The sequence below is a fragment of the Sinohyriopsis cumingii genome, chromosome 6 (genome assembly GCF_028554795.1).
Source record: "Sinohyriopsis cumingii isolate HCF-2022 chromosome 6, ASM2855479v2, whole genome shotgun sequence".
Taxonomy (NCBI): domain Eukaryota; kingdom Metazoa; phylum Mollusca; class Bivalvia; order Unionida; family Unionidae; genus Sinohyriopsis; species Sinohyriopsis cumingii.
In genome coordinates, this window is record NC_142966.1 from 107,763,219 (window position 1) to 108,027,956 (window position 264,738).

A 264,738-nucleotide genomic window follows, 5' to 3' on the forward strand; every position below is an offset into this window, starting at 1 on the left:
GTAATCCTTCCCTATCCGTAGGCCATTTCTGAAACGTGTCCAATCGACGGGCACAATCACAATAGTCAGGTAAGAAGACTGGAAAATGGTATGGTTTGAACTTGGAGTTCTCATCGGGTTTCTCACTCGATTCTTGCTGTGGCGAAGTCATCTTTCTGGTAGGGTAACTATCCTCTTACAACCAATGTTTTATACCAACATGTCCATACGGTAAGGTGAAATGATTGGGAAGTCTCACTCGCTTCTGGTACACGATTTGATAGACTTTTTCAAGGGGCCGACTGACGATGTGGTGAGTGGTTAAACGTACAATCTTGTTCGGTTGATAGGTGGTCACTTTAAAGTTTCCATCCTCTCCCGATTGCAAGGCTTCTTTCAATACCCCAAAGTTGACCACTCGACTGGTACGATGATTCAGAGTCAGTCCTTTCACTTTGCACTCCGTGTGCACTTCTCCTTGTTTGTCACGGTATTCGTAGCCGTAATTTTTGGGACCACCACTGACGAAACTTAGAATCTTGTCGTCGGGATGCTCGTCTGTCCAGGCTCCTAAACGGTCTCCTTCGATGTCAGGGTGATGTTGAATCGGGTGATGGATGTAAATGCAACTGTCCGTGTCAAAGTACATGACGCGTTCCCCTAACAGTTCTAAAGCTTCGTACAATTTTAAGCGAGCATGGGCTGTCACGTAAGCCGCAATGATGACATTTCCAAAAGGGTCGTCTGGTACAAAGTCCAGATCTTCTTCGTAATTGACCAAGATCAAATTCTCTCGAACGACGTCCACGTGTTTCAGGTATTTGGTTTTGTCGTGAATCATCTGGAAGTAGCGGGAAGGTTCTGTCAAATATTCCGTCTTGGGTAAACACGGTCGTTGTGCCATTTTACCCCACAAGCAATTTAACATCACTTTGGCAAACGATCGCCTGCCTTCGTTTTTTTCGATGTGGTCTAAAGAGATGCCTTCTTGTGCATAGTATTTCTCTTTGAATTGTATTTGGTCTTCGGGAGTGTGACACCAGGAAGGATAGCCGCTGGCTTCTTGTTTCAGTTTCAAAAAGGCATCCACGTAGTCGGCGAAAATGCCTTTCTGAGTAGGGTCACCCTTGTGGTACTGTTGTGTCTTGGGAAAGTGGCAAATTTCGTACACTTCTAACAGTTGGTATCCCATGTCCATAGCTTTGAACAATTCTACACTGACCCAGGTTCCCGTCAAGGCACGTTCTTCCTGGCTGTGCTGACAAGGTTGGTCTTGGTTGCACGTTTCGGCACAAGTACGACACAAGTGAAACATCAGTTTGCCTTGACAATGGTGAGGTAAGACGGGATGGTATAGGTTCGTGGGAGGCAAAACTTTACACTTGATCAAGCCTTCGTATTGTCGAATGTTTTTCAGGTCGATGTGTTCCGTCAGCAATTGCGGGTGCCCTACAGGAAAGCGACAATATTTTCACACGTAGGGATACAGCGAACACACGTCCAAGTATTTGATTTCTTCTCCTTTCTCTTCGTCGGCTTGGTACAGCAAACAGGTGGCATTGGTTCTTCCTCCGTACAAACTATCCCTCGGGTTCAGGGGGTCCATGAACTGGTAACTTTCCACGAGGCGTTTAAACTCGGGATCGGTTTTCATACGGTGATCGTACTCGTGTTCCCACATTTCCACCACTTGGTATCCTTCCTGTTCCAACTTTAGGCGGCACTGACACGTGTCCTGGTACAAGTCTTCCATGGTTCGTTGCAAAAACTGATTTTTAGTGCCACGGTCAGGGTAACAGACGGGACATCCGTGAAATAAGCAACCGTTAAACTCGTACACGATCTTGGGGTTTTCTAAGTCCCAGCCATCGACCGAATACGTTCCAATGGTCTTTTCGCCTCCTCCGTTGCGGGCATGCTGAATCCATTTATCTTCCTTGTCGCACAAGTAATGTAACCAACGTAGGGCTTTGACCGAGTATTGACGCTTGACATAGTTGGTCGTTTGAGGACTGATGACAGCCACGGTGTTTTCAGGCATAAATCGTTGGCGGTACACTAAGGAACACGCTTTGGCAATGGTGCAAGCTTCTTTCAAAGGATCGACCCCTCCGTGTTCCATGAACAGTTCTCGAAATTTTCCACAGCAACGTCGTAAAATGTCCACGTCGGAACGACAATACTTTAACATTTCTTCCTGAAAGTCGAAAGGGTCAGAGGCATGAGCCTGGTACCAAGCGTAGAAACCTTCTCGTTGTTCGGTACGCATGTTGTCGGGGTCGTAATAGTGAGCCTCAGGCAAATGGGGTAGAACGGCGTGTTGATTGGCTTCCGTATTGAAAAAGTGAGGAAAGTACCCTTTAGCCATTTCTGTCATTCCAAACGTTTTAGGCATTCGACTCAAAGGCATGGCCAAATAGCTCATCGAATCTTTAAACTGTACTTGTCCCACTTGCATGAAAATGATTTTGGCTCCGTTCAAAGTCACTTTAGGACGTTCGGTGCCTTGTTCCGTACAGTATCTCAAAAGAAACTGTCCATCGTATCCGGAGAAATTGTGAGCCATCACCGTGGCATGACGATGACAATCTCCGTAACGTTCGATGTCCTCTTGGCTCCACGTCTTGTCGATGGGATCTAAGACCCATTGGGCAAAATCGGCTAACGTGTTCTGTCCTCGAAAGATTTTTTCACGCCCTCCGGGAATTTTGCTGTAGTGAGGGCAATGACTGAAGATAGGTTCTTGAATGCACTTCTCGCACGCTCGATGAGCCACGCAGAAATTAGGAATGTGAATGCCGGTCTCTTGCATGCATTCGAAATCGAAAAAGATGAAATTGCCTTTCTTCTTGTGACCGTCCTCTTTCTCTGGTGGCGGTTGGTATTTTTGCACGTAGCATTGGTGATCCAAGTTCACGATGTGGTGACAAATGTGACATTTTTTCTTTCATCGACATACGTGTGCCTTGGCAGTATTGGTACATAGGCCTTGTCCACAGGTAGGGCACAATCTCAGGAGTTGACAAGCACATTTCTTCTGTGAACCTTGCGTCTTCAAATGTTGTTGGTAACAAGTAGGGCTGACAAACGTGCGCAAACAAGTTGAACAAGGCACTGGTTCTTCGCTCAGACAGGGTGGAGAGGCCAAACATCCTGGGCATTTCAATCCACAAGACTTGTGTTGCTCTCGATTGTTATAACCATAATCACATTTCTCACAATAATAACCGTATCCCAGGAATGCAGTGATACTGGTAATGGTATCGAAATGGTCATCGTGATGATAAAGGTGAATGTATTTTCCGTCCTTAAAATCTTGGCCTCGAAACAACAGAGACCCACGCATTTCTTGAGGGTGCACTTTCAAGGTGTAGCGTGGAGCTAGGGCATCTTGCAATTTCTGCATCTCAGGAATGCCACAGGGTGTGTCTTTGAACAGACCAGCTTGTTGCAACAGGAGTTCTGCTTCGTTTCGTTGTTTGGCTCGGTCCGATTGTCGAATAGTTTTCCAGGCTCTTTTTCATTCTGTCGTGTCGTTCTTGTTGGCATAGGTTCGTCCCACCACGATGGCTCGAGCTAAACACATCTGGTCTTGAGGGTTGTTAATTCGGACGAGCCTTGTTTTGGTGTTGCGAAGGTCGTCCACCAATAACATCTTTTTGCGTCCAGTCCCTTGAGTAGGAGAGACGTGGGCCATTTTCAGTGTGGCTTTACCATCGGTGATGTCAAACTGGTCATTAGATTGTTGTACGTGTTGAATCTTGTCCATGACTTTGGAAGGGGTTAGTTCTGCGGGTCTGCTAAACTCGATCCAAACAGGGGATTTCAAACCGTCGTGATCTATGGATAGTGTCAAGCGATCGTCTTCTTTGGGTTGACATTGTCGCTTGAGTGCGGTGAGCAAAGAATCCCACATCTCGGTGATAAACCCTTCTGCTTTCTCCAATGGTACGTCGGCCTTGAAATCTTTAAACTTCACCGTGTAGGTGTAAGCCGTGGTTCTAAATTTTCTAGAGGAGCGCTTTTCCGTCTCTCGAATGGAATAGTACTTTTCAGGGTTGACTAAGGGTGGTGAACTTGGTTTAGAGGTTTCAAATTCTGGTTCACTCATGTCCTCTTCAAAATCACTGGCATGAATTTGTGCCAAGATTTCAGCCCTGGTTCGAGGCGATAGATCACGTTTCTGCCTCTTACTTTCTTCTTCTTCTTTCTTCTCGAATGAATAGGATCGTTTCATCTTGAGTGAAAACGTCAAATGACTCAAGTTTAAACACCATAGACTAATTTATAGTCATGGCAAGCCAGCGTATATAAAAAGGGTGCGTGTCTTGTCCTTTCACTATTCATTTCACTCTCAAGCAGAGCACAACGATGGAAGAGACTAACCAAATCGAACGTTTCGTCAGAGCTTTGCGAGGGGTCATTAGAAAATTCTCTTCAGACCAGCCGACGGACTACTCTCCTTCCTTTCGAGATAAAAGTCAAGATACTTGCTATATCTGTCAGAAGAAAGGGCATTGGTCTTCAGAGTGTCCAGACCGTCAAAAAAGAAGACAAACAGGGGCTAAAAAAGACAAAAGTCAAGATACCTGTTATTATTGTAAAGAAAAAGGACATTGGTCTCCAGATTGCCCAAAAAAGAAACAAGAGGAGTCAGAAGAAAAGAAGGATTCTTCAGAAGAAGAGAGGGATTCTTCAGACGAAGAAGAGGAAGAAAGAAGACAATTCTATTTACAAGAGGCAAAGAAACAGGAGAAGAAAAGAAGAAGGGAAGAAAATGAGGAAAAGACGGTGAAGAAATTTAAAAAACAGAGAGACTAAACAAGGAGAAAGAAGAAGTCAATGAACTTTTTATTAAAGTGTTCTGTTGTAAATTGTGAATTGGATTGTAAAAAATGGAGAAAAGAATAAATTAATGATATAAGGTAAGTGTCTTTGAGTTTTGATTTTAAAATAAGAACGTACACTCACGCATTCATACAAAAAGACACGTACTATAAGGGTAAAATGGGTGGGTTATGTTTATTTGAGTTATTGGCAAAATTGAAGGGCTATCTCTTTTCGAGAAATGTGGGTGGCCCTGAAAAGGGCCTTTTTATTTCGGTGTAGGGGTGAGTTTAAGCAATCAACTTTAACTGCCTTAAGCCTTTGCCACGGCCAAGGCCTACTTCTGGACTGCGTAATGTTGATGATGATTGGGTTGAAATCACTAAGGGTGGTACGGTAGGCTTAGTCACAGGGTTGACGTGTTTAGCTCGGGAAGGTCGTATTCTCTTCGGTCGTAATAAAGAAGTCTGATACATTTGTTTCAGATTTCTTAACTCCGCTAAAATGTCCAACAGTACCGTGACCGTTTGATTTTCACCCTCTTGTTTCTTTGCTGCTACTTCTTCTTGCTGTTGTTTTTTTCTTACCTGTTCTTCTTGCTGCTGTTGCTGTAGGAGAAAAGCTTGTTCCGCTTCCTTTTGTCGTTGTATAAATTTCTCCAATTCTTCTTTCTGTCTCTGTCTAAAATTCTCCACTTGCGGTAATGAAGAAGGTAACGAAGGTTCCGGAACAAATTCTTGCGAGGAGAGAAAATCCACAAAATCCCAATTCACCTCTTCTGAAAGTAAGTCCGGGTTCCCTTGGGCAGTCTCCCCTGTTGGTGCACCCCAATGGATCGTTTTCTGAGTTTCCGTCATGTTGAATCACTGTCGCATAGATTGACTGCACACAAGCGCTAGCGAATCTATATAGACTACGTGACGTCACAGACTGCTCTCTTCGAATTGGATGCGGGCTGACTGAATTTTGTAACGCGTGTTCGGATTGGTGAATGAACTCAATCCGTTTCAATCCTACCTCTACCTATAAATAAACGCAGTTCACTGCATTGATTCACCTGTTCTCGTCGCTTCAAGATGTGGACCGATGTGCAGTCTTCTACGCTTGTGTCTTCCATGATGTTCAGGACGGACATGCTCATGTATGTCCGATCCAAGTGGACCGTTTTCCACAGGACAAACACCAGTCTGTGGATACGTAGGATCTACGTCGAAAGACAAGGATGCCTCAAAAGAGTGCTGATTTACGGGCCAACAGTGAGACGCAGCCTAAGGACAAGAAGAAGACCAATGCGGTGCCCTTTATGTTAATGGATACATTAACATAAACCCAAAGGCCCTTTTCAGGGCCAGCCATATTTCTCGAAAAGAGAATGACTTTTCAATTGCCTACCCCTTTTTTAAATTTAAATTTAAATTTAAATTTAAAAAAATTAAAAAAAAAAAAATCCCATGTTCAATTCCCCTTGAGGCTAGAGTGACCAAAGACTTTTTCCCATGTTAAATTCCCCTTGAGGCTAGATTGTCCCACGATTTTTCTCCATGTTAAATTTCCATTGAGGCTAGATTGTCCCAGGGGGTCCTGTAATGATAATTCCCATTGAGGCTAGGGTATCCCTATTTACTACTAATAATTACAGTCTTTGATATATTAAAATGCCAAGAAGATTTAATTTCTGCAATCTTTATCCTTGTTATCTCCATGCTTTGAAATAGATTATATCGCAATACAGAATGTTTGCATAAGCAAGTGTACACAACTGTATCTACCCCAAAACCATTGACTGAACATTATTAAAATATACTTGAATTGGACGGACCCATGGGCAAATACATTTAAATTATAATGGAATATTTTCTTCAGAGAAGAGACTAGAAGAACATAAGCCTTTTGAATGCGTAATACTGTCACACCAGTTTTACGTGGAGTCAAACAGGTTACATGTTTTTTGAAAAATCCTTCAGATGAAGCGATTTTATCAATTTTGTTAGTATCGTATTGGAACTGCTTATCACAGGTTGAAACAAGAATTAGAAAGCAATAACAATACTGTTATGGTCAAGATATTACTACATTGTAATAGATGTAAACTGATATAAGAAAGCAGGAGATTTTCGAAAACAGATGATAAATAATTTCATAAACTAGTAAATGAACAAACAGTGAAAGGTAATTGTAATTCATTGTTGGCGAAACTTCATTCTCCATTAACGCAAGCAAATTACTAGTAAATGTTTGATCAGTTAAATAAAAATTTAGAAAGGACGTGAAACGTGGTTTTCTGATACCAATATGGATGTCTCGCTAATAAGAAAAATTTTACACCATGCATGCGGATGGAGGAATGTAAGCGCTGTCATTAACTAAGTTGCATGATTTGTTTAGTCATGACGATGAAGCCACAAAAAGAAAGAACAGTGTCTGCGAATATTTTACATTTAAATATTTGTAATACAGACAATACTACTACTACTACTAATAATAATAATCCATGAAGCTGCAATAATGTAATGGATTAAACATAAATTCAAGACATTCTTGAAGAAAACTACTAAAAAGATTATATTAGAACGGCAGTAAAATGTCGTTGTAACGTTGAAGAAATTAATGTGGTGTGGACTTCAGTGCAAGTTATAGCCGTTTTAAGCAACAATTTAGAAAAATATCGATACTCCATAGACAATTGCACAATACGAAATTTCCTTAAAATCAGGCCTTATTGCACGGAATTGACTCAATAATACAGTCGTTTATAATCAGAAAAGCAGAACTAAGTTCGATCAACCTAAAAACATTATCCATCCATTCCATACCAAATGGAAAAGATGATGCAATGCGCATTCATTCACAATTTCAATCTAAATTTCAATTTTAAGTAGAACAAAACGACAATTCCTTTCTAAGCTATTGAGCGCGTGACGATTTTCAAAGGTCACTGGCCGGTTTTATGTGCGCATTAACATTGATATTGTGACTGAAGAATCTACGTCGTGTATTTATTTTTAAATACATCATAAACTGAATTACTTTGTTTCCTGTAGTGTATTTTTTATAATTAAAACTTAGGTAGAATAAGACAATGAGTATATAAAAAAGTTACTGCATTTGTATAGGAAACATGAACTCATGTACTCGGATGAATTCTTCATTCCCAAATGTAGTGCAGTAATAAGGAGAAAAATAATGGTTCATTTTTTCCCATACAAATTCAGTGATATATATATATATATATATATATATATATATATATATATATATATATATATATATATATATATATATATATATATATGCATATATGCTTAAATTATCACATTAAGGTAAAAAAAAAATATCTATAAAAAGAATTTGAATGTGTTGTAAATTTTTAGCTTTCTGCTTGAAATTGATCTTATGCCATTACTATTAGCCTGTGTAATTTGCTCTGAGATTTTCTTGTAGGTAGACTGTCTCTTCAGTAAGTAGAATGTAAGAATAAGTGCAAATTACTGGTCCAAAGTCCGTGTTCTGTTTTAAAAGTAAGGAAAAAATTCCCTTTGCCAGTGAATGAGGATTAAATCCATTTATATGTCCCACACAATATTTTTTAAAATTAAAAAAAAATAGGATTAAATCCATATCTGCAATGCAGATATACCGATGACGCGACTGCTCAGTATAAATCGAGGCCTAGCCCTGGTTAGGTTTACGAGTGTTGTACAATATCGTTCACAAATGCCAAATGCCTAACTGATTTTTTAAAAGTATACTTTAAAATATTTACAAGAATGTGTGAATAAAAAGGTGAATATGTATTTTAAAAAATACAAAACCAAGTAAGTATTTGATTTCGAGTCGGGGGAAATAACTCGTTTGATACGGCGTCGGAACCTTTGTCTCGGCCTGACAGTGTTGACATTGCTACGCCGTAACTATCTCGTTCTTTTTGCCTAGTTTTGTTTATATACTGCACACCATAGATAATGAAACATTGCTGTAGACTGTACTATCCACCATTCAGTTCAACTAATTAAACAAATTGATTCACACAGTCTATTTGGGCTATTGGGATGAAAAAGGATTCTCATCTGAAAAGTATACCCCATTTCAACCGGTGCTTTAGCTGCACGTATATGTAGGGTATTTTCACAATGCACTGCACCGTAATTACGAGTCTGATTAAAATCTATATAGACTCAAAAGCACATTTCACATGGACCTGTAACGGTATTAGGTTTACTAATCTTTGAAGTCCTGATCAACCTATATTTAGTAACATAACATTTTTCGTTTTGGGAGAGTCATCGTTGCGTTTCGAATGACGTTTCTAGCTTTCGTTATTGCGAAAGCTGTACTTTGACTGCTGGAACTAAAGGTCAACTGAACATGACCCTTCTATATATATATATATATATATATATATATATAGAGAGAGAGAGAGAGAGAGAGAGAGAGAGAAATGGACATACAGACAGAGACACAAAGAGAGAGAGAGAGAGAGAGAGAGAGAGAGAGACCTTCATGTTATCCCAGTATTCGATGCTGCACACCAGCTGGATAGTCCTTTGTCCCTAAAATGGAAATAAAACATCTTTTATACATGGTATTTCCGTATTGGTGTGACACTTATTTTTCTCGGTATATTTGGCAGAACGGCGGGCAATGAAGCTATCGTAGACTTTTTATCTGGATTGATGGTACTTAGAATTGCGGGAAAACCTGTTAGATGCAATACATGCAGGTACTTTATCAAATAAAGGAGATGTACCTTATGATTAAAAAAATCTATGCATATATGTCTCACCTCCTTTAACGCTATAGAATTTATCACAAGGTATATTTTTGTATTATTTTGTTTGCGTAATAAAGTCTCAAACAATGTTGTGCTCCAATCAATAATATTTTGGTTCAGTAACACCATGGTATTTTGGTTTTTAAAAATATAAGTGGTTCAGAGTAATTACCTTTTAGAGAAACATTTGCGTGGCTCTGTAATGTTCTTTTATCACTAAACGCGGTCATAAAATCAAAATCTAAAACTTTAAATGGTCCAATGCAGTCAGTCTTCATATCAAAGTGTAAGTAGCATTAATATATAATATTTCCATAGACTCGACGGACTCCAAAAGAATATACGAGTTGTTCTGAACAATTTTCGCTCATAAATACTTAATTATATATATATATATATATATATATATATATATATATATATATATATATATATATATACATACATACATACATATATATATATATATATATATATATATATATATATATATATATATATATATATATATATATATATATATATATATATATATATATATATATATATATATTACTTATACAGGTACGACGATGTGGTCACACCTAATTTTAAACACTGCGCAGTTATAAGAAAATATGTTAAGAATGCATTCGTTTGCTAGAAGAACATTTTTAATTTTGATTCATTTCTTACTTACCTTGAAGTACAAGGGGCTATTAAAATTTTGTTGAACTCCTTCATTATCATCGATATAATTGCTGTACGTTTCTTGTTTGTTGCAATCGCATGACCATGCATGCATTCCAAAGAACTCTGAAGACTCTGTTAAGTTTGTGAAATCAGCTGATTAACCTGGCTTTACGATACGATCTCCATGTTGAAGTGGAAACGTAAATATTCATAAATACAATTAATTGGGTTTCATTAGTGTTATGTATATTTGACTTAATTTATATTTGATTTAATTTAATTGTTTGTGAGTTTTAAAATCTTTTTATTTTAATTACATGTCAAAGTAATGTAATTTTGTTTACTAAAAAAATAATTCTTTTTCCTGGAAATATTTGAGTGCTCATACAAAATTCTTGGGCAAAGACATTTATTTAATTTGTATTTGGAATTCAAACACCGGAATATTATTGACTGTGGAATAACAAAGAACTGTAGACGATACAACACCATACTGAATACAGTATACGTCATCGCCTTCTATTTTGGATTTTTCGTCGGGACTCGAACTTGAATTCATTAGAATAATTCATTATTAGGACTTCTAAAATTTAATTCGTGGATTGTTCTTGAATTATTTCTGGATTTGATTCTTAAAACCGTAAGTTCTTATTTTTCATTTTTATAGTGTTTTTCCATGGAAATAAATTATTTGTTAAAGTTTTCCAAGCTTGTTGTTTTCACTCCTTCTTTTGTTACTGTTTATTAGAACCAAACAAGTAACATAAGATCAGTCGTGTGGAATGGCTTTGTGGAATGTTTCAGACTTTGTAGTGTAAGGGACAATAATGCGTGAAAATCTGCAGAGTGTGGGAAAAAGAAGAATTTGAGGCTCTTGAAAACCCTGAAGCCCATTTTACATTATAATTGTATGTATACACATTCAAAGGGACTTTTCTTACAGTGTATAATACAAAAGTGCAACAACCGATGGAGACGAGTAGTTCGAAATGTAAATTCTTTGGCATACTATAATCCATTTGAAGCTTTTCTCAGATTATTTTTTAATTTAACAATTTCTGAATCTCTCTCTCTCTCTCTCTCTCTCTCTCTCTCTCTCGTGATGCAATTGTGAATACCGGTGCGAAAGGACTGTAACTGGCTTTATCTGGTCAGTGACAATGGTATAAAGCATACTAATGACTAATATTGTAATGTATATTGAATTTTTCATTTTTTTAGTTTGTTCTTTTTTTACAAAAAAAAATTATTTATCTCATCACATACTATTGTAATGTAATATTGTATATTGGACCTGACCTTATCCAAGATAGAGTACACTTATCCTTGACCGGAATTTACCGTTTTCTGTAAACAACTAATACATAGCTGAATTATTCTCTCTGTGTGTGGGTTTAAAAAACAAAATTATTATTGATAAAAGTAAACACGTTTATTTAGGTCTAGGACTAGGTTTTGGAATTTCATATAATATGTCTCATAGTTCAGGTTCTCGTTTCTAATAATAACTAAAATAGTTATTTTGTAAACATCAGGATCATTTAAGAAGGCTGTTTTCCTTTAGGTAATACTTATTTTTTATTTATAGAAAATGCTAATTGTCACCTGAGGTCAAGTAGAGAATCATATAAACTTGTAATTGAAAGGACTTTTCAGTCGTGCTTTCAGATCTAGCACTTTCAAGTTGTATTATATGTTGTGTCAAGTTGGGTTGAAATTAGCTTCTTCAAATTATTGCATTCAAGTGATTATTTTCTCTGGAAATACAAAAGTGCTCTGATAAAAATTCTTCGACAGAGACTGTAATTGATAGTGAATTCAAACATGGAATTATAATAATGTTATTCAACAAAAGCTGTTGACATATCAACACTCTACAAGCTATCACCGACACATCATCGCTATCAGTTTTGGACTTCTTAGGAAAACCCAATCGGCAGATACCTAAGGCTCACCTGCAACCTATTCCTGCATTTGACGTACCATAAATCAGAATAGTGGTAGATTGTGTCGGTCCCTTACCTAAGACCAAGTCAGGTAACCAATACTTGATGACCATAATGTCTGAGTCTGCAAGATTTCCAGAAGCAATTCGCTTGAGAAACATTACAACTAAAACAAAAGTAAAATCTTTGATAAAGGTTTTTACTTAGTTTGGCCTTCCCAGATCTGTCCAGCCTGATAAGGGGTTAATTTGTTTTGATGCGGGGAAACAATTTGGATGAAGGCATTCATTTACTATTGTTTGCTGTTAGGGAATCAGTTCAAGAATCTTTAGGATTCAGTCCCTGTGAACTACATTGTGGATATACTGCGAGTGGACCATTCAAGTTGTTAAAGAGAAGCTACTTTCTAATGAAGATACAGAAATTAATCTTGTCGTTTATGTTTCCAGTTATAAGTATAATATGTGTAAGGCTTATTAGGTTGTAAGAACTAGTATGTACTCTACTCACTCAATGATGAAATAAATGTATGATAAATATGCAAAGGAAACGAGCTTTCAGCATAGTGATAGATTTCTTGCTTTCTTGCCCTTAACACAAAATCCTCTTCAGACTAAATATGATCGTCCTTACCAATGTGAAAAGGACATAACTGATTCAAATTTGATCATCAATACTCCTGGAGACAAAAGCAAAATCAACTTTGCTATATAAATATTAAAGGAGTATGTCGGTAAAGATATCCAGGTTAATCATGCAGTCAATTTATCTGTACCTGTCCCACACAGTGAGGATTTAAGAGATGAAGTACAGAAGGGATATATAGACTTTGTAGTAACAAATGTTTGAAATTCAGAAATTATGAATAATATGGACCATAAACTTCCACATTTACTGCAACAAGAAAAAACTGAACTAAAACAGTTACTATTTCACTATGAACATTTATTTGGATCAAGTCAGGTTTTGGTTGTATTAGTGAATCGTGTAGAATTCTTTACCATTAAATTAACTAATTTAAAGAAGTAGAATGTACAAGTAAATATGTGTTATAGTCCCCAATAATAACAATACGTTTATACGTGTCACTAACAATATCAATTGAAGTTTTAAAACGTACCAGAAACAGGTTGGAGTGTAGTTTGATATAAGTAAGCATGAAATGAAATTGCTTCCCCTAGTAATAGAATATCGATACAAATTACACTTCTTACTTGCTTTGTCGTGCTTCATTAACTGAACAGTAATCAGCAAAGGTTTGTTCAGAATGAGCTTATACGCGTCAGTTCGTTAAAAATGTCGCCACAAGTTTGTTTTGCTGGTAGGATGCATATGGTCCCTTGTTGCAGTCCACCAGATATTTTACTTGCATTTATACATGATTTCATTTCATCTGGATTGCAATCATAAATATACTCGTATGCTAAAATCAGTTGCTATAAGTTATATATGATGGTAGCATATATATCTCACATCTTTCTCTACGCGTATTGGGATCGTGATTCCATTTTCGAAGTTTGTTTATTATTATTGGCAAACCAACATTTGTTTTTACTGCAGCATGTATGAAGGAGCCAAACTGATTTTCGGGGCATTATTTGTTTGATTGGCTTCCATTCTCGTCATAGAAAATCTGTCTATACATCATCTGATGATAATTCCAAAATATTTCAAAATTATCACACGAGTCTATATGTCAGACTAAATTTCTTTGACTAATTCATTCGAGTCAAGGATTTGTATTAACATCTTAAGTTGTCTTCTTCATACATTTCGTCCAGCTTGAGGACTAGTAATATGCATTCATTTATGTGTATGTTGTGCATCAAAAGTATTTCCTTGTTTATGATATAAACATCTCGACATCAACTTTAGACAAAAGGTCCTGACATGGAAACAGTTGTACATGTATGGTGAATAGATAAGAAATAAAGTTTTCACTATTATTCAACCGTATTCCGAAGTGCAGATGCATTAATTTTGTCCTTTACTTTTATATAGGTGTTTGATGTGCACGGTTACGCTATTTTATGAACATGACTAGGAAAATTGTTTGCAAACTTTATTAAATAGAGCGGACTGTACATCATTATTCGCAGGTCATAACATTTGTGTTTATTATTTTGTGTGCATAATATATTAACTGGTTTATGCTAAATGATTTGTGGACAATATTATATTTATTGCACACGGTTTACTATTTTGAACGTGCTATATATTATTTTCTGCGCACAATGTAGTTTTTCTTTTCTTTTCATGTTCCTAAAGTATTTCAGTAGGAAATAATACAAGATGAAGTGAATATTTAATTTAGTATATAATTAATTATACTTTCTTCGCGTCTTTAATTGCAAAGTATACCATATATTACTGATTGATGATATTAACATGCAATGTCTAACAGCTGTTGCTGATTAATGAAATATGCATGTAATATACAACATCTATTATTCGTTTCCACATAGCTATATATAGCGTGAACTTCCTCCAAGACTAATACAGCATGATCCATCTACCTAGGACAGTGCATGAAAGGGTTCGCTTCAACAATATTATACATGGAGTACCGGTACCTGTGTTTGTTTCTAGTTGTTGGACTCGTATATGTACAATCGTTCACTGCTGATTTTGTGGAATATAAGCACTCGTTGCTAAGAAATCGTCTGCAGGAGGAAGAGAGACAGTTTGCCGGCTGGAATACGCACCTTAGTGAGGTCATAATAATTTGTTTGTCTTTGTGTATGTTATTTCTCTCTGACTGCCTTTCTTATTGGTGAGTTATTATACTTTTATATCACTCTGAATTACAGTTGATGGGTGGAGGATCAATTGTCGTAGATTACATGAGTACTGCAACCATTTATTTCAAGAATCGAAGAAAGATGCACATGTTTACGAGTTAGTTGTTAAATGTTAAATGTTTGCAACCACTTTAGTTAAAATTGAGAATGTCACAATTATTATTTAAACATTTGTTTAATGCTGGTAAGACTGGTGATGGGTGGCAAGATTTATCCAATAGGTAATATTGGTTGTAACGGAGAAGAACTATCCATTTTTGAATTGACAAGATAACCCTAGAAAGTGTAATATAAAATGCATTAAAATGCAAATACAAAACTTCTTTTATAATAAAGAAACGTATTCGTAGCTAAATTTTAAAATTTATCTTTTACTAAATTAATATAATAAAATCCGCATTTCATAATTGTATATGCATAAGATAGGAATATTTGCGATCATTTCTCTGTTACACAAGAATGTTCTGATTTCTAGACACATTTTCATCTTAAATGTCAATGTAATCGATATCACTTTTGTTATTCATGGAATAATCTGCTGAGATGGAAGAACGAAACTAAACCCACCCCCATATAAAATAAATTAATTTAAAAAAATGATCTCACCCAACCAGATGAAAGTCAAATAGCATACACCGAGGCTTTAGACTACGGATTGAAGACTTTATGTTACAAAAAGACTTAGAGTAGACAATTTCGTTGGAAATGTTAGACATTGTCATTTTAGGATGAAGAAATAGTGAACAATTACATGACATACCTGAAGTGGCAGGAGTTCCAGAGAACAAGGGAAGCTTTCATCCCGTCAAGACCAATCCAGGATTACTTGACTGAAATCCAAAGTTCTAAGGTGTATGAGGTGCTGAAGAAATTCCCCAAGGGGGGGAGCCTTCATCTTCATCACAGTAAGTAGCTTACATAATAATAACTAGTTTGTTCGATATCCAGTGTTAGATTTTTGTACGAATGATCTAACGTCGATGTTTTATTAAAGGTAGAATATGTACTACACTCAAGATTTGCTAACAGAACTTTGCAAAGATGCTGAGCACTTGTAAGCATTCCACAATAAAATTTTACAATACAATATGAATAAACTATGAGAATGAATAAATGGGTATGGGAGACAATTCACATCTCGAAATAGTCATTTAAAACTACCTCTCCGAAAAAAATAGAACAAAATGTCACGATGTATTTCTTTCATGTCAACTTTATGGAAGAAATGGAATTATGTACTGAATGCCACTATGATTTTCGTATTGTTTCCATATGCTGCTAAACACATCTTTACCTGTGTTTTGTAAACGAATATCAAGCTATTAATTAGATAACATAATAGGTGAAAAAAGTTTAGTTCAATGGTCAGTAAAACTGGGAAATATTTATATATGAATTTGATAGCCCTAGTTAAATCATTCTATTATCGGCATTTTTGTATATATCATGATACTGAATGTAAAAATATGAATTATATACAAACACGTACAAGACTGTACTTTAATCTATGCAACATATATGTGTTTAATTTATTTTGTATCAATAATTTACGAAACCCGTAAATGATTTGTGACTATAGCCACCAGCAATAATTATTTGTCATGTTTCTGTGGAAGATAAACAATAGGAACTTGAGCACTTGAAATCTGAGCTGCTAGGTTCATTCTTCATCTCGGAGGATTATTCTATGTAGCTTCATCTTTCAAACTGAATAGTTATGAATAAATATTGACGAAACTAATTTATATTCTTAAAACGATAGCCATTTTTGACATGCGTTTTTGCTGGAAACGACTAGAACTAAATAGAAAATTCAATCCATTGTACTGAAAATGACCATTCAGTTACGTGGTTTATGGCGATTTGAAAATTGGTAGAATATCGCTTTGCAAATGATTTAACACGATTAGATATGCGAAGAAAATATTTATTATACCTAAAATTCCATACAGGAAATACCAAAAATGGCTAATAGAATTAGTAGTTTGTTTCAGTTCTTGTCATTTACGAGGGGGTAGAAATACCATTGAAGTTAGATGTAAGTGTTGCATGGAAATACCTCAATATTTATAGGTTTTTATTTGGTACATATGGTCTATAATATGAAAACCTACATGTTATTTTCTTGCTAAACGTGTAGCTTCAAACTGTCCGTGCGTGCGGAACATAATATTCTGTAAATTATTATCTAAACAAAACATTTGGATTAGAAACTGATTGAAAACTACGACAAATAAAAACACCTTCTTGAAGATATAGGCGTTTATATACAACTTACTTGCTTACTTCAGATCATGTGGTCAAAAAGAGCGATCTACTGGATATTATCCTTAACTCCAGCCTTTCCGACAATTTGTATTATAATCCTAACAACTGGATACTGGACATATTCCTCAACCCACCTGAAGGATGGTTAAAGCTCAGGGATATTTCGTATGTTTACGGACCAAAAAAATTCATCTTGCCAAAGTTAATATTTGCGCAGGAGATGAATTATCAAGCAAGAAACAATCCAACAGATAGTGCAATTCGTTGGAGTCAGCTGGAACCCTTGTTTGAACGGACAGGATCAAGCTTAGTTAATCATGCTAACATCAGCACAAAACACATGGAAGCTATGCTAACAGCCGCACTTGATGAAAATGTTCAATACTTGGAAACCAAGTCTTCAGCAGGAAGAAAACTGTATGTTCTAGACCCAAGTCAAACCGAAACACACGGAAAACGTTTTATTGACACTGACAGCGGCGAAATTGAACTGCAAGCGGTTGACTCAGTTGTACAGAATTTCATAAAGAAACATCCAGAATTCATTGGGTATAAAAGAGTGATCAATAGTTTCCGTAGGTCTAGCAAGGAGAAAATTAAGAACGACTTACGCAACGCTGTAGATCTTTACCAGAAGTATCCACATCTCATTGCTGGCTATGATTTGGTTGCTGAGGAAGATCTCGGATACTCTCTCATGTTCTATCAGGAGCATTTTAACGCTCTATTAGCTGCACATGACAAGTTACAGTATTTCTTTCACGCCGGGGAGACCAATTGGCCAGATGACCTTTTGACCTCCATGAACTCTGAAGACCCGGTCAGCACAGCAGCGAACCTGTATGACGCCATCATTTTAGGAGCAAAACGAATCGGTCATGGTATAGCTCTTGCTAATCATCCATATTTGATGGAAGTCCTAAAGAGTAAAAAGATCGCCATTGAAGCCAATCCTGTCAGTAATATGATGTTGGGATATGTACCAGATCAGCGTCATCATCCTGCAATCATATATTTCCGTTATGGAGTCCCGGTCGTCATATCCGCCGATGACCCCGCTACGTTTGGATATGATTATTTTACGACAGACTGGTACGAGGCTTTCATGGGTTGGGGTCTCGATCTAGCAGACTTGAGACAGCTGGCAAACAATTCTCTTCAGTATAGTGCTATGTCTTCAGACCAGAAAATGAATGCTTTTGGAAAATGGACCAGAGCGTGGAATGCGTTCATAAAGAAGATGAAGAAGGAAGCATGTGGTTTAGATTTCCGTAGCACACAACCATTCATCAGCAGTATTTTTCCCAAAGAAGGGTACGCTTATGGCGGTACAAAAGTTCAGGTGTTTGGACGAAATTTCGAAAGCTCCATATGCCAGACAGTTTTATGTAAGTTCGGTGACGATACCAGCAAAGCTCTTTACGTGAATAACAATCTGATAACTTGCAACTCTCCCATCAAGACTCCTTATGGGGCATCGAGAAAGACGCCTTTTAGCCTTTCCTTTGACAGCGGAAAAACTTTTTATTCTACCAATCTAACATTCAGCTTTATGCATTATTCTTAAAGAATCAGACCAGTTCATTACTATACAATTATGGGATGAAATTATGCTAAACACAAAAGACTTCAATTTCTACATAGGATATTTAGAATTTGTCGGTTGCATTCGCCTTTCATAGAATATATGTTACATATGTGTGATCGAACAAGAAGTAAAAAAAAAATATCAGTTCTCAATCAATTCACAATTTCGTGGATTCTTTTTGTTGTATGACTTCTATGAAAATAAACCATTATAAGGATCTACTATTCCACAAGAAATATTTGAATGTTGGCATAAACAAATATTTATATTAATCTATTTTAAATTGTGGCACATTGTTGAAATCTTGACAATTGTTTCACAATAATTAAGAGACAAAATAAAAAGACGCATTCGCAAGATCATCCGAATCTCTGACAGTTGAATCTAGAATTATTTTTGTTGCTAGATTTGTTTCACTTACGGTACGCCATTACAAGAAATTTCAGTCAACAAAATATGAAATCGATACCTGACAGGCTCATCAAATAAATCCCATGTTGCTATAGGGCAGAAACAATGTAAGCTTGTCTTTCAAGGTCAAATAAATCGTTGCAAATAAAAGAAGTTCCATAAACTTGCACCATGTACTTTCAAACAAATCGTGGCCTTGAGTGTTAAAGGTTGAGTGTACTGATGAATCCGATTAAACCATTATCTACCACACAAAAGAAGATTCATGATAATAATGATGTGAACGAAGACGTCTTTGATGCCAAATTTAGTGACAATTAACGTGCAAGACATGCAGTGACAGGTTACTGCTTAAGTAGGGGAAACAAAAAGTCTTTAAATATATGTATTAGTTCAGTCGTGCTGCTTCATCTATAAAATGAATTATAAATCATTCGTACTGCAGTCTCGTGCTGAAAATCTATCTTCAGTAATCTTTCAAGAAGAGTGTTAAAAGTGGACTATACAGATTAGTCCGAATAAAACAATCCCTACTGGACATGCATGCCAGTAGGTTCAAACCCGGTGCTACACGTGAGTGAGTAAAGAGGCTGATAATGGATTATGATTGGACTTTCCAGGGCCTGATTCATTTTGTCACTAGCTATATCTAAGTAATTTAGAGCTATGTCTGTAAATAAACAATGATGATGACTGACGCTAATTATATCGAGGAGGACGACAGTGATGATGATTTTATGACGTTTAAAGAGAAAGACAGAGAAAGACCATGGCTTACACAAGGGACACAAAAAGTATATAACGCACTGAAATTGCACTTTCTTCTCACAAAGACAGTTAAACAATATTTCAGTTGCATTCATAAAAGACCATACATATTATTACGTATGTTTGAAAACAATTCTTGCCAAAACAAAACCAATAAGCATCTAAAGGAAAATTACAGATTATAGAAATTCTATATTCAAGCGACTTAGCCCTAAAATATTGGATGCAATACAATTTCACAATTGATATGTAATTATACCATCTCTGCAATAGGCATAAACCAAATCTGAATGTACGTTTTACATATTGCAGTTTTATATATTAAATATTGTATCGTATTATTTACCCTTTAAAGAAAACAAAAGTAACCGGAATAGGGCAGACGAAGGTACAAAAAGTTAAATTTTATGTAACAAAATAACAGTTCTAGTTAAAACAACAGAGTCTTCATTGTCTGGTATGGGTCTAAAAATGTAAAAGATAACACAGGTGATGAAGGGGCAGGAGTTCACGAATTTGTTTTAGTCAGGCCCAAGGACTGTAGAAACTTCTCACGCTCTAAATTAGACTAAACTCAGAGTTCTGACGTCTGATTGGTCAGGGCTTTGACAGTAGCTAATAAGATGCAAGCATAGTTTGCTGTGTCGGAGTTAGATTGTGAGAGTTATTGCAAATCTATTTTTGTTGCTTCGTTTAAACTGATGTATATTGTTTGCCATCTAGCAGCTTCGATATTTAATTGCGCAAAATTTAAAATATTTCGAGTGATTCGTGCTAAAGAGTTAGGTCTGATTATTCTGAGAATGAAGTAAAAGCTTAATAATGACCAATTTTCCAGAAAAGGTCAATAACGAAAAACAAAGGTTTCGTTGTGAGCTATATCTCGAATGTAAACCACTTTTTGGTTTATAATCCTCTTTTAAGCTTCTCACCAAATGTCACACAAGCTTGTCACATAAACATGTAAAGTGAACAAAGATACAGAACTGAAATTTAAGCCAACTTGGCACATAATTTAGGAAAAACCGACTGATCACTACAATCAGTCTTGTTGTTATTGTTGTTGTTGTTGTTGTTGTTCTGGGTTTAATGCCATTTTTCAGCACATGATAGTCTATACATCGCGGCATGTTTATCTGGGATGTAAGAACCTCTTAAGAAACACCGACCCACGGGAAGCTACACACAAGCTTTATTACATGCCCACAATGGCCGAGCCCGAGGAAATACTTATACACCGGTATTGTTGATCGTTAAGTCGGGTGTAGTAAGAGTTTGTGCAGTTTAAATATATACGTGATGTCGACTGTCAGCGCTGACACTAATTTGGATGACATTTCCGAAGCAGAATATTACAAAAGCATCAATCCTTATATGTATGAATCGGAGACTGATTCGTGCGACAAAGACGAACTAGTTAGATTCTAATAAAGATGATGACAATGAGTATCGTTGGTCCGGGGTAGAATAAAAGTAACAGTTGTTCAAAAATGCAAGTGAGCAAGTAATCAACGGCTGAAGAAACTGGTAAATAATATTATTATGATGTATGCTTTTATCTTTAAATACAAACTGAACGGCTGTGCACCATCTAGTTGAAGAACGGGAATAGTTGTTGGATATTTTTTTCAGACCGGTCAATATAGTTATCTCTTTCCACATTAAATTACAAATCAGAGAAAGACTTTTTATTTCCAACTATTTAAGGTTTTCATTCTCTTTTAAAAAAAAAAAAAACTACCCAGCCTCCCACCCTTCCCGAGATTGTGAAATGATCTGTCACTTAGTGTATTCAGCTCCCAATACGTCCGTTCTTCATGTAATTCAAACTGAATATTTATACACTGATGGTATGCATACTTTGGAAAACCTTAAATGTATAAATAATCTCAAGTGGGTAATGATTGAATATTCAATTTATGAAGCGATTTGAATAATGCGAGCAAAAGCTGGACATTATTGATCGAGTGTAATAAATTTAATATTAAATCATTAACCATTTAAGATGATTTTCATCACATAGATTTAATTTAGTGGAAATTCTTTAGATAGAAAGAAGAACGAATAATTTCGTTCATTTTGACAGATCTTGCATCTTTCATTTCTTGTGCATAAAAAATAGCCCCAAACTAAGTTGAACTAGTATTGACGTTTAAAAAAAAACTACACTTTTCTTACAAATTGTAAGTCAAAGAACAAGCGTCCTTCGCAATAAAAAGAACATTTTACACAGACAAAATCATTTTTCAACTCCGAATGTCCAATGCGAGTGATGTCGCAATGTTTGATGCAGTACCTGTTAGAACGTAGTAAAAAATCCATGTTTACATAACCTGTCACTTTCACAACCCAACATTACATTGTTGCAATATTCTTGCGAAAGACGGTTTACTGGATGCAGAAATTTCCATATTTGCTGTAATATATTTGTGACCGGATATTTACAGCACTTCAATTGGAACAACAGACTACAGAATATGTAAACAAATTTCATTTTAAGTCGGAATTGCATCACATATTTACCGCGTAAATGTGCTGTGGTTAGATAAACTTCTATCAGTTTGGAGACCTGTTTATGTCGACATTCTTCTGTGAACAGAGGTGAATTTATTTACTTCTTTAAGCTAACATTTAAAACACCCTTGTATATAGGGTGAACTCCATGCAACAGGCTTATCGCCCCCCCCCCCCCACCAATTTCACCGCACACACACACTATGGACTGAGCAATACCCTAAGTTTTACTTCTTTGTGATCTTGTTTTTCTCTTTGGGTATTAGCCATTTTGCATGCTATGATATGTTATACGTGTCATAACAAGTCCCCGTGGTGGTAAATTGGCCATATTCAGCCAAAATGTTCATTGAAAACAAAACATTCCAGAAGGCTTGGGTTCAAAAGTTTTTCCTTCGATCGCAGCCAATCAGTAAAGAGAATACTGCACAATAATTTCATGGGCTTATTTAGACCAATCAGAAATCATATGAAGTGATATGTTGTAAGTTAAAATGTGAAACTGCACATACTAAAGAAAAACTTGCGAGATCCCTGTTAATGTTAGAGGATTGGACTTCCGGTCAAATATATTCCTGACATGATTTAACTTTAAAATTGATCTTTTAAGTCTTTACTACTGTGCAAATCAATGGCCAATGATATTTAATTATCAAACCCTGGCCAAGGTTTTTTCACTAAAAGCCACGAGCGCCTCTTCAATCTGTGACCTTCAAAGTTACAATATGAGAAATACACAGTTTTTTGAAACAACATGATATTTAGATTTGAAACAGTTAACTGTTCTTATGAGCAACCTCTCTGAAAGTTTAAAGAATTTTCCAACTCTATACCAGTTCAAAATAATTTGCGTTTATGAATAGGAAATTATGCATGTTATACTTAAAAATTAAGTTTACCCTGTTGTTGTTTTTTAGTGCCATTTTTATATATTACATCGGAGAATTTCAATTTATGTTTTCTATAACTTATAGCTTTCTTTGTCGGGTTCTTCGTGTTATTATATGGCACAAACTGTGAGTTCTTCGTTTTGTACAATGTATTTTTTATCAAACATGGAGAGATTAACTTTCTTTTTAATTTCACAACATAAATGATATATGCTTCCCGTAGTATCTATCTCCTTCTCCCTCCATATCTGTCTCTCTCATACGTATTCATGTACTTGAAATATTTCATGAGTTGGAAGAACGGGGATGGGGGATATTACCAAGGTTAGAGACTTTCGTGTCGGACCCAGTGCTGTTTTGTTCAAGGCAAAAGGTATGTTTGAGCTAATAACTTGCTATAAGTCGTCTTAGCAACCATGAATACCGAACCTTTACAAAATTTTAAATGATAATAAGCGCACGGGACATTCAAATACAATTAAAGAATCAATATATCCAGAACGTAAAATATTATTGATGCCTGAGTAACAAATTGTTTTGACACAGCGTTACACTACTCTTATTATTTTGTACCTATAATACATTTTGACATTCTTGTATTCATTACAATTTCTTAGGGGAGAGAAGACGAATACTGCATATCTTTATATTTGTGGCTAAAGCTTTGCCATATTGAACTCTCTGAATAATCAGTTGTATTCAGTGTCACATAACTTAAGTCTTGCCATTCGGAAACAATGTCATATTTATTAATATAAAATCTCTAAATTAGACAATTGAAGAAATTATAAAATCTAACAAACTACTGGAACATTGTGACGATAGGTAAACTGTATGAGATCATGGGCTGTGATGCCTACAAGCGAACTTAATCGAGTAACAAGTATATCATTTACGTATTTTAGATGTACTAATCCAACTAAAATAAATACACAAAACGAGTGCGAGCGTCGTGCAGACGACAAAAGTAGCATTATTTATTAACCAGGCAAAAGCATACGTTTGCAAAGAAATATATAAATTGCCAATTAGACATTCTCAGGTGATACGATAAGTTGTAGGATTTGCCATTTATAGTTTATAAGAACATCTGGAAATACAATTAGCCATGATGCTATTTATTGAGTATCTTCGTTAATTTGCTTCAAACTAAAAATATATAGTATCAGACCGCAATATGCAATAGTAATTTTGTTTTATCTGTTCCGATTTTTCGTTTTCATTGAGCTTGCCACAACTAAATCCTATTTGGTAATGGGATGAGAAGATCAGACAATACATCTACGTAAATAAGAGTATATACTTTCTGATAGCTACACAACAATGAGCGCCGATCGATACGCTGTAAACTTGAGACGAAAGTCTTTGTAAATATCCTTCTTATTTTAGTTTCTGATCCCACTCCATTACACAAATCAAACTCTCATAGATTCATTTAGGTTTTAAAACTTTCATTGTCAACTACTTGTCCTCTTGATGCATCCTATTAAATATGTGTATCGCTTCCAATTGATGCAAAACATATTCAGGTTTCAAGGAAAGGCCTATATTGTCCATGATATGTAGCCATTAAACCGATCAATTAAGCTGATTTAGGATCCGATAACTACATGGCATATACTTATCTTACATACAACATGATACACAATATAAGCATTATAGAAATGTAGTTCAGATTAACACTTGATTAAAATACTTCATGTGAAACGAATTAGATACTGTTAGCTACATTTAATTATGCTGACCTGAACATATTCTGAGCTGCATATCGGAGGCTGTGTGGAAACTATAACAGAAAACACTGTTCCAGGCACAGAGACTAAACATCACAGACTACAAAAAATGAAAAATACAGATTCTCTCAAGAGCTGCCGCAAGGAACGCAGGAACAAGAAATGTTTGATATAAGACCTGCCTTCTTCAAACATTGTCAAACACTCCCAAACTGCATCAGTTGAATAACAAATTGTAAGCAAATACAAATTCCTGCATTTACCAATCAGAGTGGTTCATTCATCATTCCACACGCTATTCCACAAGAAGTTTACCATGTAGACTATCATTGATTGCACTATTATTAACAATACTTGCCATATTCGCACTAACGAAAGAATTAATTTCCAAGCATATCATGAATTAGAAATCCGATCGATCACTACACAGTTAGAAGTGTGTGGTAGTCTGTACACAGTATTGTAATGTATCGTACCGTTGGCTACCAAATAACTTTTTCCAACTCTTTTTTATTGTTTTCCCTTTACTAAGAACGGCTAATATACTTAGATTCTACTTAGATACTAAGATTTTCATAAAATATACAAGATCTGATGACCTTTATATAGGGCATGATGCAATAATAATACCTAATCAATAATACTGTGATTTGAATATGTTAATTACATTGCAAAAGTACATGGTTACCTTAATTTAATTGGAAACCATTCTCTGAAGAAAATAATCTATGTCGGTGTTTGTAACAAGACAAGGAAATCCCAGTAGGAGGGTTACATTTTATGTCTCCCCGTTTGGCAGAGCCTCGTGGGGAGACCCATAATGTAACCCTTTGACTGGGATTTTCTTGTCTCGGTGCAACCCCAATATAGATTCTCTTAATGACGTCAGAACTAAGGTTACTACCTTTCATGCATTAATCCACAAATAGATCACAGATGCTACATGAGAAAGCAATACAAATTAATGTTGATCCACTTCAGATATAAAAAAAAATTTGTTTTCGATGTAAGAAGGGAACTAAATAAAACAAGGAAAGAAAACTCCCCAGGATGTAAAGAAACGTGTTTGTCTCTAAGTGGTGCAAACTTAGCCCCACCCCATGTAGGGAGGGCAGACCTCCTGGCAGTTATATCATCGATAAGAGTAACTTTGGCCTCTTATGACAAGACTGTAAACAATTTACAATTTACAAGGATGACTTCCCAATATGGGAGAAAATCAAAAGCCCAAACTGCACAAACGTAAAGCTCAACAAAGTAGTACTCAGCCTTCGATAAGTTTTTTGAAAGTAAATGGCTAAACTACTTGTAAATTAAATAGATTCCACTCTAGAAATATATTATTAACTGAGATCTGCTTTGGAATCTTTATTTGTTTCTAATGAAATTATACTTGTATAGTCACGTGGTACAGTCATTTTTTAGACTGATTATTAAAATTCATGAGTATAGTTCGGACCACCTCATCTATTTCTGCGCGACGAAAGAATTCCTCGAATATATGTCAACGCAGTAATTAACATTTCGATAGCTTGACCCAAACATGAAAACGCAAGTTATTCGGACTACGTTGGCTGTTGTTAGTTACTGTAGGATTGACCTAAACGCTTCGAATGAAAAAACAATAGTTCAATTCATTCTCAACTTCTGGGTCTCCCTGTTTAGTAAAAGAACCTCAAGGTGGTAGCGAGGCAGCTACTAGCAAAATTTGTTTAAGTCTTTTGTATGACTCGGCCAGGGTTCGAACCCGCGACCTCCCGCATCCGAAACGCTCTAACTTCTTAGGCCGCCGGAGCGGTCCAATGCACGTTGAATCAAACTTGCATTAAGACATTTTTCGAAACAGAGAAGGGATTAAATGTGTGAAATTTTCCTGCATACAATTTTTCTACATACCTTATAATGAGCAAAATAAACAGTATTCATCATAAATTTGGAAATAAAGTAGAAAATACCACATATTAATTGTCCTGCTTTCTAATCATTTCCTTTATTAGTCTAATTTTAAACAGGGAAACATTTCTCCAAACTTATCTGACCTGCATGTGTCCTGTTTAATTGAGGCTAAATTTAGTATAGGTTTTATACATATACAAAAATGTTAAAATATGGTTATCTAATCAAAAATGATGCAAAATACATATTGATATCTTTAAAAGATAATAAATTTTAAATAAGTAAATTCAACATTATTCATAATACATTTAACAAATAAACTGAACTGATGCATGCCACAGAAATCATTCTGCTTTCTAGATACTTTATATTTATTGTCCAAGCTCCAAACATAACACTTCTTTGAAAATGTTTTGGACTGTCAATGAATGGTGGCCGATTGGAAGAAGAAATTTAAAATAAATTGAATTTTTTTTTTAAATTCCACTTCCTATCAAAATTGAAATAAATAAATATGTGGTTATTTAAAATTACATTAAGTACTTTATTGATTTTGATAAAATTGAAACAAATAAAATAAACAATGTTCATCAACAGTCTAAATAGCAAACGCCACATTTATATCAGTCTGCATTAGAAATAGTATTTTTAAAACTTGTTCAAACGTTAAACATCTCACTGCTTTTTCACAGTTCTCATGCTTGACTAATTTCGGCTTGAAAAGGTTTTAAAATGATTAAAGAATTCAAAGTGTAACTATTGGCGACAAAGAAGAAGGAAGTAAATATCTGACAACTCCCATATCTTTTAAAGTCTTCTTTTTTGTTGAAATATTTTGATAAATTTCAAAAAATTAAAATAAAACCTTCTTTATCAAAACTTTGCCACCAAACTCATTTAATTTCATTAAAATTTTTAAAATTTACATACCACAATATTTGCGATGTGTGCTTTGATTTTTAACGTAGCTTTAAAACATTTTCAATCATATCGCTACGATGTATGCAGTGTGACAGTTTATATTGATGTCTAGCACTGGAGAATCATGCCTCAGACATGTAGCATGATGTCCCACCCAGTCACATTATCCTGACAGCAGGCCAACCAATCATAACACTAACCTCTTAATGCTGAGCAAACTTAGCATTTATTGCGATTGTATGAAAAATCAGTTATTTGTCCTTTCTAACAAGTTCTGCAGGGAATTTTGAATAGCGTTATAGCCACTCATGAACAGACGCATTAGTTAGTCTTTCTCATTGGAGGAATTCAACCAATACTCTATTCCACCTATATAATCTCCATGATTTTTGCTGTCGTTTCCCGGTGGAATTTTTAGTTCAAGGTCAAACCTGGTTAGCGCCAATCACAAATAAGTCTGCATCTTTTACCTACTTATTAGTATCTCGTAATTACGACTTAGTATATTCTAATTATGACTTAATATCTCGTAAATATGAGATAATATCTAATTGTTACTACATAATATCTATTAATTGTATATTATTCATATCCTAACTACAACTTAGTATCCTGTAATTACAACTTAGTATCCCTTAATTACGTAAAAATATCTCCAGTTATTACCAGTTTGTTTTTCGTAATTACGAATTTATATCTCGGAATTTAGAACTACTTATTAGGTATCTCGTAATTACTTATGAACTCTCTTATAATTGCGACTTCCTATTTCATAATTGCTATAGAGGTTTCTCGTAATTATCGTAATTATGGATAGGAACTCGTAATTTAGAGTTTGGTTATCTAAGGATCACGCGCTAGTATAAAATAGTTACGAGCAGCTCTCGCATATTTTCCAGTTTGTATCTCAATTAATTCAGTCTTCGTGACGAGTTTGTATCTTTAAATGAAAATCTAAGAGTTCCAATTACAAGAAAGCCGGAAAGACAACAACATACGTCCTTTAAAGTCATTCTATACTGCCGTAGTGAAATTCATTTATTCCCAGTCTAAGTGGTATTATTATTATTATTATTCTGATTTGTGTCATTCTTTCCTCACGAGGCAGGGTTGTGTGTTGGTTAGAGTTGGGGTGGAAAGGGGATGCTGCCATTTGTTAATGGGTTGTATGCGGACATCCAGCTTTTATTTTTTACTAGGACTGAGCTACCGAAAACGTATTTGTTTTCCTGCCCAAATATATGGAATAGACATCATGATGATGACACTAAAAAGAATGATGTGCTCTTTATAGGAGAAGGTGTATTGGCTGTAACCTATGTTATCGGAGAATAAATTAACAATATTGGAGAGCAATAAGGCTATCGTTGAATGAGTTTGACCTAATTGTCAAAAAGGAATAATAGTATCAAGAGCCAGAGTCAGACATTGATTCAATTACACTTTTCATTTACAACTTTGGCTATGAAGGAACCTTGGGAGACCAAGGTACTCCTTGACCGGATTACATCAGGCAGGTCGATTTTAATACTAAACTTAAACACTTTGGATTCTGTATTCATGGCTGCATTGGTGCTTTGTATTTAAAATCAGCATAAGATGACTATGAAAAAATATTGGATTGCTAGAGTTAAATTTTAATGAGTAAAATATACTTTCATGAAATGTTTATCGTATACTTGGGAAAGTGAGCTTTTTAGGCTCATCATAAAAGTACAGGCTTTTAAAAGTAAACATTCAATTCTTCTTAGGAATCAGAGAAGAAGCAAAATTCGTGTTAAAGGTTTTCTCACCCATTTATTCCTCAGCCCCAGTAATAGCCTGTCTCGAAATTGTGTCTGAATCGTAGATGTCCTAGTTCAAGTTCGGCTAGCGCATTATTGACCTATTCAACAAGTGAAAATGCATTCGCATGATCGATCTCGATTCAATTCAGTCGATAATTTCTATTTTTCATTCAGAAGAAGGGATGGTTGAGTGGAAGAAACATGTACTCAACACATAACTCTACCTTAAAATAACTTTGCAACAACTGTGTACATAGAAGATTCTCAATGACGCATTACATTAGAATAATAACTAGGAACTGTTTCAGAAAAGAATTCGCATATTGGGATTATTTTTTTACAACTGCTTATCCGAATTAGACACGATAAAGCTTCTTTGGCTCTTCTTTATTATCGAAATTACTGAATAAATTGGATAACGTTCATACGATGTTTACAACTGTAAATTACGCATTTTTTCAGTTGTCAACAATAAACCCCATTACCATGCGTATTCAACTGACCCTTTTTCCAATTATGTCAATATAATCCATAGTTTTGTGTGTGAATTTGCTTGTCCCAACAGATTCTAAAGCGACAGGTACATTTTATCTTTCCCTTTAAAATTTCAATCTTGAGTCCTTAGTAAATCAAGACATCGAAGTACTAATTTGTAGTAAGGTCAACATAATCTTTAGCGTCAAGGACAATCTGGAACTTAAAATACCATCTATATGACTGCATATCTGTCACTTGAACTGACACAAGCATTCAGGGTACCTACCTGAATGAAAGACTTACTTGATAGTTTGGTCCATTGGAACGCTGCTAAAGGTCATTTACCTGAACGAATGAAATACTTCGCAGTGTTGTCCATTGTAACTCTTCCACATGTCACCTACCTGATTGAATGACGTACTTCACAGTATATTCAAATGGTTCGTTGCTACAGCTTTGCCAACGTTTGCGATTTCTGAACTGAAAAATGTTTTACTGCTGGGACGTACCGCGAAAGAAATGCATACTGAATACAATGTTCAGCAAATGACCAAACAGTCGTTTGATCTACACTACCTTGGAAATAGGTGGATATGTAGATTCGTACACAAAAAGCAAGCTCAGAAATGATTACAACGTATTCAGCATAATTAACTCCACATAGAAATACCCTCAGATGCGAACATAAATTGTAATTTTATTTCAATCCATGGACTATTTAGCGATTTCAGACTGAAAATACAGTCTCATATAAGTGATTCAGTCAAATACTTAAATGATTACACATTCTTCTTGGGTACACAAGGTCTGTAATGTCTTTGATATATATCTTACTTCCTTGCTAAAATAAGTAACTTCAAAACATCATATCTACTATTTTGAAATGCATGATTCAAGCACGACTTGGGATACCGAAATACAACTGGATCAATAATTATTTCTTGCACTTCCTTACTTATTTAAAATCATGTACTGAGCAAGAGTATTCTACTAGATATTATCTTTAACTTAAGCCTTTTTATTTTTAGACAAGTGATCCCAATAGATGGAAACTGGACTTTGTTGACCCACCTATCGGATGGTCAAACGTTAAGGACAATTCGACATTGTATTCACCCAAAATCCTTCTGCAGCCGCATTTGCTAATTTCAAGATATCTTGATTATCAAGCAATAAACAATGGAACAGATATAGTGATTCGTTGTAAAGAGACATATCCTTCATTTGGCCAGGCGGGATCAATTATTGATGATCATAGAGATTCGTTGTAACGAGATATATCCTTCATTTGGCCAGGCGGGAAAAATTATTGATAATCATAGAGATTCGTTGTAAAATGATATATCCTTCATTTGGCCAGACGGGATCAATTCTTGATGATCATGCTAACACCACGACAAAAAAGAAAATATGGAAGCATTGATAACATTTGCACATGGCGAAAATATTAATTACCTAGAAACTATGTCATCAACATACAAAACCCTGTATGTTCCTGACCCATGTCGAACCGAAAGGCACGGAAAACGTTTCATTGACAATGACGTAGGTAAGATACGTACATAATTTGATAACTTGAAATTCTCCAGTCAAAACTTCCATGAGGGATGAAGTCAAGCACGTTCGGTTGCTTTTAGCATTTCCTTAACAACGGAAATACGTTTTATTACACTAACCTAGCATTCAGTTTTATTGATCCGCCTATTAATGTAGTAATTATCGGACGAACTTATACTAATCAAAATGGAAATCTTTAAACAGAAATTTTTTAATCTTTCCATTATGGTATAATCTTGGATATCCGTAAAATATGTCTTGAACATCCTTTAAATATTTATATTCAAATCAGGAGGAAATAAATGCCACTCTTCAAGCAATACAAAATGTGTTGGATTTACTGGTTTGTCTTATGGGAATGAATACATTAAAAAAAACTAGTACCAATAAAACCATATGAAATTTTCTACTGCTTAATCAAGGTGTGGAAAATAAGATTGCAGTACAATAATGTGCTACTATTACCTATTTTCTCAAGATGTCTTGAAATGTTAACATGTACAAATGTGTAAATTGTGAAACATATTAAAATCTTTACAACTGTTTCGTGATGTTTCATGAACAAAACTAAATTTGAGAAGAAAAAAGAATTAACATCGAGAAGCGTGTATTAACCTCTGCACGTGGTTGTTTTTGCAATAAAACCACAAAACTGCATAAGTTTAAATAAAGCGGATTACCATTGGCTATCGAGGACCTTATACAAGCGGTTTATTTATAAACAAGCGAAAAGTTTTATTTATCTTAAGCGTATAATCTAATTTTTTTGGACTAGCTATATAAAAGTTGCGAATCAGTGTAGTAGTATAGTGGGATACCATATGGTCTACGGAAATCCCAGTCAAAAAGGTCGTGGGGACGTTTAGGGTCTATGGGAATTTAACATGGGTGGGATACTCTAGGGTCAATGGGAATGTAACATAGGGAATGTAAAGTGACAATGGATTGGGACTGTCTAGGGTCAATAGGAATTGGAGAGGGGTGACACTCTAGCGAGAGATAAAGTAGAGATATAGACATCGACATATATAACTGATGCAACATACATACATAGATTCATGAACATCAAACACATATATGGCAAAGAAAATAAATATCTTTTCGAGGCATATGAGTGGCCCTGAAAAGGGCCTTTGGTTTTTTGTTAACATCATTCCGTTAACACAGAGGGCATCATATAGGTCTTCTTCTCTTCCTCAAACTTCTGACTTTTGGAACGTAGATGAGGACTCTCGTCAGACAACCTTGTCTCTCCACATATATTCTTCTTTTCCAAACGCTCGTATCGGTGATTCGGATGATTGTCCATGATGATTTGACATGGGTAAGTCCGAACGGAACAGCATCGATGATACGAGGGTAGATGGTTCAACATTAGTCCACGTCTTGTGGAAGAGCGGATCAAAACGGATTGTTTTTTCACCAATCACAATACGCGTTACAAAATTCAGTCACAGCATGGAGTCTCTTCTAATCCGAAGAGAGTTAACTGTGACGTCACATTCCCTACATCGATGCGCTAGCATCTGTGCGCAGTTAATCAATGCAACAAAATTTTCAAACATGACGGAAACTAAGAAAACGATGAATTTCGGTGCACCGGCTGTGAACACGAGAAGCAGTGGCATAGCAGCGGCTACCAAAGTCAACACAGTCCTACTTCCAGAAGAGACCGTTTTTAATTGGAATTTAGTGGATTTTCTCTCTTCTTCGCAAGAATTTCTTCCGGTACAAACATCTTCGCTGCCTTCTCATTCCTTACCATACGTCGAGGATTTTGAACAGAGACAGAAAGGAGAATTGGAGAAATCTTTACAGCAGCAGAAAGAAGCAGAACAAGCTTTTCTCCTTCAACAGCAACAACGAGAAGAGGAAGAGGCAAAAAGGAAACGACAGGAAGTAGAAGCAGCAGAGAAGAAACAAGGTCTAAGAGAGAAGGAAGACAGTGAAAGGCAAACGGTAACGGCACTCGTAGATTTTATAACAGTTAAGGAGTCTGAAACAAATGTGTCAGACATATTAAATATGACCCAAGACAAAAAGACCTTCCCGAGCCAAACAGCCCAACCCTGTTACTTCGCCTGAGACACCCGCCCTAGTGATTTCTACCAAGTCATCGACAGGAACAAGTCCAGAAGTAGGCCTTGGCCGTGGCAAAAGCTTAAGGCAGTTAAAGCTGATTACTTCCGGTTCCTGATTTGTTTATATAAAACAACAAACATCCAACGGTCCTTTTCATGTTCACCCACTTCTCTCGAAAAGAGATAGCATTAATTTTGCCAAAATCAATTAAAACTCAAAATCCCTATTTTGCCCATGATGTACGTCTGTGAATGCGTGAGTGTAGAGCCTTATTCTAAAAAATCAAAATCAAGAGGCACTTACATTTTCCGTCTGATGTATTCTGTTACAAATTTTAGAATTCAATTCACCACACAACACTTTAAAAGGTTCATAGACTTCTTCCGTGTCTTGTCTTCTTTTCTTCTCTTTTTTCTCTTTCTGGACGTGACTGGGTTCTTCCCTTTGGGTGCTACCACTTCTTCCTGTTCTGATCCCCTATCATCCTCTTGCTCCTGTTGTCTTTAAGAGCATTCTAAAGACCAATGCCATTTCTCTTGACAATGATAACAGGTATCTTGACATTTGTCCCTTCTGACACCTGTTTCGCTTGTATGACGGTCAGGACACTCTGTAGCCCAATGTCCTTTCTTCTTACAGATCTAGCAAGTATCTTGAATTTTATCTCGAAAGGAGGCAGAGTAGTCCGTCAGCATGTCTGAAGAAAACTTTCGTTTGACACATCACAAAGCTCTGATCAGAAGTTCGATCTGTGTGGGAACTTTAATCATTCTGGTCGTGTTGAGAGTGAAATGAAGATTGGAAAGGAACACCATGACCCTTTATATAGGGAAGACACTGGTCTGACATGGATATAGAGGACCATGGCGTTTAAAATGTAGACATTTGACGTTTTGTAATCAATATGAAACGATCGCATCATTACTTTTAGAAAGGAGACGAAAATAAGAGACAGCAACGTGATTTATCGCCTCGCACAGTAGCTGAAGTCTTGACTCAAATTCATGCCAGTGGTTTTGAAGATGACATGAGTGAGCCAGAATTAAAACCTAGAGAGCCTACACCCAACCAAAGTCCACCATTAACTCCTCAAAAATAATACCACATTCGAGAGACGGAAAAGCGTTCCTCTAGAAAGTATGGAACAAGAGCTTACAAGTACACGTTGAAGTTTAAAGATTTCAAGTCCAACGTACTTTTGGAGAAAGCAGAGGGGTTCATCATCGAGGTGTGGGATTTTTTGTTAACCACTCTGAAACGGCAATGTGAAGCCAAATAAGACGATCACTTGAGACTTTCTATGCATCTCGACAGTCTGAAGTTCCCAGTTAGGATCGAGGTTAGCAACCCGGCAGACTAAAATTAGGACACAAATAAGATCAGATGTCTTTGACACGTTATAGAGACCCGAATACTCGGCCAAAATATCTGTCTTAATAAAATATATTTAGCCGGTAATTAAAATAACACCACATAAATATCTTCAACCATACGCTAGGAAATAAACAAAAGAAAAATATTGACTAGCAATTATTAGGAACAGCTTTCGATTTCACTTGAGCTTTTCCATTTAATCAAATCAGGCCTCTGCTGTGGGCTAAAATCTCATAACCCAAAGTAGCAAAGGCACATACTGAGAATCTTTGACCAGTATCTGGCCTATAACTATTCAATAGCTTTAATGTATGTTGGAGGAGCTAGGCAGGTTTTAAATAAGCCAGAATTTGGCTAAGGATTCCTGTTGCCATACTCAGTGAGGCTGGTAGAAACCAAATTGTGGATAAATGTACTCTTAGCCAAAATCTGGCTAGTGTCTGCAATGCCTCTTAGTATAACTCACATGTGTGGCTGTACAAAACTAAAATCTAGGTAACTATGATTAGCCCAAATTTGGCTATCTGCAACATTGTCCCTTTCCATAATGTACATCCAAATCATGGATAAATCTATGCTTGGCCAAACTTCGGCTAGTGTCAGCAACAGCTGTTAGTAAAAGTTGCATGTGTGGCTGTTAGAATTGAAAAGTTTGAAAGCTGTATAATTCGCCAAATGTAGCTATCCACTTGGGTGTCTCGTACCATAATGTAAATGTATGACCTTTTAAGGTAGAAACCAATTTTTCGAGAAATACATGTTTAGCAAATATTTGTTTAATAACCGCAAAAACTATTGTTATAAACTGAAGGTGTGGATCAAAGAAATAAAATACATTTTTTAATAAGTGGATGATTAGCCATTGTTTGGAAGGATTGAAATAAAAAAGCTTGGAATGATAAATAAAAAAATGTTACTGTATTCCTTAATAAGTATTCATACAGTAGACTCGTGCTGTAGGGCACCCTTTTAATTGCAAGTCGAGTTTGGTAATAAGTAGTCAAAATCTGGTTTAGTGGCTTATAAAAAAAAGTCATCCTTTCCCCTTTCAATTTTCTATCAAGTTTGCCTGCAGGTGTTTTTGCTTCCATGGATCCTTGTGTACTGTGACCATGATTCTTTTCCCATCCCTAAACTCTTCAACCACACTTAATAAGACTTGCTTGTAATCTCAACTGCCTGACTGATTTTAACAACTGCCTTTAATTACATTTATGGCATATGCAGTTAAATTTATTGTAATCTTGCAATGTGCTATGTCTTACTAATCTTTTATCTATCCATCTACCTATCCATCTACTTATATGTACTTGGCCAACTATTTTTTTTCTTTGTCTCTATCTGCTGCCTTCATCTCTCATTTACTTTCTCTCTCTCTCATTCTGTTGTATCATGTCTTTCTCTTAAATCCTTGCACATTACACTCATTTGTATATAAGGCCACCTATAAAGAACACATGTGATCCTTATGTTAGACTACTCATTGTTGCATGCCATTTTAAAATGTATATAATAGATTACAGAACTGAAGTGTAACATTAAAATTTAATGAATGACAAAATACCAAACCATCCCAGTGATTTATATAAGATATTTTTTATGCATAAATTCATGAGGTAAATTATTTATTTTACCTCCACCCACCACCATCCCATTCTAATGTGTGCCAACCCTACCATTCATAAATGTGTAATCAGAATACTGTCTAGTGAATACACATTTTCTGAGCTGTAATCCATAGGAAATGAGTAGATTCAAAAAAATAATACCACATTGCTATTAAATAACCACAATACTAACAATACTAACATATGGCCTTTAAATATCCTTATTTTAACAGTAAATTTAGAACTTTCTGAAATTGTTTTATTTCAGGAATGCTTTTGTAAGTTTTGCTATAAAATGATGTGATGACTTAACCTGTGCACATTTAAAATTCAGTACACTTGACCAGTATGTTCCTGTATATAAATCTTTGTAAGGAATGACTTAATTGGCTTTAACCTTCAGTAAGCCATAAACCTTTGCAGCACAGAAATAAAGTACAGTACAGCTAATATGTATAATCTATTCAACCAACAAGTTGTCTATGCAATAAGAATGTAAATGAATGAAGGAAAAAACGTTCAACTGATATTATGTCTTTATTTTAATATTTCATAAAAAGGGATAGGAGACACATATTGGATGATAGTATATACCGGTAGGTCAGAGAGAGTAATAACAAGGAAGCATATTATCAAGTATGTAATCCATTTTATTTTTAAACCTGACATCACATAAGAAATGTGACTCCAGCTTTAAATATAACAGGAAATACAAACAATGATATTTTTGTTTCAAGTTCAAATGTACATGTTCATAATTATGTAAAAACTTTGCTTCTAAATTGTTATATTTTGTAACATACTTAAATCTTAACACAGTTTTATCAGGATATTTTCCATATATTATCAGCATAAAAAATTCCATTTCAAAGATTGCCTGAGGTTCAACTTTTGTGATTTAAAGTCAAGTGGTTAAATATTGAAATTTTTACACACTCTAAAGACATGTCTTCTATTATAATTGAAAAATAATTGATATGACCTAGTGACTATACAGTGATGCTGTTTTACCCATTAATAACGATTCAGTTCTTCGATGATAAACACCCAATCATAATACTTAGGAGAACTATTACTATCAGTCAAATCCAGTGCTCCCAAATTAAAACTCTTTAGCTAAAAGGAGAGAGGATGCAGTTAGGAGGCAGGTCTTACCTAAGATATCAACCAATGAAGCTCTTGAGAGTGGTTCAATAATTCATACCTGTGTTTAACTTTTAATGTACATTGCAACTACTTCCTTTATTTGTTCATGATCCTTTTCCATAACACATGTTTGTTTGTTCGCTACCTCTAGTTCAAACTTGTTCATTAAATAAATTTTGTTGATTTTCTGGATATCTTTCATATTTAATGTTGCTTCTAAACCATCAGCAAATTGAAATTAAAAATTTCCATTCTCAAGTTTCTCAAATGGCTTTTTGCAGTATGTCCTTTCCTTACCCTCCAGTAGTCCCATGTAGATTGCACCAGCATTGTACTCCACCAGCCCAATAGCATTTGGAGAGGTTACCTACAAAGAAAATCATAATTGACAAATCATTTTCTACTTTATTGTTGGGACTCGAAAATAAATTATTTACTAACAAATTAACCTTCTGTACATTATGCCTTGTGGATTAATGTTACTTTAAAGATACAACTGTTTTCATAAAAGAAAGTCTATTGACTTTTATGTCCAAATTTCTTAAATATGATGTTGGTACCTGAAATGAATTGTATTGTGCTGATGACAGTGAAGGAATCAATATAGAGTATAGGATCACATCACACCATCAGTATTATTCAAGTTTTGTCATACCCTTAGCACTAAACGTTTATTACTGGTATTGGGTATTGATAAACTGTATTCGATAAACAACTAGTGGTAGAAGAAAAACTGTCTTATTTTCATTTGCAATTACAGAATGATAAGAAAGCACATAAATCACAATTAATAACCATACAAGCTTATGAAAACAATTGTGTTGCCAAACAACACTGCTTTTTTTAGATGAAGTCAGTCACTTCTAAATCATACTGGTAGCTCCACCAGAAAACCCAAGGCAACCAATGTGACGTGTTAAGGCTGCACATACAATATGAATATATTTTGACATCTTTGCAGTAAAACTCTGGACCCATAAAACATGCCTAACAATTATAAGCATGTGAAAATATCATGACAAAGTTTTAGCTTGAACGACACATGCTCTGTTTTGTTTGCTAACAATTTCAAATATTAGAGGAATAAAAATTTCTTTTGAGAAATATTATATATAACTATTTCTTCTCATCACAATATTTACTCAGTTTTATGCCATAGACTATAACAAACTACAACACAAAAGCATGGTGAATGAGAAATGAAAGACAACATACCATGCCAAAACTGAGCCAAACTTACATGGCCAATTTGACACTTGTGGCAATTGGTGACAAGGTTGCCCACCCTGGGTCTAAGTTGGTGTGACCGTTGTCATTACCAGCCTGAAACCCAATTTAATACCATTTATATAAATTCATTTCAAATAAATATTATGATATAGTTGAAGTGTAAAGTCAAGCAAGTGTTCCCTTTGCAGATTTTACATTTTTGATATTACAGTCAAGTCATATTTTCTCTTCTGTAGTAAACTTTATTGCAACTGATTCCAAAATATTAAATCTTATTCAATTCTCATTCACCAAAAGAGGTATTAATAATTAATACAATCATGAATTAACTGTATGGTACTAAAATATACCATGATCTTGTGTGAGATTGTAATAAACAGAACTGTACCACAAGACAACAATAATATACTGACTTTGTATTATATCAAGACTGTCATGGTTATGAACTCCAACTTTATTCAGGTTTTTTCATAATAAATGATCATCTTGTGTTATGGTTGAAAAGAAATCAAAGTTCAATTTAACTCCATTCTCTCCACATTAGTCAGTTGTTAAGGGCATACTCATCCTCAGTGTTATAGTCCAATGTAATCTTATTTGGATCAATCTTGGTGGTGTAATATATGAATGGAGAAAGAATATTATCATCCAGATTAAAATATTTTTTATTCAGACTCTACTGAAAATCTTAACTGGATGTGCGTTATGGAGTCTGATGTGTGCGAACAAAGCAATGTGTATCATGACCTTTTTATTTAATTTTTTAAACTCCTGCAGAAAAAAGAAATTTTTAGATCTATTAAACTGTATTAACAAAAATATTTTCTGCAGCATAGATTTTCCTTTACTTAGTAGTGACAAAGCTCACATATTAAAGTGAATGGTTATTTCCTTTTATGGTAAAGCAACACAAGTAAGTTATTTAGTGCCAAGTATTTAGTGCCAAGGCACTTGAAGTATAGCTTTTGATTTTTGTGGTTCTGGAAGTTGCAGTATTTGTTGTTGTTGTATTATTAACCATTTCAGTAATTTAATGAATGCAGAGTATACTGCTCTATAAATGAAATTTAAGGGAAGATAATGTAAAAGTATGTTTCACTGCAAATATAAATTGTTTAAAAATAATAATAGATCATTTATCATATGACTATTCAGTTGTGGTAACTAGTATTCCATCCAATATCTATATATTAAAATATGTCTTTTCATACAGCTGGTGATCATTAAGATACAAGTCCAACTGAACATAATCAAATTATCAATGCAGGTGTTTTTATTAGTAGTAGCATTGCCAGTATAAGTGTTAGTATTAAGATTTCATATACAGGCACAAGTATATCTTAATGTTTAAATGATGCTCCTTGTTACTACATAAAATATGTTCAGTGAAACAAATGGTTCACTGGTAAATTGGCAGTAAAGGTCTTCACTGAATGATGTTGCACAAACTATTTTACAATAAAACATATATGATGCATCTCAATAATGATGATGATGTGGAGGAGGAGGATTAATACTAATGCAGTTGAAGTTATCTTCATCACTTAAGTTCTAACAGATGTGTAATTGTTATGTGGCTCATTATTAATTTAAAACTGGTCTATGATTCCTGGATCTAGACATATCTGGTCCCCTGCTGTTGTGCTGCTATGGTCTTTACAGTTCATTAGGATATCAGTTACACTTGGTTTACATTTAGAACCCCATGGGATGGAATGCCCAGTTTGAAACTGAGAGAAAGGTTGAGTATCCATAATATAACTCCTGCAGTTATTATTAGGTTTGATGTCAACGTTTTCATTAAAAGCTTTTCAACTCAGGTTCTATTCTACCATACACATAAATAAAGTCAAATGCAAGGCTCTCAGAATTGTCCAGTTTGTTTTATATGTTTTCATTTTGATGGGCAGGTCAACTGTGCAGCAGACAGACTGTATATTGCCACTGTACCATATAAATATCAGTGCTTAGTCTGCTCTCAGTGGCTGTGGTTTGATTAGTTACAAGTGTCATCGCATGTGACTGATTATTGACCAATGTAAAGAAACTCCCAATTATGTTTGTGATGAGCTAAAGCAGCTGCACAAATTTGAGCTTTAGTTTGGTTCTGGTATGGTCAAAACATGCAGGTACATTTTGATCTTTAGAAATTCCCATGTAATACTTTCCAAATCTAAGTATGCAATTGATTTGATAAAAGTTTGGAGATCATTGTTTAGGTTCTGTTCTTACAATACTAGATATACCTGACTACTCCATAGTGAAATGGCCAACTGTTATGTTATGTAAGCCATATGAGTAATTTTAGCCATTTGTTTAAGTGTTTTCTCATTAATTTCATTTGTGTCACAGAGTTGCATGCAAAAATTCTTTCTAGAATAAATTTCTTTTTATTTTTATTGTATTTTATGATGTTAATTTTAATCCCTGAAGGATTTTTTATATATAAAAAGATCAAATGCTTTATGTATTATAAGGTAATTAATGGGGGCAGGATCTGCAGTGAATCAATGGTTAGTGTGCTAGACTCCTGATAAAAATGTTTGTGTTCAAATCCTGTTATCAATCAGCCTGGGTGGCCTACTGCAGTGTACCCTTGCCTTACTCCAATTCCCTTAGTACTCAGTAAACAACTAGTGTTGCTGTACCATAAATAATCTTTTTGTTAGAAATAGAGCCCTTATAGTTTTTGCAAGGTCAGTCAATCAGACGCAAAATTTGAGATTAATATACATGAATATATTTCACAAAATTGTTCTTTTGCTATATCTTGATGAGATAAACCTATTTACCAAGTCTGATAAAATTAATGAAAAATAGTTTTAAGAGCAGTTAAAGCAAGCATGGCAAGTGAGATGTAGGACCATTACATTATATGCATAAATTTTGCTTACAGCCTCAGACATACAAGCAAATAATTAAACAAGTCAGATCTAATTTGGATCATAAACACTGTTGTGCAAGTCATAAGAAACTCTGCCAATCAGATGCAAGGTCACTTCATTAACATACCTTTATCACACTCATAATAAGCATCATTGTGAAGCTTGATTATATAAGCCCAATGGCCAAGTTGGATCAAACTTGAATCAGCAGTAGTTTCATGTGCTTAGAATCTCATGTATTTGTGTGCATGTTTGCTTCTTCAATCTAGATCTCATTTATATAAGCCTGTATTCTAAGTTTTGTAAAAACTGCACTATATGTTTAAATATTGCATGAGGTGGTAACATGCTCAGTCAGATGAAAGATCACCTTATTTATTATAATTAATGGATAACACTCATCAAACTTTTAGGACAACTTAATGATTTTAGCCTGTATTGTGGAAGTATGGCTTTTAGGCTGGTTAATAAACTCAACTAACCTGATGCATGATCACCTCATGTATATACTTGGATTTTGCTCATTATTAGATTTATCCAAGTGATGATTGAAGCCCCAAACTCAAGTTTTATATTTTAAAAAATTGATCAGAACTATGGACTCCAAAGTAGAAAATTTCTTACTGTTGAAAGACAGAAGGGGATGTGAAATAAATAACCCACACTGGACCATTACATAAACCCACATAGCCTTTTGGCCAGTTGAGATAAAATATAAGCAATAATAATGTTAAATAAGATTGATAAATTATGTATCCTCACATTACCTCTAGCCCTTTTCAACATGGATGGTATTTTTCTTCCATATATGTCAGTTCTTAATTAGTGGCTCTTTCCCATTATGAATGTTGTAGGTGAAACTCTCAGAATTAGGCATTTGAATTCATATCTGTAGGGGGAAAAAAACTCTTTATTGGTCTGCATATATCAATGTCACCTTTTCTGTGTTAGATTAAAACTAAGATATATGTGTGTGTTCATTTTAGAATTTAAACATACTTGTCTCCATGTGTTTATTTTGCAGTTGATGATAATACATAACTGGTTCAATGGATAAAATGTTCTTATTTCTTACAACTTCTCATTATATCTGATTTTACATTCAGTGTTTGTTTCAATCAAAATATTTGTATTTATTTGTTAATATTAACACAACTGATACAACATATTTCAGATGTTAAATTTAAAAAGAAGTGAGAGAGAAAGTGAAAGAGAACAAAGAAACTGCAACACATATCTTCAAGCAGATTTTGCATTTTAAATACCATATGATCAAATCTAATAAGTGACCATAGGGTCAATTCCACAACACAAATGTACAAAGCTATATGAAATTTACCATGAAACCAAACTGAGCATAATGTGTGATTACGTGTGTGCTAAATTTACTGAAGAATTTATTTTTACTTACTTTGCTAGGGAATGCTTCCACAGAAATAAATATGGTACATGTAGTAAATACTTAACTGTAATACAACTATTTCCATTTTTAAAATATTGTGTATCTTTTAAACATAATGATTCATTGAAAAATTAGTTGAAAATGAAAGCTATATTGATACTCACATTGACTGATGTAATTTCCAGCAAGTTTTCTTGGCAATTCCTTGTCCCTTGCTTCTGCTCACACTTTCATCATTCCTGTTCAGTTTTAAGGTACACTAGAGAAGTGGACTATATGATGGGCTCAAACTGTTAAATGGGACTTGTATAGCCTTGGTTTATGGTATAACGGTACCAATTGCGCAAGTCCAGGTGGGCGGCGCTTAAGGTGTATGGAACATTGTATTCAGAATTAAAGAACAACACTAGCTGTGATTGGTGCATTATGTAAGAGTTGTACTTTCTGTTTGGCTTAAAAAACTGTTGAGCCTCTTGGCAACATGTGAGTTTGTGTTAATTTCTATCTAGATCATATTTTGTATTTTTTATGATTTTTTTTAAAATATGGTACACATGGCTGAAAATGTGCTTGTTGTGACTAGATAACTCTTACCCCTGTCTAGTTCCAGTAGAGTTATCTCTCTTAAATGCAATGGAGTACCTGGTTATGTCATTGTCAAATTGACAATCTAGCATTGTTCTATATGACAGTGTGTGACATGCATGCCCAAGTAGGACAGAAAGTATATTTATTTCACAAAACATTAGCATTGAGGTATATGGAAAAACAATTGGTACCGTGATACCTAAAGGAAAGAATAGCCTCACAGTGTATCCATAGAAACGCGTACATGTGGGCGGCATTTATGAACTATACTAGTTTGATGTAGGAAAACAAATGTGTACTGAACAGTTTTGGCCAAATATTGAAAGTTCTTTAAGAATAAAATGTATGAAATCTTCAGAAAATAGCACAAGTTGGCTTTGGATGGGGACTTTTGATAACTATAGCTATGATAGATATAGGCTTGTGTTACCTGATGCCTTTATGTATGTGCTGTTACCTCCTAGATTGGAATGCATGCAACAAAATAAGTTATGTAAACATAATATAATTGATTTTGGCCAAATATTGGCTATTTTACCTGCAAAAGATGAAAAATCATGTGTACAAAAACAGCTATCTTGTTCTTGTAAGGCATGCCATAAACCAGGATAGAGAACACTCTAAGTACACTTGTAGATAGATCACTTGTACCATGTGGGATGTTCTGGCATGAGTAATTTTTAGGTAATTTATTAAGGATATAGTATTTCTTCCCATTTTGATTTGAATTGTCCTGCTCTAATTGTCCTTTTTTTTTTTACACTTTCCTGCTTTGAAATTGTTCATGTAGTTAGTTCAGTTCTCTTGCATTCCCTTTTGTTGAAGTAGCAGTGAATACCAACAAACAAGAACAGTTTCCTTAAGTCAGCATTTGCCATTGGCACTTGTATAAGCCCAATTATAATCTACTATTGACTTTCAATTAATCCTATTTCTTTGTGTCAAGCTGCTCTTGTGGAATTTCCATGTTTGGTCCAACATTACAGAATGATAACCATTTTAGTCACACAGTGTGTATTCATTCCATTCAAATCCACACTGTTCTTGAAACTTTGCATCTCATCACAAGAATCCAAATTGGCATAAGATGATATCTGCATGGTTATGGAAGGCTGCACTCTACATGCTGGCATTGTAGAAAATATGAACTATGTGATATGAAAGAGCTGCGTCATCTTAGAAATTAAAATTACATGACTCTTGAGGTCTCCACTAAATATAGGAGTCTAAATGTTGGGTTCTCACTTTATCAGTAATGTGTTTTGAGATAATTTAATTGCAATGAAGTTAATACAGGTTGTTGATGAACTCATCTATATTACATGGATACTGTATTAGAGGTTACCACACCTTATGTATATCATTCAGTTATCTCCCTTACACCAGTCATAACATTTTAAGGAAATAAAATCTCACATTTTCAGTAACTGGTTATGAAAATAAAGAGAAGATTTGTGAAGTATTATATTAGCCCTCTATCTTGATGCAAATGTAAGTAGAAGCAATTTAATAATTTCTCACAGTAAAGTTTACAAGTTTGAAAACTGATAAGGTATCTTCTGTTTGGATCTGAGATAAGTTTCTCTCTATCTTATGCCAATTATTATTAAATTCTTATGTAGAAGAAATATACTTTATATGTATCTATATTATCTAAATTATTCACCCTTTCATATTAGATGGAAATGAACACAACTTCACTTGAAATTTGGGTACCTGTAAGGGATGTTATAGCACAGTTGCCATTGGGCTGTCCTTGGACCTGTTGGGCCCTGCCCCATATATTTGTCCAAGGTAAGGTCATCAAACTTTCACTTCTCATTTTCAGCATTGCTGATTTTGTCTCCTTTAATTCCTTTATCATAAGCTACCTCTCCCTTTTAGATAAACACTTTCCTCCTGTTTTTAACTCCATTTGATGTGCTATACTTAGTGTTTATATTTGGCATTTTTCTGTATTTTATTCCCCTAAGTTCACCCCCCAATCCAACATAACCACTTAGAGGCTGTGATTTACTATATTTGGTGATTGATTGGCTTATTGAAACAATTTTGTTCACATTACAAAGGAGGAAAGCTTACTATTTGTGTTACAAAGAGGATGGGTAGGTGGACCTTTGTGTCAGGACTGGTGGTTAGTGACCTCTTGTATCTGCAGATAGTGTAAAGTGGTCAAAGCTTATACTTTATAATAAGATTGGGTCATGTCCACCTGTCTCTGATGTTAAGTTCTGCACCTACCAAACAAATATAAATTCCTTTCTTTTAGGTGAATTGTACATTTTGAAGTAGGACAGGTACATACTATTTGGTACATTGACCTTTGACCTAGTTATTACGTAATATGACATAATGTGATTTATCCCATATCACCTATGTGAAGTTCAATAAGTGCTGATAGGAATAAGATACAAGTCATAGTTGAAAGAATTCATTTTATTTCAAAAGATGATTTTGATGGTGAAGCAAAAGTATGAAAACAATAGTTCAAACAGCTCAATGACATTTCTATACACATTCATATAAGACATAGGTTAGTACCTCATCAAATTGTTTTTCACAAGTGAGACTAAGTATATTTGTTACTTATACAGTCCCGAACTATTTCACAGATTATTGGAAAAATTAAGGTTTGCTATAGGTATAACGGTACCAATTGCGCAAGTCCAGGTGGGCGGCGCTTAAGGTGTATGGAACATTGTATTCAGAATTAAAGAACAACACTAGCTGTGATTGGTGCATTATGTAAGAGTTGTACTTTCTGTTTGGCTTAAAAAACTGTTGAGCCTCTTGGCAACATGTGAGTTTGTGTTAATTTCTATCTAGATCATATTTTGTATTTTTTATGATTTTTTTAAAATATGGTACACATGGCTGAAAATGTGCTTGTTGTGACTAGATAACTCTTACCCCTGTCTAGTTCCAGTAGAGTTATCTCTCTTAAATGCAATGGAGTACCTGGTTATGTCATTGTCAAATTGACAATCTAGCATTGTTCTATATGACAGTGTGTGACATGCATGCCCAAGTAGGACAGAAAGTATATTTATTTCACAAAACATTAGCATTGAGGTATATGGAAAAACAATTGGTACCGTGATGCCTTATGCCATTCTTCTCCTAGGACTAGCCACAGCTCTGTATCTCTGATTCTGCCTCTTGACTGCCAATGTCTGTTTGATCTATCAGTCTTGTTATCAGTAAGTGGGATTTTCACCCCAGTCAAATTTAATTGCTTTTAGACCCCCTCCCCCAATCTAACTGTCCAGCTATAAAGCCTTTATTTGAGTTCCCTGTGTATGCAAGATAGCCTTTTGGATTTCTATACTGTATTGGGTTTACTACATTGTAGCTCTATACTGTGCACCAAATGAGACTCAGTGACTGTTGTTGTGATGTTTTTGACAATCACTCCAACAATAAGGACTGAACAGTTTGTAAAAATATATAGAGTCAGTTTTCAGAAAATGTAGTACGGTGACATAATAATTTCAGGATGAAGAAGTAGTAAAAATACTGTATTATTTGTATTCAGTATTTTGCAACATGATTAGCTCATTATTTGTACAGTATATATATATATATATATAGACACACACACACACACGCACGCACACACAGAGTTTTATATCACAGTAATGTCTAACTATTCAATACTGACTTAGTTTAAGATCAATGAACAACAGAATCCTCTCAAATATTTAACCCTGTGTTTTGTATGCCTCCTCAAATTAAAAAGTAAACATGGTACATGTTGTTTTATTTTGTCATATGTTGGTCATTTCTTGGTCAAAAGCATAAAAACAAAGACATACTTAAGGCATGATATTGGTTTTTAGTATATTAAAAGTGCATGATCAATAAATGGTAATACCATATGTGACTAAATGTATCTAAGAAGTAAAACTGATATAAAACTATGGTCATTAAATATATATTTTGAAATGAAAACTTTTGATCAAGATGTCACATGCTTTGTGCACAAAAACTTCATTCACTCATTCACACTACAAATTGATGCAACTGGGATAATGGGCAAATTATTTATTTTGTAGTTTATCATTATATCATTTACCAGTCTTTTATCATCTATATATGTAAAATATGGTACCATTATACTGACTTCATATTCTATATGAATGTAGATTGGATTGAATTATTTGTCAGGTTGTTAAATAATATCAATATTCAACAGTTTTTTTTGCATACTATTTTCTGAAGTCTCTATATCTCAATAAAAATAAGGATGGACCTGTCAAAGCCATAGACGAATGTGTAAAGCTCCTTAATCTAATTATTTGATAGATGACAAGAACAAAATTGTGAAGGAAACTATTTTACGAGAATTATAGAGACATGATTGGCTCAGTTGTTATCTAAATTCTTTAGATATATGTTTCATCACTACAACGACTTCCAGATTTGTAAAGTTCTATTTGATGAGCACTTTAAACAACATAGTCTGTATCGTCAATCATTTCACACAAATCAACATCATACCTTTTATGCAAAATTAGCATTGTTTGATAGCTTATGAAATGTCATGACTCTGTGGTCTTAAATTAAGGAATGTATTTCTCTAAGCTACAAAGTGAAAATTTAAGAAGAACTTAAAGTATTATGAATTAAATCTCCAATAATCCTAAACATTTTATCACAAGTGCAAACACAGAGAATGTTCCCAATTAATTCAAATAATTTTCAATGTGTAAATGTACCAATATTTTTTATGTCTTTATATAAATTCTCAATAATCCAAAGTCTAAAAAGTCACTAGGCACTTTGTAATTCCAACAAATAACTTAAATAATTCCATCCAAATGATGTTTGAACACAACTATAAACTCTGATCATAGATTCCCTAAGACTGATATTGAAATCAGGACCGAGAACTTTGTTTACAAAATCTATATAATTTCACTTGACCCAAGACACAGCAGAATTTCCCACGGAAAACCCCAGGTATTAAACTCAAATCAAAGTAAACTTTCTTTTTTAAACTATGAGAAAAGACATGTAGGCCTAAACTCTAAGTCATAGACAAACGATCAAACACCAATATATATTAAATATACACAACAGAGGAAACAATTAACAAGCTATAACTTGAATATATGAAAATTCCATCTTTAATTAATGATTACAAAACACAGTTCTAAGACAGTGAAAGGAATAAAATTCAACTATTGAAGTGGCATTATAGGTACTTTTATAAGAAAGCAGTATATGGCTATGAAGGTTATTCATATCTGGTATATGGCTCTCTAGATCAGGAAAGAAAATGGTCATTCTTTGGATTATGTAAAGAGTAGGCAAAAATTGCAACACAATGTTGCAACATACGCTGATATATCTCAAATGGTTTATGCCTCAGAATAAAATCCACCATGCCCACATTATACTTATGTTTCCCAAAAGCAGTCTTATGGATGATGAAAGTGGCTTGCAAACATGAGCTAAAATTAGCCTAACACTGAGCATGTGTAATGGGCTGTATTGGCCATGGTATTGCTGGACAGAAGGGGGTGTGTGTGTGACTGGTTTGGATTTTAAACAATTTTACTGTCGTATCACTATGATATCTGCAGCATGTCAGTTTATAGTGATAATCTAGCGCTGGGGCATCGTGCCGCAGACATGTTGATCATGTCCCACCCAGTTCCATTATCCTGACAACAGGCCAGCCAGTCCTAACACTAACCTCTTAATGCTTAGTATCATTTTCATAAGTTTTTGGTATGACTTGGCCAGGGTTCAAACCCACAACCTCCCGTATCAGAGGTGGACAATCTAACCACTAGGCCAATGAAGTGGCACTGGACAGAAGGAAAATTTACACCATGATAGTGGTCTTAATAAAAATGTTGCTGGACTCATAGTACTAATTCAGGTCCCATAGTAAACCTATGGAGACACTATAATACAAAAAAAATTGTATAACTAAATATCTGAATGCTCATGATCAAATCTATCAATATAGACATAGCCTTAATTCCAGCTTATGTGTAGAGAAAACCAAATGATTCACAGCATATTTTGGATCTACATGATTTTGAAACACAATTCTGCACTAAATAATTGGGTGCTAATTTCAGTAATGAATTTTCTAAAGTCAAATATTTAATGGACTGAAATTCCATTAGTAACAGACAGTCTCTTTTTTCTGCTACAAATAGGATAAGCTTCCAAACAATTCTTTTTTAAAAAAAATATTTTTATTATCAACCAATCCTGGCCAGACTAATATACCCTATGTAATCTTCATCCATTTTTAAATTGGTTCCCATTCTTCCATTATAGTAAGTATCATGACTCGATGTACTAATGATATATAAGAATTGGAGCCAGTCTAGGAATTAATTAACAAAACATGTTTATAGTATTCATGGTTTTGGCTGGCCATGATTGTCTGACAAAGTAAACTTTAAGTCAAAGGAATCTTCTGAGTGGTTATCTTAACTGTAACTGAAAAAGTAGACCATATTTAACTGATTGAATTTCAATCCTTTTACAGATGAAAGTGACTGGAAAACTCCTTTCTGAAGCTCCTGACTAACTGGTGTTGAACTGAAAACACATTTCAAACACATTTCGAGGCATAAAATGCTATAAACCTGTATGGTTTTTCTTGATATATAAGCTAGAACTAATGATGCATTTGTGCTGATATACATTCAGAAATTTAAAGTTATTGAATTTTAAATATGGTGCTTGCATGGGTTTACTATGGGAGTTGAATTAGTGTCTGCAGTCCTATAGACCATATCATGAATATTATCTCCCCTTGAAAACACCAGAGGGCATCTTGGTGCAACTGACTGATAGTTCATTCAGTAAATAATGACAGATGTAGATCAAGAAAATGTGACAGACCGCTCACATTCCGCAAGCAAGATCAATATCTTAAAAAGAAATTCTATCAATATTTGATCAATTGTTTTTACACCTTTTATTTTTTTCCACTAACTTGTGGTGTTCCCAGCTTTAAAATAAATGTTCTCTGTTCAGAACTTCATTATCTTTAGATGTACTACCTCATGCTCTAGTTTGTATTATTTGATTGTGTGAAATTGTATCACTGCATAAAAAGATTGTTACTGCAATTTATCTTGCTGGAAGAATAATGAAAATATTTGTACAGCTTTAATCATTTCAGCTAGTGGAGGTTGGACGACAACGAGAAAAGCTATAACTTTTTAAACGTCTTCTATTATTGATTTTGACTGTTGCATTTCTATTAATGTTCTTTATATTTTTCATGAAATGACTTGAGTTATATCAAGGAATGATATATCTTTTAAAAATGCACAAATGTCATCCATGCCTAAACTGACAAGCACATGTACGTCTCTTTGACGATTTTTAAAAAAAAAATTTCCTTGAACAGTTGGAATTTTTAAAGTATACAATGTGGAGAAATATCACTATGCATGTATAGAACATTTGTGGCATTCACTGTCTGTCTGTCTGTCTCACTTCATCTGGTGCATGGGTATGTATATGCTTGAATCAATGTGTTGGCATATGTATATTACATAAAAATACTTCTGGTTAAAAACGAGTATATAATGGTGCTAAGATAGAAAGAGTGACTGATAGATAAAGATAACAAATATAAATATTTGTGAGTATCCATTTATTATTGACTTGAAGAGCATGTTCTTACAAACAGTCTCTTTTTTTAAATCATACTGTCTGCAATTTTACATCCAATCAAAAGTGGATCAATATTGATTTAAAGGGCAAACCAAAGTAATAGGAAGGAATCTGTGAAATAATTGGATCTTTTAAACTTACATATTCAATGCAAGGAATGTAAAACAGAATTAAATTAATTTTATGAAGGTTGTTCCACAATAATTTGCTGGTGGCAATCAGAGATGTTGTTGTTGTAGGGTTTAACGCCATTTTCAGCACAAGATAGGCTATACATGGCAGCTAGTATTAATGGTGGAGGAAGAACCCAGGAAAACCCCGGAAAGAACCACTGACCCACGAGAAGCTACCGTCAAGTGTTCTCACATATCCACATTGACCGAGCCCGAGACTCGAACTCACGCAGACAGAGGTGAGATGGCAGTGATCCATGACGGAAAGCGCTTTAGACCACTCGGCCACTCAGGGCCCCTCAGAGATGTTGTCTTAAGACCCCAGCAAATTTGAGAGTTATTACAATGTGTCAGATAAGCAAAGAATTGTTATTGCTGTTATAGGGTTTAACGCCATTTTTCAGCACAAGATAGGCTATACATGGCGCCCAGTATTAATGGTGGAGGACGAACCTGGGAAAACCCCAGAAAGAACCACCAACCCACGAGAAGCTGCCAGCAAGCTTTCTCACATATCCACATTGGCAGAGCCCGAGACTGAACCCACGCAGACAGAGGTGAGATGGCAGTGATCTGTGACAGAGAGCGCCATAAGCAAAGAAAAATCATGGTGAATGTAACTGCATTATAGATCAGCTAACATATCAGCTGATATATCGAACTCGTGTTATAATTTTCTTATCAAACTTGTTTTATAACTATCTTAACTCGTGTTATAAACGAACTAGTAGCCTTGAGAAAATATTGAGAAAGAAGGATATAGCAATGTATGAAAAATGCAAATTGTTGAGATGGTTTTCGTTAAAGTTATGCAGCAATAAATGTTTAAAATCGGAGAGCAAGGTGAAATGTTCCTACAAATGTATCTTAAATTCTGGATGAATCTAGCTGGTATTAAATAAATATGGACAATGTATTTAATTAAATTTTTTATATCATTTAGGGGGCGCTCACCAGATAATAAGTACTTTTGAGAGAGTGACTTATGTAAGGTGAAGTAGTTCGCATTTAAAACATGCAGAATGGAGAGAATGTTGGCATACCTCTATGCTACATTAATGTAATGTGGATGATATTTCTTTTGGATATTGTACTTTTGGAAATTTTACATGATTTAAGCATACTGCTAACTAAAATGACTGTTCCCTTGTGTTAAAAAATCATCCTGAATTAGTCTAAAGTACACTATACATAGCAGCTATTAAAATGGGGAAAATGAATTTTGCCAGACTAGACAATACCAGCTTCTGAAAGTGCAATGAATGAATTACCAAATATATAAAATGTAAAAAAAAGTTATTGGCTCTTTTTTATACAATTTATCTCTGAAGTTCAGGAAGTGAAAATGACCAAGTAGAGCTAACACTTTTTTGAAAGGTGCACATCTGAAGTAAGGCCAAGTTGTATACTGTATAACCCATAGTACACCCATCAATCATACACCAAAATAAAGGGAATTAAAAGTTCTTTGCATTATACCTAAGATATACAAGGTCTTTTTTAAATAGCCAGTATAACCAGTGAGGAAAGCCAGGGAAATTCTTTTTCTTTAAAATCCTAACCCTATGCAAAATACGAAACTGTAGAGCGCCACCTTAAGTATGGACAGTACATATTATTTAATTATCTGATAAAATGTAAAAATGGACACCGAATCTAATTATCTGATGTAATGTCTATAATTATTGTCCTAGTATGAACAAAAGATGTTAGACATCATTTATTCAATTGATTGACCATAATGATCTTTAGTACAACTAAGATTCCTTATTGCTGACTTTATGCTTCACTAACCAAGCGTAAAACGGTACAAAATTCTGAACTATCCAAATTGGAATTTTTTTGTGGGGATGTGCGTTGGAGCTAAAGGAGGTAATTTTAAGTGCTACAATCAGTAACTCTGTTGAAACTGTGAAACCCTCTATATAGAACAGCAACCCTACAGTAATTCAACGCATTCATAAGCAATTAACTTTACATAAATGCAAAATTATGGTTCTTTTTGTGGGTAACAAACAAAATGAATACCATTTGTATACCTCAAAGTGACTTTCAGTAGGGTATTACGCATACTTTCAAATATGGCAATTACTGCCATGAATGAGGGAGGAGCTTGATCTTAACAAGTGGGTATTTTTGACTGCTAGTTGGAGTGTTTTGCACACTGGTTAATATCTGTTCAATCAGGTGTATAGAGTTTATACTATTTACGATTCATAGAGTAATTGTGGTAAGCAATGTGATATCTCCCAGCTGTATTTTCAAAACACTATCTTTCCTTTTTTCAGTTGCAAAGCAGATACAACTATATGTCTCTCTTGACTGTTTAAAAGTACTTTTTAATTATGTTATTAAATTGTGAACTTTGACCTGGAGGGAAATCAACATAGCTTCCCAGATGCGAAGAAGCTTTGGACTTTGTATTGTTTATATACTTGTAAGGTGCACTGTAATAAAGTTCTTATGCTTATATGATATGAACAATTCAACCAAATTATTTCTCAACATAAATTTTGGTGTTCGCATTGTGATACCAGGTGCAGTTGAGAAAAAATAAAGTCACAGATGTATTCATGAAAGGAATTCATTTTATAATTTATCTGCAACCAACATTTATCAGCAGACTGCCATGGAAGAGAGTAGTGCAATGGATATTCAACCATGGGTGTAAACATAATAATATATATTTCCCTAACAGGTGGTGAAGATAACATACAGATTGTGCATGCTTTTCAAGTATTCCTTAAACCAATTTCTCCAAAAGCTACACATGCTTCTACTTTTAATTTCATAATGCCTAATTAATTAAATAATTAGCCTACAGGATACTTTCATTTGTTATGATGTAAATTTTAGATTTAGTCTATGATGCATTTGTTAAGTAGATTATTAAAATATAGTTCATAGGATTGTCAGACCCATTTTAAATTTACATTTGTTCCATGACTGTACAAATTAAAATTATTAAAATAATTTAACAGTCCTTTTAAATATTGTTCAGTCAAGATTCAGCTAGTTTGTTTACTTACTCATTCAGTTTGACTAAAAAATTGGCCAGTGAAAATTATAGTGAATTTTATGTGCATACAGAACTGTGCTACAAACAACGTACATGTAATATTTTCCCTTGTGCTCCAATCTGATGACTATATAAAGATTATGTCATTGTACTGCTTTGTCTGATCATATGGATATATGAAATCCTATTTAATAACATCTCGAGTTTGTTGTGACATGCATATAAAGTTACATATAAAAAATTCTATAAATTTTCAGCTGAACAAAATCCTAATCATCCAGGAACCATACCATTGGTAAGAGACTGTTAGTAGCAAACAAACAGCCCATAGGGCATCATCAAGGCCTGGTTGGCTATAAAGTCTTGCCATTATGATTAGATTACACAAATGTGTAATTAACCATGTTCTCCCAAGGGAAATAGGCTGTGAAATTTGAGAGATGGTGCTAATCAGGATGACCATTGTTACATGTCAAACTGTTAGCATTGGGCTACATGAAAGGAAGAACATGAAAATGTAACTTGAACTGACTAACAGTAAAATTTTACCCTCCACCATGTTCCAATAGAGTGCATTATATATATTTCTTCTATCGATATTTTGTGTTCCAAGTGCTTTTAGAGGCTCTTCAAAATAGTTATTGAAGAGCCACGGTGGATTAAAATTTAGGATATAAATGGTGGTGTATTGTACTGTTATAATATACATCATAACATTCATTCTTTACTTATTTCAAAGATAGATAGGTAGGCAGGTGGGGAGATTAAATCAAAATAAGTTTAATGTCTCACATGCAGAATACAGTTGATTTACCAAGTGGATTTTGAGGCATTTAAGTACAATTAATGAAATTATGTGTCTGAATTCTGTCTTTAGCAAATCGTGGGAAGTAAAATATTGAAATAACTCAACATGTGATTCCTTGTTATTGGTTCATTATGCCCTCAATATCTTTGACCCAGTATCATCTAGTCTCATGAAAATTGGTATATTGAGGCATCTGAGGGAGAATACAAGCAGTTCAGCAATTCCAAAATTAAATTTAGGTCAGTGTGACTTAATTTTCATGCTTTAATGTCATTAGTTGCTTCAGCTGTGTGATTATTACACCCTTGCTATGCTAAACTCTATTTCACACTCACTCATGAAATTTGGTATGTGAGTTGTTTATAGAATTGTTATGGCATATGGATATACCACAATGAAAATGTTTCAGTCTTGTCTAAAAAAGTTAATCAGTTTGACTCAAATTTAATACTTCAGAGATATGGATTTTCAGCTATCTGTTTATTACACCTTCAATGCCATGGACCCTATTGCACCTGCACTCGCACATTGTCATGAGCATCAGTAATACAGATGATAACTCCACCATGCCAAAAATATATCACTGTTGACTAGTTTGCATGCTTTGGAACTGTTTGTCTTTCTAACTATCTGGTGAATATGTTAGGCCTTATTTTACCTATACTCCTGAAAATTAGCATATATATGCATCTCAGGGAGAGTTACTCAACCACACAAAGGATAGATCTTTGTAACTTTCACACATGAAAGTATTTTGAACTCTACATTTGCGTCACACTTGATATAATTATCAACTGTTGTTGTTGTTGTTCTAGGGTTTAACGCCATTTTTCAGCATAAGATAGGCTATACTTGGCGGCCAGTATAACTGGTGGAGGAAGAACCCTGGAAAACCCAGGGAAGAACCACCGACCCACGAGAAGCTACTGGCAAGCTTTCCCATGTACCCATGCTAGCCAAGCCTTGGGCTCGAACCCACGCAGACAGAGGTGAGATGGCAGTGATCTGGAATGGTAAGCGCTTTGACCACTCGGCCACTCGGGGCCCAAATTATCAACTGTAACATTTATGAAATTCAAAATATGGGTATATCACAGAGTCAGTAATTCTGTCATATGAAAACAGGTCACTACGGCTTCATTTTCAAGTGTGAATGACATTTGCATCTTCAAAAGTTTGCTGACATTTGTCTTTTCAACATCTGTTGTTAAACGCTTTGTGTCTACAGCCATATTACAACTAAGTAGTCTACTTTTAATGTTTAGACTTTACAGTGTCTACCGGGATGAGACCATGCTGTCTTAATGCATCGTAATCTATAGTAAGTAGAGCAGTATAAGCCTTTACTTTATGGCTTTAATGGGTGCAGCAAGGTGTATATCACATGACATTTTTCCATTATGACACTGGTCACCCAGCACTCTGTACTATGTAATCTATATCAGTACATTTACTGTAAATATTTCCACAAGCATTTAGGGTCACAATGCATCCCTTAAAAAATAGTATTTGGCAAAATGATTGCCATAAAGTTTCATTGTTGTTTTACTTTTGAACTTTTCCTGTGTAATTTTGTACAATTAATTCATTCATGATATATTCTTAATTTCATCAGTTATTTATTTCAGATTTCTATTGTTTGAATTATTTCATCCAACTGTGTTAAAAAGATTTTTATTTATATTATTTGGTCCTTACCAAAACACACCAACTAAAATAAGAGTTTTCATATGTTCACTTTCATTCGTATATTTTTTCGTTCACATATTCTCATACATTTTTCTGAGAATATCACAAAACTGAATTATATATGCTGATAAGCACACTTATTAATGAATAATTATTAACTTCACAAAATTACTTTCATTAATTGATCAATAAATTAAATTTAATTCACGATGTCAGTATGAATAACATTTGTAAATGTCATGAAGACATAATTAATAGCTACAGAGGAATTTGACTGTCATAAGACATTGTTTAAATCCTTTCTCTCATTTTCAACCAAATTAATGTTTAATTAGCAATTATAAAGGTGATTATTTACTTCCTTATTTAGCATAAACAATATCTAATAAAAATGTTAATTCTTTCCATAAAATATTTAGTTTGCAAAATCTTTTAAATAAGCTGACGTTTCAAGGATTTTTTCTATAGAAACTATTGTAGTACGTTTTTTAAATTAAAAGTCATATATGGAAGTGATGATATTTAACTTCTAAATTGTTTGTAAAATAATGTCTTTGCCATTAATCTTTCATTCTAGCGAGAACGAGATGCTTGTTAACCATGCAAAAATATACAGGATCTCCCCAACATACCTATTTTTAGCAATAATTACTTAGTACATCTTGAGTTCTAGATCACTTACTTACAAAAACATTATAAAACCAGCCTGCTTTATAAATCAAAATCATTTAAAGTCTTACTTCTTGATTGGAGAGCACATAAAATCCACTTCTATGATGTACAACATGTAAAACAAAAAAACCAGTCTTAATACATGCAATGGAGGTTGACTAGGGGTATCTGTCGATAAGCCAACAGCAACAAATTTTTCCCTAATATCAAGTGAATGACAATGAAGCAGACTAACAGGACACATCATATTGATTACATGCACATAACTTATTCCCCCTTGCAAATGAATATATTTGTTTTCAAAACCAGCCATATTAAATTAAATATTAATGTTAGAAACACCATATTAACCAAATAAAATATTAATGTCCATTTGTCATCAAGTGGGCTTATGTTTTTTTTTTACTTTGCTTGGATTTTATACATAATAAGAATATAAAATGAGGAAATATAACTATTCTAAGTTCTCACTTGGAAGAAATATGATTGTACCAAATTATTTTTATCGTGTGTAAAGTTAAATAATCTGTCTTTCACTCTTTTCTCTCTTTGTCTCTCTCTTCTGCTGTCTTTCCTTCCCTCTCTCTATCTCTCCTTCATTTTCTTCCCCTCTGTTTCCTGTCTTTCTCTGTTTGTATCTGCTGTTTGTCTTCCTCTCTCTTCCTATCTGTTGATCTTCCTCTTTGTTTTATCCTTTATCATCCCCTCTCTTTCTCTGTGTTTGTATGTGTGTGTGTGTGAAATTTGGAATTTTTTTGTAGCTTTCATATTGCTGCAATGTCTGCAGTGTGGCAGTTTATAGTGATGTTGAGCACTGAGGCATCATCCTGCAGACATGTTGTTGTTGTATGGTTTAATGACTTTTTCAGCACATGATAGGCTATACACGGTGGCCAGTATTAATGGTAGAGGAAGAAGCAGGGAAAAGACCCGGAAAGAACCATCGACCCACGAGAAGCTACTGGCAAGCTTTCTCACATACCCACATTGGCTGAATCCGAGACTCGAACTCACACAGAGGCAGATGCTAGTACCATTTTTATAAGTCTTTGCTAAGACTCAGCCTGGGGTTCGACTCACAACCTCTCACATCACAGGTGGATACTGCTACGTATATCTGATTTAATTCATATTTATTTTAATTTAATTGTTTGTCACTATTAAATTTTGTATTCTATTATATGCTATTATAATGTAAATTTATTCCCTAGAGATGATACTTTTTCAGAAAATTGTTTGACCTTGACTGTTAGTTTATAAACACCAGGTGGTGATCTAAATTCTGACCTTGTTTCAGAACTTGTATCTATTTTCATAAACAAGTTCTATTTTACTTTAAAGGATTGGTTGTTTCCAAGGTCATGATGGGACTACATGATTAAAGATGTAAACAATTTTTTATTTTTTAATTCTTGGAGTAAAATGATTGGTTGTCATCAGGGTCATTTTTGGTGTACGTGGCACAAACACGGTCACGTGACCCCCCCCCCTTTTGATTTCACAATTCTGGTTTTCCCATTACATATATTTGTTAGTTTTAATAGAGATGCTTTGAGAGAGATTTTTCAGTTTTCGGCTTTTTATACTGAGGTCAAGTTATTTTGCTGTAGCCAGATTTTAAGTTATAATTTTTTCAAATTATTTAGATTTCAAAATGATTAATTCTTTTTATTCTGGAAATATTTTGAGGAGTGCTCACACAGACATTTTGGAAAGACATTTCTTACAAATTTAATTTGGATTTCCAACACCAGAGTGCCTTTATTTGTATTTTTACAAGGAACTGTAGATAAGCATAGTACTGACTACAGCATACATCATCATCATCCATCTTTGATTTACCATCAGGATTCGAACTTGAAATTATTAGAACATTTGTTACTAAGACGTTTGCAATTTAATTTATGGATTATTCTTAGATTATTTTTGGATTTGATTCTTGAAACCATAAGTTCTTCTCCTTTTTTCAATTTTACAGAATTTTTCCAGGAAAATAAATTATTTGTTAAATTTTAAAAAGCTTGTTGTTTTCACTCTTTTCTGTGTTACTGTTTATTCGAGTATAACACATAACAATAATCTAACCACTTAGGCCATTGGAGTGGTCCCCATTTTTAATGTAGTGTTAGTTTGCTGAGAAGAACCAGGAAGATTATTTAAAAGTTGTGTCTTATGCCAGGGTTTATACAGAATTCTGAATGATAAATTCAAAGATTTTCAAAGACTATAAACATAGATTTCCAAGTCCTATTTCTGCTAACATTCTGTATACAAGTTATATGAGAACATAATGAATACAAAATACTACAATATTGTTTAATGATGAAATGAAACTGAACGGGTTATCATTTTACTTTACTACATTTGAATCTAACAACCTTAGACAATTTTATATGTGATTATGGAAAGAAATTAAAATGCTTGGGTTTATTTCAATTTTCAAATACTTTTAAAGACCTTAGGGCCATCTGCTAACTTTTTTCAAACTTTCAAGGCCTTGAAAATGCTACCTCATTTTTCACACTGTCAAAAGACCATATGAACCCAGTTATACCATGTAAGTGTGGACTTTTGAAAATTCTATTAGTTCAAAATTGTAACTTCTATTAATTGTAAAGGTTCATTTGAAATAAACCATATGTGAGATTATGTAAAGTGAACCACTACCTGCATTATATTTCAAATGTGGGCATTAAGCAGATTAGGAAAGAGTCCAGTAATAAAAAGAGACAAATTGCTATAGGGAGAAATAATCAGCTAGCTGATTCTGTCACTGTACCCCAAATTTATTTTATGACCTGTTACATGTATGGTATTTCCTTATGATTAATACCAAAGAGACAATTCCTAATAAGGAACTAACTGGTAGTAGTGGGGAAAGAATCAGCTAGCTGATTCTGCCCCGTCCCCCCATTTGTTAAGGGAACCATTATATTTTGATATCTCACTTGTATGCCTTAAGTGTATCACCAAAGGGCCCATTAATGAAAATTAATTATTTAGTTGAAGGTGGAAAAGAATGAGATAGCTGACTCTTCCCCCTTCCCCATTTGTTAATTGACTCATTACAGATATATTTTACATGTGGCAGTTAGCTTATTACCAAAGAGTCCATTATGAAAAGAAACTAATGAGTTGAAGGGAGGGGTGACTAACTAGAGAGGGAATTAATGGGTTGTAAGGGAGGGGGCAATAAATATTTAAGGGGGATGGGGTGGAAAAATTGGCTCTTAAACTGTCCAAGAAAAGGAAAGCTAACAATTTAGAAATGATTTGTATGTGGTTATAATGCCTGCACATTGTGAGATCAGCACTTTGACCATGGGAACTTCAGTATTATATAATTTGTTTTATAAAACCCAGTATCTTGTAGCAAGCAATGTATCATCCAACAAATCAACACTGATCATCCAATCAGCATAGTTTCAACAGCTCCACATCATCACCATTAGTATCAAAAGACAGAGTAATAGGCCATGTGATCCAACTCCAAGATCAAAAGGTCAGAACTTCTATAGGACTGTACAGAATTTTCTTGGACTAAGGCACATTGGCTTTGAGAGGTTGAATATTGTATGCCCATCTAGCAAATGCCAGCTTAGTAATTCACACTTGAGCCAGGTAGAAATACAGTTTAAGAATGTTATCGGTTTATGATTTTCATGAAGAAGATGAAATGGAGAATGATTATGAGACAGTAGAGGCTGGTGTGACAGGAGAGAGTAAGTACAATTTATATTGTTTAAATAGGCAATAGAATTGCTCAAAATGAATCAACTGAAACACTTCATGATTAAAACCCTTTACAAAGAAAATGGAAATTACTAAACTAATTTCTATATTTCTACTTGAAACAATTTTGAAATAATTTTTATTTATACTTATGTGTCAAATAAACATGCAAATTAAAGAACTTGTGACCTTTCATTTTGAAATTTCAGTGAAAAGTTTGATTGTCTGCAAATGAGAACCATTATTCCATGATAGATACATAATGTAACAACACAATAATCAGACGACCTACCAGATTTTTGTGCACTGTAGAGGGCCATTTCAGCTCCATAAATACATTTCTAACTGACACTAGATCCACACTATGTTAGCAAAATTAGAAGGTTTCTTCCATAGAAATGACAGGGTTATGTATTAAGTTTGTTTTTTCTTCATTTCTTAATAATAATAATAATAATAATAATATTAATTGTGTTGTAAAGAGAAAGGAACATTGCTAAAGCTGTTATTAATAGATACTGAAACATTTATAATTTTTGTAGGGTAAGGAATTTCTCTCCTCAACAGATGGTCTTTGATTCAGTGGACAGAAAAGATTTGCATAAATCTTGATGGCATAGATATTGATACCTATGCAAAAGTGAAATGTAAGTATATTTTTATATTTGACCAGACAATCTTATCAACTTTTTTTCTTCTCCAGATTCTATTTAGGGAGATAGAAAAATATTGTGTAAAGGTGATGACTTTTGTAGAACAAAATATGTTTTTCTATGGATATGTATTGCAGTTAAAAATGCAGATAAACTGGAATAGGGATTACATTTTACCTTGGCAGAAAATATTCAAAATGGCAATGTGTATCCTTACATGCAATAATGACAGAATTATATTATGTGATTTATTAACAAATTACATCTGCAGCTGTTCTAATATCTGCTGAAAACATTTTCAGATCATATTAAGTTTTTGACCAAATCTCATATATCATACATTTTTATGTTAATATGCAAATTTGTAAGCCAGAAAAATTCAGCATGCAAATTTATTCAGGGTGAGTAGCAAGCAAATATCTTGACTGAGAAGCCAATCTATGAGATCAATTGCACCACTCTTTACTACAGAATCAAGTTGCCATTAACTTGCTGACTGTGACTTAAGGTACAGTTCCCAAAGAATCAGGTTATAACAGTCTTAGTTTGTGACACCTATAATGATAGTCACACACACCCTCCAAATATTGTGTGAGCTTGGTTACCTTTGAAGTTGGATAAGTAACTTTGACACTTACAACTTTAATCAATTAATTAACACCCCAACTAGAGTAACAGATAAAAGTGCAACTATCATTGATCATGTCTGTACTAATAAACCTGAAAACATAAGTGAAATTAATGTGCCAGTGTATGCACTGAGTGACCACTACCCACATGTTGAATAACCATGATGGTCTTTGAGACTGTCCTATTCTTGGGGACCTACCTTAGGAGGGGATCAAAGTTATAATATACAAATATTTCAATTACAATGACATATTTTAGTATTTAACACATTACAAGTTAGAACTCACTGGTCATAGTCCTGAAAGGTAGGGTTCAGGAGGTTTCAGTAATGTCATAAAAAAGCTCTGGGATTTTCCATGGTCAGCCATATAAGTAGCTCCCATTTTCAAATACCAATGGAAGGCTTGGGGAGCTTTTGACTTTCATTGGATTTAACACTTCCTTAACTGAAGACCACCATTTGACATCTCAAATGAACTGACTGTACACCATTATCATAGTCTCTTCCTGTGATGCTCATGGCAGTTCATGCCTGCATCCTCTGGTACCAGAGTCCAGTGTACTAACCATCTGATCCCCACCACTATAGTCTAATAGTTAATTTGCTGCATCCACAATTACAAGGAATCAAAAATAACCTGTGTCTTGTAAGATCCTGCTTAAGAGAGATAAACTCATTATGCAGAGAAGCAGTGTACGGTTAATCTGTTTTTGATTTTTTTTTCTAAGGGAAATTCATTTATGACTGAATTTACCTTTACATGTCTGGATGACTGTATTATTTTATCATTATTTACACTTTCCTTGGGATAGATGAGGATATAACTCATTTTATTAACTTTAAGTTCTAGCTTTAGTTTGTTATAGTCTATGGCATAACACTGAGTAAATATTGTGATGAGAAAAGACAGCTATATATAATATTTCTCAAAATAAATTTATATTCCTCTAATATTTGAAAATGTTAGCAAACAAAACAGAGCATGTGTCGTTCAAGCTAAAACTTTGTCATGATATTTTCACATGCTTATAATTGTCTGGCATGGTTTATGGGTCCAGAGCTTTGCTGCAAAGATGTCAAAATGTATTCATATTTTATGTACAGCCTTAACACGTCACATTGGTTGCCTTGGGTTTTCTGGTGGAGCTACCATTATGATTTAGAAGTGACTGACTTCATTTAAAAAATGCAATATCATTTGGCAACACAATTGTTTTCATAAGCATGTGTGCTTATTAATTGTGATTTATGTGCTTTCTTATCATTCTGTAATTGCAAATGAAAATAAGACAGTTTTTCTTCTATCACTAGTTGTATGTCGAATACAGTTTATCAATACCCAATACCAATAATAAAAGATTATTTAGTGCTAAGGGTATGACAAAACTTGAATAATACTGATGGTATGATGTGATCCTATACTCTATACTGATTCCTTCACTGTCATCAGCACAAGACAATTCATTTCAGGTACCAACATCATATTTAAGAAATTTGGACATAAAAGTCAATAGACTTTCTTTTATGAAAACAGTTGTATCTTTAAAGTAACATTAATCCACAAGGCATAATGTACAGAAGGTTAATTTGTTAGTAAATAATTTATTTTCCAGTCCCAACGATAAAGAAGAAAATGATTTGTCAATTATGATTTTCTTTGTAGGTAACCTCTCCAAAAGCTATTGGGCTGGTGGAGTACAATGCTGGTGCAATCTACATGGGACTACTGGAGGGTAAAGAAAGGACATACATGTACTGCAAAAAGCCATTTGGGAAACTTGAGAATGGAAATTTTGAATTTCAGTTTGCTGATGGTTTAGAAGCAATATTAAATATGAAAGATATCCAGAAAATCAACAAAATTTATTTAATGAACAATTCTGAACTAGAGGTAGCGAACAACCAAATATGTGTTTTGGAAAAGGAACATTAACATATAAAGCAGTTGCAATATACATTAAAAGTTAAACACAGGTATGAATTATTGAACCACTCTCAAGAGCTTCAATGGTTGATATCTTAGGTAAGACCTGCCTCCTTACTGCATCCTCTCTCCTTTTAGCTAAAGAGTTTTAATTTGGGAGCACTGGATTTGACTGGTAGTAATAGTTCTCCTAAGTATTATGATTGGGTGATTATTATCGAAGAAACATATTATTCTAGAACTGAATCATTGTTAATGGTTAAAACAGCATCTCTGTATAGTCACTAGGTCATATCAATTATTTTTTAATTATAATAGAAGACATGTCTTTAGAGTGTGTAAAAATTTAAATATTTAACCACTTGACTTTAAATCACAAAAGTTGAACCTCAGGCAATCTTTGAAATGGAATTTTTTATGCTGATAATATATGGAATATATCCTGATAAAACTGTGTTAAGATTTAAATATGTTACAAAATATCACAATTTAGAAGCAAAGTTTTTACATAAATATGAACATATACATTTGAACTTGAAACAAAAATATCATTGTTTGTATTTCCTGTTATATTTAAAGCTGGAGTCACATTTCTTATGTGATGTCAGGTTTAAAAATAAAATGGATTACATACTTGATAACATGCTTCCTTGTTATTACTCTATCTGACCTACCGGTATATACTATCATCCAATATGTGTCGCCTATCCCTTTTTATGAAATATTAAAATAAAGACATAATATCAGTTGAACGGTTTTTCCTTAATTCATTTACATTCTTATTGCATAGACAACTTGTTGGTTGAATAGATTATACATATTAGCTGTACTGCACTTTATTTCTGTACTGCAAAGGTTTATGGCTTACTGAAGGTTAAAGCCAATTAAGTCATTCCTTACAACGATTTATATACAGGAACATACTGGTCAAGTGTACTGAATTTTAAATGTGCACAGGTTAAGTCATCACATCATTTTATAGCAAAACTTAAAAAGCATTCCTGAAATAAAACAATTTCAGAAAGTTCTAAATTTACAGTTAAAATAAGGATATTTAAAGGCCATATGTTAGTATTGTTAAAAATGTGGGTATTTAATATCAATGTGGTAATAGTTTTTTGAATCTACTCATTTCCTATGGATTACAGCTCAGAAAATGTGTATTCACTAGACAGTATTCTGATTACACATTTATGAATGGTAGGGTTGGCACACATTAGAATGGGATGGTGGTGGGTGGAGGTAAAATAAATAATTTACCTCATGAATTTATGTATAAAAAATATCTTATATAAATCACTGGGATGGTTTGGTATTTTGTCATTCATTACATTTTAATGTTACACTTAAGTTCTGTAATCTATTATATACATTTTAAAATGGCATGCAACAATGGGTAGTCTAACATAAGGATCACACTTGTTCTTTTGCATTTGGCGAATTATACGGCTTTTAAACTTTTTAATTCTAACAGCCACAAATGCAACTTTTACTAAAGGCTGTTGCTGACACTAGCCAAAGTTTGGCCAAGCATAGATTTAGCCAAGATTTGGTTTCTGTCTAAAAGTCATACATGTACATTATGGAAAGGGACAATGTTGCAGATAGCCAAATTTGGGCTAATCATAGTTACCTAGATTTTGGTTTTGTACAGCCACACGTGAGTTATACTAAGAGGCATTGCAGACACTAGCCAGATTTTGGCTAAGAGTACATTTATCCACAATTTGGTTTCTACCAGCCTCACTGAGTATGGCAACAGGAATCCTTAGCCAAATTCTGGCTTATTTAAAACCTGCCTAGCCCCTCCAACATACATTAAAGCTATTGAATAGTTATAGGCCAGATACTGGTCAAAGATTCTCAGTATGTGCCTTTGCTACTTTGGGTTTAGAAATTTTAGCCCACAGAAGAGGCCTGATTTGATTAAATGGAAAAGCTCAAGTGAAATCGGAAGCTGTTTAGGGCAGAATAAGATCAGATATCTTAACATTAATATGTGCAACTAGGAACATAAAAAAGGGGGAAAAAATAAAACACGGAAAGACTTGTAGGGGAGGGGAGAATAGTGCGAAGCGAGGGCATGCATGTCCTTCTGACATGGTTATTGTCAATGCGCTAGCCCGGACCAACCACCAGGGCAATAACATGATGCATCTCCTAACTTCCCAAAGTCATATAAATTATTAATAAATCCATGAAGGTCATCTACGGATGGGGTTTCATCAATATCGGTTATAAAATCAATAATATCATCACCATCTGCGTTTAACAATTTTGTGTTTTCATCAAAATCTTTAAGTACTTCGCAGCATCGTTGATCTTCAACTGACGGAGCTATTAAATATAACTTATACCATTTGAGCCATCTCATTATTAGATTAAGCAGTACAGATAAACCACCATTTTTTTGGCACCCTTGGTTACAAAGCCTTGCCGGATTAACAGTTTTGCCGGACCAACCGATGTCACGCATCGCCAATATAATGCAGTTTCATCTGCATTATACACCTGCTCAGGACCGAGGTGCTCATCAACTGAAGCTTCTGAAATTTGTACACATACTCGGCAGCTCCTTCGTGGTCTACAGACCGTTTTTCTGCACAAACTTTATACATGGAAATTATATGACGCTTCTTGAACCTTTGAAGCCATCCTTCACTATAGTCACGCTCATGTTCTATTTTAAGTTCTTTATTAAACAACTGATCCTGGTCCATACTATCCTGCCCTACAAGTCCACTACGTCACTCCGACGTTGTCGAAACCATTCCATCATCACTCGGTCATGCTCAGTACTCTTACATCTTTCATAGTTTTTCTAATGTTCAGTCTCTTGTTGCAATCAGTATCTGAACAGAATTTCAATAATTTGTCCCTCTGCTTCGTTATATCGTAAAACGTTGCTGAACTAATACCATATGCGTCACACAGCTGTCGCACGGAAACACCACGGTCCAGTTTTTTCAACAGTTCTACTTTATCTTGTATCGATATTGACTGGTGATTGCACTTGACACCACCACTGACACTTGCATCTGTCTCAGAAGCGATAGCTAGGGTTAAATGTAAGTACAGTAAGCTAAGAATCGCACAAAATGTATCACCACCAACAGCTGCAGTTTAAACAATCCAAGTGAGTGCGCGCCCATTAAACTAACTTGGAGGTGTCGGGAATTTCAAGTGACCTCTCTTAATTATGTCCGGATTAAAAGAGGTGCCGGACCATCCGTTGCCGGAAAATAGGTGGTTTACCTGTAACAAAAAATAAAAAGCGTGCACTTACAGGCAAGTGTGCGAAATGTGGTACAAATAAATATGTATTTATCTCCCTTGACAAGTCAAGGAAAATTGGTGGTGATATCCCTACTTCATTAGGAAAATTACCAGGAACTCCATGGGTTAAATACCCAGGAGAAAAATATCTTCCAGGATATACTTACTGTGGTCCTGTAACCGGGCTTGATATCCGACTTGACGAGCTAGATCAACCAAGACCTGGAGAGTATCCAATAAACGCGATTGATAAAGCATGTCATATTCATGATGTAGCATATAAAAGTAAAAATCTGCAACAACGGCATATTGCAGACGTAAAACTAATTCATGCATTAAATTCCATAAAAAATAAATCTTTCAGAAAATCATTAGCTAATTGGCTGGTAAGATCTGCGGTGAAACGTAAATTATCATTTGGAGCCCATAATTAATCAACCGATTACTGAAATAATGGAATCGATTTATTATAGCCAATAGTATATTGAAATGGTAGAGAAGCTATTAGTGAACGCGCTGATGCAGCAAATGTTACACGCTCTGTTGCTGAAAAATGGTTAGCACGAGAGACAATATGGCAAATTTAGCTACCACCACCTAAACAAATTCAGCATGCACATTTTGATGTCAGCACTCCTAATGAAGTTCATCAAGCATATATTTTCTTTTTACCACATGATTCTATTAAAATTGGAAGTCGGAAATTAACATACAAATATGCGTTGACTGTCGTTGATGTTGCAAGTAGCTATAAGGAAGCAGAGCCGTTATCAGCTAAAACAGCGACTGAAGTTTTTTCTGCTTTTGAAAGAATTTATCAACAAAGACCCTTACGACTGCCACAACTATTACAGGTTGATCCTGGCAACGAATTTCTTGGTGCAATTTCATCTCAGATGGAAAAACACAACATCAAAATTAGACGATGACATACTGCAATTCATCGTGATCAGGCAATTGTTGAACGATTTAATCGAACACTTGCTGAGCGGTTATTTGCATATCAATATGCGAAGGAAATAATTCATAAAGATATAAGATCCCGCGAATGGGTTGCAAGATAGCCAAGTGTAATAACTGCATTAAATAATGAAATTACTTAACTGCCATGAAACCCGTAATGCAATTACAAAAGAAACGTATACCAATACAACGACATGACTTTTCAAAACAACCAGTATTAATTTATGTTACTGTCAGGTATTTATAAGAACCTGGTGAACTTGAAGGTGGTAAAAAAAGAGCGATTGATCCTATTTGGAGTATTACAACAAATAACATTTCTAGCGTGTAAGATCCACGTGTAGACCTGCAATCTAAAGATTAGATTCAACTGCTCCTCAACGTGGATTTGTATGTGAACAATTACAAGTAATTCCTGAAGACACACAATTACTCCTGCATTCACCTTTGTAAACTAATACCTCGGCGTCGATTACATTCAAGACAAGCCAGCATTACATTTTTGCGTGTATGACCAAAATGACTATTTGTTCTGTCTACATTAAATTGTCTTGGATTAAATTTTGAATATTGCCACAACATTACTGTGTTACAGCTCGCACAATGATTGTTCTGTCGTTGTTTCAATGTCATGATAAATTCAGGATCGAGATCAAAGTCGTGTTTATTTTATTTTTTTTGGTCACATTGTTTATAACTAATTTTTTCTTACTACATCATCTCCATGGTCGGCAATTGTTTCCTGAATTTAATTATTATTTTCTGTCAAGTCTATGACAATTGTCCGTAGCTGCGATATTCTTCTGACTCGAGATACTGCGAGATAAACTAAGCTTGACCATTCGATACGATCATCAACAATCCAAACATTTGTATCAGAGATGGTTACTCCTTCTGATGAATGAATCCTCATTGCGTATCCTAGTGTCCATAGAGTTTTGTCGATGATTCCTTCAGGAGTTAACGCGCCTCTCAACAAGACTGACAGGAAATAAAACAATATCATTTAATACAAGATTTTGTTTTTCTGACGATCCTGGTATATCAACGTCGATATTTTTCCATCGGGTATCTGCTGGTCGATAACAGAATGGTACGGGTAGATTTGAAAGGTTTTCTTTATGTAACATAAATAATTACTGTTGAAGTGTATCATAAACTATTTTTCTACCTGCAACTATCAAATCATTTGGTCTCCATAACTTCCAAAAGTTGCTCATAAAAATTTCTTAAATTTATTCGGTTGTAGTCTGATTAATTTCTTAGACTCTCTTAAATCCTGGTCAAGTGCACTATGATCATCAGTTATTTCTTCATAATAATCTACAAAATTCTTTAGCCATTCGTGTGAAGACAATCCAACAAAAGTTGGCGGTTTACGATGATAGCCACACATTATTACATCAGTATTTTTTTTGTCAATAACCAATCAAGAAATTTTTAACGTTTCTAATGAAACATTGCATATTTCATCCCCCATCATAATTCTTGGAACATATTTCTCTCCCATTTGTTTAGGAGTCCATTTATCTCTCTTCCATCAAAAGAATTTATGCTAAGTCCATGATTTAATATTTCTTTCTTTCATTTCCCTTGCGCTTCTGTGTGCATGTGTTAATACAATGAGTGAACCAGAACCTCCAGGCCCACTGAGGTAAACATTTTTATGTCTAGCTACATGATCAAATACTGATGGTGCAGATGATAATTTTGATATTTGATTTTTTAGAAGATAAATACCCTTAATTTCAACGTCGGCGAATTCAGAATTATTGTATAATTTATTTTTTGTTTTATTCTGCATTCACCCCATGAAGCACAAGTGCCGATATGTAGTTGTTCTACCAATCCTGTATTCTTGTTGATATAAAACGAACCCGTAGCTACTCTGACAGCAAACTCAGAAACTCTATTTATCATTGATAATAGATTTATCGAAACGTAAGCGATCATTGAAGATCTTAAATGAGTAAACTGCGGTGACTGACCATCAATATAACTCACAATTGTACCTAATTTAGTTTCACTTGGGAAGAAAACTGTTTCTCGACTTATAAACGTATTTTTATTCGTTGTATCAGCAATTATAAAATCAAATTCAGCATAGTTTATAATCAATCTTGTACAACGTCGTTTATGATCATATGATCCTCATTTTGTGAATTTACCGATTATTTTATAAGATTTCATCATCAGATTATTTCTTTTGTTGCAGTAAGCAAACTTCTTTCTGCGGAGATATGATATAATTGCTTCACTTACAATCGACGATAATGGTATTTTACATCGAGCATATACCGTAATAAAACTATTGGTGCGCACACTTTTTGTGAAAAATGTTTGACAAACCAGACATAACAAATCGGATGAAGATTTTCAGCAAACTTAAATGACTCCATATAAGCAAATCCAGTCAGGTCAAAGTCCGGTAATGGTCCATTTATCGATACTCTGGTCATCTCGTGTGTGGGATGTCCAAATAACCATCTCCATAATCGTATTTAGTATTCTATAATCCGCCGTGTCCGTATTCGACACAACTGCGTTATGTTTCTTCAAAAAAAATCAAATAGTGTTTTCTTCCACGAATTTCTCTCTCAAGCAAAATGAGCAGCAATGGAAGGAACGGTAAAACAATTACTCAGTATATTTCAACGCAATATTCTTCGTTTCTTCATGGAGAGACTCTGTGCGATAAATACCTCCATACGGCCTTACAAACTGATCATGATTTCCATTATCTGAACTTTGAAACAACCACACGGATACAGAACCATTCCGACTTATTTCGATAATAAAATATATGTCCTTGGTAAAATTTAACAGCTCGATTTTGAGGAAATATTGTTTCTGCACTGGTTCACGCATGCGCATTATGATCAATAATTTCAATCGAAGCTCCTTTCTATTTATATTTTGATTCGTATAAAATCTCTCCAGTTGTTGTTCTTAATGTTATTGGAAATTTTAATTTCTTTCCTAATTCAGGACAAATGCTCCGGTATCCTTAACTATTCCCCCCCCCCCCACTCGTTTATTAATTTACGTAATTTGTCCGTTAAGCCGTTTCCACGTTTCACGTTTGTGAAATGTTCCGTTACTCGTTCGGCTACACAATTTATTTTTGAAAATTTCTTCGGTTTTAGATTATTAACGCTGGGTTTATCATTTATCGGATAAATTCCATAAATAACCACGGTTGCAGGATACGCTCTTTCATAATACGGTTTGTCAATACTAGTCAACATTCCTGGTTTGAAATTTTTACTTAATACGGCAATTTTTTCATTATGAAGGACAGGGTCACCTTTGCACTGATAATCCAAGTATTATTGTTTGTTTCTGCTAATACAATAAACGTCACTATGAAAAATCTCTTTGATTGTCGAGATAATTAATACTCGTCGCTGCTCGTTTTGTCGTTCATTGTAGCATTGATAACATCGTCGACACAATCGGTGTTGCGTATGATTTTTAACGCCAACCACACATGAGATGCACCATCATTACTAAATTCTTTTTTGGCGTCATGAATAGTATCAGTCAAACTTTTATTTGTCGGATCAACCAGAGCAAACATCGGTAAGTCAGGGGATATTCTGTCAAGATTAAATTTATCTTCAGAAGGCTTTATCTTAATCTCTGTTAATTTGTCCATATTATAATTAAAACAAGTATATATGTGTGTACATATATATGATTCAAACAAAAAATAAATGCAGTTGGCTTATGATAGGATCTACAACTCCTTGTGACAAATGTTGTGTAAATGAATTCTGCGGCTATCATTTACAAAGTGTACGGAGAGGGTGTTTAGGACCAAAACCATGTTTGAAGTGTGGTATTGGAGTTAGAGGAGAAATGTAGTTGTGTGTGCAATGCGGCGGTAACAAATACAGGGAGCTGAAAAGATATTACGATAACAATATACTGATAATAATGATAAATATATTAAAAAAAATGTGAAAGATTATCTAGCTAGATTTTAAAATTAATAATTAAGCCTAATCATGATTTAAACAAATGATATTGTTATACAAATGGGGCAAAAATAATTTGTAAACATCCTATCATAACGAATTATGAATCATCCAGCGATGCTATCATCAGGCACTGTTGACTAAAAAAAATTAGTTGGCGATGTTAATAACTTTGGTTATCTAAGATTTTCTAATGAAAGAAACATTATTTCTTCTATAAATTTATTTTTTAATATTTCAATAGATTACTCTAGAAGGGTTTTGCAAGATCAGTTGCAAGAGTGCAAGATCAGTTGTATCCGTAAATGTAGAGACAGGTGAGGAAAAAACATTTCCATCGATAATTGCAGCTGGCAAGTATTTTGATATTGATCGTGTTTCAATGCGGTTTGTCGAAAATGATATCACCAAATCGTCTTTATCGAAAAAATATAAACAAATTATATCTTTTCATTAATGTTGAAGGAAGATAACTCTGTCATGCTAAGAAATCTCCGGTAGTGTTGCTACTAATACGATATTACTATTTATTTATTTATTTATTTATTTATTTATTTATTTATTTATTTATTTAATTTTTTGGGTCCTTATGCTCATTGTTAGAACAATTATTTTATTATTCTGAGGTCTCTATCGTCGATGTTGAAACTTCGATTTTCATATATATAATTATATTTGTCGAAGTTTCAATAGTCGTATGTGTAGGTATTTTTAAGCTTGGTAAAATGTCATGATAGAAAAAATATTTATTCAATCTGAAATTTCTATTGTCACTGTGGAAAAGAGAATAATTGCATATGATAATTATTTTATCACTTAATGCCAGTCATATTGTGTGTAACTATTTTTGTGCTGATGAATAATTGTGATAGAACAATTATCTGATCATTCTGAAGTTTCTTTACTGAAGGGAGATAACTATGTTTCTCTCTCCGGCAGACTATTTCAGTAGTTACTTCGCTTGTTACTGCGAATAACCGCAAAGAAAGAATATAACTCTGCAGCATATTTTTCTCCTTTGAGCTTAATTTTTTTTTTGTCATCGTACCTAATTAATTACCCATCTGTTTAATAATTAATATCAGTGAAGTAACATAATTGTTTAAAAGTTCAAACTAGTAGAAGGATATTTACGGTTTCTAATTTATCGACAAAATCAAGGTAGAAACAGTGGTTACACACGCCGTTACATCTACAATACAGCTAAACTATTTTTTAAATCTCTTGTTAACTAGTTGTATTTCAGCAATATAAGGTGCGATTATTTTATACAGTGTGTTTAGAAACAGAAAATAAATTCACGGCGTTAATTTTACTCAGTACTGTATAATATTCGGCTGTAGCAATCCAGCATAGGTAACTTTATAATAATTTCTAAAACACATATAAATAAGATTAGAATATAGCGCATTGCTGTCGTGGCTGATTCTCATAAGTGGGGTCAGCGTTCGAATCTCGTGACTGACATACTGTCGACGGTGGCGATAATCGCGGTTTTTCTATAGAAAGATGTGGGCTACAGCCCAAGGGAATTTCATGTATACCTCATCACCACGTAAAACAATGTGGTGGGTGCATTTTGAACTCTCCTCGGGGTTTGATATTGGGTGTGTGTGTGCATGAATATTCTGAATTATATACACAAAATTACATACACTAAACTCTAAATATTCCAAGATTTTGTTTCGTTTAGAAGATTTGCTGGTGGTTTGTCTATGAAAGAATTTGTGAACCCTCCAAAAATAAACAGTAGCGTGATGTGAGCTCCCAATCTCACTGACTGGTACCCCACACAAAAACATTCAGAACATAGATTAATTAAGCTAATTCAGCAATCTATGTTTCAATCTTTGGCTGTGGTGGAGGAAACGAAAGTCGATAAATTCAGAACGAATGTCGGCCAAAAAGAAAAGCCTCGTGGGGTACCATGAGGAGCATAAGAAAGATCTCACAAAAGGACCCTTTGGAAGGCACAAAGGCGAATGAAGGGACTCCATGAATGGTAACTATTTTTAAAAAAATACATTTCATATAATGAAATACGAAAATATTAATCAAAAAATACTGTGAATTGAATTCGACTTTGTAACATAGAGAAATAAATTATATGTGTTGATTTTACTAAAACTATTGGTTTCACTTCCTTTCTGTTACATAGTTCAAGACCATAGAGTCGTAACAAGAAAGTAAGCCTTCAATGAGCTAAAATATAAAACGAATAATCTGTTAGTTAAAAGAATGTGACGAAAATACAGGGAATATCTGAACCAGACAGAGCCTTTTACGTTACCTCTTGATATAAACAATTTATTAGACCCTAGCACATTCACAGCTGTTTGTGTCATTTAATCTATATAACAGTGAATTTCAGTACATGTCGGAAATTAAGGTGCACACAGAGAGTATATTGGACTGTCTTCTGTTGGTAAATGCTATACTTAGTCTGAATTACATTCGGAATTAATAGCATTTCGTTTCACACTAAAAAGTGCCGAAGCTTACATAGAGCTGTTTTAGTGGTCTCCATTAGCAAAATGAATACCGGCTGTTTTTGTTGTTGTTGTTTTTGTTGTATTGATGTGTTTGTGCCTTTAACAACTTTTGTAGCAAGTCCTAATTTTTGGGTATATGAGCAGCTCGTCGCAACGAAAATATTAACAGCAAAAGTTTACGACCTTCTAAAGCAAACTCACAGACAAATCAAATAAAGGGTGATATATCGTACGATGCCTAAAGTTCTATCAAAGTTCTTAACAAGAAGGGCGAAAAGAGATAGCACTGTGGTGTCATTTTTCCGCTATATAATTTTATATATATATATATATATATATATATATATATATATATATATATATATATATATATATATATATATATATATATATATAGCTAGCAAGTTTATGCCTACGTTTATGGACACCATTGTGTATTTTAATCCCTATATACTTTCCAGTTAATATTCTTCACTTTCATCAAGGATACATATGCGATTCTCAAACTATTTACGTGTTTGCCTTTTAAACAACGAAAAGGAGATAGCGAAGATAGATTGGAAGTGGCAAGCAGTACAGACAATAGATGTGCAATTAAACAGTTTGTTTTATTGTTGCATGATATTAATAATCCGTTGTTCGTAAACGAAGAAAAATGAAATCTTATCAATTGGTATGATTTAATGGTATGTCGTTTCTTTACCATCTGAATAACTATAGAAATTTGAAATCAAAAGAAAATATTAGATCGATCTGAATAAAACAAATGCTTCTTCCTGAAAGTCAAGGTTGTCAAAACGAACGGCACAGATCGAGGAGAGAATATCAACGTAGATCTCGACAACAATTCATGCATTGGTTAGTCATTTGTGGATTTGTAATGGAATGATAAACTAGTCAGCATCAATATGGACACTTACCCTTACCAAGCGTACCTGAACATTGTCTTGAAATGAAAACAGACGCCAAGATCAAACATCTGAATAATTCAGTGGTGTGGATGCCTAATAAATCGGACAATATCAAATATACATTTTTGATTGCAGATGACAATGCAGACAACACTGTTTCAGTTAACAACGTCAAAATAACCAAATATATATTTCAGAAATGATGGATGATTGCATTTGAACAAATTATAGCGAGAAAGGTATTTGTTGGAATGAATGTATGTGCGCCTGAGATTGAATAGAAGTAAGGCCGAGTTCCATTTGATGGCTAATGCTAACGGGTACCATACAAACAATAAAGAATGAAAACATTACGTGCGCTGTGCGGACGTCGTACTTAAAATGGAAATCGGCATCAGTGAGACTGAGCAGAACAACAGTCATGTAACTACTACGACGAGCGGACGTCAAAGCCTTTCCTATTGCCTTTGGACTCCGATCGAAGATCGAATACACTGTTTTCTAAAACGTATTCTCATCGTCAACAATGCGTATCTCGACAGATTTGTCTATTAAAATCATTTCAGGTTCCAACACCTTAATCTATCCAAGTCATCCGAGATGGCCAGACGTTGTCTACCAGACCTTTGGAACCAACATTTGCCCAGAAACATTACTTGAGATCTGACTTGACTCTGTTTGAAACCATAGGGCTATTAGGGACCAAATGTGGCCTTGGCAATTTGTACAACGATTATGCAGTAGAATATGATTTGTGTGGCTTAGATTTTTTCTCTGGTTGCGGTAGCGAAGAGGGATATTCCACGCTATAAATTCAGATCTACAGTTTGCAGTCTCTCGAACCCATTGTATATTAGTTTGTATTCAGAATTCAATAATACCCTGGAAGTCATCAGTTCGGGAGACGTGATCCTATACTGTTAAAAGGTAGAATCCATGACGATAGGCGACCATTCAAAACAACAGTCACAGACCGCATGTGCAGAAGAAAATGAAAAGAGCAATACAATCAAGCTGACCAGAACAAGAACAGCGATTATTCTCGTTTATTGCTCGACACTTGACAGAAATAATGACAAACCAGACCATAGAATAGGGTATGGTTGTCAAATCAACCATTCTAATAAGAAACAACACAACAAATGTTTGATGATGACTCAAGACGAATTGTTGGAAGACTGTCCGAAAGATGTAATTAGTGTTATCTCAGAGGAACAGATTCGGAAAGAGTGATATGAAGACTTGAGTGACTTCCTTATCTCAATGGACGTTTCGGAAACGAAACGCATAATTCGGTTCCATCATCTTGCTCAACAGATATTTTCAAGAATAGATTCAATCGTGAATTGATGACTTATCACCCTAGGTTAAAGATGGACACAGGTGAACTTCATTACTTTCTGACTTACGGCTCGTACATAGCTTCTCGATATTCAGTGGTGTGAGCTAAAATAAACTTTTTCATTGTAAGCCTAAAGACGATAAAGCACTGACGACAATGATAAGCTAGGACCCGACTGGTTTGCCATTTACTTTCGCAAAACAAGAATCCTGTATGCATGCCCTTTCACGGTCTTTCTTAATGTTTCCTTTAAAGTTCGCGAAAACTTTGTAGGGGATGTATTCCTTAGCGTCTATCCTTCCCTCTCATAAGTCCAGTCTTGCCGCAAATCTATTCTCAACCTGGCAACTCATAAGAACATTTACGAAAGTATTAGCAAGTTAACGGATCCCCTGCTGCTCACTGGCATGGTAAGACACCACCTCACTGAGAGGAAGCAGAAGAAAACCACTATTTTCTTGAAATGTCCCAAGACGTAATGGAAGGAATGGTGAAAAAGAGAACAAACCAGGAAACGTCAAAATGAAAAAGGAAAAAGGAACATCAGCAAAAGCAAGGATAAAAGGTGTAGGAGTGACAGATGGGGATTAATGATTTTAGTCTCACGGTGAAACGATGCGTACCCAATGAATCGTGATACAGATGGAGAAACCTTATCATCCTAGATCTCGTTGCTAACAACTCTTCATTCCAGGGTAACATCATCAACTGTCTTTCTCTGCTATATCCACGTATCATAGAAATGATACACTATTCAAACCTTGCCAGTTTTGTTTGTATGTTTGTGCTTATCTTTGTCGCCCATAACATCAGGCAAAACCCTGTGATATGGACATCATTTCGTTGTGATCAGGAAAGAATTCGTTCGCGAAATAATCCTGGAAGTGACATCTAAGATTATGAGAAGTTGCGCTGAGAAGGTAAATGGGAGGGATATAATCATACAGAAGTGGGAACATGACATCCAAAACTACGTAAATAAGATCAAGAGAGACTTGGGGCGAAAGAAGATGAAGAGCAAGAAGCCTAAGAAATCATCAGTCCCTCAAGAAGGAATAGTAAATATGCTCAATGGATGGCGCTCACCTGGAGGCATAGTAGTTTTATGTAGAGTGGTAAATATTAGCAATCAACTAACGCAGATGTCCAGTTCAAGGATTCCTAAATGTCTTCGAAAAGAGAGACACTATTACAAATTGTTACCAAACATATATGTGTTTTATGTTTGTGTAAGTCTTTGACAATTAAGCGTAAATCCCATTGTTTGTGACAATATTGTCTCTATAAAGACTTCTCCCTTTTGATTGTGTGGGATAATGTGTGATTTAATTCCCTGTAATTTACATCATATCCATCTAGTGTGATAGCATGTTTGTGAGAATATTGAGTGTATTATATGCTCCTACCTTTTGCATCGTCGGATAGTAGGTATAGCGGTTTTGGTCACTGCGTGTTGATAGTAAAGTGCGATGTATTCGATTGTAGATGATCAAATGTAAGATATCATATTGGTAAGTGTTCGATATAAGATAACTAATTTATATTACATTTTCTGTCTAACCATATACAAACCTATCATGATCAGTTGATCCAGGGAGTTTGGTCAGTATTTGTGGTGTGTTGGGTAGTAACCACAAGTTGTGCATTTGATAGTAAACTAAGTGTGGGTGTTTGATAGTAATAAAATGTGGGTATTGGATAGAAATCCGAAAATGGGTGTTGGATAGTATCTAAAGATTCAAATATTACATTTCACGTTGTATCCCAGAAATGTAACATGAACACGTAATTTTAAAGTTCATTACTTTCCCAGAGTGTCCTTCAATGTAAACCTAGTGTAAGCTTAATTCCAGAAGTGCCTCAGGAAACGTTTCCGTTATTAAGGTCAACATCTTCTAGTCATGTAACAATGGGATCCCATTTAGGCCAAGAACCTTTAATAATGGAATAATGTAGCCCCAATGTTATATTCCCTTTGTGAAACAGACATACACCCAATTCAAATGTACAGTTTAATAATAATTCATCTTTTGTACCCGATAGTTACATAATACTACTACGTTAGTTCGATTAGTACAAAACTAATTATTTTGGCATTTATATATGGTAATTAACTATGTATGAATAATCACCATACACCGTTTGCAACGTACAAATATATGCATGTTTTTAACCCGGAAACTTGCGTCCACGTCGACCATTTAAGTAATAATGGTAAAATGTGCCAATGAAGAAGTTTGTTCCTATAACTGTTCTGTCGTATCCGATTATTCCACTGAAATGAAAGTAGCAGATTATTTAGCACTTGAGTGTCAAGCGAGCTACTCAGGTTAAGTAGGGTCAAAAGATTCCAGAGTCAAGCAGAGTTTTAGCATTTACCATGATGCGACGGTTTGCTTTTGATCCAATACTGCATTACGTTATGCGTTTCACATGAGGAGTTGGATTGTTGGTTTTATCTAGGCTGTAAAATGTGGCAATGTCTGCTCCCTAAATGAAATGCCATATTACGCCTTATGTTTCACATGAGGACTTAGTATGTTTGTAACATGTGTGTTCTATTTAGGCCGAAAATATGAACTTGTCTACACTCTAACAAAAATGACGTATTACGTGAAACGTTTCACATGATGATGAGTCTATTTGTTAGTTTCACTCAGAAGGGAATTACGGCGTTGTCTGCCGATGAATATTGAGGCATGGAAACGATATTTACCATCCATCAAATGGTTATTTGCTATTCATCAACCAGTGATCTACTATCCCAGTACGGGAGGTCGTGGGTTCGATCCCCGGCCGAGTCATGCCAAAGACTTATAAAATGGTACAAGCAGCTACCTCGCTTGGCGCTCAGCATTAAGAGGTTATTGGTATGGCTGTTGTCATTCCACGTAAAACAAACATTGACTCAACCAAGAAGAGAAAGATCAAACAAGGACGCACTTATCCATTCAGCAGTTCTTGTGCGACGAAGGGTTTCAGACACAAAAATGGGATGAAAGCAATGTGATTATCAAAGAATGTGACGTCCCAGAACGTACACTTTCCTGGGACTTATATTGTCCAAATATATTTTATAATTATTGCATGACAGTTGTACAAGTTAAAACTGGTAATTGGTTTCAAGTGCATGCGCAAGTTACATCTGATAAAGCCCTACATGTCGAGCAATAATACTTTGCGATCACATAGTTAATGGAAGAATATTAATAGACCCTCAATGTTATCAACATGAGAAAATAACTGAAGCTGAATCGCAACTTCAAGATGAAATCATCAACGGAACCGTGATATTCGTGAGTCACAAGTGCATGTGCAAAGTTGTGGATCCTATATGTAGGCTTTTGATGGGTCCACTGTTGACTATGGTGTTGCTGGATTTGCACCAACGGTAATTATCACAGATGCTCCAATCGGATTTGTTGTCAGAGTTGTATCAATAGTACCTGATGTGGCTGGCGGTGCTGGTATTTACATCAATGACTGCGTGTCTATTAGGACCTTCTTGTGGTAGGACACAGTAGTTTCGGTACGATTAATTAAATTTACTAGATGGCCATTGAGGATAAAATTATTAGGATGGCAGAGTTATATGTAATGTTGGCTGAAATGGAAAAAACATCGACGTTTCCGTGCACAGATATGAAACCCAGACACGTATTTATACCATTTCAATAAGATTTAGATCTTGAATAATAGATTTATTTTTGCGCTGGTACAATCCCCCCTTTCCATCCCCATTCCCCAACAGTGTGTCTTTGTGTACTAGTTTACGTTTTAGTTTCTTCCTTTCCTTGCTTGTATGCATACATGTCACTGTCTTACTCAACAACTGACCATGAAAACTAAAACGAATCACGTTACAAATGCTATTGATTGTGCACTTAAGTTGGCATGAAAACAAACATTTGATTCGAAACTTTTTTTCTAAATTTAAAACTAAGATACGCACTAATTCAATTGACAAGGCTCTCCTTCTCTAGAATCTGACAATGTTTAAGAAAGGTGACTGGTCGTGTTGCCATCTAAATCCCCATTTCCTCAATATCTATAGAATACATTGGGCTACCATACTGAAAGCAGCATACAAACAACCATTTCATATTTTCTCTACAGGTCGAGCAGAAATGATGACAACAGAAGATTAAAAAAGAACACAAATAAACAAATTTTGCTTCATTTTTATGATCTGAAAAAGGCGTTGTTTGTGAACTGCTTTTTTGTTCTTTACTAAAACATAAAAAGAGACAACAGCACACGGGAACGAAATTGAACGATATATTTGCCTTAAACTTTGGGATCATAAATATTGTAGTCAGTGAAAATCATATTATCTCTAGAAACAAGAATCAATCTGTAAAAGATTCATGCATTAGTGGTTTCAAAATATGAAAATTGCAAATTCAAGAAAGCTTTTGTAGTGGTAAATAGTCTTCTTACCACATCAGTACAGTACTTAAGTCACAATGATATCAGTCATGCCGTTTCTGTCACGTATTTCATTCCGGAAAACGAAGTACGGAAGTGAAGTTACAAATTATAATTCCCTTCAGCTTACGACCATAGCACTATTTAACAGCACTTGAACTTTGCAGTAGTGCTTTTTAAGGTAACGTATACTGTACAATGGTATCTGACTCCACTAGAACAAAATGGATCCTGGACCCAAACACCAATAAAACTTGGCGTCATTAAGCTACCTGCAGTATCTGATATACTTTGTACAGTTTCATGTTTCCTGTTTAATATGTTGTAGATTACGCGGCTGACCTAGTTGTTGTTCTTTATTAAGAACAGGAAAAATTTCATTAAAATCCCTCGTAAGCACTGTGTATTTTTGTGTAGTGGTTCTTGGCTATATGGATGCTTAATTCAGCACGATCCTGTATGGATGATAAACTATTTAGGGGTCTATATATCCCTCCAATCAGTACTTCCTTTCCATTTAAATTTATTTCTGCCTAAATACATTATATGCCTTACAAAATCAAGTCGTATAAATTGCACGCATGTAACTTTTGTTTTTGTTATAATGCACTCCAAGTAATCAACCTATTTTTGATTGCTTCACTGACAAACAAATTATATTAAACCAAATTAGAAACAGCCGGTCCTAGTCCCAGCTTCGTGATCACCATCACCATATTAGAAAGAGCCATACCTAGTCCCAGCTTTGTGGCCACCATCACCATATTAAAAAGAGCTATACCTATTCCCAGCTGTTTGACCACCATCGGTAAGGCGAAAATCCAGAAAAGACTCATACTTCTTGCTGTCAAGGACAGAAGGAAAAAAAAGAGAAAACTCAGTCGAAGTTTTCTTACAGAAAAATATCCAAAGTTAACTTTTAAAAGACTCGTTATGATCACAACAGAACACTTAGAGTTTCTCCAACTGAAGAAATATATTCATCCATCTACACATATTGTAACGCTACAATTTATTTTGTTGCAAAGGCGATATAGAATATTTACATAATAAACAAAACAAAACATTTCAATAATAAATGCAGCATATATTTATAACTTGCCTTATGGAGAATATAAAGAAATCGGTTGGACTATGTATTTATAACGCAAAATATGTTGAGGCAAACACCTCTAATTTTTCAACTACTGGTAAATCTTTGACGGCAAGGTAAAGCAATGGCTTGAAAATTTTCATCATCTTGGTACAAAATATCAATGGATAAAACTTTCCTTTGGTGTAAATCAAAATACTCCAAACGATTTCATTGTTTGAATCAAGGCCAGTAATTGACTACAAGCTACAAAACAACAAACAAATCATGTTACATGATTTAAAAATTCTTTCAATGTTCAGTTTATACTTGTAGGTATTTGTCCTCTCCCAGCCCCCATATCTTGTAAAATAGTCAGAATATGGTATACATTTCGAATTCAGATATTTTCCTGCTGTATTTTTATGTGTGAAACAGAAGAGTTAATGATCAAAAACATCCAAAATGTGAAAATTAAAACACTAATGTTAATACTACCTGCTTGAAAACTCGGCATGCAAGAGGTTCAGACAGCCTTCATGATCCACTATTTCTGTAGTGGATGATTGTAACAAAAAATCAAGTAATATAACTTGCATGCCTGTCACTTGATTGGCAATCTACCAAACATAAGGTATACCGATTGGTACTAATGATCTTGAAAGATTAAAACTGTAATTCATAATATAATCTATTGTTGGAATGTTTTGCACACTTGTTTTCCCTTTCTTCTACTACAGCAGCGCTGTATACTTGTGAAGCTATGGACAAGAATTGTTGTCATGCACATTTTTCTAATGCTATTTTTTAAATTTGGTACACAACCAATGTCATTGAGTAAAACGGATTGCATTTTATATGGTGAAATTTGAACACAGAGACTCACTACCTTTACACTTCACCACTTGTTAACAGCAGAAAGTGTCGAATTATAATGACAGACGAAAATGAAAACGAGGAGATTAATAAAGTAGTCTATAAGCTGTTTCAGATAACATGCTTGAAGTTAGTTGGAAGATTTAAATAGTACCAGCATTGTTTCCTGGTAGTATTATTCCGTTTGTTATTATCGGGCACTTCGAGAATATTTAGGTGATTTCAAATAGTCTATTCTTTTTGTGTATTATAGAAAACAGGGATTCCCTGCATTCATCAATTAAGCTAACCTACCCACAACATCTTAACTTGGTTCAGTTTCAATATAGGGATAATACATGTGTGTTTCTGATGTCACAATATAGGGATAATACATGTATGTTTCTGATGTCACAATATAGGGATAATACATGTATGTTTCTGATGTCACAATATAGGGATAATACGTGTATGTTTCTGATGTCACAATATAGGGATAATACATGTATGTTTCTGATGTCAACATTTTCTGAAGCAGCTACAAGATATTCGTCCAGTAAATACGCGAATGACTCAGTTTATTAGCCGCATTTTCACTTGTACGCAACTGAGAATACACACCACTTACTGTGGATTGGGGTTGAATAATCTCATTTGCGTACATCAATAGTTTTATCAGTCTTAACAAACTAGCGACTGGGAAACTTAACATGGGTTCATGGTTTCAGACAATACACACATGATGTGGAATGCAATTCACTTGTTTTGAGCGCTGCGCAGGAAAAGAGGAAGTATATCAACACACCGTGTATCAATGCTGCTTAAACTTCGATAGTGATAAATGCAAACGACCACTTTGATAACCCTTGTTCAGCAATTTGGATTTGGATTTTTTTTAAACATAGCTTTAAAGTTTTCCAATCATATCGTTACGATGTCTGCAGTGTGACAATTTATAGTGATGTCTAGCACTGGGGCATCATGCCGCAGATATGTAGCATGATGTCCCACCCAGTCACATTATTCTGACACCAGACCGACCAGTCCTAACACTATCCTCTTAATGCTGAGCGCCAAGCGGAGCGGTTCGTTCAGCAATAGTAACCACCCATTTTCATCTTAGAATACTAAATCTGACCATAGTGAATACTGTTGGAAGTATATATATATATATATATATATATATATATATATATATATATAGAGAGAGAGAGAGAGAGAGAGAGAGAGAGAGAGAATGCAATGACTATGGCGAACACCAGCCACAAAGCCGTGCAAAAGTAACTTTAATAACCGTAAGCACTTTCGACTCTCACTGAGTCTTTGTCTACGGCAATTACAAAACAGTGACAGGACAAGCGCGACACACAAAATAAAGCGTTTTAATTACAAAAGTTTACATGATTATGTCATATGGAAATATTGCATGTGATCTCTTTTTGGCATCAGGTATTAGCTCCTTACAAGGTCATTAACCATTAGGGCTTTACCCATAAGACTCAAACGGTCGAAGTGCGTGGATATCTGTTTACAAGCGTAGACATGTTGTCCATTCATGTGAAAGTGTCTGATATTTGTCGGTGTAACTCTAGAAATGCAAAGATATAACTCATGGAATACAATCGATGCCACGGTACAAACATGTCTGGTCCATACTGATCTCGAGATCTGCGATTCCTGATGAACAAAGATGTTCAAAATGTGTACTTTTGTTTTCGAGGGAGACAGATGTATATACTAGCATTGTATTAAAAACGAAGACCATGTCATATTATTGAAATAGTTTTTATTTTGGACTGAAATGTAGAAGGATGCCATGCATATTTTACTTCTTTTGGGGAGAAAAGAGCAATTGATTTACGAACGTATATCTAGGCTTTGGAAACATATTGAAGAAGTTGCTAGGTTGGGTTTACAGGATGGTTCTTAAAATTCTGAGCCTAAGCGAAAAGTTTATGCAAGGTATTTTGCTCATAAAAATAAAATACTGGGAAGAACTGTTTCAGACCAGTATGGAAGATTCATATTAGACCAGACTTAAAATAAAGCACTTGTTTTTTGTTGTTATTGGTTACTTATCCCCTTTTTATTTGCACATTCAGTAAACATTACTCTATCATTATTTAATGCATAAAAGTGAATTAATACATCTTGAGGATCATGAAAAGATAATGTGCAAAGCACTGAAAACCCCGTACGTTACGCTCCGAGTTACTCACTGATTTTGAATCCTCAGCAAAATTGAAGCTGCTTCTACTTAAACTTGTTCGATTAAACAGATGCTTGTACTACGAATACAACTACTACTGTTATAACTGAAAATAAAAATATGGAGACATATTTTGAATGCTCGAATAGGAAATGCATTTCTAGATGGTGTTTGTATTGTAGACGATATACTGTTAAGTGTATCATTTATAAGTCATCAGTCCTGCCTATAATGCTGGTTATTTCTTTAATGTTGTATTATATATTGATCAATTCCACCTGTATGTTTACTAGCAAAATATATTATGGATTAACTGATTATGGTTGGGTATTATTTACCTAATCACTCATTAGATTAAACTTACACGTCGATAAATACCCAACCATGATCATTTATTCCTTATAATTCCAATCCACTTCCTTTCTAACATCATATCAGCAGATTTTATTAACAAAACATACGTGTGTTGTTATAGCAACGTTGATTTTACTTTCTACAAAAGCAAAATAATGCCCTTTTGTAATGAGATCCATTGCTTGACATATGACCCTGACCTTTAATAACCGCTGCTGTAAGATATTCTCGAGGTGAAAAGCAATAATTTCCGAAGACTGGCTTGTGAAGCCTGCCACGTGCATTCTTCGGCAAAAGGGGTGAGTGGTGGAGTGCAGGAAAGTCTGTGCAATTACTATGTTTTACTTTATAATAGTCCATTTTAATCTGGGATTTGTAAATTTTGATTGGAAATCACAGGAGTGGGTGTGCGGGCGTTTTTGTTGGTATTATTAGGGTGTAAGGCGTTGATATAGATAAAACTTCACATCAAATGGTTCGCTCTTGATTCAAGCATCGTTTCTTAGTTTCTAAGAACGCTGGATTTCCATTCTGGTGGCCCAGGTTCCAGCACGTAAGCGTTCAGAGTGTATATGTCTACGGCACCAGTACGTATATGTCCAGCACTCGAACAGACTTTAATAAAAGGCTAGACAACCGTAGGTCCCATGTCACACTCCATGTCACACTCTACGTTAAAAATAGTTCTGTAAAGTTTGTTTTACGAGGAGGCTACGGCTGTTACGTAGAATGCCGGTTTTAGCGACTTACCTTATAGACTGAGCGTAGATAAAAATATAGATGTGTTATGTTCATTATTTCAGAGATTTGTGTGGTTGTTTGTTTTCTTTTTTCTTCTTACATTTCATTGCTCTATGGCTTTGTGATGTATAGTACTGTTATATGTAATTTAGTCACTCATTTCTTGTGTAAGAAATACAAGTCTACTCAATGTCCGCTTAGCTATTTGAAAAGAGACTGCGTGACAGATGGAGGTAAATACAATGATATGTCCACAGTATTGACTGTGGTAAAGAACTGGAATGAAGTTCTTTATTTAATAATTACAGACGCTTACCAAAGGAATAATTTTTTAAAAATGTTTATTAATATTTACTAATTCCTGCACATCGGGCCCTATGCGCATGAACAATCTCAAGCTTGATCCCATTAAAGCTTAAACTTAATTCCTATATCTGCCTGACGAAGTCAGCTATTATGTCTCTGATTTAAGACTGATATTTGGCATATTAGACAGTTTCTGAAGCTGGTTTGAGACTGATATTTGACATATTAGACAGTCTCTGAAGCTGGTTTGAGACTGATATTTGACATATTAGACAGTCTCTGAAGCTGGTTTGAGACTGATATTTGACCTATTAGACAGCTTCTGAAGCTGGCTTGAAACTGATATTTGACATATTAGACAGCCTCTGAAGCCGATGATCTAAGTCTCAACGTTGAAACTGAAAGTTCAGTTTAAGATCGTTTGTGCTAAATCAAAATTGAGTTTAAACTTAACATCTGATCAGGAAAGGTAAGCTCGAGAATGAGTTTAAGCTTTATTTTTTCATGCACAAGATCGTCACATAAATTGCATTCGCAAGACTATTTGATTAAAAATTCAGAATATTGTCCCCATGTTCAAAGTTTTATACAAACGGGGAGGGGGGCTTTCTCGAAAACATATACCGTACAAACAAATAGAATAGCATCCTTATTCTCTTTGAAAGTAGTAGAATCCAAGAAAGTTAGATATTTTATGACATGTCACACTAAATATCACAGGTTCTGCATTTAGTTAGTATGTCACTAACATTCTGGTCAGAAAATGTTTTAATACACCATGTTTCATATCGGAAATTGATTCATTTATGTTTTCGTAATCTGTTCTTAAGGAAATTACCTTCTACATACTTAGTGAAGTAAATGTAAACCACTCCCCCCTTCTCGCATGATTGGGTGATAGCAAAGACCTGTTTCCACGCAAGAAAGAAAAGATTTAACAAGACATTGCAATGCAGGGAAATATGCAAAGGTTGAAGAAAAAACATCTATATGTAACACGGATAAATTTAATAAAGGGATTGGTCCTGGAGCAGTGAATTTGATGATAATGTAATTGGCACATTGTATACGTACTCCATACAAGAAATACAACTAGCCATTCTGTTATATCGATAAAACAAATTTCATCATGAAATCGAATGAACGATCAAACTTACTTGCTCAGCATGCTTGTATCACCGCTGCTGTAGTCCCTTTCCTTCTCTCTCTCTCTCTCTCTCTCTCTCTCTCTCTCTCCTTTCTTGTCATCAGCCATAGCTTGGTGGTCTGGTCATTTTTCTCTCTAATGTGGAGCACATATGGAGCTATTTTCTACTTTAAATAAATGAAAACGTAACTAAATATTTGTCAGTTTTTGTCTTCTGGGATCGATAAAGATTCCTCCTCGTATTACGTCAGTTATCGTCTCATAGTAATTCAACAGAAACTACACAGCTTAGACGTCCCCTCTCACGCCCCTGCTGTGGGTTATAAATCACTAACTGGGTTAAGTCGGTCGCCATGTGTACGATTCTCGGTTGAAAAGAATCAACACCATAAAAATACACATGAATTAACGGACTTCACATCTTGTCTTAACTGCACTACTTGCTAACTAGCAATTCACTGACATAACATTTCCAGACATGGTAAAATCAGTTCAAAACCAAAATGATTTGTATCATTTAAGACAGACAAATTCACCTATTCTCACAATTCGTATTGGAATTAATGTATAAAATTCCTAGAATACATGATTCCCATTAATACAAGAGATTCGAACAAATTCATATCAAGGAAACATTATATAAAGTTCTTACAATACATGAGTCATATAGTATTTAAGACAAATGAATACAAACAATTAACTTCCAAACAATAGGACAATTGATTATGAACTTAAATCAAACAAATTTAAACGAATAATTGCAATCTTATAACAATGAATAAATTGCATGCGATTGAAACAATTTTTGTACCTTCCTTAGACTCGCATTATCCATGCTTCCGAACCTCTTTGTTTCTTTAGGTTTTGTGTCGCGCAACTACAGACACTAATCCTTGGAAAATTTTATCGAAAATAATGTTTGTTATTTTCCCACAGTCAACTCTTTGGCTTCCCACCGAAACGTTGGCTAACTAATTTCACTAGGGAAATTTCTTACAGCATTGAATTTCGTCTGGGAAGCACACCTCTATATTTAGCTTAGCCAGTCAGTATTAACTTTATCTAACCACCAAAGATTAACATGCCCATCTAAGTTAGAATAATTCTCTCTATTTCGCCTTTATTAATAACTATTTCTGGTAAACCTTCCTTAATGACACTACTACTTAATCGTTTATCGGCTGATCAAGCTCAAATCAATATTACCTCTCTATCTGACTGTTATCCCAACGGATTCTAATTAAAAATCAATCTTGCCCCAAACAAGGGAGCTTAAACTATCGTCGGCGAGCGATTTATTACAGGCCTATCCCAGAATTCCATGTCAGTTGTTAAGTACCACGCTGACCGCGACCAATTCGCCCACTTATGGTGCCGTAATGATCTTCCAAAATACACTATGTTACAGTGGTCTTGAATTAAACCTATTGTGTAGACGCCGTTGGTTTTCCATCTACATACCATCACTATGACCTCTGACCTTTATGCCCCAGAATCTATAGGTTCTTTTCTACCCTGGGTGGAAGCAATCCACAAGGTTTAATCAAGGAACGTACTCTAGAACAGATGAGTGGGAGGGGGTAGGGGGTTGTTAAGGGTTTTTGTTGGGGGTTTTCTCCGCCAGATCCATTTGTATTTCAACCCCAATGACAATGAATATTGATCATTTGCCCATAAATTAGATACTCTTTCATGTTATTAGACCTCAACAAACTTTAATCAAGATACTGCATCTGGTCTAGAACTAAAGAAAATTTTTGTTCTACTTTCTGTCAGTTTGACCAAGACAGTTTACCTTTGCACCCAAAACCATGCTGTTTCTTTCTTATCTAAAATGTAAGTCATTCACAAATTTCCAAACGCTTACATGTAAAAGCAAAGCAAGTAAAAACAATACCATGGGGGCTATACTTCATCATATAATATAGTACTGACCTCTCTGATGAAGACCTAATTATTGTCATTTGCTATGTGCTAGTATGAATAGATCCTGGCGACCATTTCCTGGTCCATTGGACATGGCCTAACAATACATTGGTAACAGCGCCGGACTGTCGAGTAGCGTCCTGGCTAATCCAATTCTTCTGTCTGGTTCTAAACGTCAGACCACTCGTGAAGGGAGGTAATATGTTTCAGTAATCTCACACATCACTAAGAAACGTAATGCAACGAATATGTATTAAGATGATCATTCATTCCTAAAATATAGGAGGTTTACAAAAGAATAGTTATCGGAGTATATTCAGCTATGTACAAGTGAAATAACCAATGAGGAACACCAGCTATGACACAGTCAAAGAATGATGAGAGAAGGGGAGAGGTTTGATCATAATATTTTGCAACGAGGTCAAATGGCAAAGCAATACTCTCCAATATATTTTTCCATAACCTAATTCAATATTTAGTAATATTTCTGAATATTAAATGTATATACAGCCCTATTCCATGAGTTTCAGATCATATATATAGGTAGTAACAGACCTGAAAACCTTAACGACATGTGCAGGTAGTTAAAGGTTTGCTCGCATGTGCATTGAGGTTGAGTGGTGAGAGTATCGGACTTGTGACTGAAACAGTGCGGGTTCAGATCCTACCATCAAATCAGACCAGAGTAACTGTTGTCGTATGGCATGTACGTAGGAAAGTACTTGGCTATAACTGCCTCGATAATAAATATCACACTGTTATTTAAATCCCGTAAATTAATTACCAAAAGCAATTCTCATTCTAACACAGTATATTACGAATTTTTTAATTAAGAATTTGTAACCGCGTACTTAGGAACAGAGTCAGCAATAAAGTATTACGGTAAAGTTTTTTTTTTATTAGTAAATGATATCTGCTTTCGCTACGATGTCAAATTGATTCAAGATATCATTTTATCTTAAATCACTTAGTGTCAAAACCATCTATGATATCATTATATGATAAGATTATTTAGCTACTATGAAGGACATACTGGATATCAGATTGACACCAACTTCATCCTGGACGCAGTATAAGTCATTAGAAGTCTTTTGGTGAGAGCCACACAAACACCACAGGTCATTATGACCATCGATTCAGAGACAACAGTGACGGTAATATACTCAAGACAGTCATATTAAAAAGTGGCGTCCTTAGACATCACATCAACACCATGTTACTTTTGGACCAACAAGACATTATAAGAAGTATACTGGTGAAAACCCATGTGGACATGACTTTCCATTTTGAAGGAATAAAAATACATGTCTTTTTAAGATGGCTTCCACATTGACCATAATAGATATCAGATTCTCACCATTCCGTTAAAATCCAACAAGACATAAGAACACTTGTGGTGAAAGTACAACATTGATATAGCCAGACATCTATGAGAAGTAGTGATAATAGATGGACATTGTGGAGGCCATATTGGAGGTCAGATATACACTGATTGTATTCTGAATTCCATTTCAATATGCCTTTTGTGTAGGAGGAGTAGCGATAACAATATTTTCAGGAATCCCGCCGTGGATGCCTAATTGACATCAGATCAGCATCATTATCAAATGAGACCAGCTAGACACCATACGAAATCTTTTGGTGAAAACATAATATCAATGTGACTTTTCGTTCAGGAAGAGTGCCAATACTGAAATTTCTAGTTTGACCAAGTGGACGCAATGTAGAGTCTCTGATGACAAGCCCATGTTGATATGACTATCGATAACAAGATTTTCAACATGACTGCCTGGCGGCCATATTAGATGTCTGAGCAGCACTATTTTCATTTAAGACCAGCTATACCACGGGATAAGTGTGTGTGTGAGTGTGTGTGTATGTTTGTGTGTGTGTGTGTGTGTGTGTGTGTGTGTGTGTAGAGTTTCAAGGCAATCTTAGAAGTAGTATAGGAGAAATAACAATACCAAACTTTTGACAACGGAAGCACATACGACAGACAAAGGAAGGCAAAACATTCCATGGACTCTTCTAGCCGATGTACATTTTTGTTCACGATGGCTTAATGTGGTTGTCACATTCGACCTCAGATCAGCACTAATTTCTTTTAGGACCAACTAGACATAATTTGAAGTCTTTTAGTGAAAAACTTCATGTTAATGTGACCTTCTATTCAGGTGTAACGTTAATAGAAGGCCACTATGGGGAACAAGATCGACAACATTTTGATTTCGGACCGGCTAGACATCAAAAAATTGTTTTAGTGAAAACCCAATGTTGATATGAACAATCAATTCAAAAGACGTAGCGATAACAAGTTTTCCAAGACAGACGCTATGTGGGCCATTTTGGATGTCAGCGCTGCAACATTTTCTTTTGGGGCCAGTTAGACTGTCCAATGAATGAGTACGTAAAGTTTCATGGCAATCCTCGAAGCAAGCGGTGCTTGTCCCTTGTTCGTTATTGAGGGTAGAGTTTTTGCCAACCCGATTTTTGTCAAATTTTCAAGATATTTACTAAAATTTGAGCTTAAGACCTAACCCTTTTTACGAGCTTATAATGTTCTATTGCGACACAGGAGGGGCGGGGTTTTGTATATAAAGAGGTTTGATAAACAATTATTCATTACTATTTCATACCAGTCTTTGGAAATCCGTAGCTGGAGATTTTAATTGTGCTAGGATATAATTTGAGAGGAATTACTTGTTCATTGGAATAACAAAGTGCTAATTGAAGTTTTTGGACTAAAACACTACTCTGGGATTATTGAGAACTCATTAAAAGACATCTTGGATCATTGTAGTGCATCAGCACATTCAAGACTACTGGTACATCAGCAGGATTATTTGGGATTCAATGTACAATATTGTAAGTGTCCTTTACATTTTCTCTTTATAACTTAGAATAATAAATTATTTGTTGATTTTATTAAACTTGATTGTTTCACCTTTTTCAGTTACATAATTTAAAACTTTGAGTCGCAATAACAGACCAACCCACAAACTCTTCTGCTCTGTGACCAGTAGAGCTAAGAAAATCCAGCAGCCGTATGTGTACTTTTTATTCGAAATGGGAATAAAAGGTGATAAAACGTACAACTGAAACTGAAGCAAACTATTGTAATCCTTGTTTACTTTAAAATTCCTGGCTTACAGTATAAATTAATAAAAGCAAATGGTGGAAGAAAACACGTTTCAGCAGAAATAGCACTTTGCAAATTTATATTTTCTCCACTTCAGGCATGTACAAGAAATATAACAAAAATCCCTCGAAGGTATCGACGCTCAAGCGTCCAAAAAGAATTTCCAGGAGTCAAGATAAAACCGTTCCTTCATACTAAACTACTGTGTTGAAACCATCTCTGACATTTTTGAGCGATAAGATTTATATATTAGGCACTGTCTTATTGATGTCAGATCATTACCATTTTCATATTATAGACCCTAGAAACCATTACAAGCCTTTTGTCTATATTTGATGTCAGATCATTACCATTTTCATATTATAGACCCTAGAAACCATTACAAGCCTTTTGTCTATATTTGATGTCAGATCATTACCATTTTCATAGTATAGACCCTAGAAACCATTACAAGCCTTTTGGTGAAATCATGATGTTGATATGACCATCCATTCGAGAGGATTATTGACACGATTTTCAATGTATTCATTGTGACAGCCATACTTTAGGACAGATCACCGCCATTTTCATTCAGGGCGAACTAGATATAATAACTAGTCTAATAGTAAAACTCCCACGTCGATATAACTTTCAATCTCGGAGTAATTATAATAACAACATTTTCATGCTGGTTGCAACACTGACCATGCTGGATATCAGATCGGAGCCAATTTAATTTAGAATGAACTAGACATTATAATTAGTCTTCTGGCTGAAAGCTCGAGTCAATATAGCTTTCGGTTCAAAAAAGCGAAAACAAGATTTTCAAGTTACCTGCCATGACATCGATGTTGCATCTCAGATCAACACCTTATGCGAGAAATACACCGCAACAAAGGACTGCATAACAGAACATAAAAGTACTAATTAAGTTATTAAAACTTAACGTCAATTTTAAATAGTTTCTACTTTGTCTATAATTGTTTGACATAGATTTGTAATTTGGAAAGAAAGACTCACAAAAATAATACATTCACACAATATCCCAACTGAAGAAGGGGAGAATAATGATCAAGTTTGAGGGTTATATAGACAAAGGTACAATTTTACACCACCAAGAAAACAAAAGGAAATGACTTAAAATTAGGTAAATCTGTCTAACTCATGGTAATAATGTTCAGTATTACTTAATTGCACAGTCTTGTGTACAATATATTTACTACTTGTAGCAGGAACTTTTTCCCAATTGCTTTTCATATAATTGATGAATGTGCCGAACCATACTTGCTAGACGAAATAGAAGCAATTCAAAATCAGTCACTCCAAAAGTCGTTTTGGAATCAAAGTTTACTGTAACAAATACTTGTGTAATAATGCAACTGACATGCAACCGTTATCTTTGTAGTTCAAGTTTATACAAGTTTCATTTGCCAGTATGCACGTATAGCTGAATAGTTTTTTGAGGTTTTTTTATTTTTTATTTTGTTTTCTTTCAAATTGATATACCACCCAAATTTCTTTCTTCAAAGTACATATTGATATCCTACACATTTTCTTCATTTGATTTCTTTGTCTACAGACGTATTACTGCTTATAAGCCAATTAAAACGCTAAGTTGATAAAAGTGCAAAACATGGATGGTAAGTAGATACATTTATTAATAAGGCGCGATTGTGTATTCTGTATTTCATATTTGCTTACTGATGATATCGATATGAGCTAAAATACAATCTTTTTAAAGCTTCCATATTCTTGCTTATCAATCAGATTTAACATCAATAAAGTATGTTAATTATAGACAGATAGACAGGAAAAAATAATCGGAATAAGGTTAACAGATTACGTCGCACTTATCACCGAATTAGCTTTATAAACAAGCTATATCTTTTCTGAGGCACACACACACCCACGCCCATACACATACACATACACGCGCGCGTATGAACTTATTTTATGAAAGAAAACCAACTGATCACCTATATGCGTTTTTAATCAATATATTCCATTTTTAAATATATATATATATATATATATATATATATATATATATATATATATATATATATATATATATATATATATATATATATAATCATTATTATTATTATTATTATTATTTATTTTATTTTATTAATGTTTTTTCTTTTTTTCTTTATTTTCTTCTTCTTTACTTTCTCTTTTCTATTTATTTATTTTCTATACCTCTAATAAGTGTACATTATACATAATATAAATGTTACTAAAACTGTTTATCTCTACTTATTAATAAATTATATATATATATATATATATATATATATATATATATATATATATATATATATATATATATATATATATATATATATACGTGTGCGTGTGTGTGTGTGTTCATTCAACAGGAATCACTATTTATGTATTTATTCCTTCAAGCACTTTTGCATAAATTATCATCGATGTTTTTCGTGTAAGTAGATTATTCTTTCAAAGCATTTTGTAACTTAACAATTTGAGCATCATCATATTCATTTATTTTTTTATTTTGTGAATATTAATAATTTCCTTAAATTTATATCCATTACGTATACATAAAATCACATTTGCAAAACTGATAGGCCTATAACCATGAAACAATGCTTCGCAGTCCAGGATCAAACAAACTATTAAAATTGGACATAAAATAATCTCTCCAAACTTGTGTCAAATTATCCTCATTGCACAAATCAACCAGACACAGGAGGAACATGTCTTAATAGGGTATCGATACAATGTATAAAATACACCATATAATATAACATGTCTTAATAGGGTATCGATACAATGTATAAAATACACCATAGAATATAACATGTCTCAATAGGGTATCGATACAATGTATAAAATACACCATATAATATAACACGTCTTAATAGGGTATAGATACAATGTATGTATAAAATACACCATATAATATAACATGTCTTAATAGGGTATCCATACAATGTATATAATACACCATACAATATAACATGTCTTAATAGGGTATCGATACAATGTATAAAATACACCATAGAATATAACATGTCTCAATAGGGTATCGATACAATGTATAAAATACACCATATAATATAACATGTCTTAATAAGGTATCGATACAATGTATAAAATACACCATATAATATAACATGTCTTAATAGGGTATCGATACAATGTATAAAATACACCATATAATATAACATGTCTTAATAGGGTATCGATACAATGTATAAAATACACCATAGAATATAACATGTCGTTTTCAAAGACACCGCATGCTTTAGAATACAGAATAAATCAGTGGAGTTAATGCAACTGGTGGTCTGTTTGCAAATTAACAAAATTATACATAATTCACTTCTACTTGCCATTAAATTGATTATTCATAAGTGTCAATTACATTTCTTTTATTGTGCATATAGATTCCATCTTGATGTAAACTGAATCCAACTCTGTGGACACGTAAATATATGGAAGTTTTATACTTTATTCTTTCACACATACTGCCAAGTGGGAGGAAAACTATTACAATAAACATTAGCATTTCTTAACAAGCACATTATCATGGACTATACTGAATTGTGCTTTGACAATAGCCGTTATTAAATACCCCTTGCTGATAAACATTTCTCGTGCCATTCTTCACTTTAGGAAGCTGCACTTCGGCGGCGCTTCTTACGTCATATCTGACTATTTGATAATAATTAAATGATATTTTAATGTTCATAAATAGTCTTTAATTATAATAATTCAATTCTAAATATCAGCTTTATTAATCGATATACGGCAGGGCGTATGAGAAGAGAAATTCATCATAATTAGCACTTAGCGCCTCTCCTCTTCCTTAGTTAAGTAGAAACACCCCTCCTGGTCAAAACTATTTCTTATGGACCTGTAAATAATGGATGTACAACATACCAGTGAAAGACAGGGATCACTGAGTAGGAACTACACACCCTTTCTCGTCGTAAATCAAGTTTTTTGTTTTCTTTTTAAAAGGTGTAAAACAGCTAAACAACTGTTGGAAATTCTCTAGCTTCCAGAGTAGTTTGCCACCGAACCTAATTCTTAGTGGTATTGTTGTTCGTTTGAATGGTCTTCGGGGAGTTAACATTACGCTCTATGTTCCTATGAAGCGGCGGTAAAGCGGTCTGCGGGAAATCCTGTATTAAAATTATCCATAGGTTTAACATATAGGGGGTGTTATGAGGTCATCGGAAAACGTACGTTGAAATTGTGGTGTGTTTTATACCATTTCCATGTTTGAGAATGTATAGGAGTCTACGGCAACATATAATGTTAAACTTGTTTAATATGTTGAGGGCTTTACAGGGGTCTATGGAAAATGTAATGCTAAAATTTTAGATGTTCTGCCCAACACATACCTTACCACACGACAGTTGCTTTGCGATATGCAATCCAGCACACATACCCACTATCCAGCAGCTGCTTTTGGATACACAGTTCACCAGCAGATAGTTTGTTGATGTAAAATCCAACACATCCATCTACTATCCAAAATTCACCTTTTTATTACAATCCAACGCATACAATTTTATCCAGTACATAACCCTACAAGGTAAAGACTAGGCGTATGAGTGTTTATACACACGCTATACTTGTATATATATATATATATATATATATATATATATATATATATATATATATATATATACAAACATACTATCAGAAAGGGCTTGGAGTGTTTCTAGACATACTCTAACCACGCACAAACGTACGACCACACAAGCAGACAAGGGTAGATGTTTATAGACACATGATACCCACAAACAAATATAGTATCAAACACAACAGAGAATGGTAAGGGGTTAGGGTTAGCTGCGTACATGAACATAGACTTACACAAGCATGCAATCATAAATTGGCAGTAATACTGAACAGTATCTCTCTTTTCTAGAGTTCCGGGAGGTCTCCCAAAAGGTACATAGTGTTTCGTTAACCCAAGAGGATTAACATAGATGACACCGCTTCACTACCTTTACGTCGAATTTTTCCTCAGAAAGAAACAGAACGAGTCGGAGATATATTTGCAACGCCAGAAAGAAGAACGAGTAGTACTTAAAAACAGCAAGAAAAGGTAACAGAGAGAAGAAGGGAGATAACAATTTTCAGATCCAAGATTGGTAAACATTTTATTACCATATCAAATCTCATCAGCACTGCAACGTCAACAGTAGCAGCTGTTACTACTACTACTACTACTGATACTACTACCAAAGCATCAACAGCCATATTATGAATATGACTTGGTTGGGGAAAACATTGAGGCAGTTACAGCTGATAATGTCAAGTTCATTTTTTGTTCATTTTCATATTCAGATGGAAACACACGAACAGCTCATGGATACTTATATCTCTTTGAAAAAGTGTTACGTCTCAAAGATTGCCAACTCATGTAAAATTTAAACCACTACATGATGCAAGATGTGCGTGTGTGAGTATGTGAAGATCGTAACCGTAATAAGTTTTAAAGAGACAAAGAGATATTTACGTTTGCTTTGGTATATTCTTCTTAAATAAGAATCACAATGCAATTTCATAACACATCATAAATAAGTATTTTCATTTTTCTTTCTTTCACTGTCTGTTCCTTTTTTAATTTTTTCACTTGTATGATTTCTTTCTCCTTTCCATCAGTTGCTTTAATTTATCTTGCCTTGCTAAACTTTTTGAAGAGTATGGGTTCTTTTTCTTCCGTTTCTGAATAACTCTCTTCCTGCTCTTTGTTTCTTTTATTTATTTGGACAATGAACACGTTAGTCTTTTTTCATTACACTGATAGCATGTATCTTTACTCTCGTCTATCTTTTCTCCTGTCTTGGTAAAGGTTCCTTTACACTGACGTTCTGGAAATTCTTGACCCTATTGTCAACAACGCATACGTTTAGAAAGTCAGGGATACCAACTGACAGAAGTGTAGAAGCATGTCTACGATCGACATTTGAAAACTGATCAAGAATTTGGACGCAATGCCGAAAAGTACGATGTGATGGATATCGAACCTTATAATGCACACGATAGTTTGCTTGGAAGACGAACCAATGTGACGCGCTTATTGCAAGGCGTGGACGGCACACAAGGAGTACAAATAAAATGCGTCGATGTATGTTCCCTGTATCCTTGGATGTGTAAATATGCTTGATCCTCTACAGATGCATCACCAAAACTGGAGGGCGAAGAAACGAGAGATCCATCCATCGGGGGACAAAGAATGAAGGCAAACAATAAAGGAGAAGGAAAAGGCACAAAACAAATTTCGGTATACTAAAAGAACCCAAAACTGACTTGCCTTCAAGGGAAAAAATGCGGCTAATGAAAAACGCCATTTTAATGGAGATGTCTGCTCATCACTAAACCATATGGCAAATCCAATTAAGTATGGGTTTAAAAAATAGGGGAAAACCACTTTCTCGACTAAAAATTCCGCGGACTCACAACGGACGGGCATGAAACGAATAAACTAGCCACACACGTTGCCGGTATGAATATTAACTAGAACCACTCTGTAAAATATTTCAGATGTAAAGTAGAGAAAAAGACCACCCCTTTCAGCAATTTTTCACTGATCGGGGAAATCATTCAAGCCCCTTAAATACAAAATTCACGGTGCACGAGTGACGCAAAGCACTAAATAGGGAAATCAATCCCACTTGGCGAGGATATGATTGGTTATTAAGTTTATTAAAAAAATATCCCCGAAAATACTGAACTTACGATATTGGATCTACCGACCAGCTGGAAACAGGCTGTCGTCATACCCGATCCTGAAATTCGGAAAAAAATCAAGCAGATATCAATTCGTAAAAAAAACAAAAACAAAAAACAAAACAAAACGCACTAACAATATTTGTAACATTAGGGAGACGATGATAACTAATAGGTTGAAACACCGTCTTGAAGGCAAGGTTCCGATATCTCAAAATCAAAGCGGATTCCGCAACAAGCTATCCACGTTAGATCAATTAATGTGCATGGAGTAAAGCATAACATTGGCATTCAATAGAAAAACTAAATGCGACCATAACCTTATCGCAGTCTCCCTTGACCTTGAAAAGGCCTATGATATGATATGGACAAAAGGCTTAATTGCGAAATTAAACTTGTATAGTATAACAAGCCGCTGAAACAAATATTGAACTTCACTTTTGGTCGAAAAACCAAACCTGATTGGGCAACATTTACTCAGAATTAATCGAGCTAGTAAATGGTTAGGCCGATAAATCAGCCCTTCATCCATGATGATATTGATTTGCGGGTGAGGGGCTGATATCACCTATTCATTAAAAGCTGCAATTATCTGCATTCAAATTGGCTGCACACATCGATGTACAATTTATACACTTACCGGTGTTTCTCGTGGCTGTGCAGCTACCGTCGGCTGAAGGGTTCTTTTAGTGACATGTATATTATATTTCCTGAGCAAATCATATGTTTGGTGACCTTTTAATCCACATGGAATAGCACAACCATCTGTCCTGTGGCCATTTTGAATTTCGCGCTTGATATGGCTGTTACCAATCACCGGGTACGTGTCGAAATTGCATATATTAATGAACAGGTGACATCAGGCCCACAACATGGTCCATCAGTATCAACACAGATTTATGTGGGTGATTTATCGGACTAGTAAATGGTAAGTTCGCCCTGTTCAATATAATGATGAACGACCTCGATCGATCAGTCGACGCTACCCATCTGGAACTATCGCAATATGCTGCCGACAGCTGAATCTAGAAAGCGCGAAACCCGTACAGTGAAACTCCGGCCAGACGATTGCAGGCGGGACTGGATGAGATTGGGAATTATGCCGATAGGTAGGGCTTCAAAACAATCCCTCTGAAAAATAGTAGAGCTAATATTTACAACATGAACAAAATTAAGCAACCACCAAAGTCATATCTAAACTAAATAGAAATGAAATTCAAAAAAGTGGCTACATTCCTAGGGATGCTATTCGATGAGCACTTAACACGGAACAACCATATACCTGAGCTAGTAAGACATTGTGGGCTGGCGTATGGCAAAAAACAAGAGCATCTAACAAAAATAAGCGCTAAATCCTCTCTGATATAAAAAGTAGTTATGGGGAGTACATCCAAAATTTACACAGATGGAACTAAATCCCCTGACCTAGACGCGTTTCAGCAGGATCCGTGATCCCAGAAAAAACAATAGAAGACATAAATGGGTTCCAGACTACCAGACAATTGCTCTATTTATATGATTGAAGTCTGTTCTATTATCCAAACAATACAATGGATACCAACTGGCTAAACCCAGAAAGCAGCCACAATCTGCGACTCCCTCAATGTGACGCAAACTCTGGAATCAAGTAACTCTACCAGCTAGGAAAACATGACTCAAGAATTCTCCTTGAGACGTAAAAACCTGGACCGACATGACCATATTGTAGAATTACGAGGAGATCTACGATATGATTAGACAGACAATCGATTAAAAATGGCAGGGGGAAATGGGACAATCCGCAAAAGGGTTAAAACTGATGACAATGTAGAAATGTTATCATTTTGGTAAATAACATGCCATCCTGAAATATTTATGAAATATTTTACTTTTAGATAGAATATCAAAATTAAATCTATTGGTGATGCAACTGTTGTCTTTTTTAAGGACGTTTCCACCGTTTTGGAATCATTGTTTCCTTTACATTTTTATTGGCAACCACATAACTTCCATATTAGGTAGTTTGTGTCCCTGCATCACAAATAAGGGTTGCTCTATACATAATGGCCTCTTCTGGTATCTACAAAACGAACCAGAAGACGTAAGTAAATATGTTACATATCACAGCTGAATTTTGAAGGTGTGAGATTTATTAGTTTGTTTACTCGTGTTTTTATTTGTACCCTTAAAAAGAAATATCTTAATAAAGGTCCTTACATATTAAACATATTAAATAAGCTGCCATTTGAACATTAACATTGTCTTACTATGTAATATATAAACTGCAAATTTTGGTAATACATAAATTATGCCCCCTTGGGTCCAACTACTAGTTTGTTTTTTGTATATAAACATATTTGTAAAGTTTTGTGTATCAAACCGGTAGTAATCTACCATTATTTAGACACCTGCATGGATAACATTTGAAAATTTATTGTTAAAATATTTTTTCTTCTGATATCCGAGTTGATGTGGCGGGACCCTAAGTACCCCCTCCCCCTTGCACTGAGCAGGCCTGTATATAATTCTGAAGTATACAAATGAGTGAGGACTCCATATATATATATATATATATATATATATATATATATATATATATATATATATATATATATATATATATATATATATAAAACTGGTCAATTCTAAACTATGCAATAAAGTTACCCAGTTCAATAAACCTTAAATGTTTTCTTATTTCTGTTGTATATTCGTCTGTGTGTGTGCGTGTGTGTATATATATATATATACACACACACACACTCTTTAACGTTTCAGCTCTTGTGTACATTTTTTTTTTTTTTTGTTTCATTCTTGGATCCGCCCCTGTATCACGGAATTGAAAGGCTTTGCATTACTAGCACATCTATTGATTAAAAACATGTGTTTTATTGTGTGTCTGTGTTTATATATATATATATATATATATATATATATATATATATATATATATATATATATATATATATATATATATATATATATATATATATAAAGTATAAAGTACAAGGTCTTGGGTACCTTTATAGACTTATTTAGAAGACATTAATAATGGCACAAGTGTGTTCTAATATATCATCATGGTACTCGTACTTTGAAAGAATAGCAAATGTAATCTTACGTTATTGATGCATTTCATATTTAATATATTAAAAAAGAAGCCAAATTCCTTATGCTTCCAGCCGCGAAGCCCCATCTTTGGAATAACTCTATCGCCTCGATAGCAACAAGTTCCGCTGATTTTTGTGACAGTTAGTTCCCTTGATGCTTTCTCTCTCTTTTTTTTTTTGTTTTTTCCTTGACGTTCAGAACATTATATAGTGACTTAAATTCTCAAAAGCGTCTTTATACCGAGGAGGTAAACATATAAACGAATTTATATCTTTCTCTCGAGTTCATAAATGAAGGGATCTTACAGATGCAAAGTTGTGAAACATTAAAGGTAAACGTGACATGTTAATTATACGTTTGTCAATATTTAAACCTTATGCCAACATTTTCTAAATAATTTATATAAGTTTTTCATTGACTGTAATGTGTTTTCGATGTACAAGTGTGCAATTCAGTGCGACATAGGTCAACTTTTTATTTTATTTATCTATATATAAACCTAAATTCCTCCCAGTTGGTTCTTTATTCTAACAAAACAGCAAGATCACAAGGACCAATGCTCTATTTGCCTGTGTTTTTCTCTGACTGTGTGTGTGTTTGTGTTTTAAATCAATCACAGAAGTTTTTCGTGTTGGCTTATGTACGAAAGGGGGATGGAACAAAATTGATCTAGCATCTGTAAATAGTTTTTATCAAACTGAAAATGTTGCTTGTGCAAGTTGACGATCAATGCAACCTTTTTTCAGTTGTACAATTAATTTTTAACTTGGCTGCTTAAATTGCAGAGATTTTTCAGTGTTTCCCTTTAATATAATTTTGGTATCAGAGACCACCAAAGTTTTGATTGATATCATGTTTTAAATAAAAAAATTATTATTATTTAATATAACCCCAGTTCTGACACCAAAGAGATTTTTTTACTTTCAAACTTAACTTACACCTTAGGAGAACCACTAGTCTTTATTTAGACAAGATTGATTGTAATCCTACAGTGTAAGACATAGCATGTTGTTTTTTGTTTAGTGCTCCCCCCAGATAAAAATATCAGGTGATGTGTCTTATGTTGTAGGACTAGATTAAATGAAGTGACGTTTTGATTGGGGCAGAGATAAATATGATTTTGCCTTTCTCATGGATAGCCATTTCAAAAAATGTAGAATCTTGCTTAAGAAGTGAATATAGTTGTGATACAAGGTTTTTGTTCCAGTAGCAGCAGGGGAGTAGCAGTACATTTCACAAAAAAGTTGTTTAAATATGAAGTATTCAGAGAAATTGCAGTTCACATTGGGAGTTATCTTTATTTAAATACTAAAATAAATTATATGAGTTGAGTATTTTTGGTAGTCTATGACTCAGATGAAGATAATCCAATATTTTTTAAGATATTCTTTTCATACATATCTAAGCTGGAAAATTTTTCAATAAGTATAGGTCATGATTTGAATGATCCAATTAATTTAATTATGACCTTGACACAGTTAATTATAGACAAGAAAATAATAGACAATAACATGGTCCAACACATCCTTTAATGGAAGAATTTGATCTTGTTACTGTATGGATAGAAAAAATCTTGCACTGATATACCTTGAGAGGTCCTTATCTCAAACAATTAACTAGATTGGAATATTTTTCAGTGTCTTCTTATCCTTAAGCCAGTCTTCAAATCTCTTAATATTGAATATCAATTAAGTCAGACCACTGTCCAGTGTCCTTGTCCTTTAAATTTAGTGAACAGATTCGAGAGGAATGGGGACATGTAAATTTAAGTATATCCTTTTGAATGATCCAGACTTTTGTATTCTGAAAAATTCATATATCTGAAGCTATAGAACTATACACTGGTAATTGAGGTTAAATTAATTTTCTCATGAAAGATACACTATTTTGGGAAACTCTTAAAATAATCATGAAGGAATAAACAAGAGGAACATGTTCTGACCCTTTGTAATTGAAACTATCTTGTTGATGAATATTAAATTGTTTCCAAAACAGAACTGAAGAGCATCAGAGGGAGAAAAAAACAAAGTAATAAAACTTTGAGCCAAATCAATGTAGAAAGTTGAAGGTGAAAAACAATGCTAGAGTTTCTTTGGTAATTTGGAAAAAAGACATTTTATGGAGAAATCGAAACCAAAAATAATTTTATAAAATGGATCAGATATTATTGAATTAGAAACAGTCTTCCAAAAACAGAAGACTTTCTGTGATAACCTTTACTCATCTAGAAATCTGACAATAGAAGCTAATCAGAGAAATACTTTTTTTTAATCTCATCCAACCCATTAACAAATGAGCTAACTACAGAAGATGTCAATTGACTGGAAGATTCACTATTATTACATGAATGTCTCTGCATTAAAAGAAATATGAAAAATGGAAAATCACCTGGCTTAGTTGGTTTTGCTACAGAATTATATATATATAGACCTTGGTCATTTTATGCTTAAAGCTTTTAATTGCACATGTGGAAATAATTATGTATCTGTTACACAAAAACAATGAGTTATTACATGAATCCCAAAGGAGGAAAAATCCAAGTTTTATTTTTGACCTGTATCTCATTTTAAGGCTGATTTAAAAATTGCTTCTTCAGCTATATAAATAGAATAAAAACATTTTGCCAAATATATAGAGGATATTTGCTTGAAACGAGTGAATAATGGACATATTTCATCGAGTGGATGAAAAACTCAGTATTTTCACAAGTGGCAAAGCCACAATTGAAAATACTAAAGTTTTTCACCCACGAGATGAAATGTATCAGTTATTCACTCGTTTCAAGCAAATAATCTTTTTATTTTATGCTCACATACGCTGGCTACCTAAAGTTTGTGACACAGTGAATTAGCAGATTTCTTACGGTAATGTCAGTTGTTTACCGTACATGTTCTGCTGTGCTATGTGTACCTGCGCGCAAAAGTATCAGATTGATAAAAAATTAACTGATATTTCCAGAATAACAAACGACAAGTTTCAAGGATAACAGACAGGGATTATTAATAAGAAAACAAGAACTAAATAAGGAAAAAGTAGTTCACTGACAGAAAATCAAAGGGAGGTAAGTATGTTCTGACCCCAAAAAGTAGTTCCTGTAGTGAAAAAATATTGTTATTTTTTCACTACAGTGAAATATCAATATTATTTTAATTATAAAATCAAGTAATTCACTGCTTAGCATAAAATAAAACTAGTGAAACTCAAACAGGCTTTATTAAAGGTTGATATAGCTGAGGCTGTAAATGTCTGATTTGTGATCTGATTGAAGAAAGATAAAGATATCCCAGAAGTGTTCTGTTTGATTGCGAAAAAAGCTTTTGATTCCGTACAATATTTAATTGAATAATCAATTCAGTGGGTTTAGTTCCTCCATCTGCAATTGGTTTTAAACATTTTTTGAAGATATTTCAAGTTTTGTCTTAAATAGTGGACACTGCTCCCAAATTTTCCCTATTTAAAAACAAGTCAGTCAAAGTGATCACCTGTCACCCTCCGTATCCGTTATTACAGTAGAATTATTAAATGCCAACATAAAAAACAATCCACATATAAAATGGTATAAATCTGACAAACCTGAACACTTAATTATCCAGTATGTACATATTTTTACCCTTACAATAATAATAATGAGGACTGTGGCAAGGGCAATATGCAGATTGTACATTGCTTATTCTAGTTTAAGATCCTGCTTCTCTATGTACAGCACTGGAAACTTTAGACTGCTTGCTTTTCATACTGCTCTGTAGTGAAGATGAACTTTGAGAAAACAGAAATAGCTTGTACTGGCTTTAACGAAGGGTTGCGGTGAAGTGAAAGAAAACATAAAGGTAAATTTTGAATCCTGAAGGAAAATTCAAACTATATTGGAATTTCTTTTAATGTAAGCAGCATGGATGATTTTACTTTTGAAAACTATACAGAGAATCTGAAAGTAGTCAGAAAAGTATTATCAAATTAGACATTTAGGAATATATAACTTGTAGGTAAAATTACTGTTATCATGTCCTTTGCACTGCGTGTTCTAGTTCATTGCTTGATAGTATTACACCCACCCACCCTGAATATTATTCAGGATCTTCCAGACACTGTTTTATCATTTCCTTTGGAGTGGAAAGGGTGATAAAGTGAAGAGAATTATTATCAGATGGTGGATTAAAAATGTCACACATTCTGTTTCTTTGTGGAGCAGTTAAATTGTCAGCTTAAAAAAAATGTTTGATCCTCGTAATCATTCTTTGTGGAAACCTCTCATTCTTGAAATAGTAGAAGAATCTGGAAATCACAAAGTCTTCTTTCTTGGAAGAAAAGGCCTTCAGAAATTATCATCCAAATCCACACTATTCTGGTAAAACATTTTTCTTTTATGGACAGAATTGAACTCCTCCACAACCACAGAAGATATTTTATCGGTTCCATTGTGGCATAACAAGTTCATAAATACAAATGGTAAATCTATTTTATATATTTTTTAAATGGTATTCCAAATCTATTAATTTCTACTTCAGTGATATAGACAGTGCCAATAGCATTTTTGTACTTATGAATATTTTTAAATAATGTGTCATATTTTTTAAAAACTGTATAATGTTGATGAATCATTCTTTTGAATGGCTTGGAATTCCTGCTTCCATACCAAATACCTGGAGAAAAGCAGAAGCTAGATACCCCAGTAAATAAAACCATTGATATGTTTAGAAAGCATGATAGAATGTTAAGGTCCTTTATTGCCTGTGAAACTTCAAAATAAATGGAATGAGATATTGAATTGGAACTACCACCTTAGTGACTGTGATCATGTGAATTTGGTACCTCTCAAGATTACTAAAGACACAAGATTTCATTGTTGTGACTTTGGTACCATTCAAGATTACAAGTGATACAGGACTGCAATGTGAATTTGGTACCATTCAAGATTACCAGTGATATAGGACTGCAATGTGAATTTGGTACCATTAAAAGATTACCAGTGATACAGGACTGCAGTGTGAATTTGGTACCATTAAAAGATTACCAGTGATACAGGACTGCAATGTGAATTTGGTACCATTCAAGATTACCAGTGATATAGGACTGAATGTGAATTTGGTACCATTAAAAGATTACCAGTGATACAGGACTGCAGTGTGAATTTGGTACCATTAAAAGATTACCAGTGATACAAGACTGCAGTGTGAATTTGGTACCATTAAAAGATTACCAGTGATACAGGACTGCAATGTGAATTTGGTACCATTCAAGATTACCAGTGATACAGGACTGCAGTGTGAATTTTGTACCATTCGAGATTACTAGTGATACAAGACTGCAGTGAATTTTGTACCATTCGAGATTACTAGTGATACAGGAATTAAGTGTAAAGTTGGTACCATTCAAAGATTACTGATAATACTAGACTTCAAAGTGAATCTAGTACCTTTCAAGATTACAGATGATACAGGACTTCAGTGTAAATTTAGTACCATTCAAAGATTAACAATGACACAAGACTTAAAAGCTTTCAACACCAAATTATCTATCAAAACATTTATACCAAAAGTTAATTCTTTAAGATGAAACTGTCTGCAAAATTATGTTTGTTCCTTCTGTAATGAATGCCCAGAAACTTTGTGCCATTTTTTACTTTTGTATGGTAAAAGCTCACTCCTGAACCTTTAGTTATGATTAAGAGATACACACACTACTTTAGGGTATTATAAAGAGAAAAATGTACCATTCAGTTTAATTAAAATGAAAGTTCTGTGCTTTTTCATCTTGGTTTTGATATTTCAGTGCTTCACAACTTTGTCAACTTGTCATAATACTTAAACTCATGTCGTGAAGCATTTATAAAGATTTATCAAAGTATTGAGCATTATTTGGTACATCTCTATACCTTTGCACGGTCAGATACAATTAGACATAGATGGAGAACGATAAAAGTAGCACTGATATGACAGAACCTATTAGCTCTTATATATATAATGTACACTGTATTATTAATATACCATGAGATGTGTAAATTTTTCATTAAAAGGAAATGAGATTGCCAAGTTTCCTTTTAATAAAAAATTTATACAACAAGCGGTATATCAAAGATGCAGCATACATACATATATTTTATATATATCACAAATACACATACTAGCTTGTAAACAGAGTTGAGATTGACTACAGGCAATTGTGTAGTGACTGAGTGAATAAACATTTCACATCCCTACCCAATATATCCTGTACAAAAGGTGCCTTAATGTCCCTTTTGCTTGTTTTATTATATGATCTTTTATTTTCATTCATATTGATTAAATAAATAAAAGACACACTTATGATTCATATATAAAAGATGGTTTTAATGAAGGAAGTAGAACACTAGAAACACATACCGGTAGTTAACTTCCTGAACACTGACAGCTCAGCCATTCAGTTAGCAGTGAATGTAATCATACTAATGAAATGAGTGCGGAATATAAACTATGCAAAATGATGGACCAACATGATATAATGCAAGCATTTTAATATATTTTCATTTGATCTAAATCATTGTTTTGCTTTACTTAACATTACTAATGACCATAAAATTGTTTTTATGCTATACCTCTCTCTTACACCCCTCCATTCGTCAGCCTGCCTGTAACTTTTACCATCATCCAGAGACATCATGGCATCGCATGACACAGGCAAAAAAGTATGTTGCTATGATGGTCCAGAAAGAGAGAGAGAGACAGAGGTAAAACTGGTATAATGACAGACCAGCCAACAGAGAGAGAGAGAGAGAGAGAGAGAGAGAGATGCTGTTTTGGGGGTTACGGGAGAATTACCATAAGGGCATTTTTGTAACTCAAAATCACTGTGTTTCTGTGTTGGTCAGTTAGTCTGCCGCCTGACCAACCAGCACAGTGAGAGAAAGTATGCGGGAGGCGCATTTGGACATTTTCAAATTTACAAATAATTGGTTTTTAGAATCTTAGTATGGCCTTTAAAAAAAAAAGAGAAAAACCAACAATTAAATAGATTAAAGTAAAAAAAAAGACAACACCAACAATTAAATAGATTATAGTGTGTGTGCCTCTTAACCAGGAAATTTAACTTGACAGGCTATTGCAACTTTGTACAATTGATAGTAAGAACACTAGATAAATCCCAAGGAAAGTGTTCACATGCAGTTACAATGAACCACATTCTTGTAGGTTGCTTGATGTAAGTTCAGTTTCATGGGTTTCATCAAGCTGAAATTCTTTTTCTCTCTCACTAAAGATTTCTGCACAGTTTGTCATTTATGCATATGAGAGAGAGGGAGAAAGAAAGGGAAATCAGAAACAGTTGTGATGAAATTGTGTACCATGTTAAATTCATTTAGAAAACATGGTTTATTAATATTTTTATTGCTATTATGTTGCTAATAATTAATCACTGGAAATTCATCATTGATCAATAGAACTGACGGGATACAGTTGAAACAGTTGAAACTAGGTTCATATATATGTATTAATATGCCATGGGTGGGTCACAATTTGATATACTGTCAGTGTAACAAACAGCTTATACCAACACTTATATATATGTGTGGGTCTGTGTTTGTGTGTACATGAGAATATGGGCACATTTGTATAGGTGTAAATGGGCACAAATATTCATGCTGTATATATGTATATATGTATTGTTAGGCATTTATCTATAGTATCTATAGGTATGCATTTGGAGGCACATGTACATGTGTATGTCTGCATAGGTATTATGTGGGTATATTTGTGTGTGTGTGTGTGTGTGTGTGTGTGTGCATTTTTTGAGCTACAAATATTGCATATTATCTCTTTGTTGATTGCTGATCAATACAAAAAAATTAAACAAAGAAAATATATTTTCAGTGTAAATTCAGTGCTGGAGACTCTTGTCTCGAAAGCATTTAAAGAAAGCAAACATATAATCTATCTTCATGAATCATTTTATTTTCTTATGAGGTTTAAGGAAAGGCAAAACAAATTTAAAGGTGCCTGTAATAATAGGTCCTCTTTCTGTTTTGTTAATTTTAAATCAAGATAAATTGTCATCTAATACACATCCATTTATTTATTCCATTTGATTAATATAGACATAGTGCAGGTAACTTTTCACTAGTATAGATTATTTCATTTAATGTTTACATATTTCTTTTTATGACCTTTACTTCTAAACTCACTTGATGCTAACAATCCTAATATAATAATATAGGCCTCTATCCCATAACTCATTCATACTTGAGTCAACATTATCAAATCACAGTAGGTTGATTTTGGCCTGACATCATATTTAAACCTGTGACATTGTAACCTTTACCTCTAAACTCACTTGTATGGGTCTTACCCCTAAACTCATATGTGATTAGTTGCTTCTACTCATAGTGGGACATTTCAGACATGATACCATGATCATACACATTGATATTTTACCAAACAAGACTGCAAGCCTATGGTCAGATTCAAACACTTAATTTCATTGTATTGAAAATGAAATTTGTAGTTCAGCACTCAACCACAGGGCTATAAAAAGTGTCCTCTAATGATCCATTCATTGTGACATTATGAAGTTAATATGACGTAATAACAACCATGGGCTTGATGGCAGTTCAGAATTGCCATTGTTTACATCCCGATTATTTCCTAGCATGTGATGGAAAAAGGTGAAGATATTCTGACTGATGTGAGTCTTTTTCCAACAGGAACATTGTCTCTTTATGATGCAGGTTGAATCCTTTTGACTCTCTGAAAGACACTGGGGGAGGGGTTATCATAGTGATACTTTCCAAATTTGGCAGATGAACATCTGGCTACATGTGTGAAAAATAGATTCTTACAAAGTGATAGATGTTAAAAATAACACTTGTTGACATTTAAAAATGAACTGAAATACATAACCTTTTAATTTTGGAATGGTATACCTGCAACTGTGTAATGAAAAAAAGTACAAAAAGTCATTTGGTTTTTGTAGCTAGAAACAATTGCTTATGTTGATGTTGTTGTACGTGTGTGTGATTTGGATTTTTAATGTAGCTTTAACAATTTTCCAGTCATATCACTACGATGTCTGCAGTGTGGCCGTTTATAGTGATGTCTAACACTGGGGCATCATGCCGCAGACACGTAGCATGATCTCCCACCCAGTCACATTATCCTGTTACCAGGCCGACCAGTCCTAACACTAACCTCTTAATGCTGAGCGCCAAGCGAGGCAGGTGTTAGTCCATTTTTTTAAGTATTTGGTATGACCCGGCCGGGGATCGAACCCACGACCTCCCTCATCCGAGGCGGACGCTAACCCCTAGGCCACCGGAGCAGTGCTTATGTTGATGTAAACGATGGCTTGTCATCTTGCTGCTGTAATGGCATGCAATAACCTGGAGCACGAGGGCAGTTAAAAATGGCCATTGTTTAGCATGGGACAGAAAATTCAGAGAATATTCTGATTGGTTATCAAGAATATGATGGAAAATTTTAGAACTCTTCGAACTGGGTACTACATTTGTTTTCAAGTTTTCATTTACCTAAATCAGTTGGAAAAATGGTTACGATCTCTTGTATAAGTCCTTAATTTGGTATGTACAACTGGTGGTATGGCTTTTGATAACAAAAGTGGTCTGCGGAGAACTCGCCCTAGGAGAACTTGCCCCAACGTATCTGGAGAAGTCGCCCCAGTTGGTTGGAGAAGTCACCCCAAAACTTGTCACCGAAATAACCTTTTTATTACTGAATTAAGTCTTCTTTTACGTGACTCATATTTAGATTTTTATATTTACGCGATCACAAAAGAGATATTAACTGGTAATCATAACAAGCAATATCATAGTAATATTTCCAAGGACGAAATTAAGTCTTTATGTAATCTAATGAATGACGACAGTATAGTGATTAAAAATGATGATAAGTCAAACATTATTATTATTATGAATCAAGATGATTATGTTAAAGAAGTTGAACGTCAATTAGAAATTAAATAAAAAATTTCAACATGCATTAATGAGGTCGCTAAAAATAATAATTCCGTATATGAGGAATTTGATACTTTCCCTCTTTACATACGTATACCTCAATTCTACATATTACCCAAAACTTGTAAACATCTTGACCATGATTTACCTTTAAATTATCCAGGATGACCCATTATATCAGATTGTAATTCATATACTGAAAACCTTCAAAATTTATTGATAGTGTTTTACAACCTTTAATGAAATCACTTCCTTCATACATTAAAGATACAACTACTTGCATTAAAAAGTTGAAGTCTATTCCACAGCTATCTGATAATTTCAATCCTGGTATCATTAGATGTAACATCACTATATACCAACATTCCGCATGCAGATGGTATTGAAGCGTGTAAATATTTTCTTGATAACAATCCTAATAATAGCACACTATCAAGTGAAGATGTTTGTAAAATAATTAAAACTTATCTTGGAAAATAATTATTTCAATTTAATAATACGAATTACATACAAATAATGGGTACTACAATGGGTATTAATATGGCTCCTTCATACTCTTCCCTTTAATGGGTGAATTAGAAAAAGATTTTCTCCAAAACGAAAAGTTTAATCCATCTCTTTGGTTCAGATTTTTAGATGACATACTTATGATCTGGAAGCATTCAACTGAAGAACTGAAAAAAATGTATTGATCGCCTCGATAATTTTCACCCGACGATTAAATATATCTGTCTAGTACGCATGTTTCATTTTTAGATGTAAATGTAATTTTAAAAAATATTGATAACACTATCTCTACAAATATTCATATCAAGGAAACTAGTATCCACCAGTATGTATGCGTGATCATGGTGTTTTTATATATAATAAAATAACGTAATCTTGTTTATTTTGCATCGGTAATTTAGTAGTGAAATATTTTTTAAACTTCTCGTTCAACTTGAAATAGTTTGTTATTATTGAGAAATAATAAAATTACGAACACTGACAAAAAATAAGAGAGAAAAAAAACTAAATGATGGACGTAGTACAAGTGATCTTTCAGAAACTGTCCGAATTCTGCGCATTAGCCATGATGACGAACTCGCTAGCGACCGCATTTCCTGAGTAGGCGTCAATGATCATTTTTATCGAGTTAAGTATCATTCGTCAGTGGTTAGCAGATCTCAATGAACAATCAGATTAAATTGTTCATTTAGAGAGATGATAGTATAACTCTTTGGTTTATTGACGGTCATCGCCAATTCAGTCGATTTCGGATTATAGAGGTCTATGCCATAAAGTTATCTCAGGATGACTTAGGTTATTAGGTTGGAACCCTTACATATATAAAACTGTAGACATCACATCATGCTTACACCCTCTCTATTTTTCCAAATAAAATGCATCTAATGATTTGAAGAGCAGAGCAAAAGGGACAGATAACACTTATTTTTCGTTAAGTACAGACACGGAGCTGATCAAATGGAAAAGTTGAAAAATTGCAATTTGTATAGATTTTAATAAGTTATTAAGTTGAAGAAAAACAACAATAAATAAAGCCTTAACAACCATGTGGCGACATCTCAGAATTACTATATATGATCCTTGGGGCGACTTCTCCAGGCGAAGTGGGGCGACTTCTCCTGACACCTGGGATAAGTTTTCCCAGGGCGAGTTCTCCGCTATGCACAAAACGCATGTATACTAATTGTAACTCTAGTACGATAAGACGAATGTAGGTCAACCCGTCTATGGAAATGTTAGTGCACAGTATTACGAAAACGAAAGTTGACATATTCCCGGAAGAAAGAAAAAAGTATGCATGGGAGTTGGGAACCTGGGTAACACTTCCTGTCTTAAAAGTGTATGTTGGTAATGGATGACAACATTTAACTTGTCCTTGTTGTTAACGAAAATCCTGACATTTTACTGAAAAGAAAAACCCGACGAAAACAGAAGGCTGTTAAAATGGCTCAATCTATTAGTACTGCGGTAAGTTCTCGGGTCATTTAGATCACGGGGGCTCGTATCGTTGTTTAAATTTGACCTGTCATACATGTACTATATAACAACTAGTTATTATATAGTACATGTATGACAGGTCAATTTGAAACAACGATACGAGCCTCTGTGATTTAGACTACAAGAAAACCAGGTCGTTAGACCACAGGTGTCTGACGTTTTGTCAATAAAGTACGATGAAATCTCTGACAACAATTAATCACCGTATCGGTACAATAAAACACATAGTACCGATAAGGTGATTTCATGTTGTCAGAGATTTCATCGTACTGTATTGATAAAACGTCAGACTCCTGTAATTAGACCAACCACAGGGGGGTAGTATCGTTGCTTACAATTTACCCGTCATACATGTACTGTAGCTATTGTATAGTGCATGTATGACGGGTAAATTGTAAGCAGCGATACGAGCCCCTGTGAGACCAATACGTTGTTGTCTGCCTTTTTTTTTTTTTTTTTTTTTTTTTTTTTAATGACATTACTGGTAGTGTAATGTTAGGTTTAAAAAAAGGCAGAGAACATCTGGTTGGTGTAACCAGTAACTAGGTTATAAGAATCCATGTAATTTGAAAGATTTATGATGCGTTGGCATAAATAAAGGAACAATAAATCTCAAATGAGCTTTCTTGCTGACATTACAGGATTTGTAAAGACAGTTTGTAAACACGATTTAGAGGACTTAACAAACCATTTGGTCTCTTATTGAAGCTTACACTACAGTAGTCTATATAATAGGCAGCAAGACATTTCAACCCCAATATAATTCCCAAGACATTTCGATCCCAGCCATGGAACAATTCAACCCCAATTCATGCATTCAAGAAAATAAAAAAGATGTCAACAGTAAATTATAATTAGTTACTTTTGGGGAGGGGGCACTTCTTAAGTTCTTTGACCTGCGACCTGTTTAAGAATCGATATTGACATCTGAGGATAAACTTCCATTAGACTAACAACTTCAGCACAGATGTTTACCTCAGAGATTCGCCTCTTTCGACCTGCATACAATTTTACATGCTATCACATCTTTAATGAATGTAAGTTCATTTCCCAAGCTTACTGCTAGATATGGCAGGACAATGCCAGCTGATTATGCAATTGCAAATGCGCTGAATGGAATATCACCCTTTCATTAGTCAACCAGATATGACCTACTGTGCCTTTTGGATATAGTACACAATTAATTTTACTAAATATTCTCAACATTTGTTTCTCAGACCTGACCTTTCCACTGTGTGACAATCAATGCAAATCATATGTTAATCTAAAATACCTTCAAAGATGACTTCACAGTGAAGTCTCACCTGCATTTTTTTGAGAGGCTGGACTATAAACAGAGCAGCATGTAAACAGAACACAGATTTCACTTCCAGATCATCACCATTGCCGTATTACTCGCTGCACTGTTGCCGAATTACACATGGACAACCACACCCTGAGCTCATATTCTCAAGATTAAACAGTTACCTTTAAATCCCTACCAAAAATGAATAAATATAACTCTTCTATCACCACCAAAATAAGAGAGGAAACAAGTTCTAAAAATATACTAGAACCACATTCGTGGGTACTGAACCAGAACTATCAATTGTGACCTGATTCCAATTACCTCATTTTCAGTCGATCAAATGGAATGGTAGCATCCACAAATTTGGATCAAGAAAATTTTGTTCACGTTATTTTATGGGCCATATTTCATTCTCCCACCTCTCATTTACAGATTAGTAATTAAGATAAGTTTAAGAGTAAAAAGGCAAGTGTTTAGAAGTGTTTATCTGTTTAACGGGAAGCACATGTGAATACATAAGATACAACTGAAGTCTTTAAAATGAAAGAAAATATAGTTAAATATGAAATTAATTTATTTAAGATGAAAAGATTACGACAGACTGGTATCCAGAAATCGGTTATCATCATCATGCGATGTCTGGGTTACGGGGGCTCGTATCGTTGCTTACAATTTAGCTGTCATACATATACTATGTAGTTGTTTATAGTGCATGTATGACAGGTAAATTGTAAGCAACTATATGAGCCCCTGTGGTGGTGGTGGTGTGAGGATTATTTGTAGATATTACTTTAATAGTGTTTACTACCCTGAGAAGAATAAAGGGAATTAAGACTGATTATTGTGTAAGATGATTTGGTAACTCATTACATTATTATGTAAGATGATTTGGTAATTCATTACATTTGAAAAGGGAATTAAGACTGATTATTGTGTAAGATGATTTGGTTACTCATTTTTTTTTTTTTTTTTTTAATTAACCCCGTAATAGGTTGACCAATGGGTCGGGGAACCATCCCAGGGTCACCTTACAATCAAACATTTCTGGTTATCAGATAATCTAGGGATAATAAATATAATCTACAGAGAAAGTAAAAAAGAAAAACACACACACACACACGCATATACACATGCATATGGCACACAATCTCGGTGACATGGCTTTTGTGATATTACAGTATTTTGTTCCTGTTTAACCTCAAGTCAGAGACAAGTTAAATGTTCATTGTTGAGGTCCATTTTTGAAGAAATTGGTCCTCTTTTTTATTTACCTTAGCAGTGTATTTTTCAATGTTCTTATACATTGCAACTATTTGCTTAAAAGCAAAAATAGAAGGATTTTTCATATTGAATCTGCAAGTATAAATATAATATTTTGCCAAAATAAGCAGAAAATTACCCAAACTGTCCAGTTGTTCACTTCCTAAAAATGTTTCTTTTTTGGACAGATGTACAATATTTGGGCAAAAAGGTGCAAAAACTTCAATAAAACGGTACCAAAACTGTGAAGTAATACTGCAGTCATAAAAGAGATGCTGAATACTTTCAGTTTCACTCTTACAGAAAGTACATTTGTTGTCATCAAATATGTTAATTCTTTTAAGAAAATCATTAGTAGCAATTATTCTATGGATTAATTTAAAGTTAAAAGAGATCAACTTGGTATCCTTGGTACAGCATTTTGCCCGGCTATATATATCAGACCACTCCTCACTACTTATATTTTTATTAAATACTTGCATCCAAGTTTCTTGCTTCACAGTGTGTTGCCTTTTAGCTTCCTGTAAAAGATCTTTGTAAACAAACTTGAGTGAATCTTGTTTTCGCAAGTTCGTTATTTTATCCTCCTGTTTATCAAAATTATTATGTACTAGGTGTTTTTTTATGGCATCTTTCCATGCTTTAGGAATTCTGGATATTAAGGAGAAGTATTTCAAGAAATCATCGCTTCCAGTTTTTTGTTTTATTATCTCAAAAGGTATTAAATTACCGTGAACATCTACTAGATCGTTCAGAATTTCAAAACCAGCTTCTGTCCAGGATTTGTATTGATAGATCATTTTAGGGGGGACAAAATTTAAAATACTCATGGATAGATACTCATTAGGACTTTGCGGTTCTTCTTTCCATTTAGATACTGCCAAAATTACATCTCTCCAAAAACTGTTTTTAATGAACTTACAAAATTCTTCTAATTTCCTGATTTGGTTACTCATTACATATGAAAAGGGAATTAAAACCGATGATTGTGTAAGATGATTTGGTAGCTCATTACATTTGAAAAGGGAATTAAGACTGATTATTGTGTATGATGATTTGGTAACTCATTACATATGAAAAGGGAATTAAGACTGATTATTGTGTAAGATGATTTGGTTACTCATTACATATGAAAAGGGAATTAAAACCGATTATTGTGTAAGATGATTTGGTAGCTCATTACATTTGAAAAGGGAATTAAGACTGATTATTGTGTAAGATGATTTGGTAACTTATTACATATGAAAAGGGAATTAAAACCAATTATTGTGTAAGATGATTTGGTAGCTCATTACATTTGAAAAGGGAATTAAGACTGATTATTGTGTATGATGATTTGGTAACTCATTACATTTGAAAGCTTCTTAATATCTTAAAATAGTTTTGTTCTGTATTTTGTTTTAGTCACTGTTTCACATAGGGATGCAAGATTGAGAATAAAGGATCCACTTGGTGTCAAAACTGGGGGTCACACTGAGTAAATATATCCAACAAACTTTGGTATCAAAGCTGGGTATCCAATTTAATACAAATGAGGGTACAGACACTGTAATAGTTCTTGTTCTTGGAAGATCTCAAATATTTTAATTTTGTATTAATTGTGTTTTAATTTTAGTCTATGTTCCAGACCTTGTGGAACAATGTAATTCAGAATTTTGAAAGTTTCTACAAGATCTAAGTGTAAGCCACCTTTATAGAGATAATCTTTGAAAGTATGGCCTCTAGTTATCATGTTGACATGGTCAGAACAAAACTATATAGCACTGACTGATGTGTTAGTGAGACATCCAACCACTTCCCTTCCATCATACTTATTATTGACATCTTACATTGTAGGATTGGGGAGGCTGATAGTGATGAAAGAGATCAGGTCATAGATTGATGACTTACACAGTAACTTTACAGATCATAATGTAATATATCAAACAGCCAAATTGTACAAAATATTTAAGTTTGGATCATTATCATTCATATCAGTACACATACAACATTTCATAAACATATTTTAACAAATGTAAATAATAAACTAATGAAGTTGGAGATAAAAATCAAATTGTGTGATGGAATCAATTATTTATCTAAGGTGGCCCTCTTGCAAATGAAAAGCTTTCATGTCGTTGTTAGGATTGTAGTGAATTATGCCTTATTCCTGCCCCCAAAGTATCTGTTGCTAAGACCATTCTGTTTCCACATATTTCAGATGCAGCCAACAGAGACAATTCAAGATTTCCTCATTTGTTCTATTTGCCATGGTGATTTGCAGAACACAGCAACAACAAGTTGTGGACACAGATACTGCTCAGGTTGTATTGGGCAATGGCTGAATGAGAATGCAACTTGTCCTTGCTGCAACAACCGACTGCATCGTAGCAGTCTGATTCAGGATCGGCAGTTTGATTCCTTTGTTGGTAAAATAGTATTCTAAGTAGTCATCATTGGACGTCTCTATTTTAAATCGCTGTCGGTCTTGTCAGTTGTGCATCACAGATTGAAGATTCACTTGCTCAGTTTGAAATGGAAGGAAACTTTCTGGCATTTGAATGAATTTTTACATTTACACCGTATAAGGTCAATGCTGATACAGGGTGGTGTGGTAATAATCTTAATGAAAAGAATGTTTAATGAAGGCTATTGCCAACTTTGTTCACTGAAAGTCCATGTTTTCAGTTTGCTTCATCAATCTCAGTCAGGTACTTTGTTTCATCAAACTCATACAGGCACTTAAAAAGTGTTTCATCAAACTCATACAGGCACTTTGCTGTCACTCTTTAGTACTTATCAGGGATAATTCTGCTTTATATTAATTTAGGCTTCTAATTTTCATAGACATCCCTAGAAGTTTTTGTTTTAAGTGTTCCAATTAAAGTTAGTCATTCTTGCTTGCCAGAACTTTTTACACATTCCATTCATCTCTGTAATTATAAGTTACTGCATTTGTATGGGAAAATATGAATGAGTTTTTCGGATGGAAATACTGCATGACCTTATGAGTGCAGTATATCCATCCGACAAAACAAGTTAATATTTTCCCATACAAATGCAGTAACATTTTTATTATATACTCATTTTCTTATTCTACCTAAGGCTTAATTATATAAACAAAAATACACTGCAAGAAAGAAAGTAACTGAATGTATGCTGTATTCCAAACTAAATACACAACTGCAGATTCATCATTACACAGCAACAACATTATTAATGCACACATAACTCTGCCCAGATAAATTTGAACTTAGTCCCATGCTAGACATAACTTTCGAAAGAAAATGGCATTTTGGTCTACTTAAAATTGAAATCTGAAGTCACATTGTGAATGAATGCGCATTGCATCAACTTTTCTGTTTGATCTGGAATGAATAGATTTTGGTATTTTTGTCGATTCTACAAAATTTCATGATTATGGACTGGATTTATCTGTGCCAGTTCTACATGAAATACATCAGATTTCAGCAGCGAGGGAGAAGCGTGTTGACATCTGCAAGTGTGTTTCTTTTCTGTCATTGAATGTTTGAAATCATAATGTGGGAAAATATTCATTCTTTCAATCGCAATTATCAAAAGACGCTATATAATTTAATGTTTATTTCATTTTGAGTGCAGTACGGGGGATGTAATTGCACTTAAAATATAGTCAAAATTAAAATACAATTTCGAAATATGTAATCAAGCTTGAAAACCCATGACATGGCTCATGTAATTTGGATTTGAAGCACTAAGCATGTACATTTTGAGGAAATTCAGTATTTAAAGCTGTAAGTATACTTTTTGCCATTCTTATTACCAGCTAAAGAAGACAGTTTATGCCTTGTCACTTGCATGTTATTTGTAAGGACCCTGTATGGCATCTATAGCTAGCCTAAATCTGAAACATTGTATCAAAAAAGTTAACGTGGAATGTGCCAAAGCAGCCGGTATGTGGCAGTCCATGAAACATTTAATTTAGTTCATTCAGAGACAAATTTAATCAGCCAAAACATAAAGCATTTACTAAGAGAGTGTACATGATTTGTTTGCCCTTAGTTTCTAATACACTATTGGGCACACATGAGTTCAGTATGAGGTTGCGCATGAATGCAATATCGTAATGTACTGAACGATTCTGACAGTGTAAAGTTAACAGAAAAAAATGGGCATTTAATAAGATGTTTTACTAGGTCAGAACTGTCATTTAATTTGTGTCATGACCGGAAGTCATCTTAATCATATAAAGCTTAGCAGTACTTTTAAGTATATCATAATAAGTTAGGGTCAAAGCATAACTCTAATAGTTTGGTGGAATTACCTCTCTTTAGTAAGAACAGGGTGAAAATAAGTAGAAGTGGGTTAAGTGAGCATTTGAAAGGTTTAAATTTTAAATATTCACTTTTAAAACTTCTGTTTTTGCATATTTTGATTAAAACACTAATGAAGTACTTTTACAAGTTTATAAAAGTATTAAAATTGTTATGAGTTTTCTTCACCACCGATTATTGTAATAAGGCAATCTTGAAATTAGGTTACAGACAAAAGTTGGATACTGTTTCCTCATTTCTTATGTCTCAAGGATTAAATGCTGGATACAGGGAATTATTTTATTAGTAATGACCTGGTTGCATCCAGCTTGTCATAATTTGCTTCTGATAAGGTTGGCAAATGTTTGGCCAGAATTCCATAGAGTTTAATTATTAATGGTCATCGGATTAGATTTTTTACTGCAGAGCATAAGAGTTCCTTTAATAATTTTCCAACGTTTTCGTTGTTGGAAAAATTGACACAAAAGTAGACATTATCATAGCTTATTTGTGTATATGTATTATAATGAAGCAGAAGGTGTGTGTGTGTGTGACAATTGACATCATAAGATCAGTGCAAAGCAAAGTGGATTTTGCTTTTTGGGCCTTTTTAATGTGAAATGACAGACACTAAGGCCACTATATTGTCCAGATGAACCCCAGTGATTATTTTGAATCGAAAATACGTGTACTGTTAAAGAGCAGACAACTCCATTTGCATCATAATGACATGCATTCCTTCCTTAATTAGAACAGTTTCTTTACTAACTGTTTGGATGGATGACATTACATATTGGTAATTTTAGATATTCATATTTTGTGGATTGAATTGCTGAAATTCAGAATGGTGCCTAAGATTCACCTGCCAAGGTTTGCTTGAATTCACATGCCACACTGTGAAACACTAAATGACATTTTTGACTATGTTATGTCTAATGAACCAAATAATTATTTTTTTTAAAAATGACATTCAATAAAATATTTCCTTCTTTTTTGTTAAAAAGGAAACATATTTTGCAATACTTTTCATAAATCAAGTTGATAGATTTATGTCTGCTTGGTAAATCTGAAGATGTTTCTCCCTAGGAGTTTTAATTTGAAGTTCAGGACTCTTCCTTTCGAAAAAGTTGCAGTCCCAGCATGAAAACTTGCAGTCCCAATAACGGTACATTTTTACATGCAATAATTCAGAATATTATGCCTCTTTTGGTCACTAATATATGTGTCATCTGATAGCCAAAGCTCATTCATTGTGAAGTTTTTTATATTATAACATAGTTGGTACACTTTACATACAGTGTATGGAGTTTAATAATTTTGATATGTCACCATGTTAACATATCACTTTATGTGAATATGAATGGTCGAAATAAGCTTATGAAATTCTTGCACAGTATTCTCATTTTGTTTTTCATAATTTACTATCAACAATTTGGCAACCATCTTTCCAATGTTTTGCCCAATGGGTATTGGTAAAAAGGTTATGTCCGTCAGAATATGATCTTTTTATTCCCATGGGAGCTCATTTGCAAATTGATAGTAAGAGTATCAGTGTTACGTGTTTAGGCTCGAATAAATAGTAACACAAGAAAGAGTGAAAACAACAAGCTTTGAAAAATTTAACAAATTATTTATTTTCCTAGAAAAATACTGTATAAATGAAAAAAATAAGAACTTACGGTTTTAAGAATCAAATCCAAAAATAATCCAAGAATAATCCACAAATAAAATTTTAGAAGTCCTAATAATGAAATGTTCTGATGAATTCAAGGTCTAGTCCCGACGAAGAATCCAATATGGAAGGTGATGACGTATCCTGTTCATTGTTGTTGTCTACAGTTCCTTGTAGAAACACAAGAAATAACACTCCTGTTTTGGAAATCCGATTAAAATTTTTTAAGATATGGCTTTGTTCAAGAATTCTGTATGAGCACACATATATTTTTAGGGAAAAGGAATTAATTCTTTTGATTCCAAATAATTTGAATAAACATTAAAATAACTCCAAACTGACACAACAGAAGGAAAACACTTGACATCAAGTGTTTTAAACCCAGACTGAGATCTCTCTCTCTCTCTCTAAGCATCACTATTATAACTAAGTAATGTGCAATTTTGGAAATGCCTGAATTGTGAAATAGAGGGTCACATGATCATGTTTACATTAAAAAAATCATGTAGCCCCAGTATGACCTTGATAAAAACCAATCATTTTACTCTGAGAAAAAAGTTGTTTACTTCACTAAAAACTATTTACAAGTCAAGGGTCATGTATCCAACACAGTCTCAATCTCAGCCTTATTAGTCCCACAATAAAAATAAATTTAAAAACAAATTGTTCACGTGACTGTTGCTAATTTTGAATTAAGGTTGGGAACTAGGTCAGCTTTATGTTTACAAAAATTAACAGTCAAGGTCAAACTATTTTCTGGAAAAAGGATCGAGTTCCTAGTAAACAAAACTACATTATTTTGACATATAAAACTTACAAACAATTAAATCAGATATAAATTAAATCAAATATACATAACAATCAGTCAATGGATAGAGGGATGGGAGGTCCAAATGATTGATGCATCAACTTGACCATTACAAATATAATAGGCCAGTTTAGGGATCTGTGTATGAGGAGAGTAAACAATAACTCCACACAAACATATATATGTATTATTAATAATAATAGTTTGTACAGCTTGCACATCTTGTAGCAAGAATGCATAATTATGCAGTTCATCTCTTTATATGCATAGTTCATGTTAACCCTCACATATGCAACTCGTACATTACAATTACCATGTATTGTGGACCTAGGGCAACTTAAACCTTGCAGAACTAGTTGCTGAATACTATCTATACTGCATAAATCAGGCAAGGTATACAAACAGTTATCTATATAAAAAAAGTACAGTCGTCTGCCAGCTGCACTGTTCAATGAACATTTAGGTAAATAAAGTTTGTAACAATTTTGAACTTCACTACTGAATTGTGACCAGCTGGAATAGGAGCACATTCCCAGGGACAAGTGTGGTTTATATATCAACCTGTAGGAGTAAATAAACTTCACTCGTTTTTGAAAAGAATTTAGACAAATGTCTTTCTCCAACTAACTGAAAGTGATCCAATAACAGCATTCTTCCAAATCAAATAATATTGTACAAACATCTGGTCGTAAAACATTAAATTTTGAATCACTGTTGTAAACAGCAACGTCTTTATAGTTTAGACTTAGTAAAACTGCTGCATCCAGTAATCATCATTGCACATGAATATCCAACAACTGGAATACTACTTTTGTGGAATCAACACACTTTAGGTGGAAACAATGTAAACAGTCTGATTGAAATCAATGCATATGGGAGGTCAAGTTCTCAAAGTGAGCAAACTGACAATTGCATTAGGCAAAAATTTTCATTGGAGATCCAGTGTTGAAAAATGGCATTGTCCATGTCAAGTATTTTATTGAAGGACATATTCTCCTTGAGTCAAATCTACTTCTGAATTTTAATGGTTATTGAATTGTCCTTAATTCATTCAATTCACATCTGGGACTATTTTTTATGTACAAGAATTGAAGGGTGCAGCACATGAGTCAGAATTTAATGAATGACAAAATTCATCTGATCTTCTTTCTATCCAGAATCTTTCTACTGAAATAAAACAGTATGTGATAAGCAGAATCTTAAATGAGTAAGAATTTAACATTAAAATTATTAATCTTGTTTCATAATTTCAGTATTAAATCATTGAACAATTGAGGTCATCAGTTATAATAAATGAATAAAAATGTTAATGCAGTTTATAACTGTGATAATTATGATTGATTGTGATGCATATGGATATAACACTTATCAATGCCTTCACCTTGGTAATCTCTAATTTTGTGTGTAAGTAGCAGGAACCAAGTAAGAGATTTAACTTTCTTTTCAGTATTAACTTATTTAGTATGCTTAATTCCATTTCAAATGAATACATTTTCCAAGACACTGGAAGAAGAAACAAATGACCATATTCCATTCATTTTTTTTCATTTCTTGTTTAAGCAACATGTCCACGAATCTCTCTCTCTTGATGTTCTGATTTCTTTGTAAAAACTGATGCATCTATTAATATCTGTGCCCTAGTCTCATGAGACAGAAATTCTGAGTCTGATTTTCTTGGACACCAGTAAAGGGCATATGGTGGGTCACTGATTAGAGTAAAGATGAACTCTTCAGAATAAACACTGCTGTATTTACAGGGAGGAAAACATTGTACTTGACACAAATGTGTAAAATGGTTTCTAGAGGAAAATGTTTACTAAATCATGAATGTATTATTAATGTATTATTAATAATAATAGTTTGTACAGCTTGCACATCTTGTAGCAAGAATGCGTAATTATGCAGTTCATCCCTTTATATGCAAAATTCATGTTATCCCTCACATATGCAACTCGTACATCACAATTACCATGTATTGTGGACCTAGGGCAACTTAAACCTTGCAGAACTAGTTGCTGAATACTATCTGTACTGCATAAATCAGGCAAGGTATACAAACAGTTATCTATATAAAAAAAGTACAGTCATGTTTACTAAATTCCAGTACATGAGGCTTCTTACAGGAGGGGATGATAATCATCAGTGGAACTCTGGTTATAGTCTAAAGATGTTTCCTACATTTTCCATGCCAACAGTGGACATGGTTATAGTCTAAAGCTGTTTCCTACATTTCCATGCCAATAGTGGATGTGGTTATTTTTGTGGACAAGGAAATTATAGAAAACTGTGCTGTAATCAGACTGCACAACAACTGATTAAAAGCTGGAAAATATTTATTGCAGAAACGAAAAATTCTATAATTTATTATATTAATACCTGTTTAAATTATATGTGTTGTGATTGATACAATAGACAAAAAGCAGGACACAGTACATAATAGCAGTAATGAACTAACTTAGTATTAATTAGATCCCTCATAAATCTTATACTCTACTTTTTTATAGAAATTGTGAAGATTGAGTTGCAGAAGCATAAAGACACTTTAGAACTGAAAGGTAAATGTTTGTGGCATTCATCATTATGTGATTTCAAGTTGCACTGTATTTGCTCTTGTATATCCTCCATCCTGTTGCTAATACAGAAGAGATGAGTCTGATGTTACCCAGTGCAATAGTACATGTAGATCAGAGTCTATGTTGTACATTCTACTCATGACAGAGCCAGGTCTGACATTACATAATGCTAGTAGATCATAGTTTATGTTGTAGAGTCTACTCATGTTAGAGTCAGATCTGACATTACATAATGCTGGTAGATCAAGGTCTGTGTTGTACTTTCTACATGTGATCAAGTCAGGTCTGACATTACATAATGTTGTACATTCTACTTGTGATCAAGTCAGGTCTGACATTGCTTAATGCTGGTAGATCAAGGTCTGTATTGTACATTCTACTCATGATAGAGTCAGTTAAAACATTACATAATTCTAGTAGATCAGAGTCAATATTGTAGATTCTACTCATGATAGATTCAGGTCTGACATTACATAATTCTAGTAGATCAGAGTCAATGTTGTACATTCTACTCATGATAGAGTCAGTTCAGCCATTACATAATTCTAATAGATCAGAGTCAGTATTGTAGATTATACTCATGATAGAGTCAGGTCTGACATTACATAATTCTAGTAGATCAGAGTCAATGTTGTACATTCTACTCATGATAGAGTCAGTTCAGCCATTACATAATTCTAATAGATCAGAGTCAATATTGTAGATTATACTCATGATAGAGTCAGGTCTGACATTACATAATTCTAGTAGATCAGAGTCAATGTTGTACATTCTACTCATGATAGTTCAGACATTACATAATTCTAATAGACCAGAGTCAGTGTTGTACATTCTACTCATGACAGAGTCAGTTCAGACATTACATAATTCTAATAGATCAGAGTTAATGTTGTACATTCTACTCATGATAGAGTCAGGTCTGACATTAATTACATAATTCTAGTACATCAGTATCTATGTTGTACATTCTACTCATGATAGAGTCAGTTAAAACATTACATAATTCTAGTAGATCAGAGTCAGTCTTGTAGATTCTACTCATGATAAAATCAGTTCAGATATTACATAATGCTAGTAGATCAATGTCTATATTGTACATTATACTCATGATAGAGTCAGGTCTGACATTACAAAATTCTAGTAGATCAGAGTCAATGTTGTAGATTCTACTCATGACAGGGTCAGGTCTGACATTACAGGTATGATTTTTTTAATATAAGACTGTGGTCTATAATGTATGTTCTGTGCTCATGATAGAGTTAGGTCTGACATTGCATAATACATTACCCAGTGGTTATGAGTCTGCGTACAAGATTATATTCACAGTGGTAAGTATACATTGTTGACCCAGATCTTCTTTGCATCATGCAATTGCAGTTATTGGTCCATGCTGTCTTTCCTGGGACCTGTTTTTATATGGGTTGATATGTTATATCCTAGAGGCTTAAACTATGTAACAAGAATAGGTACAAAACCATTGAACTGACTATGTATGTCCATGGCTCTTACCCTTAAAGGAAGAATGGTTAATCTCAGTGGGTACTGAAATGATTTTGGCACTACAATGGCTGTTAGGGGCATATGTACCTCTAGTCTGGTTTACAGTCTACATCAAATGACTATGCCTGCATTACCTATGCTGGTAGTCACCCTCATGTTTTTTATTTGTTTGAAACAGTCTTCACTTTTAAAGTGGTCATGATTTTTGCTTCAAAATGTATATTTTGCCTAATATCAAGGTTGTTAGTTGTATTCTGTAGGTGGTCACTCATGACAGAACATTTATATAATAAAATGAATATGTATTAGGATTGTGGTCATAATGACAGGTGGTTGCTCATAGCAGAGGTTGCTAAACATAGGATTTACTATATTGACATAGCATTTACACTAAAAGAGTTTTATGACATCTAATGGCTTTGAACAGGAAATGGTGCCTTGCAGACATCTAGTATAGCTGCAACTGTTACAATAAAATTATTAAAAATTTTGTTGTCACTAATTCTCATCTGTACCATATTGGTATGGTTTTTACACCAAAAGTGTAATTGTATCTTGTTTGTCCTAAATTAAATGCAGCTTTGGGTGGCAGAATGGTCTAAGGAGCTTGTCTTTACAGCTCACTGGCATATCACCTCGAGTCTGCATTGGTTCCTATTCTTGGCTCAGCTAATGTGGGTATGTGAGATTCAGCTTGCCAAAAGTTTCCTGTGTATTGGTGGTTCTTCTCATCTTCTTTCCAGAATGTTTCTCATATTGGACATGATGTATAGCATGTCATGTGCTCAGTAATAGCATTAAACCCACAAAAGCCAAAGCCAAAATGAAAACAGTGCTAATCTTACATTCGTTATGGCCACCACAGTGGCTAATGTGAAATCCTGTCAGTTGAGACTTTCAAAGATGGTTTCAACACTGTGTGGTTATAAAGAAGAAATGGTCATATCATGAATTCCTATAAATTCTTTTGGTACAGTGGAGTTGAATTCCTATAAATTCTTTTGGTACAGTGGAGTTGAATTCCTATAAATTCTTTATGTACAGTGAAGTGTCTGCTTTTTTGAGGGAATGTTGCTTTTGTATTGACCCAATTCTAGTTAAATCCACAGAATCAATGGCGCTTGAAAATGTTTACTGGTAATTGATGTTGCAGCATAGTAGACCGCTCACCTTATAGCTTTGTAGCAGCTTCCACAGGTAACTATCAGGTTGGGCAGCATAACTGAGGATTAGAGTACAAGGTATACACCATGTACAACATGCTAAAATACCAGATATGACTCATGCATTTTAATGCAAGTGAGCAACAAATGCAGTAAATTAACCTATCTGCCTACCTACCCACTCCTTATTGTAGGACAATAAAGGGCAAACCAACAATTTTTAACTCAACTTGTCAGAGGAGCATATGAGATGACCTGTTTTCCATCTTCCGAAAATGACTACTATAGCAGTCCTTTCAAAAAATTATTTTTACTGCTACTCCACTTTACATATAAAATAATGATATATTTGTGGAAAAGCATTATACCTAGTTGAAATGTGTGAAGTAAGCTTGATTTTTTTTATGATTATGACATATGAAATCAAAGTGTTTGGATGTTTGTTACCAATGGCATCATTGCTTGACCTGGGCTGAATTTTGATAAAAAATACTCTGAAGTAAATGCAACCAGACTTTGCAGTTATGTTTCGCTGTTGCTACATATACAGAAAAACACATTAAATAGGTGCAATGTTTGTCAGCTCTTCACGGTATCACTAATTACACTAAGTGAGCTGGTGAATTGTTATTTCATCTTTTGTAATAAACTCAAATATATTTTCCCCTTTTGTTCTCCTTGAGAGTATATAACCATTGGAGATTGCAATTTGCATTCAATAAAAACATTGAATTCTAAACAGAACGTAAATGTTTTTGAGTTCAGCTGCTTGGCTTTTGTGTGAGATGACAAAAGAAAGACCACTTACAGTAAAAATTCAGAAAAGATATTTTCTGCCCAACGTTAATAAAATAGTCTTGTGGATCTAGACCTTTAAATAGTCAGTAGATTTCACAAACAATGTTACAGTAGAAAAAAGAAGGAACTGTTTCAATTTTTCCACTGTAGGAAATATTCAAGAAGCTGATCAATCGGCAGAATTTACAAGACATGAAAAGTACTGATTCATATTGTGAAAACATATTTTGCTAATTTTGACACACAAACTGATTTTGGCAAAATTTTATTAGAAACAGCAATTTCTGAAAAAATGATCATAATGCAATTTGTTATGATACAGATGGATGATACTGTGCCTGACCTAGGTTGTATGCCATTGTATGCCAGTAGTTGCCATTTTCTAAGAGCCATGTAATGTGAACAAGTAATTAGATGGACTAGTCGATAATGCTTGCAAGACATACTGCAAATGATGTAATTTTACTTGAACATCCTTTACTGTCCATAGCATTTGCAGTTAAATAGTCACACTGAGATGGAATAAAGCAAGTACATTTAATTTCATTTCTTTTCTTGGCTTAATGTTGTGCACACAATAATAAAGTGATAATTATAAAATAAAAAGTCACATCTCTGCATAGTTGTAATTCACTAAAATTATTAAGATTTTCAAACACTGAATGATGATGAAGTTTTGTAATTTAAAGTATTTACCAATTTCTGAATTATTTCATTTTGCTTGGCCAGATTATTTACTGATAATGTGCAGAATTTACAACTTTTTTATGCTTGGGATTCTGCAAAACTACCTTTATTTAGTCCCAGATATTTTATACAAGATTATAAGTTTGCCATTTTGCAAAACTGTCTTGTAATAAAGAACACGATTTTGATCTTCATTAGACATTGCATTTTGCAAGATTTTTATAGTGATATTATACACGATTTAAAACTCCATTAACTTTGTCATTTTGTGAGACTAATGACTGATATTATACACGATTTAAAACTCCATTAACTTTGTAATTTTGTGAGACTGTTGACTGATATTGTACAAAATTTAAACTGCCACACTGCAGACATAGTAGCGATATGACTGAAAAATTTTTAAAGCTACATCAACAATCCAAATCACAAAGATTTAATTGTATGGAGTGCAGGTCAGGCATTACATTCTGCAGAATCTGTGTGATATACCATATATAACTGCTTATTAGTCAAGTCATCTATGAACAGCAAAGACTCAGATCTGCCATTAGTGTATTTGTGCTAGCAGATCTGGGTCTGTGCAGTTTCTTATGAGTAATCAGTAGAACAAATAACATAGACATTGATGCGCAGGTGCATTATGATATGGCAGATCAGGATCTTGTTGTTTGCAGTTTGACATGACTTAGAAGCAAGTATATATGGTATGCCCATACAAATTTGAAAGGCAAGTTTTGCAGAAAAGTTAGTTAGGATCATAGATACTTTCACCAATCACAATAGATTAAATTAACAACAATATATTTTGCTCAGATTGTTTTTGATTCTAATGATTATTATTAAAATTTACATCAATTGTAACTTTTCAGAAACTTTGGAAGCTGAGCTCACTAGTTTAAAAGATACCGCGACTGAGAAAGGTGAGTATTATATTATTTTCAGACATTTTGTACATAAGCCCCCATCAGCTCAAGTAATTATTGCCTTCCTGTCATGTCACAGTATGGCATCTATTAAGCCCCCATCAGCTCAAGTAATTATTGCTTTCCTGTCATGTCACAGTATGGCATCTATTAAGCCCCCATCAGCTCAAGTAATTATTGCCTTCCTGTCATGTCACAGTATGGCATCTATTAAGCCCCCATCAGCTCAAGTAATTATTGCTTTCCTGTCATGTCACAGTATGGCATCTATTAAGCCCCCATCAGCTCAAGTAATTATTGCTTTCCTGTCATGTCACAGTATGGCATCTATTAAGCCCCCATCAGCTCAAGTAATTATTGCCTTCCTGTCATGTCACAGTATGGCATCTATTAAGCCCCCATCAGCTCAAGTAATTATTGCTTTCCTGTCATGTCACAGTATGGCATCTATTAAGCCCCCATCAGCTCAAGTAATTATTGCCTTCCTGTCATGTCACAGTATGGCATCTATTAAGCCCCCATCAGCTCAAGTAATTATTGCCTTCCTGTCATGTCACAGTATGGCATCTATTAAGCCCCCATCAGCTCAAGTAATTATTGCCTTCCTGTCATGTCACAGTATGGCATCTATTAAGCCCCCATCAGCTCAAGTAATTATTGCTTTCCTGTCATGTCACAGTATGGCATCTATTAAGCCCCCATCAGCTCAAGTAATTATTGCCTTCCTGTCATGTCACAGTATGGCATCTATTAAGCCCCCATCAGCTCAAGTAATTATTGCCTTCCTGTCATGTCACAGTATGGCATCTATTAAGCCCCCATCAGCTCAAGTAATTATTGCCTTCCTGTCATGTCACAGTATGGCATCTATTAAGCCCCCATCAGCTCAAGTAATTATTGCCTTCCTGTCATGTCACAGTATGGCATCTATTAAGCCCCCATCAGCTCAAGTAATTATTGCTTTCCTGTCATGTCACAGTATGGCATCTATTAAGCCCCCATCAGCTCAAGTAATTATTGCTTTCCTGTCATGTCACAGTATGGCATCTATTCTCAATCATATCTGTCATTAGCAGTGGTAGTGCATACTTTTTCCATGCCTCGCTGTTACAGTGCAATGTATATTGATACTAATATTGACAGTAGTGCAATGTATATTGACACTAATATTGACAGTAGTGCAAATGCAAAATAATTTTCATGTTGAAGAAGTTCTTCCTTTGGTGGAAAAACAGTTCACATCCATTGAACAAACACATAACACATGTCTAGAGAAATTATTGACTCCTTAGATGCAGATTTTGCTTTATTCATTGTTTTGACCGAATTGCATTCCTCCAGATAACGTTTCAGCTAGTCCTTAATAGCTGTTCCGTTTACGTTGAATCACATGCTCATGAGTTACTCATTTTCAGTGATATAAGCGATCCTACAAATTGAGGTAATATTTTACAAAAGTTACGCTAAGATCAACATCAATCAGTTTTAGTTTAGTGTTTTAGCTGAACAAACATCATAACTTTCCACACAATGGAAAGCTTGATGTTTCGGCATCTCCTATGTTGATAGTCGCAAATTTGTCTTTCGTTTTGCGACAGCAGTACAGGTCAGTTAATCATTAAAACCCTGAAACTGGCTTTTGATAAGAAGGAATTTTGACTGGTTACTATACCAGTACATTGATGTGTATTTGCCTTTTATTCTATAATATTAGCATGATTACTGTAGTTTTGTAAAACGGGGTGTAAGGCATACCTATGAACTTTTCAAAAGCCAAGTAGGGAGACTGAATACAAAAAATAGAGATTGGGACCTAAAATCCGGAGTTTTTGTGTGGCATTTTTAAAGCCTTGTTTTCACAAAATATTGATCGATCTTCCTTCAATATGCATGAAATTCGTAAAAAGTCTCGCCATTTCTGTGACATGCCCTATTTTCCCCCAGGATGTGCCCTATTTTCATATTCTGGTCAGCTGTGGTCAAACTGCGCAATAGCTAAAGATTAGTCTTAAATAAACAAGCAAGAAAGCCAGCGCGACTAATTAAAAGTTAATCCTTATCCATGTGAAAAGGATTGGCCCTCCATCATAAGTCAAAGAAAACACGTTCTTCACTATTGTTATGCAAGCACCAGCAATTGATTGGCAAATAAAGGATTCCCAATTTTGTTGAACTAAAGGTACCAAAATACCCAGCCTCATAGTACCATACATGTGGCAACTATTTTCCCCTCTTTGTATATCTGACCTTATTCCCTTATTGTCAACTCGTAAAGCATTTAGTATTGTTTATTATAAAACTTGTATTCTGACTTAGTTTTTTTAGGACACATTTGCTGCGTGGTATGTATTTTCATTCCTTCTTTTAATTTAACCATGGTAATTAACATTGGTATATGCGGTATAAAAATGCCAGGTGTTCACTCATTAAGTTTCTTTCGTGGGACTGCGCTATAGCATATGGAGTTACAGCATTCGTAGTGATCATTCTTGGGATTGAAAATAACTGTGGACGATTTTATTGTTAAGGTTTATTTTTTTGTTCTGGTTTATTTTATTATTTTTGTTTTATTGTAGATTTTTAAAAAATCATTAATTTACATGAATAATGTTTAAACTTAACATTCTAATTTTTGAAGAAGCAAATTCTTTGTAGTAAATTATTTTTTTCGTCACACCAATAAATTCACGGGAGATACAACAGAATATGTAGGACTTTTCTTGTTTAGAAGAAATGAAAATCGAAGACATAATATAATCAGGAGTTCTGTGCAAAAATTAGAAGATATTATGAAATTGGGAGGTAGGCATGGAGCAACCCCAAAAATTGGGAGCTTTTTCCCCTTCCTGTGTGAAAGTTGACAGGTATTGTGTAAGGTCGCTTACATCAAAGCAAACTACAACTCAACTTTCAAAGCATTATTTCCAAAACTTTATTATTGTATTTTGGAGATATTATAAAATGGTGCCCATGAGTCGACTCCGAGGAATGTACTTAATTCAGCGTGTAATCAAATCTACAATGTACATGCGGTGGCACCATTATGTAAATACGTTCAGTAGCATTATTGAGAGGGTTGAATCGAAAAGTATTGTTTGTTTGTTGTGTTGTCCTAATGGGATTACATTTTAATGAGTTAGGTATTTACAGTTTCAAAGCAAAGTAAAAACGTAATTACTGGTGCACTGATATAAAATGTCCAATACAATAATGCATAAACAAACAATAATCAAGTCAAAAAGGAGAGGTAGTGTTACAGCAACTCGCGATTGATAAATAAATTCACAGTGTAAGTGATTTAAGTCAATGGGAATTCAATAAATTGTCAGGTGTGTATAATGTTACTGCATTATACCATTGGTTTGAATGGTATGATCAGATTCTTATTTTACAAATAATCATATCTAAATATACTGAATGAATTGGTTAAACTATAACATTGTACCAATTTTATCTAATTATGCACAGCGATGTGAAAAAAATAGTCCATTTTTAGAGAACTTCAGCATTTACTATCATCTGCTATAAATTATACTTGTAACTGGAATTGATGTTTAGTTACCAGCTCAAATAAATAAACTCTCATGTTGTGTTTTCTTTAGAAAACTGGAATGGTATACCTATTAGTGTTGAAATGGAATATAATAAATAGCTTACTTCAATGTTTGCTTACAGACCTTTCTGCTAGACAAGCCCAAAGTCAAATAAAAGAATTGGAGAACACTGTTCGTATTTTTCAGCAAGAAACAAAAAGACTGAAAGGTACGTTAAAAACTTTTAGAAGCTACTACCAGAGGACCTGCTACTTAGAGTAGTAGATGATTTTATGCAAGATTCATAAGGCAAATAAAGCTTATGGTATGGCCCTGCATCATGCATTTCTCAGCTTGCATGCAGCATCTGGTGTCTATCAAGGCAAAGTGAGCTTATGGTATGGCCCTGCATCATGCATTTCTCAGCTTGCATGCAGCATGTGGAATCCATCAACATTTGCTATTTTAAACTTCTTGGAAACAACCACTGCAACAGTTTCTTAAGCAAAATTGGCAGATCATCCTTGAATAAAGGCTTTTTATGTCTCTTCAAACTATACCAAATCTACCATCAAATATGGCTGCCATTACTAAAATTGGAAAAACTTTAAATAACTTCTTAAAAATCACTCATAACAGAATTCAGCCTATTTTAACAGTACTCCTTGTGCCATTATATGGTTTTCATTATTTTTTTTCCCCATTGATGCAAATTTCCCATCAAATATGGCCACTGTTGATTTTATACAAAATTTTAAGTGACTTTATCTGCCATTCAGCAAAAAAGAAATGTTTTATATGATATCAGGATATGATAAAGGGGTAGACTATAGATGTCGTAATATTTCATATGAATCCAACTCTAAGCAACTGTGGGACATTTTATTGGTGCAGTCTTTCTATGGTTTGTGTCATGAAATAGATCAACACATGTAATCTTGTTAGGTCAAACATCATGGAAAACTTTGCATAAAATGTAGCAGATTTTGGAATGTAGCACTTCAGACACAATTGTTATGTCTTCACATGGTGGAGAATTTTTTTAATAGCTTATAATTTATTTCATTCTGAGTATCACAGCATGATATCAGATGTATATAGTTAGGCTTTCTCAGTAAATTGAATGTCATCGAGTTGTGATAGCATTTAATTATTTAATTGCAGATATGATCAAATTTTACTTGAACATTTTGTTTTTAAATTTGTTTTTCTAATAGTTAAATTTTCTGCTTTATCATTTATTTTATCTGTTTATGGGTCTCAATTTCTGTTTTGTTTATATTTTTTTCTTAATGAAGACATTTTCATGAGTGCTTTTTGTGACTCTGCCTCGTAAGGTTAACATGTTGGTAGTATTTAAGTTTTTGGGTTAACTGCTATAAATACTGAAAATAAAGAACAAGAACATGCCAACAATAAATGGCAGTCACTTAAATACTGCCTGTATGAACATAAATAAAACACCTGTCAAAATCAATCACTGACACTCAACATCAAAAGGGAACCTATGAAGCCAACAGCAATAAGTTACACCATCAGTACTTTCTGATGACAATGGCATTAACACTGTGACTTAAGAGTGGTGTGTGTGTGTGTGATTTTAGTTTTTTAATGTAGCTTTAACGATTTTTCAGTCATATCGCTACAATGTCTGCAGTGTGACAGTTTATAGTGATGTCTAGAATTGGGGCATCATGCCGCAGACATGTAGCATGATGTCCCACCTAGTTACATTATCCTGACACCAGGCCGACCAGTCCTAACACTAACCTCTTAATGCTGTGCACCAAGCGAGGGAGCTGTTAGTACCAGTTTTGTAAGTCTTTGGTATGACTCAGCCAGGGATCGAACCAACGACCTCCCACATCCGAGGTGCTCTAACCACTAGCCACCTGAGCGGTAGACTTAAGAGTGGTAATATTTAGCTTAGATCTATGTCATTTTGGAAAATGTTCTCATTCCACACCAGAGCAAAACACATTACCATCGATCCCTAGCAAGCAATATCAACATTTGATATGCCCATTAGATTGCAAAGCTGCCAACTAAATGGAATAACAATGGAATCACTTAACTTGCTTCATGTACAAACAATCTTCAAGCACTAGACTTTACAATAAGTAAAGACCAGAAAGAAGAGTTAAAATCACATTTCCACAACTGATGTGCTAAACAAGTCATGGAGGCCATCAGGAAAAAGGAAGTCACTGGTCAGGATCAGTGTACTGTATTAGTGGACCTTATAACCTCATTAACCATGCTGAATGGTTAATTGCAGCTCATACAAAAATGTGTGAAAGCTTGGACCTAATTGTCCAAGGCTTCATAAAAACTTGTCTTGTTTAATTCAACAATTTCGTGATTATTTATCTGATAAACATTTGTTTGTACCAGTAGACCTGATTAACAGAGAGTGGTTTTGTCCAGAAATCAGTAAAGTGTCAGCTTCAGTACTGTTTTTAATTTGTGTATGTACGTAGCATTTTATTAGTAATTGTGCTTCAAGCAATTGTTCTATTATTGTACAGTCATGTTGTTCATTGGTATTCGGTATGCATGGATAAAATTAAACATTCTTTCAGGAGGATTTTAATTTTTCAACAATAGTTTTACTTGAATGAAGAATTACTATGAATAAGTAATAAATTTAATTTTCATATATTATTATTATCATTTATAAATATTTTTTTTCGTTTTCAGTAATAATACCTTATGCTGTTTTATTTCATTCTGCCCTCATTTATCTCACAACCTATAAGTTATAGCTGCCAGGTACTTTATAGATACATGTCCATTCAAATAATATAAAATGTCACAGCTAATTTTTTAATACAAGCTTACAGAAATGACACTGATAAATCCATTAAGCTTCTTGGTGTCTATGAAAGAAACATGGTAGAAAATCTGGTATGGGGCTTCTTCATCATATGTGGCTAATTTTGTGTTGAGTCTTTAAATTCCTGATTCGGGACAACAACTAAATCTACAAAAATTAGTGAAACCACAGTACAGTGACCCTGCTATATATAGTACACTCTATCATTATAACCACAAATTCAGCTATAACACAATTGGGGCATGGCTCCCAAAATTTCATGGACATTATTTTTCTCAGTCATTTCTTTTTCCTTCTTAAAAATATGAAAATTATCATGTGAAAAGTTTATTATCATTTTGGGGAAGAGATTGTGTATGAATTCTAATATATAATGATCATGGCATGGCTCCTAAAATTTCATATACACATAGTTTTCTGTTACACAAAAATATATTTTTTCCTTCTTAAAAGTACAGATAACAAAAAGTTTGTTCAGGGATTGTGCTGGGCTTTGCCAGTGTTGCAAATTGCGAATATTCCTTTTTTCTTTATTATTGTCAAAATATAACACTTATTTTGAGACAACATTGTTGGCTGTTTAAACTTGTATATACAAGCTTGGGATTGGAGAGGAGAAATTCAAAGGCACCATGAAAGCAAGCCACAAACTTGAATATAAAATTCTCTGGAATCTTGTGTTACATAAACAAATCCTTGGTTCATATTGACGAGCCATGTTAACAGTGCATTGTTATATGATAATCCACTTTTACTGACATCTGGCCTGAGTATGGTGATAAACTCCAATGGTCATGCTACCAGACTAGCTACGATTGACCAAACTCAGAAGGCAGGAACAGGAATGGCTACGATGAACCAAATGAGGGCTAGTTCTTTTCTTTTTTTTAAAATGTATCCAGAAGAAATAATCTGGCAGAAGCATCAAAGAAAACTGATTAGTTTCAATCAATGTTCTACAATTATTTGATGTTACTGCCATAATAAGAAACATATTTGTTTTGGTCTTCCAAAGTTGGCCTTTAGCATTGACTTCAATAACACATGCACCTTTCACCAAAGCAAGCCAACCACAGTCTTCAATAAAAACAAGGCACCTTTTATCAAAGGAAGTCACCACCAAACTTAAAGTAATGGAATCTGAAAGATTATTGAATTTCCAAAGTTAATGGAATATGTCTGTTGTGCTGTGAAGGTTTCCTTTTTGCTGGAAAAAAGTTTATTCTTAGGATCTCTACCAACAGTGGCATAAATTGCAAATTAAATTTCCAATATTTTGAAACCATTGATGTTTGGCTGTCAAGTTAATTGCATGTGGGCATCTCGCAAGATGTTTATTAATCTTTTTAATTTGTTCACATGCTTTCATTTCCCTGTAACCTCATCTCCTGGGTAGCCTTGGCAAGTGATAGTTGTTTCCATCTGACCAAAATGTAGGCCAATATAAGTACATGTGCATGTAAACAACTATAGCGATATACTACTGGTGACAATGAATATCATAGTTAATTGTTTAGTGACACATTTTTGTTGATAATGGGATATAGATCAAACAAAGTCTTCTAATTTCTATCTGTTATTTGACTGTGTCTTCTAACAAAATGTGACTTAAACACAAATTTTATAATGTAATCTATACTCAGATTCATGGATTTTTTATATGCCTGTACAATACTTAACACATTATGGATTGTACTACATAAATGTCAGTTGTCAATATACAAGTATATTTCAGGTATATTTTTTGCCTGCTTTTACACACACACACACATATTGCCATTTTTATGGTACAGGCATCACTTTCTTCAGCTAACTGACTTGGTTGGTTATAACATGGTTCAGTACATAACACAGTCAGGTCCTATGGACCCCGGCCATCATTCTATAGCTGGGTCACACTGTATATCAATGTTATCTCCGTATTGTTGACTGCAAATGACATAAGCAACAACTAAATTTTGTTGGCTATATCAACAAATACAACCGATTTTATAGCATTAATACTGTTTTATCATATATGTGTTTTCTTTCCTCATTATGATCTCCAGAAATCTGAACCATCAGGCCCTTTTTTGCAGTTTGTACCTGTATCTGTGTATGAACTGAAAGCAAATATAATAATTTAGTCCCTTGCATTGATACTGCTTTTTCCAACATTTGCATTGAGTTATATGTAGAATATTTGGAAGCTACATGAACATAATGTTTATATAAGCAATTAGGCAGGGTGATCATGTCATGTTTATGATATATATATATATAAGACATAATACCGTGAATGAGAAAAAAGGAACAAAAGTGATTTTGTAGGTCTTTGAAAATATTGACTGTTGGGTCAATAAAAAGTAGCTATTTTGCAGAGAGAGAGAGAGAGAGAGAGAGAGGGTGGGAGAGAGGAAGGGGAAAGAGAGAGAGAGAATCAAGTCACAGGCTCTGACATTCCAAATGTTCTTGCATTCTGTAACATATTGCAAGACCAAGAGGAGTTGATTTTTAAGGTGGGACTAGAGATTAGACAAGCTTGAATCTAGGCTTTTAGTAGTATTTTCATTTTTGTAAATGAAATTGGGGCCTGAAAGATAAACCAAAAGAAGCTAACATTCTCTTCAATTGTAATTGCAATTTAAATAAATAGCTTGATTTAGATTCCACGTGTTGGGACTTTAGCATACTCATCGCTGGAAACAGAACAGGTCTCCTTGACTGTCCTAAAAAAGTCCTGGGAAATGCAAATTAGCTGAAACTAAAGTTAGTGTTGGGGTTTATAGAGATGGTAAGAATGTTTCAGGAAGGAATTCAATCTGGATAGATCCTGATAACAGCAAAGATGTAAATTATGATCAGGGTTAATCAAAATATACAAGTTTAAGACCAGATGTTTCAAAAACTCCTCATGCTTTTTTCGAATATACAGCCTTGTAATCATAGAATATATATATCTCTCACTCATCCACCTCACTCATCCACACACACACACATCACATGCACACATGTACTTTTCTGTTGATGGTTTCGATAAAAGTACATAGTTATGTTTGACTGTATGCATATTTTGGATACTAATTGCCATTTGGACATTTTTGTTTTAAATGTAAAATTTAATTTTAAGGATTTATTTTTTTCTGTTCAGTGAAGAATGAACTGAATAAATGCTGTACAAACTTACATATGTTCCACTTAGCTGTACAAACTGACATATATTCCACTTAGATGATTATACAGTTTGTACAGTATTTTTGGGTTAGTACTTCTGTCATGCATAGTATAGTAATAATTAAATTATGATCGATCTAAATACTGTTTAAATGTACATTTTCCATCTAATAATGGAACAATTTGAATTTTATTATATTTAGAATTAATTTTGTAACAAGGTTGTTATTCTTGCAAACTTGTCTACATTTCTCATAGTACATGTATGCAGCATTTTCTTGGCAGTCACATGGGATATTTTATCATCTTTCCTAAATTTGCATTTTCAGAGGAAATTGCTGCTAAAGAACTGTGTTTCAAGAAAGAAAAGGACAACTTCTTACAGAAACTTTCAAGTGCTCAGGCACATATCAGGGAGAAAGAACAGCAATTAAAGGAGACAGCGAAAAATTTGGGTAATATCTTGCCATTACCAGCAATGGCAGTGTCAATACTTTGTTAAGTTTTGGTTGAAGTTTTTCATCAGCAGTTATGGATTCTCCTCATACTTGGAACAAATCATTATGATGCTAAGACATCTAATTCAGCTGCATGCACTCTTACCCAATTTACCTTATGGTCAAGGTCCTAGTCATATAAAATCTGTGCTCAGCTTTTGGTTAAAAAATTTCATTTGCTAATATTTCCCTATTCCATTGATAGATCATTGTCATATGCATCATTACTCATCATTAAGTTAAGACAATTCATTTTGTGACACACTCGCTTTCCACTTTGACCTTGAACTCAAGGTTAGTTGTGACTTAAGCTGACAAAGTTTGTCTGCTGTCATTAATGTTTTTTATTAGGTTATATTTTATATTATTATGCTATGACATTCTTCCACCTGTCTGTCTATTACCAACTTTTTTCACAAAATAAGTTGTCCGTGGTCTACATCTACCAAACTTTGTTGATGGTTTGCACATTTGGTAAGTAAAAACCCTATCAATTTCAGGCTTATGATGTTGAAATGGCAGAGTCACTTTGACTAAAGAAGATAAATTGTTTCCATACACTAGCTAGAGTTCTCCATCACTATTCATTTCTTGCACTTTGGATAAAGGAGAACCCTATTGAATATGGAGTCTAAAAAGTGACAGGTTAAGGTCACTTTTACGGAAAGAATAAAAATGGTTTCCACACAACAACATTAGTTCTGCATCACATGCCTGAACCAAACATTGTGAATGGTTTGCACTTGCAGTAACAAAAAGTATATTGATTTTTTGTTAAAAAGATCAAAGGTCATGTTCACTTACTCAAATATACTGATGTTTTCTGCACAATATCATTAGTTCTGCATCATAGATCAGCTAAATTTTGTGAGTGGCTTGCATTTGGAGTCAACATTTCAAGGTCACTGAAAACAGAAAATGGTTTCTATGCAGAAATGTTAGTTATCTACATTATTATTAAACATGCAGCAGGATTGTAATGTGCTGTTCACAGTATACTTGTTTGTAAGTATTTTTAAGAAATATGGCTACTTTGGTAATTAATACAAGATAGTATGGTTGATATCAAACTAAAATCTTGGCATTTTAATGTCTTAAGGTGTGAATACATGTCTAGTCATTTATAAAACAGTGAGTGGATTAATCCTCTCTCTCATGCCAGAGTCTATCCTATCTGTACCTACCATATTCCCATACTGGCATTAGGGATTTTTTGAGACTCAAAAAGTGTTTTAAGGTCACAAGGGGAGGATGATGTCAGTATGTGTGACCAAAAAAGCGATGTTGTCTGTATTGAGAATAAGCCATCCTTTCATAAAAGCCTATAGAAAATGACTGGAAATTCAAATCTGAATAAAAACAATTTTCTGGGTTTTTTCCAAAGCATTTAATACAGTTACAAAGAAAGAAGATATAGTTCAGCTTGGTGGACTTAGCATTATCAAATATCAAGGCCATGCACATCCATTATGTGCAAACACTCACATAATCACAACCACACTAAGAAAAACATTCATAAAGTATTCATCTTGAAATTCCATTGGGTCACAGAATACAGACTTAATTTGATGCAGTCTTTGAAGCTTTCAGTAGGAGGTTTGAAGGTGATGCAAGTGTCATTAGTGTTGATCATTGCAGTCACTAGAGACTGGATGGTACTCGTATTCAAACTTCCCTGCTGGAGCGAATCCTGGTCAGAACCAAATTGTTCATAACTTCCATAACGTTAGCATCGTCAGAACTGCATCTAGCTCAGTTTTATCATACGATATGTTTGTCTTCATAGAAAAATGAAAATATATTACATTTAGAAATGACTGTTTCATTGGGGGAAGGGGAAACATAATATTTTAAAGTTTAATGGTGGCTGTACAGGTAATACAGCAGTAATAAATGCCTATGTCCAGTATGGATATTAATGCTTTATCAACCCAAATCACCTGTGCAGACATGAATATGTGCTTATTATTGTATTCAAGTCAATGAGTTTGCTGGTAAAAAATGATCTGGTAAAGCATTGGTCAGTTAATAGGGTGTTAATATGATTAAGATAACGAATAGTATATGTATATGCTACATACAGCTGATGCTCCTATTTCAATGGATGTCTTATACTTAATGTCAATAATTATATAATGTTTTCAAGATGTCAAAAAATGTAATTCTTCCCCTTGCTGTTGCAAAGTAAAATTCCATCAGCCTGGCAGTATGAAAAATATTTTGCTGATAGTTTATTGCTTTCAGACTCACACTCATCCAAAATAAATGACACCTTAACACTATTCCCACAATTGAAATAATCATGTTTTGCATTTTATATATGGAGTAAAAATCTGACTTCAAAGACATGTTGCCACTGATCATAAACATTATTAAAGTTGTTGCCACTGATCACAAACATTATTAAAGTTAGTTTCAACATTCTCATTCAATGCCATGATGTGTAATATATGTTCTTCAGCATGTTTCTTCGATGTACTTGACTTTAGATGAGATTGGGTTGTTCTACTTTGTATACTTTAACCATGCAAATTAGCTAAATAGACTCGCCCACAGCAGAATTTGGCTAGAGTATAGGAAAGCTCGGGGATTTGAAGCTCATGCTCGATAATTTTTTTGAGCTTTCAAGCTTGAGTAGTACAAAAAATAATTTTCTTTATGATTTTTTTAAACATCATTATTGTTAATATAATAGTATTTCAAAAAGACAAGAGCATTCAGAGATTTATCTGATAACTTTGATCGCAATTTTGTACAGAAATTAGTAGCAACTGAAAATGCTCTTTCTAAATCAATTGAAGTCGGTTTGATTGTACTGATGGCATCTGATAATCGCCTCAAATTTTCAGTCAGTTCACCATTACTTTTTGACAAGGAAAATTCTTGGCGTAATTTCTTAAATCGATCAGTTTGAAGAGATCCCTGAGTGCTAGAAGCTTCCAATCGAAATCTAAGTTCATCTTCAAGTGAGAGCTCGTTATGGTTAATTGTTATTTTCTCATCATGTGCTTCTTCATTTGCAGTATTTGCCAATGGAAATAGCCGCTTCATCAAATTTGTCGCTAATTCAGTAGAAGTTTTGGATGGAACATTATCCAAATGGTGCAGAGAAATCATAAGATCCATAAGTTCTTGATTAACTCTACCGTCGATGTAATGATCAATATTTTCTAAAAGAGTACAACTGATCTCTGTTCCTTGTGCAGACAATTTTTCCCTCATGAAGCTAATAGCAACATAGGCGGTTCTCAGAGAAGCTTTTTTTCGCTCATAGCATTAAGAGTAACCTCAACCGGTTTCAATGCCAAAACCATGGATTTCAATAATTCTATGTTCAAATTAGTTAAGAGATGCTCGGATCCGATTTTACTCAGCACTTCATTGGTGACATCGTACAATTTAATAAAGATTTCTAGCATTTTTAGCATGGAATTCCATCTAGTTTTGCAGTCAAGGGACAGTTGTTGTTCTTTGTTAAATTTTTCTGAGGTTTCAGCTTTAAACACATCGATCGTGTGGCTGAGCCTTTGAAAAATTTAACGATTTCTTTCACAGTGTGTATATTTTCCTTCCATGATTCACTTTGTATCTCAACTTTTTCAGCACTCAATTCATCATCGCTTTCATCGAAATCATCAGTCTGTCCAGTTTCTTCGCGTGAAAAAACTGAAATTTCTTGACCTGGGCAATTTTCTCTGTAAAAAGTTTTTGTAACACCCAAATGCAATCCGTGAACAAGGCAGGCTTGATACAGAGCGGGCGATTTTTCTCCGAACTTGATCATGACACTTGCTCCATCACCGGTAGAGGCAACAATATCCTGTTTGAATGAGACACCAAAAGAATTAAGATGTTCTTCAATGAGCTCGTTCATTTTTTCAGCATTACAACTTCCGTAAATTCTGACAAGACCAAGATTGATATATTTTGACGAGACTGTATGAAGGTTGATGTTGAGAAATCGACGATTTCCAATACTTGTCCATTTGTCCAATGATATTGAAAATCTCTTTGATTCTGAGAGTTCTTTCTTAATGTCCTGTATGACTTGTTGCTTCACTTTTTCTTCAAAATCGCGAATAAGGGCCATCACCGATCTTTCATCAGCAGGTAGCTTCATTCCACTTAATTACAGTGATTGACGAATACATTCTGAATGAGTGATTTTCCGAATCAAGAATCCATCGACTGCAGCGATTTTCGAGACTATTTCTTCCAGTGAAGTTTTGACAACAAAGTTATCCATTGTTCTCATTTTCTTCGGTTCTATTTCAGACTCATCCTTGTTGACGTCAATATGATGAATGCTAAGCAGATGTCAACGCATTGTTGAAGTGTTTCCTTGTGGACATGAAATTATCTGCTTACATTCATTGCAAGCTGTGAAATTATCCTTTTCGCGCCTGTTAAAATAAGTCCAAACAGCTGATTTCTTATTTTTTAACATCGCTACTGCTTTAGAAATAAAATATAAGTAAAAATTAACAAACAGAGAGCAGATACAATATGAAAAATCGTTGATAACACGTTTATGTTGTTTGAACTGTTCAAAAATCAGTTTAAAAGAAATCCCTCGGGCATCATTTGTGCGCCTACTGCCCCTCTAGCACCACTCATTGTCAGGCAAAACGCTTGAAAAGTTCACTGGTTCTCTCACTTGCAGAAGTTGAAAAACCCCTTCTCCCCATCAGCCACAATCATAATAGTCGGAATTATTATCTTAGGAGCCCCCAGCGATGACCGTTGCAAGGCAACGACCGCCCACTGGTCAACCAACACATGGGGAAGCGTAGGTCGTGTGAATCTGTAAAGCCGCTCATTCCCACAGTCAATTAATTATCGCACAGGTTTATCCGGTCCGATAATATAAAAAAGCAGAGAATTTTTCTAGGTGTAAGCTCGAAGCTCATCGAGCTTCAACCTCGAGCTTCGAGCCCCCAAAAATGCTCCAAAATTATCGAGCCTCGAGCTCGAGCCTAGGCTCATCCCAAACTCTAAATTTGACATGATCCATCACTCTAGCAATTGTCAGCTAATTAAATAATCTCCGAAAGGTAGTTGTTTATCTCTGACCATTTTAACTTCAAATTGCCTTGTATCAGCTGTATGCCCCAAGAACATGTTGAGCTTTGAGATGGACTTTTTACTCCTGATGCACATATTACAGATTACTTTCAGTTATTGCAGTGGTCAAAATGTATACAGGGTTGCAGGTTATTGAAAAAACTTTGGGTCTTAGATTCCTGAAAATCATATGTTTCTAAACAAGACTGTGTTGGGGGGGGTTTGGGTGTCCAAAATCATGTTTTTCATGTGACACATCGTGTTATGGCAGGTTAGCATACCTGAGACTAATATATATACTGTCCCTGCTCGTCAGGCATAGGGTGATTTACAATTGTAAGCAAATACAGTGTGAGCTGTAATGATAATGATAATTTTTAATCATTGATTTCAGAAAATCTATAATCATAATTGTAATTGGCCTTTATTAGCAGTGTAATCACATAGGTAATCATAATTACAAATAATTACAGCGAAAAAATCACTAATTACATTCTTAACATATGTAACAATAATAAAAGTTTCCTTAAACAAAAGACCATAAATGTTGACTTTTACATATTAATTTGCATGTAAATAGTTGTCAGAATAAATTACAGAGTTAAAATTGTTGTTTTTCAATTATACAGTGTATGATATCTGCCCAGAACAAATAAAAAATCACAATCAGAACCATGTGATTTTACATCACAATCTTTTAACTATGAATTTGAGTTTTTTTTAATTGTTGAAGCAGCAAGATTTTCCTTCAAGATTTTGTTTTTAATTGTTAAGATTTTATTATTCATTTCAAAGCAAATACAACATATCACTGACATTCTTGAGATTGTTGATACAAAAAAGTGCATGAACTTCAACAAATATAGGTGTCTGAATGCATATTATGTAGGCTCTGATAATGTATGATTTAAAAAGACGGACATTTTGATGCTTTAAACAGTGTATCAAATATCGATGGCATAATGTTACATGTTATCTAAAGTTTTATTTGAAAACACGAACATAGAAAGGTTTCTTTTCTAATGGCAGTTGCATATGTAACTCAGTGCCCCATTGTACACAATATCCCAATCTCTCTCACTAAAATACACTAACATATGCTTTCCCGGTTCATCAACAATGAACAATGATCACTTGATTGACACAACCTTGGCTCTGCTTTTGATTGGCAGATTCAAATCTACAAGTAAACAGGATGTGTAGAGAAATTTCCTAGCCTCCATAGAGAACTGGTCGATTTCTTATGCAGTAACTCATTTAATCTTTTATTTCTACTTGCAGAAAATGAACAGGCGCTGTCAAGAAGGCTTCATGAAGATCTGGAAATGTCACAAAACTATTGTCAACTACTGACAGCACATATTGAGTTTGTTCAGTGTAAGAATTGTGTTCATTTGTAGAGCAAAGACTATTATATAATGCCTATAAATGGGTGTTGGTGGCAAAAATTGAATGAATAGTACATGGAAGACATCATCTTTGTGCAAATCAGGGGATCATCTGACAGAATGATTTAATACACTGAAGAAATGGCAGGAAATAATAATTGACCAAGATGAGTGAAAAGAATGGATGATCAATCACTTGTTTTACTGTACACCCTAATGGCAGATTCCATGAACATGGGTTTTAACAAAGTATTTCCAAAAATATTCAGATGGCCCAAAATAATAGAGGTTCTGATTGGATGTTTATTGTGGGAGCCAATGGCCAGGCCACCAACCTCATGATCTTGCTTTTGTTCATTCTCTTGAAATGACAGTTGATTATGATATACACTGAGGTTACAGGAAAATTCTTAAATGACATACATATGCATCACAATATTTATGCAGGTTTAGGATGTATTATTGAGTTTGGAATGAAATGTACATGTCACAGTCAAATTCCTGTTTTCAGGACCCATACATATTGGCTTTTCCTGCAAATCCAAATTTCAAGAAGAGTTGGGAATGGTTGACTTTAGGGTGGATGGTTATAGCTTTGCCACCAAGATCTCTTCAGTCTAAACTAAATTTCCATTTGCTTCTCCATAAAAGTCCTGTCTTTTTTCATCGCTAAATTTTGCATTTTTTCTTCTTCTTGGAAAGCATTGTAACCTACAGTCATAGGCAAATTTTACTGAGAAACATGTTTGCTTCTATTTAGGTGAAAACACTTTGCTTCAAAGTCAGCTGGAATCACTTCGCCAAATTGATGAAACCTGTAGACTTTTAGAAGAAAAAATCACAGAAATTGAAGAGGACAAAAGGTCTTTGATTGGTAGGTATACATGCAGTCATTACATAAAGTGGTTAATATTTTAGTTTTGCACCAGAAGAGAAGGAGGGAGAATTGGGAGCTGGGTGCTCTAAATGACTGACAACAAACCACCATCTAAAAATAGAATATGTAGAAGTTAGAGATTTCTCAGCTGTATTAATTCCTTAAATTTTCATCCAATGTGATATTTTACAAAAATAATATAATGTGCTGATGCCCCATTTTCAAGTTGTCCTAATTTCTCTAATTTTTGTAACAAATAGCAAACTTGTTGCAGTTGTAAATTCATATATAACATTTAAACACAATCTACATTCATTATAATCAATGGTGACTATGCCTCTACCATGTCTGTAAAGAGGGCATCTTATGTTCAGGCTGGCAAATTCCTATGTCATGAACATATCTTTATGATTATCTGTTTTGGGCCTGTCTCATTTTGAAACTGGTAATTTCTGAGTGTATGTGGCCATAGCGAAAATTGATAGCATACAGTATCAGTATCTTTATCTGTCTTTGTTATCACTTAGTATGTATTGTGTCAACGTTACTGAGCAAATGCTTAGTGAATATGCAATACAGACAATCCATATTGTATATTTTTATCAAAACCCTGCTTCCCTATAGGAGAAATAATGGAACCAACTGCTATTAATATTTAAAAACAACCTTGCTAAGTTTGTTGTGGCTGGGCAAACTTGCTATATTATATGCATGTTTTATAGTATTCATAGAAGCTGGTTCCATTATCTCCTGTCTTGTCCCTTTGATCCTGTCCAAACATCATTACTTATATGTCCCTCTGCCATGAGTTTTGTTTTTGCTCAATTATTTTTGAAGAACTTCATGGCTTGAAACCAAACGTTTTGATCTTCACTTTATGCAGCAAATATTGACAGAGTTATGTCCCTTGTCCATCTTGGAACTTATGTGTTTACATATTAAGCAGAGATTTGTACAGTAGCACCATATTGCCATGGCGATCTTTGTCATGTGAAGATCTCTTTTTTTTGTTTCAAGTTGGTGATGATAATAGAAAGTGTTGAATTCCAGTGTAGAAGAATGAAATTCTTAAAATAAAAACGTCTTTTATGATTAAAGATATTTCCAGTTTATATTATTAAATGACTGAAGCTCTTCATTAAATAAAGTACCCTCCTCATCTTGATGATAAAAATACCAGAGATAAATATGCAACCTAGCCTCATTGTTCTTTAAACATTTCAGTCTCAAAAGGAAACTTCCCAAATTTGTCATTTCAGTTCAGCATATACAGAAATAAACATTGTAAATTTTAAAGTCAGGTCCAAGTCAAATTAAGATAAAATACTCTAAATTTCACTGTCTTGGATGGCTTGTATTTGTATAATATAACTTGTTAAACAATAAATATTATAGGTGCTGTATGCATTGTTCTTAATATTCAAGAAACATGTTGATTCTTTACTATTACTCCACACTATTATCCAGTATAGCCCTGCTCAGCTCATATTCAAAGGATGAAGTGACCCAAGTATAGCCCTGCTTATCTCATCTTCAAAGAATGGGCAATGATCCAAGTATAGCCCTGCTCAGCTCATATAAAAAGTATGAACAGTGATCCAAGTATAGCCCTGCTCATCTCATCTTCAAAGAATGGGCAATGATCCAAGTATAGCCCTGCTCAGCTCATATAAATAATATAAACAATGATCCTCATTGGTTACCCCACTCAGTATACCCCTGCTCATTTCATATTAAAAGGCTGAGCAATGACCCAGTATAGCCCTGCTCAGCTCATATTCAAAGGATGAACAGTGACCCAAGTATAGCCCTGCTCATCTCATATTCAAAGAATGGGCAATGATCCAAGTATAGCCCTGCTCAGCTCATATAAAAAGTATGAACAGTGATCCAAGTATAGCCCTGCTCATCTCATCTTCAAAGATTGGGCAATGATCCAAGTATAGCCCTGCTCAGCTCATATTCAAAGGATGAACAGTGACCCAAGTATAGCCCTGCTCATCTCATCTTCAAAGAATGGGCAATGATCCAAGTATAGCCCTGCTCAACTCATATAAAAAGTATGAACAGTGATCCAAGTATAGCCCAGCTCATCCCATATTAAAAGGGTGAACAATGACCCATGTATAGCTCTGCTCATCCCAAATTAAAAGGATGAGCAATGATCCAAGTATAGCCCTGCTCGGCTCATATAAATAATATAAACAATGATCCTCATTGGTTACCCCACTCAGTATACCCCTGCTCATCTCATATTAAAAGTATGAGCAGTTATCCCCATTGGCCACCCAGTATAGTCCAGCTCATCTCATATTAAAAGTGTGAGCAATCATCTAACTATAGCACTGCTCATCCCATATTAAAATGATGAACAATGATCCCCATTGGTCACCCAGTATAGCCCAGCTCAACTCCTATTAAAAGTATGAACAATGATCCCCATTGATCACCCATTATAGCCCTGCTCATTTCATATTAAAGGTTTGAGCAATGATGCCCATTGATCACCAAGTATAGCCCAGCTCATTTCATAACAAAAGTATTATCATTGATCCCCCTTTTTATTCAGTTTCTCATAATGCTGCTTAATTGTTTTTTTTATATTTTAGTTCATGGCTATTAAAAGCCATATTATTCAGATTTGACATGATGAAATACTTACTTTGTCTTTAATTTTTAGCACTTTTATGATACAGTCTTGTCAGAACATCTTAGTATAAGGTGAATTCACTGACAACACCAATCACTTCATTGTCATTCATAAACAGCTATATAATTAGGAAGTAATATAATAACTTTTGGCTGTATGGCCATTGAGATGAATATGTGTTTTATAATATTCATATTTTCATATCCGTAAAGATTCTGTTCAGATCACTTTTTACATTTAAAGAAAAACTATTTCTTCACTGTTATGTGTTGTTTGACTCAGTACCACAAAAACATCTTGCTTTGTCATCTGTTTATGCAGTTCCCCTCTATGATGTTGTCATTATCCATCATCTGCTGATGCAGTTCCCCTCTATGATGTTGTCATTATCTGTCATCTGTTTATGCATTTCCACACTATGATGTTGTTGATGTCTGTCATTTTCTTATGCAGTTCCCCTTTATGATGTTGTCATTATCCATCATCTGCTGATGCAGTTACACTCTCTGATGTTGTCATTATCTGTCATCTGCTGATGCAGTTACATTCTATGATGTTGTCATTATCTGTCATCTGCTTATGCATTTCTACTCTATGATGTTTTCATTATATGTGATCTGCTGATGCAGTTCCCCTCTATGATGTTGTCATTATCTGTGATCTTATGCAGTTCCCCTTTATGATGTTGTCATTATCCATTATCTGCTGGTGCAGTTACTCTCTATGATGTTTTTGTTATATGTGATCTGCTGATGTAGTTACACTCTATGATGTTGTCATTATATGTGATCTGCTGATGCAGTTACACTCTATGATGTTGTCATTATCTGTCATCTGCTTATGCATTTCCACTCTATGATGTTGTCATTATCTGTCATCTGCTGATGCAGTTACACTCTATGATGTTGTCATTATCTGTCATCTGCTATGCAGTTACACTCTTTGATTTGTCATTATTTGTCATTTGCTGATGCAGTTCCCCTATGTGATTTATCATTATCTGTCATCTGCTATGCAGTTACACTATGATGTTGTCATTATCCTTATTTCTGCTATGCAGTTACACTCTGTGATGTCATTATCTGTCATCTGCTTATGCAGTTACATTCAGTGATGTTGTCATTTATGTGTCATCTGCTTATGCAGTTACATTCTATGATGTTGTCATTATGTGTCATCTTCTGTGCAGTTACTCTATGATGTTGTTATTATCCGTCATCTGCTGATGCAGTTCCCTTCTGTGATTTATCATTATCTGTCATCTGCTGATACAGTTCCCCTCTGTGATTTATCATTATTTATCATCTGCTTATGCAGTTACCCTCTGTGATTTATTATTATCTGTCATTTGCTGATGCAGTTACATTCTATGATTTTGTTGTTATCCATCATCTGCTTCCATGTTAGCTTAACTCTTGGGTAATCATATCTCTATTAAAGGTCACCTTTATTACACAGTTACCTCCCTTAAACAGCCACTTGTTTTTAGGTCCTTTAAATCAAGTTATTTTAGAAATTTACCTATTATAAGCAGTCAAGTGTTTTAGGAGGCTCCATTTGTTGCTTTCCAGAGGTGACTGCTTAGAACAGGTTTAACTGTACATGTAAAGCTTACTCCGCTGATCTCTTCTTACAGAGAAAAATTGCAGAATTTCATCTGAGAATGAAGCATTGCTGAAGCAACAAATGGAACACAATGGAGTGTTGATGAAGAGCAAGCACGAGATTTCACAATTAAAGCAGGAGCTACTAGCAACCAAAGGTAATGCAAGCCTAAATTCATTTTTCATTATTCTTTCCTTGCCACTATATAACTTCAAAACATTGAAGATTAAGGGATGTAACTTGGTATACGTGTACACCATCACTTGAAGGTTGTTGCAGACCACATTGGAATTTGTATCTTAACCAGGGTCACAATTAAAAAATTTACTTTTTTTATGTCTAGTTGATCTAAATGAAAACAATGCAATATAGAAAATTGTTGTATTTATATTGCAATATGATCACTACAGTCCTGGTAGAAAATTGGTATATTTGTATTGTGATATGGCCACTACAGTCCTGGTAGAAAATTGGTATATTCGTATTGCAAATTTGGCCACTACAGTCTTGGTAGAAAATTGGTATATTTATATTGCAAATATGGCTACTACAGTCCTGGTAGATAATTGGTATATTTGTATTGCAAAAATGGCCACTACAGTCCTGGTAGAAAATTGGTATATTTGTATTGCAATATGGCCACTACAGTCCTGGTAGAAAATTGGTATATTTATATTGCAAATATAGCCACTACAGTCCTGGTAGAAAATTGGTATATTTGTATTGCAAATTTGGCCACTACAGTCCTGGTAGAAAATTGGTATATTTATGTTGCAAATATGGCCACTACAGTCCTAGTAGAAAATTGGTATATTTGTATTGCAAATATGACCCTACAGTCCTGGTAGAAAATTGGTATATTTATATTGCAAATATGGCTACTACAGTCCTAGTAGATAATTGGTATATTTGTATTGCAAAAATGGCCACTACAGTCCTGGAAGAAAATTGGTATATTTATATTGCAACTATGGCCACTACAGTCCTGGTAGAAAACTGGTATATTTATATTACCCTGGTTTGAAATGTAAGGATAGTCCAAGTCTCCAACTCTTTTCCACCAGTGACCTTGACCTTTGTCACAGGATAGACTGTTGAGTAGGTTATAGATTACCGATGAGAGAAAATACCAGATGTAAAATTATACACACCTCTCCCTCAAAAAACTCATGCACAATGGGGTCCAGAAACATAAACCTCACTGTAAGCAAAGTCGGAAGTTACCGAGGGACATCTGAAGAATGAAGAAGGGTGTTCCATCACATGCATTGAGAAGACCATGAAAGGGGCAAGTGATAGTGGTGCTGTTTAATGGCTGAAGACTTGTTTATAATCATTTTGGGAATAACTGTCAGTAACAGTTTTTTGTAATGAATTTGTTTGCTTTTTGGTATATATTACCTTTATTTTCAAGATAACCCATCTCTGTAAGATCATGCAAAACATAACTTCAACACAACACATATGTGCTTTGTTGTATACCCACAAAACATTTTATATTACATCACTGCTCTTTGCACAACAAAATGGGATTCCTTTGTTCAAAAATAGAGACATCTGTGTCATGAAAAAAGAAAATGTCAACATTGGAAATTCAATTTTTTTAAATTGTTTTTTGAGTGAAATTTGTATGCTATGATTTCATTGCAAGTAATAATGAAACTTCTGCTTATCCTTGAGCAAATCTCTAAGTGCCAATTCAGGAATTTTAACTTATCTACAAACTTCGGAACTCGCTTCTCCATAATGAACCTTATATTATATCAAACAAAGCCTTGAATTTAGTAGTTACTCCTTTTGCTTGGTTGCGTTGCTATCTTTGATCACATTGGTGAATGACTAGTGCTCCAGTGGTCAGTTGAAATGAGTTGACCTGACATATGACCAGCAGGTAGGATTTGCATGCATTTTAACTTCATTTATATTCCATTCACTTTAATATTTATATGAAATACATAAAATGATAATGCAGGTCTGCTTTTAACTGAGTGTCAATATAAGAAATATATCCACAAAGATTAAATCACAGTCAGCAGCTGGTTAATTTTGTTCTCACAGAGATGCCAGTTTGAAGACATATCATACTTACACTGAAACTGAATTAAAATATGCAACTAAAACATAAATTTTACTTGACAAAACTTATTTCATTGCTATTTATTTCTTGATCTGGTAGGCTTTAAGTGACATTCTCACTAATAAAACTTCTATCAAATATTGTTAATTATAGTGAGAATTTCTTTTGTGAAGAAAATGTTCCAGAATGTTGAACATTTTATTGTAAGATGAAAACTTCATGATGTTGATCCAAATTTCTGGACACTAATCACTGTTGTCACTGATGTAACCAGCAATATATCAGGGTTTCATTGACTAATTTTGATAGTGATTTCCTTTGTGTTCAACAATTAGGGGTCATTTTCAGGGGCATTTTCTTGAATTGAATGGTATCCATGCCTGCCTCCATGTTATAAGTGTGTTTGAAAGTTATTGAGGGAGTAATGTATTTATTTACAGATGTGTGTGTGTGTTCTAACCTATCCAATTTAAGTCACTGTGACCTCTATTTTTACACTTAAGTGACAACATTTAAAGTCTGCATGTAGCTCCATTCTCTGATGCTGTTGACTTTCTATGACACATGTTGCCCATATAGTCATGGAACTTGATGTTTGCACGCATCAAGTACTTCTTGACCAGACCAGATGTATGTCACTGTCTTGATTTGGATTTGGCTACTTTCTCTAAACTTCCCGCAAAAGTTACAAAGTGTCTGTGACAAATTATTTTGTTTTTGCAGAGAGAATCAAGAGAATGCAAGAGAATATCAAGTCATTACAAAGTGAGTATAGCTAATGTAACCTTGGGCAACTGATCCACTCTAATGATGTCAGTAAATTTTCTCCAGGGACATGGAGTTTTATTCCAGGTCAGATACAGTTGTAGTTTTAAATTTTATTATTTTTAATTAAGATAAGAAGATAATTCTTTAATTCAGACTGCGTAGTCTATACATCTAAATTAAAATATAGATATAAAGTAACAGTATTTTAGACCTAAAAGATTGTAGATATATTAAGTACAAGTATACATTATATTTTTTCTATCTTTTCAAATTCTCTTAACATAACAGATGATGTCAGCATATTGATAACTTGTCAGTGATGAATATACAAGGCCATAATTATAAAAACCCATTTTATTGAGGTACTTGAAGGTTAAGTACGTATTCTTAAAGTACAATAACAACATGATATTCATATTCACAACTGTTACATTCTTCTTTGCAAATTTACTCCAGCCACTAAATATAATTCAGTTCGGGGCCCCGAGTGGCCAAGTGGTCTAAAGCGTTCTCCGTTATGGATCACTGCCATCTCACCTCTGTCTGCATGGGTTCAAGTCTAGGATTCGGCTAATGTGGGTATGTGAGAAAGCTTGCCAGTAGCTTCTCGTGGGTCGATGGTTCTTTCCGGGGTTTTCCCGGGTTCTTCCTCCACCATTAATACTGGCCGCCATGCATAGCCTATCGTGTGCTGAAAAAAGGCGTTAAACCCTACAAAAACAATAATTCAGTTCACTCATCATGGTGTCATCTTGGGAAGGTTGCAATACCATTCTCTTTGTGCAAGTTCCTTGTTGGAAATGTTAGAGTTACTACAAAGTTTTCTTTCAGGACAAAATTGTTCTCAGGTGTCATGGTCAGAGGATGTATAGTCTAGATTTGCCCAACTGCACACATGCAAGTTTATGAATGCTTACCTTTTTAAAACTTAATTTTAATTTGATTTGTGATGAAGGTTAATTTCAGCTTGAGGTTTAGATGCATTTGATGATGTGTACATTTTGTTTCCAATTTGATTGCCCTTGATCAACTGACAATAGGTATCCCAAGCAGTGATTGACTGACAGTGTGTATTCCAAAGTGTGTGTACTTTTGATCAACTGAGAATAGGTATCCCAAGCGGGGATTGACTCACAGTATGTATTCCATGGCATGTGTACTCTTGTATTTTCTTTGATTTTAACAATATTTGCTTTGATGTTTCATCTAAGAAAGGTCTTAGACAGGTTTTATGGGGGTCCCGAGTGGCTGAGTGGTCTAAAGCACTTTCCATTTTGGACCACTGCCATCTCACCTCTGTCTGCGTGGGTTTCGAGTCTCAGATTCGGCCAATGTGGGTATGTGAGAAAGCTTGCCAGTAGCTTCTCGAAGGTCGGTGGTTCTTTCCGGGGATTTCCCGGGTTCTTCCTCCACCATTAATACTGGCCGCCATGTATAGCCTATCGTGTGCTGAAAAATGGCGTTAAACCCGACAACAACAACAACAACAGGTTATATGATGAACAGGTATTGACACTATTTTACATAGTTATGTCCCTTGAACAGCTTAGACTAGGCATCCCTACTGCTTTGAATGTGTCATCCTAAAAAGGTCTTGTATGAGTTTTAAGATGATGTTAATTTCAGTTATTACCCATGATCGATTCTGTAGTTTTCCTAGTTACTTTTAAAGGCTTTTGATGGCATGATACAAGGGCCATGCTATTGACAGCTTTTTATTATCTATCATTATAGTTATATTCTACATAACATCAAACCATCTTTGAGTCATATAATATTGTATTGAGTAAGACAAGAAATCATCTGACCTTATCACTGTTATGGCATATTCATCATGAGCAATTTATCCATGAACAGTGTGTGTGTGTGTGTGTGATTTGGATTTTTAATGTAGCTTTAACAATTTTTGAGTCATATCATTACAATGTCTGCAGTGTAGCAGTTTATAGTGATGTCTAGCACTGGGGCATCATGCTGCAGACATGTGGCAGTTTATAGTGATGTCTAGCACTGGAGCATCATGCCGCAGACATGTAGCAGTCACATTATCCTGACACCAAGCCGACCAGTCCTAGCACTAACCTCTTAATGCTGAGTTCCAGGCAAGGCAACTGTTAGTACCATTTTTATAAGTCTTTGGTATTACTCGGCTGGGAATCAAACCCACAATCTTCTGCATCTGAGGTGGATGCTCTAACCTCTAGGTCACTGGAGCGGTCCCATGCTATTTATTGAATGAAAATTGTTTGTACTTCATGAACAGTATAAAGTTATGTAAATAATTATAAATGTTAAATTAGCTTTCATGTTTTATGGATAAAAGAAATAGTTCATGGTGTTAGGAAATACCTGATATGCCAACGTCTGATACACTATAGACTACCAGATAATCAAGGCGACACATTTGGCACACTATAGTATTTTATTTCTTAAGTTTACTTTAGTTGCCTGGTTATTCCAAAGTGTGTGTACTTTTGATCAACTGAGAATAGGTATCCCACTTACAAAATCCCAACTTCTTACTTTGAAGTAAAATTGAATTATCCCTCCATCGATGATAAAGAATAACCAGCATAATTTTTAGATAAAATATTCAACTTAGAAGTATTCAAATCAGAGTTTGCCTTTGATATGCTGTGTATAACTTTATGGGTCAACTAATAAGAATTAACAAAAAAGATTGTTTTCTTCTATTTTCAGTGAAAAATGATGGACTTAAAGAAGATTTGTACAAAAAGGAACAAAAGCTTACAATTTCAAGGCATTTCATTGTTCCAGAACAGTAATTGCTGTGTATCACAATTTTATAGCAGTGAACTATATTTGTTTTACTACAAGATAATCATGTGCACTATTTTTTTGTCATCCCTTTCATGTGGTGTAAATAATTTTAAATTGTAAAAACCAGATTAGGACACAAAAATAGCAATTTAAAAATGAAATGTTTTAAAAAGATATTTTTGTACATAGTATTATTTATATTTAATAATGTTTGTTGGGTTTTCTCAGTGATTATGTTATGTATTTCTGTATTTTATAATTGACCTTTGTCCAAAATCAAGCTAATGGTGTACCAGACTAGTTAATTTTAGTAAAACAAATAATTCACAGCTAATATTTCTCAATGATTATAGATGAAATTTTCAGATCATTATTAATGGAGGTAAACATGTTTACTTGAATCCCAGTCCAGGACATTAAGATTTTCACTTGGAAATTCCTAAACTTGTTGACAACTGTGAATGTTTGAAAGAGGAGACTGACCTACATCCTGGTTCTATTGCTGTGTCTTTGATTTTTATATCAATGTGTTTAATTGAAACATTACTCCAAAGTGGAATCAGAGAGAGAGAGAAAGAGAGACACCCAGTGGAACCTTGTTAATCTGGACACCTTTGTTCCAGTGAATATGTCTGGATTAATGAGTTTTCCGGATGATTGAATAACACAATTTTTATTTTATTATGTCATCAGATAATATACAGTACACGTACTTTACATGTGCATGTATTTGCTAGATGTACATGTATTGTACATTCAATAATGATTGAAATAAATAATTAAATACAATGATTGCCTTGTGTTTATTTCACTTGATTATAACATGCACCAGGGGCCCCAGGTGGCCAAGTGGTCTAAAGTGTTCATCTTTATACATCCCAGCCATCTAACCTCTGTCTGCATGGGTTCCAGCCAAAATAAGGCTATTTGAGAAAGCATGCCATTGGCATCCTGTGGGTTGGTGGTTCTCACTGAGGTTTTCCTGGATTATTCCTCCTCCAGTTTTACTGGCCACCATATATAGTTTTATATGTGCTGAAAAATGGTATTAAACCCAAAACAACATCATAATATGCACCAACATGTCTGAGAACCACATGAATAATGGCACCACTGAGGCCGAGTCATCAAGTATGGACAAACATTTGTCCTTGTTTTTTTCTGATATCCTCAATTGTTGACATGCCAGCAGATAACTTGACTGGTAGCTTTTGAGTGATCTTCTTTGTGCTGGAAAATGTTTTGTTTTTGCTGGCCAGTATCTCTATTCTTGTTTGATCGTGTCTCCATAATAGTGTAAAAAGTCCAACGAATACAGACTGATATCTCACAGTTAAACATGTTATAGTAAACTAATAACATGCAGTCACTGTTATCAGTCGTATTTTACAACTGTTATAGTAGCTAATCAGCCAATAACTGATGGCACACTTTATTATGAAATGAAGTCATATACAGTCTGAAGCTTAAATTGAGTTTATTTGTACAGCCATTAACAAACTGTGACTGTTACATCCACTTGGCTCGCCTCAGTCTGCATGGGTTCAAGTCTCAGGCTTGGCCATTGTGGGTACGTGAGAAAGCTTGCCAGTAGCTTCTTGTAGGTCAGTGGTTCTTTCTGGAGTTTTCCCTGGTTCTTCCTGCACCATTTACACTGGCTGCCATATATAGTCTATCTTGTGCTGAAAAATGGCATTAAACCTATAACAACAACAAGAACATCCACTTGGTAAACAACAAAGAAAGCTTAATGACACACTTAATTTATTTAACTATGTTATGTTAAACGTGTGGATGATTTGATCCCAGAGTATTTATATAATTAACACCCCCATTGGCAAATAACAAATTTAACAGAAATTGTTTATACAATCACTGGTTACAAACAACATGGTCACACCAAGTGAAGTCTTTCCGAACATGATTGTGTGGTCAATTTATAACTTTGATGCGCCACTAGCAGAGTAGAATTGAACAATCAGAGATTGATAAATTTACTCTCCTCCAAATTTGTTTAGGAGGAATGTGTTATCTGACTTTACACTGTATTTTTATATACCATTCACATTTTCTTTTTTTTGACAGATTATCTCGAGATTATTGAGGCAAATTTCACTTTGGTCCCCCGTTTTATAAGCCTTTGGTATGACTTGTCCAGGGTTCAAACCCATGACCTGCATCCAAGGCAGATGCTCTTACTACTTAGGTCACTGGAACAGTCAACATTGGAATTGACACACTTTCAGTGGAAATATTTTAAACAAAGAGATGCATACTGTATGGTTCATCTAACCTAAGTCAACTACGTGACATACTAAATAAGGATTTCCATTAGAGATCTGGTCTTTAAAAATAGTGTTGTCTGTGTCAGATGTTCTTTGGTTTGGAAGGATTGTGCTTGAATTAAAAATTTGTGTAAAAAATATTTCTACTTTTAAATGTTACAGGTTACAGAACTCCACATTAATTCTAGCATATGGGATATTTTTATGAACATTAAATGAGTCAGAATGAACAGAAATATTTCTTGTTTCTCCTTAAATTCAGCATTAAATTGTATAGTACATGACTCAACTGGTACCTATATTTGTTTATGGCAGGGCTTGAATTTAACACTGGTGACAAATACTCCAGCCATCACTAATCCTTTGGAACAGTGAAAATTTTCCACAGTCAATATTAAAACAGTTAATAAAAGTTTTGTGTAGAATGTATAAAATAAAATGCAAGCCAGCATTCCATTTAATTATTGATTTATTTGTGTTAATTAAGTACTAAACAACATCCTGCACTAAATCAGATACCATAAATACTCAGTGCAAAATGGACAAGTGTGAAACAACTCGCCCAGTAAATTAGTGCGATTATTATAAAAATGGACTTCGCACACTTGGAATAAACTTTGTGTGCCAGCCCAAGTACGGATTTTACTGATGATAATAAAACATGTAGGGAATGAGGTATTATAATCAGGCGAGTTTGTTGACTCGTCAAATATGTACCAAAAGAATGTTTCAATATTTATATGGTTGTTGATATACATTCATTGGTTTGTGTGGTGACCAATGTAAACGTGGAAGTATGTATTTTCAGCATGTGTAGCTGCTACTTAAATTGCAGAAATTATATGATTACAAGATAGAGTGCATACTTGCCAATGTGATCATGAGAAGAGAGTAAAATAATATAAGAAATTCTGAGCAAATGAATATGAATGGCTAAAGTATGATCCAGGAAAGGATGTGTTCTGTACTCCTTGGTAATATGTTCAAGTGTTGTTAAAACCAAAAAAGTAAACCAGTCATTCATTCAATTATTATGATGATCATTGGTGTTCAAAAGTGGGAGGAGAGCATGTGTTCAGTATGTATGGTTGTGTGCAATTGCATGTATGTGTGTTCTTCGTGTCTGATACATGTGTTTGTGTATTTGTTATTTTGTTTCCCTCAGTACTTTTATTATATACAAGAGTATACTTTGCACGAAAAAGATATTTCTATAATATTTGAGCAACTTGTAATGAATATTTTGACTTTGTTTTATATTTATAACAAAGAAGTGCTAAATTTGATTGCGAGACAGCAAGGTATATGCTTAATTTCTGTACTGGCAACAGAGGCTATGAAATTGTAACTAATGCTGTCAAGATTTTTCATTATAAATTTTATAAACTTAGGCGGAATACATTATAGTAAGATTCAGAGGCCATTTTGATGCTGAATAGTAACTTAAGCTTGCTGTGTTCTGTGAATATATGCTTAACTGGAAATGTTCATTCATCAGCACTTTGTTAAAATACCTGAGATTACTTCATAACATTTACCTTGTTTATCAGCAATGTAACCCACCAAGTGAACATCTGTAGATAAAAATCCAAAACTTCAAAAACCAATGAAAATGAGACATTATAGATCTTGAAAGGGAGATTCCATCCTACAGATTTAATATGTATACAGTTCAAAGATTATAATCTGATCCATAAATTTTGGAACAAAGACTGGTTACAAACTTGAAATTTCTAATGCTGATGACGTTATCTGCAATCTTTGGATAATTATTTTGAGCATTTAATGGAATAAATCATTTCAGAAGTACAAAATTTGCTGAATACAAACAGGCTGAATCATTGTAAAAGATGGAAATATCTCGAGCCAAATTTTGAAGCAAGAGAAAACCTTATAGTTTTGGGAGTTGTATATATTTATTGACTGTATATTCCCTAATTAACGCTCCCACTCAAATTAATACCCCCTCACCATTCTATAATCCATAAGTGCAACACAGGAATTAAGTAGTCCACAATGGCAATTTTAACATAATCCTATTTTCATGTAATTTAATATCTGCAATGTAAGGCCTGTGCTTTTCAGTACTTATCTGCATCAGTTCCATGCTTACAACAAAATGCTGCAGCAGTCTCAGTTGATCAGTTACATGTATATACCAATGTATAAATTACTAAAGTCACAGGCACATGTGTAGTATTAAACATGACATAACAGCTGGATGGTAAGTTCAAAGACTTACCCATCCTATTTCAGCCTACTGCTGAGTGGGAAAATGTGTTGATTAATTGATCATTAAGCTGTGCTGATATTTACAATGACTGTGGCAGCACCCATGGACATTAATTAGTAAACATATGGTCTTTGTGAATTTTAAAGATGAACTTGGAGATTTAAAGAATATGTATCTACATTCTGAGAGTCATTCTGAAAAAGTAATTATTAACTGATATTGAATAAATTTTCCTGAATTTTTGCTTTTATTTGAATAGTGTGCGTGTGCATGTGCTTTGGATTTTCAGTACAACTTTAAAAAAATTTCAGTCATATCACTGCAGTGTGACATTATATAGTGATGTCTAGCACTCGGGTACCATGCCATAGATATGTAGCATCCTGTCTCACCCAGTCACATTAACCTGAAACCAGGCCGACTAGTCCTAATGCAAACCTCTTAATGCTGATCGTCAAATGAGGCAGCTGATAGTACCCTTTTTGAAAGTCTTTGGTAGGACTCGGCCTTCCACATACGAAGCAGATGCTGTAACCACTAGGCCACCAGAGCGGTCTTTATTTGGATAGTTTTTTTATTTGTGTGGCTAGAGTCAGGCCCACTTGTAACTTAATGGACTGGAGAATGTGAAATCTTCAATTTTTCAGATTAAAAAGGTTACAATATACTAATCAACATTTGAATGGGATAATATGAAAAACAAAATGTGTAAGAAAATCTGTGCTGATTTATATCACCTATTATGGGACACCAAATAAACATCATGTCATTATCATTATTAAAGTTTTAGGTATATAAAGCCAGATATATATTATTTATTTGATTATATTCAACATTATAATAAATACCATTTAAGAATTTTGTATTTATTAAAGTCTTTACTTGATGAGGTGATCCCAGGTGGCAAAGTTGACAAAGACACATGCCCAGGTGGCAGAGTTGACAAAGACACATGCCTTGCGCATCTTACCTCAGTAAGTAGTATTCCATGGGTCAGTGGTTCTTACCAGGTTCTCCCAAAAACCAAATATAATGGCAACCATGTATATACTATCACATGCTGAAAAATGGTAGTACAACCCACAAGGCCCAACAGTGCTTGCAAAATGATTAATGCATGTAGCATAGTCCTTTTCACTAGATCAGTTTTTTAGATCACTAAATGTATCTATTTTGTATGTTTTGTAGGAAATTGTCATTAACATACACTGAAAGATTTAAGACTAATTGGAAAAAATTAGGCCACCATAAATATCAATTTAAAGAAATCAGCAACATGAAAAACTTGATCATTATACTTGTCTAAAAGTAAGTAATATTACACCTAGATACTGTACTGTCACCATTTTATTGATTGAAATTCCAATCTACATCACTGTTCTTTTATTAATAGCATAAACAAAGAGAAAACAACTTTGTATATAGGGTTAGTACTTTATTGACAGGAATCTTGCAGGAAAAAAAAACACCACACTTACATGCAAGGCATTACAAATATCAAATGTAAATTACACTAGCAACCCAAAATGTGCATTTTGTAGGAAGATAATTATTTATAAATGTTAGATCAGTACAACTGCTTCTGTCTGCAGAGATCAGTACATCTGCTTCTGTCTGCAGAGATCAGTACATCTCCTTCTGTCTGCAGAAAGATTAGCACATCTAACAATGCTTCTGTCTACAAAAAGTGGACATGAATGAGTGTCCTGTGTGGTTTATGACTCCCATGCTGCTTTGCAGTTTACAACATCTGGGCTGGGGACAATTGATAAAAGATTATAGGATTTAAATCATTTAATTACCTCTTAGCCACACCACTACATAGAATGTTCATTGATATGAACAAATAAATAGTACTTATCCTGGTAAAGTTCCACCCCTGGGAATGTCAAGGTCACTGCTTACTAAGACACTTTAATCTGTCACTTTAGAGTACCACAGTACTACTAGCAGTTTACAATCACTGTATATACTTGCTTAATAAGTCGAGTTAAACTGCAAAAAACAACAATGATCCTGATCTGCCTTACTGTAATGCACCAGCAGATCATGGTCTGTCTTGTTTGTTCTGCTGATTGTTCCTAATTGCACAGAAACAGTTGACAGGTACATGATGTGATGCCAGGTATGGGTCTGTACAGTTTGCAGATGGTGTCACCTTGTAAGTGAGTATATATGGTTATCAACCAGAGTGGTTGATATAATTTGAAATTGTGCTAGTACTGGAACTAACAGAAAAAGATGTGATATGTTTTTGAAAAGTAAGAATGGTGAAATTGAAATTTGCATGCTACATGTGCCATTTGTTTATCCCATGTGAAATGAAGACAATTAACTCGTGAATTGATAAAAAAGTGAAGGAAATTTATAACACAATTATGCAAATTTAGCTTTATTTTTTTTTCTTCCAAGAAAAGGTAGCCATGCATGACTAGAAATTATTGGATGAAGACATTACTTGTAAATCAAATGATGAGAATCTGCTTTTAAATACAGCCAGTTCTGTTCATTATTCATGAAATTTCATTCGCAACATAAATTCTATCCTCTCTTCGATTTCTAGTGTTGACAAGTTTGCAACATAAATTCTATCCTCTCTTTGATTTCTAGTGTTGACAAGTTTGCAAACTAGATGCAAATCCATGTTATTTATGTGGGTGAATCTAATTTGTTACATAATTCCTCAAAATTGTCCAAGATCTTGATGATATAAGCTTAGATGTCAAGTCTGACCAGAATCAGCCACAAAAAAGTATGCAAAGTGGTAAAAAAAAATGTAATAAGCATATGCAAAATCATCTTTATAATCCAACTTTTTGAAGACCTTGATGACAAAACCAACTGTATCAGAACATGACCAAAAATCAGAAATAAGGTCTCTAAAGTGGTAACAAGCTCAGCCAATAATAATATCACTTCATTCATATGTATGGATCTCACAGATTATCAAACCCCTCAGGTATCAGGGTAACAAGCTCAGCCGAAAATAATATCACTTCATTCATATGTATGGATCTCACAGATTATCAAACCCCTCAGGTATCGGGGTAATATAAGCCCATGTTCCCTTTCTGGGAAAAATGAGACTTGATCTCCAAAGTATAACTAGCTAATGCAAATACATCCCAATGGCCGACATCATTAATGAGCTCATCATAAAATCCTAATGATAAAACCCAGATTCAGAGTTAAACAAGATCTGAAAAAATGACCTCAAGTGTGGAATCGAGTTCAGCCATTGAGATACAATATCACCTCAATAACATGCATAGAACTCGCCCATTATCAAACTTGTGAGATCCAGAGTGGCAGCAAGCAGTTATCAACAGATCGATGATTAACAGCCAAATGACAGATGCAAGGCCTTGTTGTGGGCTCACTTGGCTTTGGGGCTGCTCTACAGATACCAAGAATTTCTGAGAGAGTGACTGGTGTAAGGTGGAGTTGTTTGCGTTTGCAACATGCACAATGGAGAGAATGTTGGCTTACCTCTTAGGTACTTTCATGTACTGTGGCTTAAATTTATTTGTATATTGTACTTTTGGAAACTGTACATGATCTAAAAATACAGATAACCAAATTGACTGGCCTCATGTGCTCAAAAAAATCAGTCCCAATCAATCTGAAGTACACTATCATTAGCAGTTGTTAAAATAGGGAAAATGAATTTTGCCAGAAAATACAAGCTTCTCAAAGTGCAATGAATGAATTACCAAATATTTATAATGTAGAAAAAGTTAACAAATCTTTTTACAATTTACTTCTTAAGTCGACAAAGTGAATATGACCAAATGGAGCTGGAATGTTTCTGATATGTGCACATCTGAACTAGGCCAAGCTTTATACTCTATAACCCATGTTACACCCATCAACTGTGCACCAAAATAATGGGAATTAAAAGAGGTTTTTTTCACATATCAATCATACACCAGAACAAAGGGAATTAAAAGTTCTTTTAACAATACCTATGAGATAAAAGGTCTTTTTTAAATAACCAGTATAACCAGTGAGGAAAACCATTGATATTCTTTTTCTTGAAGAATCTAACCCTATGCAAAATATGAAACTGTAGAGCACCATTTGTATACGTTTGTGAGCTAAAAATACTTATAATTTGAATAAAATGAGTTGAATGAGGATTGAGAAGTTTTAGATGGAGGTATCTCATCTCAAACATACTACATGTATACTTTTCACTGATTCTGATGACATTATAAATGATGAACAAAGCAATTAGAAATAAACTGAATAATGTTTGGCAGCAAAAATGCATCTTTGTGTGCCGCACCACAACTGGCTCAAAGTGGTACATATGTCACATCTATATGTTGCAGGAGAGATAATGAGATACATAGCAACTTTCCTCTATTTAATGTAACTGACTTTAAAGTTGGGAGATGATACTAGAATGTAATAAACATCCATAGGTCATGAGACAAACTAAAATCTTCTATGTATCGAACATTTTTTTAACAGTTTTCACTGGAATGTAATATTCACGCAAAAATTATTCTGATTTATTTTCCATCCACAAAGAATGAGGTGACTGGTTGAATCACTGCATCTAATATTTGAATTTTTTAAACAAAATTTAATATATTTTAAAGATTTAGCACAATCAGTTTATACTACGTGTATTTCAAAAAGTAAAACATTTGTCATGTCATGTGGCATTCTCTACAAACGATAAAATTCTTTTGACAGAAGTTAATGAACTGCTTACTTAAAAAAAAAGATGAGCAATGCTATTGCTTTTTAAAATGAAAATGGCAAATCATTCCAGTCTTCTCTTTGCTGGGTGCTTTTCTAAAAGTCTCAAACATTTTACCTTTACATCCAAAATTCTGTATTGATGCTAAGTATCAAAAGAATTTATTATTCTTTTAATAGCAAAAGACAGCCCAAATGGGTCTAATATTGCCCAACTGCTGTATGTTTATGCAAGAATGCATCATCAATATGCACAAACGTTGCCCATAATCGAAGGCATCTGTGATCTTGATACATGTATAGCATTTGTACATTGTCAAAATCTCAACATGAATGCAGCCTCTAAAGTTGCACCAAGCTCAACCAATCAACTTTTAGAATGCCTCATTAAATGTCCAGATGTCACTCGAAATTCAAAGAATCCATGATAGTGATTGTACAAGCTCATATAAGCAAAGAAAAATAGTCAATAAGGGGACATAACTCCTCTAAATGTATTGTTAGAATCCAATCATTAAAGCTCACAAGGTTCATGGCTGAATTCTAATATTCCTTAAAAAGGTTATGCTTTGGAACCCAATGAGGGGCATCAAGGGCCATTACTCCCAAATGACAGTGAGGAACATTGGAAGTTAAACTTTTTCATTAAAGAGCTGCATGTAAGATCTGGTTGAAATCCATTAACCTTCTGTAATGTTTGGTTTTGGATGGTTTAATACAATGTTGCATATTCTTGTTTGATTACACTAAAAAGATAACCAACAAACTCTATTGAAAACTTAAATTTTATGGTCCATGACAGATTCCAAAAATGCTGGAAGTCGTGTAATAAACAAAAAATCATTTATAAAAAAACTGAAAACTTGATTTAAGACACAAGATTGTTAAAAAAAAAGCTAATCCCAACATTTACAAAAGGGAACAAAATCACATGACTAAACACATCAAAAGAGACAAAGCCCTTGTACCAATGCAGTGGAGGCATGATGGGAGGTTAAGAAAACCTACATTCAAGTTACATATTTTGAGTCTCTCCACAAACAGGCCAAGAAGGGACCAGGAACCACCTTGAATCTTTTTTTTAATTCACCGTATTTTTGTAATGTAACCACTTACTTTATAGGTACATTGATAGGATTGCAAATGTAAGGTTTTATTATTTGTCTACGTACTTGTAGTAAAGATAGGCATTGGTTAAATAGTATTTGCTTCACAGTTTTCCTTATTTTACATTTTCACAAAAACAAGTTATGTCAGAAAACAAGTTTGATCTTACAGCAAAATCCACTACATAGCATTGTCCCATATGTTTCTGACCTACATAACTGCATTTGAAATTCTTTCTATGAACAGAATATTTTCCTGAATATATTTGCAAAATATTTTACAAAATTAGACAATCTAATAGTGTGGTACTTCCCAGACTCAGTGATGTCTGCTATTTATTTCCCCATGTCAGGTTTACTTATGGTTCCAAATTGATTTTATGAAGAAAATAATGTTAAGGTGGCAGTTAAAAAATTCATTTTACCAAGTCTATTCTTAAAATACAAATTGCTATTTGTATCCTATTAAGTTTCGAAATGCATGTTTGTGTGTTTTTATCATCAAAGGAATACTTCCAGAAATCAGGCAGTGATGGTTGTTAACTTACTCTGAAAAGAGGTAATGGTCAATCAGCTATAAAAACACATGCCTGTGAATGAGCATCAACACCAGCTATTTTATGGCGCATACATTTTGCTTTGAGTTAAGACACTGGAACTAGCCTGGCTCAGGAAAGGGAGCATCTAAAAAATTACTGCCACTCAACGTACCTTTAAAAAAAATCACAGGGCAAAGTCATTTTTGCTTTCCTAACAGAACAGCACACAGTTTCCATTTTTTTAGGCAACTTAGTTGTCCACTTAGTCCAGTAGTATTACCCTGCTTGTCCTTTACCTATGCATAACAGTTTTATATCTTGTTTTCTCCCTATTATTTTTTCCTTTCCAGAAGTGTCCATGACAATGTCTTCCCTCTAAAAGATAATGCACCACTCTTTTAAGTGTTACTTTAAATAATTTATTTTCTAAAGAAAAAGACCATCTGTCCTCAATTTGATACTGACTACATTTAATTCATCTAGCATAGTTACGTGATTATAATTCCTTTTTACTTTCCTCAGGTATTTAGGCATAACAAAAATCAGTGTAACAGCACAAATTCCTCTAGAAATAAGGGAACAACATTTTTGATAGGAATTTTGTGTTTCCTGACAGCTTTGGCCGCAAAGCATTTCAAAGAAATCTGATTATGGGTTCTCAATATGACCTCAGCAACACCTGTGGTAGCACATTCAATTGGGGTTTTACAGTCATAATTACAGATGTCATGATGAGCTCCATTCTTGATCAAAGTTATCAGGATCTGGTGCAATGTCTCAAAATCACTAATTGGATTTGTGTACCGTACAATAACATGCAGAGGTGTATTGTGTCTTGCATCTAGGGCATTCACATCAGCTCCACATGAAACTAACATCTTGCAGAGTGGTGCATTTGGAAACATCACAACATCATTCACATGGAAGTCATCTACTATCGTCACACTGTCTACTGCCATGTGGAGAGGTGTATATCCATTCTTCAGTGCTGGTTTAAGCCTCAAAAATTTGTACCCAAGCTTGTGCAGAACCTCCGTTTCTTCTTTACTCTTGTTGACATTTAAGGAGATAACCAGTAGGTATAGACATGTGTGTATGTTTGCTTGGAAAACTTCACTCAAAGCATCTTTTTCTTCTTCATCTTTTTCTATTCGATGCATGTCTCTTTCAAGTTCCAATACAGCATGCTCAAAAACTTCTTTAACATGTTTGAAGTCTAAAGATACACCAAGATGCATCATCTGGGAGAAGACTTGAGAAAAACGTAACAAGTCTTTTGATATTGTACGGTTGTTTTTCTGGCGCAAGGACATAGCATGAACCCAAAGTGCAATGCATCTGTCAAATCTAGCACTATCTGCAAATACAGCTCCACGAAATATGATTGGATGAGGAACCTCTGGATTATCAGGGCCAAGGATTCTCTCTCTTATTGCTAATGATTCCATGTGGATGGCATCATAGTCTCTCTGAATGGCTTCCAGTTCTCTTAAGTTTTGGCATTCAATCCTGTTATCATAGGCTGGAACTGTAACACATTTTGGTTTGAAGAATATTTCCTTCTCATGACTGAATCTTTCTTCCATACCTTTCTTTAAGTAAGTGAATGCCTTTGCGATATCATAATTTTCTTTGTCATTTGCATATGATGCACCTAAGAGTTCAAGAGCATCAATCTTCTGTTGTCTGCTACACTCAGGTTGTGATACCAAATATTCAACCACATCTGCTCTCCCACATTCTGATGCAACTATAAGTGGAGTCATTCCATGATCATTCTCAAGCATGGAGGCACCAAACTTGACTAATTCCTTCACTATATCCAAATGTCCACATTCACAAGAAAAATGCAGAGCTGTTGCCCCACAATGCGCACGACAATCTGGGTTTGCCCCTTTCTCTAAAAGATACGTCACAACATCTTTATGTCCTTTGTAACATGAAATCATCAGACAAGTATTGTTATATTTGTTAGCTAATGAAATGTCGGCACCATGGTCCACCAGGTACCGCACAATGTCGTGCCTGCCATCGAAGCATGCTGCTCTGAGGGGGGTAGAATTGGTGAGAGTTGGGTGATTGACGTTCGCTCCATGCTCCACCAGAAGCCTGACGACTCCAAAGTGACCTGCTCCAGCCGCACACCAAAGAGCTGTCGCACCTTCAATGACATAACCGTCGAATTTTACAGTCCCAGTCTGTTCTATATCTGCATCAAAATTACTCAACAATACTTGTACAACCTTCTCTTCGCCGTTCCTAGCTGCGATAATCAATGGCGTGGTTTTCTGTCCATCTTCTTCTGTTTTGTGGTTAAGGACCTCTTGTACAATGCTATCACGATCCAAATTCCAGAGCATGGCGAAGATACTGATAGCCATGCCATCTCTGGCAGCCATATGTACCTTCTGTTTAAGAGTTTGTAACTCAAAAACACTAACCTCAGCCATACCTGAGAATGAATCCTATAATCTCAGAAAAACAATAGAGAAAACCCGTCTCTCAATGTTATTGTCCACCATCTCACTTCCTGTTCTGTTGCGCAGGCGCAAAATAGGACAAAACGGCTGGTTTTGTGTTAAATTATGAAACCGATGTGCAAACTTGTCATAGTTAAAACGTTACGGTATAACTGAGTTATTTAAATTAAACTAGATGAAACACAAATATAGTTTTATACTTATTATTCAAGGAGTGCTTACTGTACTAAAATAATTCAATGTAATCCTCCCATTTATCAAACTTTAAATTAAAGGCAGGACATTTTTTTAAATTTAATGTAAGTATATAATAAAAGAAATTTATAAGTGCGTTCTGTAATGAACTTTTTATAACAAATGTAAAACGTGATTAAATAAGAAATTTAAAACAAACACGCTTTTATAACAAAGTAAAATTTTAGCTCTGCACTGTAAAATCAAATATTAACTCTACACTGTGCTAATGATCAATATAGTTATAAATCATGCAACGATAGAGGCGGCATACATACATAAATGTACATACATACATACATACATACATACATACATACATACATGCATGCATGCATGCATGCATGCATACATACATACATACATACATACACACAGAGATACATACATACATACATACATACATACATACATACATACATACATACATGCATACATACTTAGGTGCATACATATGTGTAATACTAAAACAAGAACACATTTTTCATCAACTACATATAAAAATGATTGCATTCTCCACAAACATTGATCTACGCAATTAACAGCTTGGACATATACAAAGATTTCAACAAGCTATATCTTGCATCTACTATATATTACATCAAATGTATGCCTTACTGTCACAGTCTACAAGTAATCTGTATTTCTGTAAACATACGCAGAGTTCGTGTAGTCATAAAATAATAATGCTTGCAATTATATGCAATCTTGACGTTGATTCAATCATGAAATAATATTTCCATATAATATGTACTTCTGTAAACATTCATGAACCTGGTATATGGTTATATGTGAATTAGGGACGGCTTGAACAAAATGATCTTATCATCTCAGTGTGAGTTAACATTAAGGCTACCATTTTGAAAGTGTGACCAAATGGCCTCCAAAATGACGATTGGGGCTCAAGCAGAATTTAACAATGAGGCATAAAGTTGACATTCATTCCATCGAAAGCATACATTGTTAGAAGTTGCTAACTCCAAGATGCTGCAGTGGCCTCTAACAGGTCTTTAACACTGCGGCTATAAAATTTGTTTAAAAAATAACAATATATCCCCATGCAGACTTCATGGGTCATGAATGGAGTTATCATTTTTTTGTAGATTTACATGGAAATTAATGTGGGGCACATGGGAAATTTTCAAGGAAATGACGGTATGGGACATGAGGATGATTTTCAAGGAAATGACGGCAGTTGGCATAAGGGGAAAAACATTTCGCTGTAGATCGTTGTAGTGTTACGAGTATATGCTCTAAAATAACGTAACATAAAAGTGTGAAAAGAACAAGCTTTGTAAAATTTAACAAATAATTTATTTCCATTGAATACAAAGTGGAAATGAGAGAAAAGAACTTACGGTATTGCGAATTAAATCCCAAAACAATCCAAGAATTACAAGTCCTAGTAATTAAAGTCTTTAATAAAATTCAGTAAAAGTCCAAAATAAATCTCAAAACTGAAGATGATGTTGTGTCTTTGGTAGTTTATAAAGTGTTGATGTGTCAACAGTCTTTTACTGAATCACAGTAATATAATTCCAGATTTGAATTCACTATAAATTTTAGTGAATGTCAATATCAAAGAATTTTATCAGTGCACGTTTGTATTTCCAGAAAAAATAATCACTTGAATTCAACAATTTGAAGAAAATAGATTCCAGCCCAAAATACTGGTCACAACATGAAATACACAACATGAAATACAACATGATTGTGCTAAGACTTAAAGCACGAATGATCAAAACCCAGCTATCTACTCTCCAGTTGTAAATCATCCACTTTACATTACCCAGTTACATACTATCCAATACATTTACTATCCATCACGCCATGTGTAGTGAACAGAGCTCAATATTTACTACTCAAAGCGGGTTTGTAGTGACCAATACCCAATACCTACTATCCAACACTTCTTATGTGGCGACCAATATTCAGTTATCCCCACACCTAATAACCAATGAAATGGGTAGGACGTAAAAGAATAACACAAGAGGATACGTATGTTTACACACATACTTTATTTATATACACAAATATACACCATTATAAACGACTGGGTGATTAAGATTTTGCTAAGAATATACAAAGAAAAACACAAAAAAGTTGTTTGGAAATCACCGAGTAGCATCTCTGCTTTTGAGATTCGGTAACCCGACGTGAGTGAAAATATCATCTTAGACAAAATCAAACATTGATTGCTAGAAAGTGAAATAGCATGCCACATGATTTGTTGTTTCCAATAAAGGGCAACATTATTTGTTTCTGAATTAAGACTTTTTTCCTTTTTAATAAACCCTGTTAACTTAAGCATTAACAAACAAACAAAAGAGGAATGATTAGCGTTAGTACTTCATTTGCATGTACAACTAACAAAACGAAAATATTAATCATAAATGTATTTACAAGATCCACAATGTCGTGGAGTAAGATTACACTTCCAATGATCTAGTACGATGTCAGTTTGTCATCAATTGGAAGGGAGTAAACCCGGTCCTCTAATGTGAAAATCATCTATAGACAAAGAGTAAAGCCGTTATACTCCCTTCCAACTTCTCTGTGGAAGAAACCAGCACGGTCCCATGTACATTCTTCAGGAACTTTGAATCGGTCGAAATGAAGGACAGGACGTCACAATTAGAGCTCAGTATATAATATATTTCATAATATATTTGGTAGAAACATGCAAGCTTGCTCAGAGATCGGTTACCGAAGTCATTGGTAAGTAAAAGACCTTTATGATAAACGAGCTACTTACAGGTCCCTAAAGCCAGGTGCAAGGTATTGGAGCTAAGGAACACGAACGCTAATCGCCTCCTATTATGTTGGAAGGGTCCATATTTAGTTGTAGAAACCATTAGTCATTGTAATTACAGGAAACAAAAGCTGTAATATTTCAGACTTCTTGCATTTGTCCAGTGATGGAGATCCAAAGAGAATGTATTGTCAACATTGAATGCTAATACTCTTAGAACTTCAAGGTTCCTAGATTATGCATTATCGTTACTTTGTAGAATTAATACATATTTTCATGATACACATTGAATGTATAGCCGTTTACAATCCATTGCCAGCACCATAAACATGCTTATCTGATACCATTAATAGTAAGCTTGCAAAGTGTTGTTACAAAATAATTAAATACTGCTCGCTAAAAGAGACGTGGTGCTAGATATGAACCTAAATATCTCCCTGGAATGTGACATTGACCTAAATATCATACTGGAATATCAGATTATTTAAAAATCACCTTCTAACATGATATTAACCATAACGACCTCCCCCACCCCCCACCCCAAGCATAAATGATACAATTTCCTTCTATAAATACTGAATATGGCTGAAAACCTGCAAACACAGAGCAGCCATTGTACACTTTCAGGCAGAATGTGTTGACCTTTTACAAGATAAGAACATACAACAAGTATGCGAATTCTGAGTTTGCCAGGATCTTTTGCAACAGGAGGTTTTCGAAGCAAGAAATGTTATTTTTTCTTCAAAAGGGGTCTATGCGACAAATTTCTTTGATTGATTTAATTCCAAAATAAAGATGAATTACAAGATGTAGACAGGAACAGGCATAGATTTCAATCAAAACAGATTGATGATGATGATGATGATAATGATGATGATGATATATATATATATATAAAATGGTAAAAACAGCTGCCTCACTTGGCTCTCAGCATTAAGAGGTTAGTGTTAGCAATGGTCGGCCTGGTGTCAGGATAATGTGACTGGGTGGGACATTATGCTACATGTCTGCGGCATGATGCCCTAGTGTTAGACATCACTATAAACTGCCACACTGCAGACATCGTAGCCATATGACTGAACAATTGTTAAAGCTACGTTAGAAGTCCGAATCTCTCTCTCTCTCTCTCTCTCTCTCTCTCACACACACACACACACACAGCTATTTCGTCATGGAATGTCTAGTCGTCTTCAACATATGTTGTAAACCATTTCCTCGTAGTTGAGCCATCTGTCTGCCCTCCTGGTTTCAACCTTTCACGTCATCTGTAGCACGCTGAGTCGCTCTCGGACAGGACAGGGTCGTTGTGCCGTCAGCCTCTTCCGATGGGGCCAGGCCACTGACTCTTCCTGTTGCTGTGGGCTCTACAAACCATGTCACACACCGTGAACAACTGTCCACTGACTAAGTTCCCCGGTGGACTGTAGACTCTGCACCTTGCTGATGATGACGTTGGTAAATGGCCGAACACGCACTGCACACGTGAATATGCTATATACGGCCTTAGAATTGAGTGAGGCGATGGGAAAAAAAGATGATTTTTTAAAATCCGTACAAATTTGTCCAGTTTAAGTCCTTTTATCAAAGGAAATATAAACGTTAGTACAAATAACTGGAAGAACTGATATTTAATTTTAAAAGCCTAAATAGCTTAGAAAGCAGGTCAAAAGCGATATATATTCTTCACGTTTAGAACAGATTTTCATGTTAGCATGCTGTTGAATTAAAAATCATCGTAGTATTTTATTTTGGAATGAAACATTCATAAACAATTGGCAGCCTAGTCCAGGTAAACTTTTTAGGTCGCGCATGCGCCGCATTATATCAATCTATTAGGCTTCTTCTGACAAGTCTAGTACACCGTCTGATCCCTCTGCTTTTGGCAGTACTTGAACGCATTTTGCCGAAGCAAAATCATGCAGTACCTGTGTCTGGGTCTGTTTCTGACTTTTGGTCTAGTGCAGGGACAATCGCAAACGGCTGATTTTTATGAATATACGCATTCGTTGAAAAGGAATCTCCTCTTGGAGCAGGAGAGACAATTTGCCGGTTGGAATACAAAACTTAATGAGGTAATATATGTTGGTTTGTCTTTCTCTGTCATTTCCCTGCTGTATTTCTTACCAATTTGTTTTGTATACTGATCTAAAAGTCTTAGTTGAATTTGATGAGTGGGGTTGTTACAAAACACACATTTAAAGACGCAAGATTAAACGGTCTCCATGTGAGGAAATACTTTACCCTCTCCGACGATAAACATACCCAAGAATTTTTAGTACTGACAAAAGTGTCATTTTATTCAAACGCAAACATTCATATCGACGAATACAAAAGAATTCTAGATATGATTATAAAACTCTGCCTAGAACATGAATGAGTGTTACACACACACACACACACACACACACACACACACATATATATATATATATATATATATATATATATATATATATATATATATATATATATATCGAGCAGAGACAAATTTCATTGAAATGAAACCTCAATAATACTGTTATGTTCATCAGTACATATTTATCGTAATTTTATATGGCTAAAATTATAATTATGCGAAGAGAATGTTGACTGGTAGTAGGTATGATGCACTTGTATAGTTCTAAACTTTATAACGTTTCTATTATCTGACATTGTTTTTTTCTCAAAAGGAGGAACATTTTCTGGTCTGAATTTAAAAACTACTTAGATTTCATAGAAATAATTTTGAACAAATGTTTCCTTGTCATATAAAAATATTCATTTTTTTATTAATATGTGATCAGATAGTTGCGTAAAGTTTTGTAGGCAATTTCAGAAATTTCTGATCGAAACAAACATTTTGTATTTATTTATCAACTTAAGCATATTAACAAAATTTAATTCTTCAAAGGTGCTTGAAATAACACTGGAAATTATCTAATTTTGAAACGTAAGAAATGTACCAAAATAATCGATGGCTGTTTAAATCCTTTATGCATCTGTGATATCGCTCATGTTTCAGAAAATATATTTGAGATATGGACGATCAAATTATTTATTTGTAATACATGTGCATATTAATTATTAAAATGCTTTTTGGTTATCATTCAGTTCACCTAGTGAGATGAATTTTACTATTCAAGACCTTCACGAGTACATATTAATATGTCCAATGTGAAAACTGAGACATTTTCTAAAACACTGTCCATCAGCCACCCTTATCACAACACATGCTCACAGAGGTGGAAATGAACCCTATGTGCCCTTCTGTATGCAATAAGAGGAGAGTAATAAAGCCACCATTTTGCCCAAGGATGCATTACTTATGACTTTGAACCTTAAGGCTTGGAAACTGTAGTCCACTATCGTTTATACTGAGAATATTACTTTGTATTATAAGGATTTTATAATTTGTCTCTATTATTGTTTTGTAAACCTTTTATGGGGGATGCATACACCTCCTCGGTACCATATAGCCATGAAAGTGCTGTCGTGCCGGGAAGCCTTTAACATACGTACTATCCTCCTGAGAGAGAGAGAGAGAGAGAGAGAACTGAACTCTTTTAAAATTTAAAATGTAAACTCAAATCATTTTCAAGCGCTATGTTCATTTTCTACAGATGTTCAGACAGGTGTAGGTAAGGAAAAGTTATCTTTGTGACCGGAGCACACTCCCTGCTGCAGAACACCCGCTTGTTCGAGTCAATTCGTTGATTAGACATGCAAGTTTTCCTTTCTTAGCTCAACTTACACATCAGCACCTGGGCTATTATCTAATCTATCTTACTCGTGACCTGGTTACGATAGGTTTGGATCCTAATGTGTGCAAGACGCGTTAACAGATGTTACAAGCGTCTGGGTTGTTGGTTTTGGATAACACGATTGTAAAGTGTTCTTCAACTGTGGGGTTCAGTTTTTCATATCAACGAAGATAATCTGATAATACCCTGAATGTTTAGATGCCACGTCGTAACTTGCCAGACAAAGGAGTATCTTAATAATATTTATGTAAGAATATGGACGTACATGAAAAAGTCACATTGTCACATACATTATAAAGTACATGCTTTGTGCTGTATGGGATAGATGACGTAATTAATACAACTATCATGGCATGGTTCGCCTTTAAATGACATGTTACGTCAAATTGCTATAGTTTGCAGCATCTGTCACAGTTTTTGCATTCAGAAGTGTAAGAATAGCAGTAGAGAACGAATGCTTTATATCGAGTTGAAGTTTCCTTACAATACTTTGTGGCAGCTGCATGTCTATAAATTGTTGCCATCTGCAAGCCTAATCCACTGGAACATTGGTTGGACCTTTTTTATGGCTTTTATAACGTTAAAGCTTGTTATCTGTTGCAAACAAATTCTAACCTTCAGATTAAGTGCCTGATTTAGTATGTTGGATTTAAATTTAAAAAGACTAATATACTATTTATCTGATACAAAAATCAATAATTTGAAGCTTTGATATATAGATGATATTAAGCTCATTTATAAATCGGAATATCGCATACCAACAGTAATGTCATAATATGAAGTTTGCCATTTTACCCCTTTAGCGTCCGGACCCAAAGCCATGGCATCTATCTCTTGTGATTTGACAAGCGTGATATCTACAATTCGTAGCCCGTGGATGATTAATCCACGAAGGTTATAGGAGCTGAACATCTTTTAGAAAAACCAAAAATTGCGACGACCAGAAAAAACAAACCAGCCACAACCTCAAATATAGAGGCTAAAACCAAAACGTAGCCAATATATATGCTGCGCGAGAACTCATATGATTCCAGTCTTGTTGCAGACATTTCCAAAGTGGACTATCTGGCACTAAACGAGGGACCTACAACACTGCAGTCACTCGATGACTACGAAACGGAATGCGAGGATTTGGACAGCAAAGGAACATCGATATTTGTCGATGACATATATGTTTTTGAATACCTAACCCAAAACAGTATTGTATAATCGCGTGGAAAAACCCTATGCACATCCGACGAAATGGATCGGCCAACCCGGTGGTTAGTGCAATACAACTGGCGCTACAAAATACAATAGCCCGTAAACTGCAAAACCCAGTCGGTATATACAAATACATGGTCACAATTTTCCTCTCGCAGTCCCATATTGGCAAACGTTGCTCGAACTGTTTGAGTTTTCGCTTCCATATTTTGTGTTGGAATTAATTTCGACACAATATTGTTGTCCATATATAGTAGAGCAACATTCTCCAATTGGAAGACAAAAATTCTTCCCTGGGATCTATACATGGCTAGTCGAAAAGTTTTGTTGGCTGGAAGGAAGCAAAAAAGACATCAAATAGATTTGCAAACGTGTTCGGTTGTAGTGGCTTGCTTCTTTTTTCTAGTTGTCGCAATTTTTTCTGCTCCTATAATGACAATCCGCAAACAGTATTCGGCAGTCATCGAGGATAAACTAATTAGCATGGCCGAGTTCAAGACTGTGCTGGTGGAAATGAAAAATCACCTACAATCTCGAGCACAAATAAGGAACTCACGGTTGTGAATTTACAGACAACAAAAGTCGAGTCAAACGATCTTCACTTTAGTGGATTAATCATCCACGGGTTGCGCAATATATATACCAAATCAAGGGGGATAGAGGCCGTGGCTTTTGGACCGGATCCAAAGTGGAGAAAAAGGGCAAAACCGCATTATGACTCTTCTTCAACAAATATTCATAATTGAACTAAAGTCACATAAAGACAATGAGGGCATGTTGTTGTCTACTTGGCATTGGAGTTTAAACGTGTGTAAGTTAACTCACTTTTGACAGTTTTAATTCATATTTACATAGTCACACACACACACACACACACACACACACACTATAGAATTTTAGCCGAAAAGCACATACTATGGCATTACTCCACGAATTTCAGGATCTGTGTTCTAAAAATATTCCTTTTACAAGTAAATTGAACGTTAATGGCTTTTTTTTAGGATGAAGAAATAGTGAATGGCTACCTAGAATACTTGAAATGGCAGGAATTCAAGAGAACAAAAGACGCATTCATCCCATCTAGACCAGTCCAGAATTACCTGGCTCAGATCCAAAGTTCTAAGGTGTTTGAGGTGCTGAAGAAATTTCCCAAGGGAGGGAGCCTTCATCTTCATCACAGTAAGTAACTCATATACTGATATTGCTAAATAACCATATGCACTTTTTTCTTGCAATTAGCTTTTATCTCATATGACATAATTGATATCAATGATGAAGCATGTACGAAGAAGACTGGGGCGACTATAAATTTCTAGCATCTATCTCTGAAAACAGAGAACATGCACTCAAGAACTATATCGGTATTAAAAAAAAACTTTGCCAAACAAAATGTGTACATAGCAAATACTCAATCACGTATTAACGTTTAAGAGCTTTTTTATAGTAAGGAATTCACATATTGGAATACTTGTTTAGAACTGCTTATCTCAGTTAAATACAATAAACTTTTATGTCTTCTTTACAATCGAAGCTAAAGAAGAAACTGAATGAGATGCAGAAGTTGTCTTCTAATGTAATTTACGTATTTTTTTTTAGCTACTCTCAGGAAAATAAACCAAAATTTGGGTATATTCAACTAACCTCTTTTCTGATGATTATATTTTCCACAAGTGCACAAAAATCAGTTAGTAATTAGATAACTTATACATTTAAAGTTGTTTGGTTTAACATAGTCCCCATTATTGTGTTTGAATTTCTTTTGTTGCAAAATGTTTTAAAGCGACAGTCAGATTTTATATTTCGCCTGTAAACTTTACTTATAATCTTGGGGCCTCAATAAGTAAAGATACGGAACTATTAAGTTCTAACAAGATCGGTAACTCCATAAACCGTTGCGTCAAGGACAATGTGCCACTAGAAAGACCATCTATTTGTCTGTATGTCTGCCCACCTGACTGACTGAATGCGCACCTCACTACATAAATAGCACGGTGGGATATACTTGAAAGTATTCAACAAAATTGATTTCCCTACCAAACACCGAAAGTTGCGAACATAATTTGTAATTTTATTTCAATCCACATGCGAGGTCAGAATGAAAATGAAGTTTTATGTAAGTAATTGTATCGGACACTTCAGAGCCAAACATCAGTCCATAGGTTTACCTTACGGTACAATCGACAGCCAAACAGTTAATCCTACATTAAAACTACCCATAGGTTTTACATGATAGCCGTATTATGGGCCAAACATTTATAGCGCATATTTATAGAGCCATTTTGGAATTTACCATTAACATTCGTCTATGTCTTGGGACACTTGACAGCTCAACGGGAAGTGTAATGTTAAAGATTGTGGATCGTAATAAACCGCTTCCATGTTGAAAAATTAACGAACCCGTTTGGGGAAATATACCGGTAATGTTAAAATTGTTCTGATTACAATCCAAAATATACCCTGCAATCCAGAAAATGCGTTTTGATTACAATCAACACCCCATATGTACTATATAGAACTTGCTTTTTGTTTACAACATCCCCCACAGACACATCATACAATCCATCACCCATGTTTTTGATTACAAACGAAAAAGCACAATATATGCTATCAAGCAACGTTGTTTTGATTACAGACCTAACCACATCTTGCTATCCATCACCTTTTTGGTTAAAATTCCACACACAGCCGACGCGTCAACAAAATGGGTGAGAAAGTTCATAGACAAATTCTACACTTTCAAACATGATGTCGCAAAAGAGGTTACGATGTCAAATAAGGGGTTGAAATAGAGACATCCTCTATCACAGACACAAACATACTAGACTGTCACACAAGGGAAGGAGTGTTATAAACCCATAACTACACCCGCTCACACATACAAACAAAAGAGAAGGGGTAGAGCGCTTAAACATTTACTTTCTGTGAACGACATATACATAAATAAAAGACATACACAAACGCATACACAAATACTGGTCAAATGATTTGATTAGAATTGTATATAGTGTTGTGATTAGCCCTGATAAGGGTCGTTGGGGCTTATTAATAATTCTGTTAACACAAGTGACACCTCTTGTCTACTCGCTCATTATTATAGACTAATACTCTTTTGAGGAAATCCTTGTCTCTCTACTTATACTCTTTGTTGTTGTTGTTGTTGTTCTAGGGTTTAACGCCAGTTTTCAGCACAAGATAGGCTATACATGGCGGCCAGTATAACTGGTGGAGGAAGAAACTGGAAAACCCAGGGAAGAACCACCGACCCACGAGAAGCTACTGGCAGGCTTTCCCACGTACCCACGCTAGCCGAGCCTTGGACTCGAACCCACGCAGACAGAGATGAGATGGCAGTGGTCCGGAACGGTGAGCGCTTTAGACCACTCGGCCACTCGGGGCCCCCACTTATACTCTTTAATTCCAAAAAGCTTGTCTGTGATGCATGGCATGGCCCGCAATGCCTTGACATATATGTTGTAGTCCGGGCGTATATCTTCCCGAAACAATAGTCGATTTAGATCTGGCTGATTTCTGGTCGTCTCCAGAAGAAAGTTTGTCTGCGATCGTAGTTGCATCATTACTTTCTTTTCTATCACTACCTTTGGTGAATGTTTTCAGAAACAATACGAAGAAATAGGAGAATATTTGCAATGATAGAAAAAATAGAAGTACCTATTCAACAAAAGCAAGAAAAAGAGGAGAGGACAAAAACTCTCAACAGAGACTGGCAGACGGAAGCGAGTGAAAAAGAAATCCTGTGTGTTCTACAGGCCATTTTGAAAGAATTAAAGAGAAATGTCTCAAAATTCTTTAGCTTAACCCAAGAGAAAGAGACCTTCACGATCCAAGACTTCTCCACTTCCACAACATCAACGTTCACTGTCAGCAAGACACTAGCAGCAGCAGTTACTACTACCAAAGCAGCACGTTCAGCAGTACATGACCGTAGAAAGGGATTAAGACAGTTAAAGCTAATGATGTCCAGTTCATAAATGTTTATACAAACAAAACGCCAATAGTCCCTGCCTTGACTATATTTCTTAGAAAAGAGCTACTCCTCAATAATTGCCAAATCAAGTAAAAGTTAGTACATTCCATAACAAGTCACACAAGTTCATTGTCTTTTTTGTCTCTTTCTTTCACTGTTCGTCTCTTGTCTGAAGTTTGGAACCAAATGTCGTTTCTCTTGATAGACCGAGCAATAATCTTGACTTTAATCTTGAAAGGAGCAGTCTGTTATGACTCTTCAATCTTCTTCGCAGTCTGCAACCTGAAAAAATACATCCTCTTAGGATGCGCAACTCTATATGTAAAGAGAGATTATGCAAAACTGAGTGAAATCAATTTTTTAAATCAACAAAACTATCACCCGATTCCAGCGAGAAAACACAAAAAGAAGCAAAGAGATGACAATGACTTTCGGCATAACCTAATACACTAATTGAAGAGGTAGCACAAGTGCATGCCAGTGATTTTGAAGATGACTTGAGCGATCTTGAGCCAAGACCTTCAACCTCTGCCAGAAGACTAATATATTCAAGATAAAAGAAAGTGGTTCAGTACCTCCTGAATAATACTATTATTAAATTGGAGAGACTAAAAAAGTGGTTCAGTACCTCCTGAATAATGCTATTATTAAATTGGAGAGACTAAAAAAGTGACTTCAAGAAAATTTCGAATGACCACTTACACAAACACGGTAAATTATAATAAGTTCAAGTATATTGTGCCGCCAGATAAACCTTTGATGGCAGATTTATTGGATCCATTCTTAGAAACATTAAAACGACAATACCAAGCAAAATGCAACAATTATTTGGGACTATCCATCACAACAGTTTGAAATCGTCTGTCTGTATCGTGTTTAGCAGCCTGCATAATTAACATCTTCGAAAATATTTTTCTAAGTTCAACACATCCAACAGTCCAATGAAAGTTTGACCTAAACGATGGAAAAGCATCTTTTACATGTCACACGTTTCACCTCCTAGAGGTAGCGCACGACACAGTATTATTGGTTGATATATTAGCATTGCTAAATACAGTAACTTCCAACAGTAACGTCCTAATTGACAATCACCCAAATAGCACGTGGAATGGTCGTGGGACAAACTTATGCTGAGAAGAACGATATAGCAGAATCGAAAATATCATAGAAGAAAACCAGATAATTGGACACACCCAAACAGTAAAGAGAAGAAAGAAAAACAACATCCGTGTCAGTCAGGAAGGTTCCAAGATCCCGTGTGCGGCATTATTGAAATGCAAAACCTTCAAGTCGTGTTGGCTACGAGTTATACGTTGAAAGCATATCCTAATGTCGTTCGCAAGACTTTTCCATTTATATGATCTGATTTCCCAGATTCAAAATATGTTTATGTTAAACATCACCAGGAACATTTAAATGACATTACCAGTATTACATAATTTCTTGGATACGGATATTTCCAGAGAAACATAGCCAACTATTTACCAATCGGACCAAAATATTCTTTTGCGCAGACAGATCTCTTTGGTTTTTAGCTCCAGCACTTGCACTCCAGAAGGAGTAGAACGAATTCATTGCTCTGCTTCAAGCCTAACGTTTGTCAATCCCTCTTGTTACGAACAAGATCTTACTAAACGATTCAAGAAGATAAAAGTGCTTTCGAATTGCTAAGATTTTTCTCTAACTGTGGAGAACTTATTCGAACCAATTACGAAAAGGCACACGTTTGTCAGGAAAGACATTATGTCGTTCTTGTGACCAAACCGTGGATTTTGAGCATTAATGTTATATTTAAAAGAACTCAGTCACTGTAAGGAAGAATTAAAAGAAGCCCAGCACAAGAATTAACAAAATGAACTTGATTTATCCCTTTCGACTTTGAATGTGCAAGAGACTATCATTCGCAGCACTACTTTGTTTGCGTAGTTCATCGCGCTTGTGAGAAGTGCATACAAGAACCTTTAGCCCTTCACTGTCGACCGCTTCGATGGCCTATGTGGTTACAGCGTCGTTCACAAGTTCGTGCAGTATTTCATGCCAAAACTCGTTCATATTTTCCCATACAAATGCAGTAACCTATAAATATGCGCTTGTGTATTTAGTTTGGAATGCGATATACATTCGGTTACTTTGGTTCGTGACGTGTATTTTTTAATGTTATTAAGCATTAGATAGAATTTAAAAAAATAGTATATAATATAAAGGTTACTGCATTTGTATGGGAAAATATGAACTCGTTTTGCCGGACGGATATACTGCACTCCCAATATCGTGCAGTATTTCCATTCGAAAAACTCGTTCATATTTTCCCATACAAATGCAGTAGCCTATAAATACGACAGTCTTGCCACCTATCGTTGACTCGTTAAACAGACTACATGTACTCATACAATTCAAGATACGGTGAAGCCATGATGCACATGAAGCTCGACAGACAGCACCTGATCCAAAAGAGGATGGATAGGAAGAAGACTTAGTAGAATATCTAATGTGAGAAGACAAAATCAAGGAAAGCATAGACTTGGATAAGATACAAAGACAGTATCAGTGTCAGCAACAGCAGATAAGCAACACCAACACCAGGGAGAAGAGATGAATTGGAGAAAGGAGATGAAAGACCTGACGTTCTCCTTTGGCAAAAGTAGACCTTATTCTGTGATGAGGTAAAAGGTGTGATGTCCTGCTAGATGATAAACTCTAGGACCACTCACCAAAAAAACAGCCCCTCTGGGTCATTCATCTCTTGAAAAGAGATTCAAGTAAACTTTCCAATTCTTTTGAGTTTTATTTGTGTGTTTTTCTATGCGGACGTCTATGTCTTCCCCCTAGATCTTAACCCTATAAATTACCTTCCATTATAATAAGTAAATATTGTGCTAGGGATAGAGTGTTGTGTTGCTATAGAGTGTCTATACACACAGCTTTACCCACATGTAAACCTACGTAGAAGTCAGAAAAATGACATTTATTTGCTCTGAGAAATTTCTAATCAATTTACATTCTGTGTGAGAAAGTTGTATTATGTGTGAGGGATGCTTACCTTCGCGTCTGTGTTTAAAGAATGTCAAGAGGTGCATTCGCCAGACTTTAAATACTACTGCTTTTCGCTAGAGTGTATTGGTGTGTGTTTGATTGTAATAACACATGGTTAATGAATATTGATGTTTGTGGAGATTGTAATCGAAGCATAGTTGCTGTATTTTAAATATGGCGTTTTCAATTGTTTTAAAAAGTGGACGATGGATTGTAAAGTGTGTGCTGGATTGTAAGAAGAACGCAGTTGCTGGACAGTATATGAAGTGCATTGGATTGCAATCAAAAAGCGTGTGCTTGAATTTAGGGTATTTGTTGAATTGGAACTAAGTAAGGTTAACCATTACGTTTCTCTTCGGGGGCCGAAAGGTTTTAAGCGCTTGACTTTATCGCTCACTGACATCTCACCTCTCTCCATGCGGGTTCGGGTCTTGGGTTCGGTCAAAGTTGATTTGTGAGAAAGCCTGCAAGTAGTTTCCTGTGGATCGGTGGTTGTTGTTGAAATTTTTCATAGGTTCCCGTTTGGCTGTGAAGTATCAAGTGTCTCATAATGTAAACCTATGCAGCAACATTTATTCCCATATGGATCTCAAGTGTCCCATGTAACTACTCGTGCAATTGACACACATAAATATTTAAATGCTCTTTTTAGGTAGATATCGTAATGTACTTGATATACATCTTACACCCTTGCAATACATGTAACATCAAAACATATGTGCGTTTCAAATAGACTCTTCAGGCAATTACCAGTCAAGCGAGGCTCACAGATGTCTACAAACAAAGACCTAAATAACGAATCCTTCCTTATCAATGCAATACTTACTTATTAGATTATTCACTTACTAACGTACCATTTTATTTCAGATCACGTGGTGAGCAAGAGCATTCTACTGGATATTATCCTTAACTCCAGCCTCTACGACAATTTGTATTTTAAAACAAGCGACCCCAGCAGATGGAAACTAGACTTCTTCGTCAACCCACCTACAGGATGGTCAAAGGTCAAGGACAATTCGACAGTGTACACACCCAAAAGTTTTCTCCTGCCACACTTAATATTTACAAGGGTGATAGATTATCAAGCAATTTACAATCCCACAGATAGTGCGATTCGTTGGAAAGAAATGTCACCTTTGTTTGACCTGGCGGGATCAAGCATAATTAACCATGCTAACATCACCGTTAAACACATGGAAGCTATGCTGAAAACTGCACTTGACGAAAATGTTCAATATCTAGAAACTAAGTCATCAACATCCAAAAAACTGTATGTCCTTGACCCAACTGAAACCAAAACGCACGGGAAACGTTTTATTGACAATGAAAGCGGAGAGATGGAACTAGAAGCGGTTGACTCAGTTGTAAAGGACTTCATAACGAAACATCCAGAATTTATTGGGTATAAAAGAGTAATCACCGGCTACCGTGGAGCTAGTAAGGAGAGCATCAAGAACGACTTACAAAAGGCTGTAAATCTTTACCAAAAATATCCGCACCTCATTGCTGGCTATGATTTGGTTGCAGAGGAAGACCTTGGATACTCGCTTATGTTCTTTCAAGAGGATTTCTCAACTCTTCTAGCGGCACATCACAAGCTACCATATTTCTTTCACGCTGGGGAAACTAATTGGCCAGATGATCTTTTGACCTCGATGCACCCTGAAGATCCGTTCAGCACGCCAGAGAATCCATATGATGCCATTGTTTTAGGGGCAAAGAGAATCGGTCATGGTATAGCTCTTGCTAATCATCCATATTTGATGGAAGTTTTAAAGAGCAGGAAGATCGCCATTGAAGCAAATCCCGTCAGCAATATGCTGCTTGGATACGTGCAAGATCAGCGTCATCATCCCGCAATCACATATTTCCGTTACGGCGTTCCGGTGGTCATATCCGCCGATGATCCCTCTACGTTTGGATATGATTCTTTCACGATAGACTGGTACGAGGCTTTCATGGCTTGGGGTCTCGATCTGGCAGATCTGAGACAGCTGGCAAACAATTCTCTTCAATATAGTGCCATGTCTTCAGACGAGAAAATGAATGCTTATACAAAATGGGTCAGCGCGTGGAACAAATTCATACAGGAGATGAAGAAAGAAGCCTGTGGTATAGATGTAATCGGCACACAACCATTTATAGGTAGTATTTTCCCAAATGAAGGATACGTTACTGGTGGTACTAAAGTTCAGGTATTTGGACGAAATTTCGAAAAGTCTATATGCCAGACTGTGTTGTGTAAGTTCGGCAACGATATCAGCACAGGTCGATATGTGAACAACAATCTAATAACCTGCAATTCTCCCGTCAAGACGTCTCATGGGGCATCAAGTCAAGCAAGTCCGACTCCATTTAGTATTTCCTTTAACAACGGAAATACATTTTATTCCACTAACCTAACATTCAGTTTTATTCATAACATTAAAGAAAATGATCCCTCCATTACTGGAGTAATTATCGGTTAAATTATACTAATAATGGAACTTTTTATACAGAATTTTGGAAAGTTTCGTTACAGCATTATCCTGTCTTGGATATCCGTCAAATACAACTCTTGTAATCAGAATGAAATAAATATCTCTCTTCAGCCAATTAAAAATGTGCTGGATCCTTTCTGTTTTATGTTTTATATGCATCAATACACATTAATCGATGGATATTATTATTGCAATAATAAGCCTATTAAATATTCTACTGTTTTATCAAGGTGTGGAAAAATATTGCTGCAAAATAATGTGATACTATTAACTTTTTTTTCAAGATGTGTTTAAATGTCAAGATAAACAAATGTTTCTATTTTAAATTGTGGCACGATATTCAAATCTGGACAATTGTTTCATGACGTTTCGTAGCTAAACTAGTTTTCTTTAAACATTCAGAAGATCATTCTATTCTAGATGACTATATTCAAAAGGTTTTACTAAGTTTATTAAACATAAACTGTATAAATCTAGAAAGACCAATCTAGAAAATGTGAAATTGATGTCGAGACTGTTAGACACTAAGAATGTTTTAAATAATTAAAATTGTCTTTATTGTTAAAGGTAGAAAACAGCATAGACTGAATGATGTCCTTAAATATTATAATCAGTTTACGTCGATCAATCAAGTTCCATAAAAGTACACCACCTTCTTTGAATAGGTCGTGTTGTAGTGTGTATTTAAGGTAGAGATCATCATAGAACCAGACGAAAAAAAAAACAACAAATAACGTTCGTATGAAGGGTGACCATCAGCCCCCACACTTGCTTGGTTTATGACGAAAACAGGAGCTATTCATGTTTAAACAGAGCAAATTACCAGTGGCTATCGATGCCACCATATAAACTGTTTCTATGGGTCTGAAGTGAAGGAGCTTATTTTCCCAGGCAAACACCATAATTCGTTGGACTACCTATGTTTAATGAATCATTCAGAACTAATTATGGAAAGAAGAAGAAAAGATTAATTACAAATGATGAGCTTGGTGAAGATGAGGACTAGATGATGGCTTGTTGTAGGAGAGACGAAGTGAAAGAAATTCTTGCAAAGAAAATGTCTTACAAAATCTGTATCATATCTCATAGCAGAAATGCAAACCTATATATTACTTTGCTTCTAAAGAAACCGTGAAACACATAAACAGCGCACGTTATAACAGGTAGTTTAAATGTGTGTATTCTGACAACTAAGCCCACATTCTAAATAAAAATAGGAAGTAATATAATTTCACAATTATTAAGCAATTGTATCCCCATATATATATATATATATATATATATATATATATATATATATATATATATATATATATATATATATATATATATATAGGCACAGAGAGAGATAGAGAGAGAGAAAATTATAAATATATACCACTAAGAACGGAAAGGGAATCAATTAGTAGGTCGTCATGCAATTATGTCTGCTACACAGGAGTGCATACAACACCGACTCATTTGCAGTTTGCATCAATTTGTGACGATGTGTGCTTAGTCGTGATGAAATATGGACTGGGGTGATCAGACAAGGCTATGGGTGCCGTTGACCCGCGGACCTTGGTTCGAATCTCCGTAGGGTACGAATTAACAGTTATGTAACCTGTATGACAGTATTTTTGTATTAAATATTACTTTTGCTTATTATTATCCTACAGAATCCATGGATATCACTTTCCGTTCTGTCTGGCGTATATTTATAATTCTCTAAAATTAGTCCTATATATTTAGATTTTTTCATAGCGATCCGGAATGACTGTGAAGTTATATGAAAATTAATTACTAGGTCGTCATGCGAGAGAGAGAGAGAGAGAGAGAGAGAGAGAGAGAGAGAGAGAGAGAGAGAGAGAGTTTGTAGCACATAAACGTTTCGCTTACATTGAAAATTTGGCATTTTGCGTGGCAACTTTTTTATTGCAATTTCAATATACATCACGATTTAATAGGTAGGCTTCAGTTCCAATCAGATTTACCTCCCTAGAAATAGGTATCAAGGTGTTAATTGTCCTTAAAAATAGTACTGATAACGATTGCAATTTGTTATCTCTAATAAACCAAAACAATGGAAAAACATTTTATCATGCATATATAACTGGTTACACACAACTGAAAGTCGTGCTTCTTTCTTTCACAATGTCGGGATTACTTCACACCAATATTTTCTTTATGAAATAAATTTCATGACTAGAAGTTGTCACGGAATTGTATAAATTCTTGTATTTATTAAATACATGTACTCGGGGTTTCGTTTTTTTGTACGACGATACCCGAGGGTGGTTTATGTATATTCAACAAAGATTTTGAAATAGTGGTTATGTTCATCTTATGCCGCACGTGCGAAGTGCTTTTGAATGGAAAAACCGAAAACTTCCAGCGCACAGACGATGTATTGCGGCATCGTATGTGTATAAATACCTCACCGTAGGTGAAAATCTTTACATTACGGAAGGTCCTGTCAGTGAGCGGTCTACTTTAAGGACTTCTTCAGCTGTAGACGTATGTGAGTTATTAATTTCTTGTGTATAACTTATAACTATTTTACTACCACTAGTTTCGGCTTACGTAGTATCCTGCAAATATTTTCTATTCTTGTTTGTGACTTAGCAAGTGATTTATATTAACAATATATAAATTTGCATTTTTAAGAAACTTTCTGTACCGTAGGATTCTTGTCGGGCACGGTTAGGATCACTTCGGAACTTGTGTATTGTTTTATAATTATTTTGCCGACAATGTAATCTGTGTAGCTTCCCGTATATAACGTTATTACGTTTTATCGTATATGCCCATGTCATGCATAGTACACGGTGTTAGATATACTTTCAGCTGATCGGAGTGATGACCATAGTGATCGGAGTCGCAGCTGTATAGCTGATTGGAGTGACCAGAGCGATCAGAATTATTGGAGTCGATGTGGCACCAGCTGCAGAGCTAACCATAGAGGTTGACCGTAGCAGCTGTGAAGCTGAACCATAGCAGTCGTAGAGATGAGTAAAGAGTGTTGCTGGTGGAATAGCAGGCGATCGGGCGTTGCTGACCAATACTGGTGGGCGCTGATTGCTTGACTGACCAACCTGGAATACTGACTGCTTGATTGGCCGGTGTGACTGGTAGCCGAATGTGCTGGTGACGGAGTGTGTAACTCCATACATGTAATCTTTTAGCCGCGTGCTAATCTTTGGGGTTTGTAATACACAGTGTGTTTCGGGACTGTCACGATATTTTATACATCTGTCCCTTTGTTTTCATCATTTTCACTATTCGAGTAAATACATTTTTACTATGAGATAACTACCACAGTTTTACTATTTGAGTAAAACATATCATTCTTTCGTTATGAAATCACTCTGAATCATTTACCCCTTGTTCTTGTACTGTGTAAGGTCTTCTATATGTATTTTCATTATTTAATTCGTGCGGATTATGTTAATTGATCCAATATTTGGATATTATACTCACGTATTAATCATAATTCTTTTCTCATTCAAGTCGTTCGTCATTAAACATTATATTTGTATCACACATTAAAAGTGTTCTGTTGTAAATCCAAAATCCCACCTGGTTATCTTGTTATAAAAGTAACCATATAAAACTTTGACGATGGCGGACAATAAGCAGTTAAAGACGCGTTGGACCTCTTATGATATCTATACTTTAGTGGACCTTGGAAGCGATTGTAGTAAACCAAACACGAGAGAAGAATAAAACTATTTAAATATTCTGCTGACGGCACAGAAGGTTATGTTGCATGGCAGGTAATATATACTGTACAAAAAGCGCCAATACTGAAGATTTGGCAAGTTAACTTGACAAAGATTCATAATGTTTGTTACTGTTTTAATACTGCACACTTTCATGAGAGAAACTATGAATGCTTTCTACTAAATGTAAGTTGCCTTAAGTGTGGCAACTCGAAAAATATTGTTCACATCACGTGGTATACTCTACAACCCTTGAAATTCTTGTTGATGTAAGGTATTGAACTGCTTACTTCAAAACGATGATTAAATCACCAATGCCATTGCTTTTTTAAAAGAAAATGATAAAATCATTTCAGTCTTTTATTGTTGAGTACTTTTCTAAAAATGTGAAACAATTGACCTTTAAATCCAAAACTGTGTACAGATACTATCGAAAGCGTTCGCTTCTGTCGATTACTGACATGTTACCTCTTTCTGTGTTGGTACGAGTCTTGAGTTCGGTCAAAGTGGGTTAGTAAGAAAGCCTGCCAATAATTTCCCGTGGATCGGTGGTTGTTGGCGATGTTTTCCCGGGTTCGTCCTCTACTACTTCTCATAACCACCATGTATAGCACCTTGTATACTGAAAATGGAATCAAGGCAACAACAACAATAATTTTCCCTCACGGAATTAATCATTAAAAAATTACCTTAGCGTTTCTCGTTTGGCTGTGAAAGTGTCAAGTGTCTCATAATGTAAACCCATTGGATAATGTTCATTTCCAAGTTTCCCTTCCAACTACTGATATAATTGACGCAAATAAATATTTAAATGATCACATGCTCTTCTAAGGTAAATATGATAAAGTTCTTGATATACATATTACACCCTTGCAATATATGTAACATCAAAACATCTGTGCGTTTCAAATATATTCTTTAGACAGCTATAATTCAAGCGAGATTCACGGATGTCCTAAACAAAATGCCTAAAAAACGAATCGTTCCAACACCAAGTAATACTTACTTATGAGCTTACTCACTTACGTACTATTGTATTTCAGATCACGTGGTGAGCAGGACCATTCTGCTGGATATTATCCTTAACTCCAGCCTCTACAACAATAGGTATTTTAAAACATGTGACCCAAAACATATGGTTCCTGGACTTCTTTCTTAACCCACCAATAAGATGGCCAAAGGTCAAGGACAGTTCAACAGATGAATCATCCAAAAGTCTTTTGTTGCCACATTTAATATTTAAGATGGTGATGGATGATAAGACATTACACAATCCCACGGATAGTGCGATTCGTTGGCAACAGATGTCGCCTTTGTTTGACCGGCCGGATCAAGCCTGGTTGATCATGCTAACATCACCTCAAAACACATGGAAGCTATGTTAACAACTGCAATGAACATATTCAATGCCTAGAAACTATGTCATCAGTAAAAAGAATAATTTGTTTTTTACCCATATCAAACCGCAACGAACAGTAAACGTTTCATTGATAATGACAACGGTGAGATGGAACTAAAGGCGGTTGATTCGTTTGTAAAGGACTTCATAATGAAACATCCAGAATGTATTGGATATAAAATAGGAATCGCTTGCTAGGTTATAAGGTTATAAGGAGAGCATAAAAAAGGACTTACAAAAGGCTGTAAATCTTTAACAAAAGTATCAATACCTCATTGCTAGCTATGATTTGGTTGCTGAGAAAGACCCTGGATATTTTCTCACGTTCTTTCAAGAGGAGTTCTCCACTCATTTAGCGGCACATCACAAGTTACAATATTTCTTTCATGCTGGGGAAACTAATTGGCCAGATGATGTTTTGACCTCGATGTACCCTTAAGACATGTTCAGCACACCAGCGAATCTATACGATGCCATTGTTTCAGGGACAAAGAGAATCGGTCATGGTATAGCTCTTGCTAATCATCCATATTTGATGGAAGTTGTAAAGAGTAAGAAGATCGCCATTGAAGCCAATCCTGTCAGTAATATAATGTTGGGATATGTACAAGATCAGCGTCATCATCCTGCAATCACATATTTCCTTTATGGAGTCCCAGTCGTCATATCCGCCGATGATCCCTCTACGTATGGATATGATTCTTTCACTATAGACTGGTACGAGGTTTTCGTGGCTTGGGTTCTCGATCTGGCAGATCTGAGACAGCTGGCGAACAAGTCTCTTCAATATAATGCCGTGTCTTTCGACAACAAAACGAATGCTTATGCAAAGTGGATCAGCGCGTAGAATAAGTTCATAAAGGAGACGAAGAAAGAAGCCTGTGGTTTAGATGTAAATGGCACACAACCAGTTATAGGTAGTATTTTCCCCAATGAAGGATACGTTTCCGTTGGTACCAAAGTTCAGGTATTTTGACGAAATTTCGAAACCTCTATATGCCAGACGATTTTTGTGTAAGCTCGGCAACGGTACCAGCACAGGTCGATATGTAAATACCAATCTGACAACCTGCAATTCTCCCGTCAAATCGTCTCGTGGGGCATCAAGTCAAGCGAAATCGGCTCCATTTAACATTTCCTTTAACAACGGAACTACATTTTATTCCACTAACCTAACATTCATAATTTTAATTCACAGTTTTATTCATAATATTAAAGTAAATGATCCCACCATTGCTGGAGTAAACATCGTATAATTTATACTAAATCAAGAAATGGAAATGTTTGTATAGAATTTTAGAATGTTTCCGTTACAGCATTAATCCTGTCTTGGATATCCGTTAAATTTAATTGTTGTAATCAATATGAAATAAATTTGCAGGCTAAATAAATTATTCCTGTTCTCTGTCTTATAATTATCAATACACATTAATGGATGAATATTACCTATCAAATGCTATACTGTTTCATCAATCTGTGGAAAGGTAAGATAGCTATAAAATAATGTTATACTGCTAACTGTATTCTTGAGATGTGTTTAAATGTTAACATAAACAAATATTTCTATTTTAAATTGTGGCACGATATTAAAATCTGGACAATTGTTTCATGACGTTTCGTAGCTAAACTGTTTTTATTAACAAACGGAAGATCATTCTATTCTCGATAACATTCATCAAAAGGCTTTTCAAAGTCATTTCAAATAAGTGTAAAGCTAGAAAATCAAACCCAAAAATGTGAAATTGATGTCCAGACAGGTAGACAGAATTAATGTTTAAAATATTAAAATTGTCTTTATTGTTATAAAGTAGAAATCAGCATAAACTGAATGTTGTCTTTAAATATTATACTCAGTAACGTCGATGAAACAAGTTCCATAAAAGTATACCACGCTCTTTGAATAGGTCGTGTTTTAGTGTGTCTTTACAGTAGACATCATCAAAGAATCTGAAGAAGAAGAAGAAAACAACCTTGAGATCGAGGGTGACCATCAATCTCTGCATCTTGCTTAGTTTTACCACTAAAACAGGAACTATTTATGTTTAAACAGAGTAAATTACCACTGACTATCGATGACCCCATAGAAAGTGTTTGTATGGACATGCAGTGGAGGAGTATACTGTCTTAAGCAGATACCATAATTCTTTGAACTTGCTAAGTTTAATGGATCATTCAGAGCTTATTACGGAAAGAAGGAGAAAAATCAAATACAGATGATGATGAAGATGACGACTGGATGATTTCTTGTAGGAAAGACGAAGTGAAAGAAAATTACTGCAAAGAAAATGTCTTACAAATTTGTTATTATATCTCGTACAATAAAATAGCCGCAAACATAAATATTACTTTTATTTCTAAAGAAACCATAAAACAAATATAACAACTAATGCATATATAAACAGACGTTGATTAAATTTGTGTATTCTGTCAATTAAGCACACATTCTAAATTAACATAGAAAGTAATATAATTTCACAGCTGTTGAGCAATTGTGTCCCCATACATAAATACATTCATGCATGCATGCATGCATCCATCCATATATATATATGCTTCTATATGTGTGTGTGTATCACATAAATGTTCCACCTACATTGAAATTTTGCCAGTATTTTCATACCTCGGCGGCAATCAAAGGAAAACGGAGCTTCCAGTACAGAACAAAACGTTCTATGTTTTATTTCGAAACAAACACTAAAGCCCTAGTAATGCCAAAAGTCTGCATTGCATAGTATTGGTCTATATACAAAGTTTAAAATGTCATGAAATAGCCTACATTCCATGGTATTTGCCTACATACAACGTATAATGTGACTCGTGTCATCAAATAGCCTACATTCCATGGTATTTGCCTACATACAACGTATAATGTGACTCTTTCATCAAATATCCTACATTGCATAATACTGTCTACGTAAAAAGTATAGTGTGTCTCGTGTTTTCAAATAGTGTACACAAAGTATAATGAGACTAGTGTCATCAAAACGTCTTAATTATATAGCACTGGCCTACATACAACAATATAATGTAATTCGTGTCATCAAAAAGCCAGATTTCTCTATCGTTTCCTGGTCTGGTCAAAGTTCTGACTGATGATTGGTCAGATAATTGATAGTAGCCAATAAGATACCTGATTATCCAGCTGAGTCCTAGTTAGCGAAACGGATTTGTAAATGTAATATTGACGACTGCTTCTAACGGACGTATGCTGTTTCCAACCCACCTGGTTTTATTTTTCCAGGCGTAAAGATGAAAATAAATAGTGTGATTAATGTTTAAACTTCATACACGAATACCATGTATTCTATTAGATTTCCCAAAAGGGTTAATGCTGTCAAAGATTATGTTGTAGACTATATGTCGAATGTAAACCGTGACATGTTTTATCGTCCTTATTTAACCCTTTAGAAAAATTGAACACAAACGTTTGACATTAAAAGATTAGTTCATCGTCAACACCTGGGTCGATGTCCGACATGTGCTCGAGACTGCTAATAAAAATAAGCGTTCAAAAAACTCAAATTCCAAATATATGACGATAGAAGAAAATGGACTTCAGTTCCAGTCAGATTTACCTCCCTGGAAATAGGTATCATGGTGTTAATTGTCCTTAAATATAGTATTTATAGCGATTGCAATTTGGTATTTCTAACAAAGTAAAGCAATGTAAAAACAATTTATCATGCTTATATTACCGGTTATACACAAATGATAGTCGTCCTCGTTTCTTTCACAATGTCTGGATTACTCTAAACCAATATGTGTGTTCATGAAATAAATTTCTACGTTTCATTTTTGGGTGGATGATCCAAAGGGCAGTGGACAGGAAGTAGCTATGTAAACATATGACGATGGCGGACAAGAAGCAATTAAAGAAGCCTTAGGCGTCCTATGAGAGCTATTCTTTAGTGGACCTTGGAAGCGATTGTGGTAAATCAAAACACAAGAGATGAATATAAACTATTAAATATGCTGATGACGACACAGCAAGGTTATGTTGCATGGCAGGTAATACAAATTGTGCAAGAAGCGCAAACACTGAAGATCTGGCAAGTTAACTTGACAAAGTTTCATAATGTTTGTTACTGTTTTAATAATGCACAATTTGCTGAGAGAAAATATAAATGCTTTCCACTAACTGTGAATTAGCACTATTTAACATATCATTGTCCCGAATGCCACGTCAAGTCAGTGACAGACGTAATCTCTGATACTTCGGGTTTCACTTTATTAATAGGATCGAATACAAGCCGGATATCGGGGAAGGTATTTGTTGAGGAAATGTTTGGAAGTACTGTGGTCCCACTCGGCGCCTTAGACACCAGTTTAGGTGGATATGCTGTGATGTACTCATGTGGCAGGTTTTCGATATCAACAAAAACTGGAAAGATATAAAAAAAAATTGTTATCTTCATTTGATATATAGGGCAACACTATGATAAATTGTTCAAGGCATGCATGAATTTGCTTTCCATTATGTGATGTACTACTTGTGTATGAGCGAAGCATCATTCAAAGAGAGTTGACTGTCTTTACGTAGACAGATCCAGTTTTTCTCAACAGCCATCGATTGTTTCCTCTTATATAAGCAAATTATTACACCGGATAATAAAGGGAAGCATGTGTGGTATTAATTAATATTGATATAATCCAGTAGCAGACATTATATTACACTATTTTTAACCATTGATCATGAAACAATTTTTTTTTTGTGATAGCTGGGTTGAAATTACAATAATTCAAGGTATCCACTAATTAAAACAGAATAACTTTGGTTATGTTGTGTTGCAATTATATTACCATAAGATATTTTTTTGTCATTTATATATAAAGATGATTTATTTCAAGACTTCATTGCATGACGTTTTGTTTGCATGGTTTAGATGGGGATATGAGGCTTTTAGGTTTATATGGGGATTTGAGGCTTTTAGGTTTATGAGGCTTTTATTTGTCTCAGAATGATACAATGGTTTTTGTACTTTTTCTCATTTTGACGCAAAATATGTATAATATGTACAAGATGTGCACAGGTTATTAGTGTTCATTGCATAATTCTGGTTTGCGACCACCATAATATGTGTAATGTTTTACACAGGTTATCAGTGTTCATTGCGTGGTTTTGGTTAGCGACTACCATCCACATTGTCTATTAAAATTGGTTCAATCGTTAATTCATTCCCCATATATTCTGTAGATAATGAAAATCCAACTATGGCATATTTCATGAAAATGTGTTACCTTCCCACCACCCTTTTCATAGATTTATCACCTATCTGGTCAACAATTTCATTTTTATTAGTTACATTTTGTACAAACCTTCTGGCGCTGGAGGTGGAAGTGGTTTTTCTGGCTCTACCGGTGTCTTGCATTTGCTGATCAGACAAATAGCCAGTATGATGGATAATAATACGAGAACACCTGCCACAACAGCTAACGCAACTATGGATGATGTCTCAAGTCCGGTACGTGCAGTTGTTGTCGACTGGGTAGTCGTAGTGGTGGTTGTGGGCGTTGTCGTAGTTGTCGTTGTAGTTGGCGTAGTGGTTGTAGTAGTAGTTGTTGTGGTGGTGGTTGGCGTTGTTGTAGTTGTGGTGGTTGGTGTTGTTGTAGTGGTGGTGGTGGTGGTTGGCGTTGTTGTAGTGGTAGTGGTGGTTGGCGTTGTTGTTGTTGTGGTGGTGGTTGGCGTTGTTGTAGTAGTAGTGGTTGGAGTTGTGGTGGTAGTTGTAGTCGTAGTTGTGGTGGTTGTAGTTGTGGTGGTTGTTGTAGTTGCCTGAGGAACTGAAAATTTTTAATTTTCCGTCAGTTAAAATTATCGCAGTAAATTCAATCCTAACTAAGACTACAGAATGCAACTAAAGACTATTTTCCCTATTGTTCTGCTATACTTTCTGTTCTACTATATATCCTTTTTACGTTTAAATTAATAAAGAGATTTACAGGAGGATACGCTGATGGATACATTTGTAACGCATAAAAGCGATGTCATATCCAAATCATTACTAACGAATTTATGTATCAAAGGTATAAACAAAATTAGCTGATTTCATGAGAAAAAGGTACATCATAACTTTAGATTTAAAAAAAAAAAACTGCAATATTTTACTTCCCACAACATTTCTCATACACTTACATCGTCGAAGATACGAATAGGTAAAAACTTTGTCAATGTTATAACGAACGGAAATCTAAAACCCAGGATATATACATTTTACGAACAAATGTAGTTTACTCACCACATGTATCTGAAAGAGTAAATATTTACTATATTAGTTTAAGCGATATAATAACAAATTCTGAAGACATTAAACATGGTTTCGATGAAATCAGCGGTGATTATACTGTTAAACAAAGGCTACCAATCAGAATTTCACAGGCTATATTTGGACATCTTAAAGTTCTATGATGTATTTGTATAAAATAAAATAGCGTAAAACAAAACGCAGAGCCCTAGCGAATAATAAAGGACGTCATTTCTTAATTTTCGATTAGGCGTTTAAGTCTATAAGTATTATAGCGACATGACTAATGTATATTTCGTGTACAGGCAAGAACTATCCTAGACTGCATTGTTCTTCCTGAAACTGAAACATTTATTAATTTCCAGGAAATCATAAAATGGTTCAGATTAAGTTTGAGCATGAAATTTAATTTTAGACACATCACATATAATATAACCTTATGAAAGCTCGTTTCTGATTGACTGATAAAGAAACCTATATCTTATAGTTTTACGTTCTCCACCCTGGTTTTAAACCAATGCAAAAAAATTTTTTTTTTTAAAATAAGATTTTGGATTCTACGCTAAATATAAAAACAGTTCTATTTCCTTTATTTAAAAATAAATGGTGTGTTTCAGGGATCCAATATCAACAACAACCGACTCCTCTTCTTATTTCTTTTGCATTAATGAATATTAAGAAATGCGAGTATGAGCTGTCTGGCAAGTTGTTAGTTAGCATTTTGATGAAATGGTAAAAACTGAAATGAGTAGCTTACTGTATGCTCGTAGGAACATATATGCTCCCAGGGTAACGCCCTGTGCGGTGATGGGAACACTGGTGGTAGTTTGGGTCTTGGTACAGCTATTAGGCGATTGTGAGACGGATAAATTAGTGGCACCGGTAGTGCTGTCTGTACCAGACAGAGTTACCATCTGCAAAATCATTTATGGCATATATTATGAAAGATACAGGACTGATCAGTTGATTTTGTGCGGGAGTTTGTGTCACCGTATAAAAATAACATCTGCTGAGGCTATGTATACTTTCTAAATATCATAATAAGAATACTAACTACGATATCCTGATAATGTAAGGCAGACTTAGAGGCAAACGCGTAACTAAGCACAGACCCGGTGTAATGCATTTGGTCACATTAAGAGTACATCATTTCCATGGTAAGATACTACTGCCGATGTACGAGTGGGCTAAATGGTTCTAAAAGGAACAAGACTGGCGCTGGTTCGAGCTAGTGATAGAACATTTGTGATTGTTTTCATGCTAAACTGTAAAACCTAAATGTACAAGGTCTACGAAAACAATAATATCTGCGACAGCAACAGCTCCTAGTTCTAATGGATCTAAGTAGCCACAAGTAAATATGTAGCCAGCTTCTGTCCGTTTTGCTTTGGTTATTATTTCATACTTATAGCACCACACACACACAATCGAAAAAAAATGTAGAAAAGCTCTGAATCCACCCACTGCCCGAAAATAATTTCCGATCCATACCCAAAGTGTAAAGCCACAAATGCTTTGTACGCGAAACATAGCGAATAAAAGAATTGCTTCTGTATATATTTATCATCTGACGACTTGTTTCCGAAATGTCATATACGACTAAAAAATAGACGCTTTTTATATAGAGTCTTCCATCAGTAAGTCATATAGATAAAGTTATACAGAAAACAAATGTTCAATAAATATTTCTTTCAAAGGTCCACTGCGTCCCCCGATGAGTGTCGCTAGAACTGCTGCTTCGTTACAGAATGTGCTTGATTCTCGCACCATTATATTGTTTGGTCGTTTTTATCATAATTGTAATAATTTTATAGCGATTTGATAACAGAAGTTCAATGGACCATAGTCATACTCACAAAACAGGTTATCTGGTACGTTGGTGAAGAGTCACTGTTATAAACCGACACATATGTGTTTGTTCCGTCGGTTATGTTGTTCACGCAGTACACTGATCCTGAATCTGAAATAAAATTAACGAATATATTTTAAAAATGTATCAATTATTATAAATTTGTACCGGTCACATGTAACAAATATATGAATTTATTAGTCCAGATATGTATTCAAATGATGTATTGTTTGAAACAACACTTCGTCGTACAATAGTGTCGCCGACATGATTATTTATGTAATTTTTTCATTATTTGCCAATATAACTATACAAAATTTTACCTAAGTTAAAAAGATACGGTTGTTTTTGACAATGCCATTGTGATACAATTGTGATCCAGCCCGTAATAAAGCATGCAAAGGTAATACAAAATTTTCAAAATGTCAGGGAACAACATTAAGTCCATTTTCAAAGGCAAGTCAAGAAACGCGCCACGATTCTCTATATTAAATTTGTTTAAGACGTTGCATTCATGTTCCTGATCCGCATCAAACAAACCCCTGCTGCTAAGGTGGCTAAAGAAATATTATTTTCTTGTGGCCGAGTGGTTCCAACACATTTGTCTCACAACGACAGTTCATCATACGCGTAGACTGCAAAAACGCACCAATGTCAATGGAAAATGGAATACCGTGATATAATCCTAGCTTGGTTAACAAAATATTTTTTTATTTATGGCTCAATCACCCTTAGTACACTGCCAAACATTGGCAAATTGTGAAATTTTTGTATTAAAAATATTGCTGTAACCATCAAAAACTAGGTTGAACTGAGCGAATCTCGTGATTGTGCTTGGAGCATCTAATCAAGCCTATTGTATAATCGCTTACTTCAAACTGATGACGGCGAAGCCATTAGCTTCTGCAGTAATGACACACACTAGCACAATAACATGTCATTGTTGTAGCAGATATTAATTGCACGGGTGGAATCCATTATGTTTTTGTCTGTGCACCCGTCAACAAGAATTATGTAGACAACTCTAACACTTTGGGTATTGACACATTGAGATTTAAAACAGATTTCTCGCCAGGGATTTTGTACAGAACTACAACGGCGTTCAATGGTTGTTCGGGGGTCTCCAGGTAAACATTCGTAAAATCATATATACCTGAACTGACATAAAAATTTTGCAGGATCAAAACGAAGATGCTGTTGAGGGTGAAGATCATAAATACAATTCTGTTGAAAATTCCCCTATACTCTATAACAGTCATCAGCAAAAATATACCATAACATTTTACATCAGAAACAAACTAGGAACGTTTAGTCTGTCGTACGAAGCAGCGGCCCGATTGAAGAAAGCTTGTAATACTTACAACGCTAAGACTAACAGCCAAACAAAAATTGATCCTGTTTTATTATGTCTTTTGAAAAACACTCCTGATGATGCCCCTGCCAGAAAAAGCCGAAACATTATGTTAACTTATCTGCCGCCGTTATAGGATATCTCTGCTGTGGACAACTTGATCTATATCTTCGTTGTTAACATTTTTTGTTATCACCACTTTTTGTCTTCTACTAGTCCTGTTCATTAACCAGCCTGAAATACGTTCGTCAGTATGGTCAGCGATCTTATACATTACCGAAATTATTTTAAACGCATCTGTCACTGAGGAGACTTCTTTAGTCCAGTTTGCCGTGTAGCCTTTCTGAAACTTTCTTTTTAATTTTTAAATATCTTACTAGGTCGCATATTTTTAATTTTTGTCTAAAACAATTGTTTTCTGGCGACTTTCTAGTGATTTTGCCTGTTGCTAGCTTGTGTTGGTGTCATTCCCGTCATTCTCTGTTTATTATTGATCTTGTCTACCAGCGATCCCAAAATATATAATTACTAATTCACCTGATTTTTCGTAAAATAATGCCACATCGCATGTACTAGCGTCAGCTTACAACTTTTGATGACAACCGCTTTGCTTTCGTTAAACGTATAATTAGTAGTGCTATTTTTCTCGAGTTAGTTTTCAAATTTATTGTTGCAACATTCACCGTCACAGTCGGCCAAAACTTTCGCCCTCTTTCTCGCAGACGACTTTGTACCCATTTCGAATGCCTTCTGATAGCTGTCCCAGTTTTAGTTTTGACTGTTATAAAGTACCTGTTATTAACGTCAATGATGTTTAGCAAATACTTGACACCGCATTTTTTTCCTCAAATAGTCCATGATGTCTATCAAGCCGGCTGGCCAAACGGCATCGACGGCATTAGCAAATACTCTGTGTCTGGGTAACGTTTCCTTGCCGGTCTGTGTAATTCTTGTGCAACATCCTGCCCTTGACGGGCGGCTGATGAGTATTTTCGTCAAGATGCTCATGCAGAGGATTATAAGGAACTGTATGGTTATGTTCTGGCACAGTCATTGAGCGACCTTTTCGTCTGCACTGGATCTACTTTTAAACTCTCCGCACTTTGTCTGCACGATAAGAACCACGAAACAGACATTATGTTTGGCATTTACACAAAACTGATTACCAAAATCAGGATAGACATTATAAATAATACGTATGTCCAATAGTAACTTGTCATACCACTAAATCAATTTCAATTACAAAGTCTGATGCGGGTTTTCTACGGTTACTTACTTTACCCAACAAATTCAGCAGTTACCGCAGGCTGGGCTAGCTGAATGTTGTATCTGCGTTGAATCATGAACACATGTTTTGCCAGTGCTAGCCACATAGCGATGACATCAGAGAGCGTCAGACCAAACAGATCAAAATACTCAACGTGGCTGTAATCAGACAACTTTACAATATGCGGTCCAGTACGTGCCATTTCCAGCACATTAGCCTTTTATATTAACTACACATGATTCATTGTAGTGTTATTTCTCAGGCACTATATCTTTTGGGAAAAGCGCCAGGAAAAATAAACCTTTATGTTCTTGATCGCCACATCGATTTCAAGATTACCTAGTCAAATAGGGGCACTTTTCTGCTTATTTCCATGGGCCATGATAGTTTGATGATGCCAGGCAAAGGGCTGCCAACCCATCTCGCGAGTAATGCGCCAAGAAGATCGACATGTGTTCTTAGCTGTGTTGGAGAAAAATCTAACGTGAGGCCATTTGCCTGCCATTTCTTTTTGCGACTATGCGATAATGTCGATTGGTCAGCATTATATTGGTAATGCCAGACACCTGTGCCGCTTTTAACTTGATGGAAACGGGACATTTGCTTGTTGTTGGTCAAACAATTTACTTCAGCCGAGGATTGGTAAGAGACAACACAGCTTCTTAGCAAGTTATTGATTCATCATTCTGAGATTAAAAACGTCATGAAGATTTCTCCGCTAAAGAGGCCACTGTGGATATTTACTTTTTGTGTGCAAGAATCTTGTAAATTGTAATTTCGTTTCCTCTTCCTACTGTTTGCATACCTGCGATATGTATCTGCCTGGGTAGATGTGCATAATTGTTTTCTGTGGCTGCAATAGCCCAACTAATGGAAAGTCCATTTCCTAACATGCTTCATGCTGCTGAACCGGAGGCGCTGATTCCCATGACAACTAACCTAGATAATATATATAGCACTAGTGCCAAAATGGATTGAAAGGCGTGTTCAGCTATTTTAAAATCAGCCCATTGTGTTTTTTTATATAAAGCTAGCATATGTTGGTCTTGGCTTAGTTGATTTGTTCCATGTCTGATGCTAACGCTCTTTTTGCGCTTCAATCCTGTCGGGATGGACCGTTGCTGTGATTGAGTCAAAATAACTTTATAGATACAAAATGAGTTGACAACATATTCTGTATTTGGCAAAAGATTGTTTGCGCAACAGATGACATCGTTGCTTTCCACATCCTAGACGAGAAAATGGTTGTTATTTTGCGGTCGATGGCATGCAAGGTCAAAACACAGACAGTAGTAACGATGGTATACGCGGTCCACCAGTAGCAACGTGATCTGTAATAGTCCATCTGACTTCGATAACTGAGAATCGCAGCTGTTGTTTGGAAACATTAAAAATGGAATACAGGATAAAGGGTTATAAATTCTGCCAGAGATACGGGCGTGCCCCTGTGTTTATAGTTTGATATGTTTGAATGGCTTCTTTTAGCATCGTGTACGCTCAGAAAACATTTCTCTAAGCTGGACCAAAGTTATATTCGAGTGATGCTCATGACATTATCTGCTATTAACGCGCACCATAATTATTATTTAGACCAGTGTAGTCAAAGATCATGCTGTTTTGAGTTTGTTCATTACGACGGTGTTTATTTTGAAATGCGACTAATAGGTGAATATGTCTGGGTCTGGTCAAATGCCAGGCGCTTGCTAAATTGACTCACAAATGCATCCACATGGAATGGAAGGAGCTACTGTAAGAATCCACATGAATAGAACCGTCATCGTAACCATTCCCGCTTGAGCCAACGTGGTTGATTTATGACTACAATATTTTCTGTCGGCACGCTATATGATTACTGTGCATTTTACTTCTTGAAATACTTTATCAACATCTCGGCAGAATCCAAGTGGGCAAGTGTGCGCTGTTCTGCTGCTTTGGCATGAGTAGATCCTTGTACATTGAAAGAAAATCTGCTGCCTCTCCAACTTTAAGAAATCAAATTCATAATCAAGCAAACCAGAGATAGATGATCAATGCTTTCTACGGCATGGTCGTGAAGTTTATGCTTCGTATTTCTAAATAAGCTGCAGATGTTGTTGGTCACCGTTACCTGTGAGGTATGCCACTTTGAGATTCTGAGATTCTACTCTGCCTCGAACTCCTGTAAAACCCTTGTTAGGCAGCAAATAAACTTCCCTGTTACGCATTTCTAAGAAGCAACCGTTTGCGCTGCACTTGCTTTCGTTGGAGCAGGTTTTTTTGACGGTATTTGATATTGTTGCAGCGGCTTTTATTATACCTCTAGCATGCCATGAAATGTCCGAAGTAATTCCTTAAAACCTCCTGATAACATTCTTCCGGTGATCTTCTTGCACTTAAAATAAGATGCAAAAATAAGTAACACTTTCCCATTGAAAATCTACCTCAATGTCAATATTCATCCGTCAACGTCATGGTAATTTATGAAATGTTTAGCCTTTTTACTGATTAGTAGATAAGTGGCGAGGGTCTGGCGACAATTCATGTCTCAGGCGAGGCATTATGCGTGAAAATGCAAATGGTATTGCCACGGCCTCTAGCAGAACCAGAAGCACTTTCTGCGACAGAACTTTTATTATCAGGCTGATTATGTCGGAAGTGTTTATTTCTGTGCTAGCATTTCCTGCTTGCTGCCAACCGAAAGTTTTTGTCGAGACGCCAATTCCATTGAATATTTGCAGTACTGATGTTGCTACCAACTCTAACGCTATCGTCTTTCTTTTCATTTTGGACAGGAACACGTTATATTTGTGGTCATAATTTATAGGAATACGAAGGAACAATTTTTCATATCATTTAATGCAACTGTCATAAAGCATTTTTGCATCCCTTCTCAATTTAGCAATATTTCTTAAATTAGAAGTTTTGTAACGTCTAAAGTTTTTTCTTGTACTCTTTAGGAGACATAGACCTTTTTCCTATATTTTCAATCTTTGCAATTTTATTATCAACAAAGTTAAAATAATCCCCATAATTAGAGTTTTAACCCATTCTGAATAGCAGGTCTGGCTGCCCATGTCAGCAGTTCATTATCTATATCTGCTGCTACGTCCGCTTGCTTATATTTTGTGTCAGTGTTTTTAAGAGTACTGTGCGTGTTATAGCTCTCTTTTTCCTGGGCGCTTCTCCTATCTCCATTTCAACTACAGCTTCATCTGATGACATATACTTAAGTTCCTTTAGATCAGATGTGGGCGTGGGTGATATTGGGGATGGCTACCAGCTAGACTATCATTCCTTGCCGGCACTGGTACATCTTTCTCATGAAAAATATCTTGCAACTTTTTTCTGCCAATCCCAAAAATATCATCTCTGACAGGTCGTATTTATGGGAAATGGAAGTCAATCCTTTCAGCACCTCAAGCTGTCTTCGCGATTGTTTTTAATACTTGCTTTGCTGCATTATTTGCTGGAATACATTATTCACTGCTGTTGTTACGATCTTAAATCAGATTATATTGGTTATGTGATGCGCAGAAGGAACCTCCGTTACCGCTGTTGTCGCTGGTTAAAATAATTTATTGCCACATCACGCTGAAATTCCTTTCGCCAATATTTATAGCTAAAACACATCCACCTTTAACCCTTTGCTACGTACTTCCGCAATTCAGCTTTGTCTGCACCTTTTTCTAACAACATAAATGGCATTATGTAAAATATTTCAAAAAATCCAGCGGAAACCCTCTGGTAGACATGCATCAGAAGACAAATTATCATATATCGCGCATGTTGGCGGAAACAGAATCCAAACATTTCTGAGACGGCCTCTGACACGCTGTGAAGAGTTTTAAAAACGATCAAAACTTCCTTGCGCTGTATCTATGACCTCTTTAAAGAACTGCGAGTTGTAGATAATTGCATAGCAGATATTAACAATATGTTGGCTTCCCGATACTAAATATACGCTGTGATGTTTGTGCAGATCTCAATGTTAAAAAACAATCAACAAAGCCTTGGTATATTCACCCAAATCAACGAAATCGTCATGTTTATCAAAGCATCGTCCGATGCCAAACGTGACTGGATTCTTTAAGTATATTCTGTAATCTCTTTTTTTAAGTTTATGTCGTAGCCTTTGCAAAATCTTAATTGTGTCAATGTACATGTCATAGAAAACGATCACCGAGACGTCCAAGCCAAAAAACATTTGCGCAAGATAACATTCTGGGAACTTGTCTACATCTCTGGCAAACGGATATTTAATTTACAATAGAATAATATTGTTGTTGTGTTAAGTATATTAATTTGTATTCAGTGGCTGACCTTTGTCCATAGGCGTTTTGGCCAATATGACAAATGTCAGTTGTTTTGTAAACATGTTAGCTTTTTTATTTTGAGTTCCAGATAAGGCCGTAATTCTGACCTTAGAAATTTCTAGTAACGAATTTTGTTTACAGTTTGATGGAAATGTCCATTTGACAGAGTATTATATATATATATATATATATATATATATATATATATATATATATATATATATATATATATATATATATATATATATATATATATATATATATATATATATTGTCTACTCTTTAGAATGTTCTGGAAACGAACTTTACACCCATATCCTGGTCATCTTATCGTATATTAGGATTTTATATTAAGGTTATTTTCATTAGGATTACTGATTCCTATCTTTCTCTTCACTTGTGTTTAGATTTAATGTTAGAAGATTTATTTAAATTATTGAATGGTATTACAAATTGCTCGCTGATTATTATCGGACTATTTGAAACTACTGTAAATTCATCAAAACCATTTTGGATTGTATCATTTTGATACATGAAGGCTGTTCTGGGCTATTCGCACATCAACACTTTCAAGAATGGAGTTCGTTTGGAACACCGCTGTAATTCATTCTGAATACTATATACTTTTGGACTAATGATATAGCTTTGATGACTATTTGGGATTTAATACACAATAAAGCAAAATTATTTTTATAATTTTCAATTTTTACTCTTGGGAAAGAAATTATTTGTTGAATTTTACAAAACCTGTCGGTTTTCACACTTTTCTATTACTTAGTTTCAGACTATAGAATCGTAAGAGTGTAATTCTTTTAGCCATGTTGGGACTGGATACCAATATGATTTCCAATCAATTTTTCACCTGTGGCGAACACTGCGTATCTTACGATCACTGGTTGGTATAAAAGCTCACCAAAGACATGGTAACGTCACCGAGAGTTTCTTCGGGCTATGTCTACAGCTGTGAAAAACAAACAGACTGGTAAAACTAGAGCCAACTCTGAGCCACCAATCGTGGTTTCCATAATTCGATACCAATTCGCTGATTTCTGCTTGACATCATGCGCTCTTATAAATGTCTAGGCCGATAAATCAGTCCTTCACCCGTGATGATATTGATTTTCGGGTGAGGGGCTGATATCACCTATTCATTAAAAGCTGCAATTATCTGCATGTAAATATGGCTGCACACATTGGTGTAAATTTTATACACTTACCTGTATTTCTCGTGACTGTACAGCTACCGTCGACCGAAGGGTTCTTTTGGTGACGTGTACATTATATTTCCGGAGCAAATCATATGTTCGGTGACTTATAAATCCACATAGAATAGCACAACTACCTGTACTGTGGCCATTTTGAATTTCGTGCTTGATATGGCTGTTACCAATTACCGGTATGTGTCTAAAGTGTACACAGGTTTGCTCCGGATAGATTTGCATGCAGTAAAATTGCACATTTTAACAAACAGGTTACATTCGACCCACATTTCGTCCATCAGCATCACCACATATTTGGGGAGCTGATATACCGGACTAATAAATGTCAACATAAACATACATTTAATTAGAGTTTTATATAAACTTATATATAGGGACCAAATACAGTTTACTTTCATTTTGGGGAAATGTATTTAAACTGGCATATAACGACAAAATAGCTGACTTACATTTGGAACTTTTTTATGTTGGTTGATATAGACACAAAAACAGTTGACATCCATCTAGAGATTTGTATGTAAACTGACATACAAGTAACATAAAATGCTGACCCCCCAAATGACACATTAACAATACGGTAACAGAACACAAGGAATGATTTCCCCTCTGATCAAACGAGCGTTTTGTTAGCAAAATTCGATGACCAAATATAATGCCAGAATTTGTGATCACGGGACTTGTGTCCATAGTTATGTGGACTTGGGGGCCTCAGAACTGGTCCTCGAAGCTAAGGAAAAGTGATGTCGGGTAGGAGGAAATCATACCCTTGTACTAATAACTGTATTTTTATCTGCTACTGCTAAAACATATTTGTATTATGTGTCTCCGTAAAGTTGTTGATCTTTCTCAAAATACGTAATGCAATCTATAAAACAATATTACTTTTTACCGTTCATGCAAATGACTTTTTATCACAATACATAATGACATTTTCATACAACTATATCCATTCAACCTTAAGATGGTCTGAATGCAGATACCTCAACACAGGAAACAGTCTAAAGTCTTGTTTCCACCAATAGAAAGAAATATCGGATAGCATCAGAGACATTTTGGAAAGCCTTTACAGAAGGTAATACATGTAATCCATGGGAGTGCTTTGTAATTAAACGTACAAAGAATTGTTCTTACTTGAGTATGCAATAAGGGTTGAGCACTTTGTGTAGTCAAAAGTCATGACCTGGTTATCCGAGCAGACGTTCCAGTACTCCGTGCCTGTTCCACATGATGTCGTCGATTGACTTGTGAAAGTATATCGGTAACTCCCCAGAATTATATCCGGGCACTGAAGCTTGACAAAGGATTCTAAACCTGTAGGGAAAAAACATTACATTACATTTAATATATGTATGTATGTATGTATGTATGTATGTATGTATGCACGCTTGTATGTATGTATTTATGTATTTTTCTATGCATGCATCCATGTATGTATGTATGTATGTATGTATGTATGCGTCTGCCCCCCTCTCTCTCTCTCTCTCTCTCTCTCTCGCAGTATCCCTCTCTGTCCCTGTTCCGGATGACTAAAAGTCCAAAATATGATTATTCGTAGGTTCTGAGGAAACGTCCAAATGAATTCCATCAAATCGGAGACCCAAGTAACATTTATACAACGGAAGTTCCGTTAATTCCATTTTAATATATCTAATTTTCTCAATGAAAAAAAGCATATTTGAAGAAGAAAACATACAAATAAATTGCCATATCTAAATACTAGATTAGGGATAAATCGATATTGAAGGGTCTTGCCATAGCAACATGAATCTAAGATGAATTAGTTTTGCTGTCACAGTGCCGGATGGTGCAAGTCGAAATTTTACAGTAATGGCGACTATGAGTTCGACTGTATCTATTACTGATCTATCTATCACCACAACGACTGACTAGATAAACATTTCAATCGTCTGCCCACCATTGGACACGCATTATTACATGAAATGTTTCACAGAGTTTCCGCGCAGTCACGGTTTATAATCTCATACCAATTTTGGTTCCTGTTAGATCATTGAACAATTCCTTTCGAGTACTAAAACCAGCTACCGCTTTCGTTTGCGATTACAACATTATGGACTGAATATATCATTCGTACAGATCGAGCATACTAAACAACAACCAATCAATCAAAACTGAGTGATGATGAAGGCAAACCAAGTGATGGATCTTGTTACCATTGCTTTTTTCTTTGGATATGTTGATGAGGTATATGTGTGTGTGTGTGTGTGTGTGTGTGTGTGATTTGTATTTTTAACGTAGCTTTAACAATATTTCAGTCATATCGCTACAATGCCCGCAGTGTGGCAGTTATAGTGACGTCTATCACTGGGAAATCATGCCGCAGACATGTAGCATCGTGTCCCACCCAGTCACATTATCCTGACACAAGACCGACCAGTCCTAACACTAACCTGGTAATGCTGAGCGCCAAGCGAGACAACTGCTAATACCATTTTTAAAAGCCTTTAGTTGACTCGGCTGGAGTTCGAAACCGTGAATTCCTGCATCCGAGTCGGACGCTCAATGAACTTAAACCACCGGAGTGTTCGATAATGTACATGCAGTTCTCATGATCTTCACATGCAGTTATATGACTGTACTCAGGAGGGTCCAAGAAATTTACCTAAATATCATAGGTGTATTTACAAACTGAAATGCAAAAGCAAGTCAATGACCTACTTCTGATATCTTTTTGTAGAAGCAGGCTGATACAACTGTAACCTTTTGGTCGACCTTTGTCAGTGGTTTTAATGTGAAGAACGGACCGCATCTATCAATGTGTGTCCAGGAATACAAATGATTTGCCAGACTCCCAGTAGTCATTCGTTGAGTCATAAGTACAAAAGTGCAAGTAATAGTTGCAAAGGTTGTATCCATTGTGTAAAGAAAGACACACAGAAAAACATAAAATTACCCACCACTCCGTATTAAAAGATGGTATTCTGATATTTGTGGCGTTCCTGAACATAGCTGAGAGACAGTTGGGTCCACTGTAGTAGCATTGTTTTCTTCATGCATATAAACACGCTCAAAGTTTCCAGCGTATGGCTGTTCGTCTACAATGAAAGAAGTTACTCATCCATTCTTATGGAAAATAATGTGATGGAATCGGAGTTTTATAATCTATTCCAGGCTTAACTGTTCACATTAAATTAAATTCATACTGCATGCATGACCGTGTCACCTCACTAATTATTTGCTACCATTGACAGTGCCATTGTTTCCACTCTTGTTCTTCAAATATGCACCAGAAAGGACGTGCAACGAACTATTTAATTAAAACTCAACACATAATGTATTTTCTATGAATATAAAGTGCAAATTTAAGAGACACTTACAATATAGTGAATTAAATCCTCCCAAATCCTAAATGTTCTGTCACAAGTCCAAAAGCATAGAATGCTCTGAATGAATTTCAATAGTCTTGAATGTCCTGAAGTAATATATTCAAGAAATCCAGGATGTATTTGAATGGGTTCTCAATACTCAATAATCCCAAAAGAATGATTTAGTACAAAATATCGATCAGCACATTGTAATTACAATGAATAATTTAAATAAATAATTCCGCTCAGACTATATCTGGACACAACTATAAATTCTGAAAAGAGATTCCCAAAGACTGACAGAAAACAGGAATGAAAAATTCTTTACCAAGTTTCTGACACGCGACGCAAAAATATTTTCTGGAAAAACTAATGGAAAATTCCACTAAACTCAGAAGTAAGGTTAGGCATTGAACTTTTGTTTTAGTAAACATGTTGTTTACCACTTAAAAGCATGCCAAAGGTCCGGTAGACAAAACTCCACAACCCTCAGTCCCGAACATGACAAAAATCAGGTACACAATATAAATTAAATATACAAAGTTGCCAAAAAACGCAACCAACTATATCCTATAATATAAAGCAGAAGGTTTAAATATCACAAAAGTTTAGTTTATTTACTTTCAATACTTGAAGATACGGTTTTAGAAATATCTCTGGAAATTCGAGCTTCTCACTGCGATCATTAAGTAACACCATCAAGATGCAATGAACGCAACTGCAGTTAAAGTTTACTAATTATTATCTGCCTACCTATGGAAAGATACTCAACATGATTTCCTAAAGATAGAAAGATAATGAAATCAGAAATCAAATCATCTCTCCTTCAAAACTAATACAATGATAAATTGTTTTTGTCTCCTAAACTCTTTTTAACTGGTCAGCATATTTCATATAAAACTTTCCAAATCTAATTATTCACAAATGTTGTCTCTAAAAAGTGAATATTGCCATCATGCTGCACCTTAAAATTATCACTGTATGGATACAAATTAAGCTATTCTAAATGACGAATAATTAATTTAAAAGAATTCTTCAACTGAAGAGGTAATCACGACTTACCTGTTTTTAAATAGTACTGGTAGGAGTAGTCTGTAATTTTCGTCAAATACATACATATATAGGGTCTGTAAAGATTTACTGTCCCCGAGAAGTATGAGTACGAACTTAGAGCCCTGCAAATAAGTAATGTGCACATGAAGTCAGATATAATTACATACATGTATATGTTCATTATGTTAGATACATTTATACATTTACCAGCAAGACATAAAAACCTAACTTTTTTTTACTTTCACCATCTCTCTCTCCTGATAAGAACATACATACGTGTATACTCATAAGATAGACGTAAAATGTATTTGTTTATAAAACATAATCCAACTTTACTAAATGTTTATTTAAAACATTTGAATGGCACGTGTATATTGTTGGCACTGGCAGCTTCTTTGCAGAGCAAATCCTTTGAGACGCGTCCCTCTTGTATCCTGTGATCAAACTCGACAAGGAAGTCAGCAATGGTAATCTGGTAGTTGCATGTGGTAACAAGGATGGGATGCAAGTTTGTTGTTATCCCAGGAAGATTTTGTGATAATATAGAAAGGTAGAGGCCGTCTTTCCGATGTGGGTGTTGTTCGTCTCCAAAACGTGACAGAATATCTAGCAATGTAGATCTAAGGTAGCAGAATTTCCTGGTTACGTCTTGTGGAATGCTATCTATGGTGATCGATAGCCGTTGTGCAACGCCTTGTGCCATGACTACCATTTTCTTAACGATGATAGGAAATGAGGACATGGAGCAGGCTTCAATCTGAAAGACAGTCAACAAAGTTCTGGAGCTAACTTTCTGCGTGGGCAACCAATGCTGCATTGTTTGCAAACAGACTTTTTCTTATATGGCTATGCAATATTTAAGTCTTGGCTTTCCGTCAGGCTAGGATTAATAAGTTTTCATTGGACCTGGTATGAAGTTTGATGCCTTCCTTTTGCCTTTCAAGATATAACTATAGTATACGGAGAAGAAGATGCCGAAGAGGGCTGATGCCTGGACGCAGCCCTGTTTCACACCACACTTGATCTAGAAGCTGTCGGACGCGGGGCCATCAAACTGTACAGTACGGTGCATGTTATCGTGAAACGAATTGGTTAGGCTTGAGGTTTGTGAGGCAACCGCTATTCCCGAATATATTACAGAGTACTTCCCTGCTGACGGTTTTCAATGCCTTGGTCAGATCGACAAGGGCAAAGTAGAGTGAATTTTGTTGTTCTCTGTATTTCTCTTGCAGATAACATCTGAAGAAGATCATATTCACTGTTGATCTGCTGCTTTAAAACCACATTCGCTTCCAGAAGAACTCGATCTACAAATTCATGTAGTCTCCTCAATATGACTCTTGTAAAGAGGACTTTTACGTCATGCTGTGGAGTGAGATGTCGTGGAAGTTGTTGCAGTCCACGAGGTTGCCTTTTTTCATATAGCGTAAGGAGTCAGGCATCTCCTCTCTAAGAGAGGGGAAGATCATATAGATATTGTAGCAGGCTAGACCTTCCACACTTCCTATGGAATTCTAGACGCACCTCCGCTCTCTATTGAATGTATGGTCCACATTAACTTGTGCACTGATGATACATTGCGAAGCTCCTCCGTGACCGATAACTCTGGCAGTGCATCAGTCTCTAGCTAGGATATGTCCTCTTCGACAGAGCAGAGCTCAAGATAGTATTCCACTAAGCGAGACGTCTGTCTGGTCCTATCGTTGATGAGTTCGCCATCCATTGCCTTCAAGGGGCAAACTTGGTGATAGTTCAACCTAGAACCTTCTTGATTTCACAAGGCGAGGAAGTTGCCTCTGTCTCATGCAGTTTGTATTTCCTAGCATTCCCTTATATGCCTTCTCTAGATATAACCTGCTTAATGGTTTCTGCAAACTACATGCGTTTCGGGATTTCCTTTCTGTCGTGTATGATAATGCCTTCATGTTTAAGTCATTGTCGCTTTAGGAGCTACATACTTCCTTTGCTGCTAACAAGTGAGTGGTCGGTATCACAGTCTGCACTGTGATAAGGGTGCTCGAGACATCACTGGCTAGGTCGCTTATCGTGGTAATAATCAGGTCGAGTTGATGCCAATCACCAGATTTTGGTGTAGTCACAACAAATTATGTCTTTGTTTGCCACTGTTATGTAAAACGTCCGAGGAGCAGTCTTTGTCCTTGGATGAAGTTTGCGCATCGGCGCAGGGCTGATGACTGTAACGAAGGCTCCAACGGATGGCATGCGGTGTGAGATGATGCTACTGCTATCTCGACATTCTGCGTTAATATGTTACTGACTGAAAAACCCATGCCATGTTCACAACGTCAGTGACCTATCAGTGCCAGTAGATCATGTAAATGTCCTCACGTATATACCAAGTTTCAGCTAGTGATCCCTTCTGGAGAGGAGCTATGTCAATATTCAGCTTATGCAGCCAGCAGTCAATCGATACTTCTTGCAGACATCAGACGTTTCAGGACACATATTACTGACTTTTCGGCTTCCAAGCCTGATCAGCTTTATGTTTTCTTGTTCTTCGGTACAATCATGCCATCCGTTTGTCGAGAAGAAACTCTAAGTTCGATGCACCGAATTAGGCAGGCAGACCATGGTGGGTCAGTACGTTGCTGGCTGGGGGCTGCAGAACTTTGTGAACTGATCCTTGGTACGGCCATAGGCGCCCGATGTTTAAGCCCCTTGAACTGGACTTTTACCACATATACTGCTGCATCTACTGTTCTTACATTGCTGATGAGAGTAATGATGTAGCGTTATCACCATGATTTACTGAATACCATAGGTAAACAAATCATGTCCAGAATATGAGGCTCCCCTTGTTCTCGATGGCTTAGTCCAGTGCAAGGACATATACCGATAGTCTGACGCCGGTATGGTACAGGAGTTTCCAGAAATTATATATAGTTGAATATTGAATTTATTTTATCTCTAGCTATCATATTTTATACTCACTTAAGTATTAAAATCCCTGCGCTACTGGTGACATTGTGGGAAAAACATTGCCACTCACGGACTTCGGTTGTAACAGATGTAATAATTTTATATATCCATCCTTCCATATTGGTAGAATTTGTAAAGTACAGACTTCCCTTGTCGCTGTCTTTCCATAGACTCGGAGCTGCGATAAACGTTGGCCATGTACAAGCGGCATCTTTGAATAAAAAGAAAACAAAATTTACTGTGAGAACCAAGTATAAATTGGTGTGTCATGAAATACTGGTGCGTCAATTACTAAATATTGCCAGTGAATGAAAGTGTACTTTTTGAACTTATTCTCTTGATACTAAATTTATATTAGTCATTTCACTCTTCGGATAGACAGTGCATGGGTATGGGTATTAGTCAACTTCCTTCTGTTCTACCCTCATCGACCACACCCCCATGTAATATAACTCTTTCTAACCCGTATGAAAAAGAAAGTGAAGATATTCTTCTCTTAGTGTTATGTTAAAGGGAGATCAATGGTGTGCAAAAGGAGATCAATGGTGTGTAAAAGGACTGCAGAATTGTGACAAATTTTTCGAATTCAGTATTAAATGTATTTTTGAATCGTAAACAGGACTGGGAAAAGTGGGAAGTGTCTACAGATTACTGCAGCGTTAACCCCAGAAATCGAAGCCAGTAAGTTAATGAGATTGATGTCTATAGACAGCGGAATAGACCACCTTGCTCTATCATCGTCAGCATCATTCTTTCTTTCTTTCTTTCTTTCTCTCTTATTTTCTCTCACACACACAGACACACACAAACACAGACGCATGCACACGCATACAAGCAAGCACAACAGCACGTACACATACGATTAGTCATATAGGTTGCTGGTTGGGTGGAACGCATGCATATCACATTCTTGGTTATATATTGTAGATGTAAGCTAGAATTTTGGCCTCAAGAACTCGAGATTTTAAAGCTCTCTTGAGATTCTGAATCAATTGTTTTTACACCAGTCCATACTATGGGTCGTCCTAGAATTTACATCAATTCATAGTTCTGCAGGAGTACTGAAATATTGGGGGATGAGGGTGCGTCGAGACCGTGAGACCAAAATTCATACTTTTCATACGTTCTATTTTTCTGTTCGACAGTAGACTATTAGGAACTGATGCTTTTAGTCTCTATACAGAGTGAATTTTTACGCATGTCGGAAATTAATGCGCACACCACAAGAGTTTCCTGTGTGTGATAAAGGCCACTGTAAATAAATCATACATTTCCGCACTGTGAAATTAGTTAATATTTTCCGCACTGGGATGGACAATGGCACATATAAACATATTTTGATAAAGTTAATATTAAAATTTTTCTACCGGTTTATTTTGGAAGAGTCGAGAACACGTTTGCTAAAATAATGAAGCAGTATTAATTTTGGGTGATTCAAGACAGTGTTTGCTCAAAATTTTAACATTTATATTACATGTGAATTTTTAACTGTGGTGAAATGTGAGTTTAAAACTGGGTTAGAAGTTTGCATCCACGGTGGGTTTGAACTTAATTCTCTTGAGGTAATTTTTTATCTAGTTTGAATTACCTTCTGAATTTCGGTTCACTTTGGAATTTCAGCGGGGGTTCAATTTAAACATATGATGGTGTGTATAATTTGAATTACCTCTTGAATATTTATGTTCTTTTTGCCCTAGGAATAAAACGCATATCTAATCATCTGAGGTGACAACCACCACACTTAGCTGTAAGAAAAAGGACTGTATTCTCACCCAAGATGGCCATAGTGCATTAACCAGAGGAAAACTGCTTTTGGATTGACAGATATTAGCTAGCAGATGAACTTATGTCCGTTATAAGTTTAAATCTATAATTTAAACGCACCCTCTGACATTGCATTGTCTTTCAGGACCTTGTACATATGACCTGTGACAATATTCAGTTTGGGTTCCGATAGGATCGAGGACCTCATCGTGTTTTTCTACCTTGGGGATGTCGCCAGGTGACAAAACGTTTCAGCCATGGAAACCAGCCTACAAGCCAGAGCTGCGATCTCAAGGGAAACCGCAATCGGTTCATCAATGATGGTTGACATGATTCGGATGCCCACCACACCGGAGACAATTGACATGGCTCTCATTTTTTGTGTCAACATCACTCATGATGTTTACTGCGCAAAGATATTTTAACGAAGGCCAAGGCGCTATTTCGCCTTTGCTCTAACCTCAATCTCTAACATTAAAATCTTGTGGGTCTTTGAGTTTTGACTATTAACAATCACACGGGTATACATCTCTAACCTTTCGTGTTGACGTGCTATCCAGATAGCAATGTGGTAAAAAAAAATGTGAGTTTCCATAATATCTTTAGATTCGGAAATTTGACATCCAAGAGACACGAAAAGAGTCACGACCAGAGTGCTTTTGTGAGTGGGTATTTTTGTGTGGGCTTTTTTTTGGGTGCAATTACCGCTGTTTGATATATATATATATATATATATATATATATATATATATATATATATATATATATATATATATATATATATATGCTCTGTCAGCCACATGTTAGCCCAGACATTCTTCCACAAGTTGTTCATATTTCCGGTCTCTGTGTTTTACAAGCTACTACAATAATTCGCTGTTGTCAGCTGATGTTTTTGTCTTTTGCTTTTTTGGGGGATTTGTTTGTGTTTTAAGCTACATGAGCTCTAACTGGGACACTGCGATCTTCGTACCAAATAATTTCCGAGTGGCAAACATGGACACATTGTCATTTGTAAGGCTTTCTTGTGAGTCTTTTGTGGAAACTGCAGTACTGCTATCGTTCGCCATTAAGGCTCCATTTACATGGAGTGCATGCGATGTTCACGTTCCGTATTTCGGTTACCGTGAAGGTTAGACAGTGTCGTTGTCATTGCTGACTGTAACAATCAACGTTTCGAAAGTCTTGTGTTGATCCAGCGACACAAACGGGACAAGCTTATCCCGTGCCACTTAGTTAACGAGGGAGGCCATTGTTATGTATGTATGTGTCTACCTCGAGGTCTGCAGGGTGGTTATCAATACTAAATGGAAGCGATGGCCCATAGACGCTTGAATGGTCGCCGCCAAAGAAGCCAAGAGAGTATACTATAAGTTTGTTTGTTGTTAACGCATGCATGCCCATGGACTCCGTCTGGATACATCGACTTGTTGTGTCCATCGTCACGAGACTCCTCCTATTCATTCTGTATATCCCCATTTTGTGATCGTCGCTGCGTATGTCCATTACCTGATGCTGAAAGTCATTCCGCTCAGTAACGTCCTCTAGGTACAGGCCGTACCTCAAATTGTTTTAAAGACTGCTCTTGAGATTTATTTGGCTTTCCTGATTTTCCGCTGGTCTGCCCTCAGGATAAAGTACATCTTCAGGCAGATGCAAATAAACGCTGCAATCGTGACCCCTACGCATCTATGTTTAAACTTGCCGATGACCCTTTGTGTCGGCGGGGCTGAACAGCGGGATGTTCTTTGGGGTAATTGCTTGAGTCATACAGAGAATATTTTCACCCGTGTCACAGTTCAGACTCACCGTTATGATTTTTATGAGCAGGCTGTAAATGCCCGTGTAAAGAAATATTCTCTATTCCACCGTACCTTACCTTGATGCTGGTTTAGTAGAAGTAAATCAACAGCTTGCTTAAAGCTGACGTTCATGTTGTGAACAGCGATCAGGTTGCAGTCCAAGATATTCTACATATGAAACGAGTGACAGCAACCGGGTATGAAGCTTGGTTTCCTCATAATACGGCTTAACCACGTTTGCCGTATCTTGACCAAGACTGAGTACTTCACAAATTTTAAGAGGTATTTCAAAAATGTTTTTAGCATGACCAATGCAACTGGTGGAAAGCTAGAGGTAGGAGCCATCCACAAGCTCTCGTCGAACACCAATATTCAGTTAAAATGTCGCCTTCAGAGACTAGTATGGAGTAGTGGTACTGGTAGTGGACCAAAGACGTTCTTTTAATCGCAGGCTGTGGACATGCGTTCAGGCTCTAGTTCTTTCACTAACCACGCTAATATGCTTTCTCTTTCTCTATCTCCTCTCTGGCACACACAATTTCTTGTGGAACCAGTAAGAAAGTAGCCCTTTAATGCCAACTCGATCGAGTACGAGTGAGTTTTCAGTTCACTTTAATGCCCCGTTCCCAGGTTCTACATCGTCGCCAAACCCTAAATGTATTGTTAGCGTTAGGTAGATGAGCCAGCTCTTTAGCTGCATCATAACCCAGGTCATACTAGGGTTGTTTGCTGCCGCATGCCTCTTTCTGGCCATCAAGATTTCTTCACTGAGTCAATGAACAGGTTGAAATTCGTCAGTAGCTCTTGGCGGACGCCGGTCTTTTACAGAAGAGCGTCTCAGCTCTTATTGTCTTGGTCCAGGTCGCAGACCTTGATTAAGGTGTCACGTAAGGCTTCAAAGATGTCTATCAGCAGCAGCATACACTGTTAGCGCGCTCGGAGCTTTATTCAGAAATACTGACTCGGCTGAACTGGCTATAGAATGCCTCCGTCATCGAAAGCTTTGTTACTGAATGGTACCTAACTGATTACGTATTCATAGGGATAGAAGCCGTTTCTGGTAAAAAGGCCAATATCATGGCTGATGTACCGACTTGTGATGCGAATATTTATATTGCCATCTATAAACTTCTATGAAAAAATCCATATAAATTTCCATAGTATTTGGCATGACACTGATTTTGCCATCGAGGCAGTTTAGATAGCGCCTATGATAAGGTGCCCGCCGTAGCCGCGCAGATTATGCTGCACAAATGGCACCATAAATATTTCTAGGTTGATGCGTGGCCTGATGTTACATTCGTACCGATTATGTGATAGCTGTCCCGCGCCAAGTCACCCCCAGCTTCTCGCAACATATGTGGCAGCCTACCGCTTCCTTGGAAGGTCTCACGTTCGTCTTTTATTTTCATATCGGTACGATTATAGAAAAACTCCCAGTCTTCGCCACCATCACACTATTTAGGATCTGGATAAAGACAGAAACAGACTCCTTTCTTTCGTGTAACACCGACTCCTCGCATTGTTTAAACATAAACTAATTAACAAATAGAAGCAAACAAGCTTTCTAAAAATTAACAAATAATTTAATGATTAAAGGTATAAAATGAATATTTAAGAGGAACATATAGTATTATGAATTAAATCCAAAATAATTCCAAATGATCTATCACAAGTCCTCAAGAATGTTCAGAATTAGTTCCAGATGCTTGAATGAAATGGTCTGCAAACTGTTCTGATATATCACAATTGCATTGTCCAGAGCTCCAATGAATAATTTCAGAATAGTCCCAGAATAAAATCTTAGGTCCAATGAGCACTTTGTAATTCAAGTAAATAAACCAAATGTCAAATTATATCAAAACACAACGGTAAACACATCTGCAGACTCATGTTAAAACAATGGCTTATGAATTAGGATTCTAAAACGGGCTTAATGTAACTGCTCAGTTCTGCTCTGATATACACACATACGGCTACTACTTAGTACGTGACATTTCACAATTCCCCACGTCGCAAAAGAACCCACGTGACAGACCCGTCCAATGGGAAATAACTTAATTCTTCTAAGAACCCATTTGACCGACCTATCCAATGGGAAATCATCCGAAACTCGTAAATAGGTGTATTGCAAATATTATTATTAATGATCGTAAACACCAATTTATAAATCCTATGCAATCCACAGGCACTATTAATATCTTAAGATAGAACCTATACCCATGTACAAAAATAGCTATCTAATATAGTGTTTACAGATGATCATTATAATTTACAGTCAGAAACAAAAGTTACACACAATATAGATGCATTCATGTACAAAAAGTTACTGAAAATATAAATACACATGACAACACACCCTGTCGCAATAGATGACAAAAAAGCAAAAAGCCACAACGTTTTTGGATAGATGGCTCAACCATGCCCCTGGGAGCCAGAACTGGTTGTGGGGCTGACTGTAGAGCCCATCTCATCGGTATTGCGTTCAGCACGTCATCATATAATTCCATTTGTGTTATTTGTCTGTATTGCAGAAGCTCTTTCACACTAGTGATAATACACATAATTCTCCACGTAGGGCAAGCTTTATAAAAAGCATCCATGAGTATCATAGAAACAGCCCCTTTCATACTTATAACTTACATATCACTTTAATAAAATATATCCCTGCTCTTTCCTCCACTAACTTCATTTCTCTTTCTGATTTTTCCTGCCACAACCCACACATATGCTGTAATCGGTCCATATTCCAATAACACTCTTCCTGCATGGATCAGTGCTAAATACTCTTCTGAACTATGCCAATACGCATACAGTACTGACCAACACAGTTTATCCCACACACCTCTTCACCGGCTAGTTTAAACCAAGTATACTTGTTTTCACATCCAGACAGGCTACTCTCACGGTATACCCTTTAGTCTGTATATTTTTTTAAAAATTTGGTTTCAGCCAACCTTACTGGTGCATCGGTAGATTAGGAAATAGCGTTTTAGAATGTAGCCAACTTAGGGGAGGAACGGTCAGGGATAAAAGTAGAAAATAAAGTAGATGTGAATTTGTGCCTCAAGGTCTCATCACACCATTCTCCTCCACCCCCACCCCCGGAGTTTCGGAAACTTCCTGGAAACTCTGAAGTTCTGTAAATATTCGGATCAGCCCTTGGGGTGCTCGGTTTGGTAACAAAACACATATTCAGCGCCTAGCGGGACTTTTTAACGTGTGTTGTGTGGGAGGGGAGATAACTTTAGCCTGAATTTCTATTTCACAGCTGTGTATGCCGATATACACCCGTATCATCCATTTATCAACAAATATGTCTAACAGTCTAACAGCACTTCTGCGTATTTGTATTCGTATTTCAAGGACGGTGATATCCACATTGCGGTAAGGAAATGAAAAGAATCAGACATAACAAATTATAATTAACGCATTTTGCATAAATTCTTGCTAACCCTCCACTATGAATTATTGAGCTCCGCATGTCTCATATAACGATTGGAAGTCTTTTCTAATTCGCATCAAACCAAGACGACTGAGGGAAAAGTAAACTTCGTGTCGCAAATCTAAGATTTATAAATGGATCGGAGCCTAAACCAAAATCTCCTGACTGGAATTGTTAAAATGAGTTCAGATTTTTGTATGGTAAGATTTGTTTTTCTATTTACGCCTGATATAATGTCTTGAAGAACGTTATACTTATAATTTTTTAAAAGTCATGACATAGCAAACTGTGTAAATAAATTCAGCTCTTATTTTCTCCAACCGTTTCCATAATTGTTGCTACACCACATGGGCGACAGCACATAGAGGCAAGGGGGGGGGGCACTTGCCACCTCAACCCCGATTTCACCCCAAATAGCTAACACATGTTTGCCCCCCACCCCAAACAATTCTACGAACGTCCCTGCTACTTCAGAATTTAAGAAAAGTTTTACCCGAAAATGTTTACGTCTTTAATGCTTTTTTGGCTTATTCGCTGTACACAGCTTAATACTTTCTGTTTTTATATAATCCGCCTCTCTCTCTCTCTCTCTCTCTCTCACACACACACACACACACACACACACACACACACACAAACGCACACACACACATAATGTCCTGTCCTGCAAGAATTTACATTAAAATCTTACTTTTTATTTATGCAGTATAGAATACGTATGTTCAAATTCGTGATTAAATATACTTGTGTTGCCTGTGTATATCCAGTACAATGGAGAGAGAGAGAGGGAGACAGAGACAGAGAGACAGAGAGAATTATTAGTAAAATTCCAGATACCTGTATCACTATAAACGGATATTCCATGAAGGAACACGATTAATAAAATCCTCGCATTGCGTTCCATGTCGAAAACCCATACCTTCCGATACTGTGAAATATGTGAATAACTATAATGTGTATAACAAATTCACGCCTAATCCTTTGTTCTACAAAACTGTGTCAGCTCCATAGATTTTGACTTTTTCTTTACAAAGCACTTTAAATTCTCCCTAGTTTCAAAGACAAAAGACGGTAAGATGATACCTTAACGAACGTATATGCCTGCGTGTAGTCATTTTATAATGAGGTGCAATTTGATTCATATATCGTAAGCCTTTGTACGCTCAATTCTTCAGCAAGAATTATTAGTTACCCCTGAGGGTGCTAACGCTTAGCTTAGAAATCGATGACGCCGAAATTGTCAATGAGGGTCATCACAATTGTAGTCATTATTGTTGTTGTTATCATTAGTAGTAGCAGAATTAGTAGTAGTAGTAGTTTTTCCACACAAAACGTTCTTCTTCGGCATTGATTATTTGGCTTGTGTTTTCTCATAAGATCGAACCAAAGACGTTGAATACTGTTTACTGTGGGTCCGGCTTTAAAGCTTTCTCTAACGTCTTCAGCCTGTTCTTGTGTGGACGTCAAAATTCCTCTTCATATTCTTCTTCGTCACATTCGTAGTAGTAGTAGTAGTAGTGGTGGTTGTGGTGGTGGTAATGGTAGTACTGGTGTTATATCTGTTTTCTTCGGTGATCAAATCCTTACCTTCGCGTCGTTATTTTCTGTAAATTTTGTCAGATTCATATTAATGATTCGCCAAAAGGAACTAGAAATACATACATATCTCCATGAAATGCTTCATAAAAGTTATCTGGTATTAAAATGAAAATCAGCGTTGATACCTGCACAATGCTGTCTTCGAAATTTGTGCTCGACTTTTGGACGGTGACATATGGGGTTAAATATAATATAGCCATCAAAAACTACCGGTTTAATGCTTCATTACGCGCTAAATACGAAGGTTTGTAGATAGATGACCCGTTCCACTTCAGTTTTACATTAATTTGCCTTATCGACTGAAATACACATCGAATGTAACTATAAACACATTCCGGAACAATAACTTAGAAAAGGAACATTGTAATGGTAACATAAACGCCAGAACATGCATTTTGACACAGTCTCAATAAGAGATTTCGATGAATCATTTAAATTTAGTAATATATTTTCCTTCGACATACTGTATAATGTACATAATAAATGTATGAACCATGCAAGAAAAACATTTTGACGTATATTTCGGTGGCATTTTTGCTCCACAATGATCAAAGGATTTTCCAATTATTTTTTTCAAAATTTACACAGGATGATATAACTCCAATAATTAAAAACGATTGGTTGACATAACTCCAATATTCTAAACGATTGGATGATATAACTCTAATAAGACTCATGCTGAGTACTCTAGTAACCAAGATTTTCGATCTTACGTTATCCCATTAATTAATATGTTTTCTTCGCATCGAGAAACTAAAACATATATGCAAGATATCCACATAATCATGGTTGACAAAGAATATCTATATCTATTACAAAAACGACAAATTTGACTTATTAATAATTAACAGTACGTTCAACATTGTTAATGGATATCGAGGAAATATGAGCATAGTATAATTCTCAAGAAAACACACGGGCTGGATCAGCAGCGTACTAAAGGTAAATGGCGCTCGGGGCATCGATGATGGCCCAAACGGATTTGGCGCCCCAAGACCTCTCGCGTCCTTTTCATTGGTACAGCAAGACATCTGGAGCCCGGGAAAACCGCCCCGTCATTCCCCCTACCCCCGGAACGCTACTGGGCTGGATGACGTACGTGTGTTACGTAGTGGGGTGGCCGAATCGATCCTGTGTCATTCGGATTACGAGTCCGACGTCAGACGCTTTACCATCAAATATTTTTTGGTCCGTAGCATGATAGTGTTCACAAAGAACGATATTGGAGAGAAAACTATAAATGAAAGAAAAAAATGGTCCATACTTTATCCTAAAATGTATTAGGAAATGAAAAGTAATTCGGTTGGGACGAAGAAATTTGAGGGGATATAGGAAGCTGAATCAAGCAAAATAATGACAAAAGAAGAAAAATTTCACTCTACGGAAAGGGAAGGAGAGAAAGATTCTAAGTAATTAAGCATTCTCTTCCGCATAAACAAGAAACTTGTGTTTATAAAATACATATCCCCACTCTTCCCCGTTTTTGGCCTTCACCATTAATTTGAGCTTCTTGAATAGGTCTCTGAAGATAAGGAATACCACAGGATCATTTGTATTTTGATGACCATCAAGTAAAGGCATGGTAATATGATAGGATATTCAACAGGAGTAATCATGAATTATATAACTTATTCACTTAACTGGTTATTTTGATGTGTAAGGGGTGGACAGAGATAAGCCAACACTATTGACTACAGAGATACTTTCTTTCTTTATTTTGTTTAACATTTTTTGTTTAAAATTAAAATATTTTTTGGACTGAATATGATGCATAAATGTCGTGTTTTGACTAAGATTCCTTTCGGTAATGTAGATCGAAAATCTTGCATTAAACGCTTTGTGCCTTTTGGCTGCAACGTCGTGCATGTTTGTGCGGGATTTTGTTGATGGTGTGGGGAAGGGTCTCTAACATATTTGTACCTCACGGGGTCGTCAGAAGACAAAATCCTCCACCCCAAAATACCTTCAAAAGCAAAGACAACGTGTACCCCTCCCCAAAATAAAACGATGCCACCAACCCACCCAGAAATGTAAAAAAATACCACGAAACGATTCAGACTTTGTCCACTTACATGATAATTTTGCTGCTGTACAGACATTCCATTTAGTTTTTTAAAGGACGCGGCCATGTTCGTATCACGTGACATTCAGCCATTACGGCACTGTCGTCGTCATATTTACTGTAATATATATTATTTGCAAAACGTATTTTAGCTAATATTGCATCGCAGTGAAACAATATTTAGCGAACTGAGCTCAAAGAATTTCAGTCCTCTTGTAGTAGAGAACGTTTCTTGTCATTTGATGGGTTTTTTAAAAATTAATTTTTCACTATCATTGTTTTCATAGTCCCAACTTTTGAATCGTTTAATCACATTTATAAAGTTATTTACAGTACACGACTTTTTAAAACATTTATCTCTTATCAGTAACGTCGATTTTATGAATTATAATTTTAGTATCTTTATTTTCATTCCTGTATTCGTCCGTCTTTTAATTAGAACTTATTATGAAAACATCGCAAGGAGGTACATAGTTGAATATACAAGTATGACCCAACAGCTACATAATCTTTTCTCTCATTTCTTATCGAATTCATATAGTTATCTCAATTATGAATCATAACACAGTCATGATTTTCTTATTAGAAACAGAAAAAAGTAATTTCTTCTCAAAATATGGAAAATGGTGTTGACTAATGAGTAGATTTTTTAATTTTCAAGAAATGGAGGATGGTTTTTTATGATATATCAATTAAAGTAACAAGAAGCCATCAAGGGAATCAACCGCGTGATTTTCCGATTGCTTGGACATTGGAGTCTCTTATTTTACAAATTTTTTCTCAAATTTCAGAATTCCTCTGAAAGTTTAAACTTAAAAGCTTCTTGTAGTGAATGTTCTTGTTTCATTTAAATTAAACGGACAGTTGGGATGTTATTGCATTTTCCTCTACGATGACGTTTCAAAAGTACGGACATTAATTTTGTGAGCGCATTGTCGTGACCATAATTAAACTCATATTTTGTATTTATTTATATTCTGATGTAAATGTCAAGTTGCTGTGGTACAAATTCGAGAATTTCTGTGAGAAAATGAAATCCGAGAAAGAAGAAAATGGAAAAATGGTTGCAGTATATTCAACTTTTATTTAGTCTGTCTCGGGTGACACATATAAATGGTAGGTTAACGCAAATATTGGACGTTTGAAATGATTCGTAAAGGGGTGGGCAGCTGAGGGATTCGAGTGGAAGATTATTACAAAATGCCACAGATACAAAGCTGACTACCCTCACCGCCAAATGTATACTAACATAGTTTTTCAGACCCCTATACTTACTAGCTAAAAGTCACCCCTTCCCAAAAGAAAGCTATATATTTTGCGGAGTCAATGAATGTTGCATTAATAAATCTGCCTTTTTATGCCCTGGAATTGAACCATAAATGGTTATAGAGTGAAGATCTCAAAGTTTCAAATTTAAGACCCATGGACAAAATTGATGGAAGTATATATATATATATATATATATATATATATATATATATATATATATATATATATATATATATATTATAGACAGACAGACAGACAGTCTCTGGGGTAAGGAAAGACACCGGCTAATGACGTTTGTCAAGGGTTTGACTTGAATTATCACCTCGGTCATGGATTTAACACATCAGTTCTCAGACATGTGGCACGAACAACTCGGGGGTAATTTAAAATTTATGTAAGTCCTCACCACCAATGGAAAAGATCAAAATTACAAATCATTGGAAAATCAAGACCCATATAAAAATATTTACCAAACGTGTAATTCTATGAGGCTTTGATGTTGTCAAAAGAATGGTTGACATTACAAACGTGCGTTCATATATCCTAATGTACATAGATATTAGGCTAGACGGAAGAAATAATGAATTATATATATATATATATATATATATATATATATATATATATATATATATATATATATATATATATATATATATATATATATATATATATATATATATCGAGGTTCATGGGGATTATTCAGATGATTCTATTGTCCAAAAGCAGTTTGTCTCAGTTGTTTCTACCATATTTTACATATTCATTGTGAGTGTGCTTCCCTGGGCCTGAATGAGTTCCAGTTTAAAATTCAACAAAGGTGAATATAATGAAACGTGTGATTTATTTTACTATGTATTCTTGATCAGTCAGTTGTGCCTGAGTCAAATCACTGACGATTTACAAAAGAGATTTTGACTGTCCCAGTAATGTTAGCTTGAAATCGTATTGTAAATGTACTCGTATTCCTTGCTATTGTTCCACAATTATATACGGTAGAAACGTTTAAAGTATTAGAAACATATGTAGAAAGTGGGTCGGTAGAAGATTATGATACTTTTAGCATTGATCTGTGTAACTCAGTCTTATTAGACAAGTGAATAAAAACTAGTTCACCATCAGTTTTTATGCATTGTCATTTTTCGACCTGATTGCAATATCACATTATTCTCTCTCTCTCTCTCTCTCTCTCTCTCTCTCTCTCTCTCTTTCGCGCGCGCGCGCGCGTAATTGATATACATTTAAGAATGGGGTCATTACTTCGGGTTTTAAGCGTTGTTAAGTCTATGATGTCATTTACCCACTAGGCGTTGCCTCATTAGCCATGCTGTTTTCGGACAAACATATGATAGAGCGTTCAGTAGACCTTTTAGTTGTTTTCATCTTTGTCTAAGTGATAGCATAGTGTGATGTCCAGGAGGGACTTTTAAACAATGGTTGTGAAACACTTGTTATTGAAATTTGACTCACTGTTCCTGCCTTTATGCCTTGTTATACCCTTTAATAATAATAATAATAATAATAATAATAATAACAATAATAATAAAAAAGTTGTTTATTATTATTATTAGTTGTAGTAGTAGTAGTAGTAGTAGTATTAGAATTATTATTATTTTTAGTTGATCTTTGTATAATTCAGTTGTAAATATATGGATGTTAATTACAAGAATAAAGTACATTTTAATAATAAAAAATGTAAAAATTGTGCCCATTTTGAATAGAGTAACGCAAACTAACGCTTTTAAATTCTAACTTATACATCCCACACCCCTCGGAAAAATTCAATAATTGTAACTGACAGTGAAATATGTTTTCCCCGTGTTAGAAGACAGGTTGCTTCATCATTTAGATTCAAAGATTCAATGGTCTGGACCCATAACAAGACCATGAGTTTACATATACTTATTTACCACTCACTTGTAATACAGATTAAACGATAATACATCGACTGAAATTCGATCGGGGAGTGGGGATCAAGCGCGGTGCACGCGTCATTCGTAACCGGAATGTTTCGTACCCAACATTTTTAAACATGCTATTATATCTTCCGTTAACATTAGTTGAATTTAGTAGAACAGAATTACTAATGTTTATAATTAAAATTTTTATTATTGAAAATGCAAAATTAGTATAAAAAATTAAATTGTTGAAAGTACAATCAAACGATTCAATCAGAATAATATATAACCGCCATATTACTAGGGCTACATTCGTTTTTTTACATATGATGTAGTGATTTGTTGCGTTGCACGCTATAACTTAAATTCTCTATTGGATCTTCTTTCTCTATTATTAGAATTCTGGGAAGTTTGTTTGTGACTGGGGTGTAGGCTTTAATATATCAGAGCGATATAACAGTAAGTAGTATAGTAGGGCTGTATGGGGTCAATGGAAAACCCAGTCAAAATGGTCGTGGGACTGTATAGGGTCTATGGGAAATTTAACATTGGAATATTGTGGGGCTGTATAAGGTCCATGGGAAATTTAACATGGGGAATAGTGGGCCTGTATACGGACAAGGGAAAGTGGAGTTATATAGGGACAATAGGAATGGAACAGGTGAGGTGACGTCGCGGTACTGAAGATTGGTAACAATGTAGCAAGGGGCTGACCTCAATGGATTAAACAGTGGGGGAAAAACCCTAAAACGCTTGGCGGGAACGGGACTGGCGGGACATAGATATGTATATAACACATACAACATACAACATACAGACATAGATGGATGAACATTAATCTAACACACAATCAAATATACAACCCACTCAAACATTTTAAGGCAATAAAGCAAACATTTTCGAGGCATATGAGTGGCCCTGAAAAAGGCCTTTGATTTATTCTTCTATTTACTCTACTTCTTCCACCATCCCCTCATGTTCTCAGTTAGTCCTGTCTTCTTCTTCTTCTTTTCTTCGTCTGGTGTCCAGTCAGGATATCTCATCAATCTAAATTTTTCCTGCACCTCCATCCAGTTTTGATCATTTTTTCAAAGCCGTCTTTTTTCTTTCTGTTTTCTTTTTCCAATCTCCCTTTAGTCCAGTTATCTTTAATCTTTTTCACCTCTTCTTCCAGCACTTTTCTCATCATTTCGTCTCCTTTTTTAATTGACCTAACCCGCACTTCACAAGAAGACCACTCTTTGAAATTCAAAATGTCTTGTAAAAAGCACCTCACTTTCGTCACAATATCAACTGGCTCCTTCAATGTTACCTCTCTAACATACTTACGTTGAATAAAGCCTCTTAATTTCTCCACTTCCTCCTCTATCATGCCTTTCACCAGTTCTCTCGCTACTTTCAGGCTGGTCACTTGTCTTGTCACAAAGTATTTAGTAACTGGATACCTCCATTCATGTTCTAGCCTTTCTACTACATAGGTTGCATCCACCATCCAGTACAAACTGTCTTTCAAGTTGTTAAACAAATCCATTTTCCAAACCGTTTTGGCTAGTGAATGCTGGGTAGCCAGACTAGGTCGGTCGGTTGTTTTGATTTAAGTTGTTTATGCCCTTACGGGCATGCACGACTAGTTTGTGCCCAAGTTTGGGGCTGATCAATTTGATCGAGGGGGAAGGAATGGTGCCGTCTTGCCGAATTTATAATTTGGAAAATCATTATTTGTGCTATTTGTAGGATAGATCTTCCTAGTCTATTTTAGGGGAATTTATTTAGACTGTTGATATTTGGTGTTCCTACTCTAATCATAAGTTTTTCCGCCTTGTGCGGGGGGCCTCATGGCTGGGTTTAATCCACCTTATTATTCTACATTTTTGGGACATATTTCCTAATTATGTAAATTTGGTGCCACATTGTGTAGCTGGTCCTGATGGCATTGGGCTTTTGGACACCTTATAGATCTATTTTTTAGGTTTTTACTTTAAGTTGTAACAAACTTATTGATCAAATCGTTGACGCATTGTGCAGCGGGACCTGATGGCTGGGGTTTAAGCCACCTTATAATGTATAGGTCTATTGGCCAGTTTTGATTCTTATATTTAAATGATCCATCATAACTTAAGTAGGAGGTGACAGCAGATAGAGGTTGTTAGTATAAGTGTTGACGAATTGGTTACCAATCAACTATTCCATTGCTTAACGGGTCATACATCCGGACAACCCAGGGTGCTGTAGTGGGTGATAGGTACAGGTGCACCATCAGCCCTTGACGGTACAATCCCCTACTTGGGCGGTAAACCGTATGCTACACCCGCACCTAATTCCCCACCCAGTCACACCAAGATGGGCGTCCGATGATGAAGTGACCAGATGTTGTATAAATGGGGATTGGGAGATGACCTACTTTCCTATCTGTCGCCATACTGCATGGCCTATAGAACCACCTAGAGTATGTTAGTGGGTAATGGGTGGTGATGCAGAGTCAGTCCGTATTTCGCGGTACAAACCCCTAATTTCGCGGTAAACCGTATACTACCTCCGCACACACTTCCCCACCTGTTTCAATAATTGAAACTAGCAGTTGGATGCTTGGGTTGAATGGGTTGTTCTTATGTAGGTATATAGGGTATAAACAGTTTATGAAATGTCAAACCGATCTAATTATAATGGGCAGGGTTATATCTTGCCAGTTTTATCAATCTCCCTAAGGAAGAATAATATGGCTTCATTTGTTTGATTTGGGTTATGGTTATTTTGATACAGTAGTTCGGGGTAAGTACAAGATGGCCCAGTTTTCTTTAGCGTGGACGTTAATTCGTCCCTTTGTTCGCCATATCTCTGGCATATGTTGAATACATGCGGAGGTCTTCATCATCAACGCAATTGGGGCATTTTGCTCCATTTCCTCGATTAGCCAGGACATATTTCCCCATACTACCTGCAAGTAGGGTTTTTTCCTGTTTTAATTAGGTTTATGATACGTTAATGGTGTTTGTTGCTAGTTGACGGTGTTTTGATCTTGCGACTCACTGTTTTATGCATCGAGCACAGACTGCGTCCTTTGAGGCATGTATCCCATTCGGTTTGCCATTTAGAGCCGATTTTTTAAAAATATCATGCCGTATAATTCTGGGACGCTGTAATCGATTGGGGCCTGTTCTGATTCGTTGAGTTGGTTCTTTGCTGCTAGGTTGTCCTGTCATTGTCTGTGATGTTGATATGGGATGGGATCCACATGAATTCTACAATTTGGTCTTGTTTTTCCATATTGTTATGTAACAAGTTTGCTTCTTTTAGCAGGTTTTCACGCCTCCGTGAGTTTCCAGTTTCCAAGGATTTTAATACACTAAGTGAAGCGCTGATGATTAATGTTTTCCGGAATTTAAGTTGGTATGCTGTCTTCAATGCTTCAAAAAATGGCCCAAAATTATGCTGTGTATATTTCAGTTTTTCATTCCGGGATAGTGAGTGCTGCAGCAATTCTGTCCAGGTTGTTTGATTTCGATCCATCTGTGCATATTTTAACCAGTTCCTTATAAGAATTGTCTGGTATAGTCAGGATCTTTGATCTTATTTCTAATGTTTGATCTTCTTTGGATCCGAAAGTTACTGCTAAGATGTTGATATTAGTTTTCTTCTCTTGTCCATGGTGTGGGGTCTGGATATCGTGTTGGTTCTGCATAAAGACAGTCGAGTTGTAATTCTTTACATAATGGGCTGATCTTGTATCCGGATGATGGGAAGGGGACAAGTCTCTGGCTAAATGGGCTGCTGCATTTATTAATGATGTCCTTTATGAGATGACTGGGTTTGTGTGTGGAGATTTTTACTGTATATTTTAGTTTTAATTCTTCTCTTCTTAATGTTAAGGATTGTGCGCCTGTAAGGTTCTGTAGTTCTCTCTCCAGAGGTATTTTTGTGTGTGCCTGCACATATAAGCAGAGCTTTAGCTTGGATTATGTCAAGGCGCTTGCGGAGTGATGACTTGGCAGAGGCGTCGATCTGGCATTTATAATCCAGCTTGGATCTGATTAAGCCATGTAGAGTGTTACTAATATGTCTTGGTCTGCACCCTATTGCAAACATTTGATGTTTTTCAGGAGATTTAGGTGTCCTTTACAATTGTGTACTAATTCAGTGATGTGATGTTTCCACTGGACGTGCTGTTCGTAATACATACCTAAATAAATTGCAACTTTTTCAAATTTGATGAGTTCGCCTTGAATATATAGGGTTGGGGTTCTATAGTGTACCCTTTATGGGGGGAGAATATTATTCCAGTTGTTTTTTGTTTTGATAGTTTGAACCCACCCACCCACCACCCACCCCCATTTGTCAGCCCATTTGCCAATCTTAGTTTAATTGGCTTGCCGTTCAGTAATTAACTGTTGGCTGCGTGGGTTGCCCGCTTTCCATATGCCACTGTCGTCAGTAAATTGAGATAAATCGATTGTACTGAGGTCAACAGAGCGTTCTATTACGTTTTATTAAATACGTTCGTGCTTAATACACTTCTTTGGGGGGGGGGGTGGATGCCATTCTCCAGCACATATTCTTCTGGATATTGAGCACCCTTTTTAGTTCTAATATATCTTTTAAGAAATTTTTGATCCATTTATGCATGTGGTCGTTGTTCAATTTGGCGATGAGACCATCAGTCCAAACTAGGTCAAAGGCTTTCTCAAGGTCTAGAAAGATAGCTATGACATGTCGATCGCATTTTCGTTTAGCATTGAAAGCTAGTTTAATGCTGGACTCAATCCTTTTTTGTTGGTCCAGGGTGGATCTTTTATTGCGGAAGCCACTTTGTTTTCTGAAAGAAGATTGTTACTTTCGAGTTGATGTTTAAGTATGTTGTTTATCATTGTCTCCATCACCTTACATATAGAGTCGGTGAAGGAGATTAGTCTGTAAGAGGATATTTATGTGGGGTCCTTACCAGCTTTTGGGATCGGGATAACTATAGCCTGCTTCCATTTTTGGGGAAATTGTTCTGCCGACCTTGATTGATTAATCATATCTAATATGATTCCTTCAATATTGGGTGGGATGTTCTTATATATTTCATATCCTTGTTTGCCTTCTCCTGGAGAAGTGGATTTATTGTTTCTGATGGCTGATGTCCATTCGTCTAAGGTGAAGAGGTCGTATAGAGGAGAATTCATGGAGTCTAGATCAGTAAAGAGATGGAGATGTTTACACTCTACTGTTGCTCTGTGTGCTTGGAATTGAGCTGAATGGTTATCGTTCTTGCTCATTCCGGCGAAATATTTTGCTATATGTTCGGCTTTTTCTTTGTTAGTTGATGCACCCTTGATATTTGGGATACTGTTTACTACTGTTGCCTCTCATTGCTTTTATTTTGTTCCAAACCTGTTTGGAATTGCATTGCTTGATTTCATGGCTAGAGCAATATTTTTGCCAACATGTTTCCTTCGCTCTTTTGTTAATAGTTTTCGCTTGTATTTCTTTTGTTTTGTAGTCAATGTAGTCAGTTGATTGTCATGTATGCCGAAATTTTTTGAGGGCTTTCTTTTTCTCCTTGATTATAGTTTTGCAGTCGTCATTCCACCATGGGATGGGTCTTTTAATTATGGAGTGATGTCAGTTCCAGTAATGGGGATACTTTGAGTGGCGGCTGAATTTATCACTTCAAGGATTTTTTTGGTTGTATCTGTCGATGTCGTTTTCCCGTAGATTGGCTACAGTTATACCAGTAAGTAATTCATTGAATGTATGCCAGTTGGCTTTGTCGAGTCTCCATTTGGGTACGTTTGAAGAGGTGGCAATTGGATTAGTAAGGTTCATCGTAATAAGTATGGGGAAATGTCACTAACCAAGATGGAGTCTCTATCTACTTCCCAATTAGTCATAGATGCTAATCTGAGTGTGCAAATTGTTAGGTCAATTGTTGATAGTGAGATTCTGGCTTTAGTACCGTCATTTAATATGACCAGATTGTTGTTAAGGACCCATTCTTCAATCAATAAGCCTCTCTTGTTTAGATGATTTCCACCCAATCTTTTGCTATGTGCGTTGACGTCACCACATATCATATATTCACTCGTTGTACTGATCAGTTTGGCATAGTTAAGAGGTGAGGTGACACATGGCTTACCAGGGTCATACATTGAAAATTTCAAATGAAAATTGACCACTGTGGATGAGTATCGATTGATACTCAATGATTGTGGGATTGTCCGGGTCTGTTGGAGTTATGGAGTGTTGTTGGAATGTTTTATATGGGAGTGAGTCGCTGACAAAGATGGCTAAACCACCCCCTTTTCCCATTATCTCTAATGGTGAATTTACTTGTGGAAGAACCTGGAATTTTATGTATATTTTTTGCATTTTCGTGAATCAGGGTTTCTTCGATAACTATTAAATCTGGTTTGAGTTTGGATTGTTGGAGTTTGATCATTAGTTCTGGTTTGTTAATGTTTAATCCCAGGCTATTCCATTGCCAGATTAATAGTTTGTTTTTCGTGATTTCATTCATTTGCATGATGTTGTAATTAATTTACTTTTTATAGATTCTAGTGGTCAAAATAGTGTGTGGTTTCAAGGTGTTTCTCCGATAGGTCTGACAGTAATTTAAAGAATGGAATACATGGTATCTGGTGGTTCTGAGAGAGACTTGTAATTCCCTCCAGGAGGTCTTTTAGGTAGTGTATAAGGGTGGTATGTGAGAAGACGTCGAAGGTATTATCTGCATTGCTTTTGACCTTGTTACTTGCATTGTTCGTCATTGATTTGTCTGCTTTCTCTACTTTTGTTTGATTATGAACCTCCCGAATCAAGGTCGATATGTCAGGGTTGGTTGGTTTGATGGTGTTGCCATTAGCATTGCTTTCTTTTCTTAATGGGTATTTTACCTGTTTCTTATTATCATTTTAGGGCAAGGGGGTGGGTCCTATTGTCAGCGGGTTTGTTGGATTGTGTTGGGCGTGGGTAGGGGCGGGCGTTGTGGCGCTGACTCCTTTTCCTGCATGGTAATTTTCAAGTGCGTTGAGGCTTTTGCTTTTGTGTATGGCAATTTCTGTCCAGTCAAAAGTTTAATTATTTCTTCTTCTCTCCTGGTGTAAGGGCAGTCCTTGGAAATGGTGTGATAGGGTTCGTTGCAATGTTTACACTACTGGCCTGTGAATGTGCATTTGCTGTGTGGTTCCCGCAGCAGGTATCACAAAGTTTTGTGTTCTTACTCTTGCTGGCATAATGTCCCCATGCCTTGCAATGACTACAGAAGCGAGACTTATTTATGTACACAAGGAGTGGGTACGAATGGCCATCGAAGTAGACAAGCAATGGTGGGGTTGTACTGAAATCTAATAGTATTTTGTTGGTCATCCTTCCGCGACTTGTCTTGAACCTGGAAGTCCTGGATATATCAGCTGCTTTGTACTTCGCACGCAATTTGATGACCTTTTTGTAGGTTACAGCTGGTTTGGATACATTCGTTTGTGTCGGTTTGGTCTTGTTTGTTTGGATTGCATCAGACATTTGCTCCATTTCCTTGTTCTTGGTCGAGTCCTGCTGGGTCGTGTTCGAGGTGCATTTTTGTGAACGCATTGTGTCTGGTAACTTTGACTTGGAATGGTCCAATTTGTTGGATTTACATATCGTTTCCGACCTGTGTGAGGGTACTGCACCGAACTATTATGTAATTGGATCTGGGTCTGATAATTTCAAAGGCTCCTAAGTGAGTTTTAGTCAAGATCGATGCTAGGCTTCTGTTGCTGAGATGTTGATACTTTTTGACTTGCCACAGGTGATGCATACCGTATGTTCTTTACTGTGATATTGGCTTTGTCCTTCTTGTTGTCTTCTTGGAGTTTGGTTGTCCTTTTCCGTCTGTTGTTTGGTCACTTCTTTGCTACTTCTTGCTTGGTGGTACGATTTTCCTTGGTTGATTCCTTCATCGGTGTCTTGCCCTTTTTGGTCTATTATCTCGGCTGGTAATGAAGTCCTCCTCTTAGCAGGTGATGTCATATGTATGAGTTGGCTAACTTGTTCTTCCTCTGTTCCCAGTATATTATATAGGTCTATGTCTACTATGCTTGCTTCCTTGGAGGGCCCGTTATTTGGCTACAGGCGATGACTTTTGCCTTGTGTTCCGGGGCATTTAAAGGAGTTTCTCGTCGGCCCAAAATGTCTTTGCCCGTTTGAAGCAAGATATTTTGGCTGCTCTCAAGAAAGCTTCTTTGGGGTTATGTTTGTCGATGATGACATTTTGGAGAAATTATATACCGTGTATCAATGCGGCATCTTTCAAAACGTGCAATCCTCGTGTCACCATCGGTTTCAATACGAGGACACCGAACGAAAGGCTAAAATCAACATATCTCCTAAACCATGTCCTCGCTGTCGACCGCCGCCATTGTACATTGGATATATGACTTACAGAAAATCGTTTTCGAAAATAGAGTTTCACCGTCACTTTCCCTTTTATAGCAATGTTGACAGTGCCAAAATACGACTTACTGACGGGTAAATAGTGAAATAGTGAGGATGTACAAATTCGCGGTGAACGTAATAGGTGTTTCCACCTTTCTGGTCATTGGTCATGGCAGAATCCACTTTGAAAGGAATGGCACGTAGCAACGGTACCGAGGTGTGTCCCACCACGTTGTACTACAACACATCTGAGTACATAAATATGAAACTGAGTCCTTCGTTCAGTTCTACAGGGGATCTAAAAGCCCTGTTAAAATCAATATTGCCGTTGATCTTCTGCCGCGGTGTACCAACATTTTATTCTTTTGACGAATGTGCATTTTCTTTTGAACCATTTGGCGAAGAACATGACGAAGTTTAGCTAAGCATTTTTTCTGGTGTTTAGACAAAGGTTACGTGCCCTTCAAGACGTTCAAACAACATTTGCACATGGTATCGATGAAGTCTTTGGAGGATGTTTGAATGCGCTTTTTTCGCATCGATGGAGAAGCTTTGGGCAGGACGGACAACATGTCCGCATGTTTGACTAACCGAGATGGAAGTCCGTTCCTTTCCTTAACTTTGGGGTAAGAAGAGGGATGGCTTCTGGGGGGGGGGGTGACATTTTTGGGTGTACAGGAGGACAAAAACAGTGATTCTGTTTTTCTACGGCATGACATTTTTATACTGGAAAGCGTCGCCACTGATTGTTTTTACGTCGTATCAACTTGATGATTGGCATCACACGTCGTGGAAGTATTCGCAACGGTCTAAATCGGGACAGATCTTGCTTGAACAAATCCAGTAAACTCTGTAACATGCCCGATCTCTCTTGCACTTTAATTTTGGGGGCAGGTACTTTGTGAGCAGCTGCCCCTGCTGCTAAAGTGGAGGAGGGTGTCACCGCTGAAGTAGAAGTTCTTGGAGACGCGGGTTTCCATTGTTTCATCAAATGAGGAAGAACGTTTGGCGAATTGAGTTTGGCAGGCATCAACACGATTGGAGACGTGGAAGAACCTGAGGCTACTGGAGACGCAGTCAACGTTGCTGCATGTCGTGGTTTGCGATTGTAAGGTTGCGTCCAGGCCAAAGTGTTTCTGTTGCGTGTAGAAGCTGTTTTCTCGGGAATTTTCTTTTTCTTTTTCTATGGGCTTTTCCTTTTCTGAGACTTTGACCTGGTCTTGTCACCGGTGCTCTTTTTCTTCTTTGAGTTAGGCTTGGCTTTTTTGGGATGATGGGGAGGACTGTGAGGGCATTAACATCCCAATTTAAGAAGGAGCAATTGATGACACCTACTAGAGAACCGCTACCTCCAGGTTTCAAAATGATTCGCTTTTGGTTTGAGTGTCGATGCGGAGAACAGCCAGATGCGTCGAACTTACTTTTTACTGTCAAAAAAGCGTTTGGCTTGATGTGGAATGTGAATACCTTACAGTAATTGATGTGCTGTTACCGTAAACCATCGTAAGACTTTTTTGAGATTGGCTTCTAAGACACGAGCACATATTTGTGGATATTTTCGCGACTGATGCCATACAAGGCACGAAACAATTTGACGGAAAATGAGACTGACGAGACGTCAGGTTGACACTGTGTGAGACAGACCCAAAGTGACCAAGGATTTTATAGATTTTTTGTTAAGTCGACGACGGGGACAAGTACACGACAGGCACCAGTTGTGAAACAGATGGGTACAAAATTGCAAATAATCGGGGATGGTTTTAAACCCACGAGAAAATTGGCATGTGGGGTTTGAGTGGCATCGCCGTACGCGTGAGTCAGTCAAGGCGTTCCTAACTGTTTGGCTAAGACTTGCACCTGCGATTTGTCTCTAGGCCACGTAATGAGCATTAAGATTAATGGTGCAATGGGCTTTACTTTGTTGAAGCAAATTTTGTGTAATGTGAATGACACTAGCATTACCATGATGCCCTTTTTCTGGTAACTCACAGTTTAATTTATTCTTCGTCTTCTCATAACATGTCGTCGAAAATGACCAGATTAATTTGACTGGTGTCAGACACTTTCGCGTCGTCTTCACCAGGAATGCCTTCCAAAAACACGATGGAATCGCCTTGACTTTCTCACAAGAGGCTGTACGCCGATTACCACTCTTTGTAACACCACACAATCCGTTGAGGTGGACGATCGATCAAATGATGTTTATGTTCGATCGAACGCTTGAGAAATTAAGTTTTGCCTGAACCACTAGATCCGAAAATTATCATGCTAAAGGAATGACTAAGATACAAAGCCTCCCAAATGGTACGATCTAAATGTTCGTCGTTGACTTTGAAAGTGGAGGAAGAGAGAGCAGAGATAGCAGACGTAGCCATAGTGCAGGAAATGTCACATTTGACACGAAGACAAACAATACAAGAATTTTTATACCTTTTACAGGACACGCTTATTTATTTTTTTAAATGGCACAACACGAAAGACAATAATACTGAAAAGCCAAATGGTTAAGTACAGCGATAAAACGAACATCAAAACAATCAAAGTGGAACATGAACGATTTAATGCACAACATGATATTGGTATCCAATGTGTCCTAGGGACAGTGTGTAATGTGCATGCAGTCTCTACATTGGGTACGTCACACAGGTGTCCTCCCGGAACGAACTTTCGGGAATGTCTATGACAGTCCTGTCCTGAAGGGAGTGGTTGTCCGCGGTGCAGGGTTCTTCTTCTAGCACTGTCACAAACACTGGTTTAAAAGTTACTTTTTCCACTGATCGTTTGAATTGAGGATCACAACTAGTGGGCATAATTTACCACTTCTATGGTCCAAGCCTCTAAACCCCAACTTTTCCAGTCACGTACATCTGTACAGTGAGGATGTAAGTCACAAGCTACACACACATCATCGTACACACCATCAGTAAACGAATTTCTTTCCCAGTAGAGGTCGAGAAATATCCAGATGAAAACGCAAGGCTTTTAACAGAATGAGTCTCTCGTGGACATTTAAAGGGACCACTTTCATGTTTTATATGGTAGTAAGTGCTGTTCGTGAAGAGTCCACAAGTAATCGGTTGGTAAACAAAATCCCAGAAAGCAATTCACTAAGACACACACCACACGACGACTCCAATTCAATGGAGACAGTTCATGTAATAAGTATTGGTAATCCTCCACTGTTGGAATACTCTCATTGATTTCCTTCCACGGAATCTGTTGTATCACCACTAATAAAGGCCGTGGCATGGTAAATAGTTTTTGTCGGAGTGTACTTTCTGCACAGAGATGATCGTATTCCAGTGGCGAATCTAAATAGTTTAGTAACTAACTTGCACATCACACTCCGTTATAAAGTTTCCTCTTGAACTACGTTTACACTGCGTAAACGATTTTGGTAATCTTCTAACTTCTCTTCTGGAATTCGTTGCAGTATGTCCACCTTGTAGTAAAAAGATTGAGTCACAACAAACCAATCCTTCTGGCCCACGTCCAGTTTAACAATATCTGACCACTGGAACACTTTCATCTGATTCATTCCTCTTATAGCATTCATGTATCAGTAGTTTAAACATCGGTGACGTGACGAATGCAATTGTTCTTTGTGATTCACTTGTATTTTGACCAGATCTCAGTACATGCCTTCTCTCAACTCCACAGGCAAACAGCGAATGTTTTCTTGTAAAGTATCCATGATCATGTCAGTCAGTATTTATACCCACTTTAGGGAGTAACTTCTAATTGTCCTTATTTTATTTAAATTCTTCTCCTACAGCGAAAGTAATGGACATAGTGAGTAATGTCTGACCACTGCCTCTCATAGTAACAGCCAAGAATGTCAATAAAATCTTCTAATGTAAACAGGACATAGAACACAATTAATTTTAGTATATGTTCTCTACATTTGTTTCTCAGTACTGACCTTTCCACTGTGTGACAATCAATACAAAGCATATGTTAATCTAAAATACCTTCGAAGATGACTTCACGGTGAAGTTCTTGTCAAAGGTTGGCCTGCTCTTTTTTGAGATGATGGACTGTCAACAGAGCAGCATGTAAACTCACTGTGCACTGTCGCCAAAATACACACAGACAACAACACCCTGAGCTCATATTCTCAAGAATAAACAGTTACCTTTAAATCCCCAAAAATGCATAAATAAACCTCTCCTATCACCACCAAAATGTGAGAGGAAAAATGTTCTAAAAATAAACTTGAACTACGAATTACATTCGTGGGTACTGAACTGGAAGTACTAATTGTGACCCGATTCCTAATGATATCAAAGAATGCGCAAATTTGCTTGACATCGCATGATCTTGAAATATCATATCCAATAGTCCCAAATATTATACCCTCCGTTTGCAGTTCCACCAAAGGCGTGTTCGTTTGGTCAATAATGCGGCCTATCGCGATTATTTCAAAGGAGAGGTCTTTCCAAGGACTACTCGCTAAATACAAGCTGGCATTTTGTAGTAATGGATGCGGAATATTGGTTTGGGATGTTATTATAATAAATAAATAAATAAAATAAAAAATAAATAAATAAATAAAATCGCGATTAACCCCATCTGCTTCAGGATTGTCCTACATGCTCTGGATAATCCGACTGCTCGATATCCTTCTGGTCAACATCCTCGTTCCAACCCCGCCTAAACTGGTGCATGTTAACCATAAGAAGGCGCAGATACTCTTGCATCAGTAATTTAAATTCCTTGTCGATGACATGCTTTTTTTGATCGAGCTGCACCAGTAATTCATCTCTCGCGTCGATTTCAAGATTGGATGGTTGTAAAATTGATTTGTGATACTTGCCTATATCTGTATGCTTTTCAGTCACTTCTTTCTATTTTCTTTCTTTATGTCGGTGGGTAGATTGTGTCCATAGTGGCTGAACATTCCAATGCTAATGCTTTAACGTTCAGGCCCGTACGTGGATGGTCTCACCAGTTGAAAACGTGCACGTTAAGCTATTGGTAAAGCTTCTGTGAGAGACATTACCAGGAAACTCAGAAACATTAAAGATGAATAGCTATCCGAAAATTGCTCCAACACTGTTTATCAGGGTACACGTGGCGGCGTTAGCAATGCCTTTGCTGTTTAGCGGCTGAATGTGCGTTTTGCTGCTACGTTTCGGAATAGCTTCTTCTTAATGCTCCACTTTAAGTTTCTAAATATCACACGCCATACTACAAGTCCCTCCTTTCAGACCACACCCCCTTCCAACTAATGTTTAACTATTATAAATATTACATATTACGGCTGGGTCATCCAGAGTACTAATAGTTTCGTTGATCGTGGGGATGAGCTTCCCTTGCATACACCCAACTATGTTATGTTGTAATGGCTCACAGGTAAGACAGAGATGATATCAAAGAAGGTGTTCGTTTTCTTCATTTCGCTTTGTCTGGATATAGCAAGGTCTTAAACATGCCAGTCACCAAGCGTACCAAGAGTCACAAATAATATCGCTTCTGTTCTCAAATCCACCGATTATTTGTTTGTTTGCTTGGCTCATTACTGTAATGCAGCGTTCATGTCAGATACCTATAAACAAAAACTTTTCTATAAATGCATGTTATCATTGTAACAAACATCGCGCCAAAAGAAACAGCGCTATAACTCATGAGGCCTTAAAATTAATGGTGAGGGAGTCTATCAGGTATATGAAATGCCTGCGATTGATGGATTAAGTTTCAACTAACCGGTTTGCACTTGTCATCGATATAAAGTCAACGGAAGACCTCACCCTCCACGGATCAGTAAAAACCGTCTAAAACGTTAGGCGTACCGCTGATAATTAAAAGGACGGCCGGGACAGCAGATGTGCCAAACACGTGCCAAACATCATTATGGACGCACGGGCCAGCACACAAAATAGTCAATCCGTGTAGGTTATAAACTAGATAACATAAGTATGGCGATTGTGCAATACAATATTTTTGACAGCCTATAGCTACACTGCACCATGATCGTCAATCACCAGGGCTGCGATAAGAACGCGTTTTCTGAGACAACTCAAATCACATTTTAGGGCTACTTTGATTTGTTCTCAATCATCTGTTCTACCAAAAGCCTAAACAAGGCATACAACAGGCCGTAGGCCATCGTCAAAAAAGGTAATATTTCTGGTCATTCCTTGCAAAGGAGCGTGATCATATGTCTGAGATGATGTCTCCAAAGCAGCAAAATAATGCAGATGAAAAAGGCTTACCTTTGCTGGCTTTATTGCTTGGAGCTATGAAGAGACAGCAAAAAACCAACTCTGAGGGCCAAAAGGACTTCGTTTTCCTTAGACTATACACAGCTGTTGTAAACCACTTTACTCTTAGAGATAACAGCAAGCTTCTTGCTATGATCTCATAAATGATCCAATCATACAGACCTCATTGTCGATCATCAACAGCCAAATTTGCTTAAGTGCTGTACGGTACTATTACGAATTACAGTTGGAAGAATTACATAATGGACAAGTGCATTTTGTAAACAAACAACAAGATATTACAAGTACGACTAATGATAAATACGCCAGTACACCCGACAAAGGTTAAACAGCCAGGTAGAGTTGCTGTTTGTGAAAGACTTGCCAAGACTATAAAACAAGACCTGGACTCAAGAAAAAAAGCAGGCGGTGCCATTAGTTAAGGAAGCCGAGCATTTGTAGTTAGCCTTCTTTACACTTGATCTCGCGATCAGCAAACAAGTGTTCGCAACGCTAGAGAAAGTGCAGGAAACCAAGTACCAAAAGCCACATCTTGGAATCCGTCTTAATAACAAGCACTGCAAGTTCAATATATATATCATGAGTATGGTTGGCTTCATTTTGCAGTATTAATATTTGCTGCACTTGTCGTTGAACAAAATAATAAACAAATTTCGTAAACCCTGAAGGCAGATGTAAGATATCTACATCACCTTAGGCCAAGGATCTCGTAAACCTGCTTTATCAGGGAGCATTATTTCGAGCCTTAAAGTTACCAAACGCCAGTTAATGAAGAAACCAGATGAGCATGGTCGCCTCGACTTCGAAGACGCAGCATGGGCCATAGAACATGCTGGTTTACAATATTTTTTTATTCTTCTTAATACCATCAGATAGGTTTAATGATTTAAGATATAACTGTGATTAGACAAGAAATCGTCAATCGTCAGCGTCCTCACGTTCACTACTGTAACCTTCCTTTTGTCTGAGCTAGATCAAAAAGGTGTCAAAGCCGATTTTGTCCGCCACTACTAGGTGCTGAAATACCTTTAAGCTGAGCAGGCTGAGTACCAACAAAAGTACAACGATCGTTTCGATTAGCTCAGTTAAATGCTACAGGACGGAAACAATGATGAGCAGACTTATGAAGATGTTAGCCCGCTGCTCAAAGGCGGCGAGGAGTCCAATATGTCTGACTTTTACACAACGCTATCCTGGCAGCAAAAGTACGAAATGATGTTTGTTGTGGGACGCTTGCATTCATCGGTTAAATATTTCTAACATCATCGCAGCTACAACCCTAAATAAATGTTTGCCATTATTTTGCCTCTGTATGTCATTTTTCTGACCAACGGAGGACCTAATGGTGGATTCCATTGCGTAAAATGTCACGGTAAAAGTTAATTACAGGGTCGCACAACAAAATGTCTGCCGTATATGAATACTCATATTCAAGATTAAATTTCAATATTGTCTGTTGCTGATGCTCAAATTCGAGACAGAAATATGGGTTTGGTGTTTGCAGACAATTTGTGCTTCACCATGCTACCCGAGTCCGATTCCCAGTAGGGTAAATTTATAACATGTATGATAACATTCTTTACCCATGTAAACTCACATCATTTTATCGGGCATTCTCCTATATGAGATGTCGATTTCCGCTCTGTTTGATATATATATATATATATATATATATATATATATATATATATATATATATATATATATATATATATATATATATATATATATATATATATTTATATTTGTGACTAAAAATGATAGCTTTTATGCCCTGTTTCAGAAGAAGATATACGGAGAGGCTCTGTTAAAGGATAGTTAGTTAAAGGATCGCCGATTAGTGCGTATGCATGTTACGCTTGAAAATTAGTATTCAAGCAGTAGAGAAATTAGTGCAATTGGCGCGTGTCGCAAAGGCCACGGATGCCGAAGCTCACTTTGTTAGGGTTCATTTCTCAATAAAATCAGTTATATTATAACTATATTTTTTTATTTCTGCTACCATCTATGATAACAGCTAAAGTTAGCTTCTTTTGCTTCGTTTCGTAATAATTGATTCTAAGATCAATTCGTACTAATAGCACCAAATAAGGAAATAAGACGAAGGCCTAAACATCTTTATTTCGTACTTTGTATATAATTAAAAAATGACACTTAATATGCGACAAAAGTTTATAGATAACGCGACTATTCTTGTGAAATTACTGATGAGTACAGTAGCGGGTGATGTTAAGAAATTAAATTCTTTTTGTACCAAAGCTCACCAATTGTTAAAATTTGAAATATGAACCATATTTATAGTAAAAGACATGCAGGTTATGTATGCGCATTTTTTCATCTTAAATGAAAAACAAATTGCTGTTTAAAACTTTAATACTACTTTTTCTTAATCGTGGTCTATTAACTTCTAATTATTTAATGATCTGCATCTTAACTGTCGTCAAGAAACGTCCAGACGAAAATTCTCGATCGCTATGGACTTTTACAATGGTGGCCAGTTACTAAACTGGGTCAAGAAATGAACACATCGAGTCTAATTATACCAATGAGGGAAATACGAATTTTACAACATGCGTAGCTTTCATTGTAACATTACAGCGCGCGCATTTCTATCCGGATTGTACTGGATCAATACATTTAGGTTGATTTCGTCCAAAAATGTCCATGTACTTTAACATTCATTTTACCGTAAGTTCTTCTGGGGACGTGTAAATAATGACCTTCCAAAGAAATATGGAATTATGGGGATCCAAATACAACAAATAATTGCTATTTAAAGGTATGCATATTTAAATTGTACAACAAAATGACACCCATTACTGAAATGATATGACTTTTGCTATAGCTCTACCACAAACAAGATGTATCGCCGTTAATTTTGTTTTACTATATCACATGAAATTTCAAAATAGGATGACACATTTGCCTTGCGATGATACCTTCCACATAACGATCTATTCTTTTTCTCTGCAATGAGTGCCATCTTTTATTGATAATCTGATACGTAAACAACGGTATTTAAGTATCCATTTCATAACTCAAAATAGGTTTGTTTAGAAATTTATCCCACTATTTCAGGGTGAACGGTTTCTTGAAGATGTTTTTACGTAAGTATATGGTATGATATAGCATTACGATTCATGGAATTAAACTAAGGAATAGAAAGAAGCAAAACAAACAAGTTTAGTAAACTCAAAAGATAAATTATTCCCCAGGAATACGAAGTGAAAATTCAAGATACCTACAGTATTGTAAATTACATTCCAAAATAATCATATCTGTTCTATGACAAGTCCAAGAGTGTAAATGTTCAAAATGAACACCAATAGTCTTGAATGTGCTTATAAGTCTTTGGTATGACTCTAACTCATCTTCATTTTTTGAAAAAGAGTACAATATGGTAATGCCTCATTTATGTGTGATTTCAATTACGATAGTGGAAACATTTATTTTATGTAAGGTTAGAAAAATGTATGATTTTCAGCTAAGTCTCCATTTCATAACTCTAAACAAGTTTGTTTATAAGTTATTCCCATTATTTCAGGGTGAACAGTTTATTGAAGATGTTTTTGTCTCTTTTTTTGACATTCACAGAACCATTTAAAAACCTCTCTGGTACAATTTTACACATGTATCACTCCGAAATTGCATGTTGAGCATTCAGGTCATTAATTAACATTCTATTCAAAAGCAAATCACGCATTCACACGTTTTGTTATTTTGTTACGATATTTAGAGACAGGTAAAAATCAATGTCTGAATAATAATAATAATAATAATAATAATGTGAGACTTATCAGATAACTCTGCACCTTCTGTTCTAGTTTCAAACAGTAACAACACATGAGCTGTATGTTCCTCTGTCTCCATAGGAGAAATCAGCTGTGAATATTACACTTTGGTTTTGAAGCATGAGTTGGAAAATTAGCCATCACAGCCAGCATTTGCTTAACCCAATGGAGAGAGAGAGAGAGAGAGAGAGAGAGAGAGAGAGAATTTTATGATCAGTAACGATGGTGATTAAAGCATAATAATGAATTTTATCAATTTTAAATAACATACAGTATTTTAATTTCCTCTTTTAAGTTAGTCATTTTGCTCAGAATATTCACCACTCCTTTCGATCTACTCACGGATGATCGAATCAAATGGTTGAGCTTTTGCAGTACTTTACTTTCTTAATTTAAATCAGCTTTCGTATTTAAATCATACGCATCTTTTTTATGTATTTAAAGAATGCATAAAGAAACTCCAAACGGACCAAATTAACAATTTCCACAATGATTTCCAGAAACTCCAAACGGACCAAATTAACAATTTCCACAATGATTTCTAGAAGTGCTTAACTACATTTTGTAGTGGACACACTGGGAAGGATTGAAACAGATACCTCCCTTGGTCAATGTACACGTTCCTGTCTTCAGACTCAACACTTTTGGAAACTAACTTTTTACATTTGTATGTATTTCCTTTTTCAATGAGAAATTCATATATCCCGTAATATATCAAATATACATCGGACATTTTTTGTAGATGGTTCAAGCATTTCATTTCTGACTTACCAACGCCATCGATTTAGGGTCCCTTGTTCTAGTAATTCCTGCCATTCTAGCACTGGAAAATACCAACGCTACACTGAACATTGTTCAACATTTATTGTGCATTTAATTGTACTTATCTACCGCAAACACAACGTAGACTTTGTATAGTACTTGCGTTTCTTGTAATTTGTTAATGCTGTTGTTTGTGTAATTGCCTTTGGTGGTTTTGTGCCTTTGGTTACGACTCTATGGTCATAAACTAAGTAGCAGCAAGAAAAAAGCAACAAGTTTTGTAAAACTTAACAAACCATTTAATTATCAATGTATAAATGAAACGGTGAGAGGAGCTTATAGCATTATGAAGTGAGTCCAAAATAATCCTGATAAAATTCAATGAAAGTCCTAAATAATGAAACGTTCCGTATAAATTTAAGAACGTGAAATGCACTGGTCCGCCAAGAATCGCGACGTTGTCGAAATGGCGTAAATCAGAACTCCTTTGAATAATTCCGACAATTCCAGGTTAATATTATAGTTCAAATAATGAACATGTTACTTTTCCACCTAACCGTCCAAATAGAAATGTTTTCTCCTCGAATAATAGCCAAGTACAATATAAAACACGTATCCGACTCTTACAACATGAACTCAAGAAATGAGGATGATTCTAAATTACGAATGAATCTAATTGCTCAATACTTTCATTATATATATATTACTGATATGCACAGTGAATTCAGAGATAAATTTAACCTTTCTTCTACAGACTTAACTTGACCATGTTCAACAATATGCCCTAAAAAGGTGACACTCAGGCGAACGAAGAAATTCCTGTTAGTTTCCAGGTGATCTTTTAAGGAATTTCTGTATATAATGACGTCGTCTATGTATGCACCACAGCCATCTATAAAAGATGTAATTGTGTCCTTTCAGTGCTTGAATGTAGAGGAAGAATTTTTGCATACCAAATGTGATCACTGTGTACTGGTTAAGTTATGTGGTATTGATAAGGCCGAAATTTTGTTTGCACTATCCGCAAGTGGACCTTACCAACATCCTTTTAACAGGCCACACTTAGTGACATATTTTTCATATCCAATTCTGTCAATATATTCATCAATTCTTGGGGTTCCGCTCCGGCAGCCTAGTGGTTAGAGCGTCCGCTTTGGATGCGGAAGGTCGAAGGTTCGAACTATGATTGTGTCATACCAAAGACTTCTCAAATTGGTACTAACACCGCCTCGCTAGGCGCTAAGCATTACGAGGTTAGTGTTAGGACTGGTCGACCTGCTTTCAAGATAATATAAATGGGTTGGATATGATTCTACATGCCTGCGGCACACACACTCAATTATTTGTATTGGAAATGAGTCTGTTTTGGTGAAACCGGTAATTGTTCTGTAGGCAGTGCACATTCGGAAAGAATTATCTATTTTCAGCTCAATAATAAACGGCAAACTCAATGTACTTTTGGTTGATTTAATAGAGTGATTCTCCAGCAAATATTCAACTTCCTTTTCCAAACATTCTTGCTCGAGAGGATATATCCTGTAAGGGTGCTGTTTTACAGGCTTGGAATCAACAATTTCAACATCATGGTAGATTATGTTTGTTCGAGATGGAACATCTGGGAACAAGTGCTCATAATTCCACATCGGCGCTTTAACTCATTATTTTCATGTGGCTGTAGATGTGAAAATGTATTGTCCAGATTCTTTAATATTTTAAACTTTTGAAATCTGGTTGAACCAAAGTCACTACAATTCGGTTGTACGGCAGTATTAAAAATTTTACTGTGTGGGACAGGAACAACTAAATTTATTGAATGATTTATAGAGCTATCTCGATTATCATATTCCTTTATGATATTGATATGGCAGAATTGTTTTTGTTTCCGCCTCCAAGGAGTGTCGATTATATAATTTTAGTCACTTAACATTGTTGGGACCATGATACCTAGTCTGAAGAGTCAGAACATTATCACTACGTTGAAAAGGTCTTTCCTTTTTAGTCTTCCATACCTAAATTTCATTTGTAATTGGGTAGTCTGAATATTATGTCTTGCCATTTTACGAGCTTTTCATATTTTTTTATTTAAAATGAGTAAATAACCAAGTTAATTAATCTCTGATTCGTCTGTTAAAAGAAGGTTTTCTTTCAACAACTTCAGTGGTCCACGGACAGTGTGGCAGATAACAAGTTCATAGACTAAATCCTAGGGACTCTTGAACTGACTCTAACAGCAGCCAATAATAAGCGAATGCCTTAGTTCCAATCTTTTCTGCTATCAAAGCAATATGACTTTGTCAAGTTCTTTAAAGTCTGATAAATTTTTCCACTGCTTCCCCCATCCCACGGCTTTAGGACGGTAGGAAGAGGACTAGAACTGTTGAATAACTAATTCCTACATAATGTGCTGGGAAGATTGTTGAAATGAAATTAGAACCTCGATCAGATTGGAGGGATTTAAGAAGGCCAAAACGTGTAAGAAAAAGTTTATCAAGGCTTTAGCATTAATATTCCGTAAAGGAATTGCTTCCGGAAAATGGACACACACACTATTGTCAACAAGTATTGGTTGCCTGAGTTGGTCTTAGGTAAGGACCAAAGCAATCTACCATTATTCTACTAAATGGTTCGTCAAACGCAGGAGTTGGTTTAAAATGAACTTTATGTATTTTTTGGTTATATTTACCTACTATTTGACAAGCGTGACAAGATTTACAATAGTGAAAAACATCACTTTTAATTTTCGGCCATTACAAATGATATAAGATCTTCTGGTAGTTTTTTGTTCACCCCAAAATGACTAGTAAAGATAGTTTCATGTGCTAAACTTAACGTCCTGTCTATAGGACTTAGGTACCATAATTTGATAGCTCAGTGACCATTCGTCATCAGCGGGTTTCTCGGGTGGTCTCCATTTCTTCATAAGGACAATATTTTTCAAAACATAGCAATTTCGTACCTCTGCCTAATCACTTCGCAAGCAACAATCAGACACAAACAGGAAATGTCAGGATCTTGTTCCAGTTCGACGACAAGTGATTGTTGTTTGTCACCCTGATCAGTTGAAAGACGATCACAATGATCAATACCTTTTGATTGATCAGTACCAGGAGCAAAAGTTATCTGAGTTAAATAATGACCAGATTGTATGAGCCTTAGCGAGTTTCATAAATTTAATGTATAATTCTTATCCATTTAAAATTCCGTTCTATATTAGTATCCATTTGGATTCCGTTCTATATTATTATCCATCTACGTTTCTATTCATTACATAATTTATGTTTTAGTGAAAATATTATAGAGAGCTAGAAGAAGAAATACTTTTTCTCCATTCTGCTCAGACTCTGTACCTTCATTTGTTGCGTGTGAAAAAGTCCCAGACGCTGGTTGGAATAAGAAGCCTCGGTTTCATAACCAATAATCTTTTAAAGTTCATTTTATTTTATGCCACTAGATCTCATATTGAGATTCCAGTAAATAAAACTATGTCCTGCATATCGTTGGCTCGAGTTTTGCAAGAAGAACCGTATACAAGGATTTCGATGAGAACGCCTACAATGTTTCCACTTACAGTGTGTTAATTTTACTATTAAGCATTTCAGTTTTTGAATATATTACGACTATATTGTCTTATAATAAGTAATAGGAAAGAGTGAGAAGCAAAACGCTTTGTAAAACATTCAACAAATATTTTATTTCCCACATACAAAGGGATTAAATAATTTATATAAATAAATTTCCATCCAAAATTAACTACTGTACGCAACAATCATAAAATTTATACTCCTCAGATATTAAAGCAAGAATAAATAGTTTTTTCCAGTAACAAGATTACATAGTCATCTACTTGACAACAGGGCACAGTTAGCATGTTCTAAAGCAAACCTCTTACCTAATGGAAAAATTCAATCTGGAAGGTTCCAGTTGCTTACAAGATAGAATCATAGTTATATTTAGAATATAATGTTCAACAAGCAGTATCGCCATAATAACCTTAATAGTTAAATCATATACACAGAAAATATTTGCTATATTTTAACTGTTTAAAGAATTTGTTTGTCAAAAATTCACTGATTCAAGTCAAGTAGAAATCTAACTATCAATAGCCTATAATGAAATTAAAAAGAATAAAAAATTAACGAACAACCAATGCACATTTAATATACATAACAAATATTCATGAGAAAGGATTATCACCTGGTCCATAAATTTGCTATAATATACTTTTGACAAGATACCTGCATTATTTGATTTGGAAGTGTACTGTAGACGTAGACATAGACAAATGTTATTTAGGGCTGGACATTATTCACATAATAAGAAAGATAATCTTGTCGGACCTATTTATTCACGTAAAAAGAGTTGGTTCGATTACTTAATGTCAACTGAGAGACCGAAATATATCCACATTTTTCTGTAAGCAGAGATGAGTTTATTTACATAGGTTTACATTTAAACCACGTTTATCATGAAGTGGATTCCATGCTACAGACTCACTCAGCCCATTAGTTATAACCAGTCCCAGTACAGTAGGGTAAAGCGTAACTATTTCCAGAAACTAGGTCTTATTTCAATCCTCTATGTGAAATCGATTTGAAAAAGAACGCCAACATATTAATAGTAACATTTTTTAAAAAAAGGTTCCAGAAGACGGGATAAAGAAAATTCCAGATTAAGGGCAAGTGTAATTTTCCATGGAAATGACTAGTTTTACAGAACATTCTTTTACGACTTAGGTCAGGTGAGAATGCTTATAAACGGGACTTCGTAAACAATTATTCATTTCATATCAGTCATTGGGAATCCATGATCAGAGTTTGTGGCTGGAAGAATTAACTTATTTAAATCAACCTATTGAATTTCTAAGAGCATAATGACTGGATTAACACATTATTTTTGGATTGTTTTGTGAATTCATTCAAAGACATTCTGGATTGCATCATTATGGTACACCAGGACGTTTAATACTATTTGTACATCAAGAATACATGGCCATTGACACATCAGAACATTCAAGACTATTATAATTCATTTAGAACATTCTATACTTTGGACTGGTAAAAGAACCTCTATGATTATTTGGAATTTAATTCACAATGCTGTGTCTTTGGAATATCCCTTATATTCTAGGGAAATATATTGGTTTCTAAAATTTAGTACACTTGTTGGTTTCCATTATTTTAGTTACATTGTTTAAGACTCAGAGTCATAATAGAAAGTGGGGGCTTGTCCGGGGTCTGAATTTCATTAAAGCATTTAAAATATTTTTATTATCCTTGGTAAATATTTTAATTTCACAGATTTGTGAAATCTTTAGTGAAACTAGCAAGCAGTCACAATGCCGTGTAATGAGAACCTTTTTTTGACAAATCGAAAACAGGGAGGGCTACAGTCTAAGAACAATGCGAATTAATTGTTCTCGCGAGACATTTGATCTTTTTCAAGTGAAAGAATCAGTAACAAGATAAAGAATGTTTTGATTCAGTATTTGGTGGGAAAGACATTTATTATGGCAGAACTATGGGTTTGATTGGTTAGTCTGTCTGGTTTGGATAGAAAATGGAAGGATTATATTTACAAAACTAGATGGAATTTGGATTAACAAACAATCATCTTCAGTCATAATGAAATGCATATTAACAATGGTGAAAGGGAGAAGCAAGTGCGAACGCAGAGAAAGAGAGAGAGAGAGAGAGAGAGAGAGAGAGAGAGAGAGAGAGAGAGAGAGAGAAAGAGAGAGAGAGAGAACAGCAATGTAGACGGAAAAATTAGAACTGGCTGACAAAGCACACACATATCCTTTACACATACGGTCAGGTTTTGATATTAGGAAAACGAAGTAGATTCATACTGTTTTTTCGTCGACCATCCACAATCATACCGCAATCTTTGAACTCTCAGAATTATGTAATATCCTTAAAGTGACAGAACTCTGAAGAGATGGTTTTCTTGTGCTCCAATGTCTCAATTTCAGGTGAAGTTAAATATAATTCTGTTGGCAAGGGCCCCAAAATACTTTTGTTAGAGAGGATTGTTAAGATTATTATTGTTCCTTGACTTATCTGCTAACCTAATTCTATTAAACCCCTTCAGATACTGAGCTGTGCCATATGATTTCCTTCAAATGTAATAAGGCGATGTTTAAATCTTGAAATTGTTACGAATATTCTGTCCACATTTTGGAGATACTTCTAATTATTCGCCAAAATATTCTTTCATCGAAGTTTCTTTATTTGATGCTGGTGATAACATATTTGACTCACAAATCAATATCCACCGGTAGAACACATAATCATTTCTTTTCCCTCATAAGAGGTATCGACGCGAGGAAAGTGACATCTTTCTCCACAATAAGCATGTTGTTTTCGATCGCTAAACTTTTCCAACATTTGTCGCAACATTTTATTTATAAAATACATTATTTTATTGATGTTGTATTGTTAATGGCATCAAAATGATGTTGGTGATGATAAATGTGAATATAATTTCAATCTGAAAAATTTGCTCACCGAAAAAAGATATATGACATGAGAGTAAACTTCCAAAGTGTATTTTCTACATTTCACGAGGTCCACATTGTCTCCGTCGAAATTCATTCCAGCTTGTTACAAGGGGATTCCCCCCCCCCTTGTTTGGAGTTGCATGATTCTCAACTATTCATCGATACCCCATTTCTGCACAATTTGCGCTGTTTGTTTGGGTGACTGTCGTCGTCTTCTCTTTGTCTTTGTCTAATCTATTGAGCCGTGTCATCATTTAATACTGGCATATTTATTAATTTTTATTTGATCATTCTCTTAACGGTTTGCCACTCATTGTCTACCGTTCCTTCGTTTATTATTCGAATGTGTCTTTGTTTCATTATTTGGTAATACAAAATGTGTTTGTTTCATGAAATGTTAATAATAATGTGTGTTAGTTCGTTGTAGATGTGACTGAGCCTCATACATCCACTATCTCTCCTTTGTTTTGTTGGTGTGTGTGGTGTTGGATAGTAATTGGGTGCGTTTGTTTGTCCGTGTGTTGGTACGAATTGCACTCTCCTACTCTCTTTACCTTCTCTGTTTCCCTTTTGTGTGTTTGATTGTAGTTGCTATTGTTGTTGTTCTAGGGTTTAAAGCCATTTTTCAGCACAGGATAGGCTATACATTGCGGCCAGTATAGCTGGTGGAGGAAGAACCTTGGAAATCCCTGGGAAGAACACCGACCCACGAGAAGCTACTGGCAGGCTTTCCCACGTACCCACGCTAGCCGAGCCTTGGACTCGAACCCACACAGGCAGAGGTGAGATGGCAGTGATCCTGAACGGTGAGCACTTTAGACCACTCGGCCACTCGGGGCCCCGTGTTTGATTGTAAGAGTGTGTGAGTCACTTTCAACTTCCTTATTTCAGATTTGTATTTTGTTTGCAATAAGATGGATATTGCATGGTAAACGTGGGTGTTGGATTTTAGTCATATGCATTGGTTACCATCACATAACTAATCGTTCCCTCGCCAGTTCTTTTGTCTGTGTGGGTAGAGTCTTTATGACTGTGTACGTATGTAAGAAGGGTTGCCAGCCCTCAACATTCTCCAACATCCTATACGTCCTCCTGACACGCGATTATATAGGTGTGAGTGTCAACCAGATATAATTTATTCTTTATTTGGCAATAAAAGAATGCATGTTCTTTTCTTTATTTAATCAAAACGTGTGAAGGTGCGAATGGTCTTTACGCATCAATTTTCTCTCCTCTGGTTTGTTGGTGTGTGAGGTGTTGGATAGTAATGTGTTGTACTTGTTTGTCCGTATGTAGAACGAATTGAACCCGCCTATTCTCTTTCCCTTCTCTGTTTCTCTTTTGTATATTTGATTATAGAGTGTCTGAGCCACTCTCAACTACCCTATTTCCGTTCTGTGTTTTGTTTGTAACATGGCTCTTGGAAGATAAACCTGACTGTTGAATTGTATTCATGCATTGGCTCCTATCACGTAACGAAACTTTCCCTCATTTAATCGTTTGTATATGTAAGTATTATCTTTAAGAACGAGTACATCTGTAAGAATGGGTTCCAGACCTCGTCACTCTGCCAATCCTATACGTCCTTTTTACACCTAAGATATTGTTTGTGTTAGTGTTTGTGTCCGTGTGCATGTATGTATGAATGTATGTATGTAAGTATGTATGTGTGAGTGTTTCTGTGTCCGCGCGTGTGTGTTTGTGTGTGTATGTGAATACCGATCAGTAATGTGTGCGTGTGAGTACCGATCAATAAAACAATAAGACTGTACTTTAAAAAGTATTAATCTTCCGATTTCAATTTTCTAAATATCCTGAATTTTGTTTTCTAATTTTGATCTGTGGTACTTGTTTAAATTTTATTAAGTATTTAGATTTCCTCAAGTACAAAGCTACAATGTATGCCAGCTTTTAAATTTAGTAAAATTTAGTCTGTTTCATATTCGTAATATATTCATGGCTAGTTTTAGTTTCTGATACATTCCTGACAGTTTGTGAATGTTAGTAATACTTTTAGTCCAGGCCATTTTCATTTTTTAAAAATCCAGATTTCCCTTTTAGTCGCTCTCAATTCCACGTCAGTTTGGGAATACTGGGGCGACATTTAGTCTCGGCAGGATTCATATTATATTTCGGATTTTTTCAGTCTCATCAAAAGTTCGAGTCAGTTTCGGTATTCTAGTATTACTTTTAGACACAATGTAACGACCACCATATTAGATGTTTATACGGGCAGTAAGAATGTGTTGGTTAGCGGGAATTTGCGTTTCTGAATACTTATGGGCGCTGGTTAGTATGTGTGATTGATTGTAATTCTATATTAGTAGGGGTGGATTGTTGCACCCGGACTTACCCACAACGTATTTCTTCTCGCTATCTTGCTGTCAAATGTTAAACCAAGCTGTCAACATTATATTTCAATGTCGCCCCATAGTGCCATTTTTTCATGATCAAAATAAAAAATAAAAACAGAAACGATCAATCCGCTTGTAATTGCAAAAAAGATTATACTCAAATTTGAAATCATTGTTTGATAAAATGCAAGGGGACATAACACAATCTCAGTAAAAGACTAAATGGCCGCCCTAATCTATCAAGACTTCTCTAAACCTTGGTAAACGTCCGCTCCAAAAGTTGAAGGAACTTCAGAGCTGGAACTGACGGGGAACGCTCTAAATAAAATTGTTATGTTCTGTTTAGAAAGAGAGCAACAAAAACGTATCGTTCTGTGTTTCGCTGATAACTCGTGAATTTACTGTAACCCAATCACTATTGCGCACAGTAAACTAGAACAGAAAGTTCATGTTAGTGAACTCGCTGACGACTCTTGTCGACAGCACTACGTTATTGTTGCTATATTTAGCGGCAAATGTTAACATCATCATTCATGTCCGAAACATACCACAGATACATTAAATTTAACCATAACAAAAACTATTCATAGATGGGGGAGGGAAGCAAAAGTAGTGGAATCTCTACTGATTCCACCATTGTTAAATTCCAGTAATACTCGGAGTTGCTTACTAATGTTACACATCTGTTAGACCCCAGATCAGTCATAAACGTTAATCCCATAGAGGTTTAAATATTAATTCAACAAGCCCCATACCAGTCTAATCAGAGATGACCGCATAGTGGACTTCTCCCTTGTTCAGAGACATGCCTATTTATTCTCAGACTGACTCACAATTTTAATTCCCCTTGTCCGTACAAGACTGGATATATTTCCATCCGTCGTTATCTTTCACTGTCAGGCAATTCATACATCTTGTCGACATCATCATCATCATCATCATCATCATCTAATTTTCTTTCCTATTTCTTCTCTCCTACTTCACGTAATAAACTCTAAATAATTTTTACATGTAACTATTTTGACAAATTTGACTATCTTCCTAAGCAAAGAAAGTTGACTCTTCCACACCAACTCAATAAAACCGTATATATCAAGCCCATGACAGCCAAATAGCAGCTCAGTAAAACCGTGTATATCAAACTCATGACAACCAAATAGCAACCTATTCTATTTACACATCTGCAGTTCAGAGGCAAATCCTAACAATAAAGGAAGTTTGAGGGTTCCCACAACGTGATAAATGGCTATTACCTAATTATTTAGTTAACTCCGTCTTAATGACGCGTTATGGAATCATTTTTCGAAAGCTCATGGTGTTAATGCTTCTGCAATTTGTTTGATTGAAGTAATGTTGAGTTTAATTTAAATCGACAACTAGCCAGTTTATGTTCACTTGTTATGTGGAACAATCCTAGTAAACTCTTCTGCATTCGACTCTTCGATGATCAGAAGATGCTGAAAATGTTTGGTTGGTTGTGATCATAGAACAATTGTGAAGATTGCAAAAGTGTGCATGGACTTAAAAATGAATGATATTATTACTTGTTTCTGGTAACATTTAATTTTATATTGAGGCATTATTTAATATTATCACCTTATTTTACCTCATACCCTTTACTATGTAAGCTGTTTTTATTTGTAATAGTACGATTGTTTTACACTGATGCTTGCTTATGCCGACATAATCTAAAACAAACAAAAAAATCTAACACAGTTTATATTTGCTGAAGAGTAATATTTATTTCCTCCTCATCTCAACATCCAAGACAGGTTATTGCTTTACCGGAAACAATCCAAATTGCTGCTTATTTTGTTTAGTACTTCATCCGATAATTATTGCAGTAATGGAAGGTTGTTGCTAATTCATTTTGTACACAAAGCTGAAAGTTAGGTTAGAAGAATGAAACGTATTTCCGTTGTCAAATGAAATGAAATGCTAAAAGGAACCACTCTTGGTTGACTTGATTTTCTACGACGAGCATTGATGGAAAAATGGCATTTTATAGGCTGTTATTCTCAATATTTATTTCCTCCTGATCTCAACATCCAAGAAAGGTTATTGCTTTACCGGAAACAATCCAAGCTGCTGCTTAAAAATTAGCGCATTTTGTTTAGTACAATTTCATCCAATAATAAATGCAGTAATGGAAGGTTATGTCTATCTCATTTTGTTCATAAAGATGAAAGTTAGGTTAGAAGAATAAAAAGTGTTTCCATTATCAAAAGAAATGCTAAAGGGAACCACTCTTGGTTGACTTGATGACGATAATCCGCTGGAGAATGGCACGTGATCAGATTGTTACTCACATATCGGCCTTTGCTGGTTTCGTCACCAAACTTGCGCAAAACTGTCTGGCAAATAGAGCTTTCAAAATTTCGTCCAAATACCTGAACCTTGGTACCTATAGAAATGTATCCTTCCTTGGGGAAAATACTGGCTATGAATGGTTCTGTGATTCTGAAATCAATTCCACATGCTCCATTCTTCATCTCCTGTATTAACTTATTCCACAAGCTACTCGATTTTGTATAGGCGTTCAATTTCTTGTCTGAAGACATGGAACTATACTGAAGAGAATTTATCGCCAGCTGTCTCAAGGCTGCGAGTTCTAGAACCAAACCCATAAAAGCTTCGTATTACCGTGAAGGAATCATATCCAAACGTAGAAGGATCAACGCGGATATAACGACCGGGGCTCCATAACGGAAATATGTGATTGCAGGATGATGACGCTGATCTTGTACATACGCCAACATCATATTACTGACAGGATTGGCTTCAATGGCGATCTTCTTCCTCTTTAAAACTTCCATCAGATATGGTCGATTAGAAAGAGCTATACCATGACCGATTCCCTTTACTCATAAAATAATGACGTCATATAGGTTATCTGCCGTTCGTAAAGGGTATTCCGGTAGACGGATGTTGAAAGATCATCTGGCCAGTCAATAAACGAATAATTAAGTAAGCAAACATTTGGCATGGGGACGACGTTTTGTTCAGGAAGTTGTGTATTTGTACCACAACTCTTGTTGCATCATAATTTGCCGAATACTAAATTGGAAACGCATCGATGTTTTCACTTTCCTTATTAGGTAAGGAGGCAAAATTATACAGTACATGTTAGAGAGGATATACACCGAAGCCAAAACTAAAACCATTCGATACATCTCTACTTCACGTGTATAAGACTAAAACTTCTTTCTTATGTCGCTAGAGATTGTGTGAATTCAAGCAAATATGCACATTCTGATGGCAGCTGCGGTATTTCAAAGGTAAGTCATGTTCTGAGTGCTTATAATCCACATGAAACTGATGGTCGACTTTATATCAGC

General features: G+C 35.3%; 5 protein-coding genes, 2 long non-coding RNA genes and 1 pseudogene across 12 annotated transcripts; 4 read left to right on the forward strand and 4 right to left on the reverse strand.

Moving 5' to 3' along the window:
* Positions 1–14,681: 14,681 nt before the first annotated feature.
* LOC149797672 (adenosine deaminase 2-like) lies at positions 14,682–19,196 on the forward strand. Its single transcript, XM_089960461.1, has 3 exons — positions 14,682–14,909; positions 15,724–15,901; positions 17,288–19,196. The coding sequence occupies exons 1-3, from the start codon at positions 14,724–14,726 to the stop codon at positions 18,829–18,831; spliced, it is 1,908 nt and encodes a 635-aa protein (XP_089816587.1). The 5' UTR covers positions 14,682–14,723; the 3' UTR covers positions 18,832–19,196.
* Positions 19,197–37,508: 18,312 nt separating this feature from the next.
* LOC149797673 (uncharacterized) lies at positions 37,509–43,777 on the reverse strand. Its single transcript, XR_016421549.1, has 3 exons — positions 43,697–43,777; positions 42,898–43,019; positions 37,509–38,382 (listed from the first exon to the last, which is right to left on the reverse strand). It is a non-coding gene; the product is annotated as an uncharacterized LOC149797673 (long non-coding RNA).
* Positions 43,778–62,756: 18,979 nt separating this feature from the next.
* Positions 62,757–84,070, reverse strand: LOC149797674 (uncharacterized). Of its 2 annotated transcripts, none has more exons than XR_016421858.1 (3): positions 84,040–84,070; positions 83,251–83,313; positions 62,757–68,332 (listed from the first exon to the last, which is right to left on the reverse strand). It is a non-coding gene; the product is annotated as an uncharacterized LOC149797674 (long non-coding RNA). The 2 variants fall into 2 exon arrangements; XR_016421857.1 differs by having other exon boundaries at positions 83,203–83,313; positions 84,040–84,067.
* A 20,125-nt stretch (positions 84,071–104,195) lies between these two features.
* Positions 104,196–160,915, forward strand: LOC149797675 (uncharacterized). 5 transcript variants are annotated; one of them, XM_089962588.1, is made up of 11 exons: positions 104,196–104,341; positions 120,700–120,907; positions 127,755–127,805; positions 132,844–132,894; positions 136,573–136,659; positions 142,749–142,874; positions 149,262–149,357; positions 150,129–150,242; positions 154,532–154,657; positions 157,301–157,342; positions 160,046–160,915. In XM_089962588.1, the coding sequence occupies exons 1-11, from the start codon at positions 104,318–104,320 to the stop codon at positions 160,129–160,131; spliced, it is 1,011 nt and encodes a 336-aa protein (XP_089818714.1). In that variant the 5' UTR covers positions 104,196–104,317; the 3' UTR covers positions 160,132–160,915. The 5 variants fall into 5 exon arrangements, 4 of the variants coding, with proteins under 4 accessions (XP_089818714.1, XP_089818715.1, XP_089818716.1 ...); XM_089962589.1 differs by lacking the exon at positions 104,196–104,341 and adding an exon at positions 107,707–107,837; XR_016421859.1 differs by lacking the exon at positions 104,196–104,341 and adding an exon at positions 115,700–115,921 and having other exon boundaries at positions 157,301–157,429.
* Positions 160,916–166,058: 5,143 nt separating this feature from the next.
* LOC149797676 (protein fem-1 homolog B-like) lies at positions 166,059–173,536 on the reverse strand. The gene has a single exon (XM_089962591.1). The coding sequence runs from the start codon at positions 173,447–173,449 to the stop codon at positions 171,542–171,544; it is 1,908 nt and encodes a 635-aa protein (XP_089818717.1). The 5' UTR covers positions 173,450–173,536; the 3' UTR covers positions 166,059–171,541.
* Positions 173,537–178,312: 4,776 nt separating this feature from the next.
* On the forward strand, positions 178,313–191,008 carry LOC149797677 (adenosine deaminase 2-like). The gene is made up of 3 exons (XM_089960462.1): positions 178,313–178,537; positions 182,410–182,587; positions 189,294–191,008. Exons 1-3 carry the CDS (start codon positions 178,382–178,384, stop codon positions 190,892–190,894), a joined length of 1,935 nt encoding a protein of 644 aa, XP_089816588.1. The 5' UTR covers positions 178,313–178,381; the 3' UTR covers positions 190,895–191,008.
* A 5,440-nt stretch (positions 191,009–196,448) lies between these two features.
* LOC149797678 (adenosine deaminase pseudogene) lies at positions 196,449–196,853 on the forward strand (annotated as a pseudogene).
* A 1,441-nt stretch (positions 196,854–198,294) lies between these two features.
* On the reverse strand, positions 198,295–227,489 carry LOC149797679 (uncharacterized). Its single transcript, XM_089960788.1, has 10 exons — positions 227,389–227,489; positions 219,553–219,751; positions 216,610–216,722; positions 215,140–215,277; positions 213,356–213,535; positions 204,102–204,205; positions 203,003–203,159; positions 202,240–202,248; positions 201,323–201,784; positions 198,295–200,387 (listed from the first exon to the last, which is right to left on the reverse strand). Exons 1-10 carry the CDS (start codon positions 227,453–227,455, stop codon positions 200,170–200,172), a joined length of 1,647 nt encoding a protein of 548 aa, XP_089816914.1. The 5' UTR covers positions 227,456–227,489; the 3' UTR covers positions 198,295–200,169.
* Between the last annotated feature and the right edge of the window lie 37,249 nt (positions 227,490–264,738).

Coding starts and splice junctions, on each gene's coding strand:
- LOC149797676 (XM_089962591.1), bottom strand. CDS start 173,449: ATGGCTGAGGTTAGTGTTTTTGAGTTACAAACTCTTAAACAGAAGGTA.
- LOC149797677 (XM_089960462.1), top strand. CDS start 178,382: ATGCAGTACCTGTGTCTGGGTCTGTTTCTGACTTTTGGTCTAGTGCAG. Junction 178,538..182,409: donor GGAATACAAAACTTAATGAG/GTAATATATGTT, acceptor GCTTTTTTTTAG/GATGAAGAAATAGTGAATGG. Junction 182,588..189,293: donor GAGCCTTCATCTTCATCACA/GTAAGTAACTCA, acceptor ATTTTATTTCAG/ATCACGTGGTGAGCAAGAGC.
- LOC149797675 (XM_089962588.1), top strand. CDS start 104,318: ATGCAAAGTTGTGAAACATTAAAG. Junction 142,875..149,261: donor GGAGACAGCGAAAAATTTGG/GTAATATCTTGC, acceptor TTCTACTTGCAG/AAAATGAACAGGCGCTGTCA. Junction 157,343..160,045: donor GAATATCAAGTCATTACAAA/GTGAGTATAGCT, acceptor TTCTATTTTCAG/TGAAAAATGATGGACTTAAA.
- LOC149797679 (XM_089960788.1), bottom strand. CDS start 227,455: ATGGAACGCAATGCGAGGATTTTATTAATCGTGTTCCTTCATGGAATA. Junction 213,536..215,139: donor CCATCTTTTAATACGGAGTG/GTGGGTAATTTT, acceptor TTTTCCCTACAG/GTTTAGAATCCTTTGTCAAG. Junction 203,160..204,101: donor CGTACCAGATAACCTGTTTT/GTGAGTATGACT, acceptor ATGATTTTGCAG/ATGGTAACTCTGTCTGGTAC.
- LOC149797672 (XM_089960461.1), top strand. CDS start 14,724: ATGAAAGGGTTCGCTTCAACAATATTATACATGGAGTACCGGTACCTG. Junction 14,910..15,723: donor GGAATACGCACCTTAGTGAG/GTCATAATAATT, acceptor TTGTCATTTTAG/GATGAAGAAATAGTGAACAA. Junction 15,902..17,287: donor GAGCCTTCATCTTCATCACA/GTAAGTAGCTTA, acceptor TGCTTACTTCAG/ATCATGTGGTCAAAAAGAGC.